The sequence below is a fragment of the Eleutherodactylus coqui genome, chromosome 5 (assembly GCF_035609145.1).
Source record: "Eleutherodactylus coqui strain aEleCoq1 chromosome 5, aEleCoq1.hap1, whole genome shotgun sequence".
Lineage (NCBI taxonomy): Eukaryota > Metazoa > Chordata > Amphibia > Anura > Eleutherodactylidae > Eleutherodactylus > Eleutherodactylus coqui.
The window spans coordinates 255,297,383-255,529,474 of record NC_089841.1 but is presented as its reverse complement, the minus strand read 5'-3'; the positions used below and the strand labels follow the sequence as shown (position 1 = coordinate 255,529,474).

The following is a 232,092-nucleotide window of genomic DNA, read 5'->3' as shown; positions in this document are numbered from 1 at the left end:
ACACCCACATCATTCAACGGTCGCCACGTGTATCTGTAGTTGCGAACACGTCTAGTATTTATGCGCACAAATATATATATGCACTAATTCACATTGATTCTGTGCCTGCATACGCGGCGGCCGCACGCACTTACAAAAGCCTATTGATTTCAACGGGCTCTTGTGTTGCAGAAAATAGAGCACATTGCGTATTTTTTCATGTGACCACAAAATGCGTACTCAGAATATACATATGTGAAAGAACCCACTGAAATCTCCTATTCACTGCGTATAACATGGAGCACATACGTGTCTGTGTGAATAAGGGCTTAAACACACATACGCCACTTTATCTACCCGTATGCTGCAGATGGACATGGGAGGACATTCGTGGAAGTACAAGAATATACTCCCTGCAGATGTTGTATTGGGTCAGTCTCTCAACCCAGGACCCCAGTGCAGTCAGGCAACAGTGCCGACTACTAAGCTCCTATATGGACTACTGTATGTCCGAGTATCTAGTGCTGACAGACCCTGCCTGCAATTTCTGGGAACTCTGCATCGTAACGATTGGTGTATTCTTTTATAGCTCCTATTAGTCAAACCGCACAATGTATTTCTGTACCCCTTGAGCTGAGAGAGCGGACCTGTCCCCGGACAAGTCTTTCCTGTACTCTACTACATGGAGGTTGTCCTCTGACCCCGCTGGGACAGGAAGAAGAGAGTTCAAAAGCCAGCCACCTACCACCATTCTCAAGTGTTCATCCTGTCCCTGCATGGAGTGTTGGACGGAAGGATCGCTTAACGAAGCGACTTAGTTGGCCGTCCTGCGTCCGCTCAGCAAGTGGTGGCGGTCTGTGGAGGGCCGTGCCCATCCTCATATATTCTGCATCGCTATGTTGTACAAGCGACAGCATCCGGTACAGGGGCGCTTGGTAATAACACGGTGCGCTCGATGACTTGAGCCCCACCGAATTAAAAAAGACAGCGGCTTCTACCCCAGACAGCCTCTTCGGTGGGGTTACAGCTCAGCGTTCACCTCAAAAACTATATGGATAGCATGGAAGGCGACAGGGAAAACCTACAAACGGTGAAGAGGCTCATTAACAGGCTGTCTGGTATAATGGCTTCTGTTATTTCAGGGTGAAACTCTAAAACATGATATATAAAAGGGCTAAAGAAATGTGCATTATGCTTCAAAAACATAGATGATAATGCAAAGAACTTAATTTACGTTGACTTTGCAACAAATATAGTGTGGGCGGAGTGAGAATCCTTAACCCCTTGAGTGGCGGGTTTCTTACCACCTGGGCAGGTTTTTTAAATTGGCCAAACATTTAATTTCAACTAATTTTGCAATCGCGTTCCAAGAGCCATAACGTTTTCATTTTTTCATTGACACAGCCATATGAGGGCTTGTTTTTTGCAGGACAAGTTGTACTTTTTGATGGCATCATTTTTGGGTATAAATAATGTATTACATAACTTTTGTAAAAAAATTGTAGGGAGATTGGGGGGGAAAAAAAGAAACCCTGCCATTTGTTTTTTGGATTTCATTTTTACGGCATTCAGCGTGCAGAATAAATAATGTGATAACGTTATTCTCTGAGTCACACGATTCTGGCGATACCAAGTTTATACAGTTTTTATGTTTTGCCATTTTTGTACATTTAAAACTTTTTTTTCTTAAATGTTTGCTTTTGTGTCGCCACATTCCAAGAGCTGTATTAATTTTTTTTCCATTGCCAGAGCTCCAACAGGGCTTGTTTTTTGCGGGATGAACTCTAGACTTCATTCATCTAATTTGTAGGAACATGTAAAATTTTGATTGCTTTTTATTCCATTTTTTTCTAGTGGAAAGATTAACAAAATCTGTAATTTTGGCATGTTTTTTATTTTTATTTTTCACTGCATTATCTGAGCAGTATAAATAATGTATTGAAGTAATTCTACACGATTATGCCAATACCAAATAGTTTTTTTTCTTTTTCACACAAAAAAAAAGGAATAAAAGTTTAAATCACCCTCCTTTTGCCATATCGATAATAAAATAATCTAAATCCTAAAAATACATATTTGGTATCACCGCGTCCATAAATGTCCGATCTATTAACGCCTTGAGTGGCGGGTTTCCTACCACCCTGTCGTGCCCACCAGGGCAGGTTTTTTAAAATGGTCTAATCATTGAATTTCAACTAATTTTGCAGTTGCGTCTCAAGAGCCATAACTTTTTCATTTTTCCATTGACATGGCCATATAAGGGCTTGCTTTTTGTGGGACAAGTTGTGATTTTTTAAACAGGGGGGAGGAAAAAAAGAAATGGGGGAAAAAAGAAAAAAAGGGGCCATGTCATTAAGGGGTTAAATAATGTATTCACTTCCTTCTCTGGGCGATTACAACGCATGGATACCACATTGTGATTATATTTTTGATTTTTTTACAAAGTAAAGGGAGACAAGTGTTTTTATAATTTTTTTTTTTTATAATTTTTTAACTTTTTTTTTTAATTTTTTTTTTTTTTTTTGTCCCTTTAGGGGACTTCCACAGGGACCCATCAGGACCCCTGATCACATTCCGGGGGTCTGATGGTGACAGCCCTTTACATGCTGCAGTCACATAGACTGCAGCATGTAAAGAGTTAACACAGCAGAGATCGGAGGTTTTCTCTGATCTCTGCTGTAAGAGCTAGTACCTAGCTGTCCTCTGACAGCTAACAACCAGCTCTCCCTGCCACAGAGACCATCGGCTTGCTTCTGACAAGCCGATGGTCTCTATGGCAACCTGTAAACAAAGCAGGAGGTTGCCGGCACATCGGCAATATCTTCTGCTGGTTTTTCAAAGCCCTTGCTTTGTTCTCTGTGGGTCTGTGCAGGCAGAGCACACTGTCACAGCTTGTGGCATTGTGCTCTGCAGCTCCCATAGTGATACATAGCCCGGAAATCTTCCGGGCTGTATCGCTATGAGCAGTGGAGCTCGTCCCGGAAATTTTCCGGGCGTGCCACTCACGGGGTTAAAGTAGTGCATTATGTACTACTAAAATAAATAAATAAATAAATAAAGAACACCACAAATGCACTTTTTCAGTCACCTTGTCTCCCAGAAAAATGCAATAAAAAGCAATTAACAACCAGCTCTCCCTGCCACAGAGACCATCGGCTTGCTTCTGACAAGCCGATGGTCTCTATGGCAACCTGTAAACAAAGCAGGAGGTTGCCGGCACATCGGCAATATCTTCTGCTGGTTTTTCAAAGCCCTTGCTTTGTTCTCTGTGGGTCTGTGCAGGCAGAGCACACTGTCACAGCTTGTGGCATTGTGCGCTGCAGCTCCCATAGTGATACATAGCCCGGAAATCTTCCGGGCTGTATCGCTATGAGCAGTGGAGCTCGTCCCGGAAATTTTCCGGGCGTGCCACTCACGGGGTTAAAGTAGTGCATTATGTACTACTAAAATAAATAAATAAAGAACACCACAAATGCACTTTTTCAGTCACCTTGTCTCCCAGAAAAATGCAATAAAAAGCAATTAAAAAGTCGTATGTATTCTGGATTAGCACTAACGTAAACTACGGGACATCTCGCAAAAAATGAGCCCTCGCTCAACTACGTCGGCGGAAAAATAAAGTTATTGCGCGCAGAAGATACAGCAGAAAATTTTTAAAAATTAAATGTCTTTGAAAAAAAAAATACAAGTACTACAGCAAAAAAAAAAACAACAAAAACTATACACGTTTGGTGTTGTAGTAATCGTACTGACCCATAGTGTGTGTGTGTGTGTTGGATGTAGGTCTCATATCTAGGCAGCAAAGACACCGCTCTGCTTATGCTACTATGCGCTGCCTAGAGACCTTGATAGAATGAAAGGGATCTAAAAAAAAGCTCTATGTAGCCTAGAACTCTATTTCTTTTTTGATAGACTAGTCCCAGGCTACTATATATCTATAGACCTTATTATATGAACAAGTTGCAGACCGCTATTATTTCGCTATTTAGCGACCTTGTTCAAAGATTATTGGATGATGAACTAAGTATGTGTCTTGGATAATCCCCTACTTTCTAGTTCTGATCCCATTTCAATTCTTTGAGGTTAGTTGATGTGCAGTATTTCTCTATAAATCAGTATATCTCCTGCACATCTCCTAACTAGCCTGCATGACCACACCAACAAAAATCTGACAGAGATTATATAACCTTCTATGTCCCAATACACGATTGTGGTACTTTCTCAAAATCTGGCAGAAAGTAATTAACCCTTCGTGTCCCAAAACACGATTGTGGTACTTTCTCAAAATCTGACAAAGTATTTAACCCTTCGTGTCCCAAAACACGATTGTGGCACTTTCTCAAAATTTGACAGAAAGTATTTAACCCTTTGTGTCTCAAAACACGATTGTGGTACTTTCTCTCTCTTTCTCTTGAGTTTTCAACTCAATGAACCGGTCATATCGTATGGCATAACTCATACAATTGCTCCTGATGAACTACCAACAATCCTAGTAGGGAAACGCGTTGAGCAGTAATTATTCCTGAGCAAGTAATCATATTTCTACGAGCAGTAATTATTCTTGAGCAGTAATCACCCTTTCACATAAAGAGAGGTCATCCATTCTTCTCTCGAGTTATATGAGTTGTATATTGAGCTATACTTATACTAAAGAGAGTTTACCGTTCTTTCCAAATGATATGGACTGATACTACTCTGAGCCAAATACTTGAGGTACTTTTATGGTTTCCTCAAATCATATTATTGGCTAAGTAACTATCAAATCCTGTGATCATCAACTTATCCGAATGTGACCACTTTGTTACAGACGGGCGCTACACTGATGCGTGACACTCTTCTTATAGTTTATAGGTACTGGGGCCCCACTTTAGTGACCATTGGATTAATTAATCGCAAGTGACGACTAAACCAGTGCGATCTCCATAGGTTTTTTGAGCAATTTTGCTCCAGTACCAAAGTGTTCTTAGACTTATATCTGATACCCGTAATTCTACTCATTAAATTACGGACTATCTGATGCATCACTAGCGACTCTTCAGTCTCGTCTTTACCATAGCCTAGGTGGGGTGATTCTAATAACTCCATTTACCCACCTATCTGTAATATTCTCTGTCTTTATGTTTGTCTTGTTCTTAGCCCAAGTCATTCTTTTATGTTAGTCTTGAATAAAAGTTATATTTTAGTCTGTCTGTCACTGTGAAGGGCTCCAATTTGATTTAGTCAGACAAAGCTCTGCCCGTGATTCTCTGACCCATAGAATAAAGTTAACGTCATTTTTTTTACAAGTTTTTCAGTACATCATATGGTACTTTAAATAGCACCATTGAAAAATACAACTCATCCCACAAAAAACAAGCCCTCATACAGCGACGTCAATGGATAAATAAAGGAGTTATGATTTTTTAAACGGGAGGAGGAAAAAAAGGGGGGGGGGGGGAGAAGAAAAAAGGGTCCACTTCATTAAGGGGTTAAATGTACTAACTTCCTTCTCTGGGTCATTACGACGCAGGGATACGACGTGTAATTTTATTTTTAATTTTTAACAAAGCAAAGGCAGACAAATGTTTTTGTTTTTATTAATTTTTGAACTTTTTTTAAACTTTTTTTTTTTGGGTCCATTTTGGGGATTTACACAGAGACTCATCAGGACCCCCTGATCACATTCCAGGGGTCTGAAGGTGACAGCCCTTTGCATGCTGCAGTCACAGACTGCAGCATTTAAAGGGTTAACACAGCAGAGATCGGAGGTTTTCTCTGATCTCTGCTGTAAGAGCTGGTGCTGACAGCCAGGCACCAGCTCTCCCTGCAGCAGAGACCATCAGCTTGCTTCTGACAAGTCGATGGTCTCTATGGGAACCTGTAAACAAACCTGTGCAGGAGTTTGAATTCAGAAGCGGGAGATTGCCGGCAGATTGAAAAATAAAAGCAGGAAGATATTGCTGAAGTCCTGCACTGTGCTGTGTGGGACTGTGCAGGCAGAGCACACTGCCACAGCTTATGGCAGCGTGCTCTGCAGCTCCCATAGTGAAACATAGCCCGGAAATCTTCTGGGCTATATCGCTATGGGCAGTGGAGCTCGTCCTGGAAAATTTCTGGGCATGTCACTCAAGGGGTTAATGGATAATGAATTATCAGAGGGAGAACTTTCTGAATTAATAGCCCCGCGCAGACAATAAAAATATTTTTTTTCTACCCATAATATTGAAGAATTGCTAAAAACAGTTTGAAATAGTATGGAGGTGGTAGACGTCCAGCAACCACGCTCAGTCCACGAAGAAATGTTTAGGAGTAGAAGGTCATAAAATAGTTGAAAGAGATGCTAAAACACGTAACAGACAAATGGGAAAACGCAGAGAAAAGGCTGGCCATCTCCTGAGAATTTAAAGATAGGCTTTTGTTTGCACCAGAAGATACAAAACTCTGGAGTGAAGTGCCCAAAGTTGATATTCAAGTGGCCAAACTAATTGCCGTTGTAAAAAGACCTCATTGCCGTTCGAGCATTCTTCTCGGCTGAAAGTCTCCATGGATAAAAAGGCAGACGACCTCAAAAAAATCATACATCTAGACTTACGGCTTGGCTGCTGCAAGGCAGAGATTGAGAGAGCAAGGACTGATATCTAAGGTAATAACCACTAACTTAAAGAGCCAATTATAGCAATTACAACCGTCAGACAGATTGGGGAAATACAGACATTGTCCTGTGTAGAGAACCTTATTTAAAAGTGCTTCATGATAGAACAGTTGCGAGACTAGATCCCTCCTTCTTTCCTAAAGTGGTATCACTGTTCCATATCTGCCTTTTTTCTGTGAGGACCATAAAAATAACGAGGAGCAGCTCCTACATAACCTAGATGTCAGACGTCAACCTCCTTGCAGGGCTCAAAGACCTTTAGGAAATCGGCTAACTTATTTCTTCAGTTTCAGGGACAAAATAAGGGGAAAGCGGCTTTGAAAGATTCCATTGCTAGATGGATCAAAACGTCAATCCAGGAGCTTATACGCGAGAGGCCTGCCTCCCCTTCAGGAGATAAGAGTCCACACTACAAGGGCTCTCGTCACCCCGTGGGCTGAAGGCAGCGAAGCCTCAACAGAGCAACTTTGCAAAGCTGCAATGTGGTCTAGCAGGTCCTCCAGGCAGTGGTCCACCCTACGGTTACCGTTATCTGCTATTGCCTCCATGGGTGTTGCCAGGAATAATCTTACCGTTCACCCCTTCTCCATGAGTCCATCATGACAGCAGATAGTTACTCATCCTGATAGACTGCTGTATACTATGCATGGAACAGAACACTACGCTGTTTCCAGCAACCATAAAACACGGCACATCTGTGTACTTCTGCTTTCAATAGTAAAAATCACATCACACTCGCATACAATTGTTTTTTGGTTTTGGTTTTTTTAAAGATCCTCTGGGAAATAATGGGAGATTCCTTATGAGGAATCGCCTAAAAATAGGATGGCAGTGATTTCATTTATTTATCTTTATTTCTCAATGCTGCAAGAGAAAAACCGCTCATGTGAATAAACACATTGAAATCAATGTGTTAGCACGCAGGTTCCGTCCATATTGCTATCGCATGAAGCCCACCCGTGTAAATGCACCCTTATGTCAGTTTTTTTTTCCTTTTAGTTTTCCCCCCCAAGAAACCGGACAACGTGTTCTATCATAAGGAAGTCACTAATACTCCACAGTTTGTAATATCGTACTTATGTGCCGCCTCAGTACTTGTATTGTAAAAAGTACTTTTTCTTGCTTTTACATTTTTCTTAAAAGTTTTCAAACTTTTATTGCTATAACTCTATGGGCCCATGTGGTATATCAGTGCGTCTCAGATTTATACACGGGCACACAAGTGTTTTTTCTTTTCTGATGGATTTGGGGGGGTGGGGGGGGGGGAGTAATGGCCTGCTTCAGAGTATGACCCCATTTACACTGACAGTTGATCGCTCAAAAGTCGCTCAGATGACAGTTTGTGTGACATTTTTACCTATTTTATAGTAGCTGATAAAGAGCTATGCAGGCAGAGTGGGACACCACCGTCATCACTCAGCGAACAATACAGCTGTTTTGGATAAGCAAAAAGCTGCATTGTTCTCGGCACTTACAGCTAACGTCCTGCTGAGAACTACCAGTGAGACACAAGCTCAAAGCATCATATCAGCGCTGCCAACTGTGATAACAGCCTGCAGCAGTGATAAGAGTTCATTGCTCAATTCAAGAAAACTAGAATTGAACGATGAACGACTTGTGCACGAAAACTGTACGATGTCCGTGCATTTAGACCCAACGATTCCCGCTTTAAAGACGGCTTTGACTGATTTTTGAGCAAGAATCGTTGGGTCTAAATGGGCCTTATAATGTTTATTACAGGAATTCTCCCGATTGAATACATTTTGTGTCCGATGTGCTGATACATAATTGATGCACTTACGTATAATCTCCACACGAGGGCGGTAGTAGATTTCACTTGATATGCTGCTACATTTCCTTTTATATTTTGTTACTCATCTTAAAGCAGTTTTTATGCTGTGGATATTGGGATTAAGGCGCCATGATGTGGGGAGCGCGATCCCTGCAGCTCCGCTCTCAATCCCTCTGATTCAAAGTAAAAGTACTACGTGGGTATAGAGGACATTAATAAGGGGTGCGTATTTGTGGCCTTGAGGTACAACTTCTGTAAGGATTCATGCACAGAAGGGCATTTAGAGTCAGTGCTGTAAAGCATACTCATTTTTTAATATATGGTTCATTTAACCCATTAAGGACCAGACCCTTTCACTGCCTTATTTTTTTTTCTTCAACTACCAAAATTATTTTTGTTACATTTTTGTCCCTGTGACATATTCGGCTATTTTTAAATATTTTCTGCACTGACTTTTTTCCCCATTTTATTGGGGGTAAAGAGCGAAAAAAAAAATTTTTTTATAGTTGTATTTTTTAAATTAGTATATTTACGCTAAAGTACAGGAATGGGTTCCTCCATTTTGTTTCAGACGTTTTAATAAATATGTATAGTTTTGGATTACAGGGCGCATACAGCGACTGTTTTGGCTGGCGTCAGTGGTGAGTTATTTTCTTTAGGGCCCCCACACTTGTGTTTTTGTAACGCTGCAGTTTTTTAATGTGAATGTCAATGGGACTTTATGTTAAAAACGCATCGCAAGTTTGTGCTTTGCGATTTTTGTGTGATGTGTTTCTAACATTAGAAAGTCCCATTGGGAACACTTCTATATATATATTTTTATTCTGTAATTTTTTTTTCTTTTAACTTATTTTTGTAACTATTCTTTAACATCTATGTCCCCCACGACGTCATAAGACCTCTAGAGGTCCTTCACATTGAAATTGAAAGACACACTTTTCCACTGTAGCTTGGGCAGCCATAGAAGCTGCATACATAGGAGCCCCAGATACAGGGGAAGACATCCCCCCTGTATTGACAATAGTCTGTGGCTAAGCTGAGCAGATCTGGGTCTGCTAGGACCATGCAGTCCTGCTGTAACAGGGGGCACCCAGTGCATAGTGGAAGTAATACTTCCACTTTCACTACTTAGTACATCCCTCAAGGTGGCTTGAAGATTCCATCGTCCATTGTCCTTTCACTAAGATAATACACTGCATTGTATGTAGTGCATTCTACTAAGCCTATAACAGCAGCCTAGTTGATTCTGCCAGAGGAGGGGACTAATAGGCTGAGTTACATGGCAGACATGGAGGCTATTGTCAGGCTTCCTTGGGAACCCCTTACATGCTGCAGTTGCTATTAATTGTGGCATGTAAGGGGTTAAACTGCCAGCATCTGAAGTTTTTCTGCTCCTGGAAGTTAGAGCAGGAGCCTTGCTGTCAGTAGTCCACCAAGCCTCTGCCTTAAAAAGATGTATGTGCAGGTTTATAGCCCATCAGTAAGATCCGTTAAAAAGTGTATTGGCCGTCACTAAGGGGTTAAAACTTACAACACATTTGCGGTCACAGTTATACACCAGTTACATGTATAAAGTTTAGATCCCCGATAACTGGATGACAGACGACCGCATGCGTTAGTCTCGGCTATATTCACCTCTTAGTGAAGTCTGCTTTGCTACAAATGGTTCTCGGTCCCAGCGAATGCCTCCAGTCTGATTACATTGTCCTTAATAGACATGGATAAAGATGACCTCTTACAAATGATCATTGGTGTCAGTATCCCAGGGCTGTTAATACTGTGACATCCCCCTTGTGTCCCCTTCCCCCGCTCATTAGTTAGCTTCTATTAAGACTGCGTGTGAACATGACTGAACCTTGTCCTACACGCTCTGCCTGAGCCTGGTGGGTCACGTCTGGGTGAGACCCCCTGAGAGCAGTCAGCCGGCAGCCCTGAATATATTAGCACCTGAAATATTCTGGCCAGATCTTCAGCCCCATTATCCGCCCTTATTAGATCATGCCTCCTTAAACCTTTGAGCAGGCGCTTAAGAGCATCTTATCCTGCAGAACTAGAGAAAGGAATCGGATGTCTTAGAATGAGAGCGTTGTGGGAAGTGAAAACTGGCTTACAAAAGTGCTACATTTTGGCGCAAGGCTTGCTCGTGCAAAAAAGTTTGTGGCTTTTTAAAAATTTGCTCCGCCCATGCTACTTTTAAGAAAGGCAGACGTGGATCGCCCAAGAGATTACTGTACAGCGGAAATTGATAAATTCATACCAGAAATCTACTTCAGCTCTTGGGGCGATACGCATGCGCGATTATTGCACCAAGCACTGACGTTGACGAGAATAGGGCATGCAATGTCCGTGGATATCAGAAAACACACAGATGTGCCCGTGTGTGTGCGCTGTCCTATGCAACTTGCATCGTGGCCATGTGCCCTTGACATTAGGTGCACAAACAGCCCAAAATATGCCCAATGTATGAAGCAGCATGCACATGTTCATACATTAAGGGTGGCTTGCACCTGCAGGAATCCCATTAAGGCCCCCTTCACCCGGGCGTATTTGCGCACACAATACGCAGAGAATAGAACGCATTGATTTCAATGGGTTCACTCACATGCGCATATTTTTCCTATGCATGTGTGTACCCAAAGTCCCTACAGATGTCAATGGGAATGAGTAAATGTATGCAAAACTAGCAGATGCATGAAACACTGCGTAATGGCGCAAAAAAAAAAAACAACCCACATCTGGAACTCAGACTAGTTAGCCATTTAAGGGTGACTGACCACTAGCCTTTGCGAATTTGCCGCGTTTTTTTTCCAGGTGTCTATGCGACTTTCTAATGTTAAAAACGCATCGCGGCAAAATCGCAATTTACCGCGAAATTGTGATTTTGCGTGATGCGATTTTAACACTACCACGTCCCATAGACACCTGGAGGAAAAAAAACGCTGCAAATGTCGCAGTGAAAAAGACCTGTTGTGGGTAGTCACCTTTAATCTGTGTATTATGTCTCCACAATAAGTGTGGGGGGAGACATGGTGATGTGTCCGCCCACACGTTTCTGACTAGGTGGCTACTGCAAGGTCCTAGCAGCGTGGGGACAGACTTTTGCCTGGGGTGGAGAGTTAGTGTTAGTTCAAGATGGGAGCCCAGAGAGGCCGAACATCACTGGAGCCATGAGGGGAGAGAGGAGGACCCGACGCCAACTGACACTGGCAGCCTCACTCACCGCAGCCGCTGGGGACAGCTTCCAGCGGCACAGCGGTGGAGGGGTGACTGCAGGCAACCAGCGGCAGAGGGGTGAGTTCACCCAATCACGAACTGGGGGCATCACCTGGCTGTTAAGCAGCCTAACACTTGTTGACACCCACTACTTCCGATCTTGACAAGATACAACAGTACCCTGATTACTTATCTTACCAGCATTTTGATTCCTCCCTGCACCGATTGGATCTGTTGATTGATTCTGGAAAATTGGATGAGCTGAAAATACCCTTATTACTACTCATAAATTGTAGCAAACTACCAGGAAAGATGGTAGTGCTGCTGATGTAGTTAGTGTACAGAGGATTATGCAGCCTGGCTACAATTGCTGTAACCCACTCAGCTGGGAAAAGTGTTCATCTATACTGGATTTCATCCTTTTGTCATAAACAAGAATATTTCCATTCACAGCGGGCAACCACAGATCCTACAAATGCCTAAAGTATGCTAGAAAGATGCATATCTTTTCATGATCCATGAGCTATATCATCACCTTAAGGCCATGATGGCGAACTTATGACGCGTGTCAGCACTGACATGCATAGCCATAGTCGCTGACACGCGGCCACTCACCTTGTTAGTGAATACTAGCAGGGGCCGTGGCTCCCCTGCTGGTATTCACTAACCAGCACTACTAGCAGCGCTGATCCCGGCGCACACTGTGATGTCAGTGTGCAGCCGGGATCCTCCTCCCACCCCGTCCCCCGACGTCTCCTACCTGTTGGTTCCGCAAGAGTGTCCGGGGGAGGAGGCGTCCGGCAGCACACTGACGTCACAGTGTGTGCCGGAGATAATCTCTGCTAGCGCCGCACCAGGCACAGGAGGAGCGTAGCTTCCAGGAGGTAAGTACATGGGTCTCGGGGGGCACTGTCACTGCTGTGGAGCCGCTGTCAGGGTCAGTCGCTGCTGGGGGGCCACTGTCGCTGCTGGGGGCCGCTGTGGGTGGTGCTGTCGCTGCTGGGGGCACTGTCACCTCATCATTACTAAGATAAGTGAAGGGGAGGCAGCGAGAGGTGAGGGCCTGTGCTATGGGTATTTTGGGTTTATTAAATACAGTTATACATTACAATTACACATTTTTGTTATTTAAACTATAAATAGCACTAATTTTTTTTTCTCGAAGTGACACACCACACAAGTTATGCTCGCTTTTGTGGCGAATTTTGACACACCGAGCTCAAAAGGTTGCCCATCACTGCCTTAAGGGCTTGTGCATGTAAGTAACAGAACCCATCCTCTCCTATTCTATAAGGGTGGCAGATACTTACATGGATTATTGATATGACTAGAGTAATGCAGTGGCCATTGTGAAGTGACTACAGAAGATGTGCCAGAAGAGGATGGAGGCATACTAGAGTATGCTCAGCATTTCCTTTTCCATCCATCTTCTTTAGTGCCACTGTGATGGGTGTTCCATAGAGATCAATAATTTCTATGCGAGTTTCTGCTGTTTGCAAACAGTCTCTGATTCTGTAAATACTGTTCCCATGCAGAGAAAAGTCATAATTGGATGGTAACTGAATAAGGCCAGGTCCATACTGATAAAGGGGCAGCTGATTACTTCAGATAGAAGTTTCAATTAGTCCCATACTGGCACTGTCTTTTCTTTGGGACTGTAGTGTTTATCTTTATTGCGTGGTCTGTGGCACTAATTTACGCTGTCAAGGACATCAAACCGCTGATGGGCTCAATTGTAGGTCAACAGCATCTATTTCAGAACAGGTCTGTTGTAGCTCACAGAAGGCATAAGCTAATACGAATAGGGCCTTACCAGAACATTCAGAGACCCTCTGTTTTTTGTTTTTTACATCAGAAATGTCATAGCCTAACTCTTTGGTGCCAGGGATTACCCATGCTGCAAATTGAACACTTATTTCAGGCGCCATGGTCCCTGTATGTTCAGAGGGGTGGCGGCCAGCTGCTTGGTCTTTAATATCGGCCACAAACACTGGTTCAGCAGGTTCGGCGAGAAGCAGTTGGCCCAATTTTGCAGTCATACAAAAACTAAAATAAAGTCTACATACTCGCCTCTCACATAGCGCTTCCTCAAGTCGCTCTGGAATGCTCGTCTTCTGCGTCTTCCTGGGCTCAGTGCGGTCACATGATACATAACCTTTGCTGGCCCTAGCCACAGCGCTGACCCCACAAGACCAGGACGAAGAGAAATCAGAAGTGGTTTGGGACTAGCAGAAAAGGGGGGCAGAAGAGATATACTATTACTATAAAGGGGTCACTAGTGAGCTCTATTACTGCAATGGGACACAAAGGGCATGGCTTAGTGTAAAAGACGCGCAGCCTAAAAATGTCACTATGTAAGTCGCAGCATTACTGCGATAGTGAGGGTTAATGGGTGGGGAAGGGCCTCATCATAATGAAGTGCTCCATACTGTGGGCAGCCTTAATCTGGCCTTGCAAAGCCTATGTCAATGTCAAGCAAGTTGCTTTTTCATATAGATGAACCAAAAGTGTATGCAGTAGGCTGGTTGTCAATGTAGTAATACAAAAGCATTGCAACTCAGTGACCACTTTGTAAAGTACCATAGCAAGAAGAGAAAAAAAAAAAAACTCCGATCCCCTGTGTAGTGTCCAGTGCTCATAATTGCAGTCGTTTTCATGAAAATAGTCACTGCACTTTGGGACAACCTGTATTAATAAAAGGGAAATGTGATAAAATTGCAAATCACTTCTTTCACACCTAAAATTACATTTTTGTGCTGAAAAATCCCCCCAAAGCAATGGCCCCTGGGGGTCTCCCCTCTAAATTTACTGTCCACCCCTGTTGTCATGTAAAGTCAACCTGTAGTAACAAGATGAACAACATGAAGCAGAGGGGTGGTTGTCTCATATGGTCTATAAAAGTCTATAGAGAGCAGAGGGAAAATAATAGGGAGAGATTTTCACAGAGATGCAGTAATAGCTGAAAATTAGAGCTGGAGCCTGCAAAGGAGAAAAGTGTGAAAAATGCCTTCTCTACATCGTAGGAGGACTAAAAGAAGGGTTATTCCTGATGTACACACAAAGCAGCTTAGTCTAAAAAGTCACCTGAAATTTTTTGGTACAGTTTAACCCTTTTCCGCTCCATGGCGTACATATACCATATGTACTACCAAGAAAAATTACAGTTCATCATGCAAATAAGGCCCTCTTCTTGTATTGGGCATCAAGCCGGCCCAACCTTCATGTATCAAATCTGTCATAACGTGAAGCCATCTATTCACAAGTACCTTGGCTAAACCTTTTACATCGGTAGTCAATACAGATTAGAGATGATAAAAATTGGCCCATTTAGACACAATGATTAATCGCTCAAAATTTGATAAAAGTGAGCGATAATCGTTACGTGTAAACGCGCCCATCATGCACTTTTCGTTAGTAATTCGTTCAGTGTTGTCTTTCATTCCGCTTAAAATCCATCGTTTGGTAGTTCGCTTATCCTTTGGTTTAAATGAAAATCGTTCCGTCGTTTAACGATTTTTACCTTCACTGACGCACACGCCGTACAAACAAAGCATCGCTGACTTATCGTTTAGCATCCATTTTCCAATGATAATCGTTACGTTTAAACGGAAGTCTTTAAAAGCAAAACCATCGCTCACTTTATTGCTCAAAATTCGTTTAAGTGATAATCGTTGCGTCTAAATAGACCTTTAGACAATTAATCAGAGCATCTTATTGAGAAAGGAAAAAGAATTGTATGCAACGATTCATTAAAAAATGGAGCAGAAGGATTTCTTGAAAACTTCAAAAAGACAAGAATTATTCTTACCGTTAATTCCTTTTTCATGAGTCCATCATGACAGCACACATGGAGGTTGCTCCGCCTGCGATCCTTGGGACAGAAAGAAGGAGTTCTTTAAAAGCCACCTCCCACCGCTTGACTCCAGTGACTTCCAAATTATCACAACGGATACGAGGTCCAACAGTTTTATTATTAGCACTGAAAGACATTAATCGTATGTACAGACATTATATACATCAATCAAGGGTGGGAAAGCATATGCTGTCATGATGGACTCATGGAAAAGGAATTAACGGTAAGAATAATTCTTGTCTTTCCATAGCGTCCATTCATGACAGCACACATGGAGGTATACCAAATCATAAGACCTTTCTTTAGGGGGGGACAACTGCCTGGAGTACTTTCCGTCCAAAGGCCAACTCCGTGTTTGAGTGGAGATCTAGTCTATAATGTCTTGCGAACGTATTTATACTAGACCATGTTGCTGCCTTGCATATCTGATCTATTGAGGCTCCCCTGCGTTCTGCCCAGGAGGTGGCGAGTGCCCTGGTGGAGTGGGCCCTCGTCCCCTCTGGAGCTACCAAACCTCTGGTCTTGTAGGTCTCCTGGATTGCTAATCTGATTCATCTAGCTATAGTGTCCTTAGAAGCTGGTCTGCCCCTATTTGCCCCTTGGTATTGTAAGAAGAACTTTTCTGACTCACGGAAAGTTTGAGTAACTTCTAGGTAGGTTTTTACTACTCTACGGACATCTAAACTATGAAGACGCTCTTCTTTTGTGTTACTAAAATTTTGGCAAAAGGATGGCAGTGTTATTTCCTGATTTAAATGAAAAGGAGACACGACTTTTGGTAAAAGGTCGGGGGTGTGTTTGAATGTTACCCGATCATCTTAGATCCTTAAGTAAGGTTCTCTACTGGATAAGGCTTGCAACTCGCCAATCCTCCTGGCCAATGTAATGGCGATCAGGAAAGCGACTTTTATGGATAGATTTTTAACCGTGATTTGGTTAATGGGCTCAAATGGCGGGTTACAGAGGCCCTCCAAGACTAAATTGAGGTCCCATGAGGGGGATGGTCCCCTCACGAAAGGTTTTGATCTGTCAGCCCCCTTCAGAAACCTTCTTATCCATTTGTTTTCCGAGAGTTTGAAATCAAACAGAGCACTAAGAGCTGCTGTCTGAACTCGCAGAGTTCGGGGACTGAGACCTTTGTCTAGCCCTGCTTGCAGAAAATCTAGAATTTTAATACTATCCGGGCAATCTAGGTTAGGGCTCTCTGGTTTATACCATGTACAAAATACTTCCCAAATTCTGTAATAAATTTTTGAAGTAGTTGATTTCCGACTCTTGAACAAAGTATTAATCACCTTGTCGGAAAGCCCCTGTTTTTTTAATCTCTGCCTCTCAGCAGCCAGGCCGTCAGTTTTAACCAGTGGATTCTCTGGAAAAAAACACTGGGCCCTGGGATAGGAGATCCTCTCTGAGGGGTAGCGCTATTGGAGATTGTATTGCCAACCAATTTAGCATTGGATACCAAGGTCGTTTTGGCCACGCTGGGGCGATGAATATGACGGTGGTGTGACTGCGTGCGATCTTTTGTAGGCATCTATAACATGGGAGAACGAAACCTGCAAATCTCACAGGGGTGATAAGTTCTTGAGAGTAATTAAAGACAATTACCTGAACCAACTTGTGCAGGAACCAACAAGAGGGAGGGCCATTCTGGACCTAGTGCTAACTAACAAACCGGACCGAATAAAGGGGGTACAGGTTGAGGGGCACTTGGGGAACAGCGACCACAATATAATCAACTTCCAACTGTCAATCAATAGGAAGCCTTATCAGGGAGAGACAAAGAAACTAAATTTTAGTAAAGCAAAATTTGATGAGCTTAGAACTGCTATCGGTAACATTAATTGGGACAACATCCTCAAAAATATCAGTACGGAGGAAAAATGGGAAAAGTTCAAAAGGATCCTAATCACCTCATGTGAGCAGTTCATTCCCTTTAAAAATAAAAGAAACTCAACTAAAAGGAAACCGATGTGGCTCGACAAGACTGTACGAGGGGCAATAAACGAAAAGAAGAAAGCGTTCAAACTACTAAAGCAAGAAGGCAGCGAAGAAGCGCTAAAATCATACAGGGAAAAAAACAAAATATGCAAAGATACGATCAAAACTGCCAAGGAGGAAGCAGAAAGACGGATCGCAAAAGAGAGCAGAAACAACCCGAAGCTATTTTTCAACTACATAAACAGCAAAAGGATTTGCAGGGAGAGCGCTGGCCCTTTAAAAAACAATGCAGGAGAAATCATTGATGATGACGAAGGGAAAGCAAATCTACTAAACAGCTTCTTCTCAAGTGTGTTCACCAAAGAAAAGGAAATGCCACACGAGATGCAGGGGAATAAAACGAACCCCTTACAAAATATCTCATACCTAACGCAGGAGGAGGTGCGGAAGCGTCTAAAGAAAACTAAAATTGATAAATCACCGGGCCCAGATGGATTACACCCAAGGATACTAAAGGAACTAAGTGACGAGATAGCTAGGCCGCTATACCTAATATTTCTAGACACTATCAAGACCGGAGTAGTACCATTGGACTGGCGCATTGCCAACGTGGTTCCAATTTACAAAAAAGGGAGCAAAAGTGAGCCTGGTAACTACAGGCCAGTAAGTCTCACTTCAGTAACGGGAAAAATTTTCGAGGGGATTCTGAGAGACGCCATCGATGAGTACCTCAAGGAGATTAAGGGAATAACTCCTCACCAGCATGGATTCATGAAGGGTCGCTCATGTCAGACAAATCTGATCAGTTTCTACAATGAAGTAAGCTCTAAGCTGGACCAGGGAGAATCTATTGATCTTGTATATCTGGACTTCTCTAAAGCCTTTGACACCGTGCCACATAATAGGCTAATATACAAAATGAGGCAGCTCGGACTGGGCGAAAACGTGTGTAAGTGGGTAAAAAATTGGCTCAACGATAGAAAGCAGAGGGTGGTAATAAATGGTTCGTACTCTGATTGGACCACAGTCGCTAGCGGGGTGCCACAGGGTTCAGTATTAGGCCCCACTCTGTTCAACATATTTATTAATGACCTGATAGAGGGGCTGCACAGCAAAATATCAATATTTGCAGATGACACAAAATTATACAATATAATTAATGCAACGGAGGACAATGTGCGGCTACAAACGGACCTGGTTAAGATGGGGGCTTGGGCAGAAAAATGGCAAATGAAGTTCAATGTTGAAAAATGTAAGACTATGCACATGGGCAGGAGGAACGGATGTCACAAATATTCACTTAATGGGGTACCGCTGGGGAAAAGTGATATGGAAAAGGATCTAGGGGTATTAGTGGATAATAGACTAAACTGGAGTAACCAATGCCAGTCAGCTGCTGCAAAGGCAAATAAAGTCTTGGGGTGCATTAAAAGAGGTATAGGGGCGAAGGACGAGAACATCATCCTTCCATTATATAAGGCACTTGTCAGGCCTCACATGGAATACTGCGTACAATTCTGGACACCGGTGCTCAGGAAAGATGTCACAGTGCTTGAAGGGGTTCAAAGAAGGGCAACTAAACTAATACATGGAATGACGGGACTGGAATACCCACAGAGGCTATCCAAATTGGGACTATTTACTCTAGAAAAAAGAAGGTTAAGAGGCGACCAAATAACCATGTATAAGTACATGAGGGGACAACACATGGATCTCTCCCATGATCTGTTTACACCGAGGACCACGACGGTAACAAGAGGACATCCGCTACGATTAGAGGAAAGTAGGTTTCATCACCAACATAGAAAGGGGTTCTTTACTGTAAGAGCAGTTAGACTGTGGAACTCTCTACCGGAGGAAGTGGTGATGGCAAAATCAATAGAGGAGTTTAAAAGGGGACTTGATGTCTTTCTGGAGAAGAAGTATAGTACAGGATATAAATATTAGGTTAAGGGTCAATCCTGGTATACAGGCAGGTAGGAACTATTAGGGGTTGATCCAGGGAACAGTCTGATTGCCATTAGGGAGTCGGGAAGGAATTTTTCCCCCAAAAGGGCTAATTGGCTTCTGGCCCTGGGGTTTTTTGCCTTCCTCTGGATCAACACAGTAGGATAGACAGGCTGGACTAGATGGACAATGTCTTCATTCGGCCTTACATACTATGTTACTATGTTACTATCTGGCTACCAACGGTAACGGAGGAAACGCATAAGCCAGGGGCATTTCCCATTCCTGGGAGAGTGCGTCCAGTGCTAGTGGTTGGTCTGCTGAATCTAGGGAGAAGAAGTCCCGGCATTTTGCATTTTTTCTTGAGGCAAACAGGTCTACTTGTGGTAGGCCCCACTGGTCCGTAAGTTGTCGGAATACTTCCGGGTTGAGGGACCAGTTTCCCGGATCCAGTCTTTCCCTGCTCAGGAAGTCCGCCACCTGATTCTGAGTCCCCTTTAAATGGACCGCCGAGAGGGATGCTGTGTTTACCTCTGCCCACGATAGGATTTTGGTCGCCATATACTGCAGGCGAGGATACCGGGTGCCTCCCTGGTGACGGAGAAAGGAAACTGTAGTCATTATCTGACAGTATTTTTACGTGTTTGTTTTTCAATACATCCTCAGATCTAATCAGGGCCTCCCAGACCGCCCTTAGCTCCCTGTAATTGGATGAGTGGGTACTGGTGAACCTAGCCCGGTATCCCTGTAAAGCTTCACATGCCACTTGGGCTCCCCATCCTGTACCGCTGGCGTCCGTATTTATAGTGACGCATGGAGAGAGTGTCCACTGGACTCCTTTCCTAAGATTTGATGGTATCAGCCACCAGTCTAAGGGCGAGCACCCACTGGCGTTTTTTTACCTGCGTTTTGCGTTTTTCCTGCACAGGCATAGAGATAACATGTGTTCCTGTCCACTGGCGTTTTTTTTGCGTTGCGTTTGCGTTTTTAACATAGGAACTGTCAGTTGCATATGTGTCCTTATTTTTCTCCTAATGCACCCATGAAAGTCAATGGAAATTAACGGAAAAGCCGCGAAAAATGCGCGGAAAAATCGCGGGAAACGCGGCGAAAACGCTGCGTTTTTTCCCCGCGGAAAACGCAAACGCCAGTGGGTGCTCGCCCTAAGGATTTTTTTACCCATGGTGGTAGTTTAAATTTCTCCTCCAAGGATTCCTGGGAGCGATCCCAGGTCGCCAAAAATTTTTGTTGTAAAGACCTGGAGTGAAACTGAGACCAGGGAACTGCCGGAAGACAAGATGTCATTAGGCCCAAGATGTGCATTGTTTCCCTTACTGACACCTCTTTTTTCTTCTGGAAATTCCGTACCTCTTTCAAAATGTGGGAAACTTTTGATTCGGGTAAAAAGGACAGATTTTTATTTGAATCCAGGAGGATCCCCCCAACAATCTTTTTGGTTTCTGGAACTAGGCTAGATTTTTCGTAATTGATGATCCAACCTAGTTTTTTGAGTAGATGTAATGTCTCCTCTAACTGGACCCTCATGGTTTTAGCGTCGCTTGCTATCAATAGAAGGTCGTCTAGATAGGGGATGATTTTAATATTGCGTTCCCGCAGGAACCTAACTGGTTCTATCATGATTTTAGTAAACACCCTGGGGGCTGAGGAGATACCAAACGGTAGACAGATAAATTGAAAATGCCGTCTAGTATTATCCATATAAACTGAAAATCTTAAAAATTTTTGAGATGTCGCATGGATGGGGATGTGGAAATACGCATCTTTTAGGTCTATAGTACTCATAACGTTATTCCGACCTTAATAATGGGACCGTCGAGCGTATGGTTTCCATTTTAAACGTATAATTATTCACATAAGCGTTCAATTTTTTGAGATTCAAAATAACTCTAAACTTGCCGTTCGGCTTTGGGACCAAAAATAAACGGGAATTATAACCCTGGCTTTGTTCCGCCGTAGGGACAGGGATAACTGCTCCTATTTTAATCAAATTAAGTACTCCCTCCTCCAATTTTGCTTGGAGGTTGGGGGGCTGCAGTGGTGTTATGCAGAAATTATCGGGGGGATTCGAGTTCAGCCTGATTTTATAGCCTGTAGAGACTATCTCCAGAACCCAGGGGCTTTTTGAGATCTGCAGCCAGTTTTCTGACTACTGGAGAAGTCTACCCCCCCACTTTAACGCTTTTATCTTGGGTCAAATCTAGAGGGAAACCCCGAAGTTCTCCCTCTACCCCCTTTCGGGTAGGACCACCTATCCATCTTCCCTTTGCTTTTTCCTCTTGGAAAATACTCTCTCCGAAAGGGGATGGTTTTCTTAGGTAGATAGTCTGTTGGGAAGCCTAGTTTTTTATCTGCTGCTTTCTCCAAAATTTTGTCGAGTGTTGGTCCGAAAAGGTATTCGCCCACCAGAGGGCATAATCTGGACTTGGACGTTTGGTCTCCTGTCCATGATCTGAGCCATAAGGCCCATCTAGCCGCATTCCCTAGGCCTGCACCTCTTGCAGCGAACCTCACAAATTCCCCCGATGCGTTCGCTAAAAAAGCTGTCGCTTTTTAAATTAGGGGTAGACATTTGAGAAGCTCTTCCCTAGGGGTTTTTAATTGTAGGTGGGAATCCAACTGATCCAGCCACAGGTGTAGGGATCTTGCCACAGCAGTGGTCGCAGCAGCGGGTGAGGGGTCGCAGCAGCGGGTGAGGGGTCGCAGCAGCGGGTGAGGGGTCGCAGCAGCGGGTGAGGGGTCGCAGCAGCGGGTGAGGGGTCGCAGCAGCGGGTGAGCGGTCGCAGCAGCGGGTGAGCGGTCGCAGCAGCGGGTGAGCGGTCGCAGCAGCGGGTGAGCGGTCGCAGCAGCGGGTGAGCGGTCGCAGCAGCGGGTGAGCGGTCGCAGCAGCGGGTGAGCGGTCGCAGCAGCGGTTGAAGCAGCGGGTGAGCGGTTATAGCAGGGTGTGAGCGGTTGCAGCAGCGGGTCAGCGGTTGCAGCAGCGGGTCAGCAGTTATAGCAGGGTGTGAGAGGTTGCAGCAGCAGGTCAGCGGTTGGAGCAGCGGGTCAGCGGTTGAGCGGTTGCAGCAGCGGTTGAGCGGTTGCAGCAGCGTGTGAGCGGTTGCAGCAGCGTGTGAGCGGTTGCAGCAGCGGGTCAGCGGTTGCAGCAGCGGGTCAGCGGTTGCAGCAGCGGGTCAGCGGTTGCAGCAGCGGGTCAGCGGTTGCAGCAGCGGGTCAGCGGTTGCAGCAGCGGGTCAGCGGTTGCAGCAGCGGGTCAGCGGTTGCAGCAGCGGGTCAGCGGTTGCAGCAGCGGGTCAGCGGTTGCAGCAGCGGGTCAGCGGAGTGTGAACAAGTCTATCTTCACTACTTCCACAAGTAAATTGTAGATCCCCATTAGGATGAGCTCCATGCCTGGCAATGTCATCCAGTGTGCTACTTGTGCAATGTATGCGGTCCTTGATCAGCCGATCGAGGGTGCATACTGTTGCGCAAGATGCGTGCACGTCACACATTTAGAAGCCCAAATTCTGGATCTAAATGGGCAACTGGCAACACTGAGAGCCATTGACATCATGGAAAGGAGTTTGGTGCTCACTGAGCAGGCACTCGCTGGGGTAGAGGCAGGGGCGGACGGTAGTACGGAAGAGCAGGGGGAGCAGGCAGTCAGCTGGGTGACAGAAAGAAGGAGGGATAGAGGGAATAGATCCAGGGAGGCTGGTCCTGAACTGGCACAACCCAACAAATTTGCAAGATTGGCAGATGAGGGGGATGCCATTACAGAGCCAGCACCGCTGCAGCACGACACGCCCTCTGAACGCCAGGGGGATGACTGCTCCAGTGAGACGGGGACGGGGAGCGCAGGGCAGGCTAGACAGGTTCTAGTGGTGGGGGACTCAATTATTAGGGGGACAGAGAGGGCAATCTGCCATAAAGACCGGGATCGTCGAACGGTGTGTTGTCTTCCTGGCGCTCGAGTTCGACACATCGCGGATCGGATTGACAGATTACTGGGAGGGGCTGGTGAGGATCCAGCAGTCATGGTGCACGTTGGCACCAATGAACAAGTTAGAGGTCAATGGAGGGCCCTCAAAAATGCTTTCAGGGACTTAGGGTCCAAGCTCAGGGCGAGGACCTCCAGGGTAGTTTTCTCGGAAATACTACCTGTACCTAAAGCCACACTAGAAAGGCAGCAGGATCTTAGGGAGGTAAACAAGTGGCTCCGGAGTTGGTGTAAGAAGGAGGGATTTGGGTTCCTGGAGAACTGGGCTGACTTTGCGGTCGGCTACAGGCTCTACCGTAGGGACGGGCTGCATCTAAATGGGGAGGGTGCAGCTGTGCTGGGGGAAAAGATGGCTAGAAGGCTGGAGGAGTGTTTAAACTAGGGACTGGGGGGGAGGGCAAAATGAGAAATAGTGGGGTAGCCAGTGTAATTAGCGATCTGGGTCCAAGCAAAGGGAATGGGGGACGAGCAGGGGGTGGGGTTAGTACAGTTAGAACTGATAGATCAGCCATAAGTACGAATAGCAACAAAACAAATTTAAAAAACAAAAAAAATGATATAAATTGTATGATCACGAATGCACGAAGTCTGATCGGTAAAGTGGGCGAGCTTGAAGCAAGAATGACTGATGAAAGTTATGATATAGTCGGAATTACTGAAACATGGCTTGATAAGTGCGATTGGGCGGTGAATTTGCAGGGGTACAATCTCTTCAGAAGAGACCGAAGGAACCAGAAAGGGGGAGGGGTATGTCTGTACGTCAAATCGAACTTGAAGCCGAGGCTACGGGAGGATATAGGGGTAGGAGACGAACAGGTGGAATCTCTGTGGGTAGAAATACAGGGAGGAAAAAATAACAAAATCCTGATAGGGGTCTTCTATCGACCACCAAAAGCAACAGAAGAAACTGAAGACTTACTACTAAGGCAGATAGATGAGGTGTCAAAACGAAACAAAGTAATTATCATGGGGGACTTTAATTACCCAGATATAACATGGGAGAACGAAACCTGCAAATCTCACAGGGGTGATAAGTTCTTGAGAGTAATTAAAGACAATTACCTGAACCAACTTGTGCAGGAACCAACAAGAGGGAGAGCCATTCTGGACCTAGTACTAACTAACAAACCGGAACGTATAAGGGGGGTGCAAGTTGAGGGGCACTTGGGGAACAGCGACCACAATATAATCAACTTCCAGCTGTCAATCAATAGGAAGCCTTATCAGGGAGAGACAAAGAAACTAAACTTTAGTAAAGCAAAATTTGATGAGCTTAGAACTACTATCGGTAACATTAATTGGGACAACATCCTCAAAAATATCAGTACGGAGGAAAAATGGGAAAAGTTCAAAAGGATCCTAATCACCTCATGTGAGCAGTTCATTCCCTTTAAAAATAAAAGAAACTCAGCTAAAAGGAAACCAATGTGGCTCGACAAGACGGTACGAGGGGCAATAAACGAAAAGAAAAAAGCGTTCAAACTACTAAAGCAACAAGGCAGCGAAGAAACGCTAAAATCATACAGGGAAAAAAACAAAATATGCAAAGATACGATCAAAACTGCCAAGGAGGAAGCAGAAAGACGGATCGCAAAAGAGAGCAGAAACAACCCGAAGCTATTTTTCAACTACATAAACAGCAAAAGGATTTGCAGGGAGAGCGCTGGCCCTTTAAAAAACAATGCAGGAGAAATCATTGATGATGACGAAGGGAAAGCAAATCTACTAAACAGCTTCTTCTCAAGTGTGTTCACCAAAGAAAAGGAAATGCCACACGAGATGCAGGGGAATAAAACGAACCCCTCACAAAATATCTCATACCTAACGCAGGAGGAGGTACGGAAGCGTCTAAAGAAAGCTAAAATTGATAAATCACCGGGCCCAGATGGATTACACCCAAGGATACTAAAGGAACTAAGTGACGAGATAGCTAGGCCGCTATACCTAATATTTCTAGACACTATCAAGACCGGAGTAGTACCATTGGACTGGCGCATTGCCAACGTGGTTCCAATTTACAAAAAAGGGAGCAAAAGTGAGCCTGGTAACTACAGGCCGGTAAGTCTCACTTCAGTAACGGGAAAAATTTTCGAGGGGATTCTGAGAGACGCCATCGATGAGTACCTCAAGGAGATTAAGGGAATAACTCCTCACCAGCATGGATTCATGAAGGGTCGCTCATGTCAGACAAATCTGATCAGTTTCTACGATGAAGTAAGCTCTAAGCTGGACCAGGGAGAATCTATTGATCTTGTATATCTGGACTTCTCTAAAGCCTTTGACACCGTGCCACATAATAGGCTAATATACAAAATGAGGCAGCTCAGACTGGGCGAAAACGTGTGTAAGTGGGTAAAAAATTGGCTCAATGAAAGAAAGCAGAGGGTGGTAATAAATGGTTCGTACTCTGATTGGACCACAGTCGCTAGCGGGGTGCCACAGGGTTCAGTATTAGGCCCCACTCTGTTCAACATATTTATTAATGACCTGATAGAGGGGCTGCACAGCAAAATATCAATATTTGCAGATGACACAAAATTATACAATATAATTAATGCAACGGAAGACAATGTGCGGCTACAAACGGACCTGGATAAGATGGGGGCTTGGGCAGAAAAGTGGCAAATGAAGTTCAATGTTGAAAAATGTAAGACTATGAACATGGGCAGGAGGAACGGATGTCACAAATATTCACTTAATGGGGTACCGCTGGGGAAAAGTGATATGGAAAAGGATCTAGGGGTATTAGTGGATAATAGACTAAACTGGAGTAACCAATGCCAGTCAGCTGCTGCAAAGGCAAAAAGTCTTGGGGTGCATTAAAAGAGGTATAGGGGCGAAGGACGAGAACATTATCCTTCCTCTATATAAGGCACTTGTCAGGCCTCACATGGAATACTGCGTACAATTCTGGACACCGGTGCTCAGGAAAGATGTCACAGTGCTTGAAGGGGTTCAAAGAAGGGCAACTAAACTAATACATGGAATGACGGGACTGGAATACCCAGAGAGGCTATCCAAATTGGGACTATTTACTCTAGAAAAAAGAAGGTTAAGAGGCGACCAAATAACCATGTATAAGTACATGAGGGGACAACACATGGATCTCTCCCGTGATCTGTTTACACCCAGGACCACAAAGGTAACAAGAGGACATCCGCTACGATTAGAGGAAAGTAGGTTTCATCACCAACACAGAAAGGGGTTCTTTACTGTAAGAGCAGTTAGACTGTGGAACTCTCTACCGGAGGAAGTGGTGATGGCAAAATGGATAGAGGAGTTTAAAAGGGGACTTGATCTCTTTCTGGAGAAGAAGTATATTACAGGATATAAATATTAGGTTAAGTGTCAATCCTGGTATACAGGCAGGTAGGAACTATTAGGGTTTGATCCAGGGAACAGTCTGATTGCCATTAGGGAGTCGGGAAGGAATTTTTCCCCCAAAAGGGCTAATTGGCTTCTGGCCTTGGGGTTTTTTGCCTTCCTCTGAATCAACACAGTAGGATAGACAGGCTGGACTAGATGGACAATGTCTTCATTCGGCCTTACATACTATGTTACTATGTTTCGCAGGTTTTCGTTAACTGGGAAGCATTTCTTGTAGCGAGTTCTGAGGCCCCCAAACATTTCATCTTGGACTGATTTTACCTGCGGTGTATCAGTGAGCTCCATGGTGTTACGGACTGCAGAGATTAGCTGCTTCAGGTCCGCATTTGAAAAAAAGAATTTTTTATCCCCTTCTGTGGGGGTTAACAATTCCGAGGAGTTGTCTGAGAACTCTCCCTCGGAATGTTCGGGTGAAGAGACCATATAAGTTTCCGTGCGGGCCCTTTTTCGGGATGGTCCCGGCTGGGCGTCCAATGTTTGCTCTTTTAGTGCCTGTACTTCTTCCCGCACCATTTCATGGATACCCAGTAATAGGTTGTGTTGCTCGTCTTTAACTATTTTCGTAGCACAGTCCGAGCATATGGGTCTCTTGGCGTTATCGTCCACTTTTTTGGCACATAACGCACACCTTTTGATCCTCTTTTTTTCCTGTTTAGTTTTTAATGCTTCTTCCTATAAGGAGAAGCCATTACTAATACCAGGTGTGAAAAAGGAAAAACTTCTTTACTCACAAGAAAAAAGTCCCCCATTTTTGTCCAAGTGGACTACTTACGGTTGGCACAATCTTATCCCCTTCAGCGTTATCCATACTTGCTCAGCCAGGAAGGAGAGAGATGCCTGGGACATGGGAGGGATTTTTCTTTTGAATTTGGCGCCTTTAAGCGCCCGCGCTGCGTCTGACGTCATCCCATCCGACGTCTGACGTCATCGCGCATGACGCGGCGCCGCCTCATACCCGGAAGCCGGCCACCGCTAGACGCCGGGGAGTGGAAGCTCAGAGCAGTCACCCCGCACCTGCCGCTCCTTCCCCACTGAAACCGCTGATTCCTCCGGACGGAGCGAGGAAGCTGCCTCCCCTGGCCGGATACTCCGCGCCCCGGTGAGTAGCGCTCGCAGCTCCCCCTGTCTCCATCCTCAGCACAGAGAACTCCTCCTGTGTCCGTTTGGGACAGGAAGACACTGGAGTCAAGCGGTGGGAGGTGGCTTTTAAAGAACTCATTCCTGTCCCAAGGATCGCAGGCGGAGCAACTTCCATGTGTGCTGTCATGATGGACGCTATGAAAAATTCGTTTGGAAGACCATCCAACCCAGGGCATAGATTTATATTACTCCCCAAATGCACATCATTCACAACCTGATTGGTTGTTTGGATTTACTCATTCCCGGTGATTGGTGGTTTAGGTTAGCTCGTGTAGAAGTGGAGAGTAAAAGGCTAATATGCCAACCCAGGTGCCTGTTCATTAGGAAGCACTACTACTGCATCCTTTAGTTCATTTAGTGTCAAAAGAGCCTCTAACATTGCTCTTTAACCCCTTAAGGTACAAAACAGCCTGGTTCTTATGGACTAGACACTTTTAAGACTGGGTTCACACAGGGCAGATTTGCCACGGAATTTTCCTGCGGAATTTCGCTGCGGCCAATCCGCCTGCGGCTGCTAATCCCTGGGTTAGCCAGCCACGTGGAAGAGACTTGTCAAAAATCTCGTCCACACGGGGCAGACAATCCATCGCGGCGAAGCCGGCATTAGGATTCCCGGGACGCAGCATGTTGAATCTTTTTTTTTCCCCGTTGCGGCCTTGCTCTTCTGTATGGGAGAACCACCCACAACAGAAAAAGCATGCGGCTCAGCCGCGGATTTTGGAGCAGCTAAGTGCCACAGGTTTTGGAGCTGCGCTTATCCCGCGGAAATGTTGCAGTTTTCCACTGCAGCAAAACCACGAGATTTCCGCTGGCAAAGCGTCCCATTGTATCCCATGCATAGGGATTTTACCCATGTGATAGTTTTACTACCCTATTATTTTTCCTTCAGCTGCCAAAATTATTTTTGCTGCGTTTTTTTCCCGTGACAAATAGGGCAAATTTTTAATATGTTTTCCAATGACTTTTTTCCGTTTTTTAGTTTTATTGGGGTAAAAAAAAAAAATTCATTTTTTTAACATTTATAGTTTTAAAAAAAAAAATAAAATAGTATATTTAAACATTTGACACTTTTCCACTGTAGGTGGGGCATCCATAGGAGCTCCAGTTACAGGGGAAACATCCCCATGTAGGAGCTAATCAGGATCTGCCATGACCCTGCAGCTCTGCTAGGACCCTGCAGCTCTGCTATAACAGGGAATCCCGGCGGTCACATGATCGCCAGCCCGCATAGTGGAAGTTACACTTTCACTTCTTAGTATATAGCGTTCATTGAGCGCAATGTATTGGGGAAAGGAGAAGGCAGGAGAGGTTAAAAATACTTCTTCCTTCTCCTCTGGATTCTCAGCTGTGACTAACAGCCAACAACCCGACCTGCTCCCGCTTGATTGCAGCAGCAGAGGCTTTAATCCTGTGCTGTATTTCTGCGATTCGCTGGGATTAAAGCTCAGGACCAAGCGCAGTACATTTTTGGTGCTTGGTCCTTAAGGGGTTAATTAGCTTGGGTGCATTTGCGAATCTTAATACTCATAAAGACCATCACAATCTACGCTTAAAGAGGCTTTCCAGGGATAATACTATTAATGATCTATCCTCAGGATAGACATCAATTAGAGACATTATTTCTTTGTGTTAAGGATCTGTATGCTTCAATAGTATTATCCCTGAAAACCCCTTAAATTTAGGATTATACAGTTGATAAAAATAAAGAAATAAGGTCTCCACTTGAGGTCTATCCTGAGGATAGATCATCAATAGTAGTCTCCCTGAAAACCCCTTTAATTTAGATGATGTATCCTCAGGATAAGTCACCAATAGTTGATCGTCTGGGGTCTATCGCTTGGGACCCCGACTGATCAGCTGATTGTGTGCCCACTGACAGGCCGTAATTACACAGGGGGGAGTGGAAGCAGCAGAAGTCTCTACCCCGACCTCTGTGAAGTGGCAGTCGCTTGTAATTGCAGGTACATCTCGCATTGATTTCAATGAGAGCTGCGTTTGCAGTTACAAGCGCCAGACACTACACAGAGGTCAGAGCAGAGACTTCTGTTGCTTCCTTTCTGACCTCTGTGTAATTACAGTGCTATCAGTGGGCACCTAGTCAGCTGATCAGTCAGGGACCCGAGCGAACACCCCTGCTGATCAACTATTGATGACCTATCCTGAGGATACATCATCAATAGGTTTTTGTGCGGTGCAACTTTGACAGCAGGAAATCCTACCGTAAAAGCCCTAAAATAAGACTTATCTGCACCTACAAAAAAAATTATATCCACACACGCATCGCCGAGCCCAGATGGAATACAACCAAGGGTTCTAAGGGAACTGAGTGACGTGACAGACAGACCGCTATTTCTTATATTCAAGAAGGTCAAGAAGGGAGCCTGGTAACTACAGACCAGCAAGTCTCACTTCAATAATTGAAAAAATATTCAAGGGGTTTCTGAGAGACGCCATCCTAGAAGACCTCAAGGAAAACATCGGTATAACTCCTCATCAGCATGGGTTTATAAGGGGTAGATCAGGTCAGACCAATTTGATCAGCTTCTACAATGAAGTAAGTTCTAGGCTAGACCAGGGAGAGTCTATTGATCTTGTATATCTGGATTTCTCTAAAGCATTTGACACCATGCCCTATAATAGGTTAATATATAAAGTGAGGCAGCTCGGACTGGGCGAAAACGTGTATCTGGGTAAAGATTTGGCTCCCAAATAGAGTATGAACCGTTTATTACCACCCTCTGTTTTCTGATTGGGCCACCGTCGCTAGTGGGGTGCCACAGGGCTCAGTATTAGGCCCCATTCTGTTCAATATATTTATCAATGACCTGATAGAGGGGCTGCATAGTAAAATATCAATATTTGCAGACGGTACAAAATTATACAAGGTAATTAAATATAAAGAAGGACAATGTGTGGCTACAAATGGACCTAGATAAGCTGGGGGATTGGGCAGAAAAATGGCAAATGAAGTTCAATGTGGATAAATGTAAGGTTATGCACATGGGCAGGAGAAACGGATGTCACCAATATACACTAAATGAGGTACTGCTAGGGAAAAGTGATATGGAAAAGGACCTGGGGGTACTAGTTGAGTGTAGACTAAACTGGAGTACCCAATGCCAGTCAGCTGCTGCAAAAGCTAATAAAGTCTTGGGGTGCATTAAAATAGGTGCATAAAAGGTATAGGGGCGAGAACATTATCCTCCCACTATATTATGCGCAAAGTTCTGGTCACCGGTGCTCAGGAAAGATGTTACAGTGCTGGACGGGGTTCAAAGAAGAGCAACCAAATTAATAAACGGAATGGGGAGGACTAGAATACCCAGAGAGACTATCAAAATTGGAACAAAAGATGATTAAGCGGTGATCAAATAACTATATATAAATACATGAGGGGACAATACAAGGATCTCTCCCATGATCTGTTTATACCCAGGACCGCGACGGTAACAAGAAGGCATCCTCTATGTCTAGAGGAATGAAGGTTTCATCACCAACATAGAAACGTCCTTATGGTGAACGCTGTGTCACACAGTATGTTAAGCCAAATAAAGACACAGATCTGTCTATTTCGACCCATTAACTCTGTCCTTCCTGGAGTTTAATACAGAAGGAGGCAAAAACAACCCATAGAGGTAAAAGCCAATTTACCTTATTTAAGGAAACATATGCCTTTACAACATCAATCCCTGGATCACCGACCCTTCTGGGTAATGAGGGACTATAACATATAATATTGTAATGTTCAAGAAAGGCACCCCGGCCTTTCTTTTATGGAGTCTGCCATCACCATGCCCTCAGGCAGAGAGTTCCAGCGTCTCACTGTTCTTACAGTGAAGGACACCCTTCTAGGTTAGTGTAGAAACCTTCTTTCCGCTGGACGTAGAGGATGCCCTCTTGTTACCGTCACAGTCTTGGGTATAAACAGATCATGGGAGAGATTCTTGTATCGTCCCCTCATGTATTTATACATAGTTATTAGAGTGGATGATGGGAAAGATTTCTGTACTGACCCCTGCTATATCTAAACATAGTAGTTAGAGCACCCCCTTGTTACAGTCCTGGGTATAAATAGATCATGGGTAGAGATGAGCGAACCTACTCGTTTCGAGTAATTACTAGATCGAGCACCGCGATTTTCGAGTACTTCCGTACTCGGGTGAAAAGATTCGGGGGGCACCGGGGGGGGGGGCGGGGGGAGGCGTGGCGGAGCGGGGGGTAGCAGCGGGGAACAGGGGGGAGCCCTCTCTCCCCCCCACTCACCGCTGCAACCCCCCACTCACCCACGGCGCCCCCCGAATCTTTTCGCCCGAGTACGGAAGTACTCGAAAATCGCGGCGCTCGGGCGGAAAAGGGGCATGGCCGAGTACGCTCTCTCTCTCTAATCATGGGAGAGATCTCTGTACTGTCCCGATATATTTAGAGATAGTTATTAGTGCGCCCCCTTGTTACAGTCCTGGGTATTAATAGAGGATGGGAAAGACCTCTGTTCTAACCCCTGATATATTTATACATAGTATTAGGTCGCCCCTTAGATGTTTTTTTTAAAAGCTAAATAATCCCAATTGTGATAACCTCTCTGGGTATTGTAGTCCGCCCATTCCATGTATTACTTTAGTTGGCCGCTTTTGTACCCACTCCAGCTCTGATATGTCCTTCTTGACTGCCGGTGCCCAAAATTGTATACAATATTCCATGTGTGGTCCAACCAGTGAATTGTAAAAAGGAAGAACAATGTTCTCATCATGCGCCCCTAGACCTCTTTTAATGCACGCCATAATCCTATTTGCTTTGTTAGCAGCTGCCTGACATTGGTTGCTCCAATTAGGTTTATAGTTAACTAAAAATCTTAAAGGGGTTGTCTCACGCCGAAACGTTTTTTTTTTTATTCAACAGGTTTGGCGCGAGACAAACCCAAAGGATGGGTTAAAAAAAAAAAAAAAGTTTATTACTTACCCGAATCCCCGCGCTGCGGCGACTTCTTTCTTCCTTTACCAAGATGGCCACCGGAATCCTCACCCACGATGCACCGCGGGTCTTCTCCCATGGTGCACCGTGGGCTCTGTGCGGTCCATTGACGATTCCAACATCCTGATTGGCTGAAATCGGCACACGTGACCGGGCGGAGCTACGAGGACCAGCTCTCCGGCACGAACGGCCCCATTTACCAGGGAGAAGACCGGACTGCGCAAGCGCGTCTAAAAACGCCAGAAGACAGCGAATTTAGACGGATCCATGGCGACGGGGACGCTAGCAACAGAGCAGGTAAGTGAATAACTTCTGTATGGCTCATAATTAATGCACGATGTATATTACAAAAGTGCATTAATATGGCCATACAGAAGTACTGAACCCCACTTGATTTCACGAGACAACCCCTTTAAGTTAGTTTCCATGTCAGTGCTTTCATCTTATCCAGATCCTCTTGCAATCGCATTCTGTCTTAAAGGAGTTTTCCAGGAAAACATACTATTGATGACCTATCCACAGGATAAAAAAAATTATCTTTGGGAGAAAAAATAAATAAATAAATAAATAAATAAATAATAGTAAGGGAAACAGTAAAGAAAACAAAAACTATATAAAATTTGGTATCGTAGTAATCGTACTAACCTATAAAATAAAAAGTCATTTTTGTTGCAGAGTGTTTGCCGTAGAAACAAGACCCTATTAAAGATCATGGAATTTCAGTTTTTTCCATTTCACTCCACTTAGAATTTTTAAAAAGTTTTTCAGTACATCAAATGGTACTATTGAACCATACCACTTGCCCCACTATAACAAGCCCTCAGACACCTACGTCAATAGATAAATAAAAAAGTTACCATTTTTTTAAAGGGGGAAGGAGGAAAAACAAATGAGGAAAAAAAAAGGAGGGGGGGGGGCAGTATCTTTAGGGGGTTAATAGAAAAAAATATATATATATAATATATAAAAATAAAAGGAAGAATAGGGCACAATACTGCCCCATGTGGTACTCCATTAATAACAGTGACTCCTCCAGTACTGGCCCTTGTGGTACCCCACTAGTAACAGTGATCGAATAGGAGTATGTACCATTTATAACCATGCACTGCTTTCCATCACTGATCCAGTTACTTACCGACTTCCACACATTCTCGGCGAGGCCAAGCATTCTCATTTTATATACCAACATTTTATGTGGCACAGTATCAAATGCTTTGGAAAAGTCCAGATACACAGGAGCCAATGACTCCCCGGTCCAGTCTAGAACTTACCTCCTCGTATAAGCTGATCAGGTTGATTTGACAGGAGCGATCTCTCTTAAACCCATGTGGATATAGAGTTATACAACTATTTTCTTTGAAGTGTTTAAGTAATGCTATCCTGGAGTACACAAAACATTTTACTTACAACTAAGTAAGACTTACCGATCTGTAGTTTTCAGGTTCACTTTTTGACCCCTTTTTGAATAATCGGCACCACGTTGGCTATGTACCAATCCCGTAGAACAGAACCTGTCATAATACAGTCCTTAAATATAAGAAACAACTGTCCATCACATTAATTCCCCTAGAATCCAGGGGTGTATGCCATCAGGACCCGGCGAATTGTCTATTGTAATCCTTTTAAGGCGGTTCTGCACTTCTTGGATTAAGCTGGTGACATTTAGAGGGAGAGTTTACTTAATCACTTTGCCTCTCATCTGACATTTACTTTTCCTCTGTGAATTTATTGGAGAAAAAGGTAACAGATTTGCTACCTCCTCATCATCCTTAATTTTTCCTACATTTATTTCAGTATTAATGTTTTTACTATTTATATAATTGAAGAACAGTTTTAGGGTTAGTTTTACTCTCTTTGGCAATGAGTATCTTTCCACATCTTTGCTGTTTTTTACATAATTTTATTCCCTTATGTGTTTTTAATATTTAAACTACTAAAACAAGAAGGCGGCAAATAAACGCTTTCTTTTTGCCCCCTTTTACATCTTTATTCAGCCACATTGGTTTTCTCCTATTCCTTTTAGTCCTGTAAGGTATAAACCTCTCACAGTAAGTAATTAGGATGTTTTTTTAAACATTTACCATTTGTTGTAATCTTATTTTTGAGGACATTGTCACAATCAATTAGGTCAAGGACTTCTTTAAGCTGATCATACTTCGCCTTACTAAAGTGTAAAAGTGTATTTTTGTAGCTCCCCGATAAACTCCCTATTGAAAAACAAGTGGAAATTATATTATGGTCACTATTTCCCAGGTGCCCCCGTTATTCTGTCAGGTCTGTTGGTTAATATGAACTCCAAAAATAGCCATCGCGCTAGTCAAGTCCTGAACAAATTGTGTATCTTTAGCTATTGATAGAAACTGGTTACAATTATGAGATCCACAGGATTCGGCTTCTCAGTTTATAACCACATAGTTAAAGTCTCCCATATTAATTTCCATATTGCGATTTGCCATTTCATCCATTTGCCTCAGTAATAGATTTTCAGTGGCTTGTTACATTTGGTGGCCTATAGAAAACTCCTATGAAGAGCTTATTGTTTCTCCCTCCACCGTGCATCATAGTTTGTCCTTTAAAACAGTATTTTACCTAAACACAAAACCCCTTTTTGTTTTTAATCCCTTATAAACAAATGATAGCCCTATAAGTTAACTGCTCAATCATAGCTTTCATCCAACCAGGTCTCTGTTATTTCTACAAAGTCATAGTTTGTCTCACACATTACTTCCAGTTCGTCAAACGTAATGGTCGGACTTCTAACATTAGTCACCATACAGTTTGTACTACAGTTGTACTAACCCCTCCCACCGCTCCACCCCTATTTTCATTACTTAGACCCAGGTCACTGCCTATACCACCCCTCCATCTTTATAGTCCCCACCCCAGCCCTCTCTAGTCCCTAAACACTCCTCCAAACTTCTAACCATCTTCTTCCCCAGCACATCTGTATCCTCCCCAGTAAAATGCAGCACATCACTATAGTACAGCCAGTAGCTAACAGCAGTTTGCCTAGTTCTCCAGAAACCCAAGACGCTCCTGCTTACAACTCTTGAGCCATTGGTTTACCTTCCTAATCTTCTGCTGCCTTTCTGGTTTGGCACGTGGAATTAGTAATATTTCAGAAAATACTACTTGGGAGGTCCTTGCCCTAAGCTTACATCCTAGCTCCCTGAAATTTTTTAAAGACCCTCCCTCTACCTCTAATATGAACCATGACTGCTGGATCCTCACCAGCCCCTCCTAGTAATGTCAAATCCAATTCGCAATGTGTTGAACTCGAGCGCCAGGAAGACAACACACTGTTCATTGATTCTGGTGACAGATTGCCCTGTCTGTCCCCCTAATAACAGAGTCTCCCACTACTAGGACCTGTGTAGCCCTGCCCCGCACTTCCAAATGTGCAACGTGCTAACATTTCGTACAGCAGTACATTCTGGAGCACAGACAGATTAGAGAAAAGGTAGTATATGCAAAAAAAAAAAAAAAAAAAAGATAAGCAGTAAATAAACACAAGTGACTCTTCCAAAGTCCCTGAATTCAAACTCACTAATACCAAGTCACACACTCAAGAAATAGCACACTTTGGGTCTTCTTAGACGAGCAGATTCTTGCTTGGATGAGCAAGTGAAGTGACCACTCACTCGTTCGCTCTCATTTAGCCCGTGCAAACAATTCTTGTTCAGGAATCAGTGCAAAAGGAGCATTAGAAATACATGCACACTTACTCTCAGCAAGAGTAAGAAACAGTAGTCCTAAAGCGTATAAGGCCAGATAATCACTGGAGGCTAAGATGACCGGACTCAGACATTTTAGCCATGTAATGCGAGCAGAGTCGCTAGAAAAATCTATAATTCTTGGACAGATCAGTGGCAAAAGAAGTGAGGATACACAGGGACGAGTGTTGGGCATCGTTTGCCCAACACTCGTCTCGGGTAAAAGGGCCTTTAGAATACAGCATGCACACCTCACTTTTGTTCGCTTTATTGAGCTCTTACTCCTTATTCTTCTCCTTTGTTTGGAAAGGACACAGGAAGTTCCACAGATGCAGTTTATCACAGCCTGATTGGGTAAACCCACCCCTAATTACCCACCTGTGCAAAGGAAAGCTCCCTGTACTGTAATCAGGCCTTCCCTTTTCATCAGCCTGAAGGCTTATTTACAGGAGCGTATAATCAGCTGCCGCTTTCATGGACAGCTGATATACACTACCATCAGAGCTGTCCTCCGGCTGTTCCCCAGAGAGGGCGGAGGTGGAGCTAAATGCCCGCCCTTTGTCCGCTGCTTCTGCCCCCATTCCGCCCCACCCATTGCAAACAGCCAGAGGGGAGGAGAGAGCCAGAGGAGAGAGCCAGAGATCCGGCGAGAGGGAGGGAAAGGGGAAGACAGCTCAGATGGTAGCATATATCGGACGGCCGTGAAAACGACAGCCTATATACGCTCCTGTGAATAAGCCCTGATATTGAGGAATGGAGTTCCATGATCACCACTGAAAATTGCTGAATGGCAAATCTGAGCATCCAAGCTTCCACCAACAAGTGTGTGGTATGTAATCCCATAAACACCTTAAGTCACATTAAAACTGGGGGGGGGGGGGGAAGCACTTAAAAAATGTTAATAGAGCAGCATAAGGGCTTATACACAGGTCACTATTTGTCATCGGTATTTTGTGAGCCAAAACCAGGAGTGGGTCCAAATTAGGCAAGAAATGCACATCTCTCCATGACTTTCTCGCCACTTCTGGTTTTGGCTCACAAAATACTGATGACAACTATCATGTGACTAAGCCTTAAGAGCTCGTTTGTTGTAGGACAGCTTGTAGTTTTCATTAGAACCATTTAAGGGTACATAGGATTTTCACTCCTGGTTTTGGAAGGCGAGATGGAACAGTAAACTATTATTCTCGCATGTTTAGCATTTACTATTACATTTTATACTATAAACTAGCTTACCCATTGCGCGTTGCTGCGAAGACAGACATATACATTTGTTTTTATATATCTAGATACCAACCAATCACAGCGCAGCTTTCAAGTTACCTCAGCGGTATAATATATAACAACCAATCACATCACAGCTTTCATGTTACCTCAGTGGTATAATATATAACAACGAATTGCAGCACAGCTGTCATGTAACCTCAGTAGTATAAGTAGCAACCAATCACAGCACAGCTTTCATTTTACCTCAGTAGTATAAGAAATAGCAACCAATCACAGCACAGCTTTCATGTTACCTCAGCATTCTCAATATCCAGCAATTGTCTTGCGAAACGTTCGGCGGATGCATCATTTTGTAGTTGAACACGTTTTCTCACAATGCCTTTTGCTTTCGTGCTTGAGATGGAACTCAAACGATCTTTGTCTGGGGGGGCATAACTGTCGATGATGCTCGCACGCGCGCCACCTATCGTAGGATAGTTGTACTATGCCAGTAATCTTCCCAGGAGTACTCAACAACTTCCCAAAGTTTCATAGCGATTGGATGAATGGCATAGTAATGCATAAAAGGACAGACAGACATTCACACACACACACACACATATATATATTATATATATATATATATATATATATATATATATATATATATGTATATGACATCAGGAAGTGAGAGAATTAAACTCCGTATGTAAAATTTGGACGCTAATTCTTTGGCGCTTAGAATTAAATAATCAAGTTGGGACCAATTAACTTTTCCTATTTATGAAATAAATCAATGCTCGTGCCAAATTTCAAGTTTCTATGACATTGGGAAGTGATGGAATTAGATTCCGTACGTAAAATTTGGACGCTAATTCTTTGGCGCTTAGAATTGAATAATCGAGTTGGGACCCATTAACTTTTCCTATTTATGACATAATCAATGCCCGTGCCAAATTACATCGGGAAGTGAGAGAATTAGAGTCCGTACTACGCAAAGTTTGTACGCTAATTCTTTGGCGCTTAGAATTGAATAATTGAGTTGGGACCCATTAGCTTTTCCTATTTATGACGTAAGCAATGCTGGTGTCAAATTTTAAGTTTCTAGGACATCGGGCTGTGAGAAAATTAGATTCCGTATGTAAAATTTGGACGCTAATTCTTTGGCGCTTAGAATTAAATAATCAAGTTGGGACCAATTAACTTTTCCTATTTATGAAATAAATCAATGCTCGTGCCAAATTTCAAGTTTCTATGACATTGGGAAGTGATGGAATTAGATTCCGTACGTAAAATTTGGACGCTAATTCTTTGGCGCTTAGAATTGAATAATCGAGTTGGGACCCATTAACTTTTCCTATTTATGAAATAATCAATGCTCGTGCCAAATTTCAAGTTTCTATGATATTGGGAAGTGAGAGAATTAGATTCTGTACGTAAAATTTGGACGCCAATTCTTTTGCGCTAGAAATGAATTATCAAGTTGGGACCTATTAGCTTTTCCTATTTTTGACATAATCAATGCTCGTGCCAAATTTCAAGTTTCTATGACATTGGGAAGCGAGAAAATTGGATTCCGTACGTCGTAAAATTTGGACGCTAATTCTTTAGCGCTTAGAATTGAATAATCGAGTTGGGACCCATTAAGTTTTCCTATTTATGACATAATCAATGCTCGTGCCAAATTTCATGTTTCTACGACATCGAGAAGTGAGAGAATTAGTGGCAATGATGGAAATCGAACGATCTACGTGGGGGGGGGGGGGGCGTAACTGTCGATGGCGCTCGCACGCGCGCCATTTATCATAGCATAAATGTACTATGCCTATAATCTTTCCAGGAGTGTACTCAACAACTTTCCAAAGTTTCATGGCGATCGGATGAATGGTGTAGTAGTGCATAAAAGGACACACAATTTTATATATATATATATATATATATATATATATATATATATATCATGATAATTATGTGGAGTTTATTTTTTTCTGAAAATAAAAATAATGTTCCAACAGAAAAAGCTGACTTTTTTTTAGTAAAAACACTAAGATGCTACGTTCATCATATGAGGTGTTAGGCTGGGTTCTCGTGGGGCGGAATGGGCACGGAATTTCTGTGCAGACTTTCCACATAGAAATTACACATGCATTCTAAAGCCCAAGACTAAGCAGCAATGTGGACAGTCTGCTGCGGGCAAGCGGCGCGGAAAATGACATGTGGAGCGGAATTCACATCCGCAACCTGTAAATTGTGTCGCCGTTTCTGCTGCAAGCGCTCTTCTCTATATGGGGAGAGATTCCCGCAGTGGACAAGCCGCTTCAAACTTGCACTGAATGGCGCGGGTTTTGAAGCAGCCTTTCTGCTGAGGAAATCTTACAGGATTTCTGTGCGGCCCTGCTGCGGACATTCCACCAGATTTCCGCAGGATTTCTATCCCATGGGAACACAGTCTTACATAGAAGGCTCATGAAGGCATAAACTTCCTAATTAGGGGCAGAGGAGTGACTAGATGTGTGCTCATCCTCACTCCTTTTCTAGAAAAAGTAAAAATAAAGAGACCCCATACAATGTGTGACAATCAGAACACGTATACAAAAACACACCACACATAGTTGGCTCACTGGCTTCTTATCTTGTGTGACAGCTCCCCGCTTCACACAGGAGCTGAAGAGCTGAGCGAGAAGCCCGCAAGCCGTCAGCAGGACTTCTGTGTAAACACTCTGCATAAGCGCAGACGACCTTAGCGGTGATCTCAGCACTCACGCAGTCGTTTGAAGGACTGTCAGGCCGTGTTAAAGAAAGGGCCATCAGATTGATAGAAGGGCCACAACAGTCAGACCACACTATAAAAAAAAAAAAAAATCAAAAAAAAAAAAAAAATCAAAAAAAAAAAATCAATAACTTCAAGTGGGATTACCTCTGGCTAGAACATGGGTGCAGCCGCAGTTTGGGTCTGTTTAAGGCTGTGACCTAGCCAGAGCTACAACTTTTAGAGTGGGTACCCTATCTGCCCAAAATGTACTTTTGGGGCAAAACTGTAAAGTTCTTTTCTCTAAGCCCAAAATACAGCTCAGACAAAACTTAATGTGGTTGAAGTAGAGCACAGAGTTTTGATGTATTTGTCATTGTGATTTACACAAAAGGTTTTAAAGTTAAATACACACAAATAAGAGTCTTCCAGTTGGGTCAGGATGACCCGATTTATTACAGTAAAATGTTCCAATCAGAATATAATCTGCTCTGAAAAATAAACACAAAGAAAGACTATAAAACCTCGGATTCAATTCATTTAGCATTATGGTGGGTTACTCATTTGTCGTGTTACAAGCAGGATAACTACAGTCAGGCCCAGGCGTTTTCTTCTTGCCCTTTCCTCCACATGCTGGAATTATTGTTGGCATGGCTTTCAAAGTCTCTTCATTTTAAGGCTACTTTAGCAATTTCATCATAACTGTGCTGAGAACACAATGCGATGTAACCATTTTAAGAGGAATACATTTGGCAATGTACTTCTGTCCAAAAAGCCTAATAAGAGTCAATGTCCTAGTGTTCACTCTCCACAATTACTTAGGAGGCTCCTATATACTGATGGAAGTACAGGCCAAATAGGCTAGTGACAATTTGGCATACAGAGACCCACCAGGTCAAAAAGCCAAACAGGCCACGGAAGAAAATGGAAGAAAAGAGGTTTCGAAAAGCACCCAGTGCCCCTATTATCTGCTCAACGGCAATCTGAACATCCTCAGGGTCTTCCTCTTCTTCAGAAGTTGTAGTGGGTGGTGCAGTAGGGGTCTCTACCACAGGAGTAAATCCAACAGGCTCTGGGAACAGACCCCAAGAATAATCACCTGGAAAAATACACAAACACTACATTATGCGCAATCGTAAAAAGGCAAGAACACTGCCCAAAGGCCTATTTACATGGAGCGATGATCGCTCAAAGATCGCTCAAACAACAGTTTGAGTGACAGCTTTGAGCGATCATTTTGCCTAAACTATTAAGTAGCTACTCAGCTACTTAAGAGCAATTAACCCCTTAACGACCAGCCCATAGTGTTTTTACGTCCTCCCGAAGTGGGCTCTATTCTCTGAGGACGTAAAAACATGCTTCCTGCAGAGAATAGTGCCCCTCGGGCTGTGGACGTGACAGCTCCATGCTGTCGGTGTCCGCAGGTAGCTGACAGCATGGAGCTGTCATCCCGGGCTGTTCGGAGCCCCCCCCGGCATTGCGATCGGCGCTATGCAATGGATAGCGCCGATCGCAAAAAAAGTAAATAAAAGTACATTAAAGTTAAAGATTCAGCTGCTCTGATGGATCGGATCCATCGGAGCAGCTGAAATTACTCACCCAGGTCTGGCACGCTGCTCCCCGCTCTCCTGCCGCTCCGGGGCCCGAAGCCGGTCTTCTGCGCATGCGCGCCAGGCGGCATTACGTCAGCCGCATGCGCAGAAGGCCCGGCGGCGCGGGAGATTTAAAATCTCCTGGCTCCCGGCTCCTGTAGGTAGCCGGGAGGCAGGAGATGTCAGCGGGGACTGCGGTGAGCGGTCCCCGGTACCGCGATCGCCGTTATCCAATTGTTAGCGGCGATCGCGAAAAAGTTAAAAAAAAGTTTTAAAAAAGTCAGTTTCACCTCCCCTCATGGATCGGATCCATGAGGGGAGGTGAAAATACTCACCCCCAGTCCTCAGCGGTGTCCCGATGTCCCGGGACCCGAATCCCCGTCTGCGAATGCGCGCCCGATGATTGACATCGGGCGCGTGAACAGACGGGCTCGAGCCCCGGGAAATTTAAAATCCCTCTGCTTCTGGCTGCCATGTGTAGCTAGGAGCAGAGAGATTATACCGGGGACATGATCACTGTCATCCAATGGATGACAGTGATCATGTAAAGTGAGAAAAAAGTGTAAAAAAGTTTAAAAAAAAAAAGTAAAAAAAAGTTTTTAAAAGTTTAAAAAGCGTACGTTTCATCTCCCCTCATGGATCATATCCGTGAGGGAGGATGAAAGTACGTACCTAAGGCCCCCAGATTTATCCGCGGACCTTACCACAGCTTCTGCACACGCGCCCGTCGCCAAAATGGCGGGCGCATGCGCAAAAGCTGTGGATTGCCAGGATAATTTAAATTCTCCCTGCTCCTGGCTACAAAACGTAGCCAAGAGCATGGAGATTTAATGGGGGTCCGCGGTGAGCGGTTCCTGGTCACGTGTTCGCCATTATCCAATAATGGCGATCACGTAAAAGTTAAAAAAAAAATTTGAAGTTTCATCTCCCCTCACTGATGCGATCGGTGAGAGGAGATGAATCTTTTTACCGGAGGCCTGCGTATTTGAATCCCGACGCGATCTTCCTCCGTGGACCTTCCAGAATTCTGCACATGCGATTGCCGGCAAAAAGCCGGACACATGCGCAGGAGTCAGGGAGCCCAGGAAACTTAAAATCTCCTTGCTCCCAGCGACCAACGGTCACAGAGAGCCTGGAGCAGTGACGGGTGGCCTCGTTGAGCGTTCCCCAGTCACGTGATAAAAAGGTAGCGATCTACCTTAGGCCGGTCTCACATGACCGGATAGGAATTACGGATTCCGCATGCGTCTGATCCGTGGTAATACGCAGATCAATTGCATTGGATTACACAATTCCGCTCACATTAGCGGGTCAGAATTGCGTAATCCACTCGCAGAAAAGAGAACGCAGCAGGTTCTATTTTACTGCGGATATCGGCAACATAGAGCCCATTGTGCTCCATGGTCGCGGATATACCCGCAGTCCATACGCAACTACATTGTATACGGGCTGCGGGTACCCATGTCATCGCTAAGCGATGGTGCGGGAAATACAAACAAAGGTGTACTGTGCATGACCGCCTGTGTGAGTACGCAGTTATGCGCAGTACATTACGCAGCCGTACGCAGGGTCACAGCCGGGCTGACAGATGGGATCCGCTGTGGGCCTCCGCAAGCGGATTCCGCCTGCACCCGCGTGAGCCCGGCGTTATTCAGACCGCTACCTGTGATACGTATTTTACAAGAAGCCCCGGGAACGCTCGCTTTCCTGCAGTTCCAGGAGCACCTTGTTCAGCGCCTTCTGTGTGAGACCGCCGCACCTCATCAAGCTTACGGAAACTCACGGAACGCCACTTTTTACACCCCATACCCGCCACTGAGGTCATGAAATACCCCCAAAAAGCATGAGAGGGGGGGGGGGGGGGATACCCGGTTTTATTGCCCCATGGGCCCATTCCAACCAGCCTCCGTAATTACCCCTGTCTTCGGAAATACTACACAGTTCACATTTTTACTTTTATCTAAGATTTGCGAACGCCAAAAAGGGCGCGGAGGGGGAGGGGCGGGGGATTTTTAGGGAGTCAATCTTTATTCTGTACAAATAAGCAATGGGGCCTGGAATTTATTCAGTTGTGCCCTGAAATCCAACAGGTGTTCCGTCCTTTATAGGCCTTGCCATGCGTCCTGTAAGTAGATTAGGGCCACAATGGGTATGTTTCTGAACACGGGACAAACGGGGGTATCCATTTTGGGGTGAACGTCTTCATTCCTATGTGCACTGTACAAAAAAACTGTTTTTAAATTGAAAAAATTGCCAAAAAAATTGAAAATCGTAACTTTTTCCTTCTGCTTTGCTTAGATTCATTCAAATACTGTGGGGTCAAAATACGCAGTACACCCCTAGATGAATTCGTTAAGGGGTCTAGTTTTCAAAATGGGGTCATTTGAGGGGGTTCTTTATAGTTTTGGCCGCTCAATGGCTCTATAAGTGGGCAATGGGGCCTGAAATGTATTCAGTGGTACCCTGAAATCCAACGGGTATTCCTTTCATTGTAGGCCTAGCCATGGGTCCTGTAAGTCTATTAGGGCCACAATGGGTATGTTTCTGAACACGGGACAAACAGGGGTATCCATTTTGGGGTGAAAGCCTTCATTTATATGTGTGCTGTACAAAAAAAACTGTTTTTAAATTGACACAATAGCCCAAAAAATGAAAATCCTATTTTTTTCCTTTTGCTTTGCTTAAATTTATTCAAAAACTGTGGGGTCAAAATATGCAGTACATCCCTAGATAAATTCGTTAAGGGGTCTAGTTTTCAAAATGGGGTCATTTGTGGGGGTTCTATATGGTTTTGGGCGCTCAAGAACTCTACAAGTGGGCAATGGGGCCTAAAAGGACTTCAAGCAAAATCTATGTTCTGAAAGCCACCGATTACTCCTTTTATTTTGGGCCCCGTTGTGCATGCGGACATAAGATTAGGGCCACAATGGGTATATTTCTGAAAACAGCACAAACAGGGGTATCCATTTTGGGGTGTAAGTCTTCCTTCATATGTGTGCTGTACAAAAAAAGCTGTTTTTAAAATGACAGAATTGCCAAAAAAACAAAAATCCAAATTTTTTCCTTTTGCTTTGCTTGAATTTATTCAAAAACTGTGGGGTCAAAATGCGCAGTACACCCCTAGATAAATTCGTTAAGGAGTCTAGTTTTCAAAATGGGGTCATTTGTGGGGGTTCTCTATGGTTTTGGGCGCTCAAGAACTCTACAAGTGGGCAATGGGGCCTAAAAGGACTTCAAGCAAAATTTGTGTTCCGAAAGCCACCGGTCGCTCCTTTCATTTTGGGCTCCGTTGTGTATCCAGACATAAGATTAGGGCCACAATGGGTATGTCTCTGAACACGGGACAAACAGGGGTATCCATTTTTGGGTGCAAGTCTTCCTTCATATGTGTGCTGTACAAAAAAAGCTGTTTTTAAAATGACAGAATTGCCGAAAAAACGAAAATCACAATTTTTTCCTTTTGCTTGGTTTGAATTCATTCAAAAACTGTGGGGTCAAAATATGCAGTACACCCCTAGATAAATTCCTTAAGGGGTCTAGTTTTCAAAATGGGGTCATTTGTGGGGGTTTTCTATGGTTTTGGGCGCTCAAGAACTCTACATGTGTGCTATGGGGCCTAAAAGGACTTCAAGCAAAATTTCTGTTTTGAAAGACACTGACTACTCCTTTCATTTTGGGCCCCGTTGTGGACTCAGATATAACAATAGGGCCACAATGGGTATATTTCTGAACACGGGAGAAATAGGGGTATCCATTTTGGGGTGTAAATCCTGATTTTCATGTAAACTATAGGAAAAAAATATGTCTTTAAAATGACAGATTTGCAAAAATATGAAATTTTACTTTTTCTCCTCTAAATTGAATTAATTCCTGAAAAAAAACTGTGGGGTCAAAATACTCATGACACCCCTCAGTGAATACATTAAGGGGTGTAGTTTTTAAAATGAGGTCATTTGGGGGGGTATCTATTATTCTGACACTCATGAGCCTTTCCAATCTCGGCTTGGTATAGGAAAACAAAGTGTTCCTCAAAATGCTAAAAAGTAATGTTAAATTTGTGCGTCTCCTAAATAGTTTAAAAAAAACGAAAGTTTTTCCAATGTGCGCCCAAAATAAAGTAAACGGGTGGAAATATAAATCTTAGCAAAAATTTCTATATTATGTTTGCACATATTTAAGATATTGCAGTTGGAAATGTGAAAAAATGACAATTTTTTCAAAATTTTCCCAATTTTGGCGCTTTTAATAAATAAACACAATTTCTATCGGTCTATTTTTTCCGCCTAAATGAAGCACAACATGTGGCGAAAAAACAATGTCAGAATCGCTTGGATATGCAAAACCTTTCTGGTGTTTTTCCATGTTAAAGTGACACATGTCAGATTTGCAAAATTTGGCCTGGTCATTAAGGCGCAAACAGGCTTGGTCACTAAGGGGTTAAGTGTGCAAATGATGCCTTTAGCTGAATGCAGTTAATAGCCAGAGGGCTCTTATCTGCTTTCAGATCCTTTGTTCTCCTACGGGAAAACAAGGCTATCAGCACTACCCATGGAGAACTGCTGAAAAGGCAGAACAACGATTTTTAGTTTGGCCTGAATTTAACGATCAGCTAGAAGTGCACGGTTGCCGTTAGAGATGAGCGAACACCAAAATGTTCGGGTGTTCGTTATTCGAAACGAACTTCCCGCGATGTTCGAGGGTTCGTTTCGAATAACGAACCCCATTGAAGTCAATGGGCGACCAGAACATTTTTGTATTTCGCCGATGCTCGCTAAGGTTTTCATGTGTGAAAATCTGGGCAATTCAAGAAAGTGATGGGAACGACACAGCAACGGATAGGGCAGGCGAGGGGCTACATGTTGGGCTGCATCTCAAGTTCACAGGTCCCACTATTAAGCCAGAATACCGGCAAGAGTGGGCCCCCCCCCCCTCCCAACAACTTTTACTTCTGAAAAGCCCTCATTAGCATGGCATACCTTTGCTAAGCACCACACTACCTCCAACAAAGCACAATCACCGCCTGCATGACACTCCACTGCCACTTCTACTGGGTTACATGCTGCCCAACCGCCCCCCCTCCCCCCCACAGCGCACACCAAAGTGTCCCTGCGCAGCCTTCAGCTGCCCTCATGCCACACCACCCTCATGTCTATTTAGAAGTGCGTCTGCCATGACGAGGGACCGCAGGCACACACTGCACAGGGTTGGCACGGCTAGGCAGCGACCCTCTTTAAAAGGGGCGGGGCGATAGCCCACAATGCTGTACAGAAGCAATGAGAAATAGAATCCTGTGCCACCGCCATCAGGAGCTGCACACGTGGGCATAGCAATGGGGAACCTATGTGCCACACACTATTCATTCTGTCAAGGTGTCTGCATGCCCCAGTTAGACCGGGCTTTTTAATTCATAGACACAGGCAGGTACAACTCCCTATTGTGAAGTCCCTGTCGACCGACAGCATGGGTGGCTCCCTGGAACCCACCGGCGGTACACAAAAATATCCCATTGCATTGCCCAACACAGCTGAGGTAGTAATGTCGTGCGTAATACAGGTGGGCTTCGGCCCACACTGCATGCCCCAGTCTGACTGGGGTTCTTTAGAAGTGGACACATGTAGGTTAAACTCCCTGTGGACCCACAGCATGGGTGGGTGCCAGGAAGCCACCGGCGGTACATAGAAATATCCCATTGCATTGCCCAACACAGCTGAGGTAGTAATGTCGTGCGTAATACAGGTGGGCTTCGGCCCACACTGCATGCCCCAGTCAGACTGGGGTTCTTTACAAGTGGAAACAGATGCATTTATAATTCCCTGTGGACCCACAGCCTGGGTGGGTGCCAGGAAGCCACCGGCGGTACATAAATATATCCCATTGCATTGCCCAACACAGCTGAGGTAACATCAGCTGGAATGCAGGTGGGCTAAAAATTAATTTGATTACACTGTAGGCGAGGGCCCACAAAAATTGCTGTATCAACAGTACTAATGTACATCCCAAAAAGTGGCCATGGCCAGCCAAGAGGGCAGGTGAAACCCATTAATCGCTTTGGTTAATGTGGCTTAAGTGGTAACTAGGCCTGGAGGCAGCCCAGTGTAACGAAAAATTGGTTCAAGTTACAGTTCCAACGCTTTTAAGCGCATTGAAACTTTTAAAAATTGTTTAGAAAAATTATTTGAGTGAGCCTTGTGGCCCTAAGAAAAATTGCCCGTTCAGCGTGATTACGTGAGGTTTCAGGAGGAGGAGCAGGAGGAGGAGGAGGAGGAATATTAGACACAGATTGATGAAGCAGAAATGTCCCCGTTTTGGATGGTGAGAGAGAACGTAGCTTCCATCCGCGGGTGCAGCCTACGTATTGCTTACGTATCGCTGCTGTCCGCTGGTGGAGAAGAGAAGTCTGGCGAAATCCAGCCTTTGTTCATCTTGATGAGTGTTAGCCTGTCGGCACTGTCGGTTGACAGGCGGGTACGCTTATCTGTGATGATTCCCCCAGCCGCACTAAACACCCTCTCCGACAAGACGCTAGCCGCAGGACAAGCAAGCACCTCCAGGGCATACAGCGCTAGTTCAGGCCATGTGTCCAGCTTCGACACCCAGTAGTTGTAGGTGGCAGAGGCGTCACGGAGGACGGTCGTGCGATCGGCTACGTACTCCCTCACCATCCTTTTACAGTGCTCCCGCCGACTCAGCCTTGACTGGGGAGCGGTGACACAGTCTTGGTGGGGAGCCATAAAGCTGTCCAGGCCCTTAAAGACTGTTGCACTGCCTGGGATGTACATGCTGCTCGATCTCCGCACCTCCCCTGCTACCTTGCCCTCGGTACTGCGCCTTCTGCCACTAGCGCTGTCGGCTGGGAATTTTACCATCAGCTTGTCCGCAAGGGTCCTGTGGTATAGCAACACTCTCGAACCCCTTTCCTCTTCGGGAATGAGAGTGGGCAGGTTCTCCTTATAGCGTGGGTCGAGCAGTGTGTACACCCAGTAATCCGTTGTGGCCAGAATGCGTGCAACGCGAGGGTCACGAGAAAGGCATCCTAACATGAAGTCAGCCATGTGTGCCAGGGTACCTGTACGCAACAGATGGCTGTCCTCACTAGGAAGATCACTTTCAGGATCCTCCTCCTCCTCCTCCTCCTCCTCCTCCTCAGGCCATACACGCTGAAAGGATGACAGGCAATCAGCCGGTGTACCGTCAGCAGCGGGCCAAGCTGTCTCTTCCCCCTCCTCCTCATCCTCCTCATGCTCCTCCTCCTCCTCCTGTACGCGCTGAGAAATAGACAGGAGGGTGCCCTGACTATCCAGCGGCATACTGTCTTCCACCGCCCCCGTTTCCGAGCGCACAGCAGCTGCCTTTATGGTTTGCAGGGAATTTCTCAAGATGTGCATAGCAGAGGAATGGTGACGCTAATGATTGTAGCATCGCCGCTCACCATCTGGGTAGACTGCTCAAAATTACCAAGGACATGGCAGATGTCTGCCAACCAGGCCCACTCTTCTGAAAGGAATTGAGGAGGCTGACTCCCACTGCGCCGCCCATGTTGGAGTTGGTATTCGACTATAGCTCTACGCTGTTCATAGAGCCTGGCCAACATGTGGAGCGTAGAGTTCCACCGTGTGGGCACGTCGCACAGCAGTCGGTGCACTGGCAGATTAAAGCGATGTTGCAGGGTGCGCAGGGTGGCAGCGTCCGTGTGGGACTTGCGGAAATGTGCGCAGAGCCGGCGCGCCTTTACGAGCAGGTCTGACAAGCGTGGGTAGCTTTTCAGAAAGCGCTGAACCACCAAATTAAAGACATGGGCCAGGCATGGCACGTGCGTGAGGCTGCCGAGCCGCCACCAGGTTACGGCCGTCGTCACACACGACCATGCCCGGTTGGAGGCTCAGCGGCGCAAGCCAGCGGTCGGCCTGCTGTGTCAGACCCTGCAGCAGTTCGTGGGCCGTGTGCCTCTTCTCTCCTAAGCCGAGTAGTTTCAGCACGGCCTGCTGACGCTTGCCCACCGACTGCTGGCGACAGGATGATTGAATGAGAGAGAGAAAGAGAGAAAGAGAGAAAGAGAGAGAAGAGAGAAAGAGAGAAAGAGAGAGAGAAGAGAGAAAGAGAGAAAGAGAGAAAGAGAGAAAGAGAGAAAGAGAGAAAGAGAGAAAGAGAGAAAGAAATACACCTCCGCAGATACAACCACCGAGCTGGGGCCCGCAATTCTGGGGGTGGGTAGGACGTGAGCGGTCCCAGGCTCTGACTCTGTCCCAGCCTCCACTAAATTCACCCAATGTGCCGTCAGGGAGATGTAGTGGCCCTGCCCGCCTGTGCTTGTCCACGTGTCCGTTGTTAAGTGGACCGTGGCAGTAACCGCGTTGGTGAGGGCGCGTACAATGTTGCGGGAGATGTGGTCGTGCAGGGCTGGGACGGCACATCGGGAAAAGTAGTGGCGACTGGGAACTAAGTAGCGCGGGGCCGCCGCCTCCATGATACTTTTGAAGGACTCCGTTTCCACAACCCTATACGGCAGCATCTCAAGGCTGATGAATTTTGCTATGCGGACGGTTAACGCTTGAGCGTGCGGGTGCGTGGCGGCGTACTTGCGCTTGCGCTCAAACACTTGCGCAAGCGACAGCTGGACGGTGCGCTGAACTACACTGGTGGATGGGGCCGAGGACAGCGGAGGTGAGGGTGTGGGTGCAGGCCATGAGGCGGTAGTGCCTGTGTCCTGAGAGGGGGGTTGGATAGCAGTGTCAGGTTGGGGCACAGGGGGAGAGGCAGCGGTGCAAACCGGTGGTGGTGAACGGCCTTCGTCCCACCTTGTGGGGTGCTTGGCCATCATATGTCTGCGCATGCTGGTGGTGCTGAGGCTGTTGGTGTTGGCTCCCCGGTTGAGCTTTGCGCGACAAAGGTTGCACACCACTGCTCATCGGTCGTCAGGCGTCTCTGTGAAAAACTCCCAGACCTTAGAGCACCTCGGCCTCTGCAGGGTGGCATGGCGCGAGGGTGCGCTTTGGGAAACAGTTGGTGGATTATTCGGTCTGGCCCTGCCTCTACCCCTGGCCACCGCACTGCCTCTTCCAACCTGCCCTGCTGCTGCCCCTGCCTCCCCCTCTGAAGACCGGTCCTGAGTAGGCGTAGCAAACCAGGTGGGGTCAGTCACCTCATCGTCCTGCTGCTCTTCCTCAGAATCCTCTGTGCGCTCCTCCCTCGCACTTACTGCCCTCACTACTACCTGACTGCAAGACAACTGTGTCTCATCGTCATCGTCCTGCTCACCCACAGAAAGTTCTTGAGACAGTTTGCGGAAGTCCCCAGCCTCATCCCCCGGACCCCGGGAACTTTGCAATGGTTGGGCATCAGTGACGATAAACTCCTCTGGTGGGAGAGGAACCACTGCTGCCCAATCTGAGCAGGGGCCAGAGAACAGTTCCTGGGAGTCTTCACGCAGCTGAGCAGGTGTCATTGGAGTGGAGTGAGGAGGCTGGGAGGAAGGAGGAGCAGCAGACAGAGGATTCTGATTTGCAGCAGTGGACGGCGCAGAACTGCGGTTGGACGATAGGTTGCTCGAAGCACTTTCTGCCATCCAGGACAGGACCTGCTCACACTGCTCATTTTCTAATAACCGTCTCCCGCGTGGACCCATGAATTGTGCGATGACTGTCGGGACGCCAGAAACGTGCCTCTCTACTAATCGCGCCGCAGTCGGCTGCGATACACCTGGATCAGGAGTTTGGCCTGTGCCCACACCCTGACTTGGCCCTCCGCGTCCTGGGCCGCGTCCACGTCCTCTAGGCCTACCCCTACCCCTCAGCATGCTGTATTACCAGTGATTTGATTTCACAGGCAGGAAATAAATTGGCGCAAGACTGCAGGCCAAATATAATTTTTTCCCTTTTTTGAAAATGAAAGGCCCCACTGCCTCTAGTGAATGAATAATCTAAGTTTAATAACTGTGCTGTGGCCCTGCTAATGTGTCACAGAACTTGAGGGTAGCAGAGTTATTATAACTCTGGCAGAGCAGGTATTTTTTTTCCAAATTAAGAAAAGCAAATGGCGAAGCCAGGAGTAAAACGTAGCTGGGTGCGTCTGATTTTTAAACGTTGCACACGCAGCCGACACGTGTCCACCGCCCTTAGGACGGACAGAGGCAGGACAAATAGAATTTTTTTCAGTTTTTTTCCACCAAAAGGCAGCACTGCGTATATTCAATGAACATGAGAAGTTTAATAACTGTGCTGTGGCCCTGCTAATGTGGCACAGAACTTGAGGGTAGCAGAGTTATTATAACTCTGGCAGAGCAGGTATTTTTTTTCCCAATTAAGGAAAGCAAATGGCGAAGCTAGCAGTAAAACGTAGCTGGGTGCGTCTGATTTTTAAACGTTGCACACGCAGCCGACACGTGTCCACAGCCCTTAGGACGGACAGAGGCAGGTCAAATAGAATTTTTTTCACTTGTTTTACAAGCAAAAGGCCGCACTGCGTATATTCAATGAATAATAACTGTGTTGTGGCCCTGCCTACACAATTCTTTCCCTGCAGTATCAATGGAGGGTGCAATGCTCTGCAGAGGCGATTTTGAGAAGAAAAAAAATATGCAGCACAGCTAACAGCAGCCAGCACAGTACTGCACACGGTTAAATATGGCCCTAGAAAGGACCGTTGAGGTTCTTGAAGGCTACACTCACTCCTAACACTCTCCCTGCCTATGCAACACTTCTGTCCCTAATGCCGGGTGCAACGCTCTGCAGAGGCGATTTTGAGAAGAAAAAAAAATTGCCACTGCTAACAGCAGCCAACACACAGCTATCAGTGACCCTAATAAGGGCCTTTGGGGGTCTTGAAGCCTACACGAACTACCAATTCTTTCCCTACAGCAGCTCCGGTACAAACAGCACTGTCCCTCATCTAACTCACAAGGCATCTGACGCGAGCCGCGGGAGGGGCCGACTTTTATATTAGGCGGACACCTGATCTCGCCAGCCACTCACAGCAGGGGGGTGGTATAGGGCTGGAACAACACAGGAGGAAGTTGTAATGCCTTCCCTGTCTTTCAATTGGCCAGAAGAGCGCGCTAACGTCTCAGGGAAGGAAGTGAAAGTAACCCCAACACCGCATGGTGTTCGTTACGAATAACGAACATCCCGAACACCCTAATATCCGCACGGATATCAAGTTCGGACGAACACGTTCGCTCATCTCTAGTTGCCGTGCATATAGACGCAACGATGATTGCTCATACGATTGCTTTTTAGTAGAGATGAGCGAACGTACTCGTCCGAGCTTGATACTCGTTTGAGTATTAGCGTGTTTGAGATGCTCGTTACTCGAGGCGAGCACCACGCGATGTTCGAGTTACTTTCACTTTCATCTCTGAGACGTTAGCGCGCTTTTCTGGCCAATAGAAAGACAGGGAAGGCATTACAACTTCCTCCTGTGATGTTCCAGCCCTATACCACCCCCCTGCAGTGAGTGGCTGGCGAGATCAGGTGTCAGCCGAGTATTTAAATCGGCCCCTCCCGCGGTTCGCCACAGATGCATTCTGACATAGATCAGGGAAAGTGCTGCTGATGCTGGAGCTGCTATAGGGAGAGTGTTAGGAGTGATTTTAGGTTTCAAGAACCCCAACGGTCCTTCTTAGGGCCACATCTGACCGTGTGCAGTACTGTTGAGGCTGCTTTTAGCAGTGCTGCACATTTTTTTTTTGTATATCGGCCGTGCAGAGCATTGCGTCCTCAGTCTGCAGTAATTTTACATATTATAGGGCCAGTAGTGGTGAGGCAGGGACAGTGGGAAAGGTGAAAGAGATATATAGTCTATATAGGCAGTGGGCTTTTTCAAAAAAATTTGGGAAAAATATATTTGGGCTGCCTGTGACCATCCTCAGTGTCCTGCGTCTCTGCTGGGAGTAGTAGTCCTAATTAATACGCAGGTAAGTGTTACAGCAGGCTTGCGCAAAAGTGTTTCCTGGCTCTGCGTTGCCCGTTACATCACCGCCGTCATCCCGTCCAGAGAGATACTGTAGGCAGCGTATATATGTATACTGTTTCCGTCTGCTGTCTCAGCTCAGCCTTTAAAAAAATAGAAGCAAAACACTTAAGGCCTACTAGTGGCCTTTGGCCACTTGACTGCTTCTGCGCTGTGAATTCCACTAGCTCAGTCATACGCACCTACGTCTCACTACAGGCTTGCGCAAAATTCTTTCCTGGCTCTGCTGTGCGTTCCATAAGCGAAGTCAGCCTCCAACCACAGGCCAATAAGCGGCACATTTAATTACAGCGTTCTGTTTCTGCACTACTGGTAATACACCATGCTGAGGGGTAGGGGTAGGCCTAGAGGACGTGGACGCGGGCGAGGACGCGGAGGCCCAAGTCAGGGTGTGGGCACAGGCCGAGCTCCTGATCCAGGTGTATCGCAGCCGACTGCTGCGGGATTAGGAGAGAGACACGTTTCTGGCGTCCCAAGATTAATCTCACAATTAATGGGTCCATGCGGTAGACCTTTATTAGAAAATGAGCAGCGTGAGCAGGTCCTGTCGTGGATGGCAGAAAGTGCATCCAGCAATCTATCGACCACCCAGAGTTCTGCACCGTCCACTGCTGCAACTCTGAATCCTCTGGCTGCTGCTCCTCCTTCCTCCCAGCCTCCTCACTCCATTACAATGACACATTCTGAGGATCAGGCAGACTCCCAGGAACTGTTCTCGGGTCCCTGCCCAGAATGGGCAGCAATGGTTCCTATCCCACCGGAGGAGTTTGTCGTGACCGATGCCCAACCTTTGGAAAGTTCCCGGGGTCCGGGGGATGAGGCTGGGGAATTCCGGCAACTGTCTCAAGAGCTTTCTGTGGGTGAGGAGGACGATGAGACACAGTTGTCTATCACTCAGGTAGTAGTAATTGCAGTAAGTCCGAGGGAGGGGCGCACAGAGGATTCGGAGGAAGAGCAGCAGGACGATGAGGTGACTGACCCCACCTGGTTTGCTACGCCTACTGAGGACAGGTCTTCAGAGGGGGAGGCAAGTGCAGCAGCAGGGCAGGTTGGAAGAGGCAGTGCGGTGGCCAGGGGTAGAGGCAGGGCCAGACCGAATAATCCACCAACTGTTTCCCAAAGCGCCCCCTCGCGCCATGCCACCCTGCAGAGGCCGAGGTGCTCAAAGGTCTGGCAGTTTTTCACTGAGAGTGCAGAGGACCGACGAACAGTGGTGTGCAACCTTTGTCGCGCCAAGATCAGCCGTGGAGCCACCACCACCAGCCTCACCACCACCAGCATGCGCAGACATATGATGGCCAAGCACCCCACAAGGTGGGACGAAGGCCGTTCACCGCCTCCGGTTTGCACCACTGCCTCTCCCCCTGTGCCCCAACCTGCCACTGAGATCCAACCCCCCTCTCAGGACACAGGCACTACCGTCTCCTGGCCTGCACCCACACCCTCACCTCCGCTATCCTTGGCCCCATCCACCAATGTCTCTCAGCGCACCGTCCAGCCATAGCTAGCGCAAGTGTTTGAGCGCAAGCGCAAGTACGCCGCCGCGCACCCACACGCTCAAGCGTTAAACGTGCACATAGCCAAATTGATCAGCCTGGAGATGCTGCCGTATAGGCTTGTGGAAACAGAGGCTTTCAAAAGCATGATGGCGGCGGCGGCCCCACGCTACTCGGTTCCCAGTCGCCACTACTTTTCCCGATGTGCCGTCCCAGCCCTGCACGACCACGTCTCCCGCAACATTGTACGCGCCCTCACCAACGCGGTTACTGCCAAGGTCCACTTAACAACGGACACGTGGACAAGCACAGGCGGGCAGGGACACTAAATCTCCCTGACGGCACATTGGGTGAATTTAGTGGAGGCTGGGACAGAGTCAGAGCCTAGGACCGCTCACGTCCTACCCACCCCCAGAATTGCGGGCCCCAGCTCGGTGATGATATCTGCGGCGGTGTAGGCTTCCTCCACTAAACCACCCTCCTCCTTCTCCTCCTCCTACGCAACCTCTGTCTCGCAATCAAGATGTGTCAGCAGCAGCACGTCGCCAGCAGTCGGTGTCGCGCGGCGTGGCAGCACAGCGGTGGGCAAGCGTCAGCAGGCCGTGCTGAAACTACTCAGCTTAGGAGAGAAGAGGCACACGGCCCACAAACTGCTGCAGGGTCTGACAGAGCAGACCGACCGCTGGCTTGCGCCGCTGAGCCTCCAACCGGGCATGGTCGTGTGTGACAACGGCCGTAACCTGGTGGCGGCTCTGCAGCTCGGCAGCCTCACGCACGTGCCATGCCTGGCCCATGTCTTTAATTTGGTGGTTCAGCGCTTTCTGAAAAGCTACCCATGCTTGTCAGACCTGCTCGGAAAGGTACGCTGGCTCAGCGCACATTTCCGCAAGTCCCACACGGACGCTGCCACCCTGCAACATCGGTTTAATCTGCCAGTGCACCGACTGCTGTGCGACGTGCCCACACGGTGGAACTCTACGCTCCACATGTTGGCCAGGCTCTATGAGCAGCGTAGAGCTATAGTGGAATACCAACTCCAACATGGGCGGCGTAGTGGGAGTCAGCCTCCTCAATTCTTTACAGAAGAGTGGGCCTGGTTGGCAGACATCTGCCAGGTCCTTGGAAACTTTGAGGAGTCTACCCAGATGGTGAGCGGCGATGCTGCAATCATTAGCGTCACCATTCCTCTGCTATGCCTCTTGAGAAGTTCCCTGCAAAGCATAAAGGCGGACGCTTTGCGCTCGTAAATGGAGGCGGGGGAAGACAGTATGTCGCTGGATAGTCAGAGCACCCTCCTGTCTATATCTCAGCGCGTTGAGGAGGAGGATCCTGAAAGTGATCTTCCTAGTGAGGACAGCTATGTGTTGCGTACAGGTACCCTGGCACACATGGCTGACTTCATGTTAGGATGCCTTTCTCGTGACGCTCACGTTACACGCATTCTGGCCACTACGGATTACTGGGTGTACACACTGCTCGACCCACGGTATAAGGAGAACCTTTCCACTCTCATACCCGAAGAGGAAAGGGGTTCGAGACTGATGTTATACCACAGGACCCTGGCGGACAAACTGATGGTAAAATTCCCATCCGACAGCGCTAGTGGCAGAAGGCGCAGTTCCGAGGGCCAGGTAGCAGGGGAGGCGCGGAGATCAGGCAGCATGTACAGCGCAGGCAGGGGAACACTCTCCAAGGCCTTTGACAGCTTTATGGCTCCCCACCAAGACTGTCACCGCTCCCCAGTCAAGGCTGAGTCGGCGGGAGCACTGTAAAAGGATGGTGAGGGAGTACGTAGCCGATCGCACGACCGTCCTCGGTGACGCCTCTGCCCCCTACAACTACTGGGTGTCGAAGCTGGACACGTTGCCTGAACTCGCGCTGTATGCCCTGGAGGTGCTTGCTTGTCCTGCGGCTAGCGTCTTGTCAGAGAGGGTGTTTAGTGCGGCTGGGGGAATCATCATGGATAAGCGCACCCGCCTGTCAACCGACAGTGCCAACAGGCTTACACTCATAAAGATGAACAAAGCCTGGATTTCCCCAGACTTCTCTTCTCCACCAGCGGACAGCAGCGGTACCTAAACAATACGTAGGCTGCACCCGTGGATGGAAGCATCGTTCTCTATCACCATAAAAAACTAGGACCTTTTAGCTTCATCAATCTGTGTATTATATTCATCCTCCTCCTCCTGAAACCTCACGTAATCACGCCAAACGGGCAATTTTTCTTAGGCCCACAAGGCTCAGTCATATAATTTTTGTAAACAATTTTTATACATTTGAATGCTCATTAAAGCGTTGAAACTTGCACCTGAACCAATTTTTATTTTAACTGGGCTGCCTCCAGGCCTAGTTACAAATTAAGCCACATTAACCAAAGCGATTAATGGGTTTCACCTGCCCTCTTGGTTGGGCATGGGCAATTTTTCTGAGGTACATTAGTACTGTTGGTACACCAATTTTTTGGGGCCCTCGCCTACAGTGTAATCCAATTAATTTTTAGACCACCTGCATTAAACCTGACATTACCTCAGCTGTGCTGGGCACTGCAATGGGATATATTTATGTACCGCCGGTGGCTTCCTGGCACCCACCCATGCTGTCGGTCCACACGGAGTTGTAACTGCATGTGTCCACTTCTAAAGAACCCCAGTCTGACTGGGGCATGCAGTGTGGGCCGAACCCCACCTGCATTAAACCTGACGTTACCTCAGCTGTGATGGGCACTGCAATGGGATTTATTTATGTACCGCCGGTGGGTTCCAGGGAGTCACCCATGCTGTCGGTCCACACGGAGTTGTAACTGCATCTGTCCACTTCTAAAGAACCCAGTCTGACTGGGGCATGCAGTGTGGGCCGAAGCCCACCTGCATTTAATCTGACGTTAGCTCTGCTGTCCAGCGCACTGCAATGGGATACATTTATGTACAGCCGGTGGGTTCCAGGGAGCCACCCATGCTGTGGGTGCACACGGAATTCCCATTGCGGAGTTGTACCTGCCTGTGACTATTTATAAAAAACCCCGGTCTGACTGGGGCATGCAGACACCTTGACAGAATGAATAGTGTGTGGCACATGGGTTCCCCATTGCTATGCCCACGTGTGCAGCTCCTGATGGAGGTGGCACAGGATTGGATTTCTCAGTGCTTCTGTACAGCATTATGGGCTATCGCCCCGCCCCTTTTAAAGAGGGTCGCTGCCTGGAAGTGCCAACCCTCTGCAGTGTGTGCCTGCGGTTCCTCCTCATGGCAGACGCGCTTATAAATAGACATGAGGGTGGTGTGGCTATGAGGCGAGCGTGTGGCATGAGGGCAGCTGAAAGCTGCGCAGGGACACTTTGGTGTGCGCTGTGGTCACTGGGTCATGCAGCATGTTACCCAGGAGAAGTGGCAGCGGAGTGTCATGCAGGAAGTGATTGTGCTTTGTTGGAGGTAGTGTGGTGCTTAGCTAAGGTATGCATTGCTAATGAGGGTTTTTCAGAAGTAAAAATTGTTGGGAGGGGGGGGGGGGCCCACTCTTGCCGCTATTGTGGCTTAATAGTGGGACCTGGGAACTTGAGATGCAGCCCAACATGTAGCCCCTCGCCTGCCCTATCCGTTGCTGTGTCGTTCCCATCACTTTCTTGAATTGCCCAGATTTTCACAAATGGAAACCTTAGCGAGCATCGGCGAAATACAAAAATGCTCGAGTCGCCCATTGACTTCAATGGGGTTCGTTACTCGAAACGAACCCTCGAGCATCGCGAAATTTTCGTCCCGAGTAACGAGCACCCGAGCATTTTGGTGCTCGCTCATCTCTACTTTTTAGCGATTTGTGAGCAACGATCCCTCGTGTAAATGGGCCTTTACACAATCTCTATCCTGTATTCCAATGTTCAATTAGAGTAATTACGTGAATTAAAAAAATAAATAAATAAAAGGGAGCGTGAAACCTTTTATAACAAGTTGTAATTCGCTATCAAAACCCTCTAAGCAGTGTTACTGGGCTGCGTGTCCTTTCATGATCTAGAACCATTTTTACTTAGCATAAATAAGACACACAAGATTATCTTGGAAAGGTCCATGCCCCTCTTATATGCAGAGTATCATCTATGTAGGATTTATATATTAAAGGGGTTGCACCAGGATCCAAAGTCATCCCCTATCCACAGGGGGTAGTGTCTAAGCCAAGACCCCTACCATTTCTAAGAACAAGGGGTTCCACATCACCTTCCTTCTCACTGGGGGCTTACTGCACCCCTCACCACAGTGCAGAAGAGACTTAATGGAGCGCTGGTTGCTGCTCTACAACTCTATTCACTTTCAATGGGACTTCCAAAGACAGCCAAGCAGCAAGAGCTCAAGTATTTCCATCAGCCACATTGAAATAAATACTCGACCAGTGCTCCGTCACTGTAGAGGATGAAGCGACGCAGTGACAGGCAAAGGAGATCATAAGACCCCCATTTGAGATTGGTGTGTGTCTCTCAGCAGTGAGACCCCCATGATCAGCCAGTTATCCCCTATCCTACAGGCCTGAAGTGCCAGTCTTAGCAGTCAGTTGATTTTGTTGGAGGAAGCTGCAGTCATCCAAGCATTTTACTGCAATGGTCTCTGCAGAGAAAATGTATTACAGGATGGCAGAAAATGTGTCTGCAGCGGTAGGGAAATCATACGTGAGAGGGGAGTCGGCTTTCAGTGACAGATGGGCTCCCTATAAACAAAGCAGAGATGTTTGCTTCAGTCTCCACCCTCCTGCTTGAGATATGCATGGTGCTCAGGCAGGGGGGGGGGGGGGGGGAAGCGAGCGATTTTACTTACGCTTTCGGACACAGTTAACTGCGGGCGACAGTATGTTTTAGTGCACCCCATCATTGTGATGGACGATTAGGTGCGCTAAACTGACAAATATAGAACAGACTCCGCTCAAAAATCATGGTGCTGGAAAACCGCCATCCTGCGGCGCGATCAAACACATCTGCGAGGCCCCACTGATTTCAGTGGCAGCGTTATACCACGATTAACATAGCATTCAACACACCGCGTTGATCGCAGTAAAAAGCGCAGGTGTGAGAGAGGCCTTACTGCTGTAGAGTAAACGGTAGCCAACGGGACTTGGCAAGAACCAATTCAGCGCAGTCCGGAGGCTTTTATTTCCCCTGGAATGATGGCCAAGTGTAAGTTGGTAATTTAAAAAAAAAACAAAACAAAAACAAACGAGACGATACATCCCTTATCTAAAAATAACTAATGTACAGGAGGATACAACTTAAAGGGGTATTCAGGCACTAATCCCACCAATCAGCTGAATGAAGCAACAGCAGCACTCAGGTCTGCGCCACAGCCACTTCAGTCCACACACCATGTGATTGTTCTCAGCAAGAGAAACGACGTAATCTTGTAGATATGATACCTTTTAATGGCTAACAAAAATACATGATGTAATAATAGCGAGCTTCCAAACCAACGCAGGGTTCTTCTTCAGGCTTAAGGATTACATAGTTTCTCTTGCTGAGAACAATCACATTTTGCTCTACTGGCTAACACGGTACCAGATCTTTGTTTTCATTAGTCCACACACCACGCTGTACATGAGATAGCGGCTGTGTCTGGTATAGCAGCTCCGTTTCAGTGACTTGGAGCTGCTCAGTCCAAGTGACATCACACCACATCTGGCCACAGGTTGAAGTGTATGGGGGAAAACTTGCAATACCACACAATGACGTTAAGCTACAATAGCAGACACAACCCATGGACAAGTGTGGCGCTATTTTCTGGAAAAAAAAAAGCAGCCATGTTTTTCTTATCCTGGACAATACCTTTAATCAAAGCACCACTGAGAATTTGTTCCCACCCATGTAAACCCCTCTAGATTAAATACATACTTTATAGTGCCCCATTAAGAGGGTGCTGCACAGTACACATGGCATAGGTAAACTGAAAACCCAGTCACCTGGAGTAAATTTATATTGACGATTTAAACAATTAGAATTGTACCTACCCATGGATTTCAGCAAGAGAACACAGTGAACAGTAAAGATAATTGGTGCCAAGTACTGCAGAGCCACCACAGTGAGGTAACAGAAGATGCGGGAAACCTAGATGGGAAGAGACGAGCTGTAAACGTCACGGCATTAACAGACTAGATCTTCACAGACAAAGGGAGGATCGGTTTTGCCATGACAAAAATAGTGCAAGTACAGGAAATGGGAAACACAGGACCGAAATCAATGCTCTCTAACATGTGAGGAATTGGTGTTCTTGCACAATGGAATAGACAGGTTTACCTTTTTTGCTACATTGTAACAAGTTTCTGAAGAGGTATGCAACATTTTATGAATATATTGTAGCTGTAAAGCTGAATGTTTTTGATACATGTCCCCAATTGCAAGTCGAGGGGGAAAAAAACAAAGAAAAAAACAAAAAAACAACTTTTCTGTTGGCCACTTACTTTACGCTGAATCTCTAACATAGATATCCGTCCAGCTTCTCTTTTCAGTTGCTCAACCCAACAACTCGCTAACCCAAGATATGCTTGCAAATGGAAGCGGGTCATGGATAGGCGAAGAAGACATAAGACCATAATGACCCACAGTCGGAAAGTGTTGTATGCGGAATCTGACATACTGCAATGACAAAAAGATATCAAGTTCTTACAATCATACATGTGACTCTTTACAAGTTAAAGTAACATAATGAACTCAAGGAAAGATCTGCCATGACAATGTATGGGGCCAGTGCTCGCTCTAGAAGAACAACTCACAATGGAAAGCTTCCTTAAATTTCATAAACAAGCCCCAAAATGTCTTGGGCCTCGCTCACACAGGGGGGTTATTAATCCGGGGATCATTCGGACTGAAATGCGCAGGAAAATAATATGCTGTGTATTTTTGGAACAAAAAGTGCACACAAAGTACACGAACGTGAACTAACACATTTAAAGCAATGGGTTCTATTCCCGTATGAGTGCAAATTGTTCGCTTACAAACATGTCCATGTGAATAAACTCTTACTATGATCAAATAGGGCCCTTTGACAGATTTTTATTACAAAAAAAAATAAATTTGAATGCGGGGAGGGTGGGGCGAGAGAATAGAGCGGGGCTACTAGGGTGCTTTTTCCATAACTGCAGTAGAGTCTGTTGCCAAAGCCACAGGCTATGTCCCGGATTTCTGCTACGGATTTACAGAATTTGCATCAATAAGTCAATAAGTGACACTAGTTTCCTGCCATTCGGATTTCATATCAACACCGTATACACTATGGTGGATTCCTCTGAAAGTAGTGGGACGTGGAACAACCCACTGAAAATTTGTTTGTATCGCTTTGCTATGTTTTAGCCCCAGTAGCTGTTATAGTAATAATATATGTATTCTATTGTATAGATACATCTTATGCGTTTCTCACATCAGCCTAGGCAAACACACAATATATAAATTTATTTTTGTTATTAGTATATCTACCTTCTTAGTAAATAGCTAGCGACTAAATGGTTAACTTGTTCAATATTATATGCTGGTATGCGGTTGTACATACTCCCACACATCTTTCCCAGGCTCATGAACGTCCTGAGATAGTGGTTTCTGACCCTCTCCATTCAGAGAGAAGCTACTAGAACAATGAACACAGAATAAGTCTATTCTAGTTTCTTTTCCTAGAAGTCACATGTTTAGTAAACATATACCTTAAGGCGTTAACATGTGTCAGTCATTGCAAACTAACCCAATCAGGAGTTCTTAGGATTTCAGGGGGCATGTACTTCTGCTGCTGTGTCATTTGGGGTATATTTGTACAGCGATTTAAATTTATAAACCAGGAGTGTACTGATGATTGACTAGCATTGTGTCTCTGTCCATTACTTTGCAAGCATGCACTTCTCGTTAAAATTAATTTGGAGCAGTACAGTGAAGTTAGAAGGGGTATATAATTTATTCCCATAACATAGCTCTAGAACGATAAGGTCAGTTTCACATGTGTTGGACGGAACCACCGTCCGAAAATTCCAAGGTCTGACTGAACACTGCTGCATGCAATGAGCAGCTGGTCGGAAAGCGGTGGACCTCATTATAGTCAATAGGGTCCATCCAGAGTCAGAACAGTTTGGCCATGTAGATTTCCATTTCCTGCTCCCCAAACAGAGCAGGAAAGCAGAATCCCCAACAGAGATGTGAAAGCAGTCAAAAACATTTAAATATAGTGCTGGAAGGGGTAGTGCTGCCAAGTAGTTCAGCCATTAGACATCCATTGGAGATCTGTATTCACTTTATATTGTATAAATCTCTCAGGACAAACAGTTATCGCTTTTTTATCTTTTGTTTACTTACAGCTGTACCTTCTCTTTCCCCATTGGTGCATTTAGAAGAAAGTCTCTGGTGATTGGACGGATCCACATTAACACCACGATGACAGGAGGCAAAAAGCTGGCATGGAGTAGAAGCCTGGATAAAAAAAAAGAGAAAAAAAATAGGATAGATTTTCTAGTGTAATTAGATATATACAAAGCCTCCTACTCCCAAGACTTAGTAGCCACCACCTACCTCCTTAAAGGTGTTGTCTGCGATATATATAATTTTTTTTCCCTATACAACAAAAAGCTCCTCCTTCCATAAAACAAGAAATACCATGTACTTGCTGCTCCGTGACATGTTTACAGGCTGCTACAGCCAATGACAGAGCCCAGCCTTCGACTGCAGCAGCCTGTGATGCCCTTTATGCTGGGTTCCCACGGGTTGGTTTCCCAGCGGAATTCACGCGGTTTTGCCGCAGTGAAAAAACGTGAGGTTTCGGCGGGATACATGCAGCTTCAAAACTCATGGCACTTATGGCTGGCTGTCCACGGGCGTTGCAAAGTCCTGCGGCAGATAGTCACCGCGGGAGCCGCCACCCGGGAGCAGTAGCCGCACACAAATCTCCGCCAGTCAACCTAATCTAATAGATAGGCTGACCGCAGAGAATCAGGGCAATTTGCAGCATGATGCGAATTGCCCGCCGTGAGCCAGGGAATCGCTATGATTCTCCGCTCGTGGACACGGGGCCGTTGTTTTCCATAGCAACGCTATGGAAAGCTTCAGAAGGCGTGATTCGTGGACAGAGGGCCTAAGCCGCAGGTTCTGTAGTGGCTTAGCCGCATGCTTTTCCGCTGCGGCGGCTCTACCATGGAGAGGAGCAAGGCTGCAATTGGGGTGGGGGGAAAGAAACTGCATGCTGCGTTTCGGAAATCTGCACTGCAGTACTGGCTAATGCCGTCTTTGCCGCAGTGGATTGTCCACCTCGTGTGGACAAGATTTTTGATAAATGTCGTGCACATGGCTGACGAATCCGGGGAAATTCTGGATTAGTCAGCGAAATTCTGCAACAAATCCACCCTGTGTGAACCCAGCCTGAACAGGTGGGACTGCAGCTTGTAAACCAAGACCTGAGGGAGGACCAAGTGGCGGCACATTACACACAGCATGGAGCAGAGAGAGGTGACTATATGCATATTTCTTGTTTTATGACAGGGGAAGGTGTGATTTATAGAAAAAGAAAAAAATATTATATTCAACGTGCGACACTCCTCCCCCCACCTTCATTTTTGTTTTTTCCGCTCCCCCTCCTTCCCTTAAAAAAAAAAAGAAAAAAAAAAGCGTAACTTTATTTATCCATCAACGTTGTTGTATGAGGGCTTGTTTTTTGTGGGACGAGTTGTATTTTTCAATGCTGCTATTTGATGTACCATATAATGTACTGAAAAAAAAACCATTTTAGAGTGCAGTGAAATAAAAAAAAAAAAAAACAAACAAAAAAAAAAAAAACACGACATGATAACTTTGTTCTATGTGTCAGTACGATTACTACGATACCAAACTTGTATAGAGTTTTTTTGCCATACTACTTTTTTCAAAGACATTTAATTATTTTTTTTAATGTTTCTGCCGACATTTCTTGCATGCCATAACTTTATTTTTCATTCGGTGTAGTTGTGCGAGGGGTCATTTTTTTTCGGGACGTCCTGTAGCTTCAGTTGGTACATTTTTGAAATACATACAACTTTTTGATCCCTTTTTACTGCATGTTTTCTTGGAGACAGGGTGACCAAAAAAGTGCATTTCTGGCATTTTTTTTTCTGACGACGTTCGGGGTAAGTAATGCGTTATTTTGATGGATCGGACTTTTATGCATGCAGCTATTCCAAATATGCATTTGTGTTTTAGGATTTAGATTCTTTTATTATAAACCTGGCAAAAATGGAGGGGGAAATTTAAACTTTTAATTAACCTGCGATGTTTTGATCGCTCCTGCAGTATGATGTAATGACATAGTATTACATCATACTGCAATCGGGCAGTCAGTTCACCAGGCCACCCCACGGGGGACGGCTTGACTGGCATTCTGCCAACACAGCCCTGGGGCCTTTCAGAAGATCTCATTGCGGTGGGCTGTACAGGGATTTAATTGATTGCAGCATTTAAAGGGTTAATGGCTTTGATCAGCCGTGAGGCTGATCATAGCTTTTGCTGCTGGGTGTCAACTGTAATAAACAGCCGGCGCCCACGGTGTATGATGGGAGATCACCGTGCAATCTCTCTTCATACATACCTGGATGTTGCAGGACCCAAATTGTGTTCCAGAGGTCAGACCTTTTTATTTTTTCGTCAGTGTAGCTGGATGACCCCTTTAATTTTGCGGGACAAGTTGTAGTTTTTATGGGAACCAACTTTGGATACATATAAATGTATTGAATAAGAGTTTTTTTTCCCCATTGCCCCCAGCAAAAAAATAAACTATTTAACCCGTTTTCTGTGATGTATTTTTATGTAGTTCAGTGTGGTAACATGATTAGAGATGAGCGAGCACCAAAATGCTCGGGTGCTCGTTACTCGAGACGAACTTTTCGCGATGCTCGAGGGTTCGTTTCGAGTAACGAACCCCATTGAAGTCAATGGGCGACTCGAGCATTTTTGTATATCGCCGATGCTCGCTAAGGTTTTCATTTGTGAAAATCTGGGAAATTCAAGAAAGTGATGGGAACGACACAGAAACGGATAGGGCAGGCGAGGGGCTACATGTTGGGCTGCATCTCAAGTTCCCAGGTCCCACTATTAAGCCACAATAGCGTCAAGAGTGCCCCCCCCAACAATTATTACTTTTGAAAAACCCTCATTAGCAAGGCATACCTTAGCTAAGCACCACACTACCTCCAACAAAGCACAATCACTGCCTGCATGACACTCCGCTGCCACTTCTCCTGGGTTACATACTGCCCAAACCCCCCCCCCCCCCCCGCACGACCCAGTGTCCACAGCGCACACCAAAGTGTCCCTGCGCAGCCTTCAGCTGCCCTCATGCCACACGCTGGCCTCATAGCCACACCACCCTCATGTCTATTTATAAGCGCGTCTGCCATGAGGAGGAATCGCAGGCACACACTTCAGAGGGTTGGCAGGGCCAGGCAGCAACGCTCTTTAAAAGGGGCGGGGCGATAGCCCATAATGCTGTACAGAAGCAATGAGAAATCCAATCCTGTGCCACCTCCGTCAGGAGCTGCAAACGTGGGCATAGCAATGGGGAACCCATGTGCCACACACTATTCATTCTGTCAAGGTGTCGAATAGCTCAATCCACACTGCAAGGGGAAAGCCGTCTGCGCTCTGCCCCCTACCCAAGTCAGTCAGTGTCTTTGTGCCAGACAGGTCAAACACCGCGATGGGAGCTAAGTTTGCACCAACAGCATAGGTGGGTCCTAGGAAACCCAAGACATGAACCAAAAATTGATCTGACTGGCCAAACATGGCAGACTTGCACCGCGGCCACGACATAGGCCTCGGCCCCCAGCTTCAGCAGTCCTAGGCAGGAACCGGACTTCACTGCACCCAGGACATAGGCCTCTGCACAAACCCTCAGCAATCGCAGGCCTACAGCGGACTCCAATGCTAGCGTAGCTGTGCACGTTTCATTAGCGCTGTATTGCTCCTGTAGTTTGTCCCAATGCAGTGCCCCGGATAGTAGAGCTAACGTCAGATTAAATACAGGTGGGCTTCGGCCCACACTGCATGCCCCAGTCAGACCGGGGTTTTTTATAAATAGTCACAGGCAGGTACAACTCCGCAATGGGAATTCCGTGTGCACCCACAGCATGGGTGGCTCCCTGGAACCCACTGGTGGTACATAAACAAATCCCATTGCAGTGCCCAGCACAGCTGAGGTAATGTCAGGTTTAATGCAGGTGGGCTTCGGCCCACACTGCATGCCCCAGTCAGACTGGGGTTCTTTATAAGTAGACACATGCAGTTACAACTCCGTGTGGACCGACAGCATGGGTGGCTTCCTGGAACCCACCGGCTGTACATAAATATATCCCATTGCATTTCCCATCACAGCTGAGGTAATGTCATGTTTAATGCAGGTGGTCTTCGGCCCACACTGCATGCCCCAGTCTGACCGGGGTTTTTAATACATGGACACTGGCAGGTACAAATCCCAAATGTGAAGTCCCTGTGGACCCACAGCATGGGTGGCTCCCTGGAACCCATCGGCGGTACATAAATGTATCCCATTGCAGTGCCCTGCTCAGCAGAGCTAACGTCACATACAATACAGGTGTGCTTCGGCCCACAGTGCATGCCCCAGTCAGACTGGTAATATGTACCTTAACAGTAACCGCGTTGGTGGGAATGTGGTGGCGACTGCGGACCTAGTAGCGCGGTTTTATTTAGTTGGTTTTCGAAATGTGGCCAGGATTAAGTGGGCCGTGGCGGGGGGATGGTGGGGGGGGGGGGGCTCTCTTGTTGTGTCGGTAAAGGTGAAATTCTTGAACTGCCACCAGACGGACCAATGCAAAGGTATTTTGCAAGAATGTTTGCATTGTTGGAGGAGGAGGGGGATGTTTTTGAGGCACTACGTGTCCTCTCCACGTGTCCGTGGTTATATGCACCTTAACAGTAACCGCGTTGGTGGGAAATGGCCTCGCCACAATCATGTCTTTGGGAAGCCTCCGTTTCCACACCCCACTGACATAGAATTAGCAGCGGTATAGGCAGAGCCCAAAATTAGTAACATTTCAGTGGTAGCATTAGGGACAGGCCCCAGTAACATATCACTAGCAGCATTATAGGGGGAGCACAGTATTAGTTCCATTTCAGTAGTAGTAGCAGTCAAGACAGGCCCCAGTAACAATTCCGAAGCAGCAGTATAGGGGAAGCACAGTATTAGTTCCATTTCAGCAGTAGTAGCAGTCAAGACAGGCCACAGTAACATTCCCGTTGCAGCAGTTTAGGGAGATAACAGTCTCTTTCACATTTCAGTAGTTGCAGTATAGACAAGGCCCCAGTTACATTTATGTAGCAAAAGTGTGGGCCAACCCCACACACACCTTGCTGTAGCATGAGTGCAGGCGAAGCCCATAAAAATGACTAGGATTACACTGTAGGCGAGGGCCCCAAAAAATTGGTGTACCAACAGTACTAATGTACCTCAGAAAAATTGCCCATGCCCAACCAAGAGGGCAGGTGAAACCCATTAAGCGCTTTGGTTAATGTGGCTTAAGAAAAATTGCCCGTTCGGCGTGATTACGTGAGGTTTCAGGAGGAGGAGCAGGAGGAGGATGAATATAATACACAGATTGATGAAGCAAAAAGGTCCCCGTTTTTGATGGTGATAGAGAACGATGCTTCCATCCGCGGGTGCAGCCTACGTATTGTTTAGGTACCGCTGCTGTCCGCTGGTGGAGAAGAGAACTCTGGGGAAATCCAGGCTTTGTTCATCTTTATGAGTGTAAGCCTATCGGCACTGTCAGTTGACAGGCGGCTACGCTTATCCGTGACGATTCGCCCAGCCGCACTAAACACCCTCTCTGACAAGACGCTAGCCGCAGGACAAGCAAGCACCTCCAGGGCATACAGCGCGAGTTCAGACCACGTGTCCAGCTTCGACACCCAGTAGTTGTAGGGAGCAGAGGCGTCACGGAGGAAGGTCGTGTGATCGGCTACGTACTCCCTCACCATCCTTTTACAGTGCTCCAGCCGACTCAGCCTTGACTGGGGAGCGGTGAAACAGTCTTGCTGGGGAGCCAGAAAGCTGTCAAAGGCCTTGGAGAGTGTTCCCCTGCCTGCGCTGTACATGCTGCCTGATCTCCGCGCCTCCCCTGCTACCCGGCCCTCGGAAGTGCGCCTTCTGCCACTAGCGCTGTCGGATGGGAATTTTACCATCAGTTTGTCCGCCAGGGTCCTGTGGTATAGCATCACTCTCGAACCCCTTTCCTCTTCGGGTATGAGTGGAAAGGTTCTCCTTATACCGTGGGTCGAGCAGTGTGTACACCCAGTAATCCGTAGTGACCAGAATGCGTGTAACGCGAGGGTCACGAGAAAGGCATCCTAACATGAAGTCAGCCATGTGTGCCAGGGTACCTGTACGCAACAGATGGCTGTCCTCACTAGGAAGATCACTTTCAGGATCCTCCTCCTCCTCAGGCCATACACGCTGAAAGGATGACAGGCAAGCAGCATGGGTACCCTCAGCAGTGGGCCAAGCTGTCTCTTCCCCCTCCTCCTCATGCTCCTCCCCTCCTCCTCAACGCGCTGAGATATAGACATGAAGGTACTATGACTATCCAGCGACATACTGTCTTCCCCCGCCTCCGTTTCCGAGCGCAAAGCGTCTGCCTTTATGCTTTGCAGGGAACTTCTCAAGAGGCATAGCAGAGGAATGGTGACGCTAATGATTGCAGCATCGCCGCTCACCATCTGGGTAGACTCCTCAAAGTTTCCAAGGACCTGGCAGATGTCTGCCAACCAGGCCCACTCTTCTGTAAAGAATTGAGGAGGCTGACTCCCACTACGCCGCCCATGTTGGAGTTGGTATTCCACTATAGCTCTACGCTGCTCATAGAGCCTGGCCAACATGTGGAGCGTAGAGTTCCACCGTGTGGGCACGTCGCACAGCAGTCGGTGCACTGGCAGATTAAACCGATGTTGCAGGGTGCGCAGGGTGGCAGCGTCCGTGTTGGACTTGCGGAAATGTGCGCTGAGCCGGCGCACCTTTCCGAGCAGGTCTGACAAGCGTGGGTAGCTTTTCAGAAACCGCTGAACCACCAAATTAAAGACGTGGGCCAGGCATGGCACGTGCGTGAGGCTGCCGAGCTGCAGAGCCGCCACCAGGTTACGGTCGTTGTCACACACGACCATGCCCGGTTGGAGGCTCAGCGGCGAAAGCCAGCGGTCGGTCTGCTCTGTGAGACCCTGCAGCAGTTCGCGTGCCGTGTGCCTCTTCTCTCCTAAGCCGAGTAGTTTCAGCACGGCCTGCTGACGCTTGCCCACCGCTGTGCTGCCACGCCGTGCGACACCGACTGCTGGCGACATGCTGCTGCTGACACATCTTGATTGCGAGACAGAGGTTGCGGAGGAGGAGGAGGGTGGTTTAGTGGAGGAAGCTTACACCGCCGCAGATACCACCACCGAGCTGGGGCCTGTAATTCTGGGGGTGGGTAGGACGTGAGCGGTCCCAGGCTCTGACTCGGTCCCAGCCTCCACTAAATTTACCCAATGTGCCGTCAGGGAGATTTAGTGTCCCTGCCCGCCTGTGCTTGTCCACGTGTCCGTTGTTAAGTGGACCTTGGCAGTAATCGCGTTGGTGAGGGCGCGTACAATGTTGCGGGAGACGTGGTCGTGTAGGCCTGGGATGGCACATCGGGAAAAGTAGTGGCAACTGGGAACCGAGTAACGCGGGGCCTGCCGCCACCATCATGTTTTTGAAAGCCTCCGTTTCCACAAGCCTATACGGCAGCATCTCCAGGCTGATCAATTTGGCTATGTGCACGTTTAACGCTTGAGCGTGCGGGTGCGTGGCGGCGTACTTGCGCTTGCGCTCAAACAGTTGCGCTAGCGACGGCTGGATGCTGCACTGAGAGACATTGCTGGATGGGGTTGAGGACAGTGGAGGTGAGCGTGTGGGTGCAGGCCGGGAGACGGTCGTGCCTGTGTCCTGAGAGGGGGGGGGGGGGGGTGGATCTCAGTGGCAGGTTGGGGCACAGGGGGAGAGGCAGTGGTGCAAACCGGAGGCGGTGAACGGCCTTCGTCCAACCTTGTGGGGTGCTTGGCCATCATATGCCTGCGCATGCTGGTGGTGGTGGCTCCCCGGATGATCTTGGCGCGACAAACCTTGCACACCACAGTTCGTCGGTCGTCTGCCCTCTCAGTGAAAAACTGCCACACCTTTGAGCACCTCAGCCTCTGCAGGGTGGTATGGGTGCTTTGGGAAACAGTTGGTGGATTATTCGGTCTTGCCCTGCCTCTACCCCTGGCCACCACACTGCCTCTTCAAACCTGCCCTGCTGCTGCACTTGCCTCCCCCTCTGAAGACCTGTCCTCAGTAGGCTTAGCAAACCAGGTGGGGTCAGTCACCTCATTGTCCTGCTGCTCTTTCTCCGAATCCTCTGTGCGCTCCTCCCTCGGACTTACTGCCCTCACTACTACCTCACTGATAGACAACTGTCTCATCGTCATCGTCCTCCTCACCCACTGAAAGCTCTTGAGACAGTTGCCGAAAGTCCCCAGCCTCATCCCCCGGACCCGGGAACTTTCCAAAGGTTGGGCATCGGTCACGATAAACTCCTCTGGTGGGAGAGGAACGATTGCTGCCCAATCTGGGCAGGGCCGGAGAACAGTTCCTGGGAGTCTGCCTGCTCCTCAGAATGTGTCATTTTTTATGGAGTTAGGAGGCTGGGAGGAAGGAGGAGCAGCAGCCAGAGGATTCAGAGTTGCAGCTGTGGACGGCGTAGAAGACTGGGTGGTCGATAGATTGCTGGATGCACTTTCTGCCATCCACGACAGGACCTGCTGACACCGCTCATTTTCTAATAAAGGTCTACCGCGTGGACCCATTAATTGTGAGATGAATCTGGGGACCCCTGAAACTTGCCTCCCTCCTAATCCCGCAGCAGTCGGCTGCGATACACCTGGACCAGGAGCTCGGCCTGTGCCCACACCCTGACTTGGGCCTCCGCGTCCTCGCCCCCGTCCTCTAGGCCTACCCCTCAGCATGGTGTATTACGAGATTAGCAGAAACAGAACGCTGTAATTAACCCCTTAGTGACCACCCTATAGTGTTTTTACGTCCTGCAGCTGCAGGACGTGTATGGAGGGAGGTAGCGCCGCTATCTTCCTCCATACAGCGCGGGCGTCAGCTGTTTATTACAGCAGACACCCGCAGGCAATAGCCGCGCTCAGCCGATCGCGGCTCTTAACCCTTTAAATGCCGCTGTCAATTCTGACAGCGGCATTTAAATCCCCAGAACGCTGTGCAGATCCGTGCAGGTGTCATGGCAGCCGGGGGCCTAAGTTATAAAAGTTTAAATCACCCCCCTTTTGCCATATCAATTACTAAAAAAAATCTAAATCATAAAATAAAAATATGTTTTTGGTATCGCCGTGTCCGTAAAAGTCCGATCTATCAAAGTAGTGCATTATTTTTCCTGCATGGTGAGCATCGTCCGAAAAAAAATAAAAATAAAGAATGCCAGAAACACACTTTTTTAGTTACCCTGTCTTCCAGAAAAAAATGCAATAAAAAGCGATCAAAAAGTTGTATGTATTCCAAATTGATACTATCGGAAACTACAGGACATCCCGAAAAAATTGAGCCCTTGCACAACTACGTCGCCAGAAAAATAAAAAAGTTATTGCGCGCACAAAATGACCGCAGAAAATAATTGAAAAAAAATAAATATCTTTAAAAAAAAAAAAATACAAGTACTACAGCAAAAAAAAAAAAAAAAAACTATATAAGTTTGGTATCGTAGTAATCGTACTGACCCATAGAATAAAAATATCAGGTCGTTTTTGCTGCAGATAGTGCGCCGTAGAAACAGGACGCACCGAAAGATGGTGGAATGTCATTTTTTTTCCATTTCTCTCCGCTAAGAATTTTTAAAAAGTTTTTCAGTACATTATATGGTACAATAAATAGTGCCATTGAAAAATACAACTCGTCCCGCAAAAAACAAGCCCTCCTACAGCGACGTCGATGGATAAATTAAGGAGCTACGATTTTTTAAAAGGGGAGTAGGAAAAAACAAAAATGGAAAAAAAGCAAAAAAGCCTGGTCACTAAGGGGTTAAATGTGCCGCTTATTGGCCTGTGGTTGGAGGCTGACTTCGTGTACGTAACGCACTGCAGAGGCAGGCAACAATTATGCGCAAGGCTGGGTATTAATTCAACAACTACTACCCCCAGCAGAGACGCAGTAAACTGAAGGCAGTGACAGGCAGGCCTAATATTGTATTTTTTGGAAGTTTTTGGGAAAAAGCCCACTGCCTATATAGCCAGTATACCTCTTTCCCTGCCTCACCAGTACTGCCCCTATACTGAGTAAAATGACTGCAGACTGAGGACGCTATGGTCTGCACGCCCGATATACAAAAAAAACAAAATTGTGCAACACTGCTAAAAGCAGCCTCAACAGTACTGCACACGGTCAGATGTGGCCCTAAGAAGGACCGTTGGGGTTCTTGAAGACTAAAATAACACCTAACCCTCTCCCTATAGCAGCAGCATCAGCAGCACTGTCCCTGATCTATGTCAGAATGCATCTGTGGCGAGCCACGGGCGGGGCAGATTTAAATACTCGGGTGTCATCTGATCTCCCCAGCAGAGGGGTGGTATAGGGCTGGAACGTCACAGGAGGAAGTTGTAATGCCTTCCATGTCTTTCTATTGGCCAGAAAAGCGCGCAAATTTCTCAGAGATGAAAGTGAAAGTAACTCGAACATCGCGTGGTACTCGTCTCGAGTAACGAGCATCTCGAACACCCTAATACTTGAACGAGCATCAAGCTCGGACGAGTATGCTCGCTCATCCCTAATTATGATCGCTTTATTCGAGGAGTCATTTAGGACCACATGAAGTTTATAGAGGTTTAACATTTTCTGCACAACTGTGTATGGCGCCACATTTCAGGACTAGAGTATTTTTATTGTAGTCGACGGAGCTGGATCAGGCCCGACTTTTTGTGCGACAACCTGAAATTTTTATTGGTACAAATATACAAATTTTTAAGATTATTTTTTCTTCCTGTTTAGGGAAAGAAATTGTCATTTTAAATGTTTTTCAAAGGAATTTTCCATGCTTTACAAATAATGTAATATTTTATAGTACGGGTAGTAATGGCTGAGGCGATACCAATTATATGGAGGTTTTTTTTGCCTTCATGTTTTTTTCCCCCCTTACATAAGGCTTAAAAAAAATTAAAAAAAAAAAAAACAGAAAACTTTTTCAGTAAAACTTTTGAGTTGCAATGGTCAACAATGACTGTGCAATTGCCAAATTAACCCCATAAGGACCCCAGATTAACCCCATAAGGACCAGGCTGTTTTGTACCTTAAAGGAGATGTCCCGCGCCGAAACGGGTTTTTTTTTTTTTTAAACCCCCCCCCCCCGTTCGGCGCGAGACAACCCCGATGCAGGGGTTAAAAAAACCACCCGCACAGCGCTTACCTGAATCCCGGCGGTCCGGCGTCTTCATACTCACCTGCTGAAGATGGCCGCCGGGATCCTCTGTCTTCATGGACCGCAGGGCTTCTGTGCGGTCCATTGCCGATTCCAGCCTCCCGATTGGCTGGAATCGGCACGTGACGGGGCGGAGCTACACGGAGCCCCATAGAGAAGAGGAGAAGACCCGGACTGCGCAAGCGCGGCTAATTTGGCCATCGGAGGGCGAAAATTAGTCGGCACCATGGAGACGAGGACGCTAGCAACGGAGCAGGTAAGTATAAAACTTTTTATAACTTCTGCATGGCTCATAATTAATGCACAATGTACATTACAAAGTGCATTAATATGGCCATACAGAAGTGTATAGACCCACTTGCTGCCTCGGGACATCTCCTTTAAGGACCAGACACTTTTTAGGGATTTTACCCATGTGGCGGTTCTCTCCTGCCCTAATTTTTTTCCTTTAGCTATCAAAATTATTTTTTAAAATATTTTTTTTTCTGACCTTTTGTCCCATTTTTTTAGTTTTATTTGGTGTAAAAAGAAAAAAAATTAAAATATTTATATATTTTTTTAAATTAGTATATTTAGGCTAAAATAAAGTATGGGAACGGGTTCCCCATTTTTAGATGTTTTGATATATGGTAGGTACGGTTTTGGTTTACAGCGCGCACACTTTCCCACTGTAGCTGAGGCATCCATGGGAGCCACAGTTACAGGGGAAAACATCCCCTGTAGTGACAGTCACTGGCACAGCTGATAAGGGTCTTCTAGGACCATGTAGCTCTGATGTGCCAGAGGTCACCTGGCGGTCACTGAGCGCCGGTTCAGTAGTGGAAGAAACACTTCCGCTTTCACTTTTTAGCACATATCGCTCATTGAGCTCTGTGTACTAGAGAAAGGAGGAAGCAGAAAGGGTTAAAACCCACTTCTCCCTCCTCCTCTGGGTTATCAGCTGTGACTAACAGCTGACAAGCCGTCCTGCTTCTGATTGATTGCAGAAGCAGGAGGCCTTAATCCCTGTAGTAATTTTACATATGGCGGGGCTTTAAGCCGGGGACCAAGCACTGTAGATTTACAGTGTTTGGTCCTAAATGGGTTAAACACTGCAAAGAAGTGATTAGATAAGGAAGTCCTCATCATTTCACGCCTTTTCAGAAAAAACAAAACAAACCCCCCCCCCAAAAAAACACATGTGGCAAATATGCTCTCTGATTGATATGGGGGGGGGGGGGGGTAGGAGGGGGGTGATAATATGAACAAAAATTCATGTCATCTCTTCCCTGCGACAGGGCGATATACATGAGAACAACAGATCTTTTCTGCTACTGCTGGTCTCCCATCCCCCTCCCCCTGTGTAGACATTAAAGTCTGACAGCTGTAAAGTCAGTATAACAGACTCCAATGTAAATGCCTGAAGCTGCAGTTCAGCAAGGGCCAAGAATCTTAGTTGTAAAGGGACACCAAAAGCACACTGATAGCCCTGATATACATCGTCGTATATTCCAGCCTTGGTAGCTCTAGAACACATGTGTCAAACACAAGGCCCGCGGGCCGAATCCGGCCCGCTGCCTTGTGTTATGTGGCCCGCGGCGTGCCGACGGCCGCTCACCACTGTAGTGATTACCAGCTGGGGTGCCGCAGCTCCCCGCTGGTAATCACACTGACAGCGCTGATCCCTTCTCCCCTGAGTCCCCTGCTCTTCAGTTCCGCAGGAGAGGACTCAGGGAGGAAGCGTGCCGTGCTGCTCACTGATGTCAGTGCACACCCGGACGCATATGAACTTTTTCCACAAGACTTCTGCACTTGTCAGCAATTCCAGCAATCTGATTGGGGAATCAGCCAACCCAGAGAACCAAACAACCAATCAGGTTGCTGGAATTGCTCAATAGTGCAGAAGTCTTGTGGGAAAAGTTCATATGCCACCCGGGCTCAGCACGATCCGAGGAGGAACGGTGCTGACAGCAAGGAGGAGGTAAGCATATGGATGGGGAAGGGGGAAGTTAATATTGCTGCTGGGGGGTGAGGGTTAATATTGTTATTGCTGGGAGAAGGTTAATAATGCTGATTGCTGCCGGGGCTGAGGGAGTTAATATTGCTGGTGTGTTGGGGGGGGGGGGGGGGGGAGGGTTTAAATTGTTGCTGGCAGGGGGTTAATATTGCTGCGGGGGTCGGGTGGGGTGGTAATATTGCTGGTGGGGGTTAATATTGCTGCTGGGAGGGGGTTAATATTGTTGCTGGCAGGGGGTTAATATTGCTGCGTGGGTCGGGTGGGGTGGTAATATTGCTGGGGGGGGGGGGGGTTAATATTGCTGCTGGGAGGGGGTTAATATTGTTGCTGGCAGGGGGTTAATATTGCTGCCGGGTTGGGAAGGGGAGGAGGGGGGTGTTAATATTGCTGCTGGGTGGGTGGGGGTTAATACTGTTGCTGGGAGGGGGTTAATATTGGTGCAGGGGGGAGGGGTTAATATTGCTGGTGGGGGTTAATGTTGCTGTGTGGGGGGGTTAATATTGTTGCTGGGAGTGGGTAATATTGCTGCTGGGAGGGGGTAATATTACTGTAGGGGTCGCTATTACTACTGGGGCCACTGTGGGGATCGCTATTACTAACTGGTCTACTGTGGGGGTCAATATTTTTACTAGAGCAACTATGAGAGTCACTATTATTACTGCAACCACTATAGGGGTCACTATTTTTACTGAGGCCACTATCAGAGTCACTATTACTACTGCGACCACTATGGGGGTCACTATTAGGGCTCGTTCACACGGGCGTAATTGCATTTCGGTCGCACAAATACGCTACGTATTTGCGCAATCGAAAATCGCTTATGCCTGCGTATTTGGGCACGCAGAAAAGAACGCAGATGGGCCCCTGAGATGGTGCGCAAATATGCATTGAATACATAGGCTTCCTGCGCATTCACCACGTATTTGCGCGGCCCATTCACTTCAATGGCCTATCGGGGTGCGTAGTTTGAAACAATATAGGTCATGCTGTGTGAGAATATACATTATGTGAATGAAATCATTGACATCAATGGCTTCTGTTCTCTGCATATTATGTACGCAAATACGCTGGTGTGAACGAGCCCTTACTGTACTGTCTTACAATCGGCCCTTTGAAGGTCACCAAAAACCTGATGTGGCCCCCGGTGAAAATGAGTTTGACACCCCTGCTCTAGAACATCTATAGATCTGAAGATATATGTCCAAGTAAGGGACAAGTGGTTCGTTAACCTGATGAACAACAGCCAGTACAGTGTTACTATTTGTCTGGACATTAACATAAAATTCCGGGCACAATGAACCCATTTGGTTTATTTTCTATGCCCTGATCACTAAGGCTGGGCTCATATAAGCGTATCTCGCAGCGCTGGCTATGAGAGATACGCTCGCAGCACACAACCAGTATGCAATGACATTTTGTACTTATGTGCCGCCAATCACCATTTACTATCTGGGCGTGTATCCGTGCGTAAAATGCACCAAGATAGAACATGCTGTGATTTTTCTTGTGTGTATTTTGTGCAATTTGTGAGAGTGTCAACGTGGCCGCCTTTGGGATATGGGTAGAGCGTATTTGCACATATCCCACACGCATAATACGCCTTTACCATACACTCGTGTGAGACAGCCCTAAGGGCCATTTCACATCTGTGCTCGGGGTTCCACTTTTCTGCTCCATTCGGGGAGCAGGAGAGGGGAAACCCCGCTGCTGAACGGCTCCATCTCTGGCTGGAGCCAAACAGCGCTGAACGGACCCCATTGACTATAGTGGGAACAACAGTCCACTTTCCACCCAGCTGCCAGCTTTTAGACGAAAGAAAAAGCGTTGCATGCAGCCCCTTTTCTTCCATTATTTTGAGATGGATCTGTGACGGAACCTTCCGACAAAGATGAGACTGGCCTAATACTTTCATTCTTTAGATCCTCCACCAGACGCAGCCCTGGCTAATAGAAGGTGGTCTGAAGCGTCGGACTCCCTCTTTTGCGATATCCATTTTCCCCAACAACAAAAAAGAAGCTTTCCTGATGTGAAAACAACTACAAGATGGAGAAATATTCTTTGGAGAATGGACCACAGCATCAGGAAAAAATAAATAAAAAGGAGCATCTGTGGGAGCTCAGATCATTAATGGACTGTTGTGTGTGCGTCTGGGTAGAGCCTCACCTGGCCGAGTTGTCCCAGTGTGAGGGTATATATATATATATTGCCATATGTTTTTTATGCTTTATACCTATATGCAAGTTCTATTCAATTCCAAATGAAAAAAAAAAAAAAAACTTAATACGTCGCCTTATACCAGATATGCCAAAGGCCTTGCCAGGCGAAGACAAAATGTATCTTGAACACAAGAAGAATCGGACAAAGCCGCGTGTACTTGGCTGTTTTCCCAGAAGCCCATAGCAAGATAACAAATGTTCAACTATGCATCTGAATTTTCACTGTCTCAGGCCAGAAAGCTGAACTTCCCATATATGGAGAATGCATGCTTGGCCGCTTTCTTAGAATTGAGTGGGTGATTCTTTGCACTGGAGTTAATTGAATACGTGATTTTCTGTACATAAGCCAGAGGCGCCATATCAAGATCGACTGTTTTCACTGTCTCAGGCCGGAAATCCGGACTTCCCATATATGGTTATGAACCCATCACCCATTCCTGGTGATGAGACAAAGGGTATAAGATCTCATGTAATCTGTAATAAAGCGCGAAGCGCAGCCATGTCCCCGTGTGAGGAACGATATCAGACCTCCGTGTGGTGTTTCTTTCTTTACGGCCGGCAGCGGGGCAAGTGGGGTGGGCCTGATTGGTGCTGTACTTAGAATTACCCTGACACCAGTCTGGGCATAACTGATATCATTAGAAATGCTGAATGGAATCAGGAAGACGTCTTGTGCTGCAAGACTGGCTGGCGACCAGAAGAAACCCTCCCAGGATCCCTCGGCTGGTGGCAGTGGATGTACTCATAATAATAAAAGCATCTTATGTTGTGACGCGGCTCAGAAATTAGATTGAACGCCAATTGCTCATTTGGTCTAAACAAACCGCTGCCTTATTTTATTGGACAAGTGGAATTGTACTACACGTTTCCACTTCAGATTGAGACCTTCATCAGGTACAAAGTGCTTGTAGCTCACAACTACATGCGCAATCTAGCAATGAGGATCCAATGTGCTGCATAAAGCATTGTTTTGTCCTGATCATATGAGTGACTGGTATAAAACCCAATTCCTGAGTCATACCTCAACAAAAGCTGTTTGATTCATCCAAGAAATATTTTTGGCTTATGGGGTCATTGTCGTTTCAACAGACTTTCGTAAATCAATTTTACAATTTAAGATAATAAACTTCGTAATATCAGAGAAAACTGTCTCTTGCTCCACTTAGGGTGCATTCACACGAACGTATATCGGCTCGGTTTTCACGCCGAGCCGATATACGTTGCCCTCATGTGCAGGGGGGGGGGGGGCTGGAAGAGCCCAGGAGCAGGAACTGAGCTCCCGCCCCCTCTCTGCCTCCTCTCCGCCCCTCTGCACTATTTGCAATGAGAGAAGGCGGAACAGGGGCGGGGCTAAGTTCCGGGAATTAGCCCCGCCCCGTTCCGCCTCTCCCCATTGCAAATAGTGCAGGCGGGTGGAGAGGAGGTAGAGAGGGGGCGGGAGCTGAGTTTCTGCTCCTGGGCTCTTCCAGCCTCCCCCCCCCCCTGCACATGAGGACAACGTATATCGGCTCGGCGTGAAAACCGAGCCGATATACGTTCGTGTGAACGCACCCTTATGAGCCCCTTTTTGTCTTCCCCTTGCCTCGTATACTGCTCACTCACTGTCAGTTCACAGCTAGAGTCAGTCTTCAGCAGGTGAGTTGCATTATCAGCTCACTGAAAAACCAGGTTACAGCCGCTGCCTATAGAAGGCTATGAACAGGGAGGGGACAGCTACAGAGCAAGACTCAGAAATGCTGCTAGTTTCAGTAAGTGTTTAGTATCACCCCGGTCCTGGATTCATAGCTACACTGCTGAGTACTGCTGAGTATTGTCCTCCATGTTGTTGCTTCTGAAGGTATGCTGTAGAGGAGTAGGGGAGCAGAATCTCCTCTTCTCTGTCCAGGAGTGTTATTATAGCAGCTAGTACCCACCCACCAGCTCAGCAAAAACTGACAATTCTAGACGGAGCGCACAGAGAAAAACTGGTGATAAATTTAATGTACAGGTCATATAATGGAGAGAAACGGCACTATTCATGTACATATACACAAGCTTATATTGTAACGGCTAGTCCTTTAACCCCTTAGTGACGGAGCTTTTTTGCTTTTTTCCATTTTTGGTTTTTCCTACTCCCTTTTAAAAAAATCGTAGCTCCTTTATTTATCCATCGACGTCGTTGTATGAGGGCTTGTTGTTTTTTGTGGGATGAGTTGTATTTTTCAATGGCACTATTTATTGTACCATATAATTTACTGAAAAACTTTTTAAAAATTAAAGCGGAGAGAAATGGAAAAAAAAAAAAAACACATTCCACCATCTTTTGGTGCGTCCTGTTTCTATGGCACACAAACTGCAGCAAAAACGACCTGATATTTTTATTCTATGGGTCAGTACGATTACTACGATACCAAACTTATATAGTATTTTTTTTGCTGTAGTACTTGTATTTTTTTTTTAAGATATTTAATTTTTTTCAATAATTTTCTGCGGTCATTTTGTGCGCGCGATAACTTTTTTATTTTTTTGTCGACGTAGTTGAGCAAGGGCTCATTTTTTGCGGGATGTCCTGTAGTTTCCGATAGTATCAATTTGGAATACATATGACTTTTTGATCGCTTTTTATTGCATTTTTTCTGCGAGACAGGGTAACTTAAAAAGTATATTTCTGGCGTTCTTTATTTTTTTCGGACGATGTACACCGTGCAGAAAAAATAATGCACTACTTTGATAGATCGGACTTTTACGGACACGGCGATACCAAGTACATATTTTTATTTTATGATTTAGCTTTTTTAATAATAGATATGGCAAAAGGGGGTGATTTGAACTTTTATAACTTTTTTTTTTTTAACAATTGAAAAAACTTTATTGATTTTTTTTTTTTACTTTACTTTGAAGTCCCCCTGGGGGACTTTAACATGCGATGCTTTGATCGCTCCTGCAGTATGACGTAATGCTATAGCATTACGTCATACTGCTTTTTGACAGGCAGTCTATCAAGCCACCCTGTGTGGATGGCTTGATAGGCAGTCTGTTAAGGCAGCCCTGGGGCCATTCATTAGGCCCCCGGCTGCCATGACATCTGCACGCCTCCCCCGATCTCACCGCGGGGGGGCCGTGCGGGACCCCCGAACAGCGTTCGGGGGATTTAAATGCCACTGTCAGAATTGACAGCGGCATTTAAAGGGTTAATAGCCGCGAACGGCCGAGCGCGGCTATTGCCCGCGGGTGTCAGCTGTAATAAACAGCTGACACCCGCGCTGTATGGAGGGAGATAGCGCCGCTACCTCCCTCCATACACGTCCTGCAACAGCAGGACGTAGTTTTACGATCGCGCCGTCACTAAGGGGTTAAATACTGTGTGCAATTGAACATAGTACTTACTGGAGCATCGGTCTGTCTGCTGCCATCTTAAGTGCATCCAGGTGAGTCTGAGCCAAACGCAGGCCAGGAAACGTCAGACAAGCACCAAGGAAGGAGCATAGCGCAACCAATGCAATTTTGAAACCCAGTTTGATAAAGGGAACTCTGGGAGGGGAAAAAAAAACAAACAAACACTTGGCATATATAGGTAAACAAGTATACAGCAGCAGCATGGGAACGATACACAAGTTACACTCATAGGAAAACTAATCATTTATTTAATCACAAGATTAAAATTATGAAATTATATTTTAACCCCTTGTTGCTGTAGCCATTTTTTCAACCCCATGTTCCAAGAGCCATAACTTTTTTTCCCCTCATCGTAAAAACCCTTAGGATTTTTTAAAATTGCAAGCAATTGCATGAAATAGGCTATACTCACCTGTTCCAAACCTCCGCGGCCCCTGTCCACTTCAGCTAAGCTCTGAATTAGAAGCTGCCCCTGAGTATTTCAGTATACATACACTGCAGTCAATTACTGACCAGAGTGCTTTTATGCTGCACACCGCTGAGGCCAGTGACTGGCTGCAACAGTCACATGTATCTAGAATGTCAATAGAGCCCAGCGGGGAGGGCTGGAGCAGGCGAATAGAACTTAGAGCTTATTCACACAACAAATTGTGCGTTTGTGCGACACACAGAACTTGTGCGATGTTTCCAACGGGTTAATTTACACGCACGTTTTTACTCTTGCAGCCATGGTGCTAGACGGAAAAACTGCAAAAATGTCCTATTTTGCTGCAATACTGCAGAAATCTTGCCAGTTAATTGCTATGAGCAAGTTACAGATGGCACTGCACTGGCATGCAATACTTTATTTTTTTCCTATTAACCCCTTAACGACCAGTCCATAGTGTTTTTACGTCCTCCCGAAGTGGGCTTTAGGCCTCATGTCCACAGGCAAAAGAAGAATTAAAATCCGCAGCGGATTTTAACTCTTCTCCTGCCCGCGGATCCGCATCCCATAGGGATGCATTGACCACCTGCGGGTAGATAAATACCCGCGGATGGTCAATAAAAGTGATTTTAAAAAACATGGAGCATGAAAAAATCTGGACCATGCTTCATTTTCATGCGGGTCTCCCGCGGGGACGGCTCCCGCGGGCTTCTATTGAAGCCTATGGAAGCCGTCCGGATCCGCGGGAGACATATAAAAAAAAAATTTAAATCGGAATTTACTCACCCGCTCCGGTTCTTCCCTTCGCCGCGGCGCCATCTTCTCTCCGTCGCGGCCGGATCTTTTTTCTTCGGGCCGGCGCATGCGCACGGCACGTCACCGACGTCATCCTGCGCATCCGCCGAGCCGAAGAAAGAAGATCCGTCCGCAGTGAAAAGGAGATCCGGAGCTGGCGGGAGGTAAGTTTATTCATATTTATTCTCATTTTCAGAGCTCATGTCCGCGGGGCAGGAGGGACCCGCTCCGGATTCTCCATGGAGAATCCGGAGCGGGCCCGATTTTCCCCATGGACATGAGGCCTTATTCTCTGAGGACGTAAAAACATGTGTCCTGCAGAGAATAAAGCCCCTCGGGCTGTGGACGTGACAGCTCCATGCTGTCGATGTCCGCAGGTAGCTGACAGCATGCAGCTGTCATCCCAGGCTGTACGGACCCCCCCCCCCCCCCCCTGGCATTGCGGTCGGCGCTATCCAACGGATAGCGCCGATCGCAAAAAAGTAAATAAAAGTGCAAAAAAAGTTACATATTCAGCTGCCCTGATGGATCGGATCCATCGGAGCAGCTGAAATTACTCACCCGGGTCCGGCACGCTCTCCCGATGCTCCGGGCCCCGTAGCCGTCCTTCTGCGCATGCGCGCCAGGCGGCATTACGTCAGCCGCATGCGCAGAAGGCCCGGCGGCGTGGGAAATTTAAAATCTCCTGGCTCCCGGTTCCTGTAGGTAGCCGGGAGGCAGGAGATGTCAGCCGGGACCGCGGTGAGTGGTCCCCGGTACCGTGATCGCCGTTATACAATGGATAACGGCGATCGCGGAAAAGTGAAAAAAAAGCTACAAAAAAAGAAAAGCTTCACCTCCCCTCATGGATCGGATCCATGAGGGGAGGTGAAAATACTCACCCCCCTTCCTGCATGTCCTCCGGCCGGTCTCCGGACCCCCCCGCTGGCTTCTGCGATGTGCCGATGTGGTGCGCACATGCGCAGAAGGCCGGCGAGCCCGGCAAATTCAAAATCTCACTGCCCCCGGCTGTCACAGTTAGCCGAGTGCAGGGAGATATGACTGGGGACCGCTGTATACTGTTTCCAGTCATATGATCACCGTAATCCATCGGATAATGGTGATCATATAAAGTTAAAAAGTAAAAAAAAAAATAAAAAAATAAAGTTAAAAGTTTATAAAGTTAAAGTTTCATCTCCCCTTACGGATCGTATCCGTAAGGGGGGGGATGAAATTACGTACCCAAGGTCCCCGGATTTGTTCCTTGATGGGATGTTCATCCGCGGACCTTACCCCAGCTTCTGCGCATGCGCCCGTCAGTGTGAGTAGACAGTTATGCGCAGTACATTACGCGGCTGTATGCAGGGTCACAGCCGGAATCCGCTGCGGGTCTCCACAAGCGGATACCACCTACGGCCGTGTGAGCCCGGCGTTATTCAGACCGCTACCTGTAATCCGTAATTTACAAGAAGCCCCGGGAACGCTCGCCTTCATGTAGTTCCAGGAACAGCTTGTTGAGTGCGTTCTGTGTGAGACCGCTGCACCGCAGCAAGATTACAAAGCCTCACTTTTTATACCCCATACATGCCGCTGAGGTCACAAAATACCCCCAAAAAGCATGAGAGGAGGGGGGGGGGGGGGGTGAACAGTTTTTTTGCCCCATGTGCCCAACCCAACCAGCCTCCGTAATTACCCCTGTCTTCGGACATAAAACACAGTTTATATTATTACCTTTATCTAATATTTAGAGAATGCCAAAAAATGGGAATGGAGGGGGGGGGGGGGGGGGGGGGTATTTTTAGAAAGTCAATTTTTTTTCCGTATAAGTGGGCAATGGGGCCTGGAATTTATTCAGTTCTGCCCTGAAATCCAGCGGGCATTCCCTCCATTATGGGCCTAGCCATGTGTCCTGTAAGTAGATTATGGCCACAATGGATATGTTTCTGAACACAGGACAAACAGGGGGATCCATTTTGGGGTGAAAGTCTTCATTCCTATGTACACTGTACAAAAAAGATTGTTTTTAAATTGACAAAATTGCCAAAAATGAAAATCGTAATTTTTTCCTTCTGCTTTGCTTAGATTCATTCAAATACTGTGGGGTCAAAGTACGCAGTACACCCCTAGATGAATTTGTTAAGGGGTCTAGTTCTCAAAGTGGGGTCATTTGTGGGGGTTCTCTATCGTTTTGGCCGCTCAATGGCTCTACAAGTGGGCAATGGGGCCTGGAATTTATTCCGTTGTACCCTGAAATCCAACGGGTACTCCTTCCATTATAGGCCTAGCCATGAGTCCTGTAAGTAGATTATGTTTCTGAATACGGGACAAATGGGGGTATCCATTTTGGTGTGAACGTCTTCATTCCTATGTACACTGGACAAAAAACGGGAATTTTTCTTACCGATAATTCCCTTGACAGCATGACAGCATACATCTGGAGGTTGCTCACCTGCTGACCTGATGGGACAGGAAAAGGCAGAGCATAAAAGAAACCTCCCCTCCACCAAACACCAGTGCGTTCCAAATAACCACAGTGACAGAATACTTAACCAGAAGGTGTGTTTTTATTGACATCACACACCTCAGACAAAGAAACATAAGCATACACATTACCTCATGTGTTAGACAAAACAAGGGTAACCATGTCGGTAGGGGGGGAAAAAGCCTGTATGCTGTCATGATGCCTTCAAGAAAGGGAATTATCGGTAAGAAAAATTCCCGTTTTCCCCTAGACATCATGACAGCATACATCTGGAGGAATACCAAATAACTGGCATGGGCTTTTTTAGGGAGGGATTAACTTGGAGCACCTTCCTACCGAAGGTTGCGTCCTGACTACATTTAAAGTCCAGCCTGTAGTGTTTAATAAAAGTATGGCCAGAAGTCCACGTGGCTGCATTACAAATCTGCTCGATTGACGCGTGCGCTCTTTCTGCCCAACAAGATGCCACCGCTCTCGTCGAGTGGGTCTTCAATCCATCTGGAGGAGGGATGCCCTTGGCCTTGTAAGCCTCCTGGACAGCTCTCCTGAGCCACCGGGCGATCGCATCCTTAGAAGCGGCCCTTCCTTTGGCCTGCCCCTGAAATTGAACGAAAAGTTTATCAGTCTTTCTGAAACTTTCCGTTGCCTCAAGGTACGCAAGTACAGCTCTTTTGACATCTAGATTATGGAGCTTCTGCTCCTTTTCGTTTTTGAAATCTTGGCAGAAGGCCGGAATGACTATTGGCTGGCCTCTGTGGAAATCTGACAAGACTTTAGGCTGAAAGGACGGGTCTAAAGAAAATACTATTTTGTCTGGGTGAATAGTCATATACGGGGCCCTTTGTGAGAGGGCCTGAATTTCACCCACGCGTCTAGCCGACGTGACTGCCACAAGGAGAGCTACCTTATACGTCAGCAAGGCGATGGATAGATCTCTAATAGGTTCAAATGGGGGATCGCAGAAGGCCTGAAGGACTATGGTCAGATCCCAGGGGGGTGCCGTAAGCCTTGTAAATGGATGCAATCTACTTGCCCCTCTAAGAAATCTCCTAATCCACCTGTGCTCCGCAAGCGCGAGATCAAAGAATGCCCCCAAAGCCGCAACTTGGACTTTGAGGGTATTCGGACTTAACCCTTTATCCAGGCCCGCCTGGAGAAAATCTAGGATTTTACGGATGTCTGGCTGATCTAACTGCTGGATGTCCTGGCCCATCCACTCTGAGAATTTTTCCCAGACTTTGGAATAGATCTTTTTTGTCGAGGGTTTAAGGCTCTCGCTAATAGTGGAAATTACGTTAGGAGAAAGACCCTTCCCCAAGAATTTTACCCGTTCAAGATCCAGGCCGTAAGCCTGAACTTGTGAACCTCCGGGTAAAGAAGAGGGCCCTGCAGCAATAGGTCCGGTCTTGGTGGAAGGTGGAAAGGCTCTCCAACTGACAGAGATCTCAGGAGGGGAAACCAAGGTCTTTTGGGCCAATAAGGTGCTACCAAAATTACTGTCAGGCTTGACCGCAGTAATTTCCTTAGTAGGAGCGGAATTAATGGTAAAGGGGGAAAAGCGTACGCTAAGTCCCAAACCCAGGGGTGAGAGAGAGCGTCCGTGCCCAAGGCCTGTTTCTCTGCGCCTCGGGAAAAGAAAAGCCGGCACTTGGTATTTGCGTTTGACGCAAATAGGTCTATTTTTGGTACCCCCCATTTCGTCACAAGCAGGCTGAACACCTCGGGATGGAGTTCCCACTCTCCTGGGTCCACTTTCTTCCTGCTTAGAAAGTCCGCGGCTGAATTCTCGGCTCCTTTTATGTGAAAGGCCGACAGAGACTTAGTTGTGAGTTCCGCCCACTGAAGGATCCTTCCCGCCAACTGCTGCAGTAGAGGATTCCTGGGGGTACCCTGGTGGCGAATGAGTGACACTGTCGTCATATTATCTGAAAAGATCCTCACATGCTTCATCCCTAAGAGCGATTGCAGGCTACGTAGGGATTTCCACACCGCATTAAGTTCTCTAAAGTTAGACGAACCAGATCTCTCATGAGCGTCCCAAGTACCCTGTATATGACCGCCTTCAAAGTGGGCCCCCCACCCTTTGGCGCTGGCATCTGTTGTGATTATTATTGCAGGGTCCAAGTTCCATTCAGATGCCCGTGACAGGTTGTCCGATGACAACCACCAGCGGAGTGAAGATCTGGCTTTAGCAGAAATAGAGATAGTCCGGTCGAGTGAGGACTGTAACTTGTCCCAATTCTGAAGGATTAGTGACTGGAGACCGCGACTATGGAACTGAGCCCAGGGAACCACACCAATACACGAAGTCATTAGCCCCAGGATCCGCATTGCCTCTCTTACTGTTACTCTAGATTTTTTATAGAGAGTGGAACATTCCTCTAAAATAAGCTGTTTTCTTAGAGGAGGAAGGGACGAATTTTGGAGACTGGAATCCAGAATGACTCCCAGGAATTTTTTCCTGGTTTCTGGTTCCATGTTGGATTTTAGATCATTAATAATCCAACCCAGGTCCTTAAACAGTTGAAGCGTGGAACCCAAGTGTGACCTCAGAATAGTCGGGGAATCTGCCACCAACAGGAAGTCGTCCAAGTAGGGGACGATAATAATCCCACGATTGCGCAAAAAGGCAACCATTTCTATCACCACCTTGGAAAAAATCCGCGGAGCAGAGGAAATTCAAAATGGGAGGCAAATAAACTGAAAGTGACAGATTTCCCCTTCCATTCTCAGCGCAAACCTCAGGAACTTTTGCGAGTTGGCGTAAATAGGGATGTGAAAGTAAGCATCCTTTAGGTCAATTGTAGCCATTACATTATCCCTGGCAATTAGGGGAGTTGCAGTTCTGATAGTCTCCATTTAAAATTTTCTATACTCAATGAATTTATTCAGTTCTTTGAGGTTAATTATTGTGCGGTGGGAGCCATCTGGTTTGGGAACCAGAAAAGGGGGGAATAAAATCCCTTCCCCTGTTCCTTCTTGGGGACGGGGATAACCGCGCCAAGATCCAGCAGGTTCTGTACACCTCTCAACAGAGCCTGCTCTAGGGCTGGAGACTGGATTGAGGTTACAATAAATCTGTCAGGGGGGCGAGATTCTAGTTCGATCTTGTACCCCTCCGCCACCAGGTGTAGCACCCACTCGTTAGTCGTTATGTTACGCCAACTAGTGGCAAAACGAGCCAGTCTACCGCCCACCGGGCACGAAGATGCGGGCTGAGGGACAACAATAAGAGTCTTACCCCTTCCACCCTTCGGATAAGACCATCTTCCGGTCTTTCCTTTCCCAGCGTATGTAGACGAGGGACGTGGAGTGAAGGGTCTCTTGGGCGGTCTGATGGCTGGCAGTCCCTGGTTCTTGTCAGCTGCTTTTTCCAGCAGGCGATCCAGGTCCAGTCCAAAAATGCGTGCGCCCCGAAAGGGTAGGGTACACAGCTTGTTTTTGGATGTTAAGTCCCCCGACCACTCCTTTACCCAGACTGCCCTTCTGGCGGTGGATAGGGCTGCCATGCGAGCTCTGCAGCGGACCGTTTCCATAGAGGCATCCGCCAGAAACCCCGTTGCCATCTGTAGCAGAGGGATGCCGCTCGCAAACTCTTCCCTGGAGGCTTTTTGGTCAATTAGGGACGCGAGCTGATCCAGCCAGACCGCCATGGAGCGAGCCACAGAAGTGGCCGCGATATTGGATTTTATAATAAGGCTGGACGTGGACCAGGCCTTACGCATGGTTATGTCCACTTTATTGTCCAAGGAGTCCTTTAAGTGGGACGTATCTTCAAATGGTAATCCAGACTTCCTGGACACCATAGCGATAGCCGCATCTACTTTCGGCATTTCGTCCAGAAACGCCACCTCGTCTCCCGCAAATAAAAGGCGCTCCTTGAACTCCCTAGGGATTAGCGGAGCCTGATCCACATAATCCCACTCGTTCAGGATTAGTTGTTTGAGTGTGGCATTTACAGGAAACGAAGATTTCCGTTGTGGAAGCAATCCCGCAAACATATCGTCTGGCGCCGTGCGGGGTTGCTGCACATCTTCCTCCACCTGCATGGTTCTACGTACAGCTTTTAAGAGTTGATCCATGTCAGCGGTGGAAAAAAGGTACTTTTTCTCCTCCTGCAACACTTCCCCAAGATTATCAAACTCCAAATCTTCCGCCATGTCAGAGTCGGACTCTGACACAGCCGTAGCAGACCTTCGTGTAACCCCTGAGGGCCCAGGTTGGAGGTCCGAGAGGGAGGACTGAACTTCTTCCTGGACGACCGACCGAATTTCGGACATAAGGGAAGATTTTTCCTCCTGCAGAACTTTTGCAGAACAAACGGCACATAATGTTTTGGTGTAGGAGTCGTCGAGTTTGGCCAAGCACACTGGACACTTTTTACTCCTCCTCCTAGCCTCCCTAGGTTTTTAAGTATCCCTGTCCTGAAATGACAAGGGAGAACTCTGTTAGTCAGGAAGTGTATGTAGTGCAGGTGTCTGTAGGTTGGCCCACTGGACCACTTACAGTTTGGAGATTCTCTGGGTCCTCTCTGGCCGACATCCTGCGCTTGTGGGATCAACTCCTGTACTTAGGATCGATTCCCCGGCGTGAAGAAACACCAGCCGTCTTCCCTGGTGCAGAGGAGCTTTAAAAATTGAATCCGGCGCCAGGCCACGCCCCTTTCATGCTAGGCCACGCCCCCTTGCGGGGCATCTGACGTCACTGCGTCATTCCCGGAGCTCCGCCGAGGCCACGCCCCCTTGAGGAAATGCTGCTGCTCGGCCGGACCCAGAGATGGCGGCCGCCGCCAAAATGACGGCCGCAGTGGTGCCGGAAAGCCCATACTTGGACCCCGGCCCACGCAGTCCCCGGTTAGCTCCCAGATGAGGTACTTCCCACTGGGGCAACCGGGGCTGCCAGGAGAGATGCCGCCGCTCACCGGTAAGCCCTGGAACCTCCGGCATGGGACAGCATCGCTGGAGCTCTGCCGCTGCTGTCCTGAAGGGACAGGAAAAGCACTGGTGTTTGGTGGAGGGGAGGTTTCTTTTATGCTCTGCCTTTTCCTGTCCCAATAGGTCAGCAGGTGAGCAACCTCCAGATGTATGCTGTCATAGGGGAAAAACCTGTTTTTAAATTTACACAATTGCCAAAAAAATGAAAATCCTAATTTTTTTCCTTCGGCTTGGCTTAGATTCATTCAAAAACTGTGAAGTCACAAAAGTCATCGTACCCCTAGATAAATTCGTTAAGGGGTCTACTTTTCAAAATGGGGTCACTTGTGGGGGTACTCCATCGTTTTGGTCACTTAATGGCTCTACAAGTGTGCAATAGGGCCTAAATCTCCTTCAAGCAAAATTTCTGTTCCGAAAGCCACCGGTTGCTCCTTTCATTTTGGGCCCCATTGTGCATCCAGACATAAGATTAGGGCCACAATGGGTATATTTCTGAGCACAGGACAAACAGGGGTATCCATTTTGGGGTGCAAGTCTTCATTCATATATGTGCTGTACAAAAAAAACTGCTTTTAAAATGACAGAATTACCAAAAAAATGAAAATCGTACTTTTTTTTCTTCGGCTTGGCTTAGATTCATTTATAAACTGTGAAGTCAAAAAAAAGTCATCGTACCCCTAGATAAATTCGTTAAGGGGTCTACTTTTCATAATGGGGGGGGGGGGGGGTCACTTGTGGGGGTTCTCCATCATTTTGGTCACTCAATGGCTCTACAAGTGTGCAATAGGGCCTAAATCTCCTTCAAGCAAAATTTCTGTTCCGAAAGCCACCGGTTGCTTCTTTCATTTTGGGCCCCATTTTGCATACAGACGTAATACTAGGGCCACAATGAGTATGTTTCTGAGCACAGGACAAACAGGGGTATCCATTCTGGGGTGCAAATCCTCATTTTCATGTGTATTATAGAAAAAATTCCTGTCTTTAAAATGACATATTTGCAAAAATATGAAATTTTAGTTTTTCTCTTCTAAATTGCATTGACTCCTAAAAAAAACTGTGGGGTTAAAATACTCCTGACACCCCTCAGTGAATACGTTAAGGGGTGTAGTTTTTAAAATGGGGTCATTTGTGGGGGTATCTATCATTTTGACTCCTATTAACCTTTCCAATCTTGGCTTGGTGTAGGAAAACAAAGTGTTCCTCAAAATGCTGAAAAGTAATGTTAAATTTGTACGTCTCCTAAATGGTTAAAAAAAAAACGAAAGTTTTTCCAATGTGCGCCCCAAATAAAGTAAACGAATGGAAATATATATCTTAGCAAAAATTTCTATATTATGTTTGCACATATTTGAGATATTGCAGTTGGAAATGTGAAAAAAAAAGACGATTTTTTCAAAATTTTCCCAATTTTGGCGCTTTTAATAAATAAACACAAATTTTATCGGTCTTTTTTTCCGCCTAAATGAAGTACAACATGTGGCAAAAAAACAATGTCAGAATCGCTTGGATATGCAAAACCTTTCTGGTGTTTTTCCATGCTAAATTGACACGTGTCAGATTTGCAAAATTTGGCCTGGTCATTAAGGCGCAAACAGGCTTGGTCACTAAGGGGTTAAAGCATGCGATTTATACACGCATGAAAAAAAAAAAAAAAAAAGAACCGGCAAAAGCCATGAGTTAAGGCCCACTTAGACACAACGATTATTGCTCAAAAGCTATCTTTCAGTTTTCTGCCGAATGATGGACTTCAGTTCGGCATGAAATCAATCGTTCAGCAGAACAGCTGATAACGCAGACCGCACGCTGTGTTCTGCCCGAGGACCGCTGATAACAGCTGATTACATTGTCTCAGCTGTAATCAACGTGGCAGAACAAAGGGGATGTATTCAGCGAACAGTGGTGGTCTGTTCTCTGAATACAGCTCCCAGTGGCTCACACACTACTAATTGGTACTAGCAGACATTAGTACCAAGTAGTAGTTTATGCAAAAATGATCGCTCTAAAGCCATCTTTTTGAACACATAGCAGCTCTCAGATATTAAAATTACTGCAAAAACACGAATGGGACCCAAGATGACATTTTTTTCTCTTAATATGAAAACAATACTTGGACTGAATGAAAGATTTTTTTGCCTCTTACTACTAAACACTGAAAGTATAAGGAAAAAAAAAAATCAGCAATGATTAACACACCGCCTTAATATCGGGCTTTTACCATCATGGACATCTAAAAACACCTTATGTACTACATTTGTGGGACTGGAAATATAAACTATTGTTTGCATTCCTCCTATTATCCCCCGATATATGGCACATTAGGTTTAGAATCAGAACCCTTACAAATAACGCAAACAACTTTTTATTGAAGTAGCTAATTAAGAGGCAGATACATACGATAACAGCCAGCCTCGCTGCTTTAGTAAGATTTCCAAGTTGTGACAAATGCTGTTTATACCTGAAAAAAAATATATAGATAATTACAGATGATGAGTCGTCCGCTGTGTGGTATTGTGTTTAGAGGGACGTGGCTAGTGCTTTATTAAATGCATCAAATGTAACAATAGGAAAAAGAGGCCGGAATCATGTCGGCCCTAGCAGAAAACCTAAGTCTTTGAGAATAATATAAAATGATCAGGCATGTGTGCGATTTAAAAGCCCCAAGGATGCTGGGAGTTCAAATCACACGCATGTCTAATAGTTTGTTTTATATCATTCTCAATAAAGATTTAGGCTTTCTGCTAGGGCAGACATCATCGGGGCATTTGCTGCCTAAGATATAGAATCGGCACAATAAGGTACTATGGTGGCCACAAACAGTCTTTCTACCAGTATTGCTGCGCTTGGTGCCAGAGCCAAACCATTAAATATGGGAGAGGAGGGATTTCTTGTAAACAGGACGATTACCTGGTTCCAGTCCAAATTCTAGATACTCTTCTCTTATGATCATCACTATCATAGCAATAAGCATAAAGAAGAAGGCAAAGGTCAGGCATACTGAGCGCTCTCCCCCCTCTTCCGAACGGAAGTAGTGCTGCATCATGGTAAACAGGACTTTACTGGACGGTGTTTAGGTAAGGAAAGATACATCTCGGAGATACAAATCTCATTACATACATGGCTGCAGATAACGCTTGGTTATAAATCATGGTTTCCATATCCCCCTACAATAGCCCTTAAAGGATACATGGAGAAAAGGACCGTCATCAGACACCAGAGAACACCAATGTTGATTTCATTGTGCGCATCCACAAGACAGTAGTATCCTTCAGTGAACAGGTAGATGATGGTGGAGTACAAAGAAAAGTCTATAAACCACTGGTACTCCAGGAAGTATCGAAGCACTGCACAGAAATAGAAAATACTATTAGAATGATATTACGTACCTGGACGTTGTGCAAAAAGTATTCAATTTAAAAAAAAACAAAAAAATAAAAATAAAAAAAACACAACCCCTTTGGCCAGGATGCACTGGAGTCTCAGCTGCAGAAAGGTCAAGTTAACCAACTTTTAGTAAACTACCTAAGGAATTTAATTTTCCCCGACAGGACAACTGAGCGCAGTTACCTCCGTGGCAGGAATTCTCCTACTATAAATCACATAGGAGAATCCGGTACAGCTTTGTAACTTTTAATTATGCAAGAACAGCAGAACAGGGCGCCTCTCTCAACTCCATGGTCACAGGCCAACTTCAGGTTTGGCAGGAAACAAAGAATACTGAGAGCCAATTCTTGACTTAAAAAAAAAAATAAAAAAAAAAAAAATAAATAAAAAAGGCCCATCCCCCAGTTTGTGCCCCAAGACAAGTTCTGGCTCTTTGAGACATATCCATCTAAAGATTTCTTGCTACAACCAGCTTGGGTTCCTCCAGTGTCACATTATAGGAGCCATAAGTATTCCCATTCTATTGCACATCTTGCGTTCTTTATGGTACTACACTATGGATGTGCTTGCTACTACGTGACTCATACGTGTATCCAAATGTATCAGTCTGACTGCTCACTAGGCGTCACACGCTGCATTGGCCTACTGGTTTCTTATGAACGTGGAAAGAATGTATTTATTTTACCTTCACAGAAGGAAAGGAGTTTTACAAGAATATTTACCAAGAGCATCAACAGCAGTGACCGGCGTGGCCTCCAAGTGCAAGTCAATATCTCTTGGGACCGTCAGAGGTTTTTCATCTGCGATTCCATTTATTCTCCTGAGAAAATTATAGGGTAGTTTAAATGGAGTAAACAGTCATGCTGAGAGTTGGTTTTAATTTCACACCAAATCCAGCAAACTTCATGACACTTCTGAATGCAAGACTTCTTTTATAAATCGGATATGGTCTATAAGCCCCGTTAGCCCTGCCAAGTGCACTGAACAGTCCCATGTGTATGCCATCTACCTGGATACAGTCTGTCACTGCATGGCTAATTAGTTTGCCAATATAAGCAACATTTATCTGGGGGTTTAGGATCACCCATAAGTGTTTCCAGCAAGATTTTTATTTAATTTTTATTTTTTATTTTTAAACAAGATCTATACATAGCTGGTTAAAAATAAATAAATAAATTTTAAAAAAAATTTAAAAAAGTCATACTCTTTGTCTGGCTATGGATGCCAAAAGGGTGTTAAGACAAATGAGGCACATAACATGTCTTGGTCGAGACAACCAGGAGCTAGGGTGCTTTTACATTCGCTGATCCGTCGGGCAACAGATAACCAACAGCTTATCCCAGCAATAATCGTTCCTGTGTTTTTACACAGAAAAAAAGAGCTTCGCTGACCGGAGGGAGGTGGAGCGCCAGGGATTGTTCCTGCCCACCCGACTCCATTCACACTGAGCAGGCAGTTGTTCATAAATTCATTCGGGGCGTGTCTTTACACTGAAAGATCGGGGTCTCTTATCCTTCTAGTTTGATGTCCACTGTCCATTATGTCTGTTAAGGATGTCACATGACAACAAGACACAGAAAGTAGAGGAGCGTAATGGCTCCTACCACCTATAGAGGTCTATGGAGAGAGGAGAAAGAGGATCGGTAGGGGTTTCCCATTGGTTTCAATGGGAAACCTCACATCGCACGTCATGCGATGAGTTTTCCGGCCCCATTGAAAACAATGAGTGAGATGTTAGACAGGACATGCTGCACTGCAGGAAAAAAAACAAAATTAGCTCAAAAGAATGGGGTTCATATTCATGCGTTCCGCGATTTTCTCAGCCGTGTGAAAGCGGCTTTAGGAAGCATAACCTGCCATTTTCTCCATGTGGTGTATAGCAGACATAGCAGCAGTCCCCTACCATCAGCTAAAGAGAAAATTAGAAATCCAGCCAGCAGAGGGGAAATTGTGACAAGACACGATACAAGAGGTACAATGGCCAGGATGGTAGGATTCCTCATGGACACACGGCAGCTTATTCTGAACAGTCCCAGTGGGTTTTAGCAGATGCCCCCTGTAGACAGTTAGTCATTTGTGATCTTACCTCTCCTTCTTGGCTTTGGGCTTTTGTTTTCCAGAGAGTGCTCTCAATTCATCTTCTGTGGGATGTTTGAAGCGGAACAAGCTGGTAAAAAGATAAAGTAAAATATATGGGGTTAAGAGTGGCAGCGACCAGACATAATACTATGTAGCAGGGTCTAAAACACCTTCAGCCTGTAACAGCATGGCATGGAGCAGCAAAGGATAGTGTCAGTCCAGCAGACCATTGGAGCCAACAGGCTATGAAGACACTTGGCAGGATCCCACTTCAGGGTGTGATCACATGTAGTGGATTTGATGCAGCAAATGGCACAGATTTAGTTGTGGATCCGCCATGGATTTCATCTGTTCACTTGAATTCAATTAAAGGAGGTGAAATCCAAAGCAGATCCACTACACAATCAGTGCCAAAATCCAAACCATTTGGAACGGATGTGCACAAAAAGAAAAAAAAAAAAATATATATATATATATAAGACCCTACAGGAAACCGAAGCATAACACAGCTCTGGGTGAGGCCAGGCTCACAGGACTGCATTGGAAGTGCGTATTACACGGGCTCTGTCCACCCGTCTGATATGCGGTAGCTCGGAGGCAATTACATTACCTTATGCAGTTCCGCTAACGTTAACATGTCGGAATTGCGTAATCCGCAAGCGCAAAATAAAACGCAGCATGTTCTATTTTGCTGTGTATATAAGTGAGCTAGAGCCCATCGTTCTATATGGTCACGTCTATACGTAATTACATTGCATATGGGCTGTGCGTATACATGTATCTCTAAGTGATGGCGCTGGAAATATAAACAAAAAAAAAAGCCACAGGTGTACCGCACCTTATTGCCTGTGCGAGTACGATTTCGCCAACATGCGCATATTACACTTACGGCCGAGTGAGCCTGGCCCCACAAAATACTGGAAGAAAATGTGCTGCGGAGCAGGAAGACAGATGTAAAAGCAACCCAAGTCCAATCGCCAGGGAAGTGTCCGATACCAACCTTATCATGCCAACATAAACTCACCTGCCATTGCACAGAAGCCATCGTGCGAGAGAATAGTGAGGGGACACTCTCTGCATGACACTGGCCACCAGTAAGGTGACCACCATCTGGACCCCCATGACCGCCTGTAGAGGACAACAAGGGAAGACTTCAAGCAGGAACAGAGTATACATCACTGTGTGAGATGCGTCATGACCCTCCGCAGCCCGACCAGACTGTGCATGAGACTTGATTCACACCGGGAGGTGACATTCGCTTCCGAGAATCTCACGGGCAACTCGCCTGGGACAGCACATGTCCCACCTCCACACGCTGCGCACATTGCATGCTCTGTTCTTGTCCATGGGTGCAGCGATTTTTTGTCACGCGGCCAACGCTCGCTCATGTGCATAGCCTCATAGGTCTGTGTGCTGTATGTGAAATACATGGACAGAAGATTCGCCTGGTGTATAAGGCATAAGGGGTGTCAAAATCATCGTCACAGAAAGCCCCATCAGCATTCTGGTTGCCTTCAAAGGGCGGCTTATAAGGACTCGTTCACACAGGCGGGTTTGAGCTCCGTATTACGAGCATATATATGTATTTTAAATGAGTAATAAAAACCCATCGCATTGTGGGATTTGTTCATCCGGGTACTTTATGCACATGGGGGAGGTGAGGGGGAAACCGCGGCCTGTCCTATAGTGGTCTGTATTACGGACTGAAATTGTCCATTAAAGTCTGTGGGATTGGGGCAGCAGCAGTGCCAACACCATTGAAAGCAATGGGAGAAAATTACGATCTTCTGCTCTACTGTGACAGCAGCGGCAGGGAATTCCTTCATTCACGCGGGGAGTCCCGTCATCACTGAACACCCTGCCGCTGCCGTCAGTGTTCAGTGATGATGGGACTCCGCAGGCATGAAGGAATCCCCTGCTGCTGTTACAGCAGATCAGAAGATTACGATGTTCTGTCATTGCTTTCAATAGGGCTGCTGGTGCTGCTGACTCCAGACCTATTGAGGACAAGATGAAACCCCTGGATGAAGGAATCCCCCGCTGCGGCTGTCACAGCTGCAGCCAGAGACTGCGATCTTCTCCCATTGCTTTCAAATTGTAAGCAACGGGCGATATCGCAGAAAGAAAGGAGGCGCTGCGATTTTTTTTCCCCCACACAGCATTGCAGGTGGGGGAAACATCGCAAATGACAACGAAACCATTGAAATCCATTAGTCTCATAATCGTGCGTTTTCACTCCCTTTTCGCAACGCAAAAAACCCCCAAACAAGACAAACAAAAAAAAAAAAAGCACCCGATTTTCTCGCCAGTATGAAGGAGCCCTTAAGGTGATGCCTAGAATGTGAGCGAGGGGTTTGATAAGACCAACTATGCTCCTCTGGGTAATATGCAAATAAGGAAGATGGAACACTACTCTGCAGCGCCACCTATTGGATGGCAGCTTTATACAGGTCTATGCAAAAAGGATGGGGCATGGAAAACCAATCCAGACTCCACACACAGACAGCCGTTTCAGGATGTTTGCCCTTCATCAGTGTACGGTAGGATCTGGGTTGGCTGGTGAGAGGCCGTGATGTGGGTTGGGATGGGTAACATCACTCCTTAAGGAGACACCTAGAAGGTGAGTGAGGAGGCTTATAAGGCCATCCATGCATACTGCTAACTACCCAGAGGAGCATCAGAGTGCGGAGAGCGCCGCCGCCGTGTACGGAGGAGCTGCATTTAGGGGGTCACTTACACCGGCGGACGCAGCCCGGAGCTGCGTGTTCACTGTGTATCTGGGCCTTCTTTTTTTTCTGCAGGTATTAATTGTGAAGAGGCAATAAGCTGCCATAGATGCCCCTCCGTGCACAGCTCCGCCGCGAGCGCTCCTGTATTATGTATATGGCTGATTATTTACGCCATATCATTGCCGTAGGGCATTTGATCAGTAATATTGCGCACAATAGAACAGGCTGCATTTTTTTTCATGCTGGTAAAATGCCCAGGTGAAAAACATACGAGAGAGTACGGCGGTGCGAATCACTGGGGGTAAGCGTCTGCATGACACGGAGCGCCAATCCGCCTGTGTGAACGAGCCCTTATAACCAGCCCTCTGACGGACAGCTGGACCGCTGATGTGGACACGTGATCTGCACACGGCCGGACCGGATTCCAGCTGTGACCTCGGCCGGCGCCCCTGCGTACCTTCTATCACGGATGACCGCGGCGGCTCGCAGGCGGACACGCACAGTGCAGGGTTTGTTTTTGAAGGTTTGTATTTCCTGCTGCCACTTAGTGAGGACGCAGGTACCAGCAGCCATACACAAGAGTAATTATGTGTGAGCTGCGGGTCCGACGACTCCATTGACTTCAAAAACCATTTTACACGCCTTTCCACGCCTGCGATTTTCTGCGGATCTTCCGCCCGGTTACTGCAATAGGTTTCCAGCCGTGTAAAGCCCCCATAACAGAGAGGCTGCTGAGGGTCTACAGGAGAGGACATGCAGTTGTCCGGGGTAACCAGGCTCAGCTCTTATTTTCCAGCACACTTTAACAAATGCCATCAGTGACCTGATTGGTTGTCCTCAGCACGTGATACACCGAGGACTAAAGTAGTATTCTTCACTTGTGCTGCCCCTAGATATAGCGGTGACTGCATCTACACGCACAGCCATGAACAACACAAGAGTTCGTCCTTGAGAGCGCTCACCATGTTGACGTTCCTGTGCGACTCCGGGAAGACCTCACATCCCCTAAGCCATGCGCTGACAGAACAGCTGCAGGGAGGGTCACCGTACTGTCCCTTTAAGGAAGTTACAAGAAGTCGCAGCTTCTCAGCCAATCAAAACATGAGTGCGCTTTGATTGACAGCAGAAAAACCAATAGGCTGCGTTAACTCGTATCTAATGGGCGGTACTTTGTTATTTATATTCTACCTATGTATCCGGGTACTACAGGGTCAAGAGTGGTGCATGCCGGGAGTTAGAGGCGCTGGGGAAGTGGCAAGAAAGCGGTCCAATGAGCTGATCCAGGAGAAGTGGAGCTGGTAGAACGGTTTTACATAGTCACTAAACCGTAGGCATATTAGTAGTTTACACTGCGGTTATTCCTGCTGCCGATTCCAGCCAATGAGGTGGCTGGAATCGGCACCATGTGACCTCCCATTGTGCACGAGCAGTACAGTTCAGCTGCCGTGCACGATGAGAGCTGTGCCCGCGCCTCACGTGACCGGTGACGTCACCGGTACTTGAATTTGCCCGCGAATTCCGAGCCTACAGAGGAAGCTGATGGTTGGAGCCTTTTATACTACTTTCAACGTGGTGAGTACCTACCTGAGATTAATGTGCTGTGTGCTGCTGTGTGGTGAGTACCTACCTGAGATTAATGCGCTGTGCGCTACGTGTGGTGAGTACCTACCTGAGATTAATGTGCTGTGTGCTGCTGTGTGGTGAGTACCTACCTGAGATTAATGCGCTGTGCGCTACGTGTGGTGAGTACCTACCTGAGATTTATGCGCTGTGCGCTACGTGTGGTGAGTACCTACCTGAGATTAATGCGCTGTGTGGTGAGTACCTACCTGAGATTAATGCGCTGTGCGCTGCGTGTGGTGAGTACCTACCTGAGATTTATGCGCTGTGCGCTACGTGTGGTGAGTACCTACCTGAGATTAATGTGCTGTGTGGTGAGTACCTACCTGAGATTAATGCGCTGTGTGCTGAGTACCTACCTGAGATTAATGCGCTGTGTGGTGAGTACCTACCTGAGATTAATGTGCTGTGCTGATGTGTGGTGAGTACCTACCTGAGATTAATGTGCTGTGTGCTGCTGTGTGGTGAGTACCTACCTGAGATTAATGCGCTGTGTGGTGAGTACCTACCTGAGATTAATGCGCTGTGTGGTGAGTACCTACCTGAGATTAATGCGCTGTGTGGTGAGTACCTACCTGAGATTAATGCGCTGTGTGGTGAGTACCTACCTGAGATTAATGTGCTGTGTGCTGCTGTGTGGTGAGTACCTACCTGAGATTAATGCGCTGTGTGGTGAGTACCTACCTGAGATTAATGCGCTGTGTGGTGAGTACCTACCTGAGATTTATGCGCTGTGCGCTACGTGTGGTGAGTACCTACCTGAGATTAATGCGCTGTGTGGTGAGTACCTACCTGAGATTAATGCGCTGTGTGATGAGTACCTACCTGAGATTAATGCGCTGTGCGCTACGTGTGGTGAGTACCTACCTGAGATTAATGTGCTGTGTGCTGCTGTGTGGTGAGTACCTACCTGAGATTAATGTGCTGCTGTGTGGTGAGTACCTACCTGAGATTAATGTGCTGCTGTGTGGTGAGTACCTACCTGAGATTAATGCGCTGTGTGGTGAGTACCTACCTGAGATTAATGCGCTGTGTGGTGAGTACCTACCTGAGATTAATGCGCTGTGTGATGAGTACCTACCTGAGATTAATGCGCTGTGCGCTACGTGTGGTGAGTACCTACCTGAGATTAATGTGCTGTGTGCTGCTGTGTGGTGAGTACCTACCTGAGATTAATGTGCTGCTGTGTGGTGAGTACCTACCTGAGATTAATGTGCTGCTGTGTGGTGAGTACCTACCTGAGATTAATGCGCTGTGTGGTGAGTACCTACCTGAGATTAATGCGCTGTGTGGTGAGTACCTACCTGAGATTAATGCGCTGTGTGGTGAGTACCTACCTGAGATTAATGCGCTGTGTGGTGAGTACCTACCTGAGATTAATGCGCTGTGTGCTGAGTACCTACCTGAGATTAATGCGCTGTGTGGTGAGTACCTACCTGAGATTAATGCGCTGTGTGCTGAGTACCTACCTGAGATTAATGCGCTGTGTGCTGAGTACCTACCTGAGATTAATGCGCTGTGTGCTGAGTACCTACCTGAGATTAATGCGCTGTGTGCTGAGTACCTACCTGAGATTTGCGCGACGCCACCTGACGCAACCTGTCTTTTTTTGCAGATTTGTGCGCTACGTGGGGAGACGCAGCCACCCGAGATTTGTGCGCTTTTTTTTGCAAACTTACGTGTGGAGAGGATCCTGACGTTTGGACGCGTTTTGAGAAGAATTTCGCTTCGCTTGCACACAAGCTGACATAACTCGTCGAGGTAAGCTGCTGCATCTGCTAAAATTTTCATTGCGTGCATCTGCTCATACGTGCTTATTTTGCGCATATTTGCAGGTTTTCGTGTGTACGTGTATATATAATATATGATTCTTCTGACCAGGTTGGGGGAGTAGTGGTCAATGTAAGTGGGTAGAGCGGATCTAGGGATCAGTAATACTGGTGTGATGTGACTGTTAACCTGCTGATTTTTCGTTATTTCCTGCAGATCTGACGTCCTTGAGAATGGGAAGGCTGGCGGACAGTGAAGAGACCCTCGACGTTCAGCAATCTTGAAACCCTTCGTTTTATGGACTGCTTTTTGCCGGTGACTCACCTTTTTTTTTTTTTTTTTATAAGCTTTTTGGAGTATCCTGAAAAACTGCGCAATATTTTACACCGATTGAGTAAACAGAAAAGATCCCCAAACACAGCGGCCTTTGGTTTATCAGGGAATGACACTTGGTGTAAAATCCACATTTTTAATAAATAATAAAACGTGATTTGAATTTGTTTTACCTTATTTATGTTTTCAGGCTCCTGATTACCCACGCTGTAAGGCCGGCTGCGACGAGCTCCACCATGGAATTCCGGGGCGGAGCCCATCACGGCAGCCCCAAGAGACCCCAATACTTACCTCTGGTTCCGGAGTCCCGCATGACGCCTCAGTGCGCATGGGTAATAGAGCGTGAGACGCACCGCAGCGGCATGTGACGCGGCTGGCGGTAGGCGTAGAGGCGGTTTCACGCTATTTTCCGCTGTGCTACAGCGGAAAATAGCGTGAATGGACGGCTTCCACAGACTGCAATGGAAGCCGTCCGCGCGTATACCCGCGGCATTTTACGGTGCGGAATTCCGCTGTGAAATTACGCACCGTAAGCATTGAGCTATTAGGTTGAATACCGTGTTTCCCCGATAGTAAGACACCCCCCGATTTTAAGACGTATCGGGGGTTTCAGGGGGGGTCGGCCAATGTAAGCCGTACCCCGAAAGTAAGACATATGTCTTACTTTCGGGGAAACACGGGGGTATTGCCGCCTCCCTCTCATCTACGGTAGCTGCGCGCCGCCTCCTGCCCACTTCCGCGCCGCCCCCCCCTCCATACGTCACCGCGTCTGCCGCCTTTGGCCTCATGTCCACGGGGAAAATCAGGCCCGCTACGGATTCTCCATGTAGAATCTGCAGCGGGTCCCTCCTGCCCCGCGGACATGAGCGCTGAAAATAGGAATAAATCAGAATTAACTTACCTCTCACACGCTCCGGATACTTCCTTCGCTGCGGCGTCATCTTCTCTCGTCGCGGCCGGATCTTCTTTCTTCGGCTCGGCGGATGTGCATGATGACGTCGGTGACGTGCCCCGCACATGCGCCGGGCCGAAGCAAAATGATCCGGCCGCGACTGAGAGAAGATGGCGCCGCGGCGAAGAGAAGAACCAGAGCGTGTGAGTACAATTTGATTGTGTCCCGCGAGACCCGCATGAAAATGGAGCATGGTCCAGATTTTTTCATGCTCCGTTTTCCAATATAAGACATACCCCGAAAGTAAGACATAGTGGGGCTTTTGGGGATAAAAAGAAAGTAAGACACTGTCTTACTTTCGGGGAAACACGGTAGACACGTCTGTGGGAAGGAGCCTTAAGGCCTCATGTCCACTAGCAAAATGGAATTGCGGTTTCCGCAGCGGATTTGCCCCTAGGGAATCATTGGCCATCCCGTCCATTAAACTGATTTTTGCACCCGCGGATGGAATTTTAATAGAATTGCGTTTTTCATGCGTGGGAGAAAAAACCGCGGCATGCTCCATTTTACCGCGGATCGGCCACATTGCTATCACATTGACAGCAATGTGTGCGTATATCTGCATGAAAATTATACAATTGAAAGCCGATTCTACGCGGATTGTATTTTTCCAGTGGACATGAGGCCTAAGGCCGCCTGCAGACGGCCGTGTCGCATCCAGCTGCTCGCAACGGGACCCGACCTGAGCGCCTGCAGAGAGCAGTGCGGAACTCGCCCACTCCCGCAGCTCTGTCTCATGTGCCAGCAGACGCCACATGCGCAGAGCCGGCAGCCAGCGAGTGGCGTTTCTGTACGGGGCTCTGCGAACCCCGCACAGAATTAGAGCATGGCGCGGTTTGTTTTCTGCGCGTGATTGCGCGTAGACAAACCACGGCCTTCTGCATAGGATTGCGTATTGAAATGCAATCCTATGCAGGCGTGTACAGCCGGAAATGTACGGTGCTGCGTCTGGCATAGACTGAAGTGGCAGCGGTGCGCACTCGTCATCAGCTGATTGGCAGGGATTCTGGGAGGCAGATCACCACTTCACTGCGCATAGATCATCAGTACTGGAGTCCCAGGGAACACTTTTAACCCCTTGCCACCGCAGCACGTGAATGTATGTATATGTTAGGAAGCAGCTTTCTGGAATGGACTTGCATCTACATCCTACAGATCTGAGCCCACACCATCTACTGCTGAAGACTGTTGCTAATGACAGTTGGCCTCCCGCAGCCACAGAGGGGATGGGTGAGACAGATTCCCGCTGTTAACCCTTTCCAGTCCAATGTCGGGCCTGCCCCGACATCATAATTTCCCTCCAATGTCGGGGCAGGCCCGACACTGCAGTGCAGGAGTGGATCTGCAACCGATCGTCAGGCACATCGGGTGCAGATGCACTCCTGCACTGGTCCTCATCGAAGACCCCCGAGGAGAAGGCAGAAAGGGATTTTAATCCTTTCTGCCTTCTCCTTTACACATTACTTAGCGCTATGTAATGCATAGATTCTGGCCGGCGATCATGTGACCGCCGGTGTTACCTGACCCCAGCAGTCACATGATCGCCGAACCGGGAGGCAGAAGGAGAGTACTGAAGACGCCGGACAGGTAAGCAGGTCCCTCCCTGCACCCTCCTGAACTCTGTCAGCTCAGGAGGGTGCAGGGAAAGTGTATTTTTTTCTCACCCATTCTCCCCAGAACCAATTTATTTGGAGCTGGGGAGAATGGGTGAGAAAAAATAAGTGGATTGGAAAGGGTTAATGCTTTGCATGCAACGATTGCTCTTATTTCATTAGGTTTTTGTATGTAATCAGATATACTTCAGTCTAAGCCGACCTGAGTATAAGCCAAGGTACCAACTTTTACCCCAAAAACCTGGAGTCAATTGACTTGAGTATAAGGCAAGGGGTAATATTAGGTACCTCGGCTAACACTGGGATCGGCTATACTCGAGTATGCATTGTGGCTGCTGCTACAGGCCAAGTGGGCAGTATTGTCCGGGTCTCCTGAACTCATGGTTAGTGTGGGGACTAGCGGTATAACCAGGAGCTTAGAAGTTCGCCCGCTAGCTTCACGTTTTGTCTACAATGTCAAGTAATACCTGTTCTTTATAATCAGCCTGTTAGTAGTGGTTGCATTTTTGGCTTCTGTATGCAGTGTTTTCTATCTCTGTGTATTCTGTTCCGTCTCTGTTATATGCCATGCGTGTGTCCTGTTCTGTGGCTCCTAGGATCAGCTATGGCCCAGTTCCGAAGACCGCTGGGCCGCCCTCTTATTTGGGGATGTATATGCTTAGGTTGGGCCACTGTTGACACCCCCCCCCCCCTCTTTAGCACAGGGTTAGTTGCATGGATTCCATGTGAATCTCCTGTGTTTCCTGTGTGCATGTATACTACTAGACTACTAGTCCTTTGGTCACGATGGTGTTGGCAGTCTGCTCAATCTGCCCACACGATCATAACAGTCTGTTCAGAAAGCCACATAGTACTGATTACATTTTGGGTCCCATTTGTGCATACTAACATAACATTAGGGCCACAATGGGTACATTTCTGAAAACAATACAAACAGGGGTATCCATTTTGGGGTGTCAGTGCACATGAAAATGATGATTTTTGGTGAAATAAAGCCTTATTATAATTTTTTTTTATCATAATTCCATTAATTCCTGAAAATGTGTGATCTAAATACTCCTGACACCACTCAGTGAACACAAAGGGGTGTACTTTGTAAAATAGGGCCATTTTAGGGGGTATGTATTCGGACACCCACGAGCCTTTGCAATCTTGGCTCGGTGGAGGAAAAAGGATTTAGCAAAATGAGGAAAAATGAGGTTCAACTTGAATGTCTCCAAAATGGTTCCAAACAAAGGATGTTTTTGCAAATGTGCGTCCAGAATAAAGTGAACAGATGGAAATATGTTGGCAAAGATGTGTAGAGTATGCTTGCACATATGAGATAACATTTGCAAATGTTAAAAAATTACAATGTCTTCAAAACTGTCAATATTCTTAATTTTAATTAATATACACAACTTCTAACTGCCCATTTTTACCACTTAAACGAAGTACAACAAGGCACAGAAAAAACAATGTAAGAATCACTTCGATTTGCAAACATGCCCATCTTGAAAGCGTCCTACTGAGCCAACATCTAGGACCGTCAGTCTCTGCTGCTTCAACAATGATTGTGAGCAAACGCAGTGTGGTAATCTTGAAATAACTTATCAGCTCACCTGTAAAGAAGAAGGAAAAAAAGTTTGCAAGAAAATAAATAAAAGCTTAGTCTATCCAAAAATACCCCCCCAAAAAAAAAGGTGAGTCACCGGCAAAAAGTAGTCCATAAAACGAAGGGTTTCAAGATTGCTGAACGTCGAGGGTCTCTTCACTGTCGGACAGCCTTCCCATTCTCAAGGACGTCAGATCTGCAGGAAATAACGAAAAATCAGCAGGTTAACAGTCACATCACACCAGTATTACTGATCCCTAGATCCGCTCTACCCACTTACATTGACCACTACTCCCCCAACCTGGTCAGAAGAATCATATATTATATATACACGTACACACGAAAACCTGCAAATATGCGCAAAATAAGCACATATGAGCAGATGCACGCAATGAAAATTTTAGCAGATGCAGCAGCTTACCTCGACGAGTTATGTCAGCTTGTGTGCAAGCGAAGCGAAATTCTTCTCAAAACGCGTCCAAACGTCAGGATCATCTCCACACGTAAGTTTGCAAAAAAAAGCGCACAAATCTCGGGTGGCCGCGTCTCCCCACGTAGCGCACAAATCTGCAAAAAAAGACAGGTTGTGTCAGGTGGCGTCGCACAAATCTCAGGTAGGTACTCACCACACGTAGCATTAATCTCAGGTAGGTACTCACCACACGTAGCGCACAGCGCATTAATCTCAGGTAGGTACTCAGCACACAGCGCATTAATCTCAGGTAGGTACTCAGCACACAGCGCATTAATCTCAGGTAGGTACTCAGCACACAGCGCATTAATCTCAGGTAGGTACTCAGCACACAGCGCATTAATCTCAGGTAGGTACTCAGCACACAGCGCATTAATCTCAGGTAGGTACTCAGCACACAGCGCATTAATCTCAGGTAGGTACTCACCACACAGCACATTAATCTCAGGTAGGTACTCACCACACAGCACATTAATCTCAGGTAGGTACTCACCACACAGCAGCACACAGCACATTAATCTCAGGTAGGTACTCACCACACTGCGCATTAATCTCAGGTAGGTACTCACCACACAGCAGCACACAGCACATTAATCTCAGGTAGGTACTCACCACACAGCACATTAATCTCAGGTAGGTACTCACCACACAGCAGCACACAGCACATTAATCTCAGGTAGGTACTCACCACACAGCAGCACACAGCGCATTAATCTCAGGTAGGTACTCACCACACGTAGCGCACAGCGCATTAATCTCAGGTAGGTACTCACCACACAGCGCATTAATCTCAGGTAGGTACTCACCACACAGCGCATTAATCTCAGGTAGGTACTCACCACACAGCGCATTAATCTCAGGTAGGTACTCACCACACAGCGCATTAATCTCAGGTAGGTACTCACCACACAGCGCATTAATCTCAGGTAGGTACTCACCACACGTAGCGCACAGCGCATAAATCTCAGGTAGGTACTCACCACACAGCGCATTAATCTCAGGTAGGTACTCACCACAAAGCAGCACACAGCACATTAATCTCAGGTAGGTACTCACCACACAGCAGCACACTAATCTCAGGTAGGTACTCACCACACAGCAGCACACAGCACATTAATCTCAGGTAGGTACTCACCACACAGCAGCACACAGCGCATTAATCTCAGGTAGGTACTCACCACACGTAGCGCACAGCGCATTAATCTCAGGTAGGTACTCACCACACGTAGCGCACAGCGCATTAATCTCAGGTAGGTACTCACCACACAGCGCATTAATCTCAGGTAGGTACTCACCACACAGCGCATTAATCTCAGGTAGGTACTCAGCACACAGCGCATTAATCTCAGGTAGGTACTCAGCACACAGCGCATTAATCTCAGGTAGGTACTCAGCACACAGCGCATTAATCTCAGGTAGGTACTCACCACACGTAGCGCACAGCGCATAAATCTCAGGTAGGTACTCACCACACGTAGCGCACAGCGCATTAATCTCAGGTAGGTACTCACCACACAGCACATTAATCTCAGGTAGGTACTCACCACACAGCAGCACACAGCACATTAATCTCAGGTAGGTACTCACCACACATCAGCACACAGCACATTAATCTCAGGTAGGTACTCACCACACAGCAGCACACAGCACATTAATCTCAGGTAGGTACTCACCACACAGCAGCACACAGCACATTAATCTCAGGTAGGTACTCACCACACAGCAGCACACAGCACATTAATCTCAGGTAGGTACTCACCACACAGCAGCACACAGCACATTAATCTCAGGTAGGTACTCACCACACAGCAGCACACAGCACATTAATCTCAGGTAGGTACTCACCACACAGCAGCACACAGCACATTAATCTCAGGTAGGTACTCACCACACAGCAGCACACAGCACATTAATCTCAGGTAGGTACTCACCACACAGCAGCACACAGCGCATTAATCTCAGGTAGGTACTCACCACACGTAGCGCACAGCGCATTAATCTCAGGTAGGTACTCAGCACACAGCGCATTAATCTCAGGTAGGTACTCACCACACAGCGCATTAATCTCAGGTAGGTACTCAGCACACAGCGCATTAATCTCAGGTAGGTACTCACCACACAGCGCATTAATCTCAGGTAGGTACTCACCACACAGCGCATTAATCTCAGGTAGGTACTCACCACACGTAGCGCACAGCGCATAAATCTCAGGTAGGTACTCACCACACAGCGCATTAATCTCAGGTAGGTACTCACCACACAGCAGCACACAGCACATTAATCTCAGGTAGGTACTCACCACACAGCAGCACACTAATCTCAGGTAGGTACTCACCACACAGCAGCACACAGCACATTAATCTCAGGTAGGTACTCACCACACAGCAGCACACAGCACATTAATCTCAGGTAGGTACTCACCACACAGCAGCACACAGCACATTAATCTCAGGTAGGTACTCACCACACGTAGCGCATTAATCTCAGGTAGGTACTCAGCACACAGCGCATTAATCTCAGGTAGGTACTCAGCACACAGCGCATTAATCTCAGGTAGGTACTCAGCACACAGCGCATTAATCTCAGGTAGGTACTCAGCACACAGCGCATTAATCTCAGGTAGGTACTCACCACACGTAGCGCACAGCGCATAAATCTCAGGTAGGTACTCACCACACGTAGCGCACAGCGCATTAATCTCAGGTAGGTACTCACCACACGTAGCGCACAGCGCATTAATCTCAGGTAGGTACTCACCACACGTAGCGCACAGCGCATTAATCTCAGGTAGGTACTCACCACACAGCACATTAATCTCAGGTAGGTACTCACCACACAGCAGCACACAGCGCATTAATCTCAGGTAGGTACTCACCACACGTAGCGCACAGCGCATTAATCTCAGGTAGGTACTCACCACACAGCGCATTAATCTCAGGTAGGTACTCACCACACAGCGCATTAATCTCAGGTAGGTACTCACCACACAGCGCATTAATCTCAGGTAGGTACTCAGCACACAGCGCATTAATCTCAGGTAGGTACTCAGCACACAGCGCATTAATCTCAGGTAGGTACTCACCACACGTAGCGCACAGCGCATAAATCTCAGGTAGGTACTCACCACACGTAGCGCACAGCGCATTAATCTCAGGTAGGTACTCACCACACAGCACATTAATCTCAGGTAGGTACTCACCACACAGCACATTAATCTCAGGTAGGTACTCACCACACAGCAGCACACAGCACATTAATCTCAGGTAGGTACTCACCACACACAGCGCACAGCACATTAATCTCAGGTAGGTACTCACCACACAGCAGCACACAGCACATTAATCTCAGGTAGGTACTCACCACACAGCAGCACACAGCACATTAATCTCAGGTAGGTACTCACCACACAGCAGCACACAGCACATTAATCTCAGGTAGGTACTCACCACACAGCAGCACACAGCACATTAATCTCAGGTAGGTACTCACCACACAGCAGCACACAGCACATTAATCTCAGGTAGGTACTCACCACACAGCAGCACACAGCACATTAATCTCAGGTAGGTACTCACCACACAGCAGCACACAGCACATTAATCTCAGGTAGGTACTCACCACGTTGAAAGTAGTATAAAAGGCTCCAACCATCAGCTTCCTCTGTAGGCTCGGAATTCGCGGGCAAATTCAAGTACCGGTGACGTCACCGGTCACGTGAGGCGCGGGCACAGCTCTCATCGTGCACGGCAGCTGAACTGTACTGCTCGTGCACAATGGGAGGTCACATGGTGCCGATTCCAGCCACCTCATTGGCTGGAATCGGCAGCAGGAATAACCGCAGTGTAAACTACTAATATGCAAACCGTAGTAGGCTCAAGGACCTATGGTGACGTCACGTCCACGTGATCAGACAGGGCGCCATACATAGGTGCTGCAGTTGCTTCAGTCAGCTGATGGATGGAGACATTGAGCAGCGGACCCGACCAATCAACTACTGATGATCTATCCCGAAAATAGGTTATCAATACTTAATTAACCCTTTAGTGACGCAACCTATTTTGTCCAAGAGGGTGTGGCGATTTTTGGGGGATTTTCATCTCCACTTTTCAAAAGCCATAACTTTTATTTTTCCATTGGCCGTATGAGGACTCGTTCTTTGCGCAGCGAACTGTAGTTTATACTATAATGTTTTGTAAAACTTTTATTCATTTTTTTTGGCGGGCAGGGAGAGAAAACATCATTTCTGCTAATTTGTTGTTTTTTTAATAGCATAAATGACATGATAGGTTTTTTTCTGCAGGTCGTTATGATTAGGACCGTACCAAAATTCGTAATTTTTTAGGTCTTTCCATTTTTGCACAATAAAAAAATTCATTTTTTACATTTTTTTTTAACATTTTTTTACCTTTTTTATTTTTCCATGGACGGAGCTCTCTGAGGGGATGTTTTTTGTGAGACGACCTATACAGCAGGAGTAAACTGTCAGGTGGGGGGCGCTCAGGGCATCACTGGGCCACTGACCTGAATAGGAGGGAGATGCATTGGTTGCCAGACATATACTCTGATATTAGGGCTGTATACGCACCGTGTGACTGATGGGGGGTCAAAACCGCACCACAAAAACAACTGGAAAATCGAACATGAATTTGCAGCGGTTCTCAATGCTGTTGCATTTTTTTAACGCAACTCCATCAAAAACTGCGGAAAAACTGAACACTTCTCACAACACACTTTCTGGTGCGGTTTTAACGGTCAGACAAGCGTTTTGCTTTTTTTTAGCGCGTGAATAGGCACGCTTAAAAATCGGCTCTATTAGAATCAATGCTTTCCAATGAAAGCGATCACATGTCCATTTTTTAGAGGCGCTAAATAATCACACCTGCGAAAGATGGGACATGCGAGTGCAAATGCACCCGGTCACACGATTTTTCTTTACGCGATGTGCGCCTTTTTTTTTTTTTTTTTAGCGCGGCAATTCATGCAAAAAAAAAACGCTCGTCTGACCGAGCTCTAAAGATAAACTGCCGATGTCTGGACAAGAAGGGACGGCGTGCTGCCATGCTATCAGACAGGACCTCGTGTGCCGAGGATAGAAACTGGAAATGTTTGTTAGAACATCTAGTAACGATCATTTCTTAGTTTTTATGAAGTCACATTCAGAAGTTGTAACACTTGGCGCCAATTTGTATTAGAATCTTCCTGTTCCTCCTATTCTCTACTGCTGGAGCCCTTTTATATTTTGCCTATTAAGCGCGATCACGTGAGGGCTTGGAGGGGTTGTCTTAGCTCAGGGTTTCATGGTTGAGATGAGAAATCCATGGTTGTTTACTGATCACCTCGCCACATCCGCAACTTTACGCCATTTCCATAAATCCTATTGAAGTAAGTGGGAGTTACGGAAACAAAGTAGCGCAACGCCATAACATGGCAGTTAGGGACATAGCATGGCGGGCTGTGCTACACTATATTCTTAACCCCCATTCATTCCAGTAGGAGTTATGGGAACCGCGTTAAGCTGCTGCCTCAGGTGTTACTGTTGGCCATGAAACGCTAAGATGCGAACACCTCTTAACCCCTTGAGGAGGGCACCTCCAATTAAATGTTTTTTTATTCACCCCAATTTAAAAAAAATCATGAGGGACATTTATTAGGTGGTCTATACCAGAATTGGCACAGAAAAGTCGTAAAATTTTGCACAGGCCCTGATTGCACAAGATTTTTGTGACTTTTTCTCCTCCTGCATAGGCCCCTCCAAAAAGTGGGAGGGGCATGGCTGCCCTGGACCAAAGTGGAGTAAATGATGCCAGAAATGTGTGCCTGATTGGGAGCGTACATTCCTGTGAGCATATTAACTTATTCCACAGGACTACTGCTCGATTCGCAACCTAATTGGTTGTTTGGTGAATCAGCCAACCCAAACAACCAATCACTGTGAATCAGCCAACCCAAACAACCAATCCGGTTGCGAATCGAGCAGAAGTCTTGTGAAATATAATAATATGCTTCCTGTGAAGGCCCACGGACATGCTGGGGATGTGCACCTCTTCATGTATTCCGTGCGTGGGGGAAATCTTACCAAGGTCGGGGCAGGAAATGCCAGTCTTAGTAAATTTTCCCCCATAACTTTATCTTTCCATCAACTTCTGAGGGTTTTTTGGGGGGGGGCACAAGTTGTATTTTTTTAATGGAACCATTTAATTTACTACATAATGTACTGAAAAACTATAAAAAAAAGTTGTAAGTGGGAAAAATTAAATTGAGCCATTTTTGAGAGTCTTGTTTTTCACGTCATACATTACATCTTACGGCTAATTTAACACGAGCGAGTGTGATATCAGGCCCAATATTGCGCTGACAAACATGCAATGTCCCGGCATATGCGGGACGTTTTTGTGGGTAAACCACCTCGCATCACTTCAGGGGAGTAGCTAAAAGCCGCGATGGAGGATCGCAGAGTGTTTCCCATTGTTTTCAATAGGTAAACCTCCCATCGCGCGGCGTACTTCTAGCATGTGGTATGATGCTGCGCCGGACACATTGAAAACAATGGCTAATGCGATGCCCGGCATTCTGAGGGAACTCTCAAAGATAGGACATGCTGCAATTCCCCCCCCCCGCCGCATCGCTTATGTCTATGACCCCATTCAAAAGAATTGGTGATTCGTGTGTCTCACGTGTTGTTACAAATCTCATGTTACAAATTTGTGTGTTACAAATCTCACACGATTATTTTCGGCAGTGTGAAACTGGCATGTTTTTTTTCTTTTTTTTTCTATGGTTCAGTACAATTACAGCGATACCAAATCTATGTTGTTTTTATTTTTACGAGTAGAGGAAATTTAAAAGAAAAAATATTTTTATTGAACTGTCGCCATCTTCTGACCACCATTACCTTATTGTTCCATCAATGAAGCTGCTTCAAGGCTTGTTGAAGGCTGTGAAGTGACCTGCAGTTTCTACTGGTGCCATTTTGGGGAAAATTTGACTTTTTATTAAATTTTATCTTGGTGACGAACAAAAAAGTACAATTCTTCTGTTGTGTATTTTATTTTTTTTTCTCGGGCAGCATCCGTGTGGGAGAAGTAATGCATTATTGTAGTAGATCGGACTGTTACGGATGTGGTGATGTTACGTTTTTTTGTTTTCAATAGTTTTTACTTTAACAGCGGGAGAGGGGTATTTAACTTTTATTTTAATTTTTAAAAAATCTCTCCCCCCCCTTCTTTTTAGCCTGTGAAGGAACGGTGGCGTCACGAGTGACAACTTCTTCAGTCCCTTACACAAATGCAAGTAACCACTGTCCCTGCGTTCCCTGGAAAAGGCCTAGTGGTGCCTTGGCCGAGGTTGCATGCGTCCCTCCAGGGAGGAGTCTGGTAGAGCCACCATGACCAGTGCCATCTCTACCCCACCAGCTCCTCAGTGTGGGCTTTGTGTCTCGTTCACTGCATTTTTTAGATGTTTTTTTATTTTTACAGTTTTTGCTGTGCAGGATAAATATTGTGTTCAGTTTATTGTATTTTTTCTTCTTTTTTTTTTTTTTTTAACACAAATTTTTTCCCCCTATTTTTCTATTTCCCTGTAAGGGGACTGAACTATAAAAGCACTGATTGCTATGATAATTCATTGCCGTACTTTTCACTTAATTTTCCTCCTACCTATCTGACCGCTCATTCAACGTCTCCTTTGCTGGCTCTACCTCTCCTCCTCTTCCCCTTGCTGTTGGGGGTCCCCCAGGGCTTGGTCCTCGGCCCCCTCCTTTTCTTCATCTACACAGCCCCTATTGGACAAACCATCAGGAGATTTGGCCTCCAATACCACCTGTATGCTGATGACACCCAGCTATACACCTCTTCCCATAACATCTCTGCACCTTTCCTCCAAAACATCACCAAGTGTCTGTCCACTGTCTCTAACCCTATGTCCTCTCTCTACCTAAAACTAAACCTCGTTAAAACTGACCTGCTGGTATTTTCACCCTCCACTAACCGCCCTCATCCTGACATCTCCATCTCAGTGTGTGGCGCCACCATAACTCCCAGACAGCATGCCCGCTGCCTTGGGGTCATATTCGACTCTGATCTCGTTTACCCCCTACATCTAATCTCTTGCCCAAACATGTCATCTGCACCTCAAGAACATCGCAAGAATCCGCTCTTTTCTCATTGTAGACACACTGAAAACGCTTACTGTTGCCCTCATCCACTCCCGGCTCGATTATTGCAACTCGTTGCTGATCGGCCTCCCCTGCACCAGACTCTACCCTCTCCAATCCATCCTGAATGTGGCAGCCAGGCTCATCATCCTGTCCAGCCGCTACTCGGACGCCTCTGCCCTGTGCCGGTAACTGCACTGGCTGCCCGTTAAATACAGAATTCAATTTAAATTCACTACCTTCATCCACAAAGCCCCCCACAGCGCAGCGGCCCCTATATTGCCTCCTTCATCTCAATCCATCACCCAGCCCGGGCTCTCCGCTCTGCTAACGAAACCAGCCTGAGCGCCCCTCTAATTCAAACTTCTCATTCCCACCTCCAAGATTTCTCCAGAGCAGCACCAGCCCTCTGGAACGCACTACCAAAGGATACCCAGGCAATCCAGGACTCGAAAAACTTCAGGCGTGCTCTAAAAACGCGCCTCTTCAAGGAGGCATACCACATTCCCTAAACAAACCCCTCTGTACTCCGCCTGATAACATGCTCCCTGACCTACTGACTGCAATCCTTGCCAGCCACCATCAACTGCCCCGCAGTCATAGCGATTAACACGGCTTAATGTCTGACCATTGTCTATGTGTATAGCATCCCTCACTCTCCACCTCACCATACCGTGCACATCTCCAGCCTTTTACCTTCTGTATCCCCCCATTACTTGTAGTATGTAAGTTCGTTGGAGCAGGACCCTCACCCCTACTGTTTCCATCAACTGATTACTATATGTGGTTCTGTAATTTCTGTACTTTTTGTCTTTCTGTATCCCCCTGTCTATGTAAGCGCTGCGGAATATGTTGGTGCTATACAAATAAAGATTATTATAATTATCACTTACAATAGCGATCACAGGCCCGGACACCAGTATATAGCATCCACTTGTCATGGCAACCCATCTGCCCTCCGTAATCAATGTACATTGCGGCATGTAGGGGGTTAACAGTGGGGATAATTGCTATCCTCAATCCCTGTTGTTGCAGCAGAAGGTCGGCTGCAGTATGGCACGGGGTCACTTCTGATCGTGCCCCATCCACAATATGTAAGATTATGTCCTGTTGCGTGAATTACCACCCTACCAGGATGTAAACTTATGTTTTGTGGCATTAAGGAGTTAAAGAAGCTTCACTGGATTTGGCTAAAACGCCTCCTATCACTGGGAAGTTACAACCCCCAGATGCGGCTTTCAGCTGCGTTGGAGGATCGGCAAGTGTCTCCCATTGTTGAAAACACTGGGTGATGCGTTCTGATGGAGCGCCCAAAGATAGATTGTGCCACTTTTTTTTTCCCCGCACTGTGATGTGATGTAGGAAAAGATCGTCTATGTCAAAAGAATGGGGTTCGTATTCATGCATCCTGCAACGCACAAATCTGTGCGATTTTTCTTGGCCGTGTGAAAGTGGTGTAAGAGATCTAGAAGGCCTGGACCCCTGTGGGTAAAACGGCTGAGCTGCAGATTTCTGCTGTGGCTATTCCAATATTTGGCCGCAGATCCACATCTGGATTCAGCCCTTTTCAGTGGGAAAATTTGTGTTTGGAATTCCCGGCGCAGAAATGCTGCATAACTTGCATCAAGAAGTGACAACACTTTTCTCCCCATGCAGAAAAATATCTGCGACGTATAGACAACAATGTGGGTTCCCATAGAATGTCATGAGATGCGGATCTGATGCGGAATCTGCTGTGTGAACACCCTTACAGCCTAGGTGGGAGATTCAAGCGCTTCAGAATTGTTGGTCACACTCTTGTTATACCCCATATTACAGTCGGAGGATAAGTACTGTAGTTGGGGATTATTTCGTGATAATGTATGGAGTGTTTAATAACTCAAAGCTCTTGCTTTAACCCCTTAATGCCAGGCTGTTTTGTTCCTTAAAGACCAGATACTTTTTAGGGATTCTACCCATGTGGCGGTTTTACTGCCCTATTTTTTTTCCTTCAGTTGCCAAAATTATTTTTGCTGCGTTTTTTTCCTTGTGACATATAGGGCGATTTTTTTTTTTTTAAATATCTTTTTCACTGACTTTTTCTTCCCGTTTTTTAGTTTTATTGGGGGTAAAAAGCTTTAAAAAATTATTTTTTTAACCTTTATAGTTAATTAGTGTATATATACATTAAAATAATGTACGGGAACAGGTTCCTGATTTTGTTTTGGACATTTTGATAGATAATATAGTTTTGTATTACAGGGCACATACGGGCTTTGGTTGGCGTTAGCTTTGGGTCATTTTCCTTTTTATGCGTATTTTATGTGTATTCTGTAATTTTTTCTTATTTATTCCTGTAACTATTTTTTTTACCATCTATGTTCCCCATGATGTCATATAAGTCCTCTGGGGGTCATTCACAGGGGCTTTTTTTTAAATTACGCACTTTTCCAATCACACAGAGAAAGTTCCAACAACATCTAGTGGAGGGATGTTACTGACAGCGAGTGTATTAGGGGAGATATAGGAGTGGGTATCTCCTGACGCGCAGCACAGATTTGGCTACTGCTACTAATTAAAGGGTGAAATCTGCAGATTTGCTATTCTCTGCGTCTATGGAAATTGCCAAAAACGGAATCCCAAGAGTCTACACACCATGTGCCATTACAATATCCCGGTAGTTCTGGACGTGACTGGGTGTGCCGTGATCTTTTTTTCATTGCTTCATATGGAATCTGGGAGAACAAACCTGTCCCTCGATATAAAGCCACCCTTACATGACTACAATATAGGCACTCTTTGCAGTCTTATTAGGGATGTAACACCCAGACCTCCCACAGCTCATCAGAACCCAAATTTTGAACCTCTATGGTGCACCAACTTCAGTTCTGATGAACCGTGGGCCTCTAATTTGAGTTCCATTTTGCAGATCCATACAACACCGGTTACATAAATGGACCCTAGGGGTGTTTTCATATGTGTCATTTTTGCTGCTATTCGTGTTGCAATTCTTATTGGATTTTTCTAAAAGTTTCTAGTTTGCAAACAACATCTTGCCATATCCCTATTCAATTAGTTAGGCATTACCACTGGGTAACAAGACTGTAGCCATTTCTATATGTGCGTTAATGATACTTTCTCGTATTGTAGTAGTTCTAACAGTGTGGTATTGATGTGGGTCTGAGTCGTAGCGCTGCTACTATGGTGTACATACATGACTAAATAGGCTTTACACCTTTGGTGGTATGCCCAAAAAATGATTCAGATGGCCACTAGGTGTCAGCCACCGCCCTTCTATAGAGGCGTTAGGGGATCGCTGCCTTCTCTTGGTATGTTGGATTTTACTAATTGTTTAGAAAATAATCTTCAGCTACTGACTAGATAGTTTAGCAACTCAGATAAAGTCTACCCAAGTCTTCCAGAGAAATGGCATTTTCTGCCACAAGTAACAAAGAAATTTTAATGACAATATATGAGAGTTCCCTGCTGTAATCAGAAGACAACTGCATCAGTGTGCGAGCGTCCGTGTCAAGAGAGAATAAAAAAATGTGCACCTAGACATTGACTTTTAGCCTACACTGGGGGTCTTTAACCCCTTACGGATGCTGCACTTTTTTTAATCTTTGATGTTCCCTCCCCACTTTCTAAAAATCATAACTCTTATTTCTCCATCGACATAGCTGTCAGTACCGGGATACACTGGCAACATGGCTGCCTTTTCTTTTGAAAAAGCAGTATTACACTAGCACTTACAATTGAGGATTGGCAGGGTTTGATTTTTGAAGACCAGCATCAAACTGGCATCCCAGTCACCTGCCATATTTTATTGCCTCTGTGGTAGTCGAATTCGGCCTTCCCAGGGAATGGTTACTGTAAAAGGGGTATGAGGTTGGAGAACTTTAAAGGGGTTGTACCAGAATTTAAAGTTACCCCTATCAACAGGATATGCACAGGATAACTTGCTGATCCATGGTGGTCTCATGAGATGCCCTCCAATCTTGACAACGGGACTCCCGTGTTCCACTCTTCTGTCACGGTGGGTTATTTTCCCCCCTATAGTGACGTCATTATGAGGGGCCAGCACTTCATTTATTTCAATGGGACTGATGGAAATACCTAAATGGCTGCCGGTCAGGTACATGTTAGTCCCAATGAAAGTGAACGGAGCGCTTGTGCAACCAGCACTTCAATTAGCCTCCTCCTCCTCAATGGTGGGTGCAGTGAGGACGACGGGGGACATGGGACCCCTGTTCTTGAGATTGGTGGGAGTTTCAGCGGTGAGACCGGCACTGGTCTACACATTATCCCCTATTCTGTGGATAAGGGATAACTTCAAGTTCTGGTTCAACCCCTTTAAAGTCAATAGAAAGAGCTCACATGTGCTGCCATAAGAGTGCCCACTCGGGGCTTGTGGGAAATGATAATAAGTATTCTGGCACACATTCCCTTCCAATAAAAACTTTGATATATGATTTTAATGTTCTTTACGTTCCTCATTTTTAAGCATGCATTATTGTCTAAATATTCCGTACAGATCGTCCCCTGTCCCCAACATGAAAGAGGACTCAGACAGTGGGTGACAGCAGGCCTTTCCTTGGGGACCGTCCCTCTCGCTGGTGAGTCTGAGAGGTGCTGGGAGCTGAATGTCCTGCTTGTTCTCAGGCTCCTGGACGAGGGGAGGAAGGGCAGGTGCACAACAAGAGGCGTCTGCAAATGAGGGAGGCGGGTGAGAGATTAGAGCGGAGAAAAGGAAATGACAGAGGGTACGGAATAAATGCATAGAAGAGTGTGCTCAGCACAGGGGGAGAGAAATTTACTGCGAGACGGATAGTGGCAGTAAAAGACACCGAGAAATGGAGTTTTCGAGAAATAGGCTGTCCAGTCGGCATTACATCTTCAGGTTGTCCATTAAAACATTTAGGGAAGGAGTACCAGAGAGATAAGATAGCAGAGCGCCCCCCCCCCCTTACCCTGGATGGAAGGGAGGCTTTACAATTAATTGGGAACCTCGAGCATATGATGTCCAATGTAATGGGCTTCATATAGTAATATGTTTGCTGATCAGTGCATGATACCAAAGCGTTTGTCTTAAGGTCAAAGTAGCACAAGGAAAAATGAATGAACAGGTAAAACACAGCTCCAGCTAGAAACTACAGATTCCTTGGATATTAGGAAATCGTTAATGTAAAAATGTCCTAATTCTGTATCTACTATCCGTCTTATCAGCTCACCTTCAGCATTGTGTTGCTCCGCTTTAAGGCCAGACTCACACTTACCGTGTGAATGAGCTGGTGACTTCATCGTTGCCTCATGCGCTCTTGTGCAGCCTGTTTAGATCGGCAGATACATCGTTGACTTGTTCAGTGAGAATCGTTCACTTCTCGTTCATGTGGAACACTGAACGATGGCTGTCTAAACTGCCCAATAACCCAATGAGCCGGCGATGATGTTGATGCCTGCATAAAATGGAGGACGAGTGAAAATTGAGCAATTCTTGTTCGTCGTTCGGTTGTTGACTGCGTTTCGACTGAATGATTATTGTTCCGTATAAACGGTCCAAGCCATTTCTCTTTTGTTAAAAGACAAACTATTTTGCAGTTTTCCCATTAATCTTAGATCATAAAATACATATACATACATGCTTGACTTCAGTCCTCCAAGGCTGCACTCACACTGGCGAGCGCGATATCAGAAACTGAGACCAATATCGCGTATGCTACGGTGTGATTTTTATTTTTTTTTTCCAACGCAATGCAAAGCATTTTTGAGCATTTGTGAAATTACAATCCTCATGCACAAACTAGGATCACAATTGTTTCCCATTGACTTCCAGTTCCATCTGATGTCTATTAAGATCTCATTGAAAACTATAGGCAAGGCCCAAAGATAGAGCATGCCGGAATATTTTTAGCTGGTGTGAATAAATCCATTCAAAAGAATGGATTTCCTATTTGTTCGAGTCTTGTGCAACAATGCTTTGAGATTCAAATGTTTTGATGATGATACATGGATGAAAATGAGTTCTAGGATATACACTTTTTAACTAAGGACTGAGCTAGGAGACCTTACCTGTGAGTCTAAGGCCTCATGTCCACGGGTAAAATAAAATTTAAAATCCGCAGCGGGTCACCCACATGCATGATTCGCGCCCCATAGGGATGTATTGGACACCCGCAGGTAATTAAATAGCTGCGGATGTCATTTTCCTCTGAGACGCGGATTGCGTGTGCGGGAAAACACCCGCAGCATGCTCCATTTTAGTGCGGGTCTCCCGCAGGCTTCTATTGAAGCCTATGGAAGCCGCCAAATCTGCGGCACACCCGCAGCATAATTCCTGCTCTCAGACGCGGGAGCGCGAGAGAGCAGAGGAGTTAAAAAAAAAAGAGACCACGGCTCATGCACGCGCCACGCTGCTGGCGTGCCGAGCACATCCGCCAGGCCGAAGAAAGAAGATCCGGCCGCGACAGAGGGAAGATCCGCAGCGTCCGGACAGGTAAGTAATTCTTATTTTTAGCCCTCATGTCCGCGGGAAAGAAGGGACCCGCTGCAGGAATCTGCATGGAGAATCTGCGGCAGGCCTGACTTTCCCCGTGGACCTGAGGCCTAAATCTTTTAAAAATATTTGTAATAAAATTTGATTAAGATTCTGCATTTAATTTTAGTCTCTTGTTCGAAAGTTGGGAATAAGGCACAACCTGGGAACATATAAGATTACACAATGGTGTATTCGCTTAACTTCTCTTAACCTTTTGGTATTTGTTGTCTGCACATCCAATCTTAAGGTTGTGATGGTCATTGGGGTTGGCTGCACCTGCTATACAGAAAAATGCTCTGCCTTCAAGAGTTAAACCTACACATCCATACGAAGGATACAGTCCACACGGCCTCTTTCCCTTGTTTCGGGTTGCTCCACTTCCTTTTCTGTACTGTCCACAATGGCCTCTTGTTAACACTCATACAGGGGGTGGACAAAAATATGGAAACACTGTATGAAATGCATGGGATTTTTATCATTGGCACTGATCTGCCCTTTTGCCCCCTGCTTGGTGGAGAGCTATCCCGACAAATTTGTGTTTACTTCACCTCTTGCCCTGCTCTGGGTGGTTTTAGGAGCCAGCTGGTAACAGCAGCTAAGTGGCTCAAACTCCTGACCAATGGAACTTTGTTGCTCAGGCAGATGTTCACTTCCCATTTACATGGGATTATAAATCATATTTCAATAAGACATGTAGAAAATGATTTTAAGGCATGCATTTCGTACGGTGTTTTCATATTTTTGTCCACCCCCTATATGTGTTAGCCTTTGTTTCCTGCCTGTATTAACTCATTACATTGGACTGTATAATGAACTTCGAATTCTACACATAACTAATAATCTATACATGAAACCTTCTACCTGATCTGTTAATTTGATTAACAAATCTGCTCTATATTGCAGCAGGCGGGCTTCAATGTGGGGCAGCCAAGAGCTTCTTGAACATTGTCTCTCTACTACGCTTCCTGAGCCTCTAGACCAGATGCTTTCCTGCAGATAATTAGCTGGTTAATTGGAGTTTTTATGTACTAACTACTAGCGAGTTTATGGCCTCTTCGCAGTATTTGATGAATGTTTCTTTCAAATCAAGGCCATTAGCCGTGTAACGGTTTGTGTTAACATCTCTTGCTGTCTAAAGGTCGTTCTTCACATCCCTTTTAGACGGACCTTAGCATTTATGGGCTAAAAGTCCACCATATTGTAGCGATACAAAATGCTAAACATTCTCATGTATGCTGGGCAGGCGATCAATGTTATCACATCTCTTCTATATTTCAGGCTTCGCTTTAGGCTGAAAAAGAGTTAAAATCAGCGTAAAACCTTTAATCCTTCTGGAGAGCGGGGTTGGAGTTTTATCCCTAGCTCAGACCCCTTCAAATCCTGAAATCACTTGTAAGCTGTAGCTCCTTTCAGTTGGAAGTTGTATGGATGAGCGCTCCCGTGGTGGGAGGTCCGGGCTGGATTAACAGAACAGGAAAAAGTCAGAAAACCTTCTAAAAAGTCAAGTTCCAGCTTTTTGGCTAATGGGCAGTGTTCTTTCAGAAACGTGTCTAGCGCAGTTTATATGGCACATGTCCATATTCCATAGAAATCCAACATTTTTTTGTAATGCCTCATTATATCCTTACTATATCTTATTGCTTTTTTGCCCCTTTTCCATTACCTGATGGATTTTATACTCTGCCCCATTTGACGGCATGCTTGTTGGCATAGTTGTGCATTTTCAGGGTCTTTACTTACTTTGTGCAAAGGCAATAGTAATTCTTGGAGTTGGAAACGTTTTTGAATGCTTTCTAATATCAAGGGTGCCAATAGGTTTTCACTTATCTGTAAACTTTAGTTTTAGGACTTCTTCACACGACCATGTTTACATGGGTTTGTTCTCATGGGCGTATTTTGCGCATGCGGAAAAAAGTAGGACCTGCTCTATTTTCCTGTGTTTTGCACAGCAAAGGCCCCATAGGAGTCTATAGGAGGTGCGCAAATATGCAAGGGTAAGCATGAAATACTGCGCAAAATGCAGGAAAAAATACATCTGGACCTCATTAGGCTAGTTAATAATAAACTTTAATAATAATAATCTTTATTTGTATAGCGCCAACATATTCCGCAGCGCTTACATAGACGGGGAATACAGAAAGACAAAAAAATACAAAAATTACAGAACTACGGTTACATAGTAATCAGTTGATGGAAACAATAGGGGTGAGGGTCCTGCTTCAACGAGCTTACATACTACAAGTAATAGGTGATACAGAAGGTAAAGGGCTGGAGATGTGCAGGTATGGTGAGGTGGAGAGTGAGGGATGCTATACACATAGACAATGGTCAGACATTCAGCCGTGTGACGGCAGAATCGGTATGACTGCAGGAACGGTTTATTATGGCTAGCAGGGATTGCAGTCAGTAGGTCAGAGAGCATGTTATCAGGCGGAGTACAGAGGGGTTTGTTTAGGGTATGCGGTATGCCTACCTGAAGAGGTGCATTTTTAGAGCACGCCTGAAGTTCTGCGAGTCGTGGATTGCTCGGGTAGCCTTTGGTACTGCGTTCCAGAGGACTGGAGCTGCTCTGGAGAAGTCTTAGAGGTGGAAATGAGAAGTTAGAATTAAAGGGGTGCGCAGTCTAGTTTCGTTAGCAGAGCGGAGAGCCCGGACTGGGTGATGGATTGAGATGAAGCAGGCATAGGTGCAGGGGAGGCGCAGATGTGCGCAAATTGATCTATAAAATTGTTCATGTTGCGCTGCGGCAAGCGGTTTTGTGCATACGGTTTTCTGAATAAGCTCTTAGGTTTAGAGTCCTGCATTTGAATGTGTTGGTAGAAGTTGAGCTCATGTTTGCAGAATAAATTATCATTGATTGCTGACATCTTCTAACTTCTTTTGTAAATAGCGTCTAAAGGGTAAAAGTGTACGTATTTTCATCAATGTCTATGATGCTTGCATGGAAAAATGTACTATCCATTTCTAAGGTTGCATTCACACCGGTGAGAGTGAGTCGTACCCAACATTCTTAGGTTCGACTTGCATCGCATAGTGTCTGCGCAGGAGGCTGCATATCCGTATGTTCTATTTTCGTGCGATAATAGAACATGCTGCGATTTTACTCATGCGGTTTTCTCATCCGTGTGAATGTTCTTTACATTATATATGCCGTGTTGATCTGAATTTAATCTAAATTATTGAACCTTTCAAAAACGTAACCTTGAAATTTTATGACCATTACCACATGAGGAACGATTTAAAAAAAACAAAAAACGCTTGATTGTTCGACTTTGAATGATAATCATTCAGTGTAAACACAGGCAATGATTGGATGATGAATGATAATTCATTCACTAATCATACAGGTTATGTAAGCATGAAAATCATCCTTGGCTCGTTCGCTAATTGTTTGGATTAAACAGCGATTTGTCAGTCATTCTCCGTCACTCATACAGAGCGCTCAACGATCGCATAAAACAATTTATCTTTGTGTTTAAAGTGACTGCCTGAGCGAGCGAGCAAACTGTGACATTGTTTGCCTTGGCGAACGATTATTGCTACGTGTAAGGCCTTAGTCGGGCGTTTTTTGCCACGATTTGCGCATGCGCATGGGTCCGGCGATTTTATAAAACCATTGCTTTGCAATGGTATCGGACACATGAGCGCTTTTTATGCGCTCGTCCGATAAATTATAGAACAGAAATCGCAGATCGCACCTATCTGCGATCTGCGATTCCTGTTCTCTTCTCTATATGCGCTCAATGGGGCCGGCGGTAGCAGCGCCGACCCCATTGAGAACATATAGAAGACAAATCCTTCTTCTCTGCCACAGCTGTAACAGCTGCGGCAGAGAAGAACGATGTTTGCCCATTGAATTCAATGGAGCCGGCAATACAGCCGCTCCATTGAAAGCAATGGGATGCCGGCGTGCGCGGGATGAATTGTCGGGAAGGGCCAATCAGGGGCAAGCCTGACTCACACCCCCTTCACACCCACTGCAGGCCGGCCGCGCGGAACTCCGGCAGCCGGGAGCAGGTAAGTATATATATATTTTTTATTTTAACACTTTTCTGGATGAATTGCAGGGAAGGGCTTATATATTTAAGCCCTTCCCGACAATTCATCCCACACTCGCCCGCAGCGCATTGCTTTCAATGGAGCGGGCTGTATTGCCGGCTCCATTGAATGCAATGCGCTGGACAGCTCCAGCCCGTTTCTAATGAAACGCAGCTAGGAGCAGATTTTCGGGCACCGGTCACGCGATTTGCGGATGCGCATCCGTCATGCGATACGCAAATCGTGCGAAAAAACGCCCGTCTGACTAAGGCCTAAAAATGCATTTACACATCTTGGAAATAACGTGATACTTTTCCAAACACTTCAACTAAGGGGCCTTTTAAGCAAGCCGATTATCGTTTGAACAAGAGCGTGACGTCACCGCGAGCTCGTTCACTGGGCAGCCCGTCTAGACAGGAAGATTCATCGTTGACTCGCTCAGGAGAATCGTTCAGTATTGTTTAGTGGTCCACATTTGCTATGTGAAAGACTGAACGGTTGGTATTTAACCCCTTAGGGACCGCCCGTGGGGGGGCTTAATAGAATGCCTGTTAGATTGCAGTATGATGTAATGTTGTGGTATTACATCATACTGCAGGAGCGATAAAAGCATCGCAAGTTGTTGTCCCCTCTGGGGACTAAAAAAAGAAGTAAAAATAAGATGAATAAAGTTTTACTAATTATTAGAGATGAGCGAGCGTACTCGGAAAAGCACTACTCGCTTGAGTAATGTGCTTTATCCGAGTATCGCTGTGCTCGGGTCTGAAGATTCGGGTGCCGCTGCGGCTGACAGGTGAGTCCCAGCGGGGAGCAGGAGAGAGAGGGCGGGAGAGAGGGAGAGAAAGATCTTACCTCCGTTCCTCCCCGCTCTCCCCTGCAGCTCCCCGCTCCGTGCCGGCACCCGAATCTTCAGACCCGAGCACAGCGATACTCGGATAAAGCAAATTACTCGAGCGAGTAGTGCTTTTCCGAGTTCGCTCGCTCATCTCTACTAATTATTAAAAAAAAGTAATGAAAGTTAAAAAAAGGTAAAAAAAAAACCTTTCTGCCATATTCATAATAAAATAAAAATACTAATTTAGTATTGCTGCTTCTGTAAAAGTCTGATCTATCAAAGTAAAGCATTATTTACCCCAAAGGGTGACTACCCACTACAGTTTTTTTTCACTGTGAAATTCGCAGCGTTTTTTTTTCTGCAGGGGTCTATGGGACTTGTAATGTTAAAATCGCGGTCGTGCAAAATCGCGATTTCGTGGTAAATTGCGATTTTGCGCGATCGCTAAATTTTTTGGAAATTCACCAAATGGTGAACGTCGTCCAAAAAAAAAAAAAAGAACACCAGAACGCGTTTTTTTTGTCACCCTTTCTTCAAGAAAAAAATGCAATAAAAAAACGATCAAAAAGTCAAATGTATTCTAAAATGGTACCAACGCAAACTGCAGGACATCCCGCAAAAAGTGAGCACATCTACATTGTCGGAAAAATAAAAAACCTATTGTGCTCAGGAGATGGCGGCAGAAAATAATTTTAAAAAATTTAATTTCTTTGAAAAAAAATACAAGTAGTACAGCAAAGAAAAAACCTATATAAGTTTGGTATCGTAGTAATCGTACTGACCCATAGAATTAAGTTATCACATTATCTTTTTTGCCGTTTGTGCGCCGTAGAAACAAGACGCACCGAAAGATGGCGGAATTTCATTTTTTCCCATTTTATTCCACTTTTCAAAAGTTTGTAAAAAGTTTTTCAATACATTATATGGTACACTACATAGCATCATTGAAAAATACAACTCATCCTGCAAAAAACAACAAGTCATCGTACAGCTCTGTTGATGGATAAAAAAGGAGTTATGATTTTTTTAAAGCGGGGAGGAAAAAAAGAAAATGTAAAACAAAAAAGCCAGGTCACTAAGGGGTTAAACTGAACGATTAGTGAACGAGCCAACAATGATTTTTATGCCTACATAAAATGAACGACTAGCAAAAAGTGAAAAAAAAAGTGATCATCGTTCGTCGTTGGCTCGCGTTTAGACTGATCGATTACATCATTCACTTTTGCTCATTTGAATGGTTTTTCGAACCGTAATCGTTCTGTCTAAAAGCACCTTTACTCTGCCCTCTCTACTTGTCTGATTCCGTGATGTAAATCCTCTAGTACAGCAGCCTCTTCTGTATGTTTGTCTCATGCAACCATTACGGATTTGCAGCACATGTATGACAATACAACCGTAGAGCCGCCTGCATGCTGCACTAGATCTGGCCGAAATCATACCCCAAATATATGCAACCATTCCTGATTTGGGGGAAACCAGAAAGACCTCAGGAGAATGAAAAGTATCTATATATATATATATAAAGACGAAAGCCCTCACTCACTCACTCACTCACTGACTCGCCAAAAGTTCTCCAACTTCCCGATGTCGTAGAAACATGAATTTTGGCACAAGCGTAGATTATCTCCAAAATAGGAAAAGTAATTGGGTCCCAACTCGATTATTCAATTCTAGCACAAAAGAGTTAGCGTCCAAATTTAACGTATGGAATCTAAATCTCTCACTTCCCAATGTCACAGAAACTTAAAATTTGGCACGGGCATTGATTAAGTCATAAATAGGAAAAGTTTATAGGTCCCAACTTGATTATTCAATTCTATGCACAAAAGAATTAGTGTCCAAATTTTACGTACGGAATGTAATTTTCTCCCTTTCCGGTGTCATAGAAACGTGAAATTTGGCAGAAGCATTGATTATGTCATAAAAAAGAAAAGATAATGGTTCCCAACTCGATTATTCAATTCTATGCACAAAAGAATTAGCGTCCAAATTTTACGTACGGAATGTATTTTTTTCACTTTCCAGTGTCATAGAAACGTTAAATTTGGCACGAGCATTGATTATGTCATAAATAGGAAAAGCTAATGGGTCCCAACTCGATTATTAAATTCTATGCGCAAAAGAATAAGCGTCCAAATTTTACGTACGGAATGTAATTTTCTCACTTTCCGGTGTCATAGAAACGTGAAATTTGGCACAGGCATTGATTATGTCATAAATAAGAAAAGCTAATGGGTCCCAACTCGATTATTCAATTCTATGCGCAAAAGAATTAGCGTCCAAATTTTACTTACATAATTTAAATCTCTCACTTCCCAATGTCATAGAATCATGAAATTTGCCATAAGCATTAAATATGTCATAAATAGGAAAAGTTAATGGGTCCCAACTCGATTATTCAATTCTAAGTGCAAAAGAATTAGCGTCCAAATTTTACGTATGGAATTTAATTCTCTCACTTCCTGATGTCATTTTATATAAAGGAAACGTCGCATGGTTATCTCTCCGTGGTGTTTCCTGGGTAGCGCAGAGAACTATGCAAAATGGTGAACAATGAACATATGTTTTTCCGGTATCTCTAAAGCAACCACGACTTCATAAGATTTTCCGTGTGAACACCAGATAACCACCAGTACCAAATTAACTCGGGCGAAGCCGGGTATATCAGCTAGTTTTCTAATAAAGCAATTCACATCCAAATTATTTACATATTTTTCTCAAAATATTTAGATGCAGAAAGTTTCCTGTGATCCACAACAAACTAACTTCAATAAGTTGCAAACACAAATGAATGAATTTGAGATTTTATTTAAATAGTTAAGGCTTTATTTACAAAGTATCGAAATCTTGCATTTATTAACCCTTTCTATACAATCCTCTTTGCGTGAGCTTCTTTTTTCTCTTCCACCAGAATTCCATTTGTCCATGAACGCCATCTCTGTTGTACGGATGCTTTCATTCTAGAGGACAAACACAATAAACAATGTTAGTCTGTGCAGACACAGTGTGACAGGGGTCGTACAAACTGTAAGATGTTCTTGTTAAAGTCTACTGCAGACATTTCTATACTGACCCCCTTCATGCAACGTAATGGGGGAAAAAATTTAAACATTTTACACCGTTTTTAGCCCCAATGGACCACACAGAGTATTTTGCACATTTGAGGAAACCACAGTCCTGCACACTGTAGATGGAAATAAACCAAATGAACCAACCAGATGATGCTCAGAATAAAGGAAACAATTGCACCCCTATGTAGCATCCGAAGCGCCACCATTCATCATAAGCCAGCATTACAACAATCCATACATAATACCTACACAAAAAGATGCAGACCAAACTACCGGTATATTCATTTAGTCATTTTATTAAATAATATCACATGCGTAAAAATTCTGTATTCTCATTTCAAAGAATGCAGCCACTGAATATAGAAATTAAATATTCCTTTTCGTTGTATGAATTTATACGTTGACTTTATTATTTTAGGTATTTTCATGTCCTTTTTTTGCTGCGCCACCCATTTCTTGTAATGCATGTGATTTTAATGAAATCACTATTTTAATATTGCCTGGTCTGCATCCTTTTCTGTGTAGCATTATGACCCTCAGAGGTGTAAAGCAACTGCAGGAAATTTGATTTTGCAACATATATACTTTCCCGTTTGAATAAAGTATGATTAATGTATTATATATTATGGTAAGGTCGGTATGCAATTCTATATAATATATAAAGAGAGGTTCATCAAACACACTATGTGTATTACACATTATAGCCAAAGGAAAAGGAACGTTCTCCTCCCGTGTCCTCATCAAATCAGATGACTGATTCAGTATCCTAAAACTGGAAATGTGCCCCATCCATGGTGGCCCCGGGTCACATGCCCACAAGCACTTGTGAAATGTTACTGGCACAAACTTAGAAGTGTTCCCATTTCAGCAAATAAAGTGTTAGAGGCTTAGTGCAATACCTCATGATTTTATGAGAAATTCTAATACTCCTATAACCCCAATTCCAAAAAAGTTGGGACGCTATGTAAAATTAAATAAATGTGGATAGAATGATTTGGAAATGTCATCTAACCATATTTATAATAGAACATAATAGAAGGTGAGATGGCAGCAACACATCTCGCAAAAGTTGTGGCGGAGCCACATCCACAATTGTGTAGCATCTCTTCTTCTTTTTATAACAGTACGGGAAGTGATGAGAACAATTGCTGGAGTTTTGGGGGAGGAATGTTGACCTATTGTCTGATGTAGGATTCTAGCTACTCAACAGTCCTGGATCATCTTTGCCAGATTTTTAACTTTATTAATGCGTTAAATGTTTTCTTTTGGTGAAATGTCTGGACTGCAGGGGGTCGATTCAGTTCTCGGACTCTTTTTCTGTGCACCCATACTACTGTGATGGATGCAGTATGTGGTAACCATTGTCTTGCTGAAATATACAAGGCTTTACCTGAAAGAGAGGTTATCTGGATGGGAGCATATATTGTTCTAAAACCTCTATATACAGTTCAGCATTGATAGGGTCTTTCAGGATGTGTAAGCTAATGCCATAGGCACTAATGCTACCCCATACCATAAAAAATGCAGACTTTTGAACTGTGCACTGAAAATAAGGTGGATGTTCCCTCTTGAGCCTGCAGGACACATCGTTCATGGTTTCCAAAAAGAATTTCAAATTTTGATTCCTCTGACCACAGAACAGTTTTCCATTTTGCTTAATTTCTGGAAGTATCCATGAGCATATGCAGTGATTAGCATTACAGAATCATGCCTGTTTTAATGCAGTGACGCCCGAGGGCCCATAGATCTTGAGCATCCAATATTGACCATCGGCCTTGTTCATTGTGCACTTGAATTTCTCCAGATTCTCAGAATCTTTTGATGATATTTTGTACTGTAGATGGGGGGATATTCGAAGTCTTCACAATTTTACGTTGAGAAACATTTGTCTGAAATTGTTTCACAATTTTTAGACACAGTTTTTCACAAATTAGTGAACCTCTGACCATCTTTGCTTCTGAGAGACTCCACCTCTCTAACATGGTCTTTTTATACACAGTCATGTGACTTAGAGGAAAATTGAGCATCCAGCTGTTTTACATTGGTACCACTTACTTTTCCAGCCTTTCCAACTTTTGTGAGATATGTTGCTGTCAGAAATTTCTGAATGAGTTAATTTCGATATGTGTTGTATGCTCTATTGTGGATAAAATATGGTTAGATGAGATTTCCAAATCATTGGAATTTATTTACATTTTACACCGCATCCCAATTTTTTTGTAATTGGGGTTGTGGAAAACTGTGAAATGTTCTATTATAGAATGAATGCACTTTATTTCTTAAAACTTGGAATAACTATTTTAATAGGAATTGACCTCAAAATGGTTAAAAAATTGGAAGCCCCATCATTGTTTTTACCACAGGCTAGCACAGATGTATGGCCCATGCCTCTAGTTCCCTCAGGTCTCCACATATCTCCAAGTAGTGTGGTCACATTCCATCTCTGTTCATGATTGCTACAGTCAATCACTGGTCTCAGTAGTACCAATGTTAAGGCCAGTGATTGGTTGCAGTGGTCACAGGCCGGGACAGTGCTCTGTAGTACTCAAATGAAGAATTCAAACCCAGGAATGGAGAACAAAAGACTGAAGAGAAAAAAAAGCTTTTAAATTTTTAGAATGCACTTAAAGGGTTTTTTCTGGACTAAACTGCTTAGAATAGTTGATTGAGTTGATTGGCGGAGATCGGACACTCAGATCTCCGCTAATAAGCTGACTAAAGTGACAGTGGCCCTTGGGTGAGCACTGAAGCTGCTTAACTACACACTGTGCACAGCGCCGTACATTGTACAGTGGCTGTGCCTAGTATAGCAGCTCAATGCAAAAAGAGCAACAGTTCAGCTCACCCAGTCATGACACATACCAGATCCAGACTGCAAACAGGATGGTGCGTGAATAGAGACGTCCAGTCAATGAGGAAACTCTTGTAGCAGATTCCAGCACTACGTCAGTAGAAATATTACAATCACTCCTTTATTAGTTCATATAAAGTATAAAAAGAATGCTCACACGTTTCGGACTATAAGAGTTCATAGTCATAGTACCACTTGAATGGGAATTCCGATCATAGCTGTTGCGGCCATGTGCGACACCTTCCATGTATGTACTATGTGAATCTGTAACCATGTTTATGCTGTCGTATCTGAGGGCATCATGAAGTAGTAACATATACCCTGATTTCAGCAGTGTGTCTGGTTTGTACAAATTACAAGTTATTAATTGCAAAGTGATGCCAGTACTGTGAGATAGGAATTTGATGTTTTCATGAGACTCAGGTTTCCTTTGCTCACCCACTGCTGATTGACAGCTTTCTCCCCTGCACAGTGCATTACGGTCTGTTGCACAGGAAGGATTAGAAAAGCTCTGTTTCTTCTGTAATGGAAGAAATGTTGGCATGCAGGCACTTAATTGTTGTCACTATGGAGTACTTTTTGTTGGGGTGATACCTAATGCTGTGCACTATGTGGCTCTATATGGGAAGAATTTTGCATTATTTAGAGGCTGTATGATATGGGTAAGGTATGGCACTATATGGACAACATATGCCACTTTGGGGACAGACTGAAATTTGAGCAAGTGGACACTGTTTATGCCTGTGGACACTAGGTGGATTTGTATGGGTACAGTATAGCACTGTTTAGCCTTATGAGAAAAGTATGTCACTTTTTGCTCTGTCAGGGGCTGGCTTGCAGGCAAATTTTAGGCTGGGGGTCAAGTATACAGCATTGGCCAATAAGTTGCAGCTCAGCTTAAGGTTCCGAGACATGGTGCAGCCGACTACACACAGCTAAACCATAACTACACAAATTATCAGCAAAATTGTGTGGGCATTGGCCAACACAGGCACGTTTGGTCTGGCTGTGTGAAACCAACCGTATTTAAATTGTATGTAATGGACTTGATTAAATAGTCAAAATTGTTACAGTGGAGTAAAAAAACATACTCTGCTAGGTCTGGCTGAACCAAACAACTTCAGAAGTTACGTAATTAGTTGTATATGCATGCCCTTTGTGCACTCAAAGTGTCACATGATCTGTCACATGTCGTCAGTATAAATACACCTGTTCTGATAAGCCGCTGAGTCTGCACTAGCACTAAGCATGCAAGATGAAGACCAAGAAGCTCTCCAAACAGGTCAGAGACAAAGTTGTGGAGAAGTACAGACCAGGATTGGGTTATTTAAAATTATCCTAAACTTTGAAAGCCCCACTGAGCACCATTAAATCCATTATAACATAATGGAAAGAATACGGTGCAACTACCAACCTGACAATAGAAGGTCGCCCACCAAATTCACGGGTTGGGCAAGTAGGGCATTGATCAGAGACTCAGCAAAGACAGCATCGATAACTGAAGGAATTCAAAAGATCCACAGCAGTATCTGTCCATAGGCCCTCTACAAGTCGTACACTCCACAGAGTGAAGCTTTATGGAAGAGTGGCCAATAAATGACCATTGCTTAAAAGGGTTGTCTCATGACAGATTTTGCCCATCATGCAGACATTCCAGCCTTGGCTCATCCCAAAGTGTATGGCAGCAAAAGGTCACTCATATGCTCCACCACTCCATTTCAACAGCACTGCTAAAAAAAGCCGACTTGCCTATCACTGGTGGTCCTATTTAGGTGAATGGAGAATTGGTACACATGCATGGTCACCTGCTAACATGCATTTGGGTTGTATCATGGCTGCGGTGTTCACATGAGAGATAAAACCTGTTGTGAGCCCTTTAAAGGGAATCTGTCCGCACCTTTATGCCCCATTAACTATGTTATGGGGCTAAAAGATGAGGATATGGAAGGGGAGTCCAAGGAGAAGTTTTTTATATTCACTTTGTCTTCCTTTCCAGCGCTGTACTCTCAAGAAGTCAGCACGTGTAGACAGCACATGTACATGTACTCTCTCACTGATCTACATGGGAGAGCGGGTGCATAGAGCCATCTAAAAAGTGTTATGCTGTGTGCATGTGCTGCTGAGTTGGGGGCACTGGAACATGGGAACTGGGGAGCATAAAAAGCAGCTCCCCAGAACCCCCGTTTCCTTACCTTAGAGCCCATACACACTGTCTGGTGCAAACTCAACACTTCCCATCACCCCAACATCACTATTCCCACAATAAAGCATGACGTGGTGGCAGCATCATGCAGTTGTGATGCTTTTCATCAGTAGATACTGGAAATCTGGTCAGGATTGAAGGAAAGATGGATGGCTGTAAATACGGAGCAATTCTTAAGGAAAACCTATTTCAGTCAGCCAGAGATGTGAGACTGGGGCGGAGGTTCTCCGTCTAGCAGGATAACAACCCTAAACATACAGCTAAAGCTGGAGGATTCTAAGGGGGAACATTTCACTGTCTTGGAATGGCCTAATGAAAACCCAGACCTCACTCCAACTGAGAACCCGAGACAGGTCTTGATGACTGCTGTACCCCAATGCAGCCCATCAAACTTACAGGGTTGGAGCAGTTTTGCCTGAAAGAATACCCCAAAACCCCAGTATACAGATGTGCTAAGCTAATAGAGATATGTCCCAAGAGACCAGCATCTGTAAATACAGTATTGACTTTCAGGGGGTGAATACTTATTATGCACATTAAACTTCTTTGTTTTTGTCTTGATTATTGTCTGTGTCACAGTAAAAAAAAAGTTTGCACTTTGAAAGTGGCCGGCATGTTGTGTCAATCAAACAGTACAAGCCTCCAAAAAACCCATTTTAATTCCAAGCTTAATGCAACAAAAGAAAAACCATAAGAGGGGGAATACTTTCGCACTGTATATGTGCTATATAGAGATGAGCGAGCACCAAAATGCTCAGGTGCTCGTTATTCGGGACGAACTTTTCGCGATGCTCGAGGGTTCGTTTCGAGTAACGAACCCCATTGAAGTCAATGGGCGACCCGAGCATTTTTGTATTTTGCCGATGCTCGCTAAGGTTTCCTTGTGTGAAAATCTGGGCAATTCAAGAAAGTGATGGGAACGACACAGCAACGGATAGGGCAGGCGAGGGGCTACATGTTGGGCTGCATCTCAAGTTCACAGGTCCCACTATTAAGCCACAATAGCGGCAAGAGTGGGGCCCCCCCCCTCCCAAAAACTTTTACTTCTGAAAAGCCCTCATTAGCATGGCATACCTTAGCTAAGCACCACACTACCTCCAACAAAGCACAATCACTGCCTGCATGACACTCCACTGCCACTTCTCCTGGGTTACATGCTGCCCAACCGCCCCCCCTCCCCCCCACAGCGCACACCAAAGTGTCCCTGCGCAGCCTTCAGTTGCCCTAATGCCTCACCACCCTCATGTCTATTTAGAAGTGCGTCTGCCATGAGGAGGAACCGCAGGCACACACTGCAGAGGTTGGCACGGCTAGGCAGCGACCCTCTTTAAAAGTGGCGGGGCGATAGCCCACAATGCTGTACAGAAGCAATGAGAAATAGAATCCTGTGCCACCGCCATCAGGAGCTGCACACGTGGGCATAGCAATGGGGAACCTATGTGTCACACACTATTCATTCTGTCAAGGTGTCTCTGCATGCCCCAGTCAGACTGGTAATATGTACCTTAACAGTAACCGCGTTGGTGGTAATGTGGTGGTGACTGCAGACCTAGTAGCGCGGTTTTATTTTGTTGGTTTTCGGAATGTGGCCAGGATTAAGTGGGCCGTGGCGGGGGGATGGTGGGGGGTCTCTCTTGTAGTGTCGGTAAAGGTGAAATTCTTGGACTGCCACCAGACGAACCAATGCAAAGGCATTTGCCAAGAATGTTTGTTTTCCCTGTTGGAGGAGGAGGGGGATGTTTTTGAGGCACTACGTGTCCTCTACACGTGTCCGTGGTTATATGCACCTTTACAGTAACCGCGTTGGTGGTAATGTGGTGGTGACTGCGGACCTAGTAGCGCGGTTTTATTTTGTTGGTTTTCGGAATGTGGCCAGGATTAAGTGGGCCGTGGCGGGGGGATGGTGGGGGGTCTCTCTTGTAGTGTCGGTAAAGGTGAAATTCTTGGACTGCCACCAGACGAACCAATGCAAAGGCATTTGCCAAGAATGTTTGTTTTCCCTGTTGGAGGAGGAGGGGGATGTTTTTGAGGCACTACGTGTCCTCTACACGTGTCCGTGGTTATATGCACCTTTACAGTAACCGCGTTGGTGGGAAATGGCCTCGCCGCCATCATGTCTTTGGGAAGCCTCTGTTTCCACACCCCAGAGACATACCATTAGCAGCGGTATAGGCAGAGCCCAGAATTCGTAACATTTCAGCCGTAGCATTAGGACAGGCCCCACTAACATATCACTAGCAGCATTATAGCGGGAGCGCAGTCTTCGTTCCATGTCAGCAATAGTAGCACTCAAGACAGGCCCCACTAACATATCACTAGCAGCATTATAGCGGGAGCGCAGTCTTCGTTCCATGTCAGCAATAGTAGCACTCAAGACAGGCCCCACTAACATATCACTAGCAGCATTATAGCGGGAGCGCAGTCTTCGTTCCATGTCAGCAATAGTAGCACACAAGACAGGCCCCAGTAACAATTCCGAAGCAGCATTATAGCGGGAGCGCAGTCTTCGTTCCATGTCAGCAATAGTAGCACTCAAGACAGGCCCCAGTAACAATTCAGAAGCAGCAGTATAGTGGGAGCGCAGTCTTCGTTCCATTTCAGTAGCTGCAGTATAGCCAAGGCCCAAGTTACATTTATGTAGCTAAAGTGTAGGCCAACCCCACACACACTTCTGTACCATGAGTGCAGGTGAAGAACATACAAATTGCTATGATTACACTGTAGGTGAGGGCCCCAAAAAATTGGTGTACCAACAGTACTAATGTACCTCAGTAAAAATTGGCCATGCCCAACCAAGATGGCAGGTGAAACCCATTAATCGCTTTGGTTAATGTGGCTTAAGTGGTAACTAGGCCTGGAGGCAGTCCAGTTTAACGAAAAATTGGTTCAAGTTAAAGTTTCAACGCTTTTAAGAGCATTGAAACATATAAAAATTGTTTAGAAAAATTAGATGAGTGAGCCTTGTGGCCCTAAGAAAAATTGCCCGTTCAGCGTGATTACCTGAGGTTTCAGGAGGAGGAGGAGGAATATTAGACACAGATTGATGAAGCAGAAATGTCCCCGTTTTGGATGGTGAGAGAGAACGTAGCTTCCATCCGCGGGTGCATAATACGTATTGCTTACGTATCGCTGCTGTCCGCTGGTGGAGAAGAGAAGTCTGGGGAAATCCAGGCTTTGTTCATCTTGATGAGTGTTAGCCTGTCGGCACTGTCGGTTGACAGGTGGGTACGCTTATCTGTGATGATTCCCCCAGCCGCACTAAACACCCTCTCCGACAAGACGCTAGCCGCAGGACAAGCAAGCACCTCCAGGGCATACAGCGCTAGTTCAGGCCACGTGTCCAGCTTCGACACCCAGTAGTTGTAGGGGGCAGAGGCGTCACCGAGGATGGTCGTGCGATCGGCTACGTACTCCCTCACCATCCTTTTACAGTGCTCCCGCCGACTCAGCCTTGACTGGGGAGCGGTGACACAGTCTTGCTGGGGAGCCATAAAGCTGGCCAGGCCCTTAAAGACTGTTGCACTGTCTGGGCTGTACATGCTGCTCGATCTACGCACCTCCCCTGCTACATGGCCCTCGGAACTGCGCCTTCTGCCACTAGCGCTGTCGGATGGGAATTTTACCATCAGCTTGTCCGCCAGGGTCCTGTGGTATAGCAACACTCTCGAACCCCTTTCCTCTTCGGGAATGCGACTGGGAAGGTTCTCCTTATAGCGTGGGTCGAGCAGTGTGTACACGCAGTAATCCGTAGTGGCCAGAATGCGTTGAATGCGAGGGTCACGAGAAAGGCATCCTAACATGAAGTCAGCCATGTGTGCCAGGGTACCTGTACGCAACACATGGCTGTCCGCACTAGGAAGATCACTTTCAGGATCCTCCTCCTCCTCCTCCTCCTCCTCAGGCCATACACGCTGAAATGATGACAGGCAAGCAGCATGGGTACCATCAGCAGTGGGCCAAGCTGTCTCTTCCCCCTCCTCCTCATCCTCCTCCTCCTGAACGCGCTGAGATATAGACAGGAGGGTGCTCTGACTATCCAGCGACATACTGTCTTCCCCCGGCTCTGTTTCCGAGCACAAAGCGGCTGCCTTTATGGTTTGCAGGGAACTTCTCAAGATGCATAGCAGAGGAATGGTGACGCTAATGATTGTAGCATCGCCGCTCACCACCTGGGTAGACTGATCAAAGTTTCGAAGGACCTGGCAGATGTCTGCCAACCAGGCCCACTCTTCTGAAAAGAATTGAGGAGGCTGACTCCCACTGCGCCGCCCATGTTGGAGTTGATATTCCACTATAGCTCTACGCTGCTCATAGAGCCTAGCCAACATGTGGAGCGTAGAGTTCCACCGTGTGGGCACGTCGCACAGCAGTCGGTGCACTGGCAGATTAAAGCGATGTTGCAGGGTGCGCAGGGTGGCAGCGTCCGTGTGGGACTTGCGGAAATGTGCGCAGAGCCGGCGCACCTTTACGAGCAGGTCTGACAAGCGTGGGTAGCTTTTCAGAAAGCGCTGAACCACCAAATTAAAGACGTGGGCCAGGCATGGCACGTGCGTGAGGCTGCCGAGCTGCAGAGCCGCCACCAGGTTACGGCCGTTGTCACACACGACCATGCCCGGTTGGAGGCTCAGCGGCGCAAGCCAACGGTCCGTCTGCTCTGTCAGACCCTGCAGCAATTCGTGGGCCGTGTGCCTCCTATCTCCTAAGCTGAGTAGTTTCAGCACGGCCTGCTGACGCTTGCCCACCGCTGTGCTGCCACGCCGCGCGACACCGACTGCTGGCGACGTCCTGCTGCTGCTGACACATCTAGATTGCGAGATAGAGGTTGAGGAGGAGGAGGAGGAGGAGGGTGCTTTAGTGGAAGAAGCATACACCGCCGCAGATACCACCACCGAGCTGGGGCCCGCAATTCTGGGGGTGGGTAGGACGTGAGCGGTCCTAGGCTCTGACTCTGTCCCAGCCTCCACTAAATTCACCCAATGTGCCGTCAGGGAGATGTAGTGGCCCTGCCTGCCTGTGCTTGTCCACGTGTCCGTAGTTAAGTGGACCTTGCCACTAACCGCATTGGTGAGGGCGCGTACAATGTTGCGGGAGACGTGGTCGTGCAGGGCTGGGACGGCACATCGGGAAAAGTAGTGGCGACTGGGAACTGAGTAGCGCGGGGCCGCCGCCGCCATCATAGCTTTGAAGGACTCCGTTTCCACAACCCTATACGGCAGCATCTCAAGGCTGATAAATTTGGCTATGTGGACGGTTAACGATTGAGCATGCGGGTGCGTGGTGGCGTACTTGCGCTTGCGCTCCAACACTTGCGCTAGCGACGGCTGGACTGTGCGGTGCGAGACATTGGTGGATGGGGCCGAGGACAGCGGAGGTGAGGGTGTGGGTGCAGGCCATGAGACGGTTGTGCCTGTGTCCTGAGAGGGAGGTTGGATCTCAGTGGCAGGTTGGGGCACAGGGGGAGAGGCAGCGGTGCAAACCGGAGGCGGTAAACGGCCTTCGTCCCACCTTGTGGGGTGCTTGGCCATCATATGTCTGCGCATGCTGGTGGTGGTGAGGCTGTTGGTGGTGGCTCCCCGGCTGATCTTGGCGCGACAAAGGTTGCACACCACTGTTCGTCGGTCGTCAGGCGTCTCTGTGAAAAACTGCCAGACCTTAGAGCACCTCGGCCTCTGCAGGGTGGCATGGCGCGAGGGTGTGCTTTGGGAAACACTTGGTGGATTATTCGGTCTGGCCCTGCCTCTACCCCTGGCCACCGCACTGCCTCTTGCAACCTGCCCTGCTGATGCCCTTGCCTCCCCCTCTGAAGACCTGTCCTGAGTAGGCGTTGCACACCAGGTGGGGTCAGTCACCTCATCGTCCTGCTGCTCTTCCTCCGAATCCTCTGTGCGCTGCTCCCTTGGACTTACTGCTTTTACTACTACCTCACTGCAAGACAACTGTGTCTCATCGTCATCGTCCTCCTCACCCACAGAAAGTTCTTGAGACAGTTGGCGGAAGTCCCCAGCCTCTTCCCCCGGACCCCGGGAACTTTCGAATGGTTGGGCATCAGTGACGATAAACTCCTCTGGTGGGAGAGGAACCACTGCTGCCCAATCTAAGCAGGGGCCCGAGAACAGTTCCTGGGAGTGTTCCCGCTCCTGAGCAGGTGTCATTGTAGTGGAGTGAGGAGGCTGGGAGGAAGGAGGAGCAGCAGACAGAGGATTCTGATTTGCAGCAGTGGACGGCGCAGAACTGTGGCTGGACGATAGGTTGCTCGAAGCACTTTCTGCCATCCAGGACAGGACCTGCTCACACTGCTCATTTTCTAATAAAGGTCTCCCGCGTGGACCCATTAATTGGGCGATGAATGTGGGGACGCCAGAAACGTGCCTCTCTCCTAATCGCGCAGCAGTCGGCTGCGACACACCTGGATCAGGAGCTCGGCCTGTGCCCACACCCTCACTTGGGCCTACGCGTCCTCGGCCACGTCCACGTCCTCTAGGCTTACCCCTACCCCTCAGCATGCTGTATTACCAGTGATTTGATTTCCCAGGCAGGAAATAAATTGGCGCAAGCCTGCAGGCCAAATATAATTTTTTGTCCTTTTTAGCAAAGGGAAGACCCCACTGCGTATATTCAATGAACAAGAAGTTTAATATCTGTGGTGTGGCCCTCAAAAAGTGTCACACAACTATAGTGTAGCAGAGTTATTAACTCTAGCAGAGCAGGTATTTGCCAGTCAGGAAAGACAATGGCGCAAGGCTGCACTCAACTGTAGCTGGTTGCGTCTGATTTTTGTACGTTGTCCACGCAGCACACACGTACACGGAGACCTTAGGACTGACACAGGCAGGCCAAATATAATTTCTTTTCCTTTTTTGCAAAGGGAAGCACCCACTGCGTATATTCAATGAACAAGAAGTTTAATATCTGTGGTGTGGCCCTCAAAAAGTGTCACACAACTATAGTGTAGCAGAGTTATTAACTCTAGCAGAGCAGGTATTTGCCAGTTAGGAAAGACAATGGCGCAAGCCTGCAGTAAACCATAGCTGGTTGCGTCTGATTTTTGTACGTTGTCCACGCAGCACACACGTACACGGAGACCTTAGGACTGACACAGGCTGGCCAAATATAATTTTTTGTCCTTTTTAGCAAAGGGAAGGACCCACTGCGTATATTCAATGAACAATAAGTTTTAGAACTGTAGTGTGGCCCTGAAAAAGTGACACACAACTTTAGTGTAGCAGAGTTATTAACTCTAGCAGAGCAGGTATTTGCCAGTCAGGAAAGACAATGGCGCAAGCCTGCAGTAAACCGTAGCTGGTTGCGTCTGATTTTTGTACGTTGTCCACGCAGCACACACGTACACGGAGACCTTAGGACTGACACAGGCTGGCCAAATATAATTTTTTGTCCTTTTTAGCAAAGGGAAGGACCCACTGCGTATATTCAATGAACAATAACTGTGTTGTGGCCCTGCCTACACAATTCTGTCCCTGTAGTATCAATGGAGGGTGCAATGCTCTGCACAGATGATTTTTAGAAAAAAAAAAAATGCAACACTGCTAACAGCAGCCAGCACAGTACTGCACACGCTTAAATTTGGCCCTAGAAAGGACCGTTGAGGTTCTTGAAGGCTACACTCACTCCTAACACTCTCCCTGCCTATACACCACTTCTGTCCCTAATGCCGGGTGCAATGCTCTGCACTGCCGATTTTGAGAAAAACAAAAACAAAAAACACTGCTAGCAGCAGCCTGCACACAGGTAGATGTGGCCCTGAGAAGGACCGTTGGGGTTCTTGAAGCCTACACTGACTCCTAATGCTCTCCCTACAGCAGCACCAGCACGATAGTACTTTCCCTCAGCTAACTCACAAGGCATGTGTGGCGAGCCGCGGGAGGGGCCGACTTTTATACTCGGGTGACATCTGATCGCCCCAGCCACTCACAGCAGGGGGGTGGTATAGGGCTTGAACGTGTCAGGGGGAAGTTGTAATGCCTTCCCTGTCTTTCAATTGGCCAGAAAAGCGCGCTAACGTCTCAGAGAGGAAACTGAAAGTAACCAGAACACCGCGTGGTACTCGTTAGGAGTAACGAGCATCCCGAACACCCTAATATTCGCACGAATATCAAGCTCGGACGAGTACGTTCGCTCATCTCTAGTGCTATACACAAATAAGTAACTGCAAGGTCAGGAAAAAAAGATCATTGGTTCTTTCAGTCTGGAATCTGTTATTGGACATTTCAATACTCCAGAATGAACGCTGGAAGATCTATGACATTGCCTGATCATCTGCACTAGTGTCTACAGCCGATTGTCTGGAGGGGGGAGGTGGAGCTCGGTCATATAAATATGTCTGCCTCTCTTGCTGCTATCATCACAATGTTGGCTCTAGATGTGTTTATAAAGACATGGTAGTGTAGACTCTGAAAAGTTCTATAGTCTATTGCTCTGAGGATCCACTAGATCACTTTAGTAGTTTCTCTAAGAGTTATCATCCCCCAACAGCTTGAAGCAGGCAATGGGCGCAGTACTGGACCAAATGGACCTAATGAGAGAGCTACGTTGGGAACAACTACCCAGCTCAACATGTTGGAAATATACTTGCAGTGTCCATCGCCTACTTTACATTTTGATGGCAGAGAGGAACAATTGGACTGTTTTCATGGACCAACACAGTGGTAAACTAACTTTTGACTGCATTAACAGGTATACTGGACTTTGTTTTGCTTTACCTACTTTGGTTCAGCCATGAAAGGAGGTGTGCCATGTTTTATTTATTTTTACATATATATACACATATATATATAATCAAAAATCACAGAAAGGCATTCTGTCACATAAAAAACATTAATTTTATTGACTCTAGTAAAAAAACCATTTGCATCCTAACCAGCCCCAAATGCTAGCCTATAGTTGATGAAGTGTATTAACCGCCCTGAGAAGGATGACCCCGCACAGGAATCTAACCCTACCTTGCCCTGAGGTTAGGTTCCTGTCCGGGTTGTCCTTCTCAGGGTGGTTACTCTGTTTCATTACCTACAGGCTAGCATTTGGCACTGGTTAGCGTACAAATAGTTTTTTTAATTAGAGCCAATAAAAGTTATGTTTTGTTATATGACACAGCATACCTGTCTGTGATTCTGAAATACACTATGCCTGTGAATAGGCTATATCTGTCAAAGGTGGCATGGTAATACTGTGAGACATGTAGACAGCATAGAGTAGCTGCTATGCAGCTGATGATATTTAAAATAGAAAACTACATTTCTTGTTTTATTACTAAAAGCTCATTCACACGAACAGTTAAGGTCCATTTACACTGGACGAGTATCGGGCAAACAATGCCTGACACTCGTCCCTGAGTCTTTGCGCTCCCATGATCCTGCACAGAGCCAGCAGGGTTGGCTCACACACGGAGCGGCCTGAAGGGGGGTGGTGGAGTGCAGGAGATTTCTCTCCTCTCGTTCCCCCGCCCCTCTCCCTTGAGATACACAGCGGCCGTTCGCTATGAAACGGTGGCTGTTTAACATTAACGATGAGCTTTATCGCTCATCTTTTATGCAGCATGAACGATCAGCTTATCGCTCATTGTTAAGTTTAAACAGCCGCCGTTCAATAGCGAACGTCCGCTGTGTACCTCAAGGGAGAGGGGCGGGGGAACGAGAGGAGAGAAATCTACTGCACTGCCCTGCCCCCTGCTGGCCCCTCGTAGCCCAGCCAGCTGTGCTAGCTCCAGCGCAGGAGCACAGAGACACAGGGGCAAGTGTCAGGCATCGTTTGCCCGACACTCGTCCACTGTAAATGGGCCTTTAGGGTTTCCATCTCTTCATCATTGTAAAATGGAATTAAACTGTTCTGTTTATTCCACCGTTAATTTCAATGGGGTTATTAACCCCTTCCCGCCACTGGACATAAGTTTACATCCTGACTGAGAAAGGGTTCCTGTAAATGGATGTAAACGTACATCCCATGTATGGCACGGGCTCAGAAGCCTCCCACTGCAATTGTAAGAACACTGATCCCTGCTGTTAACCCCTTACATGCAGCGAGCAATGTTAGTTGCGCCATGTAAAGGGTTCTCAGAGGAAGGGCTCTACCCCAGTCACATCATATATGTAATTGCAAAGCCGATGGGTGGTCAAGGCAACCAGATGCCAGACAATGGCGTCCCGGTCTGCCATTACCTATCATCACTATGAATCATGATCATGCATTTCAGTGCAAATATAAGGCAATGTATTTTCAGAGCGATCACAGCATCACTAGTTCAAGTCCCCTACTGGGACGTAAAAATTTAAGTAAATAACACTGCTAAAAAATAACGTTTAAAAAAAATTTGCACACTTTCCCATCTTTGCTTACAAAAAAGATACTTTAAAAACCCAGATTTGGTATTGTCACGTCTGTAATAACCTGTACAATAAATTAAGCACACTTTTTATTCTGCACGACAGACACTATAAAAAAATTATAAAATGGAACGAAAAAGCTTTTTTTTGTTCTTTTTGCCTCTCGGAAAAAATACAAAAAAGCTAAATGTACCCCAAGATGGTGCCAATAAAACTACAGCTCGTCACACAAAAAAACAAGCCTTTATACAGCTCCATCCATGGAAAAATACAAAAGTTATGATATTTTGAATGCAAAGGTGCAAAAAAAAAATTTTTTAAAGGGGTTTTATTGTGTACAAGTGGAAATACACAAATCACATTGGAATTGTAGTAACTGTACTAACCTGCAGAAAAAAATCATCATGTAATTTATGCTGCATGATTAATGCTCTAAAATAAAATCCCCCCAAAACAATGGCAGAATTTAGATGTTTTTTTCTCCCTACCCTCCAAAAAATGTAATAAAAGTTATGCAATACATTATATGTACGAAAATAATGGTACCAATAAAAACTATAGCTCAAACTCAAAAAACAAGCCCTCATACAGCCATGTCAACAGAAAAAAAAAAGTTATGGCTTGATATGAAAATCCCCCAATACCACTGCATCCTAAAGACATTCAAAAATGGAAAGCTTTTCACTTGCTTCAGTTTTGTTTGGTTTCCTTTTTTTCAAACCAAACAAATAGCGCGGTCTGTGGCTGAATCTTTCCGTTTTAAAAAAAAAACCCCATTGAAATCAATGCTGGTAAAAACAGAACTGTTTAATTATCCGTCTGTGCAAAAACAAAGCAGAGCGATGGGAACCCTGAACTAAGTGATAGTATGAATGAGCCCTGACCTGTCTGTAAGTCTATGCTCTATAATAAAGAATTTATGGTTCCTATATATGATATTTAATAATAGAATTAGATTGTAGAGTGGTCCGTATGAAGCAGAGGATGGTCAGTGTGGTCACAGACCTCCCCAGTAGACCTCCCCAATAGACCTCTCCGATAGACCTCATCAGTAGACCTCCAGGCAGATAGTATTGTTATTCTATTTGCCGTAGTTACTTCCTGTATACTGAAGGCAGTTGTTATTTCTACACTGGGCACAAAACAATTCTCACATTGAGAAGCCATATATATATAGTTTCCATGCATTTATGGTGGTGTGAAGATGACGTCAGAGTTCTAGCAGTGTATATGGGAGCGGTGGTCTTTCTGACAACTAGGAACAAACTGTGGAAAACTTATAAATTGATGTTTTCATATAGCAGAAGAAACTGTTTTAGTCTTTATCTGGTCATTTTACCACAGTTAATCCTGGTGCCTTACACATAACTATTATACATCTTTATCTAGACTATATCTGTGCTTAATAAAGGGGTCTGTTGGAGACTGAACGCTTTTTTAAGTTTTCTGCTATCTACTAGCTAGGTCAAATCTGATAGATTGGTGGGGTTCAAGCGCTGGGAGGCTTGAACTCGGCAGTCTCTGGAGCCTGCATTGAAATTAATGGAGTAGTGGTGTACCTGTGTGACCTCGGGTCTGTTCTTTTGCAGTCCAACTCCCATTTACAGGATTAGTGGGGGTCACAGTAGTTGGTACCCCACCAATCTATCAGTTTTAACCTATCCATAGGTGGGTGAAAACTTAAAGGAACATTAGTCCCATAACACTACAGGATGTACATTCACATCCTGGGTGTGCAGGGATGTCAAGGCGGGTGACAGCTGTCTGTGATAGCAGACACCTGCCTGCAACAGTTGCGATCAGCACTAACCCTGATCGTAGCTGTTAACCCTCTAAATGTCGGTCTCACTTCTGACCACAGCATATATACGCCTTGATTGTTGTTTTGTGGTCCAGAAGAGCCCTTCCACCCACCCCCGTGATGGGATTGAAGGGTGTAATTTGGTTTCTATGGCAGTCAGGGGCCTTCTAACGGTCCCCAGGACCGCCATGAATAAATGCTTCTGGCATGCCCTCATAGACCTCCTGTCAAGATGTGGTATTACATTATACTGTATGAGTGATCAAATGACAGTAAGATGAAGTCCCCTATAGGGACTAAAAAATAATATAAAATTAAGTTTTTTTATTATAGGAAAAAAAATAAAAGAAGTAAAAGCTTAACATCCCCACCTTCCCCCTTTTTCACTATTAACCTTTTACAGGCCAATTTTTTTTACAAAAAGTGGCAGAATTTATTTTACAAAAATAGTAAAATTTAAGTCAATTAAAAAAAAAAAGACAAGTAATGATCCCATGTGGGAACATTGGCATGTAAATTAAGAATAAAAATAAATAAAAACATATTTGATATCGCCACATCCATAAAAGTGCGATCCTTTAAAGCAAAACATTATTTATCCTGCATGGTAAACCATCAGGAAAAAAAGCAATGCAAGAATTGCATATTTTTGGTAAAAATTTTTTTATAATTTTTCTAAAGATAATTTACTTTTTAGAACTAGTACAGCCCCCAAAAAACTATGTGAATTTGCTATCATCACAATGTACTGACACACAGAATAAAGTTATGTCATCTGTACACCATGAAAGCAAGACTCCCTCATAATGGTGGAATTATTGTTTTTTTTTTTTCCATTTTAGTCGACTTAGGAATTTTTAAAAGTTTTCTAGTAAATTATATGGTACATTAAATGGTACCACTGAAAAATATAACTTGTGCCACAAAAAAACCAAACCCTCGTATAGTTATATAAATTGAAAACAAGAAAAGTTATCTTTCTTGTTTGTTTTTCCTAAGTGAAGAGGAAAAAACAAAAATAAAAAAGGGCCATGTCTTAAAGCGGATAAGCCTCCAGAATACCCCATTTAAAGGGGTTGTACCAAAATCTATTAAAGTGGACCTGCACTTTCAGATGACTTTTCAGAATAAGCTGCCATATGTTATTATACAAAGAACACTATTTCTGTCCATTATATGACTTATGTCCTACATATTTTGCCAGTTTTTCCCTCTGCAGGCTACAAATCTGATTTTCAATTGCCTCTGATATGGTAGGAGACTAGTTGCTATGCTGTCATCTACACACTATGCACAAAGAGGAGCAGGGTATATTCTTCTATCTCCCTATAGTACACATAGACATAACATGGATAGAGATGAGTGAGCATACTCGCTAAAGGCAATTGCTCAAGCAAGCATTGCCTTTAGCGAGTACCTGCCCGCTCAAGATGAAAGGTTCGGGTGCCGGCGGCGGGCAGGGAGCTGCGCGGGAGAGCGGAACGGAGGGGAGATCTCTCCCTCTCTTCCCCCCGCTCCCTCCTGCTGACAGCCGCTACTCACCGCTCGCCCGTGCCGGCACCCGAACCTTTCATCTTGAGCGGGCAGGTACTCGATAAAGGCAATGCTTGCTCGAGCAATTGCCTTTACCGAGTATACTCGCTCATCTCTAATTATTGACAAACATTATATAGCAGGACTGAGCAGTGTAGATGTGATTTCGATAGTTCTATGTCACTCACCCGTTAGCTGCAGGCATGTCAGGCATATCTGTCTCTCCTGCTCTCAATAGACGTCTATGGGCAGCTTAAGTCATCGCCCTCCTTCAATTCCTGTGTTTTGTCTCTAGTAACAAAGATAATAAAATAGATTTCATATAACAGCAGGCGGTGGACAGCAGTTTAGAAGTAATTTGCACTTTTGCTAGTTATAACATTGGCTATCACATTAGCAGAAGTTGTCTCAAAGTGCTGTGACCATTTAATATTATTGTTCCTTAAGGCCGAATGCACACGGGCGGAAATTCCGTGGCGTGATTCAGAATTTCCACCATTGCACGCTGCTATAGGATTGCATTGGTTTATGCAATCCTATGCAGACAGCTGCGATTTTGATTGCAGAAGACTCGCTCGGTAACAAAATCACGGCATGTCCTCGCAGAGGCTTGCACTGCCGTGTCATTTCTAACACGCCGGCTCTGCACTGTGCATGTACAGCTGTGCGCCAGCGGACACATCCGCAGAGTTGAGTGAAGACCTCAGGCAGGTAAGCTGGAGGTCACTGCAGGGGCACGGATTGCATCCCGCTGCGAGAATCTCGCAGTCTGAATCCGACCTGGCCGTCTGCATTCGCCCTAATGAACTTTTTAATAATAGTAACTTATTTAAAATCATAAAACAAATCTAACAGTAAGGCCGGTCTCACATCTGTGCCGGAAGCTCCAGACGAGGGTCTTGGCACCGATCCGGCCGAAAATACCGGAAGAAAAAGCGCTGCATGCAGTGAATTTCTTCCAGCTAAAAGCCAGTTGGAAAGTAGATGGACCCCATTATAGTCAATTGGTCCATCTGGTGCTGTTCAGTTACGTCCAAAGACTGAGCTGTTCGGCCATGGAGATTCCCCTAACAGAACAGGACAGTGGAATACCCAACGCAGGTGTGAGACCATCCTAATAAGACCTTCAATACAGAAGCCTAAACAAAATACGGAATACATCCCGTAACACAAAAATGCATTGCCACAAACCACGACATTTAGAGCTATTTACGTACATGTGTGGCTACATCAGGGTTCCCCAACTCCAGTCCTCAAGGCATCCCCAACAGGTCATGTTTTCAGGATATTCTGTAGTAAGAACACCTGTGGCAATGTCTGGGGACTGACAATTACGTCACCTGTGCAATACTGAGGAAATCCTGAAAACATGACCAGTTGGGGGTCCATGAGGACTGTGGTTGGGGAACACTGGTCTAGTGAAAGGGACTGAGTTTGATGCGGCATGATATTTTACCCTGTATAACATTATTAGTAAGAAAAGTTAATTTATAGGATATCTACCTCAATAACCAAGGACAATCTGACAATGTGGTATGCTAGTACAGTAGTGACAATACACCACATATGTCAAACTCAAGGCCAACAGGAAAGTCCCGCCCCACCACTTCATTTTATGTGGTCCAGATGCAGAAGGACTAACTCTCCACTTTCTTCGGAGAAAGCAGCCAATGCTTGGCAGAAGGGGGGCGCCAGCAGAGGGAGCTCATATCTGAATACCCCAACATAAATCAATTGTGTTTAAGTTGTCCATATTACGCTGCTAAAAAATATTAGTGTAGTACTGTTCCTAGTGCTACATTTAAATACAATGGCCCCACCTCGTACAGATGTAGAAATCCTTAACATGACTGGTGCATCGTGCTAACTTGATTGTAGTACATTGCAGTTAGAGCGTTCGTGACTTTTCAGAATAAGCTGCTGAGTGTGTACATGAGGAATAATACTATGTCTATCTGGCCATTATATGCCTTGTATCTAGATTTTCTTCTGTTTTCCCTCTGCAGGATGTATATCTAGTTTTCAGTTGTCTTTGAGCTAGTGGTTGGAGACTAACTGCTGAGATATCTCCAGACACAATGGACAGAGAAGAGCAGAATATCTTGTTCTCCATCTCTCTCTAGCACTTCCTCATAATAAAATTCATTATGCAGGACACTACAGCAGTACTGAGCAGTGTAGATGTGATTTTAGTAGCTGTCAGAGATAACAAACACTTGCCAGTTATCTGCTGCAGTGTCTATGTTTGTCTCCCTCTCTTCTTCCTTCTCCACCCTCTATTGAGTTTTATGGGAGCATGAGGCATTACCCTTCACTTTCTGTCATTAGAGACGTACTTCATTTTACAACAGGCAGTGGACAGCCAAGTTGTCAGCACTTTAGAGGGATTTTTCAGCACACAAATGTCATTTTTCAAAGTCTTTAAGGCTCTCTCTCTGACTCAACACTGAACTTTTGTTTGGATCAGAAGGTTCCAGGAATTCTATCGCAGTTGCACTCAGGATGCACCCAACCTCTTAGACAGCAGGCTTCCAAGGCTTTCTCTTGTGGCACCCAACCTTGCACTGACCACATGCTTGCTTGCGCATGTCACCACTGTGATAACTCCAGAACAATGTGTGCCACCTCTCCCTTTTTAAGTAGACAGGCACCACGCCGAGGGCAAACATGTGCTACCATCCATTCATCAGATGCACATGTGCTACACAGCCAGTGACTTGTTTATGTACACCTTCCAGTAGTCACCAGGTATGGATACTTGACCACTCAGACAGCATCCATGGAGCACACAACAGAGCCTATTAGATATGAGTTGCATAATACACATTAAATATGCATAATAACCCTCAGTAGTTATGCAACAATTATCCATCACTGCAGCATGTCGCCTAATTAATCTCGGCATTAGCATAATACACATTACTCAGTATAGCACTTTTCCTAATAAATGTTAGCATTCATATCACTTTGCCCAACAAACATTCGGATTTAGGACTCTTACACTTATAAACATCATTATTTATAACATTTCCCCTAATAACCAGCATAATCCTATCCTGCGTCATCCCTACAACTACACTTGAGCAGTAATAGCATTTATATGACTACCTAGGTTAATTTTTCTCATCCCTCTCACACATTTTTGTTAGTTTTGATGGGCTACTTTACAATGTCTTGAACCTATGGAATCTAGCCTGCCTCTAGATGGAGGATAGGGAAGGATGTACAGCAGATGGAAATGCCAACAGGACTAGGAAAAGGCGCATAACAGAGAGGAGTCAACAGGCCGGAATCAACAGCCACAATAGACAGAACAAACAGGACATGGTTCAAGTGTCTGCCCATCAACTGACGGAGTGGATTCATATGTCCAAACACCAATGGACAGAGCGGATTCAGACAGGACATAAATCAGATGTCAGCCCACCATCTGACAGATGGAAAACAGACAAAACTAGACTTATGTGCCCAACATCATCGGATGGATGGAACAAACAAAACAGAACTTATAATACAACATAGACACCACCAGACAAACATTCAAACAACATGCATGCACACAGAAGAATAACCGACACCTGTGTAAGGGCAGGACCAGAATAAATACACATCTGTTATCGCTGATTGGTCAGCCAGGGTAACACACCACCCTGTTGGCCAATTAGTCCATCTGTTATGTCAGTGCATGGGGAAATTGTTTTACAGAGAAGCTGCAACTTGGACAACTCCTTTAAAGGACTGCTCTGGTGATGTTTTAACCCCTTAGTGACCAAGCCTGTTTGCGCCTTAATGACCAGGCCAAATTTTGCAAATCTGACATGTGTCACTTTAACATGGAAAAACACCAGAAAGGTTTTGCATATCCAAGCGATTCTGACATTGTTTTTTGCGCCACATGTTGTACTTCATTCAGGCGGAAAAAAAAGACCAATAGAATTTGTGTTTATTTATTAAAAGTGCCAAAATTGGGAAAATTTTGAAAAAAATCGTCATTTTTTTCACATTTCCAACTGCAATATCTCAAATATGTGCAAACATAAAGACTTGCACCCCAAAATGGATACCCCTGTTTGTCCCGTGCTCAAAAACATACCCATTGTGGCCCTATTATTACGTCTGTATGCACAATGGGGCCCAAAATCAAAGGAGCAACTGGTGGCTTTCGGAACAGAAATTTTGCTTGAAGGAGATTTAGTCCCCATTGCCCACTTGTACAGCCCTTGAGTGACCAAAACGATGGAGAACCCCCACAACTGACCCCATTTTGAAAAGTAGACCCCTTAACGAATTTATCTAGGGGTATGATGACTTTTTTGACTTCACAGTTTTTGAATGAATCTAAGCCAAGCAGAAGGAAAAAATTATGATTTTCATTTTTTTGGCAATTGTGTCAATTTAAAAACAGGTTTTTTTGTACGGTGTACATAGGAATGAAGACTTTCACCCCAAAATGGATACCCCCGTTTGTCCCGTGTTCAGAAACATACCCATTGTGGCCCTAATCTACTTAAAGGACACATGGCTAGGCCTATAATAGAAGGAGCACCCATTGGATTTCAGGGTACAACGGAATAAATTCCAGGCCCCATTGCCCACTTGTAGAGCCATTGAGCGGCCAAAACGATAGAGAACCCCCACAAATGACCCCATTTTGAAACCTAGACCCCTTAACAAATTCATCTAGGGGTGTACTGCGTATTTTGACCCCACAGTATTTGAATGAATCTAAGCAAAGCAGAAGGAAAAAATTACGATTTTCATTTTTTTGGCAATTTTGTCAATTTAAAAAGTTTTTTTTGTACAGCGTACATAGGAATGAAGACGTTCACCCCACAATGGATACCCCCGTTTGTCCCGTGTTCAGAAACATACCCATTGTGGCCCTAATCTACTTACAGGACACATGGCTAGGCCCATAATGGAGGGAATGCCCGCTGGATTTCAGGGTACAACTGAATAAATTCCAGGCCCCATTGCCCACTTATAGGGAAAAAAAATTGACTTCCTAAAAATACCCCCCACCCTCACCCCCCGCCATTCCCATTTTTTGGCATTCCCTAAATATTAGATAAAAGTAATAATATAAACTGCGTTTTATGTCCGAAGACAGGGGTAATTACGGAGGCTGGTTGGGATGGGCACATGGGGCAAGAAAACCGGGTATCCCCCCCCCTCTCTCGCTTTTTTGGGGGTATTTCGTGACCTCAGCGGTGGGGATGGGGTGTAAAAAGTGGCGCTGTGAGGCTTTGTAATCTTGCTGCGGTGCGGCGGTCTCACACAGAAGGTGCTCAACAAGCTGCTCCTGGAACTGCATGAAGGCGAGTTTTCCCGGGGCTTCTTGTAAATTACGGATTACAGGTAGCAATCTAAATAATGCCAGGCTCTCACGGCTGTATGCAGAATCCGCTTACGGAGGCCTGCAGCGGATTCCAGCAGTGACCCCGTGTACAGGCATGTAATGTACTGTGCATAACTGCCTATTCACACAGACGGTCATGCGCAGTACACCGTTTTTTGTTTATATTTCCCGCGCCGTCGCTTAGAGATGACCCGGGTACCCGCAGCCCATACACAATGTGTTTGCATATGGGCTGCGAGTATATCCGTGGTCATAGAGCACAATGGGCTCTAGGTCGCGGATATCCGCAGCAGCCGGAAGGGTCCATGGAGGATAATCGCATCTGGATTCAAATGCGGAAGCCTCCGAGAAGATGTTTCATCTCCTCTCACCGATCACTTCGGTGAGGGGAGATGAAACTTCCACTTTTTTAAGAACTTTTATGTGATCACCATTATGCATTGATAACGGCGATCACATGACCAGTAACCGCATACCGCGGCTCCCCGTGACATCTCCAGGCTCTTGGCTACCTTTGGTAGCCAGCAGCAGGGAGATTTTAAATTCTTGGGCAATCTTTCACTTTTGTGCATGCGTCCGCCATCATGCTGACGGGCGCATGCGCAGAAGCTGGGGTAAGGTCTACAGATCAACATCCCACCAGGGAACAAATCCGGGACCTTGGGTACATAATTTCATCCCCCCTTACGGATACGATCCATAAGGGGAGATGAAACTTTAACTTTTTAAACTTTTTTTAACTTTCAACTTTTTTTAACTTTTAACTTTTTTTAACTTTTAACTTTTTTTTTGCTTTTTTTTTTTACTTTTTAACTTTATATGATCACCGTTATCCAATGGATAACGGTGATCATATGACTGGAAACCGCATACAGCAGTCCCCAGTCATATCTCCCTGCACTCGGCTATCTGTGACAGCCGGGTGCAGGGAGATTTTGAATTTGCCGGGCTCGCCGGCCTTCTGCGCATGTGCGCCACATCGGCGCATGCGCAGAAGCCAGCGGATGGTCCCGACACCGGCCGGAGGACACGGAGGAAGGGGGGTGAGTATTTTCACCTTCCCTCATGGATCCGATCCATGAGGGGAGGTGAAGCTTTTCTTTCTTTTTACTTTTTTCTCCACTTTTCCGCGATCGCCGTTATCCAATGGATAATCGCGGTACCGGGGACTGCTTACATCTCCTGCCTCCCGGCTACCTACAGGAGCCTGGAACCAGGAGATTTTAAAATTCCCGGGCCGCCAGGCCTTCTGCGCATGTGGCTGACGTAATGCCGCCTGGCTTCGGGACCCGGAGGACTAGGGGAGCGGGGAGGGGAGCGGGGAGCAGTGCGGCAGACCTTGGTGAGTAATTTCAGCTGCCCTGATGGATCCGATCCATCAGGCAGCTGAATCTTTAACTTTTTCAAACTTTTATTTACTTTTATTTACTTTTTTGCGATCAGCACTATTGCATTGCCGGGGGGTGGGGTGGGGGGGTGTCCCCACAGCCCGGGATGACAGCTCCATGCTGTCGGCTACCTGTGGACACCGACAGCATGGAGCTATCACGTCCATAGCCCGAGGGGCTTTATTCTCTGCAGGACACATGTTTTTACATCCTCAGAGAATAAAGCCCACTTCGGGAGGACGTAAAAACACTATGGGCTGGTCGTTAAGGGGTTAAATTAATTCATTATGTCGCTATCCCCACAGTATATATAAGTGGGCTAGTGTTACCTTGGTTAGTTTTTTCTTTTCAGCTAAAACTCATGGCCTCTTTTTCCTCAGATGGTCATGTGATCTCCGTTCTGACCAGCTCAGATCTATTTGGGGTTATGGATTAATTTTCTAGTCATTTTCTCAGTTTGTGTGATGCTGTTGCATGGACACTACCACATAGACTGCCTAGAGAAGGATATAGACACTCCTATCACAGTTACTGATGATGATCACACAGCTTCTGTCACACAGTTATAATAGAGGAGATCACAGCTCATCCCTCTGACTTTATACTTATGTTCTGCAACTTATTTAGGTGCATGTAGAAGGTAATGGTAATTAAACTGTTGCACTAGTAGGCAAAAATGGTATAACCTTAGCTAAGACTGTGCCGATGCATCATGGGATTGATATGAAACTAAATATAAAAAATCTCAGCCTCATGATGGTGTTTGTAAAGCATCAGACAGGAGGCTGTACTGCACGGAAGTGGCTGCAATACACAGAGTAGATCTCTAGAGTGGGACAGGCATTCAGATGAGCAGGTCAGGAATGGAAAAATGTGTTTTTGCCGGAGTGGCTCTTTAAGTTATGAGTGAAGTGCACTTTCATATTTATGCACCTGTGAATGGTTAAAAGGAAATTTCCGGCTATCAGACAACAGTTCCTCTACGTGTCCAACTGTGCTAAAATAAGAAAGGGAGCTGTACTTACCTGTCCTCAGCCCCACCTTCCAGCGCTGCAGCCCCACCATCCTCCAAGCGTTTGTTGTGGAGGATGACATCACCAGCTGTCATCTGACTGCTGCAGCCAATCAGAGACTGCAGCATCATCATTCTGAACTCCTGGCATCATGGCTCCCAGGGTGTGAGCGCTGATGCCAGGAGTTCAGAACCATTAAACTGCAGCTCTGATTGGCTGCAGCAGTCAGGTGACCACCGGTGATGTCATACTCCACAACAAACGCTTGGAGGAAGGTGGGGCTACAGAGCTGGATGGCGGGGCTGAGAAAAGGAAAGTACAACTCCTTTTGTTATTTTAGCACAGTTGGACGCATAGAGGAAATGTTGTCTGGTAACCGAATATTCCCTTTAAAGCAACTATAACTGTAACTAGTTTTGTGTCGTTAGTAGAGTTGAGCGAACGTACTCTTCTGAGCTTGATGCTCGTTCGAGTATTAGCATACTCGATGGTGCTCGCTTCTCGAGAGAGCATCACGCTGTGTTCAACCCCGCCCCAGTTTTGGCCCCTCCCCACTACGACGCTGCGTACTTCAACGGTAGTTTGTGGCTGGCTTAGCGGAGGAGAGAGAGAGAACACGAACATAGGAAGAAAAAAAAAAGCCCGGCAACCGGCGGGTCCCATACAAAAATGCTCGAGTCTCCCATTGAAATCAATGGGGTTTGTTACTCGAATAGAGCTCTAGAATTTTACGAAAAGCTCAACTTGAGCATTTTGGTGCTCGCTCATCTCTAGTCGTTAGGAATTCTCCAATATGAGTATTATCCATTCATTATAGTTTTTGTACTTGAAATCTTCATGCTATTACACAACATCTGCAACACACAAAGCTAACACACCTGAATATTGGGAACACCGATGTCTTCTCTGTTCACCGGCTGCACTTCACGCTGCTTGTCCTTATATATGAGTATGGCTGAGCTATTGCTGAGTTTAGTTCTCGCACCATAGTAGCTACAGGGTATCCTAATCATGAAGGATTTGTTAAATAAAGCTCTACTTGTTCTGCTCTGTAAACAAATGTCTCTTAATCCTTCCCGCTCTGCTTAAAGGGTCATTCAAGGATTCCTTCAGCTACATATTTATGTCATATTAAAAACTAGGGAAGACGTATAGTGCAGCGGCTGCTCGTAGTCCACACATGGCACGATGTCACAGCAAACGCGTAATGTCCAGCAGAAGATTTATTGTATCAAGAAGGCGCTCTGACTTACCAGACGCAATTTAGAGAGGGAGACTATCATTGTTAGCACTATTTACAGAGTTACATATTTATTGTTGAGGTCTATCTAGCTCTCTAATCTCCTTAGTGAATCAAGTGGTGCTTTACAAGTGTGACCAACGCTCCACTCACTTCTCTGTGGCTGACAAGTGCAGCGTCCATCTATCTCCATACTGCTTCAGCAACAAAGAAATTATAGCAATAACACTTTTTCTTTTCAACTTACTAACACAGTGCAAACTTCTTTTCTTTTGAGCAAGTACATGCTCAAGATGCATAAGCAGGTGTCTGTATGAGCATAGAATTTCTACACGTGCATTGACATGGGCAGATTGGCCAAATAGTCCACCGGGAATTTTCCCATTGGGCTGGGCCGCCCTTGAGAGTATACGTTGGGCCGGCCGCTGCGATTCATTATACACAGGGCTGGCAAATGTCACTGACAAGTAACTAGATGCGTCCGATCCTGTATGTAATGAACTACAGTGGCACAGATGCCAAGCAGATCATACCACTGTGTTGCCACTGCCAGAGGGAAGAAGCAACATCATGCAGAGGCACAGAAATAGACAGCAGGCTGCTTCTCCTTTCTCCCCTTTCTGTCACTTAAACAAGGGTGCTAAGAATCTGATTGGTGGAGCAACAGTTATATATGTAAAAGAGCCTCAATGTGTGTATCTACACTACTGGTCAAAAGTTTTAGAACACCTCTGTTTTACCAGTTAATGTTGGCATTTACACAATTCAAGTCCATCAGATAATTTGAAATAGTTCAAAGGTTCAAAAGTAAGTTAAAACATAAAAATGTTATAAAATTTTAACCTGTAACACAAAAACAGTCTAAATTTGTGATTTTCTTTCAAAATGTGTTTATTAATTTTCTTTCAAAATGTGTTTATTAATTTTCTATGCCTAAATTTGTGATTTTAACCAAAGTGATTTTTCAGGGAACACATCAAGGACAGCTTCTTTGCAGCACAGAAAGCAAACCATGGTTTGAAATTGGATGCAAACTATTCCAACAGCTGTCTCAACTTTTGAAGATTACTTTCAAGCCCTCTGATTCTATATAACCAGTGTTGCAACAGACTGCAATACAACACCGTCTAGGGAAGGACTTGGATAGTTTAGCTCTACAGGACTGTTGTGGGATATATAGATTCTTGTATTCTCTCCTACGCTTTGTTTTCAGGAAAAAAACTGGCCTGGGAGCGATGTGGGCCCCCTCCACTGATAAGAGAAGCTGCTGGCACCCACCTTTCCATTTTTAGGCTAATGATCACAGTTAGAGATGAGAGAGCATGCTCACTAAGGGCAAATACTCAAGCGAGTATTGTCCTTAGAGAGTACCTGCCCGCTCATGAGAAAAGATTCGGGTGCCGGCGGGGGTGAGCGGTGTGTTGCGGGAGTGAGCAGGAGAGAGCGGGGAAGGGGGGAGAGATCTCCCCCACGCTCTCCCCCACCGGCACCCGAATCTTTTCTCACAAGCTGGCAAGCACTCGCTAAGGACAATACTCGGTCGAGTATTTGCCCTTAGCGAGTATGTTCCCTCATCTCTAATCACAGTACGAGTTTCGCTTCTCCTTGTTTCTTAGAAATCATGTGTTTTAATAGTATGACACACCTTAAGGCATTAACATATGTTAATCATTAGAAATTAAAACCTATCCGGAGTTCTTTTGACTTTAAGGGTATGTTTCTCTACTGTTAGGTAATTTTGTATATGTATGTAACCAATCAGGTGTGAAAACATTGCTTTTTTTGTACGCTCCTTTTTTGTGATGTAATTCTTTGTCTGTGAAGAAGCTGTGTTACTTTCAATGTAGAGCAGAAGAACGCTGGCTTTGATATCGTCTGTGTCAATGTCAAATTCTTTACGTGCACATTTTCTCTGATAACCAATTTGGAACAGATAGTCAAATCAGAGGAACCGATTAGGTTTTCAGGGTAGGACCGAGCACTTTGCTATCATAATGGCATAAAAAAGGCAATTAACCAAAGAAAACTGTCAGTACCGTTTCCTATACTATTCAAAAGCACTTGCAAACTGGAGGAAACTCTGACAGGAAAGGGTCTGGTAGATTAAAGGCCACTACAAAATCAGATGACAAGTTTTTGAGAGTCAACAGTTCACTAGATCGACGCCTGACAACACAAAATCTTCAAGCACTGCTTAAGGGGGTTTTCTGGGGACAAAATGGAAATTCTGAAAATACTGAAATCTAGGAGGTACAGCTAAGTAGCGGCAACCTATATCTTTTATCTGCTGCACTGGACCTTCTTCTTCCTCCCGTGCAGCCGCCAATCTGCCACTGTGCCTACATGAATCACTTCCACAGTAAACACAACAACAGACTGTTACCTACAACTTCCAGCATGCATAGAGCTTGTCCCCCGGCCACCACTATAGCTCCATCCACAGCTCACAGGTCCTACAACTTTATTAGCACCAACCTCCCCCTGAGTGCCAGAGAAAGTTGCTGAAGCTGACAGAGCCTTTTGGCACTGTGAACTTAACATGAGCAATACAGCATAGTGCTTCCACTCCTGCTCTTCCATAATGCACTGCTCACAGGATGTTGGAGGCTATGGACAGAGTAGGAGGTAGCAAATGCAGGTGGAGGGTCATGTGACTTAGATAGAAAATGAAGTAAGTATCTAGACTGGGCTTTTATGAGAAAAGCAAAAAACAAAAAATAATTGGGAAGGGGACACCCGTTTTGACCTCCTTCAGACCTTTCATATTCCCCACGCATGCAAGAATCCCGGGCTGAGGTTCATTCCATTCTTGAGGGTTTCAAACATGGCCATAAACTTATACTCCCAAATTCTTCTGTGACGCTGTGACTTGAAGTTGCCCTTCAGTATGATAATATGATGTGTTTATTTGTTCTAAGTTTTTGTTTCAAAGTATATTTGAGACATCAAACTGTGTTAATATCAATAAAAACTGGAAGATTTGAGGGATTCTAAAACTTTTAACTGATATGTGCAAAACTATGCTTGTGTATGTATGGTTTGACAAATAAACAATTACACCTTATTGATGATATTTCCTGTGTGAACAATGATAACAAAAAGGATTGTGAGAGTGTGGCGGCAGTTTGTCTTGCAGAGCCTCCTTAACCCCTTAACGCTGCAGGGCATAAATTTTTGTCCTGCAGCGTCAGGGTATGTATGAAAAGAAATCACCAACACACCTGGCGGCAACAGCTCGGATAAGCCGCGTGGCTGATCAGAGCTGTTAACTCTCTAAATGCCACTGTTAATTCCGACAGTGGCATTTAAATCCCCCAAATGATGTTCGAGGGTCCCATACAGCCCCCCCTCCCACGATGAGATCCCAGGGAGCCATTCGGGTGTCAAGGCAACCAAGGGCCTTCTGAAAGGCCCTAGGGCAGTCTTGGCAGAATGCCTAACAAGCCATCATGCTGCAGGAGAGATCAAAGCATCGCAAGTTGCTGTCCCCTCTGGGAACTAAAAAAAAAGTAAAAATAAGAACATTAATGTTTTACTGGTTGAAAAACAAAAAGTAATAAAAGAAAAAAAAACCTTTTGCTATATTTATAATAAATAATCTAAATAATAAAACAAAAATACATATTTGGTATCGCTGCGTCTGTAAAAGTCCAATCTATCAAATTAACACATTATTTGTCCTGCATGATGAACGTTGTCAGAAAAAAAATAAAGAACGCCAGAAATTAGCTTTTTTGGTCATCCTGTCTCCAAGCTTTAAAAAGCGATCAAAAAGTTGTATGCACTCCAAAGTGGTATCAACGCAAACTACAGGACATCCTTAAAAAAAATATATAAGTTTGGTATTGTAGTAATCGTACTGACCCATAGAATAAAGTTATCATGTCATTTTTGTTGTAGTTTGTGTGCCGTAGAAACAAGACGCACTGAAAGATGGCGGAATGTCGTTTTTTTTTCTTTTAACTCCACTTAGAATTTGTAAAAAGTTTTTCAGTACATTATATGGTACATTATATAGGACCATTGAAAAATACAACTCATCCCGCAAAAAACAAGCCCTCATACAGTGACGTCGATGGATAAATAAAGGACCGACGATTTTTTAAAAGGGGGGAAGAAAAAATGAAAAAGGGGGAAAAAAAGGGCCGCGTCATTAAGGGGTTGAAGGAGTTGTACTACAATTGCAAGTTTTTCCCTATCCAAGGGATAGTGAACAACTTGCTGATTCTTGGAGATCTCACCACTGAGACCCTGCCAATCTCAAGAACCGAACTTTTGGATCGCACCCTATCTGTCACTGCGAGGGTCTCTCCTTCCTCTCTTCCTCTGCAGTGACGTCAATGTGAATGGATCGCTGGCTGAGCATGCATACCACTCGGGTACCTCTGCAATCCCATTAAACGTGGAGCGCTCACATCTATGTACTAGCGATTTTCATGCAAGTATTTCCAAAAGTTTTAATGGTAAAAATCGCATTGCATTTGCATGTAAGTTGATGTTTTAAAGATCCCCTAGGAAATAATGGGCAATTCCTTACAAAGAATCGCCCAAAAACAGAACTTTTCAATCTCGCAGCATCGCTCATGTGAATAAACACATTGAAACCAATGTGTTATTAAGGGCTCCTTCGCACGGGCATGTGCATTTTTGCACATGCTTCTGCGCAACATTCTAGTGCCAGGAATGAAGCTTTTTTTGCTCACGTATCGGCATATTTTACTGTACTTTTTACGCTCGCAGGGCATGTTTTTTTTTTACACACAGGACACAACCATGCCCGATTTAAAGGCTACTTAGTTCCAGATGTGTTCTTTTGTCCTGCAGAATTGCGCATCCACCATAGACTTCTATGGGGACCTTTGGTGTGCAAATACTTAGAAAAGTAGAGCATGCTGCATTTTAATTTTTTTGCACGCGCCAAAAGGCAAGTGCGTACGAATCCATGGAAGTCAATAGTTTCTATTCTCTGGTTATTGTGCATGCAAATTTTGCGCACGCAAAAATGTGCGCAATTACGCCCGTGTGAGGCCTCCCTTAATGTACACTTGGCCCCACCTGTCTGGATGAGTGAGTGTGCACCTGCTGAATCTGCTGTATGTGGGGCAGTGATGACTATTCAACCTAAGGCCAGCACCGCTCAATCCTGCAGAGTGCATGGAAATGAAGGTCAGTGTCTTAAGACCGAGTCTTGCAGGAAGATATATCGGGTATGTTGGAGCACTACGCATTCTCAGCTATTAACACTGTTCTAATAATGCTACAGAATATCTCTGCGGAGGACGGCTATGACTATAAGAAGGATCTGTCCTGAAGTCACTGTATATGCTGATCCATAGTTCTCCTTCCTAAATATCTGGTGATACAATGCACTTAATGTGACATATAAACACACAATGGCAGGGTATTCATGTTTTATGCAGCCTTTACTCTGTATTATTCAGGGTTGGATAGTTTCTAGGTCAGTCGGGGGCTGGGGGCATTGAAGGGTCTTTGGTTCTATAGAGTATAAATCTTTTGCTTCTACCCCAGGGGAGGAGGTGGGGGAGACGCCACTTTATATCATGCTGGAAATTTACTGGGTTATGTCGAAAGGACCAAAGATGTTCACCAGGAATTTTCATTATAGAATGAGTTAAATTCTTTCTCCTTCGAAGGAGTGAAATGATCTCTAGAATGATCAAAGGGGAAATCATAAACATCACCCAAACGGCCAAAAAATATCTTATGAAGATATAAGAATGTCTTTATATATTGTGACGCGTAGACGTAACCAACCTACGGAGAGGCAGCTGCGGCTGTACCCCGTTATTATGCTCATCAACCTACAGAATAAGTCATTTCCATAAGTTTTAGCAAAATCTATAATTATTATTTATAGGTTTAGACCTTTTTCTGCAGGGAATATAAACAATGAACGACGCTTCGAGTCACGGGGACCGAGCTACGCCAGCCTCTCTCTACCCAAATTACCTAGAGTGACAGCTCTCTCCCCGCTTGTGTATAGAGAGCACTCATCCTAGATCAGGGGTGTCCAAACTGCGTCTGCAAGCCGCATGTGGCTCGGGATGGTTATGAATGCGGCCAACACGGGGAGGATTGGCGATTTACTGCACTGGGAAAATTCCTGGTGTGCCGGTGGGTCGCCCGTTGTGCTTCATTACACACATGGCTAGCCACTGTCAGTGCCCGTTTAACTACATGCGAGCGAGCTTGTGTATAAGAACCGCAGTGGTGCAATAACTACTGTATGTGACTGAGAAGTAACGGGGTGCGGAGACACTGGTATACAAGGGGTAGGAGCCCGGGTGGGCACTTATAGTTCAGCCACTGCCGTTACTGCTCTAAGTTGTAGGTGAGTCGCTGTGGAAAGGAGAGCCAATAGCGAGCCATGCTGGCCAGTTCTACGCTATCAACCCCTCATTGGTCCAATGCTAGTACTTCCTCCTCCAGCCCATGCTGATCATGTGACACACTGCTGGTGTACTCTGTAGAGCAGTGGCGAACCACCTGATGCCATTGTTAGCTTCGCCCCTTCCTGCTCCCTCTCTAATTCTCTGTCGGGCAGTACTGGGAACGAGTCTGTGAATTAAAGAGTGGGCAGCCCAGTGCAGACAGTAGCTAACAGATGAGCCAGGTCAGCCCCCCCAACTGTATTTATTAGAAGTCATCAGGTCAGTGCTGCCCGTCTCTGTGTCTCCGATGGGTATTAATTGATTATTTGAACTTTAAGGGTACATTTACATAGGGCTGCAAAATCTGTGGCTTTCTGCTGCGGATCCGCACGTAAATTTAGCCCTATCAATGCGCAAAATTCACGAACAGAATTTTCGACACGTTTAGTTAGGCTGGCATCAGACGAGCATACGCGTATTTACACATCCTTGAGTGCAGCATTTTTGTGGAACGAGCGATGCTTTTTTGTGCGCACTTAGTTGTATTTTACTGTACTTTTTCCAAAAAATACGCTAAATGGCTAATGACTTTAATGAGCTCCAGGTGTGTTCTTTTTCCTGTACAATTACATAGTGTTTCACGCATCTCCTAGCATGTTGCGCGTGAGTTTGCGCATTCCCATTGACTTCGGTAGAGACTTTTGGTGTGCAAATGTTTGGTAAAATAGAGCATGCTGCGTATTTTTTGCACAAGCAAAATGCACGCACAAAACACTCTTATATGAATGAACCCATTGAAATCCATCGGTTCTATTCTCTGCATATTGCGCACGTAAGCGTGCAAATACGCCTGTGTGAAGCTAATTTCACACGGGTGAGTGCAATATAAGGATATCCCAATATTGCATGAAACTCGGGCTTGATTTTTCTGAAACAGGCTGTGGTTTTATTGGCACCATCTTGGGGTACATCTGACATATTCCCAAACAACCCTTGACCCAACCGACGCTGCCAACTACCGACCCGTATCAAACCTGCCCTTCATCTCCAAATTACTAGAACGCCTAGTCTACTCCTGCCTCACATGCTTTCTTTTTGACAAACCGAAACCGCCCTCCCAAAAGTATCAAATGACAGCAAAGTCTAGAGGCGACTACTCCCTACTAATCCTCCTCGACCTGTATGCTGCATTTGACACTGTCAACCATGACCTCCTTCTCACTATGCTCCGCTATATCAGCCTAAAGGACACTGCTCTCTCCTGGTTCTCCTCCTACCTCTCTGACCACTCTTTCAGTGTCTCCTTTGCTGGTTCTATCTCCTCTTCCTCTTACCGTCAGGGTCCCCTTCTTTTCTCTATCTATACTGCCTCAATTGGACAAATTATTAGCAAATTCAACCTCCAATACCATCTCTACGCTGACGACACCCAACTATACACCTCCTCCCGTGACATCTCTGAACCATTCCTCCAAAATATCACCGACTGTCTGTCCGCTCCCTCTCATATTATGTTGTCCCTTTTTCTTAAACTTAACCTCTCTAAAACTGACCTTCTCGTCTTTCCGCCTTCCAACCCACCTCCCCTCAACATCTCCATTCCAGTGTCTGGCACCATCATAATCCACAGACAGCACGCCCGCTGCCTTGGAGTCATACTGGACTCTGACCTCTCCTTTAACCCTCACATCCAATCTCTGGTGCAAACATGCCACATGCACCTCAGAAATATTGCTAAAATATGGCTGTTCCTCACCACGGACACGCTAAAGACACTCGTGGTCGCCCTCATCCACTCCCAACTTGACTACTGCAACTCACTATTCATTGGCCTTCCCCGCACCATAGGGAAAGAGCCTCTCCAATCCATACTAAATGCGGCAGCTAGACTCCTTTTTCTATCCAGTCGTTACTCAGACGCCTCTGCACTATGCCAGTCGCTGCATTGGCTGCCCATCCACTGCAGAACTAAATTTAAACTCCTCACCCACAAAGTTCTCCATGGTGCTGCGCCTCCCTACTGTCAGTACACCACCCAGCCCGCACACTCCGACCCACTAACACACTCAGACTAAACACCCCTCTAATATGAACCTCACATGCTCACCTACAGGACTTCACCAGAGCAGCACCCATTCTCTGGAACGCTCTACCCCAAGGCATCCTGACAATTCACGATGCATGCAACGTCTTAAAAATGCACCTCTTCAGGGAGGCATACCAAATCTCCTGACCTAGTCCCCCTGCTTCTCCCTATGGCTCCCCACACCTTTTACTCTGCCTATCGCACAGGACCTCTACCCCTGCCCCTCCTTACCGCTCCACCCCGTTTGCTTCCTAATAACTGATTTCCACATGTAATTTCCGTACTGCCTGTGTTCCACCGTGCCTTATCTCCCCCCCCCCGTCTTATACCACCTGTATCACCCCTACCCCGTTTGTTTCAAACTGATTGTATATCGCGTGTAATTGTTGTATTGTCTGTGTTCTCCCATGCCTGAAAACGCTGCGGAATAAGTTAGCGCTATACAAATAAAGATCATTATTATTTTGATACATAATAATCACACCTTAAATTAAAATAATCACACCTTAACGAACATTGCAATTAGTGTTGCTTGTCTTGCTCTGCCAGGTGGGAAAATTTCATCGATGTTTGACAAATTGGATGGGGTAAGTTCAGGTAATGTTTGGCAAAAATTGTGTGAAAATTGAATAGCCCAAAATGGCTGTTACAGAGGTCAGAGTGCTGCCAATCAACAGCCAAGGCACCTTGATGATGTCACCAAATGTCTACTCCATCTTGCATATTAGCAGCAGTTTCATTGGATGCATGGCATGCATCACATGACCTAGCCATATATAATATAGAATCATAGAATGGTAGAGTAACAAGGTCCAAGGATGGTATGGCAACTGTATGGTTCTATGCAATCTCATTGCCGGGAGGCCGTGTGGGAGAAAGTGGGAGAAAGTAGGGGCATAAAGACCAGGCTCAGTGAACTCAAAGCGGCCCTGGAAAACATTACTAAATGGCCTCATGTTTAGGTGTGTCCAAACTAGCAGCAAGTGTGGCAAACACAAGTTGGCAGGTGTCAGCAAATCCTCACCTGCAGCCACATAGGTGGTAGGAGGGAGATGTCTCTGAGGCATCCATAGCTTGACACTACAACATTTCTACAAAGCACAGTACGTTTTATTTTGTAAAATTAAAAAAAAGAAACACACACAGTCTGGGCTCAGTCACACGGGCACATCAGCACCCGTACACCAGCGCCGATGTGCCCGTGTGACTGAGCCGTTACTGCAGAAAGAAGACGGCCGTACCTGAAGACGGACGTCTCTCTGCAGCGCTGATGAAAGAACACATGAGCGGCTGGTCACATGTTCTTTCCTCCAGCGCTGCAGAGAGACGTCCGTCTTCAGGTACGGCCGTCTGCTACTTGCAGTAACACAGGAGCCGATGCGCCCGTGTGACTGAGCCCTATTACTACAATCATCATGGGCCAAGTGATCACCTGCAAACTGTAACTAAACAAAACCCACTATACCAAGACCAACATTGCTAATAATAATACTATATAAGGGCCACATAATACCGCCACACAATGGCCACATATTGCCATCACATAGACCTGACCGGCCAACCAGGATTTTTCCCAGTGGGGTGGATGGTCCCTGACCAGGCTCGGCTCCTGAGCCCATTCCATACAAGTCTTGCACACATCTGTTGTTAAGTATGTTCATTGACTCTCAATATATTTCGGTGATAAACAGGAACAAGATCTCACTAACTTCACATGCGGTATTCTAAGGATATGTTGACATACAGATAACTCAAACCCTGCATGCTGTTTTGTATGTAGCAGTCACAGCCATTGAAATCAATAGAATACCTTAAATGGACACTAACTTTGCAAACAACTGCTCATCTAACAGCCTATGTGTGAGTCATCAATCCTGTAATAAATTTTCATTGACATTTGTCTTTGTTTTACCACTGAAAATTTGAAGTGAGTTCCACTAGGGGTCTGCCTTCCAGAAGCTTTGCAGAATCCACTACCTGTTGTCAGGCATTTGGCTTCTCCAGTAACAGGGATATGGGGACACTGCTGGTTATTACATACAACATAGAACTGGGCATTCAGATGCTGCATTGCAGCTGATTAGAGCAAGGCAATGCAAGGTAGTGAGGGAAGTATGGGAGAAGAAGTCCTGGCGAGTTCACTACTGGTAAGTGGATTGCAAACAACAGGGTAGCAGAAGAATAGGAAACTCTACATGGAAAACTGAATTGCTATAGCTCAAACTGGGTGCAAACAGCAGCAAGACAGCAACTAAGGCTTTATGAATTTTTTTGAAGACTCAGGTATGCTTTAGGCCTCATGTCCATGGGCGGACTTTTGCTGTGGAATCCGGAGGGGGAGGGGGCTTTGCTCTGATTTCCGCAGCATTAACCCTCCATAGCATGCTGTGAAAAAATAATTTTTCATGTACATGAGCGGAAACCAATTGCAGCATGCTCTATTTTACTGCGGTTCTCACATGGACGTCTTCCTTTGAAGTCAATGGAAGCCGTCCGATCTGCGGCCCATCCGTAGTTGACGCTGTGGACAGGCAGCAGATTTTGGGGGAAGAGCAACGGATTTTTTAAAAAAACCTGTACCACGCTGGTGCGCTGGCCGACACTTCCGCACACATCCGTAGTACAGATCTTCAAGAAATGTACACAGGGTTGCCGGCTGCGGACACGGGTTTCCCTATGACCAGAATCCGTGCGTGCCTGTGGACATGAGGCCTTAAGGTTCAATGTTTTTATGGTGTTTTGATCACTGCTTTATTTTATAAAGAATCCATATAAAAACTGAAGTGCAATACCATGATGCTGTTTACCATAATTACTGCAAATACAAGTCATTGTCATAATTGGACATGATACACTAAAATAATTCCCCAGTAATGCCTAAACAGCCTGTCACCCATAATTCTTAAGAAGTAAAGTAAAAGCGGAGCAAGACCAGAATTGTCGCACCCCGGTCCAATAACTCGTCAGATTTCTTCACAGTCCCCATGTTTTGGTGTGTGAATATTTCCACATATGAGTATGTTGACTTTTGCTATGAATTCCATTAAGGAAGGTGGATTGGCATCTCTCCAATGAGAAGCAATTAACTGGTAAGAGAGAAGCTTGGCCATGGCAACCTTACATGTCTCTGATGATGCAATCTCACATACATAGACCAACAGCCAGATAATTGGGTTTTAAGCAAGTGAAATGTTATATACTTTATTAATGAGGTCTAGTACCTATCCCCAATATCGGAGGCGCGGAGGGGAATTCCACATAAAGCTCTTTTCACGCTGCATTTTTAGTGTCATACATCACCCATAGCCTCCAGTGTTAAAAAGCAATGTATACCACATGGTATATGTGCAGGGCTTATTTCACGCTTTCCATTCTGCTGTCCCGTCATGGGAATGCTAAAACAAACCGCCGGATCTATGCTGTGGCGGAAACAAACTTCATCCACGCTTTTATTCATTTGCTTCAATTTTAACACCTTATAGAGACTCTATCACCATCTATTTGCACCCCTCTAGGAGAGCAGCATGAGGTAGTTACAGTCACGCTGATTCCAGTGATATATCTGCTGTGGATCTGTGCTGTAGGTTTTGAGAAACTTACCTTTTATCAGTAGCAGCACATGCATCGAGGACTACTTAAAGTAGTCCTGGATATTCATGAGCTGCAGGCTAACTCCACCCACCACATCCTCCAGTGACAGTTTTCTGCTTATTACTGTGTATGAGAGCGAGAGAAAGCTGCCAATCATTGGCTGGAGGGCAGAGTGGGTGTGGCTAGCCTATAGCTCATGAGTATGGAGGACTACTTCTGTGTCTGCCTGCTGCTGATAAAATGCAAGTTTCTCCAAAACTACTGTACATATCCACATGGGCGGCATATCACTGTAATCAGTGTGACAGGCACTACCTTATGGTGCTTACAGTGAGGGCTGCAATAATATAGTGACAGATTCACTTTAAAGGGGTTGTACAGGATTAGGAAAATATGACTGATTTCTTCCAAAAAAACCCGAAACAAACAGTGCCATACTTGTCTATAGATTGTACCTCTAAGGCCTTAGTCAGACGGGCGTTTTTAGCCGCGATTTGCACATGCGCATGCGTCCGGCGATTTTATAAAACCATTGCTTTGAAATGGTATCGGACACATGAGCGCTTTTTATGCGCTCGTCCGATAAATTATAGAACAAAAAATCGCAGATCGCACCTATCTGCGATCTGCGATTCCTGTTCTCTTCTGTATATGCGCTCAATGGGGCCGGCGGCAGCAGCACCGACCCCATTGAGAGCATATAGAAGACAAATCATTCTTCTCTGCCACAGCTGTAACAGCTGTGGCAGAGAAGAACGATGTTTGCCCATTGAATTCAATGGAGCGGCAATACAGCCGCTCCATTGAAAGCAATGGGCTGCCGGCGTGCGCGGGGTGAATTGTCGGGAAGGGGTTAAATATATAAGCCCTTCCCTGCAATTCATCCTAAAATGTGTTAAAAAAAAAAAAAATTGTATACTCACCTTTCCGCTGCAGCCGGAGTCCAGCCGCGGCCGCTGTCAGTTCTCCTGAACTGCTTCTCGGCACTATTCAGCCGGCGGGGCTTTAAAATCCCCGCCTGCTGAATGATCTGCCTCTGATTGGTCACAGCCCTGACCAATCAGAGGCCGGTTTCACTCACACACCCATTCATGAATTCATGAATGGGTGAGTGACTGCTGCCTCTCAGCGCTGAGCCAATCAGGGGCAGGTCTGACTCACATCCATTCATGAATTCATGAATGGGTGTGAGTGAGGCATGCCTCTGATTGGCTCAGCGCTGAGCCAATCAGGGGGCAGGTCTGACTCACACCCCCTTCACACCCACTGCAGGACGGCCGCGCGGAGCTCCGGCTGCCGGGAGAAGGTGAGTATACAATTTTTTTTTATTTTAACACATTTTAGGATGAATTGCAGGGAAGGGCTTATATATTTAAGCCCTTACCGACAATTCATCCCGCGATCGCCCGCAGCGCATTGCTTTAAATGGAGGCGGCTCTATTGCCGTCTCCATTGAATGCAATGCGCTGCACAGCTCCGGCCCGTTTCTAATGAAACGCGGCTAGGAGCAGATTTTCGGGCGATTTGCGGGCGACTTGCGCGCACCGGTCACGCGATTTGCGGATGCACATCCGTCATGTGATCCGCAAATCGCGCGAAAAAACGCCCGTCTGACTAAGGCCTCATATTGCAACTCATCTCTATTCATTTCAATAATACTGAGTTGCAGTACCAGACACAATCCATAGTCGTGCTGTTTCTGGGGCAAAAAATAGTCATGTTTTTCTAAACCCCTTTAGGTGTGATTCTTTGCTAGTCGAATCTGCAGTCAAATAGTGTGCTAGCCCGCAGTAGAGCTATATATGAAAATTGTAATGGTAATTATTATTGATCTCCAAACGAAACAACCATTACAGGGAAAGACCCATCAGGGACCTTTCAGACAGAACGCAGGACACAGTGCAGATGCAGATTTTGTCTATCAGTGTAGATTGTGTTGTGTTTTTAACTGCGGAATGCATTCTGTGGAACTTCTTGCAGAATTGTTTGCGTTTTTTTTTTTAACTCAGAGTTTCATTATGGAATTACATCTCCTGTAGAAATCCACAATAAGAATTCCGCAAGACGTTCTTCATTCCCAGCAGAAAGCTTTTCCGCTGCAGAATTTAATATAGCGTTTTTAAAGTAAAGACTTGCGGATTTTTAACAGGTACAGAATTCAAGCCCCATAGGGATAACATTGTGATGCAAAAATGTCCACACAGATCCATTCCGTCCCGTGTGAGAGGACCCAAAGGGGAAATTGACAGGGCAGCTGATTTATTGAAGGGTTTGTCGTAATGAAACATCCCTTTTAATAGCATCTTGTTTCCACAGACTTCCACAGTTACTGATTCTTCTTTCTACTGTAACATAGTATGTGAGGCTGAAAAAAGACATGTCCTTCTAGTTCAGCCTCAATGTTGATCCAGAGGAAGGCAAAAAAGACCCCAATGAGGTAGAAGGCAAATTTTCTTAATTTAAGGGGAAATAAAGTTCCTTCCCGACTCCAATCTGGCAGTCAGAAAAATCCCTGGATCACCGACCCTTCTGAAGTAAACAGTGATATAACATGTAATACTGTAATACTCAAGAAAGACGTCCAGGCCCCTCTAGTACTCTTTTAGTGAGTTCACCAGCACCACGTCTTCAGGCAGAGAGTTCCATAGCCTCACTGCTCTTACAGTAAAGAACCCCCTTCTGTCAGTGTACAAACCTTCTTTCCTCTAGACATAGAGGGCGCCCCACTGTTATAGTCACAGTCACAGGGTATAAATAGATGATGGGAGAGATCTCTTTATTGTCCCCTGACATATCTATTTATAGTTATTAGAGCGCCCCCTTGTTACAGTCCTGCGTATAACTAGATGATGGGAGAGAGCTCTGTATTGTCCCCTGATATAATATACATAGTTATTAGGTCGCCCCTCAGCCTTCTTTTTTTGTAAACTGCATAATCCCAATTTTGGTAACCTCTCTGGGTATTGTAGTCCTCCCCTTCCATTTATTACTTTAGTTGCCCACCTTTGTACCCGCTCAAGCTCTGATATGTCCTTCTTGAGTACCGGTGCCCAAAACTGTCCACAATATTCCATATGTGGTCTGACCAGTGACTTGTAAAAAGAAAAAACAATATTCTCATCATGTGCTCCTAGACTTCTTTTGATGCACCCCATGATCCTATTTGCCTTGGCAGCAGCTGTCTGACACTGGTTGCACTAGTTAAGCTTACAGTTAACTAAAATCCCCAAGTTCTTTCCCATGTCCGTGTTCCCCAGTGGTTTCCCACTTAGTGTGTAATGTGGACATGTATTTCCCTGCCCATGTCCATAACCTTACATTTATCAGTGTTACATTTCTGCACTTTTCTGCACAAACCCCAACTTTTTTAGGTCCATTTACAACCACATTCTGCCCTCTCTTGTGTGAATATCTTTACATAGTTTTTATTGTCTGCAAATATTGATATTCTACCAGAAATATATTTAAATATACAGTATTAAAAACAATAGAGCCCGAGACTGCCCCCTGTGTTACGCCACTAGTAATGGGGACCCTTCCAGTACTGCCCTCTGTTGTATCCCACTAGTAACAATGACCCTTCCAATGCTGACCCCTGTGGTACCCCACTAGTAACAGTGACCCTTCTATTATTGCCCCCTGTGTTACCCCACTAGTAATGGTTATCCCTCCAATACTGCCCCCTGTGTTATGCCACTAGTAACAGTGACCCTTCCAATGCTGACCCTTGTGGTACCCCACTAGTAACAGTGACCCTTCCAATGCTGACCCCTGTGGTACCCGACTAGTAACAGTGACCCTTCCAATGCTGACCCCTGTGGTACCCCACTAGTAACAGTGACCCTTCCAATGCTGACCCCTGTGGTACCCCACTAGTAACAGTGACCCTTCCAATGCTGACCCCTGTGGTACCCCACTAGTAACAGTGACCCTTCTATTATTGACCCCTGTGTTACCCTACTAGTAATGGTTATCCCTCCAATACTGCCCCCTGGTGGTGGGGACAAAATCAGAGTATGTACCATTAATGACCCCCCTCTGCTTTCTATCACTGACCAGTTACTCACCCAAGCATGAACATGTTTTCTTACCATTAGAATATGAGATTGTTGCAGAAATCTTCACTTCACAATCCTCCTAGTAGTTCTAGTTGCACTTGGTTGTCTCAGATCGCACTTGCAGTTCACTTCTCTGGTGAGATTTACCTTGGCAGCCATTTGTATTTGTTTCATGTAAGGGCAACCTGTCCATGTTATATTTTCTGTCGTCACAAACATGTGATGTTTGCAGTCCAATCGTGTTTTAGTCAAAATTTGGCAGAAGGGGCACAAAAATCATGGCAGCCAACTTAGTGCAAGTCGCATCGATGTCTTTGATCTCTCCACACATCGATAACATGATGGTACTTTACATTTCTTTGGAGACCAGTATTTACCTAGAAATACAAATAAATTGTAGTAGCGCTATACGGAACATCACACGGCGGTATTATTACTGGACATGCTAATAGGCTGATAACAAGAATGGTAGTCTGAGTTTGAAAAAAATTGCTGCGTTTTTTATTCCTGTCCGGTTTTTGGATGAGATTAGGCCATGTATGATGTCCTGCACATGGATGCTGTCTCAGGCACAGCTCGCTATCGGCCATGTGAATACAGCCTAAGGCAACCTTATTAAAGGGGTTTACAGGGAGGATACTATTGATGACCTATCCTCAGGATAAGTTGATCATCTGGGATCCGTCACTTGGGTTGAAATCAATGCCTGCAGTTACAAGCGTCGGCCACTACAGGGAGGTCGGTGTGGAGACTTCCGCTGCCTCCACTCTGACCTCTGAGTATTTGCAGCGCTGAGAGCATGCGCCCGCTCAGCTGATCGGTCGGGGTCCTGAACAGCCGATCAAATATTGATGACCTATCCGGATGATAGGTCATCAATAGTATTTCACTGGAAAACCCCTTTAATGTACAGTATTGCTCTATAAGTTTGTGACATGTGAATGAGTTGCAATACAATAATAGTAGTTTGACACAAAACAACAATTATTAACGGCAGTCAATAAGTCTGCAGTAATAAATTCATCTGTTCTGACCAATAGGCATTGTGTTGAAAGAGGATTCTGGTAATTTTGGAGATATACCCTCATGGGACAGAGGCACCACAAGCCCTTGTCTGCAGGTCAATCTGCAATGGATGGCTTTGCTAGTAAATAATGGGGTTGTCCAGGACTTAAAAAAATGGCATTATTTTTTCTTAGAAACAGTGCCACTTTTGTTCTTCGGTTGTGTATGGTATTGCAGCACCACCGCCGTTCACTTTCTCTTAATCCTAGGTAAGCTCTTTACCACCTGTGTTGTAAATCTTAAGTACTTAAATCTTAAATACTAAGAAAACCTGGACCCAACAGTCAGTACTTAAGATACTTGTACGCAGGGTGATTATCATCCAAGTCATTGCTGGAAACAGCAAATTCGGGCAATAGTTGTTCCATGTACAAACGGTCACTGACAGGACACTGAGCGACCAGTTGTGCAGTTGTCGGAGTTGCTTGGTTTATCGCTGAATTAACAACCAAGCGACTAGCCGCCATGTAAGCACGCAATTATTCATCCGGTCTGCTCCATTTCTATTTGCTACTGCACCCAACAGTCATCCCATGTAAAGCCAGCGTTAGTCAACCATTATCCAAAAGGTTGTCATAGACGGGAAGTCTGTTGGTGTAATGATAACCGTGAGGGATGACGGTCCTGAACTCCGGTCGCTTCTCATTAGTGGAAAGTTCTGTTTACTGAATAAGACAAGATCGGAGAACGACTTTCTGTTTTTCTCGTTCCTACTGAAAACTCTTCACTCATAGCCTTTTAATCTTCTATCAGATGAGAGGCACATATACAGCAATTCACTTAAACAATATTTCCATTGACATGTAGGGAATTCTTGCCCACCAGTTCAGCCCTCTTTCAATCTACGCACATTTAATATTTAAAAACTCACATAAAAGTTTCTTCCGGTCACCAACTTCAGAGAAGGTTTCTTACATGGAGGTCTTTCTAATTTCCACAATGCCAAATCTGTCTAGTTATACAATGGCACATACTCTCCTGCTCATACACAAGCGCAAGACAAAGTAAGTGAACCTTTTGGAATTACCGGGATTTCTGCTTTGGTTACTAATAAAATGGGGTCTTATTTGTTATCGAAGTCAGTATTATTGACAAACACAATGTAACTAAACTAATAAAAAACAGTTGTACCAAACCAGGCTGCTGCTTTTAGCTCTGTCCGCGGGCCCAACAGACAGCGAATCGGTGAGGATCCCGAGCAGTGGATCCCTGCCAATAAACTATTGATCAATAGTAAAAGGTCCGCTCTGATGATTTAATTTTCAATCATTGTACAATTATATATTATATAATTATATATAAAGCCAGTTAGTATGGGCTTGTTTAGTTTTTCCGTTCTATCTGACAATTCCTGGGTTTAATGCTATCGCATGACAGATTATTTTGTGGTTTTACACGGAAAGATTATTGTTAAAAAAATTGTTTAAACAAGCAAAAATGAACAAGCGTTCAGCCTAAATACGGATCGTTCAGTTGATCTCAGTCACTTATAGGCCGCATTCACACAGGCGACGCACTTTTCAGCCAGCTGCAATGCGGCCGAAAAACGCATGGGTGAAAAGGAGCTGCGACCAAGTCATGGCTAAATCTTGCGTTTTTTCACCCATTCCCACAGCCGGGTGTAGCAACTATAGGCCGCAGCCTGGAATTCCTTCGGCCTGCATAAATGCACAGCATGGCTCAATAGAGCCAGCTGACAAGGTTTGGCAGTGCTAGCCGCTGCTAAACTCCCTCCTTCTCCCTTTGCTGGCAGCTCCTATGGCAGCCGCCAGCTGAATGCGGGCCGAAGACTGGGCAAGACCTGACTTTTCTAGCTGCGTCAAACATTGGCTGGCGTATTTAGCCGCGATGTCCAATTATTGTGGCCACAATGTCTTGATGTGGCAGAGAATCGGCCATCTGAACAAATGCATTGGAATCCAATGCTTCAGATGATCGCTATTTCGGCCAACGTTTTATTGCAGTAAAATAGCCGCAATAAAACGCTCGTGTGAATGTGAATGAATGAAGGATTTCTCGTTTGAATGAGCCAACAATGTATTAGCCTGTATAAACAGCTTGCCTGAGCGAACTCTGACAATTAAAGGGGTTGTCCGGCCATAAACATTAGGTCTCATTACTTCTGTTTGCCCATTTCCATGCACTTTGTAATATACATTGTGCATGGAAAATGAAGCAAACAGAAGTTTTGGACTTACCTGAAGGGATGCCCCCCCCTGTGTTGCTCCTCCGTCGTCCCTGGTTACCACAAGAATCTTCTCTTCTTGTCGGCCCAGCTCTTGTCGGCGCGGGAACGAGCCCCTTCTCATCCGTGACATGCGCAGTTCTTCTCTCTGCAGCCGGGACCGATATACGATCTTCTTGTGTGCAGGGGGGGGGGGGAGGATGGAAGAGCCTCAGAGCAGGAACTGAGCTCCCGCCCCCTCTCCGCCCCTCTGCACTATTTGCAATGGGGAGAGCCGAGACGGGGGCGGGGCTAATTCCTCGGCCCTTAGCCCCGCCCCGTCCCGCCTCTCCTCATTGAAAATAGTGCAGAGGGGCGGAAAGGAGGCAGAGAGGGGGCAGGAGCTCAGTTCCTGCTCTGAGGCTCTTCCATCCTCCCCCCCCTGCACACAAGAAGATCGTATATCGGTCCCGGCTGCAGAGAGAAGAACTGCGCATGCGCGGATGAGAAGGGGCTCGTTCCCGCGCCGACAAGAGCTGCTGCGGCCGACAAGAAGAGAAGATTCTTGTGGTAACCAGGGACAACGGAGGAGCAACACAGGGGGGGGGGGGCATCCCTTCAGGTAAGTCCAAAACTTCTGTTTGCTTCATTTTCCATGCACAATGTATATTACAAAGTGCATGGAAATTGGCAAACAGAAGTAATGAGACCTAATGTTTATGGCCGGACAACCCCTTTAAGTGTCCACATCAACATTTCAGATTTTCAAAACAATACAAACTAAGGGTTACTAGTTTTTATTTGATGCCTAATTTCTATTGTGGCCAGAATTGGGCTTTCCTATGGTACCAGGATAGGGCCGATGCCTTTTTAATTTTACTTTTTATATTGAGAAAAACAGGCAGAAATATTTTAGAATTAAAACTTTTTTCAATTTTTTTCAATCTCTAATTTAGTGTAATAAATAAAAAAAATTATAAAAATACATTTTCTGACATTCCTGTATATAGCAATATCCAATATGTGTACTCCGATTAACTTATCACTGGGAGAAATCGTCCCCATATTAATTTTTTTGGTATCTCTTGTCGGTTGGCTCGCTTTCCTATGTTCATCCCTTGTCATTGCTGAGAGCTAATCACTAGAACCCCCATGTCACTTCGTTAGGGTTGAACTGACAAAGTGTCGGCCCAACCTTTTTCCTGGCAAAGCACTATCCAGTGAGATTTGCCACTAAAGTGGAGGACTTATATATACGTCCTAGCTGCACGGCGCATCAACAATTAGGACTTATATACACAGTTGGTGGACACGAAGGGGTTAATCTTGATTGAGCTTCAATAATATATTGTAGCAATGTTTTGGACATAGAGGCCTTCCTCCGGCTATGTGGAATGTAGAGGATAAATCAGTGTGAAAGAGCCTCTTACCAGGAAGAAACAGAATATCCATTGGGGTCAAGATACCCGAATGAATCTAGATTTGCTGCGGGCACCAGCCAGGAGAGACCTATGGGCTCGATTCATTTGGGGATCCTGAGCCCCAATGGATATTTTTTTTTCCCTGGGTAAGAGATTTTCACACTCATGCATCCTCTAAATTCTGCCAGCCTGAGGAAGGACTTCTAAAGTTACTACATCGCACAATGTACTTTTGAAACCCATGTGGAACTAAAAAAAGATTCATTGATCTTAAGTGCATCAAACTAGTCTGTGGTGGGTTCTCTGCTCTCTAAATTCTATCATATGGAGGTCCTTAGGCAGTCTAGATTTGGACTGGCACACAGCACAAGACTCCTAAGATCATATACACGGGTGGGACCAATGCACAGAATGTCATGTGATGCTATAACATGGAATGTACCACACAAGCTCTTCACAGGTGGAGACAAACTCCTATCACCGTTACTAATGATGATTAGAGGCTCCACAATTAAGAAGGTCACAATTTGTCTTTGTCTGTATGCTTATGGTCTTTAGGTTATTTAGGAGAATATAGAGGTTAATGATATTTGCACTATCCTCCCAGCAGGCAGAGATGGTAGTGGTTCTAGCTAGTTATGTGATGGTCATGTGATGCTTGAGAAAGTAGGGAAAAATATGAAAATCAAGATGATATCTGATATGTATCAAATTGGAGGCTGCACTTAACTATACATCAGAGACATCCAGAGAGTGACAGGCAGTCAAGTGAGGGGTGCAGTGTTGGAAATATGTGTTTTCGGTAGAGAGGCCCTTTTGAAAGCTAGATTTATTCCCTGCTCCTTCTTTATAATCACAAAGACAATAGAGAAGCCCAGAAATGTTATTATCACCAAGCACAAACCGATAACGAGTATGTCCAAAGATCTTGGCATCCCAGCTCTAACACCTCAAAGTATTATCAAGACGTTTGCTACTCATGGAACAGTCAAGAACCTTCCAGGATGTGGCAGAAAGAGAAAAATTGATGAGAGAACCCAAGAAAGTTAATTTGAAATGTGGCAATAAACTACATAGAATGTCCAGAGAAAAGGGGTATTCTGGTTGTGAAGTGAATTTTGAAAAATTCCAGATATGAAAGCTATTTGCACCATGTTTATGCACAGCTTGTTATGGGTATAAATTGAGCAGCCATGACCTTCTTATCCTGCCCTCTATTTCTGAAGGCAGAAATAGTGACCCATGTCACTATTTTACAAGATGGCCACCACATCTCTGCCTATTTGCAGCTTGAAACTACATTTCTCAGAATTATCTCTGCACTTCATTTCTGTCTAAGTCCTCACTATTGGTCAGCAATCTGGTCCCAAGAGAACAATGAAGGAGAATTATCAGAGCAGTGCCCCAAAGTGTAAAAAAAAATAAGTTTGAGTCCTACAGCCGGATAAAGACCCAAAGGACACATCCCATAGTACACAAGAATAGTTAAGAAGATAAAAATGGACTGTTTAAAAGTTTGGATCTCAATCCCCTTAAAAATCCTCAGAGAGAGTTAAAATCTGCTACAGGGAAAAGGAACTCTGCAAACTTTCAAGAGCTTGAATTGCAGCGGAAGAGTTGAAGTAACTATCAGCAGACGGGTGCAAGAAACTTATGACTGATATACTATGTTCAATTATATGGAAGAAAATATTGTGACCATCGTGTCCTATCTTTTAGAGAAAAAGCTAGACCATTAGAATGATATATTTTGGGATATACTTGCATCAATTTTCTTTTGTAGACAGTCTGAGCCCCTAAATGTTTATGTGTTGATCTCATGCCCCTTGTCACTCGTAACTTCATTTTTGTCTTGGCCGTAATTGCCTAACTGATGCTATTTAAGACATTTATGTGGATACACACAAACAGGCTATCAGTACTCTATTAATTTTATCATGGACCTTTAGATCATAGAAATAAATGCATTTGTGCACAAGAAAGATGATGAAACCAGATCAGCTCAGCGAAAAGATTTATCCTTGAAGATATTGTAAAGACAATCTTATGCCCCCACCTTGCCTCAACCCCCACTCCTCAAACACTGCTCATCGTGAGAAAGTGGCAAAGATATGTCATTGGGAAACAAGGCTCTTTTCAAATTCATATTAATTTATCCATGCACTCCGGCTGAGCTGCAAGGAGCCTAGAGAGGGAGAACGGGGGAGGGGGTCAGCGGAGTCTGCAAGAGGGAAGAGAAAGGGGGATGGGGGCAAGTGGGGGGAGGTATGAATAGGATCTCAGACACAATAATGGCATTCATAGTTGGATTGAGCAGACACAATAAGAGTGTCCTGTGTGTGTTGGGTCGACAAAATGGCTCCATCCCAATCTTTTTTTCTCCCCCTCATTATATAATAGACATGCATTGTATGCCCTCCACTCTAAACAGTGAATGAGACTCATGTTTGTGTAACTGTCAGAGGGACCGAGGCTGGAGAGACATGCCTGCCTTATTGTACTATAGCATTGGACTTGAGGAACGTTATAAAAACATTTTACTTGCCATTGACGAAAACTTTTTTTTTTCTAATTCAAGAATCAGGACAACACTAGTGTGTTATCCACAGAAGGACATTACCGCTAGAACAATGACTATGCAGACGCTGGGGGTCATTTCTAAAAATATCAGCCAACTCAGCTCGGAGCTGTCGAATAAATGACTTTATTCTTCTAGAATGTTGCATTCTGGCATTGTGAGAGGCAACATATTGTATAGAATACACTAAATATTTTGTCAAATTGGCTCTCATTGGTATATAGAAGAAATGTTCACACAGAACTGCTGCCCTATAAGGCTATAGGGGAAAGAACAATATTTCCGTCCAATTTTTGGGCCAATTTTTCGTTCCAAAAATCAGAAGGAATTATAATCTATTCACTTGAATTGGGTGTATTATAATGGGCGTTTAGAAATAAAAATCGCAGCATGTCCTTTCCTTGTCCGATTTTTGAGTGAGAATAGTCCATGTAAATGTACAGCATTCCGCACATCAGGCAGCCCATGAACGGGATGGCCATGTGCCATCAGATCCGGGTTGCCCCAGAGAATCTTGGGCACAGCTGTAAAATAATTTGTGTACACGTAACCTAAGACTAAGGTGAATTTTGGCTTCCAACGTGGTGTGGTATAGTCATGACGTTGCCGTAACATGACCTAAGTTTTACTCTATGGGAAAAGGTCTAGCTCAGTTGGGAGAAGCTCATTCACAAACATGTTTCCTATAAGAAAACACTGAGATGGTGATGCAGTTGCAGTAAAGCGGCAATTTTACCGCAACCTATGGGTGATCAAAAGTCACCTTAGCTCTACCTTTATGTTCTATCTACTATACAGCACATAAGTGAAGGATTCTTAGCAGATGGATAAAAATTTATAATACTTGCATTAAAGTTTTGAACATCTGTTTGCTACCTTTAGCATACATCCAATCAAATCAACATAATCTACGCCAATAAAAAGTTGGCAGCAAACATTATTTTTTGGAGATCTCTGTAACTCTGGATCAGTTTATCATACGGTACATGTACATGGTGCAGGTTCCTTGCTCTACTGCTGTTTTTAGCTTAATGGAGTTTATGAGGGGGGAGGGGTGCTTTATCTATTATCCCTGAAGGTTGCCTACAGCCCTTCTGGGCTGATTTTAGCTGATTTTACCATTACTATCCTTATTTTTTAGTGTGCGGTTTTAATAAATAAGTATGATTTTAGCTAAATAGTGAATAAAGTGTTTTACCAATTTCGCCATATTAGTAAAATCAACTCTGTTTTATAAAGGACTATCAACTTCGTTCTTTGTATCAGGCGGTACAGGGGTAACTCCCTCTTCCCCTCGAAAACTGAATGTATGTACTTATTATATAATTATTTTTATATTGCATTTATTTTATTCATACGTTGATTTCCGTTTTTTGCTCTTGTGTTTTTAGGCCTATTTTTTCTATTTTCTTCTAATACTTTATTCTCTGCCTATACTTATTTCACGTGAAATTGTACCCTGATATTTGCATTTGTAAAAATAGCCCCTGTTTATAGTGCACCTCCCCTACATATACCGAGGAAGGGGTGCCATAGCCCCAAAACGTGTCTATTGTTTCTCTAAGAACCTTACCCAGTTTTTTTTACTATTGACCTACAGATTACACGTCAATTGGGTTGTTTCTGCAGTATTGCATGGTTTTCTGCAAGCCCCATGAAGATGGATGGAATGGATAGTTGCAAAAAATCCTGCAAAACAATTTCTGCCAAATGTGAACATACCCTCACCCTACTATTTGCTGCTTTATCTCACTTGTGTAAGTACCATACTCTAAATGTATTGCAGTTCACCCGACAAGAATATGAAACCGTACAGATACAGCATATCCCTTGTAATTCAGTCAATTAGAAACAAAGCTGCTTGCATAACCAGAGACCCTTATCTAGATATATTTGTAGTATAATTATGGCGGAGTTAAAGTAAAATGTATTATTCAAATGTATCAACATTCAATGTGGCTAAATTCACTGATTGTTGCCATAGTTACTAGTTGTCTTAGCTCAGGAATAAGCTATGTACCTGCACAAAGGCACATTTTGTGGATTTTATAAGACATCCTTGTGTGGTCAAACAATATGCCCAATGGGTAGCAAAAAGAGCCTCTATTGACTGCAGAAATCCTTGTCTATTATCATTTCTAATAGGTTATGGCACATAAAGGAAAGTATAGAAAAATGATATACAGTTAGCGTCTTAGTGGATTCATATAGCGGTGCTGCTAAATTATATGCTGGGAAATATTTGTAATGCAGAAAATCACTGTTCATCTAGATACAATGTATCAAAAACTGGTGGAAAGAATAAGTAGCAACTAATCAGATTCCATATCTCATTCACTGTGGCCCTTTAAAAATGAAAAGAGCAATATGGTTGCCATGGGTAACTCCTCCACTTTTTTTCTGCACCAGTTTTTTGGAGAACTCCTTTAAATTGGCAATAAGGCTGATGGCATCTGAGTTCTCTCATATTTCCCAATTAATTAACGATGATCATTGGAGAATGAAGAAAAGACATCAGCTGTGTGAAGTCACCACTGTGCTCTTTCTGAGGGGACCAGCCCAGTGTTAGCTTTATTTATCATGCAAAACAGAAAAAAAGAAAGTACAGTGTCCAATCACGGTTGACCATCTCCTCTAATCTAGCAAATCGTACAAAGTGTAACACTGACAAATGCATAAATTATGTGATGTGTTGCTTACATCATTTACACTTATAATAGTACAATGACTAAATATAACCTTCAGGAAACATTGCTTTTACTATAAGGATAGCTCAGACTAAATATTAACCCTTGAATAACAACTGTAACGGATCACCTTCATACTTTCACACTACCCATTAATCGCGATGTTCCTCTAGACTAAATCATTGTTAGTGATGTGACGTTGAAATGATTTGAATGCCCAATCCACAGACCAAACAATAACATTGGCAATGAATCTTGATGTTGAACAGTTTCTGTGTACCACTTGGGTTATTTGTTTACTGTCCAAATCAATACTCAAAAGTTAGGTCAAACATTCTTCTCAGTTGTAAAATAGGCAATCAAGGATCATTCTTGTAAAGTTAATTTCAAGACAGTGATTTGTTAAAGACACAGTACACAGCTAAAAGCCACCCGTTTTTTGCCTCTTTGGTTTGTGTTCTACTACCGAAAAGGAAATAAACACAATAGACTGCAGACCAGGAGGATCTCTGTAGGTTGTAAAGGAAGGGACTTCAGTGTGTAAATAGAACAGCATCATAATAATTAGCAGGGAGAATTAAGGGTATGCAATAAAGAGAAGCTGTTGGAGAAGTAAGGATTACGCTGGGAATTGTCTGCAGTTAATTAACAAAGTCATGCCATTTAACACACTGCAAAACAACTCGGCTTTTATTGCTCACTCATTATAAGGTAATCAAATTTACTTATGACCTGTCACTGAGAGAGACTTGGCTAGAAAAGGGAACGGGCTGGATAGCTGCCACTAGATAAAAGCACACCCATGTACGTAAGGCTACTTTCACATGGCAATAGTTCGACTCAGTATTTGTAAGACCAAACACAAGAAAGCTACAAACTATTCCATTACATGTCCATTAGTTTTTCTTTGGTGTTTCCACTCCTGGTTTTGGCTTATAAATACTAATATAAAATACGGACCCAAATACCTTCATGTGAAAGTGGCTTTAAGATGTTTACAAGTCCTCCTAAAGGAGCAGATCAATGAATTGGGCCCGATTTCATTGTAAACGGGTTGAAGCTTCAGATTTGGAGAGAATATTGTTTTGAAGTGAGTGTGACTGAAAAAAGGCGCTTTGTACTGCGTATTTCTCACAAAAGATTTGCGGTTGGGTCGAAATTAGTGTCATTTGTCTTTCAATGTATATGCATAAAATCAAGCTGCATGTTGGCATTGATACGGGACACAGACTGCGTATATATTAGTGATGTGAGTCGGGATGACCTCAGCGGGGTGAGATGTCGCTTGGGCGTGAGAAAAACTCTGAGACCCTTTTCACAGCTGTTCAGAGCGTCCCATTGAAGCCGAGGAGAGCAGAGTTAACCGTCTCCCCTCCCTACCTCTTCCCATTCATTCTACAACCCCCCTTTGAGAGATCCTTAAAAATACACCTCATTACTTAGTGCTGGTTATATTCAGGATCCCGCAGTGCTCCTAGTATCTTAGCGAATCCCTGCAGCTTCCCTGTTTTTTTTTTTATGTCTTTCTTTTTACGGATTGTATAGTTCAAGTAGAAACTCATCATACAACCAAGGTGTTTCTCCACCCAAAGTTGACATTTTATGGCAGGGCTTGAAGCAATATTTTTCCCCCTAAGGAAAGCAAAATATGATGTGTTACTGCCTTCAGTATTAGGACCCACAACGGCCTTTTCTTCGAATGACAAAAGATTGAAGACGTCATTTTGAATTAGTAAAAAAAAAGCATAGCATTCATTGACATAGTTATTGTAAAGTCATATTCTACACTATGTATCCGGCATCGGCATTCAATCAGGAAAATAGCACAATACATCAAGGTCAGCCATATTCAACATTTAAAACGCCATGCAGCAGCAAGAAGGCGTCTCTAGCAATTCATATTTCAAAGAACTTATTCTCTATTGCAATGCTTTGGCTTTTGTGTGCCGTTTCACTGCAGTTAGTGGATGCCGGTAGCAGAAGCCTTCAGCGTGCATAGCATGAAGCAAAAGCCAGGAGTAAACATAAGGATAAAGGAAGAAATCGCCCAACAACAGACATCATTGATTTTAATAGGATTTAAAGCCAAGGTGTATACTAGAGCCTTATGCTGGGCATATTCTTAATTTATTTATTAAAGGCCGAAACAAGTAGAAAAAGCAGATGCTATTTTTTATTTATTTTGATACATCAAAGTCAGTCTAATGTGGATGAAGAAAGTTTGCAACGTGGTTCTGCTTTGGATTTTGTGTCTGCAGGTCTATAAACCATTACCTTCTCCTGGCACACTGGATGTTTTTATTTACAGGTTGCCTTGGATAAGTCCTGTAGGCATTCCAGCGATATAGGTCGGGTTGCTCAGTAGAAATGATCAGGGCAGGCCTTCTTTCTCTTCAGCTCTCAGGATTGAAATTCTGACCAATAGCAGAGCAGGGATGTGGTGGCCATTTTGAAAAATAGCGAAGTGGGGGAACATCAGGAATGAAGGACAGTATAAGAAGGTAATGGCTGCACAATTTATAACCTTAACCAGTTGTGTGTAAGTACAGCGCAAACACATTTCATATCTGGAATTTTGGAAAATGCGCTTCATCACCGAAATACCCCTTTAATGGTCCGTTTAGATGGACTGATTAGTATCGTTCACAAAATCGCTCATATGAATAATAATCGTTCAGTTTAAATGCGAGCCAATGGCTGAATGACGAATGCGGATCCTGAGGTTCTCGTTCATCATTCAGTTTTAGGCGGCATAAAAATCTGCGCTGGTTCGTTCACCCATCGGACAGATTAAACACTGATCGATCACATAGAAATGTGAAACACAGAATGATAAGTCAACAGTTCAATTCTCAAGGTGAGTCCTGCAGTCTAAACTGGCGGCCCAAGCGCTAACAAGCTGGTGATGACATCATCAACTCATTCGCTTGAGCAAATGAGAATCATGAGATTCTCTGGTCCTGTCTATAAGGGCCATTTGAAAGGAAAGGGAGATGCTAGAAGACACAATGCTGTTATCAGACATACTTAAAGGGGTTGTCCCGCGAAAGAAAGTGGGGTTATACACTTCTGTATGGCCATATTAATGCACTTTGTAATGTACATCGTGCATTAATTATGAGCCATACAGAAGTTATTCACTTACCTGTTCCGTTGCTAGCGTCCCCGTTGCCATGGTGTCGTCTAATTTCAGCGTCTAATCGCCCGATTAGACGCGCTTGCGCAGTCCGGTCTTCTCCCTGGTGAATGGGGCCGCTCGTGCCGGAGAGCTGGTCCTCGTAGCTCCGCCCCATCACGTGTGCCGATTCCAGCCAATCAGGAGGCTGGAATCGGCAATGGACCGCACAGAGCCCACGGTGCACCATGGGAGAAGACCCGCGGTGCATCGTGGGTGAAGATCCCGGCGGCCATCTTGGTAAGGTAAGTAAGAAGTCGCCGCAGCGCGGGGATTCGGGTAAGTACTAAACCTTTTTTTTTTTTAACCCTATTGAATAAAAACAAAAAACCGTTTCGGCGCGGGACAACCCCTTTAATAAGGAGTTTGTTTGCAGCCAATCACAACCTATCGGGTTGCTAGGTTACTTGCATCCCTTCTGTAAACTGACTCAGATTAAATCCTAGGGCCAGTGCTATGTAGTGCCTATTTTCAGGCCACTACAGCAGGTTCGCTAAATCATCCCAGACAGATATTTGTCCAGCCTTTGTTTGAAGACTTCAATTGAAGGAGAACTCACTACCTCCCATGATAACCTGTTCCACTCATTGATCACCCCCACTGTCTAATATTTACCCTGTTTTCCTGAAAATAAGACTTACCCTGAAAATAAGCCCTAGCATTATTTTTCAAGATTTTTGAGGATGCTTGAACTATAAGCCCTACTCCAAAATTAATCCCTAGTTTTAAAAAAGTCAATGTAAATAGTGTCCAGGCAGCTCCAAAATCTTTTAGAGCAAAAATTAATATAAGACCTTGTCTTATTTTGCGGGGAACAGGGTAATTTGTGTCTCCTCCCTTTCAGTTTCATCCCATTGCTTCTAGTCTTTCCTTGTGCAGATGAGAATAGGGCTGATTCCTCTGCACTGTGACAGCCCTTCAGATATTTGTAGACAGCTATTAAGTCTCCTCTCAGCCTTCTCTTCTGCAAGCTAAACATTTCCAGATCCTTTAACTGCTCCTTTAAATATGTATATAATAGTTATATAGGCATGTTATATTGTTTCCCACCCCCCTTTCAACTACTTATGCCTCCCTTACACAGGTGCTTTTTACACGTTCCATATCTGGTATTTTATAAAATGCGCTTCATTGCCGAAATACCCCTTTAATGGTCCGTTTAGATGGAATGGATATTGTTCACAAAATCGGTCCTATGAATGAAAGGGAATGATAATCGTTCAGCACCGTGCTAATCGCGGTATAACCTTCCAATTATTTCCAATGGGACCTCTCAGGCAGTCGCTTGATTGCAGCGCTTTTCAGCACCGCGATTTTCGAGCAGAGTGTGTTCTATTTTTTAGGCATTTAGTGCTCCTCATGAATGAGCTGTAGCTGAAATGAAGGTAAAACACAGGAAACCGTCACGATTTAAATCGCAGCGCTTACCGCAACGCCTGTGTGAGAGAGGCCTTAGTGATGGCCAATATGTCTTCTTACTGACCTCACTAATGGGCTTTAAACCAGCACATACATCTCTTTAGGGCGGTGACTTTACTTACTAATGACAGCCAGGCTCCTGCTCTAACAGTCAGGAATGGAGAAACCTTAGATCATAGCAGTTTAACCTCTTACATGCCACAATCATTAGCAACTGCAGCATATAAACAAATGACAGGGGGAGGGGGGCTCCTTTTGTCACCCACTGGCAGCTGGAAGCCTGACAAAGGCCTTCTTGTTTACCATGTAACTCAGTGTATTAGACCCCACTGTTATAGGTTTAGTAGAATGCAGTACATAAGTAATGCAGTGTATTATCCTTCTAAGGCCTCCTTCCCACGAACGGATTTACGCCGCGTAATTCGCGGCGAAAATCCGCTGCGTTGCCCGCTGCTATTAGGTTCTATTGAACCTAATAGCACAATGCTCACGATGCGGAATTCCACCGCGGAATTCCGCACCGTGAAATCTCCCGTCCTCACCCGCGGCATGCTCTATTTGCCGCGGGTGTACGCGCTGACGGCTTCCATTGCAGTCAATGGAAGCCGTCCGTTCACGCTATCTCCCGCTGTAACACAGCGGAAGATAGCGTGAAAACGCTTTCCCGCCTACCGCCGCCGCGTCATATGACGCGGCCGGCCCTTTACATGACACGGCCGGCTGCGTCATGTGACGCGGTGGGCGTGTCACATGACGCGGCGGCGGTGGGCGGGGAAGCGTCTTCACGCTATCTTCCGCTGGTAAGTATGGGGTCTCTGGGGGGCGCCGTGACGGGCTTCACCGCGGAATATTCCGCGGCGGAGCCCGTCACGCTCGTGTGAAGCCGGTCTAATAGAACAATCACATCTTCAAGTTTCCTCCAGGAACCAAAAATAAATAAAGTTTAAAGGGAAAAAAAGATCCAATTTAATAAAAAAACACATTTTTCCCCATGGAAACCCTTTTAACCTCAGATCATGGCAGTTTAACCTCTTACATGCCACAATCTATAGCAACTGCAGCATGTAAGCAAATGACATGGGGTTCCTTTTGTCATCCTTCACACTCTGCAGTGCGATTGCAAGGTACCAATGGGTTCCTATGGCAGCTAAAAGCCTGACAAAGACTTCTGTGTCTGCCATGTAACTCAGACTATTAGGCCTGCCTCCTTCAGAGTCTAATAGGCTGCTGTCATAGGCTTAGTAGAATGCAGTACATAAGTAATGCTGTGTATAGAGATGAGCGAGCGTACTCGGAAAAGCACTACTCGCTCGAGTAATGTGCTTTATCCGAGTATCGCTGTGCTCGGGTCTGAAGATTCGGGTGCCGCTGCGGCTCACAGGTGAGTCGCAGCGGGGAGCAGGGGAGAGCGGGCGGGAGAGAGGGAGAGAAAGATCTTACCTCCGTTCCTCCCCGCTCTCCCCTGCAGTTCCCCGCTCCGTGCCGGCACCCGAATCTTCAGACCCGAGCACAGCGATACTCGGATAAAGCAAATTACTCGAGCGAGTAGTGCTTTTCCGAGTACGCTCGCTCATCTCTAGCTGTGTACTATCCTATTGATCGAAGGATTGCATCTTCAAGTCCCTTTGAGGGACTAAAAAATAATGCCAAAAAGTCCAATAAAGTTTAATTTAAAGAAAATCTAGTTTTAAAAAAAGCAACAAATTTTTCATCCATAAAAACCCTTTTCAAATGCATAGATTAAAAACAGGCGCATAATAGGTATTACTGCATTCATGACGACCCAATCAATGAAAATATTTTGTTATTTATCATGCATGGTGAACACCGCAAAAATAATTTTAAAAAGTAATGCCAGAATTGCTATTTTTCTTCTGTTTGCCTCCCAAAAAATGCAAAAAATAGCAATCCAATAAGGTAAAAATAAAAACTACAACTCTTTGTGCAAAAAGCAAGCCCTCACACAGCTCCGATGCTGGAAAAATAACAGTGCTATGGTTCTTAGGCTGGATTCACACGAGCCGATATACGTCGTCCTCATCTGCAGGGGGGGGGGGGGGGGTGGAGGATGGAAGAGCCAGGAGCAGGAACTGAGCTCCCGTCCCCTCTCTGCCTCCTCTCCACCCCTCTGCACTATTTGCAATGGGGAGAGGTGGAACGGGGCGGGGCTACTTCTCGGAACTTAGCCCCGTCCCTGTGCCGCCTCTCCCCATTGCAAATAGTGCACAGGGGGTGGAGAGGGGGCAGGAGCTCAGTTCCTGCTCCTGGCTCTTCCATCCTCCCCCCCCCCCCCTGCAGATGAGGACGACGTATATCGGCTCGGCGGGAAAGCCGATCCGATATACGTTCGTGTGAGTGCACCCTTAGAATGCAGCGATGCATTTTTTCTTTTAAAAAATGCGTATTTATTGTACAAAAGTAGTAAAAATGTAAAAAAAAATCTCTAAAAACTTGGTATCGCAGTAAGGGCTTATTCAGGTGTGTGTATATCGGCCGGGTTTTCATGCCCGGCCGATATACATTCTCTCTCTCTGCAGGAGGACAGGCTGGGAGCAGTGCACTGAGGGGAGGGGGCTTAGCTTCACCCCTGTTCCGCCCTCTCATTGCAAACAGTGGCAAGGGGCAGAGATTGGTGGGAGCTCAGTGCACTGCTCCCGTCCCGCCTCCCCCCCCTGCAGCAAGGGACAGCATATATCAGCGGGGCGTGAAAAGCCTGTCGATATACGCAATTGTGCTGATCAGATAACAAAGTTATCATGTTATTTCTACTGAATGGTGAACACCACAATAACAAAAGCCAAAAACAATGGCGGAATTTCTGGGTGTTTTTCTATGTCCCTTTAAAAAGATGTATAAAAAGTTCTATTACACATTATATGCACCCCAGAGAGTGACTATTAAAGTATACAACTCTTCCCAAAAAAACAAGCCCTCATACGGCTGTCAACAAGTTATGGCTCTTGCATGATGATGAAAATCGCTTGGTCCTTAAGGCAAAAAATAGGCCAGTCAGTAAGAGGGTAAAATATTAATAAAAAATAATGTTCTAATAATGAGAAGAAGCAGCTGCTCCGCTCAGGTGACACAAGCCCTCGGAGGCGATACAATAACCGTCACAAAACCGTCACGCTGATGTCTTGGTTATTTATTTATAACCAAACCAGTGTTGATGAGAGCTCTCCACTGATCGTAGGGCTACAAGCCCGTCTACACTGTGCTGAAGGAACAATTATTAAGAAAGACCTTTATTACCCTAAAACTACTTTATATAATGTCAAATATTGTTCTGAAGATGGAGCGTTATATGGGAAATGTGACTTTTACCAGGGCCTAAGGCCTCCTTCCCACGAGCGTGAGGGGCTCCGCCGCGTAATATTCCGCAGTGAAGCCTGTCACGGTGCCCCCCAGAGACCCCATACTTACCAGCGGAAGATAGTGTGAAGACGCTTCCCCACCCACCGCCGTCGCGTCATGTGACACGCCCACCGCGTCACGTGACGCGGCCGGCCGCGTCATATGACGCGCGGCGGTAGGCGGGGAAGCGTTTTTGCACGCTATCTTCCGCTGGTTGCAGCGGGAGATAGCGTGAACGGACGGCTTCCATTGACTGCAATGGAAGCCGTCAGCGCGTACACCCGCAGCAAATAGAACATGCTGCGGGTGAGGACGGGAGATTTCACGGTGCGTAATTCCGCGGTGGAATTACGCATCGTGAGCATTGTGCTATTAGGTTCAATAGAACCTAATAGCATGGGGCAACGCAGCGGATTTTTGCCGCAGATTTACGCGGCGTAAATCCGTTCATGGGAAGGAGGCCTAAGGAGCTGCTGCAAGACATCGGGATTCTCATTTAGGTGATCACTGAGTCCTAGTCTCCAGCTCCTCCTCATCAGGCCTTGCATTAGGACTAACAGAGGCTTCATGTTGTATGGCTTCTTAAGGGTGGATTCAGACGAACGTATATCGGCTCGGTTTTCACGCCGAGCCGATATACGTTGTCTCTCTCTGCAGGGGGGGAGCCTGGAAGAGCCAGGAGCAGGAACTGAGCTCCCGCCCCCTCTCTGCCTCCTCTCCGCCCCTCTGCACTATTTGCAATGAGGAGAGGTGGGATGGGGCAGGGCTAATTCGGGGAACTTAGCCCCGCCCCCCACCTCCTTTCATTGCAAATAGTGCAGAGGGGTGGAGAGGAGGCAGAGAGGAGGTGGGAGCTCAGTTCCTGCTCCTTGCTCTTCCATCCTCCCTCCCCTGCAGATGAGGACACCATATTTCGGCTCGGCGTGAAAACCGAGCCGATATACGGTGGTCTGAATGCACCCTAAGACTGTGCCCATAGACGGCAGTGGGCCCATACTGTACTGCACAGTATATATTGTTATATGCTGAGGCACATGTTTTTGTCTCATGGATTCTGTGACAGTCTATGAGAAAATATCATGGCCTTCTCTATTGCATCATATTAGGGAGGTATTTTTCCCTACAAGCACTGTTTCATATAGGCACCATACAGCTTCACAGGCCATGTGTTAAGGTTGTGCTTCTGGGACCTGTGGTTCTACAGGTTTCCATGTGCACACCTTCACAGGTAGGGGTTAATTGAGCTAGCTGGGTGTGGTATTCTCCACTAGCCAACCCCTCCTTGTCTGCTGCAGATAAATATTAGCAAACTCTTGTAATAGATTGCTGGTCATTTTAGTGCTTTACTCTGTGTTGAGCCCACTCAGAGCTGGTGTTTCCATGCCTGTCTGAAGTGTCCCTCTTGGTCTGGAACCTGCTGTCCCTCCCCTCCTTGCGTTCTGGGGTGGGTGCATTAAGTAGTGTGTGGTACGGTGACCACACTGGTGCAGGCAACCCGCAGGTTTCTCCCTATCCCTGGGCAGGTGCGTCACTCAGACATCTGATGTCCTATGTGTGTGTTGGATGGGTGATGTCTGACACTGTTCCCTATGTTAGCACAGTGGCCACTATGTCCCTGATGTGAGGACACTCGGACTGGCTATGGTTTGCCATTTGTATGCATGTGAGCTCTGGGAGGGGTTCCTGTTATATGTTGTATGCACAACCTGGTATGTTGGTGTGAACAGTGATGTGTGTGGTATGTCTGTGCAAGTGGCCAGACATGTGCTCTATGTGCAGTCCTATTCTGTGTTCAGTGTGTGAACAGTGTCATGTCCTAAGTGTTTAGTGTATCTTCTCCAGGTTCCTAATCAGGGATAGCCAGGTCCCCACTTTCCCTGATTAGAAAGGAACAGCGGTCCTTCCATCATTGCCTGGAGAGGTGTAATTGGTCCTTGCAATTACTTTCGGTGTAGTTGCAATTTTAAATAGGACACAATTTTGCGCCCAGCGAACGTAGCACCGTGCCTTAGGGCCTGCAGTGCACCAGTATGGACATCAAGGAAGGCGGAGTAGATTATATTCACATGATAAAAAGAATTTCAGTAATTTTAGTTCAGTCCTGAAAGAGGGCGCATTCTGAGCCTCTCCCAACTGCACTTCTATTGCAGGCCTATTCTAGAGACTGGTATCTTGAATGACCAGGTGGAAGAAATGGTAGATAAAACACAATTATACCTCCATAAATTCTGCTCATTAAGTGTTTATTGCTACATTGATTTTCAGAATTGTATGACAATCACACATTATAATGGAACTCTATTACTGCCGTGACTTACAGTTTTACTATGGTAAAGGGACTATTTTCCAATGTAGTTGTTAGGCCTTAGTCAGACGGGCGTTTTTTCGCGCGATTTGCGGATCGCATGACGGATGCGCATCCGCAAATCGCGTGACCGGTGCGCGCAAGTCACCCGCAAATCGCCCGAAAATCTGCTCCTAGCCGCGTTTCATTAGAAACGGGCCGGAGCTGTCCAGCGCATTGCATTCAATGGAGACGGCAATAGAGCCGCCTCCATTTAAAGCAATGCGCTGCGGGCGATCGCGGGCTGAATTGTCGGTAAGGGCTTAAATATATAAGCCCTTCCCTGCAATTCATCCTAAAATGTGTTAAAATAAAAAAAAATTGTATACTCACCTTCTCCCGGCAGCCGGAGCTCCGCGCGGCCGTCCTGCAGTGGGTGTGAAGGGGGTGTGAGTCAGACCTGCCCCCTGATTGGCTCAGCGCTGAGCCAATCAGAGGCATGCCTCACTCACACCCATTCATGAATTCATGAATGGATGTGAGTCAGACCTGCCCCTGATTGGCTCAGCGCTGAGAGGCAGCAGTCACTCACCCATTCATGAATTCATGAATGGGTGTGTGAGTGAAACCGGCCTCTGATTGGTCAGGGCTGTGACCAATCAGAGGCAGATCATTCAGCAGGCGGGGATTTTAAAGCCCCGCCGGCTGAATAGTGCCGAGAAGCAGCTCAGGGGAACTGACAGCGGCCGCGGCTGGACTCCGGCTGCAGCGGAAAGGTGAGTATACAATTTTTTTTTATTTTAACACATTTTAGGATGAATTGCAGGGAAGGGCTTATATATTTAACCCCTTCCCGACAATTCACCCCGCGCACGCCGGCAGCCCATTGCTTTCAATGGAGCGGCTGTATTGCCGCTCCATTGAATTCAATGGGCAAACATCGTTCTTCTCTGCCACAGCTGTTACAGCTGTGGCAGAGAAGAATGATTTGTCTTCTATATGTTCTCAATGGGGTTGGCGCTGCTGCCGCCGGCCCCATTGAGCGCATATACAGAAGAGAACAGGAATCGCAGATCGCAGATAGGTGCGATCTGCGATTTTTTGTTCTATAATTTATCGGACGAGTGCATAAAAAGCGCTCATGTGTCCGATACCATTGCAAAGCAATGGTTTTATAAAATCGCCGGACGCATGCGCATGCGCAAATCGCGGCTAAAAACGCCCGTCTGACTAAGGCCTTAGTCTGCTGTACCCTCATGACAACAGTATAAAAATGCAGGCTGGCCCACAGACGAACAGGTAAATCCCCGGATGGGCTCTGAGCCATGATGTGCCCCCAGTCCCTCACCCCAGCACAAGATTGGCACATGTTGGGTGAATGAGAGTTTACCAGTTCCTACCCGCTGGATTCTCCATACACTTCACTACAGGGCCAAACACATATGAAGCCACCTATTGAGCTATATGGAGAATGCCGCAACTCTCTGTGGTCAGCCTATCTGTCAGATTGGCTGACCGGTGGAGATTCGTCTGCTGGCTCCTGCTCCCGGGTGGCGGCTCCCGTGGCTGAGATTTACCGCTGGACTTTGCAACGCCCGTGGACAGGGGGCCTTACTTAGAAAAAATGCATCACAAATGTACTTGCTATTTTCACGTACGTGAAAAAATCACAAACGCTTCCAATAGTTTTCAATGGTGTAAATCACATTCTTCTTGCATAGAAATCGTATGGCATGCAAGTACAATGTTATTTCTTTTTTAAAGAAACCATAGGAAATTATGGGTGATTTCTTACGATTTTTAACTCTCAGAGTATCGCTGCTAGATAAAAATCACTCATGAGTAAACACATTGGGATCAATGTATTATTTACACGCATGAGTTCCATCCATATGGCTACATGATATAAAGCTAATCTAAATCATATGTTTGGATGTTATTATAGTTAAACCCTTGCATGACCTTGAAACTATGGGGAGTCAGAAATATAAAGTATTCCTTACCCCATGAAACAATTTCCAGTGGTGGAACCTTAGACAAGACCATGGCTATTATGTTACATTGCCACGCCTATATTTCATACAATCTGCATACTTTGTTACTATTTTGCAACATTTCCTCCCTATCAGTCATGTATTGACAATTTATGTTCTTGGTAACAGAAAGTTGTAGAAAGTCCAAGAAACTCGGGACGGACTCACCTGTCAGGCTTCTATGTTAGAAGTCCAGATTAAACTTTAGTATTCCAGACATAGTTTCAGCAGGGTTGCCTGCGGACAGAGTCCAGGCTACAACATGTCTTCCTCTTGATATGTGATTCTTCCCTGACCTTTCCCTACTGATGTGATGTATATTTTTTGACAAAAGCAGGCGGATTACACACCTTTTTAATGCTGTTTTCTGCAGAGAAGGTTAGGCGGTGGCCCGCCAGCCAGTAACTGTCACGAAGAATTAGGGGATATGAGTGTTCCCACCCTGGGATCCTTTCTGCATCATTGCATTCAGCATATAGTTAACACCCCCTTGTCCCTGTGACACCCCTTAGGCCTTAGTCACACGGGCGTTTTTTCGCGCGATTTGCGCATCGCATGTCGGATGCGCATGCGCAAATCGCGTGACCGGAGGCGAAAAATCGCGGGAAAAATCTGCACCTACCCGCGTTTATCGTCACTGCAAAACGCCCGTCTGACCGGAGAAAAATCGCCGTGCGCATCAAAATGCGCATGAAACTTCGTCTGACCAGCGAAAAAAATGATTTTGGTGCGCACAATAATCGCAAAACGCCGATAGCCGCGATTTGCGAATCGCCTTGTCCTATAATTTTTCGCAAAAGCGGACATGTGACCGATGCCATAGCGAACCATTGGTTCCATATATGCGCAAAACGCATGCGCATGCGCAAAACGCGCGAAAAAACGCTCGTGTGACTAAGGCCTTAGGGTGTGAGAATTTGAAAAAACCAGACATATCCCCCAGAGAATTCAATCCCGCACAGCCTGCAGGCATAAACCATTTTTCATTTCTTCCTCTATGTCCCTTGTCTGTAATCCTACATCTTTTCACTTTTTCTCTCTACAGCTCTCTGTTTTCTGTCACCTGAATATTATTTGTATATATGTGTTTGTTTTCTGGGCTCATGTATCATTGTCTTCATTCATTGTCTTCTTCTACCGAGTTCTATCTAGATCAATACCTAAAGTCAAGCCTAACTTTCTAATTTCTCATTTTCCATATTGACATACAAGACATAACAGATAAGATTTCAATCATTAGTGTAACACAAATATATTTTGCTATTATGTAACAAATGTGATAGAAAAAAAACTAATTCCCATTACTGTATAGCTAAATGAGCGGCTCTTATCCCCCTTCATGGGTTTCTCCCTATTCATTATACACACACTAAGGTCACAGTGATAAAAAGGATCATTAGGAGAAAATTTTAGATACATTTCCCCTGATGGAAATAATCACTTTGCCCATTTACACGCGGTGATTAGACCGGTCGTATTATGGTTGCATTGTAAGAAAAACTGCAATGTACAAATCTACCAGTAATATCTACTCTGCCGGTGCATGATGGAAAAAGCAATACTATGAACACAGCCAAATACATTCTCAAATAGTCTTCCCTCCTCTGGCCCTGCGGAGCAACATTTATAGAAGTGGCATCTGTTCAAAGTCACATTTATACATAGAAATTGAAAGTGTCTTATTACTGTCAGAGCCTATATATCCTACAGGTTGGGGTAAATAAATACCATCTCTGTAACTGCACCGGAGGAGAAATGGTTCTAGTTAGTGATATTTTATCACTAGCATCGAAGAAGAAAGCAACCAAATGCGTTTCTATACCTAATGGGGATGGTCATGGTTCTATTTTCATAAAATTATGAATGAAGCTAAAATATTTTTCACTTTGGAACAAACTTTATTTTTAAAATTCTGTATCAATACAAACGAGAACATTTACAAAGTACTTGGAAATAGCTTGTTAGAAATGGCTTTGACACAGAGGGGCAGATTTATTAACATGTTAGCACCTCATATCTGACTTGTATTTTTTGGTGCCTTTTTTATTTGCCGCATTTATTATAATTTTGCTAACAAGGATAGTAATTTGTGGCAAGCTGGCCACAGTGCTTTGTATGCTTAGAATATGGGCATGGACTTGTTGACTCTTAAAATGTGCCATATTTCTTAATGGTGCGTGAGTCTATATCTATCTATCTATCTATCTATCTATCTATCTATCTATCTATCTATCTATCTATCTACCATCTATCTATCTCATATCTATCTATCCATCTCATATCTATCTATCTCCTATCTATCTATCTATCTATCTATCTTATATCTATCTATCTATCCATCTCATATCTATCTATCTCCTATCTATCTATCTATCTATCTATCTATCTATCTATCTATCTATCTATCTATCTATCTATCCATCTCATATCTATCTATCTATCTATCTATCTATCCATCTCATATCTATCTATCCATCTCATATCTATCTATCTATCTATCTATCTATCCATCTCATATCTATCTATCTATCTATCTATCTATCTATCTATCTATCTATCTATCTATCTATCTCATATCTATCTATCTCATATTTATCTCATTATCTATCTATCTATCTTTTTCCATTTAGTTGGGGGCAGACTCTCGGACACTTTATAGATCAGCCCTCTCCACGCGGTTCTGTTCTGCTTCTTTCATTTTGATGATTCGCCTGTTGCTGTCAGCTTTGATAGTATCAGGCTAGCGAGTTCTTCGGCGGGCAGATCTTCTTTTGCCGCTGACCACTCCAAGCATTATCAATGTTTCTAATGAATTAGCTCACATTACATGGCTGAAGTACGAGAGTCTCTGTTTCGTAATTTTGCCCCCAATGATAACTTTGGGTTGATGCTTTCTAGGACTGATTGTTTCCGGTGGTTGTGGGAGTTTCCTCTAGAATCGAAGTTCCACAGCATCAATCTTCCTTCAGTCTGTTTTCTTTAGTGTCCAACTTTCGCAGCGATAGGTTTTATTGGGAAGATGCTTGCGTTGACGTTCTGATATTTCATTGAAATGCTTATGTCTGTGTTTTACCAGATCTTATTCATACTTAACATTGAGCTGCATCCCAGCACGATTCGTCCTTTCATTTTGGGTCTTGATTCTCCATTGCGGTCGATTTTTGATCTGAGGTCTTGAACTGCTTCGATTTCTTCATTGTTGTCTACCAACATGCACCAAATCTAATAAATGGCTTGTGCATTAGTGATATATTTGGAACTTCTTTAATATTGCTCCTCAAGCTTCAGGACTATCTGTATTTAAGATATTAGTACTATATCTACTACTATATCTACCTCATTTACTGACTAAGGTTCTGCTCACACTAGTTTATATGTCAGGAAATTCTCTTAAATTGAACCTATCACCGGGTTCATGTGTCAGCTGAACGTAATGTCTGAATAGGGTGTGATCCCAACTTCACTGATGTAGGTCTACCTAAATGTTGCTTAATTATATAATACTTTATCCTCAGTCATAAATGAAAATTACCAAAATGATTCCAATTATGTCATGCCATAACATCAAGAATTGTGTTCTTCAAAATAAATGTATTTCTGGTTATTTAGCAGTGGCATAAGAAGCTTACTGCAGTAGTGCAGTGTATTATAAGCCTTACAGCTGCCTAAATATGTCAGATCCTACATCTGATAACGATACCCTGAAATCCAGAACATCATCGTCAGCAATGAGAGAGAGCATGGATGATACATGACCACTGATAGACACTATTGGGCAGCTACAATGAAGCCTACAGCATTCTTCCATAGGGAACAAATTACCTGTCAGGTTCTGTCCTTATGCCACTAATGTAAGGAAATAGAGATAAGGGATCAGAGATTGTCTTTCTGAAGTAGCTACCATAGCATTCCATGAAATGATGGCTACATTGCACCATTGCTAACCATATATGTTGAGATGCAACCGGCACAGGTCCCATCTCCTTGCACGGTATCAGAGCTTGGTAAGTAGTGTGATAAGGGCACATTTTCAGCCTTTATATATAAGCAAGAATGGTTTCATTCATTGACACAAAAAACTGAGATTCTGCAGTTAGCTTTAGAAAAATAACCCCGATTTTATAATAATAGAAGGCCAAATGTACCTTGATCAACGCTATCAGTGTGAGTATACATTTCTGTATGACTCCCAGAAGTAGTCTGTTCATAGTCAGTTATTATAATGGCTGTGTAACTCTTTCAAATTGGGCATCACAGACATAAGCGCAATTGCGCACGCCTGAGTACAACCTTTTTCAGGCTATGAATGAAGCTTTTTTGCGTGCCTACAGGCGTATTTTACTGTACTGCTTCTGAGCGCAGGGCATGGTCATTTCTTGTGGCAAACGAACGCATTCATTGAAATGGCTAATTAGTTCCAGATGTGCTCTTTTTCCAGCGCAATTACACAGAGTTTGGATCACTTCGGCTGAGCGTTAGCGCAAATATGCTCGCTGCAGTGCAGAGTATTTGTGCATGAATGATGTTTGAAGAGCCAGGTAATCAGCCTTTTGTGCGGGTGTTAGCGCATTATACTGTACTTTTTATGCGCGCAGGGCCAGTTTCAGTGGGATTGATTGGCTACTAAAGCCTAATGGTGTCCAGCTGTCTTCTTTTCCTGCGTTTTGCACATTTTGTCACGCACCTCCCATAGATTTCTATGGCAATTTTGCTGTGCAAAACGTAGGAAAATAGAGCTTGATCTACTTTTTTATGCATGCAAAATCTCACGCATGCAAGACGTGCCTATGAGAACGAACCCGTTTAAAACAATGTGTCTAATCCTCTGCGTTTAGCACACGTAGATCTTGCGTGCGCAAAAACATGTGCAAACAGGGCAGTTTGAAGGAGCCCTTTCACGCACCTCCTTGCGTATTGTGCATTTGCACACCCCACATTGACTTCTATGGGAAAGTTTGGTGTGCAAATAGGGAGGGAGACAGAGGATGTTCTATCTTTTATGTATTGCGCACGCAAAATGAACCCATTGAAATCAATGGGTTCTATTTACTGAGTATTGTAAACACAAATACACGTGCAAAAACGTCCTTGTGAAGCCGGCCCTAGGTATCTGCTTTTTGCACTAGTGCCCATGGGCAGTGCCTAGTACCGCAGCTCGTCCCCATGAAAGTTATATGTGATTAGAATATCAATATCCTATTTCCAAATGTCTCCAATGCTTTCAGTATGACGATGGCTTGCAGAATGGGTATTGCTAGGGAATCATAGGGTTGTATAAAGAAGACCAATTTTTACATAAATCAACTTGAAATTCAATATAACTCAAAGTACTTAGAAAAAAGCATTTGGTGGGATAAATTCTTTCACTTTATCTCTTGTGCAATATGAGCCACTTGTCAGACTGAGGGCTTGTTTTACAGTACGGCCATATTTCTTACTGTCCCCTTTATATCTTGGCATCTCAGCACCTCCAGAAAGAATAGGAAACAAACTATAATATTTAATAACTCCCTAGATGACAGCTTCTAATGACTTGACCGGGCAGGCGGAAAAGCCCAGCGAATGCCTTATACACACATCCTCCTAATTCTAATAGAAGGTATTTGCTAATTTGGTAACTCATATATGCAGCATTTAGAAGCTACCATCATGTAAACTGGATGAGTTGTTTATAAATCAGTGAGCCTAAGGCCAACCTTTAAGACATCTTTCACTTGCCAAGAATGATGCCTTTGCTGGAGGCTTTGTCATTCTGATGGACTGGCCTGTTATCACACATGGATTTGCTTTCTGTAAGCCAAGATGCTCCAGCTACAGATAACCAATGCAACAGTCAGGGAACACCGGTCTCCACATTGTGCCCACATTCAGAATACAATAGAAGCAGCTCGGCAGTAAGAAGTGTCCTTGTAGTCCGGTATAGTAACAATCCCCATTATACGAGAAGGATGTGTAATAGGACGGCCGGCTCCGATGATCTGCATAGACCATACACAGGTTGTGTCTATTGCTACATGATGTGGAATACTGCACTCACTTCCAGGACTGTCAACTGCAAGAATTGCATAAATTATTGTCCTGTTTTGTCTTTTTCCTTAAAATCAAAGATGTCTAGCTTTCTTCAAGTCCCTATGATTTCATAATACGGGGCTATCCTCCACTAGAAGCATAGTACTGTAATATGGCTTCCAGTTGAGCGTGGCACATACGTATTCGGACAGGGAAAGCTCTGCGACCCAGTATGTAATCGGACGTATTGAGAGGTACAGTTGAGTCCTGTAAGACATGGAGGTTGAACAGAGCTACAGCACACTCTTGTGTATGAGATCTTATAAACAGCTTTAATAATGCATTTGTAGTTCCAAAAGAAGAATATCTATCATATGGCTGCTTGGTTCAACCTATTTGTAACAAGGGAGAATCCTCTACGTCTAGAAGAAAGAAGGTTTCTACATAACACAGAAGGGGGTTCTTTACTGTAAGAGCAGTGAGACTGTGGAACGCTCTGCCTGAGGATGTGTTGATGGGAAACTCGATAAAAGAGTACAAGAGGGGCCTGGACACCTTTCTTGAGCGGTACAATATTATATGTTATAATCATTAATAACTTCAGAAGGATCAGTGATGCAGGGATTATTCAGATTGCCAGATTGGAGTCGGGAAGGAATTTTTTGCCCCCTTAAATGAGGAAAATTGGCTTCTACCTCACTGTATTTTTTGTCTTCCTATGGATGAACATTGGGGGATAATAGGCTGAACTGGATGGACATATGTCTTTTTTCGGCCTAACAAACTATGTTGGTATATTTACATAGCAAAACCAATAGACATGAGATATGTCCATAGTAGAGGAATACATACAGACCTTACAGCTCTATAACATATGTTTGAACGTCCCCAGGATGCCCAACAAAAGGCCCATCTCTGGCAGCAATGTGAGGACATCTAAATATTTGGCTGGGTGCCAGCCCTCCTCCAAATGCTGCCTGTAAGTACCGTAGTAGGGACTTCCATTTGCAGCTAGTAATACAGAAATAGTGAAGAAGTGGGTCTGACATTGGACCCACCTTCTATGGGCTATATTTGACTCTTGTGGTGTACTCCAGTAGTGTAATAACTAGATCCTTATGCCAGAAGGGGTCACTAGATCCCCCTACCAGTCCCCATGCCGTGCATCTGTAGCCACATCAATAGGTCACAGAGATCCAGTGATTCAGCTGTACAGGCAAGCCCTGGCAGTGTGGAGGGGGAATTGTGGCTTTGAGGTTTGACTGTACGGCCTGCCTAAACACAGACACGTCTGTCCATGTAGTTGTAGGAGAAGGTTCCAGGCTACATGAAGAAAACTGACTGCCTGCAACTTCTCCTCATTGGTGTCTGCTCAGTCCTGAGCACTTCCAGAGTCTCATTAATAACATATACAGGCCTCTATATTGTCCTCATCGAAGAACAGATCCCATTGTCTGATGATAGTCCAGCATTATAAGAGTAACACAGCCTATATGGTTACCTGTCTTTATAGAGCCCTCCTCCTGGGGGAGTGTCTATTGTTTAACTCCACGGCACATTAGATGACATACATGGTATCATTACATGTACATCACAATGATTACATCAGTTCGGAAGCTGTGCCTGTGCCATCACTGTGGAAGCTCATAGGTGATGACAGCCGAGGTCTCGCTGTAACAATCGGGATTAGATAAACCTCCTTATTTAATCCCTTAGATGCCGTAGTCAATAGCAACGGATGTATATAAGTAGTTTGATAGAAGTTAGTGGTTAAACAAAAACTAGATTAACCCCTCAGTGTTGAGCTTATTTTTTGCCTTACGGACCAAGCAATTTTCATTGTCGCATTGCAAGATCCATAATTCGTTGACAGCCGTATGAGGGCTTGCTTTTTTGTTTTTTTGGGGATGAGTTGTATTTTTAATGGTACCACTCTGGAGTTCATATAATGTGCTGTGTAACTCTTATAAAATATTTTTGGGGCGAGATGGTAAAAAACCCAGAAATTCCGCCATTGTTTTGGGGTTTTGTTCTTCCGGCGCTCATCATTTAGTAAAATAACATGATACATTCCTTATCTGATTGGCACAATTACTGTGATACCAGGGTTAAAGAGATTTTTTTTTATTTTTTACTACTTTTGCACAATAAAAACGTTTTTAAAGAAAAACTATTGAATCTGCATTGGCGTATTCTAAGACCCATAACATCTTTATTTTTCCGGCAGCGGAGTTCTCAGAGAGCTTGATTTTTGCAGGAAGAGTTGTAGTTTTTATTGTTACCATTTCGAAGTACACGTGTCTTTTGGATTCCCTTTTAGGCGAACAAAAGAAAAATAGCAATTCTGGTGTTAGTTTTTAAAATTATTTTTCTGACTTTCACCATGCTTGATAAATAGCTAAATATTTTCATTGTCTGGGTCGTTAAAATGCGATAATACTTATTATGGGTTGAATTTTTACATTTCCTTTGGTATTCTATCCATTTAAAAAGGGGTTTTGTGAGAAAGAAATTGTTTTTTTTTTCTTAACTTTATTGAACTGTTTTTTATGCTATTATTTAGTCCCATAGAAGGACTTGAAGATGCGATCATTTGATTGCTAGGATAGTACACTGCATTACTTATGTATTGCATTCTACCAAGCCTATGACGTCAGCCTATTAGACTCTGTGAGAGGCGGGGTCTGATAGGCTGAGTTACATGACAGGCATGAAGGCCTTTGTCAGGTTTCCTGCTGCCATAGGAACACATTGGTACCTTACTGTCACAATGTGGGGTGCTAATGGGTGACAGAAAAACCCTCCTCTCACTCTCATCCACTTAAATGCTGTAGTTGCTATTAATTGTAGCATGTAAGGGGTTAATGTGCTAGGATCTGAGGTTTCTTTGAATCTGGCAGTTAGAGCAGGAATCGGGCTGTCAATAGTCAGCCAAGCCACCTCCTGAAATAGATGTATGTGCAGGTTTATAGCCCATTAGTGAGGTCAGTAAAAAGGCATATTGGCCGTCACTAAGGGATAAAATTCTAGTGCATATCTATGCCTGCTATAAGTCGGCGTAGAAATCAATTTCGGGTGCACCCTCAGCCAAAGATCCACCAAATTTATTAAGAGGCAAGCTCAACTTACTTCGCCGCATTTTATTTTAAGACTGACATTCGAAACCCCAATCTCAATAAATCTCCCACATTGTGTGCAGCATTATGTACTGTATATAACAGCAAGAGCATAGTGTACCGGCCTCACCTCCGGGACTCATACACTAGCTTATTACAAACAGATGGCGTTGCCAGGAGACTAGTAATAATGAACGGCAGAGAATTAATGACATTTTCTCCAGCCTGTTATAATCAGGATGCTCCAGTCGTGTCTGATAAGGAAAAAAATTGGAGTGAAAGAGAAAACTTTAATAGCCAGTGATTCTATCACATCGACTACTGAATTCGCCACCATGCATGGCTGTACATCAACCTGAATCCTTAAGAGACAGCTGGAAGGGGTATCCTTACTGGATCCCAACTCACCTGCCTCACCTCATCCTGCTAGCTTCACATCAAGGATGCCTGAAGTCTTCCGTTTTACAGAAACAGTTGCTCCCATAAGTCCTACTGAAGTAATCAGCATAGCATGTGATGGGGAATCATAGAATTGTAGAGTTGGAAGGGACCTCCAGGGTCATCTGGTCCAACCTCCTGCTCAGTGCAGCATTCACTAAATCATCCCAGACAGATATTTGTCCAGCCTTTGTTTGAACACTTCCATTGAAGGAGAACTCCCCACCTCCCATGGTAACCTGTTCCACTCATTGATCACCCTCACTGTCTAATATCTAATTTGTGTCTCCTCCCTTTCAGTTTCATCCCATTGCTTCTAGTCTTTCATGAGGGCTGAAGGGCTGTCACAGTGCAGATGAGAATAGGGCTGATCCCTCTGCACTGTGACAGCCCTTCAGATATTTGTAGACATCTACTGTATTACGTCTTCTCTCAGCCTTCTTTTTTACAAGCTAAACATTCCCAGATCCTTTAACCGTTCCTCATAGGACATGATTTGCAGACCGCTCACCATCTTGGTAACTCTTCTCTGAACTTGGTCCAGTTTGTCTATGTCTTTTTTAAATCGAATTCAGAGTAACGATCCGCGCCACCATATAATAAATAATAAGAGTGACTCACCTGGTGCACAGCGGGGTTCCCGTAGACCGTTAAATCATTGGGGAACACCCCGCCTGCACCTGTGATCCGAGTATGCCTGTAGTAATATACGAAGAGACTTCAGATATCCTTCGATAGGGAAGGAGAGCCGCCGGAATGAAAGCAATCCCAAGGAGAGAAAACTTCCCTCAATGGGTGAAAACGAGCAAATCTTCAAATAGAAAAAACTCTTTCCGCGCTCCTGCTGGAGCTCCTCTTAGGAAAAAATGAACTGTCGTGGCAGACAGTATTTATATAAATTAATCATAAATTTATTTCCGAATAAAAGATTGCATGCAAGTGAAATTCTTGCAGCAATAGGTATACAACGCGTTTCGACGTTCTTAAGACGCCTTTCTCAAGTATACAAATAGATTAAAATGCAACCTTTAAATATACAAATGGTAAGACATGCTATTTAAAGGTTGCATTTTAATCTATTTGTATACTTGAGAAAGGCGTCTTAAGAACGTCGAAATACTGTCTGCCACGACAGTTCATTTTTTCCTAAGAGGAGCTACAGCAGGAGCGCGGAAAGACTTTTTTCTATTTGAAGATTTGCTCTTTTTTAAATCGGGGTGCCAAGAACTGGACACAGTATTGCAGATGAGGTCTGACTAAGGAAGAGTAGAGGAGGATAATGACCTCACGTGATCTAGACTCTATGCTTCTCTTAATACATCCCAGAATTGTGTTTGCCTTTTTGGCTGCTGCATCACATTGTTGACTCATGTTCAGTCTATGATGTATTAGTATTAGCCTTTTTCACATGTGCTGCTGCTTAGCCCAATTCCTCCCATTCTATATGTGCTTTTTTCATTTTTCTTGTAGGACTTTGCATTTCTCCTTGTTAAATACCAATTTGCTTGTCTGTTTCCATTTAACTGGGTTACCTCAACTAGCTCAGATGTGATGGCTAATGGGGCAAGATGAGGTACGATGGACTCCGGGATCTACTGTTCTCAAGTTGGCATATGTATCGATCTGACATTAATGATCGATGCAATGCAGATGGAGTAACCTTTTAAAGTAATAGGAATGTGAACATGCATGACTATATTAGGAAATTGCTTAAACAGTAATTCCTTAAAGGTGTTCTCCCACTTATAGCTGTTTACAGACAGCTCCATACATTGCACAGTGGTCCAGATTTGTATTACAGGCTGAATCCTATTGAAGTAAATGGGACTCAGCCTGCAGTACCAACCCGGCTGCTGCACAATGTACAAAGTTGTCTAAAAACAGATAGAAGTGGGAGAACACCTTTAACCTCTTCAAGAAGTGGCCCTTTTTTCATTTTCATTTTTTTTTCCCTACTTTCAAAAAAATCATAAGTCTTTTATTTACCCTACAACATAGACGTCTGCGGGTTGTTTTTCGTGGGACGAGTTGTATTTTTCAATAGTACTATGTAATGTACCCTAGAATGTGCTGAGAAACTAAGGTGTTAGTAAAAATGCGGCATTTTTATACACAGCATTTTACAGCGTTTTGGAATTGCAATGGGTGATGTGGTACGTTAAAAAGCGCTGAAACGCACTAAAATCTAACAGACAGCATTCAATAAGCGCAGCGTTTCTAAAACGCTCGTCTGAGAAGCCCAATTAAAATCAAGGGAGACTCCACATAGCATTTTTAGCGGGCGATTGAAACGCTTGGTAAAACTTTGCGAAACACGGCTTTTGTGAGAGCGGCCATTATGTGGAGGGAAATGGAAAAAAAACAATTCCACCATCTGTGGGGGGTCTTGTTTCTACAATGTACACGCTGCAGCAAAAATGACACGATAACTTTATTCTGTGGGTCAGTATCATTACGACGATGCTAAATTTATATAGCTTTTTTGTTTGCTGTACTGCTTTTAAAAAATAAAATATCTTTGGAAAAAAAATAAAACTATTTTCTGACAAACTCTGATCGGAGCCTTTAAATACCGCTGTCAAATATAGAGACACAATTAAAGGTTTAACAGCTGAGCGCTGATCACTGCTGTTGCCGGCGGGCGTCAGCTGTAGAACACAGCCCCAATTCCGCTCCATTCAATCCTACATGACGTAACTGTACGTCCTAGAGTATTAAGGGGTTAATATAGAGATTAAAATTAACGAAACTCCCAGCCTGCAATTACGAGTGTCCACCACTACACAGGGGTTAGAGCAACGGTTGACATTCCAACCCCGTTGTACACCAGCACTACCGGGGAACTCCTTTAAGTTTCTCTACCATAGTTGCATCAGTAGTCGTCCATAAACAGCAGCCTGTACATTGGATTATTAGATGAAAAGTTTGAAAAACTTGAAACTTCGCCATTAGCTTATCATGTCAGACTTTTATCATAACCTTTACTCAATGTGAATGGGGCAGAGCTGCAATACCAGACACAGCCTGAAATCCTTTCACCCTAGTCGCAAGGTTGTCACACTACATAAGAGAGCTGGTATATATCCTGGTAGGGTCAGTAAACATTGTCATCTTTTAAGCAATGCAGAGGGAGGCAGATAAGCTTGGGTTATATTAGCTATTAAAAAAAGGTCAATGTAAAGAAATACCTCGATAGATATAAGTGACTGGCAGGAACTACGGGACAATCAGTGAACTCAACACGCCGGTCACAAACTAGCATGAGGAGAGCTGAGCAAAACCTTGTGAACCTTCACACCTGACAGCTGAATGTGGACCATGGACTTTGTATTTTATTCACCTATCTAGTCCCAGCATACTCAGCAGCACCGTACGGAGAATGTCATCAGCCCCATTGGGGCTTACAATCTAAAGTCCAAGTTAGGCTGTTTTCACACGACCGAGAAAATCATACGGGATTTGTGCGTTGCAAGACGTACAAATCTTACACAAATATGAACCCCATTCCTTTGAAAAGGGTCATACACATAAGCTATTGTTTTTTTATCGCATCGCATCACGGCATATCCTATCTTTGGGCGTGCTGTTGCATCGCCTATTGTTTTCAATGGGCTGGCAGCAGCATTGCACCATGTGCTAGGTGCATGCAGTGCGATGCAATGCAAGGTTCTCCATTGAAAAAAAATTGGAGAAACTCTGCGATCCTCTGCCGGGGCTTACAGCTGCGGTGGAGGATCGCTACTCCCCCAAAGTGATGCAAGGTGGGTTTGAGATAAAAACGCCTTGAATACGCGGGGAAATCGCCTGTCAGCGAGTTTAATATCGGGCTGTGATTCATGGCCCAATATCGTCCTTGCCCGTGTGAAATTAGTCTCAACTTGTCAGTATTTTTTGTGTGGGAGCAAAGCAATGTTTTCTGAGAAAACGCCTTAGTCAGTTTCAAACTGAAGACCCCAATGTTGTGATGTAACAGTGCTACCAACTGAGCCACCATACTGCTCCTGTATAAGTTTTTGATGCATAAAACAATGGGATATTCCAATTCTCCAATCCTAACAGCAGAGGCGTAGCTAAAATCTTGTGGCCTGGATGCAATATTTCAGCATGGAGGCCCTTCCACAACTTTCCTCAGCACTTTTGGGTCTCCTAAGAAGCCTATTGATGCAACATTAGCAGGCAGGGACACTACTAGGATCTTAAAAGTTTAGGCAGAGGCTAAATGTAAGGCGCCTCAATGCAAAATCTGTAGTATAACCCCTCAACCATCCATGTGCCCTTTATAATACTGTTTACTTATATGATAGAGTGACCTCCTAAGACTCCAGGGCCCGGTAGCGACTTCTACCACTGCACCACCCATAGCTACACCTCTGCCTACCAGTACTTTGTGGTCACATACCTCTCTCAACTTGCAGCCTAAAGCAGAGATTCCGAACATTCTGTAACCACAGACAACCCCACTGTATGATATAACATATCAGAAAACAACAGTGTTTTTCTTACCGTTGAAGGATCTTTTGATAGTTTTCTCATTGATGACATTTCCTAAAAAGAGACGTACAAAAAATTCTTTAGTCATAATATGCAGCCATTATCACTCGTCTGTCCGTATACATTTGAAGGAACAAACTGGAGCAACCCTGTTGAAGCTATGTGGGTGCAAGGCTTCAGAAGATAAAAGTCATCCAAAAGGAAGAAGCAGCACTCCAAAAAATCCAATAAAATGTGAATTTATTTACCCAGTGTTACAAGTCAACATCTCAGCACCTTGCTAGAGGTTGGAAATGAATCCAACGAGGAACTGAAATGTTCCTCGTTGGATTGGACTAAAGTCACTGTTTATTTGATTCTCTGGAGTGCATGCCCATCTATCTCTTCCAGGAAAAACAAATGGATGTGTCCATATTTTCCCTATGAAATGTGCACTAATGTCACTAATGACCCCTAACTGTAACGTGTAAGTAGATGAACATACATATACACTCCCACACCCCTGCTATATATGCCAAATACGTAGTCTACAGCTCTTTAGAGTCCCTGATAAATGTTTAGTGCTTGATAGGCTGTGTCCACTCCCGGGGTGATACTATTGAACCACCATGCTCCTCTTCAAATTATGTTGAGTCCCTCATTATAGAGCAAAAGGTCTGATGGTACAAAATATGTGAAATAAGTTTCACCTCATCTTCAGAGTCTATTTGAGAGCAGCAACTACAAGAAAATAAAATCTCTAGAGAATACGGACTAGATTGTAATAAACAGTGCGGCATCACAGTACAGCTTCTTAATCTTAGTTTCTAAGAGATGATTCCCATACGTGCTCATATTTTATTTCCTCTATACTTATTTAAGAGTTTGTGCAAGTTTGTGATAGACTGACACAACTTGAACATAGTTGATTGGTATTTTATTGTTATGCATGTGGCAAGGCACCAAAAACTATTGAACATAGTGATAAAGGTACAGATATAGTAATAGTTAATACAATGGGCGCATTGTAAAAACTTCATTTATGGCATGGTAGTACATTGTGGTTAAGTCACCATACCATGTTAACTGTCAAGTTGCTATATCTGTCCTTAGCAAATTCTACCTTTTACCAATTGTTTCTTCCAATAGAATACATCATATAACATAAATATCTCCAGAACTCAATCATATAGACATGAATTGCAAGACACATCAAGACTAGTTGACATGGTTTGTCCATGGGATGTCCACAGAGCCTTCTAGACACGGTTCCTTCTGCCGATGAGGTCTTGTAGGCTGGTGGTTCTTCTGTAGAAGATAGAATCGGTTTGTACGTTCGGTTGTCTAGCTTTATGAATTTAGGTATACTCATACAGCTAGGTAACCAAAGACAGAAACCAACTCATTATGCAGATGACTTCATGACTTCCACGCTGTGATCCACAATGTTAAGAAGAAAAGTGGAACTTCAAGATTATTGTGTTATCTGGAGTCTAACATGAAAGAGTTGCTTTCCTCATGTTCATCAGACAAACAGTTTACATAAAATCATGACCCGCTAGATTAGTACATTGTGATGCCGGAAAGTTACTGTAACTTGAAGTTAATTATATGACATTTAGACAAAAGAGGTGCTTTTACACGGACCAATCATTCAAAAATCGCAGTGTTTCAAAAATCCAGTGTAAACACAGCCAACGATTGAACTATTAATGAGATTCTGTTCACTTCTCATTCATTTCATGCAAGCATGAAAATCATTGTTGGCTCATTCGCTAATTGTTGGGTTTAAACACTGATCATTCAGTCTCTCTCATTGACTGGTACAGCGAACTGAATGATACTGTAAGAAAAAAAAAAAGTAGACCATTTATGGTTGTGTTTAAACTTAACGCTCAAGTGAACAGAAAAACTGCGACATCGTTTGATCTTCACTTGAGAGAACGAATATCGCTACGTGTAAAAGTGCCTTTAGGCCTAAATTTTGCTAGAGTAGTTTACCAGATTTTCTACAACCATATCCTATTCTCAATTACACATACTTGCACTACTTTCACTTTCTCTTGGACATCAATGTCTCAGGCCGGCTTCACGCAAGTATTTGCACGCACATGATTGCAGCGTTTTTGTGGAACGAACAATTATTTTTTGTGTGCGCATTAGCATATTTTAGTGCACTTTTTGCTCCCACAGGACTTGTTCATTTGCACATGGCAAATAAGGAGGCACAAATTAAAATGGCTAATTAGTCTTAATGAGTTCCTGATGTGTTCTTTTTCCTACAGAATTACATAGGGTTGCGCACTTCTTCTTGTGTTTTGCGCACACATTTTTGCACTTCCCATTGACTTCTATGGAAACCTTTGTTGCACAAATATGCAAAAAATAAAACATATATTTTTTTTGTGTGACTGAAAGGCGCATGCAAAATATGGAAATGTAAGTGAAACCATTGATATCAATGAGTTCTATTCTCTATGTATTGCTCACGCAAATACGCTCCTATGAAGTTGGACTTATCCTATTCTCCATTAAACCTACTTGCACTATTTTTACTTTCTCCCAGACATCAGTGTCTCAGTGAATCTCTTTTCAGACATTTCCTCCATCAATCCTCTGTCACATTCCTATTCCCTCTCATTTGTTTCAGCCTATCCCTTTCTTTCTCTGCACTCCACACTACCATACTCTCTTTATGTCCCCCTTCCCATGACCTGACCTTCAGACACTAAAATTGTTCTTTCCCCCTCTATGCCAAAAGCTTTAAACACTTGAGACTATAGAGTCTGTTTGCCATTATATGTTCCACAACATATTATTTTCTATTACGAAGTCATTTTCACTGAATGCAGAAATGATACAATAATTAATGATCAGTGCTACAATAAAATCGATTACTCATCTTTTTCAACACATTGTGTTAACTTCAAAATATCCCTATGTAACTACTTAGAGTATTAGTTGAAGTGTCAATGATTAGGTTGTCTGCATTAAATAAAATGTAATCACATAACCATTTGCATATATACAACATTCCTCAATCATCAGTCCTTTACACAGAAATAAGGTGGATGTTCTACATTAATAAGACGAAAGACACAATGCTTCTTGTTAAATGTAGAAATAGCAATAACTACAATCCAAAGAACTCAAACTGGATTGTGCAGTCGGTAAAACCACTACATGTCTTCTCTCACTAGGATAGTTACATTTACTATCAGTTGTAACAAAGTAGGAAGAAATAAACAAACATATGAAAGTAAATACCTTTTGGAAGTTGACTATAAAGTTGCCATATGAGTTGAATGCTTTAGTTATGAGAGAGGAAGATGCAATTCCATGAATGTGGATTCATTTGGAAAACTAGAATGACCCTGAGAAATTATCACTCCTCCTCCTTCCCCCACACCCCTAACATTATCATAGCCCCATACCTCCTCCTTCTTCGTCAGCATTATTAAAGAGAAGGGACAGGGCCAATCTGGTCCATTCTCCATCCAACTGATAAGATTCTAGTTGGAAGATCAGAAGAAGGTTTCTCTCTCCTTTGCTCAGTTTTTTTGGGAGCTGGGAAAGTCTGGGATTGAAAAAAGGTTTTGGGAATAAAGCTGAGCTCAGTGAAACACATGAAAAGACCTCATCCTGAGAAGGGTAACCCAGACGGTGGCTAGGGGTCAATCCACCAACAGAGTGTCATGATTACACCATACCATACATGCTGCCCTCTGCTTCAAAGCCTATGGATATTCTATTCACATGCTTATTGCTATGTGTGCAAATGTGTGTGTGTGTATATATATATATATATATATATATATAGTGCCAATCAAGATCAGAAACACAAATAATAATTACTTTTATTCATAAGCAAGTGCATGCATGTGATATTGGGTAAGGCAATTATTGTTTTCTGTGCATATATGTCAGAATTTGGTCTGAGTTTCATAGCTTGATGTTAGTTTGGGTCCCATTGATCAGTGCTTTCTTGATTCCTTATATAACCTGCTATTTTAAATCTAGAATTATGAAAAAAAGCGTTCACATGCATTTACCAATAAAAATTACTTTTTCTATTTAAAACTTACTCAACAACATATTTTAATATTATTTATTCTTAATATATATTAGGATTATAAAAGTAGTTGTCTTTAATTTAAAAAAAAAACACATTTAGATAGAATTGTCATAAATTTTACTTTAAATATATAATATATTTAGAAATTTGCTACATAATCTAATAAATTGTATCAGTATATAGTAAGAGCCGTTGACAACTACGAATTCATACAGTATTTCACTTCACTAAGGCATTAATATTATAGTATTATATATTACTCCAATAATACTATTATATAATAATGTATAATGTGTATATATATATATAGTGTGTGTACATATCTATCTATCTATCTATCTATCTATCTATCTATCTATCTATCTATCTATCTATCTATCTATCTATCTATCTATCCACATATATATTATACAAACACGACCTAAGGCAACTACTCCAGTCATTTATCTACACCTCTACTGTTCCTATTAACCCATATTAGCTGCTCTTTATATTAGCTCTTGATTGATGTTACTTTGTTACTTCTGGATAAATTCTTACTCTTGTCACCATGGTAACAGTCTGGGAATCCTAACAAGTGGAATACTGACAAATTTAGCTTTCTATTGTTTCTGTCTTATTCAGGACTTTGTTAAGAAAAGACATGAGAAGAGGAGGTACTTAATAGTACAACGACAGCTCTGCATGACTGACAGGACTAATTCCCAACTTCTAAATATTTTTAAGGTATACTTTGCTGAATTCGGTGGAACAGGATATATATATATATATATATATATATATATATATATATATATACTTAATAATAGCCCATACAATTGGTTGGTAGACTTTAAGATTAATGAATTAGGCCAATTGGAACAAGTCAAGTCAAGAAAAGCAAACTGAACAGATTGAGGGCTCCTTCATACAGGGAAATTCACGCAGCTAACCTGCATGCACCTAACATTGTGACTATTAGAACCAATAGTTTGCTGTGGAAACGTTCAGAAGAAAAAATGTTAGCTGTGCTAAAAAACTCACATCTGAACAGATGGGACATCAGCAACGGAAATTCATGCAACTCACATGCCCTGCTACATGAAAAGATGGTACCTGACCTACGTTTGATGCACGAGGCACAGGAGTGTCCATAGACTCCTATGGGAGCTGGAAAAAAGGGAGAAGGAGGGAGTTTAGCTGCGTCCGACGCTCAGAAAAAGAAGACGGGTGCCTGTATGTTACACATTAGAAGTCATTAGGAGGATTTCTCCCAAACGAGGAAATTCGGAACAGCAGCGCATTTTTCTGCAACACACCGCTCCAGATCGCGTGAATGGGTGATCTTTATGCTAATGAGGCTCGGGACTCAACCGAGGAAAATTTTTAGTTCACACAATTTTTATGCGCAGCTAACTTCTGCACGATTTTGATGCCCATGTGAATTAGAGCTGAAACTGTGTCACTCCAAACCTGCACCAGAAATTACCTAATCCTTTAGAGACCACCAATACACCTTTTTACGGTGGTCACTAATGGGCCTTAAACCTGCGCATTCATCTTTTAGTTAATGATGTAAGAATAATGTTCAAATGTAACGCCAGAATTGCAATTTTTCTGTTGTTCGCCACCCAAAAAATGTAATAAAAAGTAGTCCAAAAGTCACATGTGCCTCACTCTGGTACCAATAAAAACTACAACTCTGTCTGCAAAATACAAGCCCTCACACAGCTCCACTGCTAGAAATATAAAAGTGCTATGGGTCTTAGAATGCGGAGATGCAAGTTCAATTGATTTTCTTTCAAAATGCATTTTTCATGTGCAAAAGTAGTAAAAAAAAGTAAAAAATGTCTAAAAACTTGGTACCACAGTAATTGTGCTGATCTGATAAGAAGGTTATTGTGTTATATTTGCAAAAAAGTGAATGCTGTAAAAACAGACTCAAAACAATGTCGGCTGCACATGGGCAGGTCAGATACAGCATGCGGAATCCAGCCCTGTGCCCAGCCGGCATACGTGCGTACCTGTCCTGAAGTGTTTTTATCTGTACTGTGGATGGCCCGCATGTCAAGCTGTCAGACATGTGCAGTACAAATTCTTCTTTCCTAAAATCTCTGCTTTTCTTGCGTCATCGCCTAGTGATGTCGTGGAATCAGTGACCTTTCTGCAATGTCATTGCTGAAGGGCCGCAGAACGAACGGCTTCCATTGACTTCAATGGAAGCCATCCATGTGGAATCCGCACAGAAATGGAGCATGCCGCGATTTCTCCTCTGCGAGTGGAAAATCATAATCGATTTCCTCTCGTGTAGAGGAAATAGTGCTTTGCCACAGTATGCTTTTGGCTGTATTTGCTGCGGAATCCAGAGGCGGATGCCCGCTCTGGATTCCACAATGCGAATCCGCCCGTGTTCAGGCGGCCTAAAATCCTCTTAAAAAAATAGCCCTCATATGGTTATGTCAAGGAGTTATTACTATTGCAGTGTGATGATGAGAATCGCATGGTCCTTAAGGCACAAAATATGCTGCTCACTGAGGGGTTAAAGGGCAATTCCTCAAAATACAGTTATTGTTGCTGTTGTTCCTTTTAGTTTCTATGCATGGCTGCCAGGAACATGAAAGATAATATCAGCTTCACTGCGCACCCTTACCAGATGACTTGCTGGTTTACAACAGTCAGTAGTCTGCTACGTCTGTTCAGGGAATCTACAGTCGTGCACATCAGCATCTGATTACTCCTACAACTAAAGTGAATAGTTCTACTAAAACAATAGATCAGGGAATTACCTAATACACACTGAAGTGTGGTTCAGACCTAACCTATCATGTTTTATCCAGGGTCCGAGGAGTGTTGTTGGGTGGATTGCTCATGAGGAGCCCCGACAAGCCACTATGCCAGGGCCAGGAGATCTAGACACAGAGCTATCTATGGCTGTGAACTTAATCTACACCCCAGGTGAGTAAGCCTAGCTGGGCTTCCGCTTCCTCTTCTACTTTTTCCATTTACACCAATTACAATTACTCTATTACAACCCAATCCAAACTAAGTGAAGCTTTGCATTCCTAGCAAACATCATTTCCTGACTGAATATGTACAAAATTGTGTATTTTTACATCAGTTTGCATCTCATAGAATTGAGAGGGATCTGACACTGGATCCTTTCCTTTTTTGATCAAATACATGTCAAAATCATAAAGACAAACACTGTTGTGTCCCTTTCCCCCAAATGGACATATAAGCAATAAGCATACATATCAAAAGTTATACTCAGGGTCAATGCTTGTTGAATCATTTAATTGGTTTATACTGGACTCTCATCTTGTTGGTTGAACATGAAATAGTCTCCTCATTTCCTAGACATGTTAAGCCCAATGTCGCAGAGTGGGTCTGATTTGTGGAAGGTCCACAAATGAAATAAAGCATGCAGATTTGATTTGCAGACCTTTTGGTTAGGGAAAAAAATCACAGCATGCTCCATTTCAGTGCGGGTTCCATACGGACGGCTTCCATTGAAGTCAATGGAAGCTGTCCAATCCGCGGCCTGTCCACCACTGAATTGCCGACAGGTCGCGGATTCTGCAGCAAAGCAGGAGTTTTAAAAAAAACTCCACTCTGCACGTGTGGCGGTGCGCCGGCCAGCGCTTCCACATACATCTGTAGTAAAAGAATAGAAGACCCGGACGGGTAAGCAGAAGACCTGCAGTGTCCTTGGCCGCAGAATCTAATCCGCCCGTGGACATGAGGCCTTATACTTTCCTTCCTTACAGTAATTTATTGTAATTTTACTAAAAAAATAGATATTATATACACTACTGGCCAAAAGTTTTAGAACATCTCAATTTTTTCAGTTTTTATTGGCATTTACAGAGTTTAATGTCTCTAATGCACTTTGTAATGAAAGCAGAGAACAGATAAAGAAGTTCAGATGAATAAAATAATGGATGAACGTTGTTTCACCCAATCCAATGTAGAGTTTTGACTCCTCAGTCGCCCCCTCCAGCTGATGTAAGAGCTTTGCATCATTGAGGCATTCTTTCTACAATAGCATTCAGATATTGTTCAGAAATTTCTTTCCAACATTGCTGCAGAAGTTCCACAAATCTTCTGCACTTGTAGGTAGCTTTGCTTTCACCCTTCTGTCCAGTTCATCCCAAACAAGCTCAGATTGTGCAGACCATTCCATTTTTTGCAGCTTACCAGCTTCTTCTTGTCTTAAGTAGGTCTCATATAACCTAGAAGTATGTTTAGATCAATGCCTTGCTGTAATATGAACCCCTGACCAACTTGGCGTACACCAGAGGGTATTCCATGACATATGAAAATGCTGTGGTAGCCTTTTTTGGTCAGTGTGCCAGTCGCTTTTTGCAAGTTGCCAACTCTGGAACTCTCAAAAGAGCTCCAGACCATCACGCTTCCTCCTCCATGTTTGACAGTTGCACTCAGGAACCATTCTTTCACCTATCCAACGGTGTACAAAAACCCTGTGTGACGTACCCAAGATGTCAACATTTTGATTCGTCAGTCCATAAGACTTTCTTCCACTCTTCAGTAGTCCACTGGAGGTGCTGCTTAGCCCAGGCAAGTCTTTGTGCTGTGAGGCGCCGATCATGCAAACGTTTGACTTTCAAAAACTTGTTACCTGATTTTGTAGTGGCCTTTGGTCTGCCAGACCTCTTCCTGTCAGAGTTTTCTCCAGTTTCCAAGTGCCTTTTGATGGTATAGGAGACTGTACTGAGGGCCACCTTGGCTTTCTTGGCAATTTCTCTGTAAGACTGATCTACACTACTAAGGTTTATAATTGTCTGTCTTCATTAGTAAATTGCCTTTTTTGCCATTATGATAGCAGTGTGCTCTGTCCCAAAGAGCAAAACTATCAAAATACTGCCCTAGAGGGTGTTGTAATGTAGTCTGTTCCAACACTGGTTAGAATCATAGAATCAGAGGGTTTGAAAGTGATCAACAAAAGTTGAGACACTCACTGGTAGGAATAGTTTGCATTCAGATTCAAACCATAATTTGTTAAAATCATAAATTCAGACTATTGTTGCATCAGGTTAAAATTTCATAATATTTAAAAAAAATATTTTTTAACTTCTGAATTTTTGAAGCATTTCACGTTATTTGCTGGACTTGAACTGTGGTAATACAAAAAATTACTTGAAAAGTGATGATGTTCCAAAACTTTTTCCCGGTAATACATATATGCTTAATTAGTATTTTCTTTGACAGAGATGAAGGAACTTTTCCTACTTGTGTAGTCCTAATGTCTAACTTGACTGTGAGGGTATGTGTAGACAACGAAAATCAGTCTCAAAATCCATAATTTTGATTTTGCACATAGTGAACTTTTGGTGCAGATCAATGTCACTGCATATAACATGTGGATATTAATGCTGAATTTTGACATACTTTAACTCTTTCATTTGAGGGTGTGAAATTCCATGCTGTGGGCTCCTTCAGAAGAGTGTTACCACAAATACGCTTGACGCAGCGTATTTGCTCATAGACGACTTTTGAGCCACATAATCAGCCGGTTGCAAACATGTCAGCGCACATTACTGTAAATATTTGCACGCATGTGACACTCCCTTTTCCGTGGAATTGATTGGTAATTAAAACCTAATGAGGTCCAGTTGTCTTGCTTTTCCTGCATTTTGCGAGGTGTTTCACACTTCCCCATAGACTTCTATGTGGCCACTGCTGCCCAAAACACAGGGAAAAAGAGCAGGTCCAATTTTTGGGGGGGACGTTCTAAATGCATATGCAAAACGCGCTTATGAGAACGAGCCCATTGAAATCGATGGGTTCTATTCTTTGTGTTTAGCGCACACAGATCTCAGAAAATACACAGCATTTCCACTACATATGGACAAACCCTGATAGTCTGTGATACATGGGTGTTTTTGTTGTAATTACAATTGCAATCTCATACTATAAAAGTACAATGGGAATGGTGGGATTGGCCAGCAATGTCTTATTGAATGACATTAAGAAGCTTTTCCTTACAGAATATATATTAATTTACAGGAAAGCTGTCAGCGGCTTTCCCAACTTCTAACATGGAAGAAGTTTCTTTCCTCTGATTACAACCGCAGAGTCATGGTCTCCAAGAAGATCTGTGAATTCAGCACCCGCGTTCTTACATAAGAGGCGTCTTGGAATCCTTTAAAAAAAAATTGTATTTTTCCACTACAGTTTTAATCAAAGGCAAAACTATGTTCAGCACCTGGGTAGACGTGAACACTGTGTGCTCCCTTCACCAACGCCTACGAGCCTTCTGCACCATTCTGGAGCTTTTGGAGTGACTCTGCTGCATTTTGTATGCTTTGTCCGCTATCGGAGCACAAGCTGGTTTGCTGCTGCATTTTGAGTCATTTTAATTGAAAATTCTGGGTCTACAAGGCATTCCCTAATGTATTACATGTGTGCAACGGAGAAACTGTCCTCTATAGAGTTTATTTTAGGTACCCTTCTGCTAGTGCCCTTCACTCATGCAATCTGCAATTGCAATCCATACCATTTCCTTTTTCCTATATACCCCTCTTAGATGGTATTAAGACACTGCGTATACACTGGGGGTTGAGTATTATTTGTGTATCTACAACATATGTATATCCTGAAGCCAGGTAGTATACAATTACATCTTCTAGATGGAGAATAACTCAAAGTGCAATCATTTGCATGCTGAACATCATTTATTTCAAAGCCTTCTTTCTTTACATGCCCTTGTCTCTTTCTATAGAGTTGTAGTCAAAGGCATTGAGAAAAAGCGTATGACTTAGGCCTCCTTCACAGGCCGAAAGCGGTCACGTATATGGTATTTGTCCCAGCCCAATTTTTTTAACGCGGCCAAAAACCGTTCTTCTGAATAAATACAGAATCCAATGCATCACATAGTCGGGGCTGAATACCTGCATACATACAGTCATGTGAATAAGCCCTTAGGCCTCCTTCACATGAGCGATGCGCTTTCACGCTGGCAGCATGGCCACTGAAAATCATGTCAATGAAGAATAGCCGCGATCATGTCCTGAGCTTAATCCGTGTTTTCTCATCCATTTACAAGGGCGGCGTATTAGCGAAAATATATGCCGCAGTGTGGAAATCCCTCAGTCGGCCTAAATCCTTGGAATGACTTCTAATAGTTAACTAGAGCCAGCTGTAATCTTTTCGCAGTGTTGGACGCAGGTAAACGCCCTCCTTTTTTTCCTGCTTCCATAGAAGCCTATTAGAGCCTCCAGCTAATCTTGGCAAAAGAAAGGGCAAGACCTATCTTTTCACGCAGCGTATAAAACTGGTCACTGTTTTCGGTCGCCGATATCCTATTATTCTCGGCGCAACATTTTTGCGCGGCTACAAATCGCTCATGTGAATTAATACATTGGATACCAACACTTCAGATGGTTGGGATTTTTTATAATGCAATGCTCGTGTAAATAAGGCTTTCATTGATTTCCCTCATCTTTGGTATACTGGTTCCCCAGTCATGCAAGCTGCTAATCCTTGACTTTCTAGTACTTTGGTTTATTAACCAGAGGTGGCAGTAGCGAGCATCTGCATAGGTAATGTGCACTTTGTACTTTAGTAGGCTTTAAATCACCTAGTTATGTAATTATTTGATATACTGTGCTACTAAGAGGAGGTTTGGGGTCGTGGCAGCAGATTCCTCAGATCTTCCTCTCTCATCTCCACAATTAGTGCGCAAATAGAATGCAGATTACAATTGGCACAATGTGATCTTTATTCAGTTTGCATGCATGCACAATTAAGGAAGACAAGAAGGCTATGCAAAAGTGAATTTGTACGTGCCCGAATGTAGCATTTTTGCAGAATGAACAATGCTTTTCTGCGTATGCAATGGCGTATTTTATGGTACTTTTTGCCCCGCAAGGCATGTTCATTTGAGCGCGGCAAACAAAGAAGCACTGATTGAAGTGGCTAATTAGTTCCAGAGGTGTTCCTTTTCCCGCGCAATTGTGCAGTGTTTCACGCATCTCCTTGCATATTTGCGGACCCCCACCCCCCCCATTGACTTCTATGGGGATCTTTGGTGCACAAATATGCAGAAAAATAGAGCATGTTCTATTTTTTTGCACAACCCAATTGTGCACACAAAATACGGATAGCTGAATAAAGCCATGTAAATCAATGGGTTCTATTGTTTGTGTATGGCATGAGCAAATACGCATGCTAATACATCCATGTGAAGCCGGCCTTAATAAAAGAAAACTATATGAAGATAATAAAGTTACAGCATTATGGGGGAGGTTTGTAGACACTTGCACAGATAATATAATGACGTTGCCCATAACAACCTGTCATATGTCATTGGTTCGTGCGACTCAGGCATAAAACAACCGGCCGGATGTAACTGGTATATGTGCATCCAGCCTTAGAAGAGCCTTGCTGTTCAAAGCAACCAGTTACAGCTCAGATTTTTTGTCTTAAACTGCTTTTGAAAAATTGAAAGTTGCGTTGTGATTGGCTGTTATGTGCAAGAATACCAGGTTTCCTCTTAAACAGTTTTGATAAATGAGGCCAAAGTATCTGTAGCTAAACAATATAAGATCTATATCCATTTATTAGATTATTAGTATATTATTGTAGCATTATTCTTTACTCGGGGATCTTTGAGGTTCTTTGAAGTGCCATACCTAAGATATATGGATTAATATATCGTATCATCACATATGAGCTTGGACTACAACTGAGAAAATGACAGGCTTGTTTCTTTACATGTTAGTTTTTGGTTTTGTTGTTTTTTATTAACTGTAACCAAATATAAATTCTCCACCACTTGTATTTGTGTAATACTTGGCAAAACATAATGAAAATATAAACCACATATACTACAGATAGGATTTTTCCATTCCATCAGTGGAACAGACTTGAGGCACTTTGGATGCCCTCATGTACACAGGCTGAAGCATATCACAACCAGAACTCTGCTTTTGTTTTCCAGAGCAGGTTATAATATGAAAGGAAGAGGTCTGATTAGTTAATATTGGCAGCTGCTCTATTCTTCACTTGACAGTTTAGGCCGGCTTCACATGGGCATATTTGTGCGTGCAATACGCATAGGATAAAACCCATTGATTTCAACGGGTTCGTTTACATTTTTGTATTTTGTGCGCACATTTCAGTCGAACAAAAATAGAATATATTCTATTTTTATGCGTATTTGCGCACCAAAAGCCCCCATAAAAATCAATGAGAGGTGTGTAAGTGTGCGTGCAATACGCAAGACGATAAGTGAAATATGGTGTAACTGCGCAGAAAAAAGAACAGGTTTGGAACTCATTAAGACTAATTAGCCATTTCAATCGGTGCATCTTTCTTTGTTGCACGCAAATGAGCATGCCTTGCCGGTGTATTGAAATATGGCAAGTCCTATCTTTTTCTCACCCATACAGTTAACTGGTGAGTATCCAAATAGTGAAAACGAACCATTGAAATCAATGGCTTTGTTTTGTCCCATTATGTGGAAATGATTATCATGGCTGCATAATGGGATTAAATCACGTTCGTGTGTTTAAGCCCTTAGCTCTAAGTGTGTAAGGGTGGCTCCACACAAATGTATGCGCATGTGCGCATGCTGCAGTGCAACGTATTCACAGTATGAGCAAGGTAGACTTGTGTGCACATCAGTGCATTTTAATGTACTTTCTGCGCATGCAGGGCATGGTAATTTGCGCACAACAGACGAACAAGCCCTGATTTAAATGACTGTTTAACCTAATGAGGTCCAGATGTGTTCTTCTTTTTTCATGGACGCATTTGCGCATCTCCCATAGACTTCTATGGGAACTCTTGTTGTGCAAATAAGCACAAAAATAAAGCAGGTTCTTTTTTATGCATGCAAGAAATATGTGCGCCAAAAAAATGAAATTAGAACAAAGTCATTGAAATCAAGGCGTTCTATTTTCTGCCTACTGCATGTTCAAGTGCGTCCGTGTGAAGCCGCACTAACTCATCTCTCACTATGCACCGGTCTCTGGTGGCGGAAACCAGAAAATTTCCAAATTATGTTTTAGACATAAACAGAGGAGAAAACATCACATGACAGAGTCTTTACAAGAAAAGTATTGGATTTACAACTTTTGGTAACTTGATTCTAAGTCTGGAATGTTATAAATTGTGGTCCAAAAGTGGAGATTTCCTCTCAGACTTTACCAGTAGTATGAGCAATGCTGCATTTCTGTTTCTGTTGTTTGTATGATAATGATAGTGTATATAGTACCTCTATAACAGATAGGTATCAGCACAATGGTGAGGTATAGTGCGCAGCACTCAGTAAACGGAATACACTGATGATATAGTGCTTCTATCCTGGCAGTTATAGGAGCTGCGAGTTGAGTTAAGAAGTTAATTTTTATTTAAGTATTCCCTTTCATTGATAGAATCACTAGAATATATAGAATACATTTGCTCTACACTTTACACTGCAGACGCTGTCTTGTGAATGTCAGCACTGATGTGAAGAGAAGGCCAGCCTGGACTGGCAGCACTTCGCTTCTCTCCATGGTGCTGAAGTGGGAGACACCAGATTAATAACCGGCAGCTTTCAACTGCTTCATAATAAACAATTCAGTGTTAATTTAAAGCAAAGAACATACAATGCTGAATAGGCATCACGTGTCGGCGTGCAGGACAACGCTCTGCAATCCCCAGGAATCTACCGTATAACATACAGCACATTCACTGACTGCATTGCGCTCATGCGTTACGGTGCGTTTACACGTCGCTGATGAGCTGCGGATTTTGTTGCAGATTTTGATGAGGATCTGCAGAAGATTTAACCCTTTCAAATTGAAGATGTAAATTCTGCTGCAAATCTGCACTGAAATCTGCAGCAGACCAGCGAAGTGTGGACGCACCCATAGGGCTTAAACAATAACGTGTTTTTCTCCCTTTATGCGGCCGTGATTATCACGGCTACATAACGAGACGTAACGAAACCACTGACTTCAATGTTTCACTGGCTCTTAATAATAAGACAGCAAACCGAGGCCATATCCTCCAGCAGCTATAAAAGATGAGGAGGAGGAAAGGAAAAGAAGGAGAGAGAGAAAGTGAGAGAGGGGAAAAAAAGATAGAAGGAAAATGGGGGGGGGGTATGGGGTTGGGGTGGAGGTAAAGGTGAAATGTAAGAGAGGAAAGGAAGAGAGATACAAATATGGCCAATGTGTTTAAGACGGAGGCGTAAATTGAACCTCCTGGACCCCAGTGCAAAACCTGAAACAGGGCCCCCAACCATAATGCTCCTCTAGTACTAGGCTCCCTATATGGAGCCTCATAGGCCCTCTAAGGCTCCTGCATCCGGGTACAACTGCATCCCCTACATCCACTATAGGTACGCTAGTGGTTTAAGATCAAAATACCTGTCCCCTGATGGCATGTCAGGATCGACTTTTCATTCTGTTTAATATGATCCAGTTACCTAAAACAAACATTTAAGGGTGAAAACAGCCGGCCATATGCGCACGTACGCTTGCTGGTTTGAACGGTAGTAGTGCATGAACAAGGCAAATGTCTTTCCCTCCACCCGCCGTTTAAACTCAGCACCACAGCGCAGGATTTTGAAATAAAAACGCGGGAAGATACATCCTGCCCGCTCATTCCCGCACATAGTATCCAAGGTAGGCATGTCCCATGTTTTCTCGGCCGAGAAAAGAGCCAGTGAAATATATATCAGTACACTAGCAATAGTCTGTGATCTCGATTAAAGACAAATTATAAATGTATAGTTTGAATATATGAAAAAGAGGCCAATAATTGTATTTCTGAATGCCCTGAGGGTAAATGTCATGACGCTCATGTTATTATTTCCTGATACAGTATATGGGATCTTATCAATCAAGTTGACCTTCTTGAAGATCCATTGGTCAACTGTAAAGTCACGGTTTGTGTGTCGCTGCCCGCAACTGAAATGTGTTTGGAAAAAAAGCCCCTATTTATTAAATTCTGGAATCAGGGGATTAAAGATCATGGAAGCCAAAGATTACCGGACTTCTTATAGATATTGTAATTCACATTGCAGAATAAGAAGGATTACATGGACAGACTCGCTCATTTCATTCTCCTCTGATCAACTTACTGTAAAGTATATTTAGTATATTTAGTTCTGACTCCCAGTTGACGGTGACCATTACTAGAAGAATGGTCATGGAACCAGCTACATCTATAATACTTTGTCTGCTTGTAATTAGCGGCCTGTGAAATCACATTATATAAGACCCATTGAAATGCCTTGTGTTACTCATGATACCGCTTACTCTATAACCAACAGATAATTAGCAAGGGGCTTCAATATGATGGTGCCGCTTATCAGCTAAACTACACGGCAATGCCCCTAGAATTCCCACGCTACGGATCCTCACACTATAGGGGTGCGTTCACACGTTGCTGATTTGTCGCAGATTTGGGTGAACATCTGCAGACATTTTCACACTTTCAATTGCATTTAAATTGAAGGAGTGAATCTGTTGCAGATCTGCACCAAAATTTGCTGCAACTCAGCAACGTGTGAACGCACCCTATGGGAGTTTTTGCAGGTTGTGAGGAGACCTGGGACCCCCTAAGGAAGCAAATCTGAGCAAAATATGTTCCAATCCATTTGTAACCCTGCTCATCCTATATGAACCTGTGTGCTACTGTTTACATTCACTATGTCCGTTGGATAGAAATTATAGCAGATGAAAACTCATAAAAAGATAAGCTGCATTTCCTGGAGGCATAGTCCGCTTTGTTGTTCTAAATTGTTTGATTTTTGTGAAAGATTAAAGGGAGGTTGCAAACAACATTTTTTGGTACTTTTTTAAAAAACTTGGTTTCATAAAACACAAATAAGAAATATATTTAAATATCTAGAAAACAGACAAATTATCATTTACATTTTGCTGGGTTTGCCACATGGGGGCACTGTTCTATTGTCATTTTGCTGATTTTTCAAGCTAATAGCATAAATAATACTACTTTTCCAAAAATTGAAATTCGCCCAAGAACAATATTTCTGTGCAGAATTGGTAAATTTGATGTTGAACATTTATTGACATTTGTAAATGTAAGGCTTTTTCAATTTAGCGGCATAGCCATTTACATGATTTGGTAATTTTCCCATAGAGGTCCTGCAGAGATTTTGTAAAAATTAATCGCTAGGTTACTATAAAGAGAGCTGATCTCAATTATCTGCTGGGACTTCCTGTTACACCAGGTAAAGAAGGAAAAAAAATATAGGATGAATGAATAATATGCAGTAAATCTGCCAAATATCACGTACTTTTGTCTTAATATATACATTTATTTCAGTCGTGCATTCAGCTATAAGAGCACAGTGCTCACACCCCATTAATTTGTGGGAATCGGGAATCCCACTTGTAAATTTAAACTTGATAATTAAAATCAGTCTGACGTCTGTCAAATGGAAAGGCCATGAGAACGTGTCATTGATGGGCTTTGTGCAAAACTGAGGCCTAACATCATACATCCACCTTAAAGGAAGAACAATAGCGAAGCTCAGCAGCCAAATGTGAAACAAGAAGCAATGGAGAATATTAGGAGCAGGCTGATGCTATGATTGGTATAAAGCAGAATGAATATATACATGTGCACCTCCCATGTTACACTGACATTCACTGAAAGCAATGCAGTTGTCTTTTTCATTACAAAACCCACAATCCTCACAGAGATCTGTATTTCACGGTATAACATAGGCTCAATAGCAATGTCTTACCACAACTCTGCATAGTAAAATAAACTCAAAGTGTTTGCAATTATTACTCTAGAGATGTATCCCATTCTCTATAGTATGAGATATAGTATGAGACTAACACTAAGCAGTATACAGGGTTATATCTCGTTATGTCCTTCCAGCATATAATAGGAGCAAGCCATTGGTATAGTAAGTCATATAACTCATATCTTTGTTGATTAGATCCTCTTTGGATCATAGTATCTTAAAATGAGCTACATTCTTTCTAGTCGTATTGAAGCAGTCATTACTCCTTGTATATAATGTGCAGTACAGAGAATGTATATTTGTACATGGCTCCACCATCTAATTCAGACACAGTCTATTGTTAAGTGTATCAAAATCCAAACCACAATTCATAGTAACATAGTATCTTAGTCTGAGAAAAGACATATATCTATCCGATTCGGCCTATTAACCCCCCCAATGTTGATCCAGAGGAAGGCAAAAAAAAACAACCAATGAGGTAGAAGCCAATTTTCCCCATTTAGGGAAAAAATTCCTTCCCGACTCCAATCTGGCAATCAGAATAATCCCCGAACCCCCGACCCTTGTGAAGTAATCAGTGATATAAGATGTAATATTGTAACACTTAAGAAAAACAATCAGTATGTTTTATAATATTGAAAAAAGTTGAAAGGTCTGAAAAAAGTCCAAAAACACATGAGAATAAACAAGCTTAATGCAAATGGTAAACGAAGGGGAGTCAGACCTATGAATCCAGTGCTAACTTCTTGGAAGTCATGTTACATTAAAAGTGGATATAGCAAACTCAGTACAGATCAATGGATACTACATATACTTTTAGACTTTTCAGCACATGCTGCAGAGAGGTGCAAGGCTAATGGTTTTGCCATTGGACAAGTGTTTAGCATAATCCAATAATATGGTACCTGGCCGTTGACATACATTGTATTCTAATGTAACTGGGTTCGCTTTGTATTGCTCAGAAGCAAATTTTAAATATCATGGTTTATTGACAAATTCTACATATCAAAGATATAACATAAGGGTCCAGTGTCCAATGCCAAAGCTGCATCTAGGCCCACCCATTAATATGCTATATCAAATTACACAGTGTCTAAAAGTAGCAAGTGGTCTTATAAGTTTCATCTAAATACTAAAGCTGTCTGTCTGGGTGGATGGAGACTTTGAGGGCTAATGTGATCTCCTCTACAAGCCAAGGGTAGAGTAGACAGTAAGCCCACTATATGTGCCTGGAGCTCTGAGATTTTGTCTGTCATTGCCATGTTACCCATTTAGTATAACATATAATTGCTTCTGCTCACTCTGCTGCTGTCTTTTGTGGGAATACGCTTTTACCCCCCTCAGAAACAGGGGCTCAAGTGTATTGCCAACCCTGACCCCCAAAGCTAGAGAGAAAGAAGAGATGACTACTTACACAGATCCAGCAAGGTGGATTAAAATATAGTTTGAAATATAGAACAAACACCATAATAAAGCAAATTAGTTCATTCCAACTTCCCTTTGTTTTTTTTTAGTCTTTGTATAAAGCCTCATTGTGCTTAGTGATACATGTATTTTCTCACCATGCTGCCCACATGGTCTGATGGTTGTATGCTGACTGCATTCATAATGCTCAGTGACTGGGATTTTTTTTTTATCTCTATGGTCACCGGGCTTGCTTGTTCACATAGCAACATACATTTAGTCCACTGCACAAAGAATGCTGTGTGCGATCTTGCTGACATCTTGCACTTTAAGATGCACTAGCTTGTAAATTGTGCAGTATGCTGATTAATGGGCCTTAATAATCCTGAAGTAAGCCTTTGTTAAGTCTTCTACTAGACAAAAATAAGTGAAAATTATGCAGAAAGTATGATTTTGTGCATTTGCTGCTGATACCATGTAATGGAGATTGTGTGGCACAAGAGTGTGTGGCACATGCATAGATCTGTTCCTATGGTAGCAATTAAAACTGCCAACGAAAAAAAACATCTCCAGAGGTCGTGTAACTTGACTGGACTTCATTCCTGAACTCATCGACTCTTTATACTATACTATACATAGCCATTCATTGTACGTTGCCTATAAGATGGTAATACCGCTAATGCGATATTGATACCACTCCAGTCACAGCCAATTGCATCCATTTTTTTCTATTTAAGGACAATGTATTAAGCATGTATTACATGATTGAAAGAGGGCAATACTCTGTACTGTAGCTGGGTAACACACCTCACACAAGCCCCCAGGCCTAGATCTAGCAAATTATCCACAAATAGCATCTTCTAATAACCACTCCCAGCACTCGCCCTGCAACAAAGCATGGCAGAAATCCAATGAGAGGCACTTTTTATGCACATGGATATTATAAATCAGATCTAATAATGATGTGTAATACAATTATTTCCCCCTTTGTTTATGGCGTACGCAGCATGTGACATCAGTACATTGCTCAGTCAACAAAACGTTTCATTTCTTTTTGTCATAGTTTCTGATCCTGACAAACATACAGCGGATTAAATTATTAAATTGAATTAGGAAAATATAATTTCCTCCTGCGGAGTTTGGAATCCGATAGATTGTATTGTCTGTGCTCTAAAACGGAGCAGGTTACTAACGCAATATGCAAATGATATATTTATACATAGGCAGATAATATGGTTCTGGTAAGATAACACATAATTATATGGAAATCAATTCTACCCATGTCTTTAGACTACCTTGATGTATTTAGCAACACGTTGGTCTCATGTTCTTCAAATTACAGCCGTATAATAGGTTGGACTTGTTTACACACTAAAAAAATATCTATCATCAGTCTATAATCTAGAAATCAATAATAGTAAAAAGATGTTGACATAATAGACTGTCACGTAATGGGAGTAACACATTTTTAGTTTGCGCATCTTTAATCAATGCCAAGTATTTTAGGTGAAATTAGTGTGTTGTGTTTCATGATTTATCTATCTCACATCTATCTATCTATTTATTTATCTATCTATCGCATATCTATCTATCTATTTATCTCATATCTATCTATCTATCTATCTATCTATCTATTTATCTCATATCTATATATCTGTTTGTCTATCCTTTGCTACCTCAGCCATAACACATTTCATTACTTGGATAAATGTGTACATTACAGCATCTCAGCTGAGGAGGACATATTTATTAATATCAGTGTTATTTATAATTTAGAACAGTTCAGTTTTAGTCCCGTATGTGTCATAGGAACACATAAATAAATATATATATATATATATATATATATATATATATATAAAAATAAACATTTCGGTATTAACTGTATATATATATATATATATATATATATATATATATATATTTGAGCAAGCCAAGAAAGTGTATATGCTCTAGTTTATTGAGAGAAACTTCTACTTGATTCTTTGCTTTCGTTATCTATGCTACATTATATATTTTGGGTGCATTCTAGACTAAATAAGCAAATAAAGGGAAAACACTTTTGGAGTCTCCAACTACCTGCAATCTCATCACAGCACAACATGTGATCTTACCTTGTTTTCTGTAAAATGTCCCCATGAACTCTCAACCTAGAAAACAACAGGTGGACTTCAATGTTCTATGCATTCTATTTAGTTTTAAAAACACATTTTTTTATTAATCTGCTTTTGGCATATTTACAATTAAATTAAAATGACATGTGTCAATGTTCATACCTGCCCATGTTAACTCACTGATATGTGTGTTACATATTCATACTTTGGATTAGCAACACTTGATACATTTTAGATACAGATAGAAATATGTGCATTTGTTAAAAGAAATGATGCCTGTTCATGCGTGCAGATGGGCTGAGTGTCTATTCACCATAGTGATATTACTGCTATACACATATCA

The 232,092-nt window shown here is 44.6% G+C and overlaps 1 protein-coding gene and 3 long non-coding RNA genes across 4 annotated transcripts; 1 reads left to right on the top strand and 3 right to left on the bottom strand.

The window, feature by feature from the left end:
* Nucleotides 1–40,934: 40,934 nt before the first annotated feature.
* On the bottom strand, nucleotides 40,935–100,502 carry TMEM161A (transmembrane protein 161A). Its single transcript, XM_066604538.1, has 12 exons — nucleotides 100,376–100,502; nucleotides 97,709–97,812; nucleotides 96,692–96,772; nucleotides 95,328–95,425; nucleotides 94,409–94,565; nucleotides 94,129–94,280; nucleotides 93,619–93,679; nucleotides 82,599–82,742; nucleotides 63,868–63,981; nucleotides 61,995–62,169; nucleotides 61,545–61,641; nucleotides 40,935–41,615 (listed from the first exon to the last, which is right to left on the bottom strand). Exons 1-12 carry the CDS (start codon nucleotides 100,376–100,378, stop codon nucleotides 41,335–41,337), a joined length of 1,467 nt encoding a protein of 488 aa, XP_066460635.1. The 5' UTR covers nucleotides 100,379–100,502; the 3' UTR covers nucleotides 40,935–41,334.
* A 190-nt stretch (nucleotides 100,503–100,692) lies between these two features.
* On the top strand, nucleotides 100,693–103,313 carry LOC136628547 (uncharacterized). Its single transcript, XR_010792887.1, has 3 exons — nucleotides 100,693–100,985; nucleotides 102,649–102,794; nucleotides 103,020–103,313. It is a non-coding gene; the product is annotated as an uncharacterized lncRNA (long non-coding RNA).
* A 3,746-nt stretch (nucleotides 103,314–107,059) lies between these two features.
* LOC136627101 (uncharacterized) lies at nucleotides 107,060–111,622 on the bottom strand. Its single transcript, XR_010792756.1, has 4 exons — nucleotides 111,386–111,622; nucleotides 107,717–107,862; nucleotides 107,393–107,491; nucleotides 107,060–107,302 (listed from the first exon to the last, which is right to left on the bottom strand). It is a non-coding gene; the product is annotated as an uncharacterized lncRNA (long non-coding RNA).
* Nucleotides 111,623–130,173: 18,551 nt separating this feature from the next.
* On the bottom strand, nucleotides 130,174–210,516 carry LOC136627099 (uncharacterized). Its single transcript, XR_010792755.1, has 3 exons — nucleotides 210,473–210,516; nucleotides 149,288–149,390; nucleotides 130,174–130,266 (listed from the first exon to the last, which is right to left on the bottom strand). It is a non-coding gene; the product is annotated as an uncharacterized lncRNA (long non-coding RNA).
* Between the last annotated feature and the right edge of the window lie 21,576 nt (nucleotides 210,517–232,092).

Excerpts from the sequence above, each read along its gene's own strand:
- TMEM161A (XM_066604538.1), bottom strand. Across the intron at positions 95,426-96,691 it reads CCCAAAGCCAAGAAGGAGAG|GAGAATAAATGGAATCGCAG; the intron begins GTAAGATCACAA and ends TAATTTTCTCAG. Across the intron at positions 93,680-94,128 it reads AGAATTTGGACTGGAACCAG|GTATAAACAGCATTTGTCAC; the intron begins GTAATCGTCCTG and ends ATTTTTTTTCAG.